The sequence below is a fragment of the Hyla sarda genome, chromosome 4, assembly GCF_029499605.1.
Source record: "Hyla sarda isolate aHylSar1 chromosome 4, aHylSar1.hap1, whole genome shotgun sequence".
In the NCBI taxonomy this organism is placed as follows: domain Eukaryota; kingdom Metazoa; phylum Chordata; class Amphibia; order Anura; family Hylidae; genus Hyla; species Hyla sarda.
Genome location: NC_079192.1, coordinates 332,105,103 through 332,393,460, shown reverse-complemented (window position 1 = coordinate 332,393,460; position 288,358 = coordinate 332,105,103). Strand labels below are relative to the sequence as shown.

At 43.5% G+C, this 288,358-nt stretch overlaps 3 protein-coding genes across 17 annotated transcripts; 2 read left to right on the top strand and 1 right to left on the bottom strand.

Annotated features, from left to right (window-relative positions):
• Positions 1–52,328: 52,328 nt before the first annotated feature.
• Positions 52,329–53,969, top strand: LOC130367478 (piggyBac transposable element-derived protein 4-like). Its single transcript, XM_056569901.1, has one exon. The coding sequence runs from the start codon at positions 52,329–52,331 to the stop codon at positions 53,967–53,969; it is 1,641 nt and encodes a 546-aa protein (XP_056425876.1).
• Positions 53,970–82,239: 28,270 nt separating this feature from the next.
• MAT2B (methionine adenosyltransferase 2 non-catalytic beta subunit) lies at positions 82,240–143,863 on the bottom strand. Of its 2 annotated transcripts, none has more exons than XM_056575085.1 (7): positions 143,716–143,863; positions 99,926–100,120; positions 94,952–95,066; positions 90,088–90,240; positions 89,808–90,001; positions 87,461–87,574; positions 82,240–83,695 (listed from the first exon to the last, which is right to left on the bottom strand). In XM_056575085.1, the coding sequence occupies exons 1-7, from the start codon at positions 143,743–143,745 to the stop codon at positions 83,525–83,527; spliced, it is 972 nt and encodes a 323-aa protein (XP_056431060.1). In that variant the 5' UTR covers positions 143,746–143,863; the 3' UTR covers positions 82,240–83,524. The 2 variants fall into 2 exon arrangements, with proteins under 2 accessions (XP_056431060.1, XP_056431059.1); XM_056575084.1 differs by lacking the exon at positions 143,716–143,863 and adding an exon at positions 119,872–120,046.
• Positions 119,617–219,405, top strand: LOC130369631 (double-headed protease inhibitor, submandibular gland-like). 14 transcript variants are annotated; one of them, XM_056575092.1, is made up of 11 exons: positions 119,675–119,779; positions 132,427–132,532; positions 166,598–166,824; positions 176,243–176,311; positions 192,664–192,782; positions 192,906–193,059; positions 194,660–194,694; positions 207,310–207,425; positions 211,472–211,511; positions 214,860–214,972; positions 218,777–219,405. In XM_056575092.1, the coding sequence occupies exons 6-11, from the start codon at positions 193,005–193,007 to the stop codon at positions 218,826–218,828; spliced, it is 411 nt and encodes a 136-aa protein (XP_056431067.1). In that variant the 5' UTR covers positions 119,675–119,779; positions 132,427–132,532; positions 166,598–166,824; positions 176,243–176,311; positions 192,664–192,782; positions 192,906–193,004; the 3' UTR covers positions 218,829–219,405. The 14 variants fall into 14 exon arrangements, with proteins under 14 accessions (XP_056431061.1, XP_056431067.1, XP_056431064.1 ...); XM_056575089.1 differs by having other exon boundaries at positions 192,664–192,878; positions 192,988–193,059; XM_056575090.1 differs by having other exon boundaries at positions 192,687–193,059.
• Positions 219,406–288,358: the final 68,953 nt, after the last annotated feature.

Below are 288,358 nucleotides of genomic sequence, written 5' to 3'. Positions count from 1 at the left end.
GGACTGTACCATACGTTTCCGCACGGAGCCCCTTCTTATGAGCATCGGATCTCATCATGAGAGGATTGAACTTTTGGTCCTCCCCAATTGCACCTCGGAAATTCTCCTTGGACTTCCCTGGCTTCAACTTCATTCCCCTACCCTGGATTGGTCCACTGGGGAGATCAAGAGTTGGGGGTCCTCTTGTTCCAAGAACTGTCTAAAACCGGTTCCCAGTAACCCTTGCCGTAACTCTGTGGTTCCTCCAGTAACCGGTCTCCCTAAGGCCTATATGGACTTCGCGGATGTTTTCTGCAAAAAACAAGCTGAGACTCTACCTCCTCACAGGCCTTATGATTGCCCTATCGACCTCCTCCCGGGCACTACTCCACCCCGGGGCAGAATTTATCCTCTCTCTGCCCCAGAGACTCTTGCCATGTCCGAATACGTCCAGGAGAATCTAAAAAAGGGCTTTATCCGTAAATCCTCCTCTCCTGCCGGAGCCGGATTTTTCTTTGTGTCCAAAAAAGATGGCTCCCTACGTCCTTGCATTGACTACCGCGGTCTTAATAAAATCACGGTTAAGAACCGCTACCCCTTACCCCTCATCTCTGAACTCTTTGATCGCCTCCAAGGTGCCCACATCTTCACTAAATTGGACTTAAGAGGCGCCTATAACCTCATCCGCATCAGAGAGGGGGACGAGTGGAAAACGGCATTTAACACCAGAGATGGACACTTTGAGTATCTGGTCATGCCCTTTGGACTGTGCAACGCCCCTGCCGTCTTCCAAGACTTTGTCAATGAAATTTTTCGTGATTTGTTATACTCCTGTGTTGTTGTATATCTGGACGATATCCAAATTTTTTCTGCCAATCTAGAAGAACACCGCCAGCATGTCCGTATGGTTCTTCAGAGACTTCGTGACAACCAACTCTATGCCAAAATTGAGAAATGTCTGTTTGAATGCCAATCTCTTCCTTTTCTAGGATATTTGGTCTCTGGCCAGGGACTACAGATGGATCCAGACAAACTCTCTGCCGTCTTAGATTGGCCACGCCCCTCCGGACTCCGTGCTATCCAACGCTTTTTGGGGTTCGCCAATTATTACAGGCAATTTATTCCACATTTTTCTACCATTGTGGCTCCTATCGTGGCTTTAACCAAAAAAAAATGCTGATCCCAAGTCCTGGCCTCCTCAAGCAGAAGACGCCTTTAAACGACTCAAGTCTGCCTTTTCTTCGGCTCCCGTCCTCTCCAGACCTGACCCTTCCAAACCCTTCCTATTGGAGGTTGATGCCTCCTCAGTGGGAGCTGGAGCTGTTCTTCTACAAAAAAATTCTTCCGGGCATGCTGTCACTTGTGGTTTTTTCTCTAGGACCTTCTCTCCAGCGGAGAGGAACTACTCCATCGGGGATCGAGAGCTTCTAGCCATCAAATTAGCACTTGAGGAATGGAGGCATCTGCTGGAGGGATCAAGTTCTCCTGTTATTATCTACACCGACCACAAGAACCTCTCCTACCTCCAGTCTGCCCAACGGCTGAATCCTCGCCAGGCCCGGTGGTCTCTGTTCTTTGCCCGATTTAATTTTGAGATTCACTTTCGTCCTGCCGATAAGAACATTAGGGCCGATGCTCTCTCTCGTTCCTCGGATGCCTCAGAAGTTGAACTCTCTCCGCAACACATCATTCCACCTGACTGCCTGATCTCCACTTCTCCTGCCTCCATCAGGCAGACTCCTCCAGGAAAGACCTTTGTTTCTCCTCGCCAACGCCTCGGAATCCTCAAATGGGGTCACTCCTCCCATCTCGCAGGTCATGCGGGTATCAAGAAATCTGTGCAACTCATCTCCCGCTTCTATTGGTGGCCGACTCTGGAGACGGATGTTGTGGACTTTGTGCGAGCCTGCACTATCTGTGCCCGGGATAAGACTCCTCGCCAGAAGCCCGCTGGTTTTCTTCATCCTCTGCCTGTCCCCGAACAGCCTTGGTCTCTGATTGGTATGGATTTTATTACTGATTTACCCCCTTCCCGTGGCAACACTGTTATTTGGGTGGTCGTTGATCGATTCTCCAAAATGGCACATTTCATCCCTCTTCCTGGTCTTCCTTCTGCGCCTCAGTTGGCTAAACAATTTTTTGTACACATTTTTCGTCTTCACGGGTTGCCTACGCAGATTGTCTCGGATAGAGGCGTCCAATTCGTGTCTAAATTCTGGAGGGCTCTCTGTAAACAACTCAAGATTAAATTAAATTTTTCTTCTGCATATCATCCCCAGTCCAATGGACAAGTAGAAAGGATTAACCAGATCTTGGGTGATTATTTGCGACATTTTGTTTCCTCCCGCCAGGATGACTGGGCAGATCTCCTCCCATGGGCCGAATTCTCGTATAACTTCAGGGTCTCTGAGTCTTCCTCCAAATCCCCATTTTTCGTGGTGTACGGCCGTCACCCTCTTCCCCCCCTCCCTACTCCCTTGCCCTCTGGTCTGCCCGCTGTGGATGAAATTTCTCGTGACCTTTCCATCATATGGAGAGAGACCCAAAATTCTCTCTTACAGGCTTCATCACGCATGAAGAAGTTCGCGGATAAGAAAAGAAGAGCTCCCCCCGTTTTTTCCCCTGGAGACAAGGTATGGCTCTCCGCTAAATATGTCCACTTCCGTGTCCCTAGCTACAAGTTGGGACCACGCTATCTTGGTCCTTTCAAAATTTTGTGTCAAATTAATCCTGTCTCTTATAAACTTCTTCTTCCTCCCTCTCTTCGTATCCCTAATGCCTTTCACGTCTCTCTTCTCAAACCACTCATCCTCAACCGTTTTTCTCCCAAATCTGTTCCTCCCACTCCTGTTTCTGGCTCCTCGGACATCTTCTCGGTCAAAGAAATTTTAGCTGCCAAAGAGGTCAGAGGGAAAAATTTTTTTTTAGTGGACTGGGAGGGTTGTGGTCCTGAAGAGAGATCCTGGGAACCTGAGGACAACATCCTAGACAAAAGTCTGCTCCTCAGGTTCTCAGGCTCCAAGAAGAGGGGGAGACCCAAGGGGGGGGGTACTGTTACGCCGAGCGCTCCGGGTCCCCGCTCCTCCCCGGAGCGCTCGCTTCACTCTCCCCGCGGCAGCGCTCCGGTCACGTCCTCTGACCCGGGGCGCTGCGATTCCGTTGCCAGCCGGGATGCGATTCGCGATGCGGGTAGCGCCCGCTCGCGATGCGCACCCCGGCTCCCCTACCTGACTCGCTCTCCGTCTGTTCTGTCCCGGCGCGCGCGGCCCCGCTCCCTAGGGCGCGCGCGCGCCGGGTCTCTGCGATTTAAAGGGCCACTGCGCCGCTGATTGGCGCAGTGGTCCCAATTAGTGTGTTCACCTGTGCACTTCCCTATATCACCTCACTTCCCCTGCACTCCCTTGCCGGATCTTGTTGCCTTAGTGCCAGTGAAAGCGTTCCTTGTGTGTTCCTTGCCTGTGTTTCCAGACCTTCTGCCGTTGCCCCTGACTACGATCCTTGCTGCCTGCCCCGACCTTCTGCTACGTCCGACCTTGCTTTTGCCTACTCCCTTGTACCGCGCCTATCTTCAGCAGCCAGAGAGGTGAGCCGTTGCTAGTGGATACGACCTGGTCACTACCGCCGCAGCAAGACCATCCCGCTTTGCGGCGGGCTCTGGTGAAAACCAGTAGTGGCTTAGAACCGGTCCACTAGCACGGTCCACGCCAATCCCTCTCTGGCACAGAGGATCCACTACCTGCCAGCCGGCATCGTGACAACAGCTAGAAAATAAATCTTAATGAAGTGCAGCGACTGGTATCCTAGAACTGGTAGCCATGCGCTACTTGCTGTCTTTCTTTCAGTCTGTCAGTCTGGCATCTCCCTGCACTCAAACTGTCACTCAAGCCGTTTTGGGCAGGAAACGGCTGTGGTGATCTTAATTGAAGCTGCTGTGTCCACTCCCCATGCTGCATACCATGTCGTACTCTATTTCTTGGCTCCATACTGCACCACTGCTCTTTTCCCCTGTCAGGTCCAGGGGCCCCTCCGTGAGGCATCTGAGACCGGAAAGTTTCTCTTTAAATATGGGTTTCCGAAATCTGACAACCTCTGTTATAGGCAAGATGTTTCCAATTTTATCTTTCAATACCCTTTATAATTATTTTTTTTTTTATGTTCTTTACAGAAAATGCAAAAACTTCAACCATTGTGCACAGCAACAAACATCAAAAATACTGTAGGTCAGGCAAATGTTTTTTCCAATGTGTTAATGTAGAATTGGTATGTAGATATAAACTATCCACCCACCAATAGGAATTCAATATAAAGACAAGCATAGTTATTAGGACAATGCTGGAATTTGAAATAAGCCTCCCCGTGTTCATTTCAAACTTGTTATAAGAACCGCTATAGTTCACTGTGGTAGCTCTGACCTACATTGATAACAACACACCGTTTCACAACTTTAATGTCCCCCAAAAGGCTTAAAAGTAACAGACCATATAAAGATATCCAGATATAAATGATAACCACGTATGAAGAAAATAAAATCATTTTGTGCCTGAATATCAATAGCAAATTGATTAAAAACACGCAGCTGAAAATCAGAAATCGCTTTATGGCTTTAGTTTACAAATCTATTCCAATTCAATGAGTTTTACATTCAACACATCAACAACTTCTGCTGTGCCAAGATAACAGCTGGATACAATCTGGCTCCTTTTACAGAGGGCACACACAGAATGGCACATCCAGAAGAAAGTCAATAAAAATCAGGCTTTTTAACTTGAAAAAGTGCCTTTAAAGCTAAAGTATAAAATATCTCGCTGGGAAACATGCAACTTGTGCTAAATCTTTTTTTTTTTCCCTTTTCCATTTGTTTGCAAATAATAGGGAAAAAAAAACGTCCTATGAAAAAGCCAGGAGAATAAATGCCTGATGAAGTGGCTTTAGTACAAACAATTTCTCGCAGCTGATGGGATTATGGAAGAAGAAATATTAATTGCAAAAAAACTGAGTCATTTACGGCTTGTTCAGAACAGCACGGAGGCTATGTTAACAGGCGGGATTGATGTTTGAGCAAAGCCTTTATTCTTATTTCTGCAAATGGATCTAAACATTTAAATATGTTTAAAATATTGTTCAGTTTTTATTTCTTCCAGTTTTTTATTTCTTCCAGTTGTAAACCTTATATGCGGTCACTCACCAAGATAAAGTTCAGACGGCACACAGAGGTAAATCTTAAACAGTCAAACATCTTCTTTATTGCTCCATTGCAACACGGGAGGATAGATTAACAACCAATGTGACGTACTCGTTTCGCATCACCAGACGCAAAACAAGTACGTCACTTTGATTGTTAGTCTGTCTTCCTGTGTCGTTACCTGCTATGGAGCAATAAAGAAGATGTTTTCTGGTTAAGAATTACCTCTGTGTGCCGTCTGAACTTCTTCTTAGTGAGTCTTTGTCTACTGCTATATAGACCAGCACTGAGGTGATATAACCTGTTAAAGCAGTGCAGTCAGATTATTTGAGGGTTTTTTTTGTTCAGCAAATAGAATATCAGTTCACTGGATGCTAAATCTTAGACCCATTTAAAGGGGTTATCCACCATAAGGTGATTTTAGCACTTACCTGCCAGACAGTAATGGACATGCTTAGGAAGAATCCGCGCTTGTTTTTGGGTTAAATGTTGTTAGATTACCAGAAAGCTGAGGCTATCTTTTTGTGAACTGGGTATTTCCTGCTAGAATTTTCTCTTTTACTACAAATTCCATAATTCCACTTTTCTCTCTCCCACACATCAGCCACCCCCACCCATTGAACCACAAACAATCTGAATTCCATGCAAAAGACCAATGCTTCCTAATCAGGATGCCTCCAGCTGTTGGAAATTCCCTGTGGTGGTCAACCCATTGAAGCAGAACAGGCTTTCTGTCATCACCTAACTAGTGAAGTAGTGTCTCGGCTGCACTGCATCCTGGGAATACCTGAGACAGGAGTCATTTCGTATGCTGTTAAAAATGAACATCCAGAGCAAAGATCACATAAAAATGTGAGGCCAGCCATCAGAGACAAGTACATACACTATATTATGAACTACACCAACTTTACAGCCCCTGTAGAATAGTCAAATAAAAAAAAAATCCTGGAATACCCTTAAAACATGAAATGCGTCCCTATGATAGAGCCAAGGGACACGTTGGAGGCCACAACAATGTGGTTGGCTGAGCAACTCTATCATGATGGCTCGTCCATACAAGTTTTACTGCCTGGATTTAATGGAACATCAACAACTGGGCAGTATTTTATATTACGACAGCAAGTTTACAGCCACAGGCCTTTTAGTAGCTATGGTGTTTTATTTTTTATTGCATCAAATTCATTATTCCAATGCAGTCAGAGCTGGGTAACCTTTTCACTTAAATGGCACATTAAAACACATGCAAAAGGTGGGAAAATCTTTACAAATGCTAGCGTTAATAAGCTTTGTTTTTAAAAGTTTGTCAATACAATAATGTATTACCACATACAGAGCTCAGATATAGGTTTTTATTTAGTAACAGTATGGCGGTATTATTCACTCACTATGTGATAGTCATGTGAGGTCATGTTGTGTCAGTACTGTTTGTCCCTTGTACAGTGATATTAGTGATATTATTGGTAATGTTGGCCTTGGTTTTTGTTCAGTAATAGTATGTTGATTATATGTATGGTGATAATTGTTCCTTCTGTAGTGGTATTATTCGACAACTGTATGAATGTATTGTTTAGAGTTTTTTTTTTTTTTTATCATACATAGACAATTGCCATAAAAGGGTATTTTGAAGACCTCACTGGTAGCTCAGTGGCTCCAATGTCTGGATAAATTTTTTTTTTCCCAAAAATCTACTGTTCCTGAGCTTTCTTTATTTGTTCAAACCCAAACCGTCAATCCTCTATTTACCTTTCGTTGCTACTGGAGATGTCCACCTGTTGTTCTCCTCTTGTTCTGCAGGACACCTTCTCCACAATCACTTCCTTGTTATGATACTGTCTGCATAGAAACATAGAATGTGTCGGCAGGTAAGAACCATTTGGCCCATATAGTCTGCCCAATAATCTGAATCCTATCAATAGTCCCTGGCCCTATCTTATATGAAGGATAGCCTTATGCTTATCCCATGCATGTTTAAACTCCTTCACTGTATTTGTAGTGACCACTTCTGCAGGAAGGTTATTCCAAGCATCTACTACTCTCTCAGTAAAGTAATTCTTCCTGATATTTCTTTTAAACCTTTGCCCCTCTAATTTAAAACTATGTCCTCTTATGGTAGTTTTTCTTCTTTTAAATATGCTCTCCTCCTTTACCGTGTTGATTCCCTTTATGTATTTAAAAGTCTCTATCATATCCCCTCTGTCTCTTCTTTCTTCCAAGCTATACATGTTAAGGTCCTTTAACCTTTCCTGGTAAGTTTTATCCTGCAATCCATGTACTAGTTTAGTAGCTCTTCTCTGAACTCTCTCTAGAGTATCTATATCCTTCTGAAGATACGGCCTCCAGTACTGCGCACAATACTCCAAGTGAGGCCTCACCAGTGTTCTGTACAGCGGCATGAGCACTTCTCTCTTTCTTCTGCTTATACCTCTCCCTATACATCCAAGCATTCTGCTAGCGTTTCCGGCTGCTCTATTACATTGTCTTCCTACCTTTAAGTCTTCTGAAACAATTACTCCTAAATCCCTCTCCTCAGATACTGAGGTCAGGACTGTGTCAAATATTCTATATTCTGCCCGACGGTTTTTACGCCCCAGGTGCATTATCTTGCACTTATCCACATTAAATTTCAGTTGCCAGAGTTCTGACCATTATTCTAGCTTTCCTAAATTCTTTTCCATTTGGTGTATCCCTCCAGGAACATCGACCCTGTTACATATCTTTGTGTCATCAACAAAAAGACATACCTTACCATCGAGACCTTTTGTGATATCACTAATGAAGATATTAAACAAAATTGGTCCCAGTAAAGATCCCTGAGGTACCCCACTGGTGACAAGACCTTGCTCTGAATATACTCCATTGACTACAACCCTCTGTTGTCTGTCACTCAGCCACTGCCTAATCCACACAACAATATGGGAGTCCAAGCTCAATGACTGTAGCTTATTGATAAGTCTTCTATGTGGGACAGTGTCAAAAGCCTTACTAAAATCTAGATATGCAATGTCTACTGCTATTATTTTAGTCACCCAGTCAAAAAAGCAATAAGATAATGCATAATTTTCTTGGGGATGGGGATGGAGAAGAATAATAGATCTTATGATGGCTGTCCCTGCTCCTGTGTACATGTGAGAGTGTATTATTATATTTACACAGCACATGAATTAGGGCCAGCTTCTTACAGCTCTGCAGGGACCTGGAAAGCAGGTTACTGATAGTACTCTCATGGTTGTCATAGTTCCTGCTTAATATGAACTATTTTATAATGTTTACATAAAGCAGGAGTTAGGACCAGGGCTGGACTACGGCCAAAAACAGGCCCAGGCATATTAGACTATGCAGCCCATTTTTTTTGGTGGGGGTCCCTGCAGTCGGAACCCCTCCAATATAAAATGGGCTGCTTAGTCTAAAATCATCTCGGTTCAAGTGGCTTTCCAGCTGAACTCCCATTATGCCTGGAGAGCTTCATCAACACTGGCAGTAATGATGACGGCTGCTGATTAAATACGCTATTAAGCCACTCTCATCCCAACGTTCCATCAGCTCACGCTGACTTTATCAAAGGAGTGAGGCTAATGTGTATTTTTAATCAGCAGCCGTCATCAATACTGCCAGTGTAAGACATTAAATATTGTCCATCCTTAATCCCTTAGGGACTGAGCCCTTTTTCACCTTAAGGACTCGGCCATTTTTTGCAATTCTGACCACTGTCAATTTAAACATTAATAACTCTGGAATGCTTTTAGTTATCATTCTGATTCCGAGATAGTTTTTTTCGTGACATATTCTACTTTAACATAGTGGTAAAACTTTGTGGTAACTTGCATTCTTTCTAGGTGAAAAATCCCCAAATTTGATGAAAAATTTGAAAATTTGGCATTTTTCTAACTTTGAAGCTCTCTGCTTGTAAGGAAAATGGATATTCCTAATAATTTTTTTTTAATCACATATACAATATGTCTTCTTTATGTTTGCATAATAAAATTGACGTGTTTTTACTTTTGGAAGACACCAGAGGGCTTCAAATTCAGCAGCAATTTTCCAATTTTTCACAAAATTTTGAAACTCGTTTTTTCTCAGGGACCAGTTCAGGTTTGAAGTGGATTTGAAGGGTCTTCATATTAGAAATACCCCATAAATTACCCCATTATAAAAACTGCACCCCCCAAAGTATTCAAAATGACATTCAGTCAGCGTTTTAACCCTTTAGGTGTTTCACAGGAATAGCAGCAAAGTGAAGGAGAAAATTCACAATCTTCATTTTTTACACTCGCATGTTCTTGTAGACCCAATTTTTTAATTTTTTTCGAGGGTAAAAAGGAGAACATTTTGACTTGTATTTGAAACCCAATTTTTCTTGAGTAAGCACATACCTCATATGTCTATGTAAAGTGTTCGGTGGGCGCAGTAGAGGGCTCAGAAGGGAAGGAACGACAAATGGTTTTTGGGGGGCATGTCACCTTTAGGAAGCCCCTATGTGCCAGAACAGCAAAAAAAACACATGGCATACCAAAATAATAATAATTTTTCCCTAAAATGCTTGGTTTCCCAAAAGTTTTACATTTTTAAAAAGGGTAATAGCAGAAAATACTCCCCAAAATTTGAAGCCCAATTTCTCCCGATTCAGAAAACACCCCATATGGGGGTGAAAAGTGCTCTGCTGGCGCACTACAGGTCTCAGAAGAGAAGGAGTCACATTTGGCTTTTTTGAAGGAAATTTTGCCCTGGGGGCATGCCGCATTAAGGAAGCCCCTATGGTGCCAGGACAGCAAGAAAAAAAAACACATGGCATACCATTTTGGAAACTAGACCCCTTGGGGAATGTAACAAGGGGTAAAGTGAACCTTAATACCTCACAGGGGTTTCACAACTTTTGCATATGTAAAAAAAAAAAAAAAATTACCTAAAATGCTTGGTTTCCCAAAAAATTTACAATTTTACAAAGGGTTAAAGCAGAAAATACCCCCCAAAATTTGAAGCCCAATTTCTCCCGATTCAGAAAACACCCCATATGGGGGTTAAAAGTGCTCTGCTGGCGCACAACAGGTCTCAGAAGAGAAGGAGTCACATTTGGCATTTTGAATGCAAATTTTGCTCTGGGGGCATGCCGCATTTAGGATGCCCCTATGGTGCCAGAACAGCAAAAAAACAAAAACACATGGCATATTTTGGAAACTAGACCCCTCGCTCGGGGAACGTAACAAGGGGTTAAGTGAACCTTAATACCCCACAGGTGTTTCACGACTTTTGCATATGTAAAAAAAAAAATTATTTTTTTACCTAAAATGCTTCTTTTTCCAAAAATTTTACATTTTTAAAAAGGGTAAAAGAAGAAAATACCCCCCAAAATTTGTAACACAATTTCTCCCGAGTACGGCGATATCCCATATGTGACCCTAAACTGCTGCCTTGAAATACGACAGGGCTCCAAAGTGAGAGCGCCATGCGCATTTGAGGCCTAAATTAGGGATTGCATAGGGGTGGACATAGGGGTATTCTACGCCAGTGATTCCCAAACAGGGGGCCTCCAGCTGTTGTAAAACTCCCAGCATGCCTGGACAGTCAGTGGCTGTCTGGTAATACTGGGAGTAGTTGTTTTGCAACAGCTGGAGGCTCCGTTTTGGAAACCGTGGCGTACCAGACGTTTTTCATTTTTATTGGGGAGGCGAGGGGGGTTGTGTAGGGGTATGTGTATAGGTAGTGTTTTTTTTACTTTTTATTTTATTTTGTGTTAGTGTAGTGTTGTGTTTTTAGGGTACAGTCGCACAGGCGGGGGTTCACAGTAGTTTCTCGCTGGCAGTTTGAGCTGCGGCAGAAAATTTGCCGCAGCTCAAACTTGGAGCCGGATTCTTACTGTAAACCTCCGCCCATGTGAGTGTACCCTGTACATTCACATTGGGGGGGGGGGCAACCAGCTGTTGCAAAACTACAACTCCCAGCATGTACGGTCTATCAGTGCATGCTGGGAGTTGTAGTTTTGCAACAGCTGGAGGCACACTGGTTGTGAAACACCGAGATTGGTAACAAACTCAGTGTTTTGCAACCAGTGTGCCTTCAGCTGTTGCAAAAGCTACAACCCCCAGCATGTACGGACAGCGGAAGGGCATGCTGGGTCTTGTAGTTATGCAACAGCTGGAGGCATACTACTTTGGCTGGGGATGCTGGGGCTTGTAGTTTTGCAACAGCTGGAGACACACTGGTTTGCTACTTAACTCGGTGTGCCTTCAGCTGTTGCAAAACTACAACTCTCAGCAGTCACTGACAGCCAACGGGCATGCTCGGAGTTGTAGTTATGCAACCAGCAGATGAACTACTGTTACGCCGAACGCTCCGGGTCCCTGCTCCTCCCCGGAGCGCTCGCGGCATTCTCCTCTCTGCAGCGCCCCGGTCAGACCCGCTGTCCGGGAGCGCTGCACTGACACTGACGTCGAGGATGCGATTCGCATAGCGGGACGCGCCCGCTCGCGAATCGCATCCGAAGCCACTTACCTGTCCCGGTCCCCGGCTGTCACGTTCTGGCGTGCGCGGCTCTGCTCTCTAGGGCGCGCGCGCGCCAGCTCTCTAAGATTTAAAGGGCCAGTGCACCAATGATTGGTGCCTGGCCCAATCAGTCTAATTAGCTTCCACCTGCTCCCTGCTCATATAACCTCACTTCCCCTTCCCAGCATTGCCGGATCTTGTTGCCTTGTGCCAGAGAAAGCGTTTTGTGTATGTTCCAAGCCTGTGTTCTAGACCTTCTGCTGTTGCCCCTGACTACGACCCTTGCTGCCTGCCCTGACCTTCTGCTACGTCCGACCTTGCTCTTGCCTTGTCCTTCTGTACCACGCCTGTCTCAGCAGTCAGAGAGGTTGAGCCTTTACCGGTGGATACGACCTGGTTGCTACCGCCGCTGCAAGACCATCCCGCTTTGCGGCGGGCTCTGGTGAATACCAGTAGCAACTTAGAACCGGTCCACCGATACGGTCCATCCCTCTCTGACACAGAGGATCCACCTCCAGCCTGCCGAATCATAACAGTAGATCCAGCTATGGATCCTGCTGAGGTGCCGCTGCCAAGTCTTGCTGACCTACCCACGGTGGTCGCCCAGCAATCCCAACAAATCGGCCAACAAGGACAGCAGCTGTCGCAGTTGACCGCCATGCTACAGCAACTTCTGCCCCCTATGTTCTCGTCTCATTTGAAAGGACAAGGAGACAAAAAGAGGGGGAGACCTAAGGGGGGGGGTGCTGTTACGCCGAGCGCTCCGGGTCCCTGCTCCTCCCCGGAGCGCTCGCGGCATTCTCCTCTCTGCAGCGCCCGGTCAGACCCGCTGACCGGGAGCACTGCACTGACACTGACGTCGGGGATGCGATTCGCATAGCGGGACGCGCCCGCTCGCGAATCGCATCCCAAGACACTTACCTGTCCCGGTCCCCGGCTGTCACGTTCTGGCGCGCGCGGCTCTGCTCTCTAGGGCACGCGCGCCAGCTCTCTAAGATTTAAAGTCCAATCAGTCTAATTAGCTTCCACCTGCTCCCTGCTCATATAACCTCACTTCCCCTTCCCAGCATTGCCGGATCTTGTTGCCTTGTGCCAGAGAAAGCGTTTTGTGTATGTCCCAAGCCTGCCCTGACCTTCTGCTACGTCCGACGTTGCTCTTGCCTTATCCTTCTGTACCACGCCTGTCTCAGCAGTCAGAGATGTTGAGCCGTTACCAGTGGATACGACCTGGTTGCTACCGCCGCTGCAAGACCATCCCGCTTTGCGGCGGGCTCTGGTGAATACCAGTAGCAACTTAGAACCGGTCCACCGGTACGGTCCACGCCAATCCCTCTCTGACACACAGGATCCACCTCCAGACTGCCAAATCATAACAACCACTACAACTCCCAGCATGCACTTTAGCTATTTGTGCAAGCTGGGAGTTGTAGTTACACAACAGCTGAAGGTACACTTTTCCATAGAAAAAATGTGCCTCCAGCTGTTGCAAAACTATAAGTCCCAGCATGCCCATAAGGGCATGCTGGTAGTTGTGGTGGTCTGCCTCCTGCTGTTGCATAACTACAGCTCCCAGCATGCCCTTTTTGCATGCTGGGAGCTGTTGCTAAGCAACAGCAGGAGGCTGTCACTCACCACCAACGATCCACGCTGCAGGTCAGTCCCTCGTCATCGCCGCCGCTCCTGGGGCCCCGATCCCAACATTGACGCCGGGGATCGGGGTCCCCAGCTCCCGGAGTGCACGTCCCGCACCCGCTCACGTCCTCCGGAAGAGGGGCGGAGCGGGTTGCGGGAGTGACACCCGCAGCAGGCGCCCTGATTGGTCGGCCGGGAAACCGGCCGACGAATCAGGGCAATCGTGAGGTGGCACCAGTGCCACCTCACCCCTGCTGGCTATGGCTGTTCCGGGTCACCGGGTCACTGGAGACCCAATTGACCTGGAATCTGCTGCAGATCGCTGGACTGAATTGTCCAGCGATCTGCGGCCATCGCCGACATGGGGGTCATCATGACCCCCCTGGGCGATATGCCGCGATGCCTGCTGAACGATTTCAGCAGGCATCGGGCACCAGCTCCCCTCCAGCTAGCGGCGGGGGGCCGGGATTTGACAGGACGTACTAAAACGTCCTGAGTCCTTAAGGACTCGGAAAAGGGGCCGTTTGAGTACGTCCTGAATCCTTAAGGGGTTAATAGCCATCAAGTTATAGTGCACATCTTGACTATCAGAAAGGCTAAATTGTTGGATGGATTGAGGTTATGATCTGAGCAGAGGCTATGTTTATAAAGCTATTCTGACTCCTGGTGGTAGCAGTAGATATTGTATTTTAAAAGGTTACAATAAAGATTAAGACTTTAAGGGGGGATTTCTAATTGCTGAATTACCCCTTGGGGGAGTGACTCCTAAAGGTTGTTGTTATTGTTATATTGCCCTGGAATTCCTTAGGGACTTTTTTGTTTATAATATAAATATCACTAAACATAGACCAATATCCCCCCCCCCCCCCCACAGACAGCCCATATAGTGGTGACCCCAGCTCTACACAGGCCCTGCAGACCGTATGAGTGATTACAGTGCAGTTACATCTATTGAGTCACAGTGGACTTCTTCTTTAAGTCGTTCTTTTTCCTTTTCTTCTCTTTCTTGCTCAGACCGTCATGAACTCTTCTTCCAACCATGACTCGTCTCAGCAGAATCTGCGAGACAACCAATATATTAGGCTCCACACTTTTTCTGCACATTTTCCACCTGCTCCCTACCTTCCGTGCCCCAAATATTTATTTCCTAGTGCCCTGCATAGTATAAGGTAGTGAGTATGTGTGTTGGGGGGAAACGGTAGAGGGATTGGGTGGTGGTGGGTAGGTAATTTCCCCTCACCTATTAGGTAGTGCCCCCAGCAGGTAGGGAATTCCCCATATAAGGTAGAAGCCCCCATTATGTAGTCAATGCCCCAGTAGGTAGGTAAAGCCCCCAGTAGATAGTGCCCCCAGGTAGTTAATGCACACAGTAGGTAGTGCCCCCAGGTAGGTAGTGCCCCCAGTAGGTAGTAATGCCCTAAGGTAGGCAATGCCCCCAGTAGATAGTGTCCCCTTGGTAAGTAATGCCCACAGTAGATAGTGCCCCCCAGGTAGTTAATGCACATAGTAGGTAGTGCCCTCAGGTAGCTAATGCATGCAGTAGAAAGTACCCCTAGGTAGATCATGCCTCCAGTAGGTAGTTCCCCCAGGTAGGTAATGCCCCCAGGTACGTATAGATACGTAATGCCCCCAGTAGATAGTAGCAGCCCCATTGCTGATTTTAGAGGGCCTGCAGCCTTTCCTAGTCTCTAAGTGTGTAAGAGCACGGGGGGGGGGGGGGGGATAGATAAATCTGTGTTTAGCCAACCAGGGTGCCTCTAGCTGTTGCAAAGCTACAACTCCCAGAATGCCCACACAGCCAAATGCCTTGTAGTTTTGCAACAGCTGGGGGCGCCCTGGGGTTGGGCAACATTGAGATATAAGATAGATAGATAGATATGAGATAGATAGATAGATAGATAGATAGACCAGTGTTTCCCAACCGGGGGGTCTCCAGGGTGTCTCCAGCTGTTGCAAAACTACAACTCCCAGCATGAAAGGACAGCCAAAGGCATGCTGGGAGTTGTAGTGCCTTGCCTTGTAGTTTTGCAACAGCTAGAGGCCCCCTGGTCGGGAAACATTGAGATATAAGATAGATATGAGATAAGTAGATATATAGATAAAATTGTTGAGCAGAGCAGCATAACCACACGTGTCAAAACAGCGGGTGCCAGCAGATAAATGTCCCAGATCAGGGGTCACGACGAGATATCCACACAGAGTTAAAAAGGTTGCAAGTGGGCAGCCGAAACGTTGCTGTAATGTCAGGTTAATAAACTTCACTCAAGTTTCACTCCTGGAGTGCTGCAGAGTTAATTCTTTGATGTAGATAGATAGATAGATAGATAGATAGATAGATAGATAGATAGATAGATAGATACAGTCATGGCGGTAAATATTGGCACCCCGGAAATTTTTCAAGAAAATGAAGTATTTCTTACAGAAAAGGATTGGAAGAGGTGAAGATCCCCGGGGCTCCGGTTCACGTAAAAAAAGGGTGTGTTCGAGCGCTCACTCCTGTAGAATAGCTTGGCTGGGATCGTGGCAGTAAGAAGTAGCCGGACACGGTTAAAGATATAATAACCGGATTTTATTTGTATAGATCACAGATAACGCGTTTCGAGGGGTGGGACCCCCTCTTCATCAGATCAATGATGTGGCAGATGTGGGAGGCCACTAATTTATGCAAAAAAAGCCCGCGAAATTTAACAGCAATTACCGGGTACAGATTAAAATACAAATATGCATCTGTGCAATACAATTTCCACAGTGTTGAAGATGTCTCAAATCCAAAGCAAAACATAAATTTAAATTAAAATTTAACACATATTACAATTAACATGAATGGTGCTTGGATGGCAGATCAAATAAGGTATTACTGCTATTAGCCTGGCCTTCCGTTCGGGGAGCTGAGCAAGTAGAAAAATCAAAGCGCCGCTCTCCATGTTGCGGCGTCATCTCAAAGATAGAGGCACAACTGGACCCTGGTCTTCCCCTGTATGGGAGACCCCTCATCCAGGTGCTCGGGAGGAAGTGTCCCAAATTACAAAAAAGTTCATAGTAGAAGCGCATATCCTGCGCTGGACCGATTTAACAAACACAGGCATCGGCATTGCAATAGAGCATATTCTATGCCGTAGTGTATATTGATGTCATTGATACATACATTTATGTATATATATATATATATATATATACATATACACATGCGCAGTTGTACACACATCCTCCCATGTATTCTTCTTTGGTTGATTGCTGGGCTGGTGGGGGTCATCTTTATTGGTAAGAGGGCAGGATGACACATTCAGTGAATGAGCTCTGTAGCCTCATTCAGCCCATGGGGTTGGAGCGATTCCAGTCTGTAAATCCAATACATCTCTTTCTTTCCCAGAGCTTCCAGGCGATTGGTAACATGTGCTGGGATGTAGTCAATGGGCAGGATGGATGAAATTCCTGTGGCCCCATTGTGTTTGGTCGTGACGTGTCGTGACAAACCTTGAAACATAAATCCCTTTTTTATATTGCATCTGTGCTGGTTGAGTCTTTGGTGTAATTTCTGAGTGGTTCGACCCACGTACTGTTTCCCACAGCAACAGTTGATAAGGTAGATGACGAACTGGGATTGGCATGTCAGATGGAATGGTAGCTCAAAGGTTTCCCCTGTATGATGGCTTCTAAAATCAGTGTTCCGGTCCGCTATGATGTTGCAGCAGAGACATCTCTTCTTGCCGCATTTGAACACACCTTTTTTGAGAGTGGTCTCAGCGGTGATGCGTTTAGCTGGCCTCTGTCTTTTCAAACGGCTTGGAGCCAGCATATTCCTGAGGGAAGGAGCTCTTCTAAATGTTAGTAGGGGTTGGGTAGGTAAAATTTCTTTTAGGTAGGGATCATTCTTGAGGAGACTCCAATGTTTTTGTAGGATTTTCCTTATGTTGTAATGGCCCGTGGAGTACGTTGTCACAAAACTGCTGTTCTTTTTACCCCAGTTGTGTTGTTGTTTCGTGTGTCTTTTGAATTTTTCTTTTTGGTTTGTCTCCTCTTGATCACACGAGGCCTCTTGGACTGAGGGTGATGACCCTGAAGCTATAGTGGCTGATGGCAGCGGTAAGGAGGGTAGACATGATTCCTGGGTGAGTGCAAGCGCTTTTAAAAAAGCATTCTCTACCAGAGTTTTAGGGTATCCTTTCACAGAAAATCTGTTCTTCAGAATTTTGGATTGATCAATGTAGGTACTGGTGTTGGTACAATTTTTCCGAACTCGGCGGAATTGGCCATAGGGTATATTCTGTTTCCATTTAGAGTAGTGTCCACTCAAAAAAGGTACATAACTATTCGAGTCGACAGTTTTGAAGAACGTGGAGGTGATGATTTGGCTATTTTCGTGAGCAATTAGTAGATCAAGAAATTCGATTTCTTTATCGGAAATGTTTGGTGTTAGGGTAATGCCCCAATCGTTGCTGTTTATTTCATGGATCAGTGTATGGATTTGTTCGGCTGTACCCCTCCAAAGAAAGAACAGGTCGTCTATATAACGTTTATATACGACTGTATGTTCCAAAAAAAGTTTGTTCTTATGGAGGAACTCTTCTTCGAATTGCCCCATGAAGAGGTTAGCATACGAGGGGGCGACTCTGGTCCCCATAGCCGTCCCTCTGGTTTGTTGAAATGTCACCCCGTTATAGGTGAAAAAGTTGTTTTTTAGGATTAATTCCAGGCATGTAATCAGGAAGTCCGCCTGATTTTCAGGTATTTTTGTGTCGCTTCTTAGGTAGCAAGCTGTGCTCTTTAGTCCCAGATCGTGTCTGATATTTGAATATAGAGCAGACACATCCATGGTTACAAACATCATGTTTTCCTCCCATGCCAGATCTTTTAGTATAGTAATTAGTTGGTCTGAATTTTTGAGGTAGCTCTGCAGATTCTGGACATAAGGTTGGAGTATTAAATCCAAATACTGTGATAAGTTGCTCGTGATGCTGTCTATCCCAGAAATAATGGGTCTTCCCGGTGGGTGCTCTTGGTCCTTGTGCACCTTTGGTAGATGGTAGTAAAAGGGCATTTTGGGGTTGGAGATCCATAGAAAGTTTTTTTCCTTTTTGGTGATAACACCCTGGTGTTATCACCAAAAAGGAAAAAAACTTTCTATGGATCTCCAACCCCAAAATGCCCTTTTACTACCATCTACCAAAGGTGCACAAGGACCAAGAGCACCCACCGGGAAGACCCATTATTTCTGGGATAGACAGCATCACGAGCAACTTATCACAGTATTTGGATTTAATACTCCAACCTTATGTCCAGAATCTGCAGAGCTACCTCAAAAATTCAGACCAACTAATTACTATACTAAAAGATCTGGCATGGGAGGAAAACATGATGTTTGTAACCATGGATGTGTCTGCTCTATATTCAAATATCAGACACGATCTGGGACTAAAGAGCACAGCTTGCTACCTAAGAAGCGACACAAAAATACCTGAAAATCAGGCGGACTTCCTGATTACATGCCTGGAATTAATCCTAAAAAACAACTTTTTCACCTATAACGGGGTGACATTTCAACAAACCAGAGGGACGGCTATGGGGACCAGAGTCGCCCCCTCGTATGCTAACCTCTTCATGGGGCAATTCGAAGAAGAGTTCCTCCATAAGAACAAACTTTTTTTGGAACATACAGTCGTATATAAACGTTATATAGACGACCTGTTCTTTCTTTGGAGGGGTACAGCCGAACAAATCCATACACTGATCCATGAAATAAACAGCAACGATTGGGGCATTACCCTAACACCAAACATTTCCGATAAAGAAATCGAATTTCTTGATCTACTAATTGCTCACGAAAATAGCCAAATCATCACCTCCACGTTCTTCAAAACTGTCGACTCGAATAGTTATGTACCTTTTTTGAGTGGACACTACTCTAAATGGAAACAGAATATACCCTATGGCCAATTCCGCCGAGTTCGGAAAAATTGTACCAACACCAGTACCTACATTGATCAATCCAAAATTCTGAAGAACAGATTTTCTGTGAAAGGATACCCTAAAACTCTGGTAGAGAATGCTTTTTTAAAAGCGCTTGCACTCACCCAGGAATCATGTCTACCCTCCTTACCGCTGCCATCAGCCACTATAGCTTCAGGGTCATCACCCTCAGTCCAAGAGGCCTCGTGTGATCAAGAGGAGACAAACCAAAAAGAAAAATTCAAAAGACACACGAAACAACAACACAACTGGGGTAAAAAGAACAGCAGTTTTGTGACAACGTACTCCACGGGCCATTACAACATAAGGAAAATCCTACAAAAACATTGGAGTCTCCTCAAGAATGATCCCTACCTAAAAGAAATTTTACCTACCCAACCCCTACTAACATTTAGAAGAGCTCCTTCCCTCAGGAATATGCTGGCTCCAAGCCGTTTGAAAAGACAGAGGCCAGCTAAACGCATCACCGCTGAGACCACTCTCAAAAAAGGTGTGTTCAAATGCGGCAAGAAGAGATGTCTCTGCTGCAACATCATAGCGGACCGGAACACTGATTTTAGAAGCCATCATACAGGGGAAACCTTTGAGCTACCATTCCATCTGACATGCCAATCCCAGTTCGTCATCTACCTTATCAACTGTTGCTGTGGGAAACAGTACGTGGGTCGAACCACTCAGAAATTACACCAAAGACTCAACCAGCACAGATGCAATATAAAAAAGGGATTTATGTTTCAAGGTTTGTCACGACACGTCACGACCAAACACAATGGGGCCACAGGAATTTCATCCATCCTGCCCATTGACTACATCCCAGCACATGTTACCAATCGCCTGGAAGCTCTGGGAAAGAAAGAGATGTATTGGATTTACAGACTGGAATCGCTCCAACCCCATGGGCTGAATGAGGCTACAGAGCTCATTCACTGAATGTGTCATCCTGCCCTCTTACCAATAAAGATGACCCCCACCAGCCCAGCAATCAACCAAAGAAGAATACATGGGAGGATGTGTGTACAACTGCGCATGTGTATATGTGTATATATATATATATATACATAAATGTATGTATCAATGACATCAATATACACTACGGCATAGAATATGCTCTATTGCAATGCCGATGCCTGTGTTTTTTAAATCGGTCCAGCGCAGGATATGCGCTTCTACTATGAACTTTTTTGTAATTTGGGACATTTCCTCCCGAGCACCTGGATGAGGGGTCTCCCATACAGGGGAAGACCAGGGTCCAGTTGTGCCTCTATCTTTGAGATGACGCCGCAACATGGAGAGCGGCGCTTTGATTTTTCTACTTGCTCAGCTCCCCGAACGGAAGGCCAGGCTAATAGCAGTAATACCTTATTTGATCTGCCATCCAAGCACCATTCATGTTAATTGTAATATGTGTTAAATTTTAATTTAAATTTATGTTTTGCTTTGGATTTGAGACATCTTCAACACTGTGGAAATTGTATTGCACAGATGCATATTTGTATTTTAATCTGTACCCGGTAATTGCTGTTAAATTTCGCGGGCTTTTTTTTGCATAAATTAGTGGCCTCCCACATCTGCCACATCATTGATCTGATGAAGAGGGGGTCCCACCCCTCGAAACGCGTTATCTGTGATCTATACAAATAAAATCCGGTTATTATATCTTTAACCGTGTCCGGCTACTTCTTACTGCCACGATCCCAGCCAAGCTATTCTACAGGAGTGAGCGCTCGAACACACCCTTTTTTTACGTGAACCGGAGCCCCGGGGATCTTCACCTCTTGCATTCTCCAGACGTCCAGGAATCCCAGGACGCCACGGTGTGAGCTGCACCCCCTGATTTCACTATTCCCTTTGCAACGGGATACAAGCGCGATATGGTGTTGTGCCCACTGCACAACACCAGAAGGTGAGCAAGTTTTTTTCACCTCTTTGTCTTTGTTATATCTGAAAACTTTTACGGCACATTGTTGCGCTTCCCTTTTGTGTTTCCAATTTTTTCTGCATATCGAGAAAAGGATTGGAGTAACACATGTTTTGCTTCCCTTTCTGTGTATTGGAACTAAACCAAAAAAGGGAGGGAAAAAAAGCTAATTGGACATAATGTAACACCAAACTCCAAAAATGGGCTGGACAAAATTATTGACACCCTTAACTTAATATTTGGTTGCACACCCTTTGGAAAAAATAACTGAAATCAGTGGCTTCCTATAACCATCAATAAGCTTCTTACACCTCTCAGCCGGAATGTTGGACCACTCTTCCTTTGCAAACTGCTCCAGGTCTCTCTTATTGGAAGGGCACCTTTTCCCAACAGCAATTTCAAGATCTCTCCACAGATGTTCAATGGGATTTAGATCTAGATTCATTGCTGGCCACTTCAGAACTCTCCAGCGCTTTGTTGCCATCCATTTCTGGGTGATTTTTGACATGTTTGGTTGAGCGCGCCCTAGGGGATGGGGACACGCGTGCCGGAGCAGTGAGGCAGAGGCTGAGGCAGGAGAAGCACTAGGTGAGTGACGGACTGGGGCTCGCATGCAGGCCTGTCCCATGATGCAAGTCCCAGTCCCGCCGGCAGCAGCAGGTAACATGACCGTGCGCTCATGTCCAGCGTGTGCAGCCGGAGCGCATAATGTAACAGTACCCCTTTTTGGTCTCCCCCTCCTTTTTTGACTCAGAAAACTCCTGAGAAGGTCACGGTCCAGGATATTCTCCTCAGGCTCCCAAGATCTCTCCTCAGGACCATTACCCTCCCAGTCGACCAAAAAAATTGTTTACCTCTCACAGTCCTTGTAGCAAGAATCTCTTTAACCTTGAATATGTCAGAAGAGCCAGAGACAGGTGTGGGGACAAAATTCTTCTGAGAAAACCAGTTTATGACAAGAGGCTTGAGGAGAGAGACATAGAAGGAATTGGGAATATGTAACGTGGCAGGAAGATGGGATTTGTAGGAGACAGGGTTTATTTTTTGCAGGATCTGGAAGGGACCAAGGTAGCGAGGACCGAGCTTGTAACAGGGGATCTTGAAGCAGATGTACTTGGATGAAAGCCACACCATGTCACTAGGAGAGAAGGATGGAGGACGTCTTCTACTTTTATCCGCTTGTGCCTTCATGCGTGTAGAAGACTGGGTCTGTTGCCAGATGGTAGAGAAGTCACGGACCAGCTCATCAACAGCAGGCACACCGGAGGAGACTGGGAGAGGAAGAGGAGGACGGGGATGGAGTCCATAGACAACCAAAAAGGGAGACGACCTTGTGGACTCGGAATCCTAATGATTATAAGAACCTTCCAATAAATGTCGCCATTCCTCCAAGGTTCACGATCTCCAATGGAGTAATTCCTATCAGCAGGAGAGAAGGTCTTGGAGAAGAACCCACAAGTAACAGACTTGCCCTTGGCATTTTTCTGAGTAAGAATGGCACCCGCTCCAATAGACGAGGCATCAACCTCCAAAGCAAAGGGCCTCTCCAGATCAGGTCTAGTAAGCACGGGAGCAGAGGCAAACGCAGACTTTAAATAGTGTTGAGCGGCATAGGCCATATTCGAATTTGTGATATTTCGCTAATATATGGACGAATATTCGTTCATATATATTCGCTAAATTTGCATATTCATATTATTCGTGTTTTATTTTCGCATATGCGAAAATTCGCATATGCGCAAATTAGCATATGCTAATTTTCGCATATTCGGAAATTCGCATGACAGTCTCATACAGTGGTATTAGAGCCTTCTTTACACCACACAAGCTGGAAGCAGAGAGGGATGATCACTGTGATGTGTACTGTAATAAAATAAAATAAAACAAAAAAAAATATTCGTAATTACGAATATATAGTACTATATTCGCGAATATTCGCGAATTCGCGAATATGCGATATTCACGAATAAGATTCGCATTGCGAGCAACACTAACTTTAAACAGGAGAAGGCCTCTTTAGCCTCTTGAGGCCACGACTTAGGATTAAATGTCTTCTTTGTGAGAGCCACAATTGGAGCAACCAAGGATGAAAAATGTGGGATAAATTGACGATAATAGTTTGCAAACCCCAGAAAGCGTTGAACAGCACATAGGCCCGAAGGACGAGGCCAATCCAATACTGCAGACAATTTATCTGGATCTATCTGCTGGCCCCTGTGAGAGACAATGTAGCCAAGAAACAGAAGGCTAGATTTCTCGAACAGGCATTTCTCCAGTTTGGCGTAGAGATGATTCTTCCGTAGTCGCTGAAGAACCAGACAAACATGAGTGTACGATGTTCCTACAAATTGGAAGAGAAGATCAGGATGTCATCTAGGGATACAACAACACAGGTGTAGAGAAGATCACGGAAGATATCATTGACAAATTCTTGAAAAATGGCTGGAGCATTGCAGAGACCAAATGGCATTACGAGATACCCAAAATGTCCATCACGAGTATTGAAGGCTGTTTTCCATTCATCTCCCTTGCGGATACGAATGAGGTTATACGCTCCATATAAGTCCAATTTGGAGAAGACCTTGGCACCACGTAGACGGTCAAAAAGTTCTGAGATAAGAGGTAGAGGGTAATGGTTCTTGACTGTGATTTTGTTAAGTCCCCGGTAGTTAATACATGGACGGAGTGAGCCAATAGCTGTTGCATCATGGCTGAAAGTTGAGAAAGTTGCAGTGCCTGTCGGGACAACTGCTGTGACTGACATACTACAACGGAGGGAAGATCCGTGACTTCATGCAGGAGTACCTGAGCGGGATCCATGGTCGGATCTTACTGTAACACTCACGTTTCAGAAGACAGGAATCCTGGTGGATGTGGACCTGTGTGGCAGATGACTCGGACTGTACCAGGGAGCGAAGTCTAAGGTACCGCTGGTTTTCACCAGACCCCGACGCAAAGCAGGATGGACTTGCTGTGGCAGGTGGCACCCAGGTTGTTACTCGTGGCACGGCTCGATCACACAGGCGGCTGAAGAGATGTGAGGCACAGGAGGGATAAGGCAGCTTGTAGTCTGGACAGCAGAAGGTCAGGGCAGGCGGCACGGTTGTGTAGTCAGAACATAGCAGGAGGTCAGTAGGCAGATGGCAGAGAAGCAAGGTCGAGTCACAAATCGAAAGATCAGATACACGGCAAGGCAGAAACAGGAATGCTTTCTCTCAGGCTCAAAGCAACAAATATCCGGCAGGGGAGTGAGAAGGGTGGAGGAATATATAAATGAACCACAGGTGAGTTACACTAATGAGCGCACTGGCCCTTTAAATCTTAAAGCTCCGGCGTGCGCCCGCCCGAGAGGACGGGGACACACATGCTGGAGCAGTGAGGCAGAGGCTGGGGCAGGAGAAGCATCAGGTGAGTGACGGACTGGGGCTCGCATGCAGGCGTGTCCCGCGATGCGAGTCTCAGCCCCGCGGCAGCAGCAGGTAACGGGACCATGCGCTCACAGCCAGCGTGTGCAGTCAGAGCGCATAATATAACACACTTTCATAAAATTTTCTCTCCCATCCATGCCCAGGGAGATTGGCTACTGTACCATGGGTTGCAAACTTCTTGATAACGTTACGCACTGTGGACAAAGGCAAGTCTAGATCTCTGGAGATGGACTTCTAACCTTGAGACTGTTGATATTTTTCCACAATTTTGGTTCTCAAGTCCTCAGACAGTTCTCTTCTCCTCTTTCTGTTATCCATGCTTAGTGTGGCACACACAGACACACAATGCAAAGACTAAGTGAACTTCTCTCCTTTTTATCTGTTTTCAGGTGTGATTTTTAAATTGCCCACACCTGTTACTTGCCCCATGGATAGTTTAAAGGATCATCACATGCTTGAAAAATCTTATTTTTCCACAACTTTGAAAGGGTGCCAATAATGTTGTCCAGCCCATTTTTGGAGTATGACGTGACATCATGTCCAATTAGCTTTTTTTTTCTCCCTTTTTTGGTTTAGTTTCAATACACACAAAGGGAATACACATGTGTATAGCAAAACATGTGGTACTGCAATCCTTTTCTCTGACAAATACTTCATTTTCTAGAAAATTTCAGGGGTGCCAACATTTACGGCCATGACTGTAGATGCTGTAACAATTGTATACAATATATACATTTTTTTATGGTATTTTCTTTGCTCTTAGGTTCTTTGTTATATATATATATATATATATATATATATATATATATATATATATATATATATATAATATATATATATATATATATATATATATATGTATATAAAACACAGAACCTAAGAGCAAAGAAAATACCATAAAAACACACCCAGAATGAAGTAAGATTAATCAAAACATTTTTATTGCAGTACAATTACAAAGTCATACATACAAACATACATTTAAAAACACTTAAAAGGCTCAAGAAAGAGCTACCCGACAAAACAGGGGGGAAGCCGATGTGGCCTCCTCCTGGACTAATGTACTAATTTTCCGTAAAAAAAATTGGTTTGGTCCGAATTTTTGCGTGGCAAATCGCTAATATAAATGGCTATTTATGGGCTACAGAGAGCCTCAATAGGGGTGTAAAACACTTTGTCTTGTCGTAACACACATAGGGAGTGTGCTGGGTTAGTGGAATAATACTGTTATTCAGTATGATATGCAGATTGTTTTGGAAATGTCCTTCATGCCATGAGAATGTAGTGACAAGAGATACCTTTCATTCTGGACTTCTTATCTGGCTTTTGCGTATCGAAATTATTTATTTAAATTCTATTAAATTTTATTTAAAATTTTACAAATCACTCTTTATCAATTATAAAAGTTAAACGTCTTTATCCGCTTATGGACTCAGCCCATTTTGGCCTTAAGGAATCAGCAATTTTTTTCTTTACGTTATGCTACTTTTTTCCATCTCGCCTTCTAAAAATCATAACTCTTTTATATTTTCATCCACAGACGAGCATGCGGCTTGTTTTTTGCGCGACCAGTTGTCCTTTTTAATGACATTACTCATTTTACAGTAAAATATATGGCACAACCAAAAAAAATACTATTTCTGAGGAGAAATCAAAACGAAAACCGCAATTTTGCAATTTTTGAGGAGACCATAGAGTGGCTGAATGACACAGTGTGGAGGTGGCGGCAGCATGAGGAGACCATATAGTGGCTGAATGACACAGCCTGGAGGTGGTGGCAGCATGAGGAGACCATATAGTGGCTAAATGACACAGCCTGGAGGTGAAAGAAAGACAGACAGTGCTCCGTAGTGTATTAACGAGGTTGCACGAGGGGGGCTCGGGCAAAGTTAATGCTTACCGCTTAAGATTACACTCCCCCAAGTGCAACAAGGGATCAGGGCATGAAATATATCCAGTGACTGCGGCCACTCCACGTCTAAATCAATTGCAATCTTAAAAATAAACCTCCAATAGTCGAAGGGATTCAAGGCGCTGAGCACAGACGTAAAAGGGAACTGATATTTATTCACCCATGATGCAACGCGTTTCACAGTAGAACTGCTTCATGAGGCATACTCAGGTGAGTATGAACACACATTTTATGGGACTCACAAATTAACCCTTTCCTGGGAAAATCTTAAAGGGACCATAATTCCATAGACATAAAATTACAATAAAAAATACATTTAAAAAATATTACATGTATACCAAAGATGTGTACATCAATTTTAATCAAAAATTATTATATAAATAAATATAAATAAAAAGAAAAGATTGTTATTCACATGGAGCAGACATGAGCCTCCTTTAAATAGAAGGAGACCCATACTCATCACCTGAACAATCAATCGAATAACACAGTTAATGTATAAAGAATTAAAAAAAAAATATGCACCCCTATAAATAATAATTAATGAATAGAAATAAAGAAAATAATATGATAATACACAAATATCAAATTTGCAAAACTTTATGGAAAAGACATTGTTAAACTAAAGGTATATAGAACATGAAAACATACAGTTATAAACGTAAAATTGACACTACCTAGCATTCTCGATCGTCTTATTGAGCCTTCCTGGAAATAAAGAGCCCAATGAAAAGATCCAGAATGACTCTCTATTAATTGATCTTTGGAATCTATTTCTAATATATGATGGGATGGTCTCAATAATAGTAAGTTTTAATAATTTTATATTGTTATTGTGTATTAGTGTGAGATGACTACATGGCTCAGCGCCTTGAATCCCGGAGGTTTATTTCTAAGATTGCAATTCATTTAGACGTGGAGTGGACGCAGTCACTGGATATATTTCATGCCCTGATCCATTGTTGCACTTGGGGGAGTGTAATTTTGTGCCGTAAGCATTAACTTTGCCCAAGCTCCCCTCGTGCAACCTCGTAAATACACTACGGAGCGCTGTCTGTCTTTCTTTCAGTTTGCTGTCTAGTTGGGCATGGGACCCTTTGTCATTGAAAAGTTTCAAAAGCAGTATGTTCCCTCCCACATAAGAAGAGGCTACTTATGTAGTGCTGAGCATATAAAGAAATAAACAATACAAAAGCAGCCATCAATTTTTCCATATGACTAATAAGGACTCTCCTTCGCCTACAAGGCTAGACTGCTGCTGTTGTGCTCGGGGAATACTGTAGAATGCTAGGCTTGAGTTCTCCATGCAAACAATGCAGTGACTCCTCCTACTTCTGCTCAGTGGTGTCAGTTTAACTTGAACTTACTTTTGGAGAGAAGTACAATGTTCACATGTCTGGAATTTCCATGCAGAATTCCGCATTGGAAGATTTCGCAACAGCAGAGTCCCATTGTATTCAACATGGCAGAATTTTCGTCTCAGAAAGAAAGAATGAACCTGCCCATTCTTTCTGCGGAATCCATCCACTGCTCAGGAAGGGGCAGAGTCTGCTGTGCAGTGCTGGGTCTCTTTATCCAATCACTGCAGGCTGCTCTGTAACCCTTTTCCCTCTGTTTACACAAGTCTGATAGGCAGGACCGGAGTGAGCACAGAGAAGTGCTAGTCCCACCCTCACTTTCTGGACTTTGTCCCATTCTGTGCTTCAGTTAGGACAAAGATGATACAGGATTATTTTCTGGGTGGTATAGGGGTCTTTTCTTTAAGCCAGGATTTCTATAAAAAGAAGATAAACATTTTTTGGAATTATATTAGAAAGGTTATTGTTTTGCCAAAATGTACAACTTATAAAAAGTTTTTGATTCTGAAAGTGCCCATTAAAACTGTTCACACATTTGGTATTATGAACTCTCTTATATGTACTTGTGCCTTTCGGATGATCATCTCAGACAATAAAAAATAATTCAGGTAAAGGAAGAATAAACTGCTCCTGCAGTTTGGGGGTTAATTCTCTGCTTTAATTGTACATGCACTATAAATCCGGAATATAAAAGGCTAGCCTAGTAACATCCACATTCAGCTTATCTGTAGTTACTTCCACAGTGTCAGTAGGGAAATTAATATTCTGGTCTGACAGGCATCTTGTATTCCCCCCACAATTACAAATGAAAATAAATCAGACTACCTTGGCCTCCTGCATGAATATAAATCCTCAAAGAACTAATATAACGTATCAATTTTTCAGCATATCTCTGGCTGTACCTGTGAATTAAATCCCTCTGTAAAAATGAGGGGGAAACTACCTCCTTAGAAATCTAACAAATATACCATCTGTTTCACGCATCACAATACAATGATATCCTTTCTCGGTGTTGTACTGGCATCTTGTGGCTTCTTAGGAATAATGCTTGTGCTAAGAAGCATGCCTGTGGTGAGACGGAATGGTTTCTTATGATCCCATGTATCTGTAGACCATTGTCTTTGAAGTGACCTGTGACCTTACCCATCAGTTTCTACAAAAGGGCATCCCAACAACCAGAGGCGTAGCTTGTAGCTTCTGGGCCCCAATGCAAAATCTGCAACAGGGCCCCTATATAACAATCATAATACTGATCTCTTACAGGGTGGATGGGGGAGATTTATCAAAACCTATGCAGAGGAAAAGTGGTGCAGTTGCCCATAGCAACCAGATTGCTTCTTTCATTTTGCACAGGCCTCTTTAATAATGAAAGAAGTAATCTGATTGCTTGCTATGTGCAACTGAACCACTCTTCCTCAGCACTGGTATTTGATAAATCTCCCCCAATGTGCTTTGAGGCCCCCTTAGGCACCAGAGCCCCGATGCAACTGCTACCCCTGCTACCTCTATAGCTACCCCCTGCCAACAACATGTTCACAGATTAAATCCACCTACACAGGATGCCTATTTCTGATACAACACTAACAGCCATTAATCCTGCTCCATAAGTTGTTCAGGCCGTTTTACCTAATGATACTGGTGGCAACTTACAGTCAAAGGGTTTTCCCATGAGAACTTTCATGCTGCCCGAAACAGTGGGGGCTTCTTCCTGCCCTGCCAATCTTGATTGATAGATCTCTCCTTATACTCCAACAGGGAGAGACCAGTCAAGGCTGGTGGGATATGGAGAAGTCAATGGGGGTTGTCCCGATGACTTGTGGTTCGAGAAGCATTAGGGTAGGGTCGCACACGGTGCTGGGCAGAGGGAAATGCGCTGCACATGCGCTATGATCAGAATCACAGGGCTCCCTGCTGTAGCATGTGTGTGCAAAAAGGTTTGGATGCAGGCTGTGCGTCACAGTTATGTTGGTGCGCTCGGGCTGCCTCCGAACCTCACTGTGTACATAGGGCTTTTCCCGCCACAGCTTCTAGTGCATACACAGCACACTTCTCTTCCCACTATGGGGAGATTAATCAATGCCCATAGCAACCAATCAGATCCCGTCTTTCATTTTTGAAAAGGCCTCTGAAAAATTAAAGAAGCGATCTGAATGGTTGCTATGGGGAACTCAGCAACTTTTCCTCTGGACAGATTTTGATAAATCTCCCCCTATGTGTCCATGAGACCTGGTCATCTGAAAAAGAAAAGAGAGCACACATGCATACATTACTCCTAATGACTGCTCAGGGTTTGAACACTCAGACTCCGACCAATTTAACAGACCCCGACCAATTAAACATTTTGATATATTTATTTATTTAAAGAACAGTGCCCATTTATGATATGTAACCTCTTCAGGACGCAGAGCGTATGCATACGCCCTGCTTCCTGAGTCCTTAAGGACGTAGGGCGTATGGGTACGCCCCTGGGAATTCCGGTCCCTGACGCTAGCCGGCATCCCTGTGTATCGCCGAGGCTAGCAGGCATCCCGGTGTATCGCAGAGGGGGGTCCTGAGACTCCCCCATGTTGGCGAATGCTGGAAATCGTGGGTCAATTCGGATTGGCGATTTTTGGCGATTTCGGGTCATACGGGTCTCCGGTGACCCGGAAAATAAGGGGTATCGGCGATTTTGGGTCATACTGGTCTCCGGTGACCCGGAAAATAAGGGGGATCGGGGGTGTCCAAGACACCCCCGGTCCCCCTTAAGGGATAGGAGGGAGGTGGCCGGGGTGCCACCCTCCTATCCCTACTATTGGTTGGTTAGAAGCGACCAACCAATAGCAGATCGGGGGCGGAGGGGTTAAAGTTCGGTTCCCCCGTTCTGCCCACCGAAGGTAATCCGGGCAAAAAGGGGAACTGTAGCGTGACCGGCGGCGGAGGTTCCTTACATGCGATCGGGGGCGGCGATGACATGCAGATCCCTGGTACAGACTACGGAAGCTGGTGAATAGTTGCCTACAACAAAGAACGTGGTCTCAAATGGCTGGAGGTACTCTACCCCAAATGCGGTTGTGCATTTATACTGGGGGAGCAGATCCTGCCCTTGTAGTCCGTTGCTAGGGGCGATCCCCAGCATAAAAATGCATACAATGGAGGATGCCTGCAGCGGACTACAAGTGCCACAATAGAATCCTACACCAGATAGACGGTGTGGATGTGTAACAATTAGAATAATACAATACAGGAATATGGGTGCACTATTGTGGTAGATGTATACAATGACATTGGCTAATCCCTCAACACTGATGTTAAAATTGAGACATTCGCTAGTATATCCTTGTATGAAGGACACACCAGAGCCCGCACACCAACGCCAAGGTTTCTCAAATGGTGCGGGACCTAACGCTAAACATACCTGTGCGTGATAAGCAAAACAGGGGCCAGTGGGCAATTATGGCAGCATTTGGTCAACTCACAGCGTCCTCCCAGGTACCCTCCAGCGTGGCTACAAGCACACACATACAATGGGAGGAGAGAGGCAAGCTGCAAGCCCCACCTAAGTTGGCTAATATAAGTGCATGGCCTCACAGGTGCTACCCTAATGCTGCCTGGAAGATATTCAAGGCGCATTAACATATGGAGTTTACACACCTCCAAGTATAAAATTTAAACAAACAACAAAGAACGTGGTCTCAAATGGCTGGAGGTGCTCAACCCTAAATGCGGTTGTGTATTTATACTGGGGGAGCAGATCCTGCCCTTGTAGTCCGTTGCTAGGAGCGATCCCCAGCATAAAAATGAATACAATGGAGGATGCCTGCAGCGGACTACAAGTGCCACAATAGAATCCTACACCAGATAGACGGTGTGGATGTGTAACAATTAGAATAATACAATACAGGAATTGTATACATCTACCACAGTAGTGCACCCATATTCCTGTATTGAGTAGTTGCCTAGCAACATTTGGAGGGCAACAGTTTGGAGACCACTATACAATGGTCTCTAAACTGTAGCCCTCCAGATGTTGCAAAACTACAACTCCCATCATGCCCGGACGGCCATTTGGGCATGCTGGAATTTGTAGTTTTGCAAGATTTAGAGGGTTACACTTTGGAGATCACTGTGCAGTGGTCTTTAAACTGTGGCCCTCTAGATCTTGCAAAAATACAACTCCCAGCATGCCAAAACAGCAATTTGATGTCTGGGCATGCTGGGATTTGTAGTTTTGCAACATCTGGAGGGCCACAGTTCGGAGATCACTGTGCGGTGGTTTCTAAACCGTGGCCCTCTAATCATGCAAAACTACAACTCCCAGCATGCAAGAACAGCAAACGGCTGTCTCGGCATGCTGGGAGTTGTAGTTGCTTACCTCCAGCTGTAGCATAACTACATCTCCCAGCGTGCCCGTTGGCGATCAGTACATGCTAGGAGTTGTAGTTTTGTAACAGTTGGAGGCACACTGGTTGGAAAATACTGAGTTAGATAACAGAACCTAACTGATGGTTTTCAAACAAGTGTGCCTCCAGCTGTTGCTAAAGTACAACTCCCAGCATGCATGGTTTGTGCATGCTGGGAGTTGCAGTTTTGCAACAGATGGAGGTCCCCCCCCCCCCCATGTAAATGCACAGGGTACATTTACACGGGCGGGTTTACAGTGAGTTTCCTGCTTCAACTTTGAGCTGTGGCAAATTTTCTGCTGCGGTGCAAACTCCTAGTGGGAAACTCACCGTAAACCCCCGCCAGTGCAAATGTACCCCAAAAACACTACACTACCACAAAATAAAGGGTAAAACACTGCATATACTCCCCCTTACACTGCCCCCCCCCCCCCCAATAAAAAGGAAACATTTATCGTACGGCAGTGTTTCCAAAACGGAGCGTCCAGCTGTTGCAAAACAACAACTCCCAGCATTTCCGGACAACCACTGACTTCCAGGCATGCTGGGAGTTTAGCAACAGCTGGAGGCACCCTGTTTGGGAATCATTGGCATAGAATACTCTATGTCCACCCCTATGCAATCCCTAATTTAGTCCTCAAATGTGCATGGCACTCTCTCAGTTTGGAGCCCTGTCGTATTTCAAGGAAATAGTTTAGGGCTACATATGGGTTATTTCCGTACTCGGGAGAAATTGCACTTCAAATTTTGGTGACTTTTACTCCTTTTACCCCTTATGAAAAGGAAAAGTTGGGATCTACACCAGCCTGTTAGTGTAAAAAAATTAAAAGTTTACACTAACTAACCATACTTTTTATTTTCACAAGAGGTAAAAGGAAAAAAAGACCCTCAAAATTTGTAACACAATTTCTCCTGAGTACGGAAATACCCGATATGTGGGAGTACAATGCTCTGCGAGTGCACAAAAAGGCTCAGGAGTGAGAGCGCACTATGTACATTTGAGGCCTAAATTGGTGATTTGCACTGGGGTGGCTGATTTTACAGCGGTTCTGACATAAACACACAAAAAAATTAATACCCACATATGACCCCATTTTGGAAACGAAACCCCTCACGGAACGTAACAAGGTGTATAGTGAGCCTTAACACCCCATAAGTGTTTGACAAATTTTCATCAAAGTTGGATGGAAAAATTTAAAAATATATATATTTTTACTAAATTTTGTAACCCCATATGTGGATGTAAAGGGCTCTGCTGGCGAACTACAGGGCTCAGAAGAGAGGGAGCGCCATTGGGCTTTTGAAGAGAAAATTTGTCAGGAATTGAAGGCCACGTGTGTTTACAAAGCTCCCATAGTGCCAGAACAATGGACCCCCCCCACATGTGACCCCATTTTGGAAACTGCCACGCCCCCTCCCATAGACTTGCATTGAGGGAGCGGGGTGTGACGTCACATGTGGGTGGAGTCTTCACGTCACGATCTTCCGTTCCCGTGGTCGGGAGCCAGAACCTCCAGCGCTGCCGGAAGCAGATACAGGTGTGTGCTGCATGCTATATTGCGTGGGTCCCCAGCGGAGGTACCCCCGCGATCAGACATCTTATCCCCTATCCTTTGGATAGGGGATAAGATATCTAGGGGTGGAGTACCCCTTTAATGTCAAAATAGGCTCGGACCCCAAGGGGTTAAACAGATCCCGACTGATTAAACATTTTAATATATTTATTTATTTATTTATGTAAAGAACAGTGCCCATTTATGATATTTCAAACAATTCCTTTGCAAGATAAAAAATTGCTCTAGATCAGTGTTTTCCAAAGTGTGCCTCCAGCTGTTGTAAAACTACAACTCTCAGCATGCCCAGACAGCCAAAGGCTGTCTGGGCATGCTGGGAATTGTAGTTTTGCAACAGCTGGAGACACACTGTTTAGAAAAAATGACTTTAGATGAATCGTAACTTTGGTGTCCTGTCTATGTACCTTTTGGCTACAATTACAATTTCATTGCAAAGTCAAGCAAAGGTCATATGTGAACAGATTGCAAGATGTATTTTTCAAGACAAGTAGCAAAAAGTAGCATGAGCGAAAGATTATTAAAATTATACCCATTATTGAAGTATATAGAGGCATCCTGACCTGCAGTAAACTAGGTCACCACTACTCTGGTAGGATGTCAACATTCTGCAACAAACTGTGGCCATTTTGCTTGGCATGCCTGAATATGAGAATGTGTTCAGAGATTTTTTTTGGTCTGATGCCTCTTGACTTCCATTTCTTAACAGCATTTCATATTACAAAAATTGCAAATGGGGACAAAAATATTTTGTATGACCTCCTGCTTTTTAAAAGTCAATTATTTTTATTTTCCGATCCTCTAGTTGCTGCTTAAGGGAGCATGTTGCTATAATATTTATGGATCTACCTGTGTACTTCCTTAAAGGGGTACTTTAGTTGAAAACAAAAATGTTTTAAATCAACTGGTGCCAGAAAGTTAACCCCTTAAGGACTGGAATGCTTTTAGTTATCATTCTGATTCTGAGATTGTTTTTTCGTGACATATTCTACTTTAACATAGTGGTACATTTTTGTGGAAACTTGCATCCTTTCTTGGTGAAAAATCCCAAAATTTGATGAAAAAATTTAAAATTTTGCATTTTTCTAACTTTGAAGCTCTCTGCTTGTAAGGTAAATGGATATTCCAAATATTTTTTTTTTTGGATTCACATATATAATATGTCTACTTTATGATTGCATCATAAAATTGATGAGTTTTTACTTTTGGAAGACACCAGAGGGCTTCAAAGTTCAGCAGCAATTTTCCACAAAATTTTCAAACTCGCAATTTTTCAGGGACCAGTTCAGGTTTGAAGTGGTCTTCATATTAGAAATACCCCATAAATGACCCCATTATAAAAACTGTACCCCCCAAAGTATTCAAAATGACATTCAGTAAATGTTTTAACCCTTTAGGTGTTTCACAGGAAAAGCAGCAAAGTGAAGGAGAAAATTCAAAATCTTCATTTTTTACACTCGCATGTTCTTGTAGACCCAATTGTTGAATTTTTACAAGGGGTAAAAGGAGAAAATGTATACTTATATTTGTAGCCCAATTTCTCTTGCGTAAGGACACACCTCATATGTCTATGTAAAGTGTTCGGCGGGCGCAGTAGAGGGCTCAGAAGCGAAGGAGCGACAAGGGGATTTTAGAGAGTACGTTTTTCTGAAATGGTTTTTGGGGGGCATGTCGCATTTAGGAAGCCCCTATGGTGCCAGAACAGCAAAAAAAAAACACATGGCATACCATTTTGGAAACTAGACCCCTTGAGGAACATAACAAGGAATAAAGTGAGCCTTAATACCCCACAGGTGTTTCACGACTTTTGCATATGTAAAAAAAAAATGTTGGTTTTCCCCAAAATTTCACATTTTTTAAAGGGTTAATAGCAGAAAAGACCCCCCAAAATTTGTAATTCCATCTCTTCTGAGTATGGAGGTACCCCATTAGTGGACCTGAAGTGCACTGCAGGCGAACTACAATGCTCAGAAGAGAAGGCTTCATATTTGGCTTTTTGAGAGCAAATTTTGCTCGGGGGGCATGTCGCATTTAGGAAGCCCCTATGGTGCCAGAACAGCAAAATAAGCCCCACATGGCATACCATTTTGGAAACTAGACCCCTCACAGAATGTAATGAGGGGTACAGTGAGCATTTACCCCCCCCCCCCCCCCACTGGTGTCTGACAGATCTTTGCAACAGTGGGCTGTGCAAAATTTTTCATTTTCACGGACCACTGTTCCAAAGATCCGTCAGACACCTGTGGGGTGTAAATTCTCACTGCACCCCTTATTACATTCCGTGAGGGGTGTAGTTTCCAAAATGGGGTCACATGTGGGTGTTTTTTTTTTTTTTTTGCGTTTGTCAGAACCGCTGTAACAATCAGCCACCCCTGTGCAAATCACCTCAAATGTACATGGCGCAATTTCCCTTCTGGGCCTTGTTGTGCACCCCCAGAGCACTTTGCGCCCACATATGGGGTATCTCCGTACTCGGGAGAAATTGCATTACAAATTTTGGGGGGCGTTTTTCCCTTTTACCTCTTGTGAAAATGAAAAGTATAGGGCAACACCAGCATGTTAGTGTAAAAATTATTTTTTTACACTAACATGCTGGTGTAGACCCCAACTGTTCCTTTTCATAAGGGGTAAAAGGAGAAAAAGCCCCCCAAAATTTGTTAGGCAATTTCTCCCGAGTACGGCGATACCCCATATGTGGCCCTAAACTGTTGCCTTGAAATACGACAGGGCTCCAAAGTGAGAGCGCCATGAGCATTTGAGGCCTGAATTAGGGACTTGCATAGGGGTGGACATAGGGGTATTCTATGCCAGTGATTCCCAAAGAGGGTGCCTCCAGCTGTTGCTAAACTCCCAGCATGCTTGGACAGTCAATTGCTGTCCAGAAATGCTGGGAGTTTTTGTTTTGCAACAGCTGGAGGCTCCATCTTAGAAACACTGCCATACGTTTTTAATTTTTATTGGGGAGGGGGGTGGTGGGGGGGCAGTGTACGTGTGTATATGAAGTGTTTTACTCTTTATTTTATGTTAGTGTAGTGTAGTGTTTTTAGGTTACATTCACACTGGCGGCGGATTACACTGAGTCTCCCGCTAGGAGTTTGAGCTGCGGCGAAAAATTTCCCGCAGCTCAAATTTGTAGCGGGGAACTCACTGTAATCTGCCGCCAGTGTGAATGTAGCCTGTACATTCACACGGGAGGGGGGTCAAAAATACAACTCCCAGCATGCACTGACAGACCATGCATGCTGGGAGTTGTAGTTTTGCAACAGCTGGAGGCGCACTGGCTGGAAAACCTTGAGTTAGGTTCTATGACCTAACTCAGTATTTTCCAACCAGTGTGCCTCCAGCTGTTGCAAAACTACAACTCCCAGCATGTACTGATTGCGGAAGGGCATGCTGGGAGATGTAGTTATGCAATGGCTGGAGGCACGCAAGTACAACTCCCAGCATGCCAAGACAGCCTTATGCTGTTCCTGAATGCTGGGAGTTGTAGTTTTGCAAGATTTAGAGGGGTTCAGGTTGTAAATCACTGTCCAGTGGTCTCAAAACTGTGGCCCTTCAGATGTTGCAAAACTACAACTCGCAGCATGCCCAGACAGCAAACTGCTGTCTGGGCATGCTGAGAGTTGTAGTTTTGCAACATCTGGAGGGCTACAGTTTGAGACCACTTAGTGATCTACAACCTGAACCCCTCTAAATATTGCAAAACTACAAATCCCAGCATGCCCACACAGCAAACAGCTGTCTGGGCATGCTGGGAGTTGTAGTTTTGCAACATCTGGAGGGCCACGGTTTAGAGACCACTGTAAACTGTGGCCCTCCGGATGTTGCTAGGCAACAACTCACCTGGCAGGACCCGGAAGTATTGCTGCCGCTGCACGTGGGGGAGGATCGCGAACGGGGATCCGGGATCCAGGTAGGGACCTTCGGCGCCGACCTTCCCTGGACGGTTCCTCCGTTTTGCCCGGACACCGACAGGTGGGCAAAGAGGGGGAACCGAACTTTAACCCCCTCTCCCCCGGTCTGCTATCGGTCGGTCGCTCGGCCGACCAATAGCAGGGATAGGAGGGGTGGCACCCCTGCCACCAAACTCCTATCCCTTTAGGGGGATCGAGGGTATCTCGGACACCCCCGATCCCTCTTATTTTCCGGGTCACCGGGTCACCAGTGACCCGTATGACCCAGAATCGCGCAGATCGCAGGTCTGAATTGACCTGCGATTTGCGCGCATCGAGGTCATGGGGGGGTCTCAGGACCCCCCTCGGCGATGTGCCGGGATGCCTGCTGTTAGATAACAACAGTCATCCCGGTCCGATCACCACTACCGGTGTCGCGGCGCTCCCGGAACCCCGCGACGTACATGTACGTCGCCGCGCGCCAAGTGACACTTCGCGGCGCCGTACATGTACGTCGCTCGTCGTGAAGGGGTTAAACAGATTTCTAAATTACTTCTATTTAAAAATATTAATCCTTCCAGTACCTATCAGCTTCTGTATTCTCCTGAGGAAGTTGTATAGTTTTTTCCGGTCTGATCACAGCGCTCTCTACTGCCACCTCTGTCCGTGTGAGGAACTGTTCAGATCAGGAGAGGTTTGCTATGGGGATTTGCTCCAGCTCTGGACAGTTCCTGACATGGACAGAGATGTCAGCAGAGAGCACTGTGGTCAGACTGGAAAGAACTACACATCTTCCTCTGTAGAATACAGCAGCTGATAAGTAATGGAAGGATTAGATAGATAAATTAAATAGATGTAATTTACAAATCTGTTTAACTTTCTGTTTTGACTGTGTGAAACATTTTTCCACCGGAGTACCCCTTTTAATGGTAAATATATTACAATTTCCTACTTTACATAAGTGGGCATGAATATTGACCTCAATTTTAATAGTAAACACTGTAAAAATGAAAAGAAAATATGCCATACAGCCAATATAAGTGAAAATAACTGTGAGAAAAGGAGTAACATAGTTAAATAGTTCTTAAAGGGGCACTCTGCCTCTAGACATCTTATCCCCTATCCAAAGGATAGGGAATACGATGTCTGATCGCGGGGGTACCACTGCTGGAGACCCCCGCGATCTCCCTGCTGCACCTGGCATTTGTTTAGAGCATCGGGTGCAGCTCTGGAGGCTCGTGGCATCACGGCCCCTCTCCCTCAATGCAAGTCTATGGAAGTCTACAGCCGTCATGCTCTCTCCCATAGACTTGCATTGAGGGGGCATGGTCATGATTAGCGTTACATTTTGTGCCTCCGCCCTGGCATCGCAAGTCATCCAACACGGAGCGAAGTTCGCTCCGTGCACCTGATGCCAGGGGTACCGCTGCCAAGATAGCGGGGGTCTCCAGTGGTGGGATAGGGGATAAGATGTCTAGGAGTGGAGTACCCCTTTAAGGTTGAAAAAAAGACCAGAGTCTATCAAGTTCAACCTAATAGCCAAGTTTCCTTGTATTAAATGAATATAGGAGAAAAGGCCAATGCCATGAATCAAAAGCATCGTTTAATGGGAATCTGTCAGCTCTATATGATGCACAGAACTGCATACATGGGCAGATAGCTAATATGGAGATAAAATAAATGATACCTATTTCTTAGCCATAGATAGAGCTAAGGAGGCCTGAATGCTGCACAGCCTCTAGCAATTTTGCACTTAGAACAAAAACATGATTTTATAACTTTGCAAACAGCCATCGGTTAAGGGACTGGTATCATTTCTTGTATCTCCATATCAGCTATCTGCCCACATCTGCAACTCTGAGCATGATATAAAGCTGGCCGGTTCCCTTTAAACATGTGAAATAGATAAAAGAAAACATTCTCACATGGTGTTCAACATCATTACAAAGAAAGAATTTCATGGAATATTAGAGTTTTCCTTATTAAAGTTCTAACCTCCTAAAATCCCTTTCATCACTTATCATAGAGAGCCTACTTTACGTTAAGTATTTAATTTTACGAATTGTCATACAGATTATGTGAATTATCTCACTGAATGTAAATGGCATTTACAGTACATGTAAAGGACCACCCAGGCACTACCCCGCAGACTGAAAAAGCATAAAGCCTATATTCACAAAAAGATTATGAAACATAGTGTTACAAAACATTGCGCTTCGTATCATGCTGAAGTAATTGTACCTAGTAGTATAATCCCAAATGATCACATCTTACCCTCTGTTTACAATAGAGTTTAGATGCTGAAAGATTTTGATATACACTGGTTATATAAACTTTAGAGCCTGCAGCCTTATGGCTTCAGCAAGATCACGGGAATAGTTTTATAAATGATCATGAAGGTCACTTAGGGCATCCCATCCGATGGTAAAATATAATAGCAGCGATCCATCAACCAATTATACGCCGGTGATATCCAGTAGCCGTATAGCAGCGAGGTTATCTGTGTAAAATAACCACTGTACGTTTTATTGTACAATACTGACATCTTGTGGTTATTTTTTAGTATTGCATCAGGGCTGCTTCACTGGGCAAGTAAACTCTTTGAGGTCCCCTAGGATTTTATACCTTAGATGAGCATGAATGTAACCATAACAAAAAATACTTTAACCCCTTAAGGACCAGGCCATTTTACACCTTAGGACCAGAGCGTTTTTTGCACATCTGACCACTGTCACTTTAAACATTAATAACTCTGGAATGCTTTTAGTTATCAATCTGATTCCGAGATTGTTTTTTCGTGACATATTCTACTTTAACATAGTGGTAAAATTTTGTGGTAACTTGCATCCTTTCTTGGTGAAAAATCCCAAAATTTGATGAAAAATTTGAAAATTTAGCATTTTTCTAACTTTGAAGCTCTCTGCTTGTAAGGAAAATGGATATTCAAAATATTTTTTTTATTTTATTCACATTTCCAATATGTCTACTTTATGTTTGCATCATAAAATTGACGTGTTTTTACTTTTGGAAGACACCAGAAGGCTTCAAAGTTCAGCAGCAATTTTCCAATTTTTCACAAAATTTTGAACCTCGCTTTTTTTCAGAGACCAGTTCAGGTTTGAAGTGGATTTGAAGGGTCTTCCCATTAGAAATACCCCACAAATGACCCCATTATAAAAACTACACCCCCCAAAGTATTCAAAATGACAATCAGTAAGTGTTTTAACCCTTTAGGTGTTTCACAGGAATAGCAGCAAAGTGAAGGAGAAAATTCACAATCTTTATTTTTTACACTCACATGTTCTTGTAAACCCAATTTTTGAATTTTTACAAGGGGTAAAAGGAGAAAATGTATACTTATATTTGTAGCCCAATTTCTCTCGAGTAAGCACATACCTCATATGTCTATGTAAATTGTACAGCGGGCGCAGTAGAGGGCTCAGAAGCGAAGGAGCGACAAGGGGATTTTGGAGAGAACGTTTTTCAGAAATGGTTTTTGGGGGGCATGTTGCATTTAGGAAGCCCCTATGGTGCCAGAACAGCAAAAATAACCCACATGGCATACCATTTTGGAAACTAGACCCCTTGGGGAATGTAACAAGGAATAAAGTGAGCCTTAATACCCCACAGGTGTTTCACGACTTTTGCATATGTAAAAAAAATATTTTTTTTTTCCACTAAAATGTGTGTTTCCCCCCAAATTTCACATTTTTGCAAGGGTTAATAGCAGAAAATACCCCCCAAAATTTGTAACCCCATCTCTTCTGAGTATGGAGGTACCCCATAAGTTGGCATGAAGTGCATTACGGGCGAACTACAATGCTCCGAAGAGAAGGAGTGATATTTGACTTTTTGAGAGCAAATTTTGCTCAGGGGGCATGTCGCATTTAGGAAGCCCCTATGGTGCCAGAACAGCAAAAAAAAAACACATGGCATACCATTTTGGAAACTAGACCCCTTGAGGAACGTAACAAGGAAAAAAGTGAGCCTTAATACCCCACACGGGTTTCACGACTTTTGCATATGTAAAAAAATATATATATTTTTTTCACTAAAATATGTGTTTCCCCCCAAATTTCAAATTTTTGCAAGGGTTAATAGCAGAAAATACCCCCCAAAATTTGTAACCCCATCTCTTCTGAGTATTGAGGTACCCCATAAGTGGACCTGAAGTGCACTACGTGCGAACTACAATGCTCAGAAGAGGCTTTTGGAAAGAGAATTCGTTTGGAATGGTAGTCAGGGGCCATGTGCATTTACAAAGCCCCCCATGGTGCCAGAACAGTGGACTCCCCCACATGAGACCCCATTTTGGAAACTACACCCCTCACAGAATTTAATAAGTGGTGCAGTGAGCATTTACACCCCACTGGCGTTTGACAGATCTTTGGGACAGTGGGCTGTGCAAATGGAAAATTACATTTTTCATTTTCACGGATCACTGTTCCAAAAATCTGTCAGACACCTGTGGGGCGTAAATGCTCACTGCACCCCTTATTACATTACATGAGGGGTGTAGTTTCCAAAATGGGGTCACATATGGGGGGGTCCATTGTTCTGGTACCATGGGGGCTTTGTAAACACAAGTGGCCTTCAATTCCGGACAAATTTTCTCTTCAAAATCCCAATGGCGCTCCTTCTCTTCTGAGCATTGTAGTGCACCCATAGAGCACTTTACATCCACATATGGGGTATGCTCTTACTCAGAAGAAATTGGGTTACAAATTTTGGGGGGCTTTTTTTTATTTTCCCTTGTGAAAATGAAAAATTTAGGGTGACACCAGCATTTTAGTGAAAAAAAAAAATTTTTTTTCACTTTCCCATCCAACTTTAATGAAAATTTGTACGGTGTTCAGGCTCACTATACCCCTTGTTACGTTCCGTGAGGGGTGTCGTTTCCAAAATGGGGTCACATGTGGGTATTTATTGTTTTGTGTTTATGTCAGAACCACTGTAAAATCAGCCACCCCTGTGCAAATCACCAATTTAGGCCTCAAATGTACATGGTGCGCTCTCACTCCTGAGCCTTGTTGTGCGTCCGCAGAGCATTTTACGCCCACATATGGGGTATTTCTGTACTCAGGAGAAATTGCGTTACAAATTTTGGTGGTCTTTTTTTCCTTTTACCTCCCGTGAAAATAAAAAGTAAAGGACAACACCAGCATGTTAGTGTAAAAAAAAATTTTTTTTTACACTAACAGGCTGGTGTAGACCCCAACTTTTCTTTTTCATAAGGGGTAAAAGGAAAAAAAGCCCCCAAAATTAGTAACACAATTTCTCCCGAGTACGGAAATACCCCATATGTGGCACTAAACTGTTTCCTTGAAATACGACAGGGCTCCAAAGTGAGAGAGCGCCATGCGCATTTGAGGACTAAATTAGGGATTGCACAGGGGTGGACATAGGGGTATTCTACGCCAGTGATTCCCAAACAGGGTGCCTCCAGCTGTTGCTAAACTCCCAGCATGCCTGGACAGTCAGTGGCTGTCCGGAAATGCTGGGAGTTGTTGTTTTGCAACAGCTGGAGGCTCTGTTTTGGAAACACTGCCGTACAATACGTTTTTTATATTTTATTAGGGGGACAGTGTAAGGGGGTGTATATGTTGTGTTTTACTCTTTATTATGTGTAGTGTAGTGTTTTTAGGGTACATTCACACTGGCGGGCGTTTACAGTGAATTTACGGCTAGGAGTTTGCGCTGCGGTGAAAAATTTGCCACAGCCCAAACTTGAAGCAGAAAACTTACTGTAAACCCGCCAGTGTGAATGTACCCTGTACGTTCACATGGGGGGGGGGGCAAACCTCCAGCTGTTTCAAAACTACAACTCCCAGCATGTACTGACAGACCGTGCATGCTGGGAGTTGTACTTTTGCAACAGCTGGAGGTACACTGGTTGGAAAACCTTCAGTTAGGTTCTGTTCCCTAACTCAGTATTTTCCAACCAGTGTGCCTCCAGCTGTTGCAAAACTTCAACTCCCAGCATGTACTGATCGCCGAAAGGCATGCTGGGAGATGTAGTTATGCAACAGCTGGAGGGATCGCAACTACAACTCCCAGCATGCAGAGACAGCTGTTTGCTGTTTAGGCTTGCTGGGAGTTGCAGTTTTGCAACATCTGTAGAGCTATAGTTTAGAGACCACTGCATAGTGGTCTCCAAACTGTGGACCTCCAGATGTTGCAAAACTACAACTCCCAGCATGCCCAGACAGCAAACTGCTGTCTGGGCATGCTGGGAGTTGTAGTTTTGCAAGATCTGGAGGTGCACAGTATAGAGATCACTTTGCAGTGGTCTCAAACTGTAGACCTCCAGCTGTTGCAAAACTGCAACTCCCAGCAAGCCTAAACAGCTCTCTGGGCATGCTGGGAGTTGTAGTTTTGCAACATCTGGAGGGTTACAGTTTAGAGACCACTATAGTGGTCTCAGACTGTAGCCCTCCAGATGTTGCTAAGTAACTCACCGGCTTCCGTCGGATCCAGGGAGCTGCGTCGCGGTCCTCTTCTTCCGCCGATCGTCGCCCGCTGCCGCCGCTGATCGTCGCCGCTGCCGTCGCCGATGGGTAAGTGGATCTTCGGCGCCGGTCCCTGTCGGTTTCCCCGTTCTGCCCCGCCTATTGTGGGAGGGCAGGACGGGGAAACCGAAAGTAAACCCCTCCGCCCCCGATCTGCTATTGGTGGTCGCGTCTAGACCACCAATAGCAGAGATGGGAGGGGTGGCAACCCTGCCACCTCACTCCTATCGCTACAGGGGGATCGTGGGTGTCTAGGACACCCGCGATCCCCCTTCTATTCCGGGTCACCGGGTCACCATAGACCCGTATGACCCGGAATCGGCGCAAATCGCAAGTGTGAATTCACTTGCGATTTGCGCCGATCGCCGACATGGGGGGGTCTAATGACCCCCCTGGGCATTTGCGCGGGGTGCCTGCTGATAGATATCAGCAGTCACCCCGGCGCGATCCCCGCCCGGCGCGCGGCGGGGACCGAAATTCCCACGGGCGTACAGGTACGCCCTTGGTCCTTAAGTACCAGGGAGCAAAGGCGTACCTGTACGCCCTTGGTCCTTAAGGGGTTAAAAAAAAAAAAGAGTATTGAATGTGTCTGTTCAAAGCAAAGACAGTTCTAATATACAATATACATGACATGTCCTATTAATATACTGTATTTTAGAATATACAGTTGACAGAAACAGTTTGGACACTTAGGTTGAAGTTATTACAAGTCTTATTTATCTGCTTGACAGATACCAGGTATACAAACTATAGTTTTCACAATTTGTTTAGTTTTAGAGTTTAGCGAACAATTGTAAAGTTTGGTTCACCCGGTTTGCCAAACTTTACAAAAAGGTTCAATTTGCAGCGAATAAGTTCTAACCAAACCCACAAGAGCTCTTAAAGGGGTACTCCACTAGAAAACATTTGTTTTTGTTGTTTGTTTTTTAATCAACTGGTGCCAGAAAGTTAAACAGATTTGTAAACTACTTCTATTTAAAAATCGTAATCCTTCCAGTACTTATCAGCCGCTGTATGATCCACAGAAAGTTCTTTCCTTTTTGAATTTCCTTTCTGTCTGACCACTGTGCTCTCTGCTGACATCTCTGTCCATTTTAGGAACTGTCCAAAGTAGGAGCAAATCCCCATAGCAAACCTATCCTGCTCCGGACAGTTCCTAAAATGGACAGAGGTGTCAGCAGATAGCACTGTAGTCAGGCAGAAAGGAAATTCAAATAAGAAAATAACTTCCTGTGGATCATACAGCAGCTGATAAGAACTGGAAGGATCACGTTTTTTTTTTTTATAGAAGTAATTTACAAATCTGTTTAACTTTCTGGCACCAATTGATTTAAAAAAATGTTTTCTAGTGGAGTACCCTGACATTATCTCAGTATTCCTACTTTCCCATCATATGCTGAGATGGCGCTAAAACGCCATGTGTTCCTCATCACTTCTCCTACAATAGCACCATTGCCAAGTTCATGCAAAGCAATCAGACTGAATAGGGGAAGAGAGGTTACATGACAGTTTTATTATACATTAAAGGGGTATTCCAGGAAAAACGTTTTTTTTTTTTTATAGACCAACTGGCTCCAGAAAGTTAAACAGATTTGTAAATTACTTCTATTAAAAAATCTTAATCCTTCCAATAATGATCAGCTGCTATAGTTGAGTCGTTCTTTTCTGTCTAAGTGCTCTCTGATGACATCTGTCTCGGGAGCTGTCCAGCATAGAAGCAAATTCCCATAGCAAACATATTCTGCTCTGTGCAGTTCCTATGGGAATTTGCTTCTACTCTGGACAGCTCCCGAGATACGTCATCAGAGAGCACTTAGACAGAAAAGAACAATTCAATTTCAGCAGCTCATAAGTACTGAAAGGATTAAGATTTTTTTTAATATAAGTCATTTACAAATCTAAAAAAAAAAAAAAAAAAAAAAAAAAAAAAAAAAAAAAACATCATGGTTCTGAGTATGGGAAAAAAGTTTAGCACAAAATCTAAATTCCAAAAGGAGGGACATCTCATTTTTGTGGCTAAGGTGTACATGTGGTGGATCAGCACAGCGGTATCAGCTGCTATGCTGAACTTCGGGTGACGGTAGTCCTGTAGTCTACAATGTTGTGGACTTAATATATGTTTTTGCACAGATTGCAAATACATCCCATACAAGTAAATTCTGTTCTACAACATGTAGGCACTGAGTCTTCTGCAGAGTGTAAGAAGTAAAAGTTTGCTAAAGTGTGCATGCCTTGCCTTTGCAAAATAGTAGAAGTAGACGAGAAGAGAAGTAACATATGATCACATGTTCAGTCCTGTCCTATAGTTGTTTAGCTTCTCCCTATCCCAGGATAGAAGGTAGAAACCTTTTTTTCTAGTCAGTTAGTTCAAGCTAGACCAGAGAAGAGTAAGCATGTATGGTCTGCAGCTTGTCACCTCATGAGGAGATTGCCAGGGCCAGCATTAGGAGTGGGCAACCTGGGCAGTTGCCCAGGGCCCCCTATCTAAAAAGGGGCCCACTGAACAGTTTTTGGTCCATACTCACAATACTGCATTTTGCTGCAATTTGTGCAAAATCGATGTAAAATGAATGTGTTTTTGCCACAATTTTTAGCAAAATAACAGTAAAGACCTAAATTTTCCCGGTCTGCACAGAGCCCATAGACAACACACACATTAAGGGCAGGGTCACATTGGGTGCATCCGCATTTCATGCTGCGGATGCACTGACGGCATTCACAGGGGGACTGCAGAGCATGCTCTGTGTTTGCTCGTAGCAGCATATTTCTACAGCGGGAAATATGCCTCTACGAGCAGACACACAGAGGTATTCGGCCGCAGCCCTCTGTTACTGTCATCTGCGCATCCGCAGTGTGAAATACGCTGCAGATACGCCCCACGTGACCCTTCTACTTACATTGTTACTGCCAGGACCTATGATATCATAAGGAGACCTAGCCTATAGGATGAGTAATCACAGGCCCTGGCAGATACAATGTAAGTGTGTGTGTGTGTGTGTGTGTGTGTGTGTGTCTACAAAGGACACAGAAAAGAAGAAAACGGTAACAGGGTAAAGAATGGAAGGAGTGGGGGGGTCAAGAGGGAGCAGTGTAAATTCACAACATAGAAATTATATATACAGCAGGTCAGTAGAAATATTCAATTACAGCTTATATATTGCTGTTTAACCATTGTGAAACCACTAACAGACATTGTGTGGGTGTGGAGGTGTGATATAAAATTTGAATCCCATCGAGACATAGCCAGGTTTCATTTTTGCTTTTTCGTTTATTCCTCCTCATCTCATTTATCTACAGACCCATATGAGGGCTTGTTTTTTTTGCAAGAGCAATTGTACTTTGTAATTACACCTTTCATTTTACCATAAAATGTACCACACAACCAAAAAATATTATTTTGTGGGGAAATTAAACATAAAACCACAATTTTGTAAATTGGGGGGGGGTGTATAATTTTTATGTTGTGCACTTTACGGTAAAACTGTCATGTTTTCTTTATTCTGTTGATCAATTTAAAGTAATACTGATGTTTACATAGCTTTGCTATTATTGTACTACTTTAAAAAAAAAAAAAAAAAACTCTGACTTTTTAACAAAATTAGTATGTCTAAAATTGCCCTATTCTGATTCTGAACTTTATAATTTTTCCATATTTCCATATACGGGACTGTATAAGGGTAATTTTTTGCATTGTGATCTGTATTTTTTATCGGTACCACTCTTGGTATATGTAACTTTTCAATAACTTTTTATTGTGATGTGACCAAATAGCAGCAATTCTGGAGTTTGTTTGTTTTTAGGTGTACGCCGTTCACCGTACGGGACCATTAACATTATATTTTAATCGGGCACCAAAAGCCGGAAGAAGACCAGGGCCATAGGACAAGACTGTGATATTGGCGGCACAAGGGGAGCAGTGAAAGGTAAGTTAAAGTTTATTATTTTAATTTTGGCAGCCCGGGCACTGAAGTTCTCACACTTGTAACTAGCAGCATGTTCCCCTTTGAGGGAAATCTTCAGCAATTTACGCTACCATTCAACGGGTCTGCTGGCAGTCTGCAAATCTGCCACAATTTCGGACTGTCCGTGGATCCATACAAGTGAATGGTGGCATAACTCGCTGCTAGTTACAAGTGTGTGAACACCCTCTTAAATACTGAAAGTATTTACTATAAATCTTAGATTTGGGCCCTATGATACGTTTGTGTTATGGCCTTAGATGCAATTCCCTTCATTGATATCTCAGGCCGTATTCACATGATGTGTGATCAGTAACCTAGTGCTGTGTATTCTGTAATACAAAACAAAGGAAACCTGGAGAACTGTCCCAAGTGAAAAGTTTAGGAGGAGGATGTCCAGTTACCTCTGATCGGTTTCTCATCTGTTTTTGGTATAAAGTATACAGCACTCGGGTTGGAAACAATACAGTAGTATGAATACAGGCATAAAGAGGTGTCAGGTGTAGGGCAATATAATGCTATAAGAGACACAACGGGGTCATTATTATACCGTTAAGGAGCAGACAGGTTGACATTATTAAAGTGGGGGACACTAAGAGGAGAACTATTACTGTGTGAGCAATATGAGTAATATGTAATAGTCATATGAGCGCTATTACTGCACACAATAAAACAGTGATCTTCTCAGTGCTGTCAATTACTGTATAAAGAACAAAAGGTGACAATATTTTGCTATGGGCTGCACGGTCAAAGATCGCCATGTTGTGCTCACAGAATCGTGCTGAATCTCAGCTAATGTGAGTAACTGTGGTCACACGTAGAGAAATCCAACACAAATCAGTTCTTGCTTTTAAGGTGGTTTATTAAACATATAAAACATCATCACATGTATGATTTCCTGTGGCTTCCTGGTTTCCATTTTATGATGCATTTTTAAGTGTTTAATAAACCACGTAAAGAATAAAAACTGATTTGCTCTGGATTTCTCTACTTGTGTCCTTACAAGATGCTGTTGCTCCACAGCTGTCCATGTACTGCGTTGTTGCAGAGGGGGCGCTGAACTGATTTGCCTGATTTTTTATTTTGCCCAGGGCCACACTTATGCTTTATTTTTTAAGTGGTACTACTACACCCAGCATGGAACCTACACCCTGTTCCATGATGGGAGTAGTAGTACCTGTACTAATTGACAGATCGCCCCGGGTCCGTTGCGATCCTGTATAATTTATAGATGCGGCCGGCCGCTCTTCTATGGTCCCATGCACTGCCATATCTATACACCTATTCATATTTCCCACAGAGAGATTGGAAGCCTGTGCTAGCATTTCTCCTGCGGTGTTGCTATCAGTGTGTGAAGAGTGGGAGAAGAGGGTTGCATTGACAATTCAACACAATGGGCCGCACATTGAACACATTTTATAAGTGGTCAGAAACTTGTAAATAACTCATGAAAGAATAAAGTTACGTTAAAACCAAGCACATCGTTGTTTTTCTTGTGAAATTCCTAATAAGTTTCACATGACCCTCTTCCTATTGAAAAAACTAAAGTTGAATTCAAAATGGCCAACTTCAAAATGGCCACCATGGTCACCACCCATCTTGAAAAGTTTTCCCCCTCACATATACTAATGTGCCACAAACATCACCAACCATTCCCATTTTATTAAGATGTATCCATATAAATGGCCCACCCTGTATATTTGTGAGCTCCATTGCAACAGAGAACTGGGCGATACTTGGCTCTGATCCTGGTACTGTTACGCTGAAGCTTTGTACTCCTAGCTAGCTTTAAACTGTACCTTGACCTGTGTCTGTATTATTGTATTTTATTATTTTGACAGTTTACTCCCCTCACTTGTCTAGGGAGGGACTGTCACCGTGGTTATGGACCCGTCGCCTAGGGCCGGTACGCAAGTAGGCAGGGATAGCAGAGTGGGCAAGAATAGTGTGCACTACTTTCCTGCCCAGACGTAACAGGAGTAGATATTTACAGATATCAAGTAGAACTACAGGTACAAGTAAAGTGTATCTAATAGCAACAATTCTGTGTATAACGCACAATTCATAAGTGATTCAATTTGTATAACAAAACACCGTACCAAATTCCTGCAATATTACAAAGTACTTCCATTGTATTGATCTGCCTTAGGAGTAAAGGTTACAGTTATTTGCTAAAACCCTGGAATCACATATGCACGTGGAAACTTAAGACTTCAACTGCATATATGGATTTATTAAAGGAAAACTGTAAGCCAGTTCACCCACACTAACTCCAATACACTGGGTTATAGTGTGGATGAACAGGAGTTACAAAGTAAGACAGTTCACTTAAATTTTTTGGTTTTGTTGATGCCGAGTTTTCATCCTCTAAAGTTCCATATTCACCTTCTCAGTTGCGCTCTGCGGAAGTTGGGTATCGAGGGACCGGTGCATGCGCAATTACGTTGCACAGAGCGGCTCTCCCGATGCAGAGCTCTCACGTCACCAGGACGTAAGAGCTGGGTAATAACTTCAGGCATGCTCTCTCCATATGGAGCGCTGCGCTCAGGGGGCATGTGACTCCACGTCACTAGAACGGGGAGTTAAAGAAAATAATTATGCAAATAAGGGGGTGGGCTTAGGCCCCTTCCCCCCGGAACCCGAAGCATGACTGCCGGCGGGGGACACGCCTGCAGAGCGCAACTGAGGAGGTGAATTACCAAACTTTAGAGGACGAAAACTGGGCAGCAATAAAACCAAAAAATGTAAGTGACCCGTGTATGGACTCCTGGTCATCCACACTATAACCCAGTGTATTAGGTTTAGTGTGGGGGAACTGGCTGACAGTTTTCCTTTAACCCCTTCCGGCAGAATGTCATATATAAACGCCGGGTTGTGCAGTGCGTTCGCGCATCCAGGCGTTTATAAATGACATGCAGTTAACCCGGCGCTGCACAGCAGCGCAAGGGTTAACAGGCAGAAATCCCGTGCCCAGCGGCGGGAGACAAGTTCTGCTTGACATCCCAGGACCATCTGTAATTGGTCCTGGGATTAGAGCCCTGTGATTGGTCCCTGTGGACCAATCACAGTGTATCAGTGTCTTTGTTACAATAACACCGGCTCCGAAGCTTTCAGTTCGTTCTGAACAGCGATCGGAGCCGGTGTTAGTGTTAGGACAGAAGACAGAAGACAGAAGAGTGTTAAAAAGCTTTTCTAAAAGCTAAAAATTTAAGTGGAAGTAAAAGAACCCCCCTGTAGTGCCCCTTACCCTGCTGCTGCTGCCGCCGTCTGAAGTCTGCAGCCTGTTCGATCTGACAGGCTGCAGTGAAGATCCTAGTGACTGTCACTGTATATAACAGTGACAGTCTTGTATAAATCTGTGCCCCAGTAGTGCCCAGCAGTGCCCCCCAGTGCCCATCTGTGCCCATCTGCTGCCTCCTAAGTCTGCAGCCTGTGCGATCTGACAGGCTGCAGTGAAGATCCTAGTGACTGTCACTGAATATAACAGTGACAGTCTAGTGCCCATCAGTGTCCAGTAGTGCCCATCAGTGCCCATCAGTCTCCAGTAGTGCCCAGCAGTGCCCCTTCCAATTGCTGTCCTCCCTGTCTGAAGTCTGCAGCCTGTGTGATCTGACAGGCTGCAGTGAAGATTGTAACTTGTAACTGTAACTGAATATAGTTACATTCTACAGTACAGTACAGTAATAAAGTTTCAGTGCCCATCAGTGCCCCTTATCCTGCTGCTGATTCATTCATTCGTTCATTCATTCATTCATTCATTCGTTCATTCATTCATTCGTTCATTCATTCATTCATTCATTCGTTCATTCATCAGCTGTGAAGAAATTGAAGTCTGTCACTGACCATAACAGTGACAGTGAACAATAATATAAAATACTGTCAGTGCCCCTGAAGTGACTGTCACCCTTTCATCCCATCACCACCTCGCACACCTCCATACTACCCTGTTACGTTTTTTCCTGGTGCGTCACTGATTAGTGACAGCAGTGACAGTTCGCCGCTGTTTTTTTTTAGTTCTAGTGGCGCTTTTTGTTTCAGTTTTTCCGTTGTTATAAAAAAAGTAAAAAAGTTAAAAAAATATATAAAAATATAAAAATACAAAAAAATATTGTTCTAGTGTTGTACATCAGAGACACTTCGCCACTTATAGTGTCATCCAATATGTCAAGGCGTCGCATGTACAGCACTGAGGAGGCATATGCCTTCTTGGCATCTTCCTCTGGTTCAGATAGTGGTGAAGAGTTGTTATATTTGCCCTCTTCTTCTTCCTCTTCCACTGATTCTGACGAGGAACCTCCCCGCCACCGCCCTAGGCCAGGTCCTAGTACCAGTCCTAGTACCAATATTGAGCCAGGTCCTAGTGCCATCTCTGAGTGGGCTCCAGCTTCAAACTTTATACCCAATTTGCCTGAGTTTGTGGCCACTGCAGGCATTCGTGTTGACACCGTGGGGTTGAAAGAAGCTGATTTTTTTCAGCTCTTCTTTTCAGAAGAGCTGATTAATTTGATAGTGGAGGAAACCAACCGGTATGCTGAGCAATTCATTGCGGCCAATCCACAGGCATATCATGCTAGGCCTTATCAATGGATGCCAACCAATGCACTAGAGCTCAAAATTTTTTTTGCCCTTTTGTTTAACATGGGCATAGTTAAAAAGCCCACAATTCGCTCCTATTGGAGTAATGATATGCTTTACCATACTCCACTGTACCGGTCGGTCATGCCAAGGAATCGGTTTGAAGCCCTCCTCAAATTTCTACATTATGCTAATAATGAAAATTGTCCACCTCCCAGTGATCCAAATTTTGATCGCATATATAGAATTCGGCCCCTTGTTAATTATTTAAATCAAAAATTTTCTGAAGTTTACACCCCAGAAAAAGAGATTGCAGTGGACGAATCTCTTGTGCACTTCAAAGGAAGGTTGCACTTTAGGCAATACCTGCCTAACAAACGGGCCAGGTATGGGGTAAAACTTTATAAGTTGTGCGAGAGCGCAACCGGCTATACGCACAAATTCAGAGTCTATGAGGGGAAAGACTCTAAAATAGAGCCCCCAGAGTGTCCCCCCGGACTAAAAACAACGGGAAAAATAGTATGGGATCTAGTTCACCCCCTGCTAGATCAAGGGTATAACATCTACCTTGATAATTTTTACACTAGCGTCCCATTACTACAATGCCTGTTTGCCAAGGGGACTGTGGCCTGTGGTACCATCAGGCGAAATCAAAGGGATCTGCCTAAAATTTTTGTACGGCAAAAGTTGAAGAAGGGGGAAAGCAAGGCTATGTGCAAGGACAACATGATGCTTGTGAAGTACCAGGACAAGCGTGATGTTCTTGTACTAACCACCTTACACCCAAAAACCCCTAAACCGGTGTGTATTCAGGACTATAATAAGTTCATGGGAGGGGTGGATCTGTCAGATCAGGCCTTGCAGCCGTACACTGCCCTACGCAAAACTAAGACCTGGTATAAAAAATTGGCACTGCACCTCTTCCAAATTACCATGTACAATTCATTTGTGGTGTACAAACGTGCAGGAAATACATGCACATACCTGCAATTCCAGGAAAATGTTATTAAGGACTTTCTGTTTGGGGATCCGGAAGGGGAGGAAAGCAGAGCCACAGGATCGGAGAACAGAATAGTTCCAGGGCAACATTTTCCTGCGGTAGTTCCCCGTAGAGAATCGGGGAGTAGGCAACAGAAGCGGTGTCGGGTGTGCTCCAAGCGTGGCATTAGAAAATGCACTATATACCACTGTGAGACATGTCCCCACAAACCCGGTCTGTGCATTTAAGACTGTTTTAAAATCTATCACACAACATATGATATCTAATTTTGTCCCCTTTAATTATTTTTAGAATGACTTTGGATAACTCTACCCAATGCACCCTTGGAATGACATGTGAGCAATTCATTTATTTCCCCCTTTTTCTCCACTAAACTATTAAAAAAAATCTAATTGGCAAACCCCTAATAAAACTAAAAATTCCCATTATACCCCTAGATGAATACCTTGGCAGGTATAGTTTTATATTTTCAACATTTTGCTAAACCCTTAACAAAAAAAAAAATTCCATTATACCCCTAGATGAATACCTTGGCAGGTATAGTTTTATTTTCACTATCTTGCTAAACCCCTAAACAAAACTTAAAAAAATTTCCATTATACCCCTAGATGAATACCTCAGCAGGTTCCCGGGGTTCTGGCTCCATAGGGGCTTCCTAAATCGGACATGCCCCCCAAAAATTCTCTCTCCAAATTTTGCTCCTTCCCTTCTGAGACCTGTAGTTCACCAGCAAAGCATTTTACGTGCTTTTATGGGTTATTTCCTTGCTCAAGGGAAATGGGGCTACAAATTTTGGGGTAATTTTTCAGCTATAACCCCTTGTAAAAATGAAAAATTTGGGGAAAAACAAGCATTTTAGTGATTTTTTTATTTTATTTTTTACATATGCAAAAGTCGTGAAACCCCTGTGGGGTATTAAGGTTCACTTTACCACTTGTTACGTTCCCCAAGGGGTCTAGTTTCCAAAATGGTATGTCATGTGTTTTTTTTTCCTGTCCTGGCACCATAGGGGCTTCCTAAATGCGGCATGCCCCCAGGGCAAAATTTGCTTCCAAAAAGCCAAATGTGACTCCTTCTCTTCTGAGACCTGCAGTGCACCAGCAGAGCACTTTTCACCCCCCATATGGGGTGTTTTCTGAATCGGGAGAAATTGGGCTTCAAATTTTGGGGGGTATTTTCTGCTTTAACCCTTTGTAAAAATGTAAAATTTTTGAGAAACCAAGCATTTTAGGTAAAAAATATATATATTTTTTTACATATGCAAAAGTCTTGAAACCCCTGTGGGGTATTAAGGTTCACTTTACCCCTTGTTACGTTCCCCAAGGGGTCTAGTTTCCAAAATGGTATGTCATGTGGTTTTTTTTTTTGCTGTCCTGGCACCATAGGGGCTTCCTAAATGCGGCATGCCCCCAGAGCAAAATTTGCTTCCAAAAAGCCAAATGTGACTCCTTCTCTTTTGAGACCTGTAGTGCGCCAGCAGAGCACTTTTCACCCCCATATGGGGTGTTTTCTGAATCGGGAGAAATTGGGCTTAAAATTTTGGGGGGCATTTTCTGCTTTAACCCTTTGCAAAAATGTAAAATTTTTGAGAAACCAAGCATTTTAGGTAAAAAATATATATATTTTTTTACATATGCAAAAGTCGTGAAACCCCTGTGGGGTATTAAGGTTCACTTTACCCCTTGTTACGTTCCCCAAGGAGTCTAGTTTCCAAAATGGTATGTCATGTGTTTTTTTTTTGCTGTCCTGGCACCATAGGGGCTTCCTAAATGCGGCATGCCCCCAGAGCAAAATTTGCTTCCAAAAAGCCAAATGTGACTCCTTCTCTTTTGAGACCTGTAGTGCGCCAGCAGAGCACTTTTCACCCCCATATGGGGTGTTTTCTGAATCGGGAGAAATTGGGCTTAAAATTTTGGGGGGCATTTTCTGCTTTAACCCTTTGCAAAAATGTAAAATTTTTGAGAAACCAAGCATTTTAGGTAAAAAATATATATTTTTTTTTACATATGCAAAAGTCGTGAAACCCCTGTGGGGTATTAAGGTTCACTTTACCCCTTGTTACGTTCCCCAAGGGTTCTAGTTTCCAAAATGGTATGCCATGTGTTTTTTTTTGCTGTCCTGGCACCATAGGGGCTTCCTAAATGAGGCATGCCCCCAGAGCAAAATTTGCTTCAAAAAAGCCAAATGTGACTCCTTCTCTTCTGGGACCTGTAGTGCGCCAGCAGAGCACTTTTCACCCCCATATGGGGTGTTTTCTGAATTGGGAGAAATTGGGCTTCAAATTTTGGGGGGTATTTTCTGATTTAACCCTTTGTAAAAATGTCAAATTTTTGGGAAACCAAGTATTTTAGATATTTTTTTTTTTTTTTTTTTACATTTGCAAAAAGTTGTGAAACCCCTGTGGGGTATTAAGGCTCACTTAATTCCTTGTTACGTTCCTCAAGGGGTCTAGTTTCCAAAATGGTATGGCATGTGGGCGGTTTTAGCTGTTCTGGCACCATAGGGGCTTCCTAAATGCAACATGCCCCCCAAAAACCATTTCAGAAAAACATACTCTCCAAAATCCCCTTGTCGCTCCTTCGCTTCTGAGCCCTCTACTGCGCCCGCCGAACAATTAACATAGACATATGAGGTATGTGCTTACTCGAGAGAAATTGGGCTACAAACACAAGTAAAAATTTTCTCCTTTTACCCCTTGCAAACATTAAAAAATTGGGTCTACAAGAACATGCGAGTGTAAAAAATGAAGATTTTGAATTTTCTCCTTCACTTTGCTGCTATTCCTGTGAAACACCTAAAGGGTTAAAACACTTACTGAATGTCATTTTGAATACTTTGGGGGGTGCAGTTTTTATAATGGGGTCATTTGTGGGGTATTTCTAATATGAAGACCATTCAAATCCACTTCAAACCTGAACTGGTCCCTGAAAAATATTGAGTTTGAAAATTTTGTGAAAATTTGGAAAATTGCTGCTGAACTTTGAAGCCCTCTGGTGTCTTCCAAAAGTAAAAACTCGTCAATTTTATGATGCAATCATAAAGTAGACATATTGTATATGTAAATAAAAAAAAATGTATTTTGAATATCCATTTTCCTTACAAGCAGAGAGCTTCAAAGTTAGAAAAATGCAAAATTTTTTATTTTTTCGTCAAATTTGGGGATTTTTCACCAAGAAAGGATGCAAGTTACCATAAAATTTTACCACTATGTTAAAGTAGAATATGTCACGAAAAAACAATCTCGGAATCAGAATGATCAGTAAAAGCATTCCAGAGTTATTAATGTTTAAAGTGACAGTGGTCAGATTTGCAAAAAACGCTCTGGTCCTTAAGGCCAAAATGGGCTTGGTCCTGAAGGGGTTAAAGGGAATCTGTCATCACCGTCACCTGCACTAACTGATTGCTACATGCTTATTGTGTGGGTAATGCTGATTAAAATGGCCGTCACCTACTATAAATATGCAAATAAGGCTCTTGGTGCACTCTGGGCGTTCGTACCCACTTTATAAATGTTATTTTTTCCTCTACTTTTGACTCATGTACTGTTGACTCACATTGTTCACTGTGCATGCGCCCCTTCCGGGCTACACCCTTAAACGGCATGCAGTGCTGCTTCACAGCCTCCTTTTCCATGTAAGAAGCGCAATTGACAATGTGAGCCAACAAGAAGGGAGATATCTCTACTTGCGAGAGAGATCTTACAGGACATGAAAAAAGGAATTTATAAAGAGGGATGGTAAACTAAAAGATGCAGGCTGGCTGTCCCAGTGCATTTGGGGCTGGGGAGCAGGGCGCCAGCCTCATTTGCCTATTTAAGTTTTCGGCCATAAAAGAGGACCTGAGGCACAGACAGAAAAATGGTAAAGACCATTTTAAATGGCATAGTGCAGGTGACCATAATGGCAGATTCCTTTTAAAGACAATCTTTTCGCTGCAGTTGGATTACACGGCTGGACATGCTGCAAATAGTGGGTGCTGGCAGAAAATGATGGCACCCACTGCAGCAGAATTTTCGAGATGAAATTTGCTGCTTGATTCCGCTCAGAAATTGAATGATGTGAACATGGCCTTAGGTTATAAAAGCAATATGTACCTTTACTGGAGCTGACGTTGTTTGCCAAACTTATAAAATTGCCTATTTATTTCTCAGCCAAGTGTCAAGAAGGCGGAGAGGAGCTGCTCAAGCGCTACAGCCTGGCACACTTCCTTGCTTGCCCTCACCTTCCAGCCCTTCTTTGATTGATGTGCAGAGCCCTATATTTTAGTCAAGGAGGGGCTGGAAGGTGAGGGTGAGTAAGGAGGTGTGAATGCTGTGGCTTGGCACCACCTCATTGACACGAGCTCTGAGCGTGATATAGAGATGAAAGATTCACTTTCAACTGCATTGGATATATAGTATTTTTTCTATATAGTTCACTATAGTATAACTTGTGGCTGCTGCTGTTAATACTGTAGTAGCCGAAACACAAAATAACCTTGAGCATTCCCTTACTCCGGTTTTACAGCCTAGTCACAGAACAAATCTTCCCCATTGCATTAGAAATAAAACACAAGAAAGCGCTCCATAGTGAAATACCACCAGCGAATAATCCCGGTAAGAGAAGGTTGTGCTTACTGCTGGTGGTTGTGTGAACTCACACACAACAATGGTTTAAGTGAGTGAGGATAAAAGTTCTGTCCGCAGCCCTCCGGCTAACAGATAACAGACAGTGGAAGACTTCTAGCGGGAGCTGCAGGATAAAAAATCAGCGCTGGCTGGAATGACCACAGGTAAGGAAAAGGGTTAATTCTGAGACAATGCAACGTGTTTCACCGCGCATGCGCGGTGAAACACGTTGCATTGTCTCAGAATAAACCGTTTTCTTTACCTGTGGTCATCCCAGCCAGCGCCAATTCTTTATCCTGCAGCTCCCGCTAGAAAGTCTTCCATTGTCTGCCATTGTATTAGAGTCCCAATGGTCAGGCAGAGCTGGCTAAACATTCAATTGCAAGTGTATAGGCTAATGTGACACAACCGCTTCTTTCTCCAGCACAGTTATTAAAATATATCACACAAGTGTATTTTCCCCTTTTATAAGATAATAAAACCATTTTCCAAACTCACCTTGTCGAGATAATGTTTAATAATGGCAATGTTTTGCCATTTACGATGAATGTGCGTGGTATAGGCACACCGATACAATGCAGTGAAGGGTGACTGGGGAATTGCTCAAATAAACATTATCGGAGATGTCAGCTTACAGTAAGTCACTGATCAGAGCTTCAGAATCATTCATATAAAGCAGAATGAACTGTATGAGCAGGAAAGCCTTGAGGGACAAGAAGGAAATATGAAGCTAGGTCAGGATCAGGAAGTAGTGCGCTACTAATAAGTTAAACAATAAAAAACAGACTAAGCAGTCTTGACATGAAGCCATTTATCTGCCTTTTTATTAAAATCAAATACTGGATATATATTTTTACAGGATAATTTATCATTATGGCTGTCTCTTATTTTTTTTATGCCTAAAACAATATCTCCTGGAGCAGATTACTTGTCTTCCAGTCAATAGTTTCAAATATATTAAATAGTTTACATTAAAGGACCCCTGCCGACGTTCAGGCAAGAAAACCGGGCTTGCGATAAAGTACCATGGAAATTGTTTTGTGCTTCATCACACACACTGGGGGAGGCTTAGCAAAACATTTTCCCATAGCGAGCAATGCAATTCCATCTTCAGAGGCCTTTTTGACAATGACAGAAGCAATTTTCCCATTCCCAACATTGTGGGGAGTCCCAGCAGTCGGAACCCCGCAATCATATTTATTTTTATTTTTCCTTCCACAGAGCCATATAAGGGTTTATTTTTTTGTGAGACCAATTGCACTTTGAGATTACACCTTTCATTTTACCATAAAATGTACATCAAAACAAAAAAATATATATATATTATTTTTGGGATTAAATAAAAAAAAATGAAGCTTAATTTAGCAAATTTTAATGGTTTTTGTTTTTACACAGTAAAACTGTCATGTTATCTTCTTTTTGTAGGTCATTTCAATAACGATGATTATTTTACTACATTTAAAAGGTAAACCTTTTTATTTTACAAAATAAATAAAGGATAGGGGATAAGATGTCTGATCGCCGGGGTCCCGCTGCTGGGGACCCCCGAAATATAGCGTGCAGCATCCACCTGTATCATCTTCCGGCAGCACTGGAGGTTCTGGCTACCGACCACGGGAATGGAAAATTGTGACGTCACGACTCCGCCCCCGTGTGATGTCACGCACCACCCCCTCAATGCAAGTCTATGGGAGGGGGTGTGGCAGCTGTCACGCCCCCTCCCATAGGCTTGCATTGAGGAGACGGAGCGTGATGTCACACGGGGCGGAGCTGTGACTTCCCAATACTCCGGCCCCGTGATCGACAGTAATCAGACCCGGAGCGAACACTCTCTGGGGACTGATTTTAGCGGGGTGCGGTGTGCAAGATCACGGGGGTCCTCAGCGGCGGGACCCCCGCAATCGGGCATCTTATCCCCTATTCTTTGGATAGGGGATAAGATGTCTAAGCGCCGGAATACCATTTTAAAGGGGTACTCTGGTGCTAAGACATCTTATCCCCTATACAAAGGATAGAGGATAAGATGCTTGATTCCGGGGGTCCCGCCGTGGGGACCCCAGTAATCTTTCATGCAGCACCCAGCTATCATCAGCCTCCGGTGCGAACATCGCTCCGGGTCTGATGACTCACGATCACAGGGGCGGAGCCGTGATGTCACTATACTCTGGCCCCGTGATCCTGAGTCATCAGACCCGAATCAATGTTCGCTCCGGAGGCTGATGATAGCGGGGTGCTGCATGAAAGATTACGGGTTCCCCAGTGGTGGGACCTTCATGATCAGGCATCTTATCCCCTATCTAAAGGATGTCTAAGTTGTCTTAGTGCCGGAGTACCCCTATAAATTGCTTAACGTGTACTTGTTATCAACAAAAACTTTTTATATAATGTAGACAATACCATTATATGTATGTTTGTAATATGCATTAGTTAAAAATTGTGTGTATTTTTGGGTGAAAAAATGCTGTCCACACTTTAAAGCATGCTTAAATTAAAAATTATTAAGACCCCTATAACTTTTATTTTTCCATCTACGTGGCTATTGGAGGGCTTAAAGGGGTATCCACTATAAGGCGATTTTAGTACTTAGTATAGGTAGATATATACACAATCATGTGTATATAGGATACGTATTCCTCAAGGCTGGGCTTGTGATCGGGGCTCCATACGTGTACTAGTGACAGGAAAGATTGCCTACATACCTATACAAGATCTTCCCCTAGCATAGCGGTCTGAGTTGTGCCATAACCGCGCAATGAGGGCACGCCTATAGAGGGCATGCACTATAGTGAAGGAATAAGATAAGGGAGGGTTGGGAGGGTTCCACAAATGACACGTGCTCCGCCCCTGTAGGAGAGGGGGAAGTTATATACACACGCCCCCACCTGTTCCCAATGAGCCCCACCTGGAAGTGCAGGGAGCGATAATTACTTCCGCCCCTCGCACAAATACAGCCCATCAGGCTTTATACTTATCGGGGTATACCACGCACCGGCCTATAACACGCACCCTCATTTTACCAAGGATATTTGGGTAAAAAAAGTTTTTTATCCAAATATCCTTGGTAAAATGAGGGTGCGTGTGTGTGCATGCGTATACCCCGATACACCCCCAGGAAAGGCAGGGGGAGAGAGGCCGTCGCTGCCCGCTTCTCTCCCCCTGCCTTTCCTGAGGTCTAGAGCCCTGCTGCCGCCGCTTCTCTCCCGCTGGCTATCGGCGCCGCTGCCCGTTCTCTCCCCTCTGACTATCGGTGCTGGCGCCGATAGCCAGGGGGAGAGAAGCGGCGCCGCCAATGGGGCAGCGGCGCCGACAGCCAGGGGGAGAGAAGGGGAAGCGGCACCCATTGCCGGCGCCGCTGCCCCGTTGCCTCCCCCATCCCCGGTTGTATAATTACCTGTTGCCGGGGTCGGGTCCGCGCTGTTCCTGTGAGGTCCCGATAGCTTGTAGACGGAGCTGGCACGGAAGCACCGGCCCTGGGGGAAAAGGCTCGTCTCGGGGGCCTGTACGTAGCACTCCGCTGTTCCCGATACTCTGACTGGCACGGCTGCCGTCCTGCCTATAGTTGGTGAATGTCAGGGATCTGGAGAGATGACGGGCCTTTTTCCCCAGGGCCGGTGCTTCCAAGCCAGCTTGGCTTCTACAAATTGATAATGATCCTAAACACACCTCAAAATCCACGGGTGATTACATCAAGAGGCGTAAACTGAAGGTTTTTGCCATGGCCTTCACAATCTTCACAATACTGGGCGTGTTAATCTTACTAAACTTATTATCCTGCCCAAATGCCTGTATATGTTAGAACACGCTTCTGGGCCTGTTCCTAAATATTTCTTTGACTCCCTTCATTCTCTCCTGTCCCCTTTTATTTGGGGCCCTAATAGACACAAAATTCGACTTTCTTTTTTTTTTTTTAACAAGTCTGTTTTTTTATTTTTTTACATAACAGTAATCAAAATACAATGATAACAATGAATGGGATCTACACAATGTATTCTCTTTGCTGGATAGAGCAATAAGCAATCGGAATGGTACATGTGCACTGTATATATAGCCTTTTACACAGAAAAGAGACATGCATAGATATGTAATCCTGGAAAGATCCCATTATTAAAACACAAATATCAACAAACAAAACAAGTCACGTGAATCGAGCCGGTCAAGAATTGTTACCCTTCAGTGAAATAGAGTGGTGAGCTAGCTAGAACAGCTAAAGGTTCATCAGTTAAAATATGATCTCTAGGAGGATGAAAGCTAGATAAGTATATCAGTGTGGAGGGGGGGTGGGGGGGGGGGGGTGTGGGAGGGATATACCAGGAAGTCCTGTGTGGCGTAGCACTCCTAGAGGTTGTACATTGCGGTGGTCTATTCGTGAGGTCCGGATACTTTGAATCTGTTTAATAAGAGGGCAATGGCGTAGAGAGGGACTGTGTCATGCAAAGGCGCTTATACGAGAGCCAGGGTCCCCATAACATTTCAAACTTGTCATGGGTGAGGGATGACCAGCTGGATAGTTCCTCCATTCTGCATATTTGATTCAACTTCTCTATCCATTGTGTTTTTGTGGGAGGTACGGTTTGTCGCCATAATTGGGGAATAAGAGCCTTAGCTGCTGCTATCATGTGGGTAGGCAGGGATTTGTTTGAGGGTTTTAAGGAAGGTGTAGGTAGGGCAAGGGCTATAACAGCCATTGAGAGCGTGATCGAACTCTTACACACCGTATTAATTGTATCCTCTACAGCCTTCCAATAAGGTTGGATCATTGGGCAACTCCACCAAATGTGTGTTAGATCGCCCAAGCCTCCCCCACATCTCCAACAGGAGTTAGAGTTCAGGAGACCAAGTCTGCACAGCACTTCGGGTGTTTTGTACCATCGAGAGAGTAATTTAAAATGGTTCTCTTGTAGTTTGACACACCGAGAGAATCCATGAGAATTGCGAAGGACAAACCTTCTCTGTTCATCTGTGAGTTGTATTTTTAATTCTGTTTCCCAAGAGTGCAAGTACAGAGGGTCACCAACGCTAGTATCTGTTAATAGGGACTTGTGAAAAACAGCAAGTTTCATCTTAGTATTTTTGTTGGTAGAATAGATGTCATCTAGCCATGTGGTGGATCGGGCAATCTTAAACTCTTTAAGAAAGGCAATGCACGTCTGTCTTGTAGAATAACTATGCATTGCAGCTGAAGGGTGTGAATGCACCAGAGACTGGAGTAACTCCAGAGTAGGGGGTGTATTGTTAGGTAAGAAGTCCTCCAGTGCCACCGTAGTTAGCAAAGGCCACACAGGGTTCCCTGAGTATGACGAAATGTCCATCACCTGTGGAATAAGTGCCGCTGGTGCTATGGGAGTGATTAGGTGTGCCGATTGTGTTTTGGTATGAAATTCTTGTTTCACTAGTAGAGTACCCCTTAACAGGGGGTTTGCTAAGGTGGCCACATCTTTTTTAAGCGATACCCATAAAAGGCTCAGTTTGTTTATTCCCAACTGCTCAGTTTCGATATCGGGGCCCTGTAACAATCCAGTGCCCGTAACCAATTCCACCCAGCGCTTTAAATGCATAGCTTTATACTGCGATTCAGGGTCCGGTAGTCCTAGTCCCCCCATATGTTTCTTACGGGCCAGAAGGGAATAAGCTAGTCTGGGTCTATTATTTCTCCACAAAAAATTGGAAAACAGGCGTTTCAATTTTTGAAAGAAATGTTTAGGTAAATGGATTGGAAGGAGGGTCAATGTGTATAAGTAAACAGGAAATACGTAAGTGTGGAGGATATTTTTACGTCCCATCCATGAGATAAAGGGCAAGTCATATGATTTAAGTGTATCAGTAAGTTTATGTAAGAGGGGTACGTAGTTACACTCATACAGTAGGGAGAGAGATTTAGGTAACTGTATTCCCAAATACTTCATAGAAGTTTGGGGCCATAAAAAGGGGGCTAATGTCTTCAAATACGTGGTCAATTTAGTGGGGACTGTAATATTTAGGATTTCGGATTTGGTGTAATTCACCTTAAAGTTAGATACCTCGCTATATGTCGCCAGGGCCCTGAGGACTCCAGGCAGGGATTGACTTGGTCTCGTAAGAAGGAGCAATATGTCATCAGCAAATGCTGAAGCAAGGTGGGTATGTTTACCAACCTTTAAGCCAAATATCCCAGGGTCCTGGCGGACACTTTGCAAAAAACGTCTCGACCGTCAAGACAAATAGTGTGGGTGAGAGGGGGCAGCCCTGTCGGGTTCCATTGCGTATCATAAAGGGTGGCGACAGTGTGCCGTTAATCTTTATTTTCGCATATGGCTCATCGTAAAGGGAAAGTATTGCAGATACTAATTTGGGTGGGAAGTTAAATTTATATAGGGTGCTCTCCATGAAATCCCATGCCACTCTATCGAAGGCTTTTTCAGCGTCTGTGCCCAGAAGCAGCAGCGGTTTGCCGCTTTCATGAGCATACTGGATAGCGTGGAGCACCCTTAACACATTGTGTTTCCCCTCCCTCCCCTTCACAAAACCCGTTTGATCTGGGTTGATTAATTTCGGTAGCAATTCACCCATTCTTATAGCCAGGAGTTTTGCCCAAATTTTGATGTCGAGGTTTAGAAGTGAAATTGGCCTATAACTAGCGCAAGATGTAGGGTCCTTGCCTTCTTTCGGTATAACTGTGACGTGTGCTTCTAGCGATTGCCTGGGAAAATGGCCACCGCTCAGCAAAGAATTATATGTTTTTGTTAAAAAAGGGGACAATATATCTAAGAATTTTCTATAGTAGGCAATGGTAAAACCATCTGGGCCGGGACTTTTACCCGCGGGGAAGGAAGAGATTATGTTTTTAACCTCCTGCTGCGTCACTGGTTCAGTTAGTCTCGCAGCTTCCTCAGGCGACACAGAAGGAAGCTTAAGTTTCTCAAGGAAGGATGATATCAGATCATCTCTGTCTGATGGAGATGCAGAGGTATTGGGCAGGTTGTATAGGGAGGAGTAATAATCTGTAAAAGCTTTAGCTATGTCTGGCGTAGACACGTGTAGAGCTCCATCTGACGTTTTAATGGTGTGAATGAACGATCGTTCCCTCTGTTTTTTCAGTAGCGCCGACATCATTTTGCCACCTTTATCTCCATGGGCGTATATTTTATGTTTGAGATACAGTAGGGATTTTGCACTTTTTGCGTTAAGTGAGTCTTTAAGTTGGTCTCTAAGGTTGTTTAATTGATCATAAACGGCTTGGGCAGACGATTTTTTATGCGCCTTTTCAAGATCAGCTATTTGGTTCAATAAATCATTCATTTTACGCAGTTTCTCTTTCTTCACTCTACTGCCTAAGGCTATAAGATGGCCTCTCATAACAGCTTTATGCGCTTCCCATACACATGTAGAGTCCACTTCTGGAGTGGCATTCAATAAAAAATATTCGTTTAAGTGGGAGGTCAAATGTAGCACATCGGCAGAAGAGTCAAGGAGTGTGTCGTTTAGGCGCCAAGTGAAGTCTCTTTTAGGTAAAGTGGGGAAAGTTATCTTAATATCTATGGGTGAGTGGTCAGATAGGGTAGTAATGCCAATTTTAGCTGCAAGCAAAAAAGGGAGCAGGCTTGAGTGAACAAAGATATAGTCCAGTCTCTGGTGCGACCTGTGTGGAGCTGAGAAAAAAGTATAATCAGTGTCGGACGGGTGGAGTACTCTCCACGTGTCCACCAGGCCCAACTCTTGAAGTTTGCGTCTAAGTTTACTAAGTGAAGCAAAAGAGTGGATTGAGCGATGCCTTGAGGAGTCCCGGAGAGGCTCCAAGGCGACATTTAGATCCCCTCCCATAACTATAGGCCCCTCCGCGAACGTCTTAAGACACTCCAACGCGGATAATAACCATTGTACCTGACCTTTATTGGGTGCGTAGAAATTGGCATAAGTATATGTTGCATTGCCCAGTTTACCCTTAAGAAATAGCGTTCTACCATCATCTGATTCCCTTTTGTCGGTAAGGACAAAGGGGACATCCTTATGGAAGGCAATTGAAACTCCGCAGGAAGCTGAGGTGGGGCCAGTGCCGTGAAACCACATGTTATAGAAATTGGTGGGCAATTTGGGAATTGATCCCCTTTTGAAATGTGTTTCCTGAAGAAAAATAATAGAGGCATCCTCCTTTTTGAGCAGGGTAAGAATGTGAGTACGTTTGTTTGGGGAGTGGAGTCCCTTTACGTTGTAGGATACTAATTTTAACGTGGCCATGGTAATTTGAAAATCAGGAACCAGCTATCGTTGGGCTTCCTAGTGACTTTGCATGTGTTGGGGGTATGGGTCAGGACAGAGGGAGGGGAGGGAGAACCAGCTGTATCTCGACTCACCGTGACAACCAACAGCGTCAACAAACAAATAACTGTATCAATTACTAAGGTTAGGATAAAACACATTATCGTTGAGAAAGAAAACAACATTCTAGGGCTGTAGAGTGTGTCTTGAAAGCAGATATTATAAGTAGTCGTCTACCAGCGAGAGAAAAAAAAAAAAAAATAAAAAAAAAAAAAAATAAAAAAAAAAAAAAAAAAAAAAAGGGGGGGGGGGAGAGAAAGGGGAGGAGGAGGGAAAGGGCGGGTTTGGGGAGAAGAGGGAGGAGAGAAGAGAGAGGGGGGGGATGGTAGGAGTTAGGGAGTCTAGCAAGGAACTAAGCCAGAGGAGTAGAGTAGAGTAGAGGGGCAGAGGATCCACCAGCAATTAAAGGGGATGAGGAAAGAAGTGGAAAGGGAAAGAGGAGGGTAGGGGGAATGGGTGTTAGGTGGAATAGGGAAAGAAGGGGGGAATAGGTGGGGGGAAATTGATGAGGATAAAAGGAGCAAGATATTTAAGGTATGGGGCAGTGAGTGGGTGTTAATAGTGATCCAGAGGTACTCGGCTCTACAGAATAAAGAAGTCGGAATCCAAAGGGGACAACTGTTAAGTGATAGAAACTCACATGCCCAGGTATCGACGTCCCAAAATGGTAATGCAGACCTTGTTAATGGGAGTCAAGCATGTCCCCACAGTCTTGAGGTTAAAGAGAGTACTTAAAAAAACCATCTAAACCATTTGATCTTTACACAGAAATGCAGTGAACATTACGGGTGTAGCCCCACGTCTCACCTAAAAACAAAAAACGAGCGATTCCAGCAGTATGAGATATGGGAGTATGGAGAGGAAATCAGTTGCAGTATCAGTGGGTGGTATGTGTGAGGTTCAGTGGATGAGATGTTTGAGTATATGTGGTACAACTAAAGTAACAATAACCTTTGACTAGTTTAAACTGAAACACGTAAGAGACATGAGATAACCTGAGATTAGTGCAAGCTCCAATCCACCACTGGGATGAGTGCCAAAGTATCACTCCATGTCGACACCTTCGACTCCCAGGCATCCCATCAGCGGTAAATCAGCTAGTCATATAACTATAGCAATGAGTCCATCACTAGAGACAAGCACGAGTAGTCAAACCTTAGAGAGGTAGTGCAGTCTGTCCTCTCCCAGAGTGGGTTTGTAGAGTCCCCATAAATGTCCATCAGACTTTCGGATGGATCCTGCAAGAAAACACAATAAGACAATACGAAAAGAAAGGTCTTATGCGGAGTCCATATCTATGCGTTTCGGGGTCATTTTGTTGGTCTTCTTCTTGTTCCTTTGCGGCTTGTGGGTTCCTGCTTCTTCCCAAGGCAAAGGGGGGGTTATTGTAGGCAAGTCTGTTAGGTCGGTCACCGCCGACCAGTCCGGAATGTCCATGTCGCCCTGACCTAGGGCTTCTAGTGCAGGTGTCAGGTCTTGTCGCACCCTGATGGTGTATCTCTTGCCTTCCACTACAAAGGAAATACCAAATGGAAACAACCATCTGTATATGATGTTTTTGGAGCGTAGGAACGTTGTCAGTGGGCGCAGCATCCCTCTCTTAGATAAGGTAATCCTAGCTAGATCTTGGAATACGGCTAGTGGTGAGCCCTCGAATGAGAGGTCAGATATAGATCTCGCCTTCCGTAAAATTTCATCTCTCACTGTAGAATTCATGAGGCGGCATATCACGTCTCTGGGAGGGTCTTGGGATTTAGGTTTAGCTTGTAGTGATCTGTGGGCCCGTTCAATTTGGATTTCAAGGGGATATGTGTCCCCCAGGATGCGTATAAAGAGGAGTTTCAGTGTGGAGTGGAGAGACTCGGGTAAGACACTTTCCGGAAGGCCTTTGATGCGTAGATTGTTCCGTCTACCGCGATTATCTTGATCTTCAAGCCAATCAATAACTTTGTTGAGATGGGTTTGACAAGAAGCTAAAGCTGTGGTCGCAGATGCCGTGTATGCGACTACTTGTGACTGGGTGGATTCCAGCTGTTCCACTCTGTGGCCTATTTGTTTGACATCAGACTTCAGCTCTTGTAAGTCTTTAGAGACCGGTTCCAAGGCACTTCTAAGCAGTCTGTCCATGAATGTGCGGGAAAGCGGTAATGCATTGTCTAGAACTAATTCCTCTGAGTCATGCGTACAGTCTGCTGTCACGTCCTTGCGAGATTTAGGAGTCTGCGGTTTATCCTGTTTGGATGTCATGTCTGAGGATTTTGTGGGGTCGGAATGCCCGGAACGTCTCACAAAGATATCTATTGCGCCTTTTTTACGATATGGAGAGTTGGTTCTGGATTTAGGCGGTCCAATCTTGACCATCGTGTAGTTGGAGGTTGCTGGTGGAGAATCATTTAGTATTTAAGAAAGGGTAGGGGGGGGGGGGGGGGAGTGCATGCCGGTAGTAGCATAATATACACTGAACAGTTCCCCAGAAGAAGGATGCTACTTCATAGCGTCAATTTTATTATCGCAAAGCGGACATATATTAGCAAGAACAGCTTCACCAGCTATCGGCTGCCGGCACGCCAGGGGGGGTATAAAGGGTGTATAGAGCAAGAAACACACCCTATATTGGAGTTGCACAGGATTGATAATAGTAAGTATTATGGAGGTGCAGTACTATGAGCGTCCAGCAGGTGGCAGCAGAGGGCTGAAGAGAATCCTGAGTTTCTCAGTATATGCAAGATGTATTGGTATTATGTAAGGTTCCCTTGTGAAGGCATCAGTGGCTGTTTCATTAATTATCAATGCTAAGACAGGACAGCGTTTATATTAACTATAACTTCTCCTTTGTGTGAGTTCTTTGCTGAGAAGGAAGCAGTTGAGGAGCACAGCCTGCACAGAAATATTTTAGTGGTGCAGTGAGACAGTAGTGTAAGCCTGTAACAGCTGTGTATGGCAGTTGGCTGGGAGACTGTCTATATCACTGTGGCTGTAGTTTTCAAAGGAAGAAAATGCAGGGGAAAAGCAAGTTCTATGTGTTGTTTTCAAGGTATTCCAGGCTTAGGTGTTCACTATGTAGACTTTTACTGCACTGAGCGGAGATCCCCCTGGAGGGGCCCCGTCTCCCTCAGCAGTATCACCAGGACGGTTTCAAGTGTCCCCTTCACAGCGTGCGCACGGCAGCTACACAGCCACAGATATGGTGAGGAGATAAGGCAAGGAGATAAGGCAGGGGAGCGAGAGCACACACAGGGAGGTAGGAGTAGGTTTAACCCTAGCTGCTTGTTTATTGCAGTGTGCCCTCGCTATTTAGGAGGATCCCTGCGCTGCAAAGCTCTCTCAGTTGCTCCTGGGCACCTCAGCCTCCTCTCCAGAGAGGTGCCGTGCGATCTGCAGGATGGTGGTGGCGGCAGGCTTTCCCTCAGAGACCCCGATGCAGCGGTCAGCAGCGTGCTCTCCCTGCTTCTACTGGTTAACCCTCCGGCAGAAGGGAACACAGCTCCGCACCCCACAGTCCAGGGAGCCGAGCAGTACTCACTGCGGGTGTTGCTGTGTGTCCTGGGCGCACCTCGCCCTCCTCGTTGTCTCCCGGTCAGTCTCGCAGAGAAGGTAAGATGGCGCCCGCGGTCTCCTGCAGTTTCGCTGTGGGAGCTGTAGTCAGTTGATCTCAGTCCCAGGCAGGCATGCAGGGCATCTAGAGACTCCTGGGGAGGTCAGGGACTTTTTTAAAGTGACTGTGGGACCGTCAGGGTGGTCCAAAAGGCACAAATCCACCAGAAAAGTGGGTCTTCTGTAGGAGCTCTGTGTCCCCGCGTCCTCCTCAGCTCGTGGCTAGCTCCGCCCCCCAAAATTCGACTTTCTACTTTACAGCGCCCTAAATTGGCGGCGGGTATGTCGCTGCCCGTCTTTTACCTTTACTATTTGGCGGGCCAATTACGTTACCTCAGGCAGTGGGTGGGAGAGGATGTTGAAACAGGTCCGGAGCGATCCTTGACCAGTTTTGTCCCATCCTTGACCTCGAGACTCCTACTAGTAAGTCCCACTCTTGGTGGGCGTGCATACCTGCCCCTCCATAAACTGGCGATCAAGGTTTGGCGTGCTGTTAAGGTGCTCTACGGTTATACTGGTGTGCCATCGGACCTCCCGATGTGGGACAACCCCTATCACCCACACATTACTGTCTCTCTGGACCCGTCCTTTTGGAGGGAACTGGGGATTATTGCTTTGGAACATGTGTACCGTGATAATATACTGTGCTCCTTTGATCAGATACAGTCCACCTATGCTTTGCCTAGGCATTGTTTTTTCAGGTACCTGCAGTTGGCCTTCACAATCTCCTGACCTCAACATAATTAAAAATCTATGAATAGACCTTAAAAGAGCAGTGCATGACAGACAGCCCAGAAATCTCAAAGAACTGGAAGACTTTTGTAAGGAAGAATGGGCAAAGATACCTCAAACAAGAATTGAAAGACTCTTGGCTGGCGCCAAAAAGCCTTTACAAGCTGTGATACTTGCCAAAGGGGGCAGTACAAGATATTAACTCTGCAGGGTGCCCAAACTTTTGCAGACGCCATTTTTGAAAGTGTAAATGATGGAAATAAAATCTAACTTTTGTTGACATATAAGAATGTCTAATCTGTTATTTGATGCCTTTTGGAGATTTTTCCATCTTTCCCTGGCTTCTTTATGCACATTAATACAAATTATTACCTGGGGTGCCCAAACTTTTGATTCCCACTATAAAACAAGTTGCACTATTCAATGGTAAAACACAATTATCTTTATCACATCCTTTCAAAATTAGAGCAACAAAACACATAAGTCAAAATGTTAAATGTTTTGATCCCCACTGTAGAACGCTTTGCAAGCCCTATGTTACCCTAGGCTAACAGTGAAAGTCAGCATGGGGCTTGCAAAGCTTGCTACACTATTTTTGCAGTGCCCTTTGCACCCAGCACAATAAAGCACTACTCTGGCAGGTAAAAACAATCCAGTGTATTTTTTTTCATGAGGAAAGCACTCTGCTCTGTGAGGACTGACAGGCTGCTGTGCTCCTGTCACTGCATTGATACCTATCAAACATCCCACTAAGGGGCAGGGAGAGGCGGAGGGAAGATAGTTCTATCCTCATTGCTATGAGAACTATGGGGTACATTTATCATTGTAGGTGCACTGTCTTTTGTTTCTATTATGTTGCACTCTTTTTTGCGCAGTGTTTTGTTGTTTTTTTTTGTGCACTTTTTTTGATAGACCATTTCAAATTGTTTTCTATGTTATGGTGGATATTTTTTTTTACAAAAAATGGGCACCGATATTGCACACAGCAGCATAATTTTGCGCAACCCTACACTATCAATGAGGACACGCATAAATGTGTCAAATGATTGAATACTTTGATGCACTGTGTGGGGTTTTCTAGATTTGCACAAAATTTACCATTTGCCATGGGCACGTATGATAAATTTTGCACAACAGCACAAAATATAAACCAGTAAAAACAGAGTAAATAAAAAGCCCACCGCACACCAACAATGTAAAATGTCCCCTATGTTCACACAGTGCATTTTGAGACAGTTTTTTTTTCCAAGTAAAAAAGTAAAAATTTTCATGTAAGATTTTATTTATAGTTGTATGCATTTTTTCCCCTTGGTTTTACAGATATTTTAAAGGGGTACTGTTCCAAACGCTGGAGCCGGCAGCTCGTGACATCATAGCCCCACCCCCTCAATGCAAGTCTATGGGAGGGGGCGTGACAGCCGTCAGGGTCTAAGACAATAGGGCACAAAGGCAATTTTGATATCTCTTAAAGGATATTTACTTATCCCCTTTCCACAGGATAGGGGATAATTAGCTGATCAAAACACAGCTGCCACTTGCGATAAAGTTACCTTTGTTACTTCATTTAGTTCTGAATATAATGTAATAAAAAATATTGTTATTAAATATATTCTTATTCTTAGATGGGATCCCCTTCTTAATACAATCCTTAAAAAAGGAAGCAATGTCGATGTTACCACATGCTATGGCCTTGATAGACAGGTTCGGATTTTATTCTGGACTTTTTATCAACTGGTCTAAGTCCGCTGTAATGCCCCTCTTGCGTAAAGTCTGGCCCCCCGTTATCTGCGGCCTTCCGGTGGTCACGGAGTTTAAGTACTTGGGGATCTTCATCCACAGGGACCCTGCTAGTGACCTCTCGTCTAACATCCTCTCCTTGATACCCTATGTTAAATCCAAATTTAGAGTTTGGGCTACGCTGTCGCTATCTGTTACTGGACGTGTTAATCTTACTAAACTTATTATCCTGCCCAAATGCCTGTATATGTTAGAACACGCTTCTGGGCCTGTTCCTAAATATTTCTTTGACTCTCTTCATTGTCTCCTGTCCCCTTTTATTTGGGGCCCTAATAGACACAAAATTCGAATTTCTACTTTACAGCGCCCTAAATTGGCGGCGGGTATGCGACTTTTACCTTTACTATTTGGCGGGCCAATTACGTTACCTCAGGCAGTGGGTGGGAGAGGATGTTGGAACGGGTCCAGAGTGATCCTTGACCCCGAGACTCCTACTAGTAAGTCCCACCCTTGGTGGGCGTGCATACCTGCCCCTCCATAAACTGGCGATCAAGGTTTGGCGTGCTGCTAAGGTGCTCTACGGTTATACTGGTGTGCCATCGGACCTCCCGATGTGGGACAACCCCTATCTCCCACACATTACTGTTTCTCTGGACCCGTCCTTTTGGAGGGAACTGGGGATTATTGCTTTGGAATATGTGTACCGTGATAATATACTGTGCTCCTTTGATCAGTTACAGTCCACCTATGCTTTGCTTAGGCATTGTTTTTTCAGGTACCTGCAGTTGCGCCATGCGCTTAATGCTCAATTCCCTGTGGGTAGTACCCCTATATCAGCCTTCCCTCTAATAGGTATGTTGCGCTGTCAGGGTCCTAGGGGGCTGGTGTCCAGCCTGTACACGCACCTTATTCAGGCCAGGATTTCCGGATCCCAGTTGCCGGCGGTCCGGCACTGGGAGTCTCACATCCCCAATATGTCTACAGATGTCTGGGAGGAGGTTTTTTCCTTGCACATGCTGGTGTCCCCAGCGGCTAATAGATCGATTCAATTGAATATTATTCACTACAGTTATGTCACCCCTCTCAGACTGTTTAGAATGGGTCGATCTGACTCTGATGCCTGTCATTGCTGTGCTGCTGCCGGAGTGGACTTTTGGCATCTTATTTGGGCTTGCCCTTACATTGAAAAAATTGGGGGGAGGTTATTCGATTTCTCAACACGTTTGCTCAGCCTCCCTTATCTGCTGACCCCTTAATTTGTCTCTTTGGTGTTTTGGATGAGGAAATGTGGACTCATTATGTCCGCATCTTCTTGAGGGAAACATTATTCATGGCTAGGAAGGCTATTGCACTTAAGTGGATGGACCCCAGCCCTCCTACTTTATCTCAGTGGAGCGCTCTGGTGAATGCTGTGCTACCCTTTTCCCATCTGGTATATAAGAATAGGAAATGTCCAGGTAAATTTCTTTCAGTGTGGGGCGAGTGGTGTTCCTCCCCGTCTACACAATGCTCATGCTCTGTCTCCTCGTGGGCCTCCATCTCTGGTTCCTGGGGACCGTGTGTGATTGGTTTGTGAACTTTTCGTCTTCTCCCTTTTTCTGTGTCCTGTTAGTTGGTCTTCTCTGTTTTCTCCTCATGCACGGGTCTGCTTTTTCTCATCTTTCTTCTCTCCCTTACCTCTCTTCTCAACTATGGTGGTTCATATTTTTGTCCAGGGTGTGCTCCATGGTGGTGCTCCAGTAAATTGTCTCGTGTATTCCGGGTTTTCCCGGTTCGAGGTTCCTACTTAGTGTTTCATATACTGTATTCTAGGATAATTACCTCTGTCGTTTACATTCTGTCGGATTGTACTGTTGTTCAGGTGCCTTTGGAATACCCTCTCGTGTAATACCTTGTCGTTACTTTATTGGGCCTGCGGGCTGATTGCACCTTACTTTTCAATAAAACGTATTTAAAAAAAAAAAAAAAGAAGAACAACTAATTTATCCAGTATTTTGTCTCCTGGTTTATTCACTACAACTAAACAGAATGAAAGTAATTGGCTTAGTCTGAAAGGTTTTTAAGTGCGGACAGCCACGATGCGTAGTCTGCAAATTTGAAGAAAAACTTTTTTTTCAGATGCACGGTCAGATAAATGCCACAAAATATCATTAAATTGTAATTCTGTATTTGTAGTGTATAAAATTTGTTGTGCAAGCTGTCATGTATCATATATAGGTAGCACAAAAAGAATGTTGAAAAAACGCATCCAGAGGTGCAACAAACCCATACAATGTGAACGTATAAGGTCTCTAAGCATTTTCGGGATATTCATGTGGGCGATTACTCTAGTATAAGAATTTTTTGCCATGGAGCAAGTCAACAAGCCCGCTAGGGAGGTAGGTGTGTGTGTGTGTGTGTGTGGGGGGGGGGGGGGGGGGGTTGAATTGGTTGAGAGTTCTTAGAAATCAAGAGATATTTTGGATTTACTGGTTTCATAGCTCTCAACCAAATGGCCTGAATAGCAGAACGGACTTATTCTACCATTACTGAGAATTCTTTTTTAGTCACCCTTTCTTCTTTTTCTCCATTTGTTTTGTTTCTCTATTTTTGAGCACTGTTCACTGTTGCGTTTTTCACATGCTATTGAACAGCTAGATAAAAGCACTTTTTGCACATGCATTTGTTATATATGATATGATAATGATGATAAGAAACATATTTCTTTTAGATAATTTGGATTTATTCTTACATTTAAATCAAGCGTGTATAGGGTTAAAGGGCATAATTAGAAACAGATTGTTTCGCCGTCCATATCTAGTGTTAGAATGGTGTCCGTCGGTATTTACGAGATTAGGTCTCGTAAAAGGGTACAACCCGAAACATGTTAACTTCCTTTAGATGTTTTTACTGCTGTTTATCCTGTTTTAATACCTGCCATAAATGAAGGTTTTATCGAGTGCTGGCATTTGATGTCTTTTCCTGGTTGAATGAGTGTGGCCGTCACCCCGCCCTAGTAAAATGAGATGCACTAAAGTTTATTTCATTTTACAAAAAGGTCTAAGTAAATGTACAAAATCAATAACAGTTTTGGCAAACAATCCCTTACGAGACATCTTAGAGCGTACCTGTCATTTCATTTAAATTATAAACCTGGATTCAGAGTGGTAACTAAGTGATTTTAGTGCTCTCACTGCTGTTATTGAGCACTTGGAAGCCCCCTCCACAGTGCACAGCTATTTCTCATTCTCTCAATTTCATACGGTGGGACCAGAGCTGGGCTGTTTGCCAGTAGTACACACACAGTTAGTTCCTCCCTTCACTGCCTATCCAATCAGAGGACAATACAGGACCTACTCCTCTTTGCTATGACATGACATATTGGCTTTCCTGTGCTGGTCTAATAATTTACACACTACACTACTATGGCATAGCATTTGGAGTTACCGATGCACTGGTTTTTGTAAAGTGCCTTGTGAGCATTAATGAAAGAAACTGCAGCAGCACAGCAAGAAAGGGGTGACACTAAACACTTAACTGCTGCTGAAGAAAAGCCTGCAGACTAAATGAAGGATGGAGGGATTAATTACAGAAAGTAGTATTGTGTACAAACAGCAGCAGCAAAGCATGAAATAGGTTACACTAAACACTGAAACAGCCCTTGCTTCTGAGAGAAAATCCTTGACTTATCTTGTATGGGCAGTGCAGATCCTCTGAAGAATGAATACTGCTTGCAGGTACACAGCCCAAGGTCTAAGCCATACACCCCTTCCTGTGTTTTGTCTAGCAGTGACTGTAACTAGAGATGGCTTTACCCTAACACCAGGCAATGAACAACACACTGTAGGAAAGTAAGACTTGCAAGAAGATGTGTCCAGACAGGCGTAGAATGATATAGTATCTTCATTGCAGTCTTGATAAAATTCCACAGGATCACTCCATGACAGCTCCGCCAAACATGTTTCCAATGTCACTGTGAAGCCAGAAACATGTGAACTTGTTTGATTTTATCAAGACTGCAATAAAGCTACTATATCACTCTACACCTGGCTGGACACATCTGCTTTGAAGTGTACTCATTGTGAACCAGAGGGCAGGCTCTGGCCGTGCAGAGGAGCAAAGCTGGAGCCTACGGTGAGCTGGACTTTTCGTTTTTTTTGGGAGTAGTTTAAGGAGCCAAGTTTGGTAAATGAAGTATTTTAGATAAATCCCACTAGGAATCACATTGCTTTCACATGGAGGGAAGCTGTCTGAAATGACAGTGATCATTTAACCATAACATCTTATCATTGGTATTTTTTGTTATATATATATTTATTTTATTATTGCACAGTTCATAGTACTAAGCACTGTCCAAGGTATCCAGCTCAAGAGAGCTCACTAATGTTGGTACAGACAAAAGTGAGGACATTTCCAAGATTAAAAGAATGGAAACTTTAATGTTCGCGTTTGCAACATGAAAGGATTTCGTAAATATTCAGTAAAATAAGATGACATATAACCATGATTTCTGAATTTCATGAATCACTGTGTCCGCCGTATGGAAAGCATGCTCTGCAAGCAACAGATTAGGTTCTTGTAGTTTTCATACAATGTTATGAAATGGCTCGTGCACTTGGTGGCCCCGAGGGCTGGCTTATTACAGAGCAGGATGTTAACTGGCTGTAGTGCTCCTCCATTCAGCCAAGCTGTAGCTTAATTCTGTTGGCTGAAAGCAGATCATAGTCTGCCAAAGGATCTAATATCCCTCTTGGCAGTTTCAGTAAACATGATAACAGTAGGGTGGCCATGGCAGCTGTAACGAAAAGACTAAAATGTAACTAAACAGCATTAGAATGTTAAATTATGGCTTAGATCATGTAGAGTATGTACTTACCAGTACAATAAAGAGGTTGTATGAGATAAGAAGAAAAAAAATAAAAAATTTAATTTTTTTTATCCTAAAACTGTGCCAGGCTCATCCAGACACTATATCTCATATTGAAAACTCGTATTGAAATCTTCTATAACCCTTAAAGACTTACTCCACTGGAAAACATTTTTTTTTTAATTAACTGGTGCCAGAAAGTGAAACAGATTTGTCAATTACTTTAATTAAAAATCTTAATCCTTCCAATACTTATCAGCTGCTATATGCTCTACAGGAAGTTCTTTTCTTTTTGAATTTCGTTTCTGTCTGACCACAGTGCTCTCTGCTGACACCTCTGCCTATTTTAGGAACTGTCCAGTGTAAGAGCAAATCCTCAGCAAACCTATCCTGCTCTGGACAGTTCGTAAAATGGACAGATGTATCAGCAGAGAGCACTGTGGCCAGACAGAAAAGAAATTCAAAAAGAAAAGAACTTCAAGTGGAGCATATAGCAGCTGATAAGTACTGGAAGGGTGAGGATTTTTAAATAGAAATAATTTGCAAATCTGTTTAATTTTCTGGCACCAGTTGATTTAAAAAAAAAAAAAAAAGTTTTCCAGTGGAGTACACAGGTAGACCCATGCCCTAACAGATTGGTGCTCTTCTAATGAGCATTTTACATCACTCAATGATTGTGCAGTCAGGGCTGCAGGAACAGTCGCTAGATCATTTGTTTGGCCCTCCACTTGCATCATTGTCGGCCGCACAACCTCATTCCATTGTGGGCAGCATATCTTGTTTCATTGTTGGCTGATCACTTACCCTTTTAAATGGGCCTGTGCAAAAAAAAAAAAAAAAAACTCAAAGGGGTTATTCCGGAAAAAACTTTTATATATATATATATATATATATATATATATCTATCAACTGGCTCCACTGCAGAAAGTTAAACAGATTTGTAAATTACTTCTATTAAAAAAAAAAATCTTAATCCTTTCAGTACTGAGCTGCTGAAGTTGAGTTGTTCTTTTCTAAGTGCTCTCTGATGACACCTGTCTCGGGAACTGTCCAGAGTAGAAGCAAATCCCCATAGCAAACCTCTTCTACTCCCAGTTCCCGAGACAAGCAGAGATGTCAGCAGAGAGCACTGTTGCCACACAGAAAAGAACAACTCAACTTCAGCAGCTGATAATTATTGGATTAAGATTTTCTAATACAAGTAATTTACAAATCTGTTTAAAGGGGTTCTCCGGTGCGTACACATCTTATCCCCTATCCAAAGGATAGGGGATAAGATGCCTGATCGCGGGAGTCCCGCCGCTGGGGACCCCCGGGATCTTGCACGCGGCACCCTGTTTTTAATCAGTCTGATTACAGGCGACCACCGGGCCGGCGGCGTGTGACGTCACGCATCCGCCCCCGTGTGACATCACGCTCCGCCCCTCAATGCAAGCCAATGGGAGGGGGCCACAAAAAGCCAAAAATTTTGAAAATTATGAACACATGAGATGATATTGTACATATCTGCTGTACCTTTTGCATTATATGTGGATACTACCCATAAATCAATATGGACTGACAACTAGAAAGCGCTAATTGACGTAGTACTGTTTAATATAATTTCTACTATAAGTTTACTCACTTGCACTTGGGGGGGCCCTACATATGTATTTTTTGCACCTTGCACTTTAGATTGTTTTGCACTTCATATCTGTTTGTTGTTTGATTGTTATATGACATTCGTATCATGTATACAACACATTGGCATGTACTTAGTTTATCATAATTTTTTATAACATTTTTATAAATATTTATTTTAACTTTTTTCTTTCTTCTATTCTCACTTATTACATTGATTCACACACTTTCATGTATATTATTTATATATATATATATATATATATATATATATATATATATATATATATTCATTCATTTTATGCATACATTTGTCACACACACATCACTTGTTATTTGAACACCATTTATTCATGGATATGTCTTTTTATTTTTCATATTCATCACTAAGTGTCTCTTATTTATGAACTGGACACATATAATTTCTTATTAATCACAGCATATGTACACATTTTCATCTTATTGGTTATATATATTTTTATTATGTACACATATATATTATATTTTTCTATGTCAGTCCCTATTAGGTATTTATTTATTTATTCATGTGATCTTATGCTACACTGTTTAATTTATATGGATATATCTATTTATATATTTTTATGTACATGAATTTCTTTCAGTATACTAATATAACATATCATATTTTATATGCCATCTTTTTATATATATATGTATGATTAATTGTGCATGTCCTCTCTTTTTATATCACACTATTAAATCCCCTCGCCATCGGCAACCGCAACAAAATGTCCTTTCTTACATATACCTTAGACAAAAAGATCCACCATTTGTAATTACATAGTTTTTTTTTAGTTTTTACATAGCCCTGTTATTTATTTCTGTGATGGCCATTCTGTTGTGGCTAGATTGTACTCACAGATATACTATAGCACTTTTGACTTACGGTGGCCATTTTTTTGTAGGTTTTGCCTCTAGGGTTTGCTGTCGGCCATTTTCCTGTAGTTTTTTTTTGACAGTTTGACCGCTAGGGTCTACGGATGGCGGTTATGTACAGTGAGCAGGTGCCAGTGGCGTCGGGACCTACTATCAGGTATTGTGTTCATGATTAATGGAATATGGGCTTATGATTGGCTACCTGCAGTATAAAATGTGTCTCTTTCCCGTGACCCACCAATCCTGGAGAAAGCCCCGCTGGGCGAAACGCGTTGGAGGTTTGGTGGGTTACTGGGGAGCGTGTGTGGGGGCTTCTTGTTATCTCTTGTTACCTACCTTTCTCTGTTGTTACCTGTGGCTTATTATTCTAGACGCCAGCTCTGCCATACTTGGTTATCTTTTTCTGTGAGTCACATAACTTTTTCTGCATTACACACCTGTTACTACTGTAACACACCCTAACTGCGTGTGGTGTAGTTCATAAGTGCTGGATCACCATCCAGCATTCTGTTCTCTCCCCTCTGCTCCCTGGTTCCCACCTTTCTTTTGTGTCCATGCCATGTTGCTTTTATACATGTATTTTTGTTGAATATCAATAAAGCTTGTTATATATTTTTATTTGGTCTGCTTTAGAGTGGTTATTTTCTTTGTTGGTTTCACTAAGTTTACTTGGTAGAAGGGGACGGGGCAGGATATTATTTACTATAACACAGAATGTTGTGTGATGAGAGAAGAGATAACTGTACCATTATGAAGATAACGTTCTCCTGATGAATGACTCACATAGGGCTGGGCGGTATACTAGTTCATACCGAATACCAATTTTTTTTCCTGCACGATATGAATTTTTGCCCATACCGCAATACCGGTTGGGCCCCTCCCCAGCTCAAATGACTGAATTATCCGCCGCAGCAAACTGTCCCCACATCGGGGAACTAATCATATGTGATCCGCGAGCGCTGTTCTAACTTTCTTCCGCCCCCCAATGAATTCTCAGCTGCGCTGTCCCCACATCATGTCACCCGCAAGCGCTCCTCTGCTCATCTTCCAATGAGTTGCGAACCGCCGGCGCTAGAAATCTGTACTGTACTACAAATAACATTGCCCGGGCTGAATAAAAATAAACAAAATAAACTTTAACTCACCTTACGACGTTCCCCATTATCGGCCTCACGGTCCCTCCGCTACGGTCGTGGGGATGGGAACATCACTGAGCCGTCAGCCTATCACCGGCCGCAGCGATGTCCCGCATCGGTCGCTGATAGGCTGAGCCCACTATCATGTAAGGAGCAGGCCGGCTTCATACATGACAGTGCACTCAGCCTATCACCGGCCGCAGCGATGTCCCGCCCTGGCCGATGATAGGCTGGCGGCTCTGTGACTTTCCCGTCCCAAGGAAACAGCAAGAGGACCGCAGCGCAGGACAGTGAAGACAGGTAACGTTATTTGTAGTACAGTACAGATTGCTAGCGTCAGCGGCCCGCAACTCATAGGAGGATGAGCAGAGGAGCGCTTGCGGTGACAAGCTGTGGGGACAGAGCAGCTGATAATTTATTCGGGAGGGGCAGTGTTGGAATAGAAGCGGCGCCCAGGACACATGGGGGGGGGGGGGAATACCGTTAAATACCGTGGAACTGCCATTACTTACAAAAATACCGTACTACACGTTTTTGCTCATACCGCCAAGCTCTAACTCACACTATGCAGTACAATCAGCATCTGCACTAATGGCTGTGGGGAAATGGAGTTCAAAAAGAAGGCAGAGAGAAGGAAATCGGGCCAGGTCTGTGTTATTTTTCATAGGCAGACCTTTAATTTCATTCAACTTAAGAAAATATTAAAGAAGAAGTCTCATGTAAAAAAAAAAAAAAAAATGTACTATAATGCCCGGGCTGTCTGCAAATTAAACAAACAGGACTCACCTGCCGCTGCTCCCCCCAGTGTCCCAGTATCTCTAGCTTAGCTCTTCCACCGCCATCTTCTTCCTTGTGTGGAATGGTCAATCCCTGACCACAGTGATGTCCTGGCAATAGGCTAAGTGGCAGTGTGTTGCATTCAGCCACGACATTATTCGCCTAGGCTCAATGCTTCACACTGCCATTTAGCCTATCACTGGCTGAGGCAGGACATTGATGCAGCCAAGGACATAATAACATAAAGACAAGAAACATAATTTCTAGAAATATACAGTATTTTATTTTGTACTCAAGCAAATAAGTCAACATAAAAAGTGCTGAATAAGGTTTCATTAAACTCTAGGAAGAAGAACACTGAACCAAACCTGGAGAAAAATGACTGGATTTGCTAACAAGAACAGACTGTAGAGAAAGGTATGGTACCTCACATGTATGTCACTAGACAGAGACCAGAACAAGTGCTATACGGAGCATGTTTTGTTGGGCCTATTTCTTCAAAACAATTTGAAAGTCAATTCTTCTGACTCAATAAGAGAAAGTATTGTTCAGACATATACTTGTTTACTAAATGTGGAGGTACTCTGCTTTCAGCAATATTCTGTGCATATGAAAAGCCATAAAATTTTTCAATATACTTTCTGTATGAATTTTTCATGGCTTTAAAAAGACACTTCATCGCATACTTCCGGTGGATAACAATCTGTCCTGGTCATGTGGTGGTGTTACAGTACCGTTGTCATGTGTCATATCACATGATCAGGACAGACATCCACTCGATGGACAAAATTTTACAATAAAAGGCCCCATACTGCATTGATGGCAACAGAGAGGAAAAATCAGACTGGATAATTGTATACCGTTTCATTATACAAAAAGCAATCTTTTTTGGCTAAAAGTGGAATACCCCTTTAACATACCTTCTGGCAGTACAGACACAACCTGGGTGTCTTCCAAAATATTCTGCTGTTTCCTTTGTGAAAAAAAAAATCAAAAAAATTGCCATGAATAAGCAGGAAACGGGGCATGAGTCTAGGTCAATGTTTCCCAACCAGATTGCCTCCAGCTGTAGAAAAACTACAACTCCCAGCATGCTCGGACAGCCGTTGGCTGTCCGGGCATGCTTGGAGTTGTAGTTTTGCAACAGCTGGAGGCACCCTGGTTGGGAAACACCGGTCTATGTTGTATAACACTGTGTACGAATTGTACAGTGCTTTAGCAGTAAATGACAAACTAATTCTATGGCTGTATCTGCCATGAGGGGTTGTAGTATCTAACAACAGCACATAAAGCAGGAGCATCTGACGGAGGCCAAGTATAATAAATCACAGAAATTATTCTAATTTACTTCTGCCTCAATGACCTGGAAGCTGACATATATGATGGAAGAATCAACCTTATGCTCAAGTGTGCCATCAACCTAGTAACCGGAACTGACCATTCGTTGTCAGAGCATAAGTATTAACAACAACAATACAAAACTATATTTCTTCAAGAAAAGAAAAAAAGGTAAAAATATCAATTTCACCTACAGGGAAGAAAAAATTAATGAAAAACTGTTTGTCGCCATTTTTTATCAACTAAAAATGGCCAGAGGGATTCCCTAATGCCGGCTCTGAAGGGCGTGCGCTGTCCAATGCCAAGGGCCTCCAGCCTGGAGCAGTCAAGCTGTGGGTTCCAAGGACGAGGAGTCGCTCCAACAGGTTCATCTGTGATCTATAAAAAAAAAAAAAAAACAGATACATTGTCCCATTAACATCTTGTGTATGCTTCCAAACAATAAGTTGCAGAAGTCTTTTTAGCAAAATTTTTGATTGATAAAAAGGGGCATGTAAACAAAGCTTAAAGTGTAAGTTGCGAGCAGGCTATGCTTTACAGTACAGTTGCCTTGGCAACTGTAGCACACTAAGTAAAGTTCTGTGCAAGAGCACTTTTCTGATGTACGGGACTCGTGCATGGAACTTCAGCAACAGTACCAACCATTTTGACCTGCGTCTCTTCACGCTAAAACTGAAGATCACGCAGGCCTACAACTTTGGTCTTACAGTTTAAGGGTACGTTCTCACGGGCGGATTTTCGCATCGTATTTAGCTATGGATCCGCTGGTGAAGTCCCCGCTGTATGCTGGCTTTATATGTGCCTATTGGTAGCGGCAATACGCCGCTACGAGCAGACACAGTGCAGCGATGTGAGCGGCTTACTCGCACATCGCGGCCGCTCTCCCCGCTCTGAGCTAGGCAGAGAGCTCCCGCGATGTGCGAGTATACTGCGACTCGCACATCGCAGTGTGACTGCTGGTAGCGGCGTATTGCCACTACGAGCAGGCACATATATAGCCAGCATAGAGAGGGCCTTCACCAGCGGATTTGCAGCGTAAAATATGCTGTAAATCTGCGCGTGTGAACGTACTCTAAAGGAGTGTTCCAATGTCAGATACTTATGGCATACACAACTGTTAGATGTGGGTCCCACCTCAATTACAACAGATTAACACAGCCAGTTAGTCTGCTTTCTGAATCCTGACCACCTAACCAGGTGTTATCCAGTAATAGAAAAACAGAGCTAATGTCTATCAAAAACCGCTCCCCGTCTGTCTCCAGGTTGGGTGTGATATTACAACTTGGCTCCATTCACTTCAATGGAACTGAGCTGCAGAACCACACCCAACCTGGAGCGGTTTTTGAAAGAAATGAGCTCTTTAATTATTTTCATGGTTAAAACCTTTAAGACAATTACGGCATATCATGTGGATGTGCCATAAATGTCTAAGATGGGAATACACCTTTATGGGTACGTTCACACATACAGGATCCTGCGCAGATTTGATGCACAGGATTTGTAACTGCAGATTAGAAGCTGTGCTCAGTCATTTAGTTTACATTGAAATCTGCAGCAGGAAATCCTGTGCATCAAATCTGCGTACGTGTGAACACACTCTTAAGGCTAATTCCTATAATGTGAACGGACCTAATGCAGCAATATTTTATCACAAATTAATACTTTCCCTTTAAAAATCACAATGCCCAGTCCTGGCAAGGCCATGTGCTTTATCAAGAACCATCAGTTCTTTTCTTTATATAATACTTGTATCAATACAATAGTTCACTCCCTTCTACAAGGGCAGTTTTGTGACCCTGAAAGCTGCCAAGGAATCTGGGAAGGAATCCATTTATTTCTAATTGTTCTCACAGTCACATAGTTACTTCAAACCCCTGCAACAAAATAAAGAATTGTGACAATGATGTCAAAAACACAGTTGGGCTTCCAACAGTTTTCTGTAGATTTTGTTGGTTAAAAAAAATTGCACGTAATAGACCCATTGTTTTTTTACGGTATAATTTGTATTTTCCTAAAAAGCAGATTGTTTTTGCCTATGTTTTTTTCTCCTTTGACTAAAAACCATGTGGCAAGATGCTAAATTGAAGTCAATAAGGAAATATAAAACACACTGCAAACAATGCTTTTTGCGGTTGTTCTCTGCCCTAGGGTTTCACCCACATATACTAGGAGTGTTGGGTTTTTATTAGTGTGGAATGTGGTTTCAGACTTGCATGATTCCACTCTGTTTATTATGGGGACACACAGGTTGGGAAAGTTCTGACCAGTGCCAGGTAGCTGCTGCCAAGGCTAACAAAGTCATGGGATGTATCAAGAGAGGCATAATGGCACGTGACAAGGACATAGGGGGACATTTATCAAAACTTGTCCAGAGGAAAAGTTGCTGAGTTGCCCATAGCAACCAATCAGATCACTTCTTTCATTTTTGAAAAATGAAAGAAGCGATCTGATTGGTTGCTACGGGCAACTCAGCAACTTTTCCTCTGGACAGGTTTTCATGAATATCCCCCATAGTTTTGCTTCTGTATAAATCATTAGTAAGAGCATACACATGGAGTATTGTGTCCAATTTTCTGCACATGTATATAAGAAGTAGGGATCGACCGATATCGTTTTTTTAGGGCCGATATCGATAATCGGTGCAGGTTAGGGCCGATAGCCGATAACTTATACCGATATTCCGGTATAAGTTATCGCCTATTTAACCCCCTGCGACACCGCTGCAGATCATTGATTTAAAGCGGGTGCTTTAAATCAATGATCTGCAGTGGCTTTTGCGGGGCCATAGGCCGCCGCCGCCAGCACCCGCTTCTCTCCCCTACCTGTCAGGGTGCTCCGGGCCATCCATCCATCGTTCCTGTAGTGTCCGGGGGCGTTCCGGGTGGAGGGTGATCCGGTCCGGGCTGTCCTTCTCTGGCGGGCCTCTTCTCCACTCCGGGCAGGCTCCGGCCTAGTACGCTGCATAGACGTCGCTGCGCAGTGACGCCCGTGCGCAGCGACGCACCTGACGTCACGGCGTAGCGGCGTTTATGCAGCGTACTAGGCCGGAGCCTGCCCGGAGTGGAGAAGAAGACCCCCGGAGAAGAAGGACAGCCCGGACCGGTTCACCCTCCACCCGGAACGCCCCCGGACACTACATGAAGGAAGGATGGCCTGGACCACCCCAATTACGGGTAAGTATAATTATTTTATTCACTCGGAGGGTGGGGGAGGGGCCCGACCGGTATAGCGGTATGGGAAAAAATCCATACCGGTATACCGCCTAGCATCACGGTGGGGGGTGCGACGCGGTGCGGTGGGTCGGAGGTGCGGCGGGTCGAGGGGGGTGGCGGTCGCGGTGCGGTGGTGCGGGGCATTATCGGCTTATCGGCAAAATAATTGCCGATACCAATAATGCCCAAAATCGTGATTATCGGCCGATAATATCGGCCATACCGATAATCGGTCGATCCCTAATAAGAAGGACATGGCTGAACTGGAGAGCATGCAGAGGAGGACGACAAAGGTATTAATGGTATGGGAGGATTACAGGGCCAAGACAGGTTATCAAGCTTGGGGTTATTTAGTCTGGAGAAAAGACGTCTTGGGGGGGGGGGGGAATCTGATCACAATGTACAAATATATGAATGGACAGTACAGAGATCTTTCTAGTGATCTTTTTATATCTAGGCCGGTCACCATGACAAGGGGGCGTCCTCTCCATCTAGAGGAAAGAAGGTTTCACCATCATCATAGATGGGATTTTATTTACTGCAAGAGCAGTGAGACTATGGAACTCTCTGCCGCATGATGTAGTGAGGTCTGACTCAATAAACAAGTTCAATGTTGGATGTTTTTTTGGAAAAATATAATACTAAAATGTGTTATAGATACTAAATTTATGTGGATAGAAGGTTAATCAAAAGATTTATTCTGATCGCCATATTGGGTCGGGAAGGAATTTTTCCTCTTTCTCTGGATCAACACAGTAGGGTTCTAAAGTTGGAACTGATGGACTCTTGTCTTTTTACAACCTTACAAACAATGTTACTATGAGGACAGAATTTTTGGTGAACAACCCAAAAAAAGCAGTTTGGGTTTCCAATAGTAAATCAGGGCCATCATTTTTTGTGGTAATTTACATACATAGCTTACAATACTTACTGGTCTCAGGTGGCTGCTGGGAAGGTTGAAAGCATCCGCCATGGCGCAAGCAATTTCATATTTTGTCATTTGTTCATTCCCAGACCAATGGAAAATGCCCTTCAGCGAAGGATCCTGGAATTGATTAAAAAAAAAAAAAAGAAGGGTCAACACTGCATAGAAGTTACATAGTACCATGATCCCCTGTCAGGCACCTTCCAAGGCATTAACATCCAAAGCTGATCTGCAAGTCACAGTTCCCTTCCTTGGTATCTGATATTTCTGCTAAGGATGTAAAGCTCCACAGTAGCTGCTGACTTGGAGCCCTCAACCAGTAGAATTAGGTGACAGACTCTGTATTTGTAACCCAAATCTAGGATGGAGTCTAAACAATAGAAGGGGTGCACATTTTCCATAATCTCTTTCCACTCCTGACTTTGGCTCACAAATACTGCCATGTGAAAAAGTAGCCCTAAAGGAGAACTCTGGTAAAAAGTTTTCTTTAAAAAATATGACCAGGCTGCCTGCTTAAACCAAAAAACACTGCACTTACCTCCCTAGCTCCCCCATAGCCACTGCTATTGCAGCACCCCGTCTCCAATTCCCAGTACTGCGTGTCAATGCATCACACTGCCTCCCCCCAGCACTAGGAAGCACAGGTACTGTGATACCGGAGGCTACGGGGTAGGGAGGAAGGTAAAGTATTTTATTTATTTTTTTGCTTAAGCAGTCAGTATTCTCCTCAGGGAGAGGAACACCGCTTCCGATGTAGAACGGGGATTCAAAAGGGCCATTAACACGTCGCAGGCTTTCTAGGTAACGAATATGCAAAGCATCTCATCACACCACCTTCTCAGGTAGCATGCCCGAAGTTCAGCTCTGGCTCCAGTAACAAAGTCTCAGAAGCTGATTGGGATTTATGCCAAGCCAGAACTCTCCCCTAAAGGGAAGAGGACCCATCTGCAGACAGCTGTTTCGGGGGGTGCTTGCCCCTTGTCAGTACAGGGCAGGGTGTTCTGGCTTGGCTGAGGATGAGAGGCCTGTGACTAGTTTAAGGGATCAAGTATTCTCCTCAGAAAGAGGGACACCGCTTCCAGTCTATGTGTGTGTGTTTTTGTTTTGTTTTTTTGCCGCAAAACCACAGGCTTTTAAAATTTTAAGGGGTACTCTGGTGGAAAAATATTTTTTTTAAATCAACTGGTGCCAGAAAGTTAAACAGATTTGTAAATTACTTCTATTTAAAATCTTAATCCTTCCAGTACTTATCAGCTGCTGTATGCTCCAGAGGAAGTTCTTTTCTTTTTTAAATTCTTTTCAGTCTGACCACAGTGCTCTCTGCTGACACCTCTGTCCATGCCAGGAACTGTCCAGAGCAGGAGCAAATCCCCATAGCAAACCTATCCAGCTCCGTGGTTTGTCTCTAAAATGGACTCTGCCACCGAGATCCTAAAGTGAGCGCCAATGCAGATGTAAACGTAGCCTAAGTTAGGTTTTTATTTAGAGGACACAGTCTGGCGACACTTCCATAATACGTTTTACATAAGGGAATGACTTCGGTCATGCAGCTACCATCAAATCAGAGGATAGGAAAGCATTTATGAAGGGGTACTCCACTGCCTCAGCATTCGGAACAAAATGTTCCGAACGCTGAGTGCGGGCGCTGGGGCTCGTGACGTCACGGCCATGCCCCCTCATGATGTCACACACCCTCAATGCAAGCACCCCTTTAACCTCTTCATGACCACATCATTTTTTATTTTTTTTGCTGCACATCTCCTGACTTGCCCTCAGCTCCTAGTCCAGCATTGGCTGACGTACAGGGCTCTGTGCCTGCCCAATTCCTCTTACCACTGCTGTCCCTGTTGCCCATTTCTGGTAACACATCAGGATGCCAAAAAATTCTGACTCAGACGTTCTCTGGCCACTGACCTGTCTTAGTCAAAAGAAGAGCAAGAAGCACTCCGCAGGGAGGACTTGCATCATCAAGGAATCAGCAGCAGGTCAGTACATGTAATTTTCTTTATCATCCCACCCAGAGCCCTTTTAATGGTCTATTCACACGTACAGTATTCTGTGCAGATTTGATGCGCAGGATTTTCTGCTGCAGATTTCAATGTAAACTGAATGACTGAGCACAGCTTCTAATCCTGCGCATCAAATCTGCGCACGATACTGTACCTGTGAATAGACCCTAAATATAGAATTTACTCTCCCTTTAGCTGCTATGCTGTAAAATGTTGTTAAATAGGCAGTTTTGCTTTTAATATATACAGTGTGGTACACAAAGTATAGGCAAACAAAACAGAACGCATCACTGCTGCCGGCTAGACTTAGAAATGTGTGGGTGGATGTTTTGCTAGAATCTTACCTGAATTTTTTTCTCTGACATCTGTAGACAAACGCTGGCCACATCCTTCACATACGTGGGGAACCTTTGCTGCCAGTGGTCCATGTTGGCGGATTTGTTACTGTACTGCACCTTGTCAAACATAATAGTGACTGCGCTCTCCTCTATCTTCTCCACATCTCCATACAGCACGGGGACTCTAAGCACTGCAGCACCTTTCCAACAAAAAGTAGAAAACCTATTTGACTATATCTTAACATATGTTATTGCATATTGACTGACCAAAATAGCCCGTTCTTACCATCATTGTTCTGTAGCACTACTCGTTCTCCTTCCAGCTTGGTTTTACCATACAGGTTCAATGGATTGGGCACAGAGTCTTCTCTGTAAGGAGGGTTAGTTCCATCAAAAATATAATCTGAGCTAATATAGATGAGGAACGCTCCGGCTGCAGCTTTGGAATAGAAGAAAGGAAGAAATGAATATATTGCAGAGCAGAGTATCAATATGGCTGTCTAGCTTAGCAAGGGCAATAGGTGAAAATGGAATATGAAGGAATGGGAGCAGCAAATGCTGAAGAAGAACAGAGTTTGGCTCAAAACTATATTACATCATTTTCCAAGGAACTTTCAGCAAATCTAGAAAAGTAAGTAAAATGTCTGAGTTGTCAAGGTCTGTGTACGGCTAGGTTCATACTACAGGATTTTTGAGCGAATTCCTGTTTTTGAAATTTTGTTTGGAAAATTCACAGTGCACATTACAGAATTTCAGTGGCAGATCTTTTGTCGCTAAAAATCTGCCACTGAACGAATGATCTATTCTTAATAAAAAAGGATCCAAAGTGGTCAGGACCTCAGTGACACAAAAGCACACAGTTAAGATGAGACAGGAGCGGCTGAGAGACAACTGTTAATGCCCTCGAGTGGCCCAGTCAGAGCCCAGACATGACCCAATAAAGCTTCTCTGGACAGGCCTGAAAATAGTTTTCACAAATGGTCCCCATCCAATCTGACAAAGCCATGAATAGTTGCAGAAAATTCCCAAAGTCTGTTTTCACTTTGAAGGGGTACTACGGTGGAAAACATTATTATTATTATTATTTTAATCAACTGGTGCCAGAAAGTTAAACAGATTTGTAAATGACTTCTATTAAAAAATCTTTACCCTTCCAGTACTTAATAGTAGCTGTATGCTACAGAGGAAATTCTTTTCTTTTTCAAATTTCTTTTTTGTCTTGACCACAGTGCTCTCTACTGACACCTTTGTCCATGTCAGAAACTGTCCAGAGCAGCATAGGTTTGAAATGGGTATTTTCTCCTGCTCTGGACAGTTCCTGATACTAGCATCAGGTGTCAGCAGAGAGCACTGTGGACAAGACAAAAAAGAAATTCAAAAATAAAAGAATTTCCTCTGTAGCATACAGCTACTATCAAGTACTGGAAGGGTAAATATTTTTTAATAGAATAATTTACAAATCTGTTTATCTTTTTGGCACCAGTTGATTTAAAAAACAAAAATAAATAATAATAATAATAATAATATTTTCCACCAGAGTACCCCTTTAAGGTATCGAGAATAGAATGATTGAGGAAAACTCTTCTTTTTTTTTACTTTAGGATAAGGCCGCAACATAACAAAATGTGAAAAAAGTGAAAGGGTCTTAAAACTTTCCAAATGCACTTCCTTACACATAAGATATATCCAACACAATTCTGCTTGAAAAAATCTGAGCAACCAAAAGAAGCACAACCTAGGCCAATGATGAGTTTGTAAAGAACAACTGGAAGTCGGGGGGCTCACATTATATGGAAATCTAGATATATATATCGAGGTACTTGTGTTGCGAGCGAACCCTTCGTGCCAAAAAATAATAAAGGACAATATAGAATACAGACCTCTAGATATATATAAAAGAGTAAATATTGACTAGTTGTGTAAGGTTAAAAAGATATTTATTGTAGTTGAAAATAATATAGATTGTCCAAGCAGGGCCCTTGCTATGTACTATGAGTAAATATTACCATAAATTAAATATATAAAAGAGTAGTAATAATAATATTAGAAATATATTATTGCAAAATACGTAAGAATAAAATGTCCTTAAAACAGCCACCTATTGCAGGGTAATGCAGAAACTGTAGCCAGTTATTGTAAAAAGTCAGTTGGCCTCCTATTTGCTGTAATAATGTCACTGTCCATGCGCGCGCCTAGACAGTGGTCCCGAGTTCAGGGGGTTCCAGCTGTTGCAAATGTATAGAGGTGCAAATCTTGCTTGAGGTGGTCTGTATGGATAGGGTATAGCAGCGAAAACGCGTTTAGCTGCTATACCCTATCCATCCAGACCACCTCAAGCAAGATTTGCACCTCTATACATTTGCAACAGCTGGAACCCCCTGAACTCGGGACCACTGTCCAGGCGCGCATCCAGCCACGAGGACCCCGCCTGTCAGCATCTTCTCCTGCCTGCATCTACACTAACCGCTTCTACACCGCATCTATACCATCCAACGGCCGGACATTATTCCGTGCAACCTCGGAGGATATCGGGAATACACTGCGCGGACATCACCATTGAGCCGGCTGCCCAGTCGTGCCAGTCTACAGCATGTAATTCGCTACACAGCAGGACTGCCATCCCGGGACCTTCCCTACCAGCAGTGCGGTGAACGGTGCAGAGCACCAAACTCTCAACAAGAGACAATACCTAAAACTGTATACAAATAACTATCTACCGTATATACTCGAGTATAGGCCGAGTTTTTCAGCACGATTTTTCGTGCTGAAAACACCCCCCTCGGCTTATACTCGAGTGAACTCCCCCCACCCGCAGTGGTCTTCAACCTGCGGACCTCCAGAGGTTTCAAAACTACAACTCACAGCAAGCCCGGGCAGCCATCGGCTGTCCGGGCTTGCTGGGAGTTGTAGTTTTGAAACCTCCGGAGGTCCGCAGGTTGAAGACCACTGCGGCCTTCAACATCATCCAGCCCCCTCTCACCCCCCTTTAGTTCTGTACAGTACTCACCTCCGCTCGGCGCTGGTCCGGTGCTGCAGGGCTGTCCGGTGAGGAGGTGGTCCGGTGAGGAGGTGGTCCGGGCTGCTATCTTCACCGGGGAGGCCTCTTCTAAGCGCTTCGGGCCCGGCCTCAGAATAGTCACGTTGCCGTGACAACGACGCAGAGGTGCGTTCATTGCGAACGTAATTCTGCGTCATTGCCAAGGCAACGGCTCTATTCCGGGCCGGAAGCGCGGAGAAGAGGCCTCCCCGGTGAAGATAGCAGCCCGGAACACTATCCCACCGGACCACCTCCTCACCGGACAGCCCTGCAGGACCGGACCAGCGCCGAGCGGAGGTGAGTACTCAGAACTAAAGGGGGTGAGAGGGGGGCTGGATGATGTTGAAGGCCGCAGTGGTCTTCAACCTGCGGACCTCCGGAGGTTTCAAAACTACAACTCCCAGCAAGCCCGGACAGCCGATGGCTGCCCGGGCTTGCTGGGAGTTGTAGTTTTGAAACCTCTGGAGGTCCGCAGGTTGAAGACCACTGAGGGCGAATGATGAGAAGAGGATGATGAAGGGGGGGTGTGGGGATGATGAAGGGGGGGGGGGGTGGGATGATAAGGGGATGATGAAGGGGGGATGTGTGGGATGATAAGGGGATGATGAAGGGGGGATGTGTGGGATGATAAGGGGATGATGAAGGGGGGGATGTGTGGGATGATAAGGGGATGATGAAGGGGGGATGTGTGGGATGATAAGGGGATGATGAAGGGGGGATGTGTGGGATGATGACAAGGGGATGATGATGAGGATGTTAATGACGGGTCTGGATGATGACAGGGGGGGATGAGGTATTTCCCACCCTAGGCTTATACTCGAGTCAATAACTTTTCCTGGGATTTTGGGTTAAAATTAGGGGTCTCGGCTTATACTCGGGTCGGCTTATACTCGAGTATATACGGTAGTTACCAAACAGTGACATTATTACAGCAAATAGGAGGCCAACTGACTGTTCAATAACTGGCTACAGTTTCTGCATTACCCTGCAATACGTATTTTGCAATAACATATTTCTAATATTATTATTATTACTCATATATTTAATTTATGGTAATATTTACTCAGTCCATTGCAAGGGCCCTTCTTGGACAACCTATATTATTTTCAACTACAATAAATATCTTTTTAACCTTACACAACTAGTCAGTATCTACTCTTTTATATTTATCTAGAGGTCTGTATTCTTTATTTATCAATAAGGAGTTTGAAGAGAGCTCACATATTGGTATTATAAATAATAAGATTATATTTTTAACAACTTTACCAGTTGCCAATTCCTGGTTGGGAGCATTTTGGGTTTACGCGATTAAGATCAGGATAAATCTATACATATTTACTACTGATAATTGGATAACATTTTAATGAGTACTCCGCCCCACATATCTTATCCCCTATCCAAAAGGCGCACCCGGCATTCGTTTAGAGCATCAGGTGCTGCGCCAGAGGCTTGTGATGTCACGCCCCCCTCCCATAGACTTGCATTGAGGGGGAGTTGGCCACAAGTGACGTCACAAGCTTCCGGCCCTGCATCGCCAGTCATCCGGCACAGAGCAAATTTCAGATGACTGGGGTGCCGCAGCCGAAATCGGGGGCGCCCCAGCAATGGGACCCCGCCATCAAACATATTATCCCCTATCCTTTGGATAGGGGATTAGATGTCTAGGGGCAGAGTACCCCTTTAAGGTTACATAAAAACTTTCAAATGACTGTAGATTTTTGGTTGGATAACTTCTCCTGCTAGTAAAATGGTGAGGATTTTAAAGAAATCATTCTTTAACTTGAGTGTTACATGTCCAACTCTAAATTACTTACTTAAGGGTTCAAAAACACAAAATTGCTTGGTTTCTTAATCTATTAAACACCCTAAGTTAAAAGGGGTTGTCCCTTCACCTTACTTCATTTTGGAAAAGCAGAGGGAAGGAGATGGGACAACCCCTTTACAGGAATTTTCCTGTTGTCAAATTCCAAGAGTATATCAAAATGTAATGTTTGCATGTCATGAAACAGCTTTTACTGAGAAGCTTCAAAACTGTAATTGTTGTAACACTGGTCAAATACATAAAAGGAAGAAATATATACGATTATATGATAGAATTAAGTTCACATATTACCTGCTACTTTAGCTAAATTTTCAGATGCATCCACATTTAGCGTGACAGCAGAATCTGGCTGATTCTCAACAATATCAGGTCTTCTCTCAGCCGCGCAATGGACAATCACATGTGGCTGAAAAAAAAAAAAGACTTCAACTGCATAAATGCTAGCTACAAAAGCTAAGAAGCTACAAAACTGGCACTCATGAAGAGTCATCTCTGAAGTGCCACAATGGTGACGTCAGGGCTCCCTTGCTGCTCGCATGCCCACTCTGCCTTGATTGATATCAAGATAACGGTGCGAAGTTTGTGCCAGCCATCCTGGGCAGGACATCAATAAAGTTAGTGTGAGAATGTTATCAGCAAGGACATTGTGACTAGTCATCACTGCGACACCACTTAGGGTGGGTTCACACTACATTTTGAAGATATGATCACTGGATCCGGCTGGGGGGCGGGCTTGAGGGAAAACTGGGCGCTCCCGTATCCCAGCCAAACCTGGCCCGTATCTCCTTCTTTTGAATGAGCCGGCTGGAGTCAGATAGTAACCAGACCTAAAAACAGCGGTGTACCACAGTTTTAGGTTTGGTCAGAATATAGGATACGGACCAAAAATGAGCTGACCGGAGTAACTGACTCCGGTCGGCTCATTCAAATTAATTAGATAAGAGCCGGGTCCATATCTTCAAACTGTAGTGTGAACCCACCCTTAGACGACTAGTTGTGAGCAGAAAGTGACTATTTATACCTTCTTGTTATCAGTAGTAATAAAATGAGCGCTATCAAGAGGGGTACATGCACAAAGGTATTTACAAGCATTACAGCAGCATGCCACTGGCTTAAAGAGAACCAGTCATCACTTATATGTTTCCTAACCTACTAGTCATTGAGGCAGTCACCCCACCTTGCAAGCCTTACAGAGAATCTGACAGCAGCGTCACCCAGACTAATCTGCTTGTACTTGCATCTGCCCGGTGCCTTACCCCCTTTATAAATATTCTATGGCACAGAGCTGATACAAGATATAACTGCACCAGCTATGGGCTGCATGATTTGGAGAAAATGTGCGATCTAATAAAAAAATTAAGAACCTCCCCAATTCATACAGCCATTCCCCTAATTTCATATTATGAATATATGGTAAGGAATATAGGCTAAATGAGGGGGTATAATACAGACTATATGAGGGGAATGGTTATATGAAATGAGGGGGATGGCTGTATGAGGGGAAAAGCTATACGAGGGGGAATGGCTATAAAAAGGGGGAATATAGGCTATATATGAGGGAATATGGGCTATAGAAGGGGGAATATAGGCCACATTGGGTGAATATGGGCTATATAGGCTATTTGAAGGGGAATATAGGTTATATGAGGAGAGTGGTTTTATAAAATGAGGGGAATGGCTGTATGAGGGGTAAAGACAATTGAAGGGGAACTGCTATATGAGGGGTGAATAGAGGCCATATGAGGGGAATATGGGCTATATAAGGGGCAATATAGGCTATATGACGGAGATCAGTGCTCCATAAATAGCATGCTCCTCATGGCCGTTCTCCATCATAGCCCAATCCCTCTCCATGTCATGGTAACTGTTTGGATATGAAATGGGGAGGAATAAACTTATTTAAGAGTGGTGGGCACTGGTGGGAGTAACAACATTTCTGACACATGCCACCAGTCAGCTGTGAGAAGCCAGGCCAAGCCTCCGCCAGAGTCCCCGCCTGTGGACTATTACCCTTGACGAGCAGGTTAGTGACGCTGATGACAGATTCCCTTTAACTGACAGATCTCTCAAGGGTTGAGTAGAGGAAGAGATCTATTAATCAAGGCTGGTCAGGTGGGGGGGGGGGGGGGGGGGGAAGCCACCAGGGCCCGGCCCAATGACTAGTGGTTCAGGCAACATAACAGCACTGACAGGTTCCTTATAACATCAAAAACTGTGCCAGCAGGTTTCCCCCAAGAAGTAATGGTATAGTGTTCTGATTATGGAGGGAGGGGGGGAGATGACTACAGCAGTAACACTGGATGACATATACACATGAGGAAACCATTTATTGGATTCCCTAAGCAGAACTGTTCTATTCTGGTCTACTGAATATTGTTAGTCAATATGTAAGGCGTTTACATATTTGTGTCTCTATTTTGTGCCGGAGCCAAAGTTATTATACATGCTTCCATTTTTAATATTTGAACAAACAGCAGATGTTATTTGGTACAGGACTTTTTTTTTTTTTAGCTGTAACAGCATGTAAGGTAAGTAAATAAAACAATGTTTGGAAATTTATTTTTCCAGGAAGAAGCTAATGGCAAGAACAAGTATCTTGTGTTATATAATAGGTCATACCTCATATCCCGATCACGCGCTATACACTAATCTCTATACATTGTAATATTGGTCATAAAAGCTTCTGCTAATTGTTTTATTGGTCAATTATATCCATGGCATGGGATGACAGGTGTCATGACAGGTGAAACTACTGAATATGCTGCTATTTTCTGCTGCTAAAATGCTATTTTAAGGTCCTGTGAAACCAGCTGATGTGCAATATGAAAAAAGAAAATTAAAGCTGGAAGAATTTTCCAAAGAAATTGTTGAGTTATGTTTTAAATGTATACTCACCTACTGTGATTTTTATAGTTGGCATGTAGTCAGCATTTGTTTGCCCTACACATGTGTATTACTCAGATGATCTAGTGGAGTGTCATGGAGCTCTGAAAGTTGGGCTATCTATGGTCTATTTTCCTTAATTGAAAATTTCAATTCCTGGAGTCCGTAGGCAGCACAGACTTCCCACCCGAAATAAATAAGCATGCTATAAAATTTCTCTGTTGTATGTGTGTGTTTTAGGGGCCTTTATACACTGGAGGAGGGGCTCTAATGTATATGTAAATTATTTTAATTGGTTAATTATGCTGTAATCTCTCTTCTGGTAAGTTCAGGAGGACGTTTGGTGGAGGGTTTTCGTTATTTAGGGGTGGAGGCATCTGTCTCACAGGATTATTTTATGGACATTAATCTGGTGCCCTTGTTGGCGCTTACTATGATCTACCTTCCTAAATTTAAAATGATCTACCTTCCTAAGTTTCTCTCCCGCTTTCATCTGTCTCCTATTGTTTCTCATAAATGGTATTTTAAACAAGTGAATGCTACTCCGAGATCCTTCTACTAGTGAATAGACCCCCGAGACTGAGTCAGGTTCTTCTCCAGGCACCAAGGTGGTCTTGCAGCTCCGAATACATATGGTTACTTTCTTGCTTCACAGCTGGTGTGCGCAACATGGCAGATCGACCTGGATCTCTCTAATGCAGCAACGGCGCTGGCAGGGGCGCTGATGGGGTCTTATGAGTCCTTGACTAATACGCTATACAGGTATTCCTCCTCCTCCTTGTTGGGTCTTATCAAAACAGTGGCGTTGGTCTGGTCGGTGGTCTCAGGTCGCTTTCCACTGCCGGTGGAGTCTCCTCGAGCACCCCTGTGGGGTAACCCAAACTTGGCACACCTTCAGAGGTTAGAGGCGGCCTGTGTGGGATTGCCCGTGTGTGATTCCCTTCTGGAAGAAGGTATTGCAGTTTTTGTCAGATTACCTTGAGTTGAACGCATAGGTGGCTTTTAGTCCATTTTCTTCTTTTCTGTGCTCGCAAAGTAGTCATCATGGCCTAGAAAGATACTGTTACTCCTCCACTTTCCCATTGGGTGGCCTTGGTCAAGTTTGCCCACCTGTATCGTGCCTTGTACATAAGTCGTGGTTGTCCGCAAAAGTTTGATAAGGTGTGGTCACCTTGGTGGCAGCTGGACGCTTCGGCTGATCCTCCGGTTACATCTGGGTCACAGACTTAGTGGTGTTATTATTGTCAGTTGTCATAGAGGAGTGGAGGGTGAGGGCCCCTAGGGTTGTGTGCATGGTGGTGTGCTTGTGTGCTGGGCTTGTTCTTGCTGGGAGCTACATGGGCTGGGACTGTTCCTTTGGGGTATTGTAAGAACGATATGGGACTCTTCTGATACAATTATGTGGACTTTGCCTATCTGTTCCCATTCACCTGTTCTTGAAAATTGTTATGCTTGCCTCCTGTGGGGCTCCTAGCTGTATTGTTTTATTTGTTTCGTTTGTTTATTAATATTCTTCAAAAAATTTATTATGAAAAAAAAAAAAAAAGGCGCCATTAAATGAACCTGTGTGTTTGAGTATCTATATGGCTGTCACTCCCTTCCCTGCCACTATAGGAAACTGATCTCCAATTTAAAATCCCATGGGTCTGGAACTTGGCCTAAAGCAACAATATCAATTCATCAATACCATATATCTGAATAGTTATTTTACTTGAATGCTCAGGTATGCTCAAACCTCAACTTACTTCCTAAGAAATCTCCTTTCACTAAAAAGGGTTGTCCGGCGAAAGAAACAACCTGTGTATGGTGTCAAAAATTATAATAAAGCAACTTACCAATATAATGTTATTAGTCATACTGCACAGATCTTTCATATGAGCTGAGCTGTCTGGCTTGTGACATCCCGTCACACACTCGAAATGCAGACAGCTCCCATCCCTGCGTTCCTCCTCCCCTTCTGTCTTTTTGGGGCAAGACCTGTGATGTGAAGTGGGGAACTCATATTACTTCTCATTAGATTTATGACTCCTGAAAAAAAGACAGTGAGTCTATTATGACAGAAACTATTGCGACTGAGAAAGGCTTCCTGCTGCCTTACCTCAAGTGTCATCAATCTAATGAGCAGTTACATGAGCTGCTCATTTTACATTACTGGGCTCGCCCCAAGAAGACAGAAGGGAAGGAGGGACGCAGGCATGGGAGCTCTGTGCATTCAGAGTGTGACAGGATGTCTCTGCTACAAGCCAGAAAGACTAACTTTTATGGAAGATCTGTGCACTATGGCTAATAGCATTACATGAGTAAGTTGCTTTATTATACTTTTTGACACAGGTTGTTTATTTTGCTGGACAACCCCTTAAAAACATTTGGTTAAATATTTACCTTAAAGTCTTGGACCAGTTCTTTCACTGCAGACGTGTCCAGCAGATTAAGTGACTCAAACCGAGGCCGTGCCCGGCTGTACCCGCAACCCAGTACATGCCAGTTGTTGTCCTTGAACTCTTTGTATACAGCTCGACCGAGGAGACCAGTAGCCCCTGTTATCAAGGCTCTTCTGCTGGGAACATCATCATCATCCTAGAACACAAAACACAGTCCCATTTAGACATGAACTTCAGCATGAAATCTATGTGGATTCCTGTAACATCTGTATAATTACTTTGATCTACAATTTATAAAAGAAAAATATGAGAAATTTACCACCAACAGGTTCCCTCCTCAATACACAAAAATAATTAAAGGCCATGGGCACTTCTGAGGAGGAGGAAGAGGATGAGCCATCTCAAGGCTACATTGTCTCCCTTTTTTTCCTCACAGTGGCCGATGCATCATCCTTTCATGTGAAGAAGTTTCACTTTTCGTTATTTTTTAACCCATTGCATCTGCCGACAGTCACAATGACTTCAGTAACGTGAATGGACAGTTCTGGGAATCATTCATTTCTTTCCCTGAGGTAATTTCATATGGATGTAAATACGTGGATGATTCTCTGAACATATCACTGCACATTTGTCAACATTCTCAATGATTTATCCATTTCCTGGCACAAATACACTGAGAATATTGCATTCAAGCTGTATGCCAAATTTAAACGTCCACTGCAACACTTTTTCTGATATGTCTAAATGTGTTGAAAAATATGTGCTGGGTGTCTGAACTTTGCATTTGTAAAACAATGCCATGTCTCACCCAGCATTTTGTAAATCCTCAAGAGTGTGTTCCCTGGCACCATCGACGCTACACAAGAGACAGGTGCACCAATATTATCACACCTCTTCTATATTCTCTGTAAAATGCAGCTGAATGAGACAAGCCCCATATACTAATGGAGCTGATGTCATGAAGCAAGATAGAGATCGCATGGACCAGGGAGAGAAGCGAACGGTCGTGTGCACTGACCTACTCAGACAGTCAGCGGCTGTAGAGGTGTCCTGCATCAATTACTGATTGTTATGTCCCCGGTACACCACACAGCAGGGACCAAGGCTCAAAGATTCCACCAGGGCCACAGGAGTGTGGAATGTAGTTGTGTGTGTGTGTCATTCAGAACGATGAGAGAAAAGTGTGCCGCATTGCTTATAACCTTGAGATTGTTGCCATTTTTCCACAATTTTGGTTCATAAGTCCTCAGATAGTTCTCTTCTCTTCTTTCTGTTGTCCATGCTTAGTGTGGCACACACAGAAACACAATGCAAAGACTAAGTGAACTTCTCTCCTTTTTATCTGCTTTCAGGTGTGATTTGTATATTGCCCACACCTGTTACTTGCCCCAGGTGAGTGTAAAGGAGCATCATATGCTTGAAACAATCTTATTTTTCCACAATTTTGAAAGGGTACCAATAATTTTGTCCAGCCCATTTTTGGAGTTTGGTGTGACATTATGTCCAATTTGCATTTTTTCCTCCCTTTTTTGGTTTAGTTCCAATAGATAAAAAGGGAATAAACATGTGTATAGTAAAACATGTTACTGCAATCTTTTCTGTGAGAAATACTTCATTTTCTAGAAAAATTTCAGAGGTGCCAACATTTACGGCCGTGACTGTAAATAAATATAAATAAAGCATGCTGCATGGGCAACCCCTGGAGCTGAGTTGTAAGAACATAAAAGACCTGAGGACACGTGTGGTGCTGTTTTTGGAAGAAAGCAACTATGTTCGGGTATATTCACACAATGGAATTTCTGTGCGGAATGGCGCATTGAAATTCCGCCTGAAGATTCCGCAGCAGCAAAGTCCTATTAATATCAATGGGATTCTACTGCACTGTGCACACAGCAAAATCCTGATTCCAGATTCATGTCAGACATGTCTATTCTTTCTGCGGAGTCTGCACAAAAATGCATTGCAATCTATGAGACGGCGCATTCCCAAGCAGTCCTAGCACCAGCATGTTCTGCCTGAGCTTCGCTGTTGGGGGAATGTCCGTGCAGACATTACTCAACCCCAATTACGTTTTTCTTTTTATCTGATTAATCAAACCAATAAATCGACCAACTAATCGCTTTTACAAATAATCGTTAGCTGCAGCCCTAGTAATATTACAATATTCTCATGATCAGTAGGTGTCTCAGCACTGAGACCCTGACCCATAAAGACTTTGGACATGTCTCTGTGACGTGAGAATTTGACTTTTTTTTTAAGTGACATGGGCATTTTTAAGCTTACACAAGCTATACTTATTTAACTGTATTTCAGAACGGAGCCAGAATATAGAAAATGCTAATACAGGATTGTATGGGCAGACAACACCCCCATATATGACTGCATGTACACAGGGCATAGGAAAATGGGCTGTGTTTACATGCATCATGTCCCGAGAGATGCCCACATACCAGTATCCTGATATATGTCAACAGGCAATGTTCTCCGCTAGATCTCCTGAGGTCAGCGCCTTGTATGGATCAGAACTCTATACATACTGGTATGCACTTCTATATATACTGGTGTGTGCTCCAGAAGTTTATGTTACAGGATCTTTCCCATCTATTGTGCAAGGCTACCTAGCCAACCTTTTTAAAGAAAATAAGTATGCTTAAAATCATTTTATTTTGACCCCTATGCCTTCCTTATTTTTCCATATACAAGGCTGTATGCGGGCTAATTTTTTGTGCCGTGATCTTTAATTATTGGTACCACTTTTGTGCATATATGACTTTTTGATCACTTTTTATTCCATTTTTTTCTGGGATGTGATGTGACTAAAAATCTGCAATTCTGGACTTTGTTTTGCATGTACACCGTTCACCATACTGGATCAATAAGGTCATATTTTAAAAGTTAAGACAATTTCACAAAGCTGTTTTTGTTTAATTTAATGGAAAAAGGGGAATGATTTACATTTATATTAGGGAAGAGGCATTTTTGCATTTAAAAAATAAATTAAAAAAACTATTTTTTTTTAAATTATCTTATTTACAAATGTAAAAGTCTCTGTTGGGGACTTTTATATACAATTATTAGATAGCTAATATTGAATAATGCTATGCTATTCTTCTGAAGAAGACTATCAGCAGATCACCCTGGGACCAGTACAAATTGGTAAGGTCTATAGGCCGACATAGAAACCAATCAGAACACCCCCCCCCCCCCCCTTTAAGTTACCGGGGTGCCGCTACCTGGACGGCCCCGAGCCTGACCACCTTACCTAGCCTGAATTATTCAGGGTCTTACATACATGGCTGCTGATAGCAGCTGTCACAGTCTATGAAGCAGCTTCTGTGCTCGCTTCAAAGATAGAATACAGCTCAGGACGTAGATGTATGTCCTGATGTGTCAAGTACCAGGGCACCAGGATGTACATTTACATGTCGTATTTGTCGTCTAGGGGTTAATATGTCTTAAAAGCGTACCTGTCATTAACAAAACCTTTTGATAAAATGTAGATAATACTAATAAATATAAATCTATATTTCACACACATTATATATTCCATCCTGAAAGGGCAGTCACCATAAAGAGGGAGCAACTCCATGAGGCAGTGAGGATCCAGGCCCAAGAAAGATAGACCGTCACCAAACTGCTGTCCTGCCTCATCTCCCAACACTCTTATAATCTGCTAAGTATAATCCTGGGCACCCTCTTGCCATCTCTACATTTACCCCAACTTCTCTCTCTTAGTCTAACCCTTTCCTTTCACCAATTTCTTTCCACTAATCTCTACCAAGACCCTGGATTAACCCCTTCTATCCCTGTTCAAGCATTGACCCTCTCATTGCTATCACAAACTCCTATAGCCCTAGGGACAGAAAGCGGTTCTGGATTGAGCGCTTGTGAGTGTATTGTGTGTAATTAGGTGGGCGGGAAAGATATTGTATTGGGTTAAATGGTAATGTAACTAGTGTAATGTAATGGGAGGGCGCGTTACCAATCACAGGACCCGGCTGGTAACCCGCCCTCCCATTGGTCTGGACCCCCTCACATACACGGAAGTACTATTTTACTATACACCACGAGCTTGATATAGCGTGGTCTCTGTTTACAAACACAGGCTATCAGCTTCAATGCTGCGATTCCTTCCCGCCCTGTAAGTAAATTATTTAGTAATGTCACCTGAGGCAATTATGAATTATTTGGTTTTTATCTGCACTTTCACTATGGGGGTATCATATTTTTCACATGGTATGCACTGTTATGATGTAATACTGCTGTAACACTTTATTAATGCCCGAGCATGTTCGATTTTGTCTACTTTTGATATATTTTACCTTGATTATATTATTGTTTGTACTATATGCACATGTGTATTTAAACTGCTGCTTTCCACTTGCACTTTGACTTGAGAAAGGTGGTGCGAGACCACAGAAACGTTGTCTTATTTTTAGCTGGAATAAACACTTTTCCTATTTTGTGATACTCTGGTGTGCTGCATCCGCTTCCTATTTTCTACAATTTTTGGACCCAGGACCGGGGTCCCTAAGACTGCTTGTACCCACATATTTATCTTTTTCTTGACTGTGCTGCTTCATCCTTTTTTCTTATATATATCTATCTATCTATCAACAGCCATACATCCAATATTTCCCAGTTTTTAGACCTCATTTTACAGGAATATGTGCAAACCCTACAAAGTAAAAAAATAAAAAATTCAGATGATTTTATCCGTCTTTTAAAGAATTTTAAGTGGAAACTGGATTTTGTTTATATTAACATGGACGTGTCCTCACTATACAGCAATATTCAACATCAAATTGGACTGGCATGCGTTAATGATTTTTTAAGCAACGATCCAACAGTCCCCATCCCTCAGAAACAGTTTTTATTGGAATGCATGGAGCTGATTCTCACAACAACTTTTTCAGCTACGACGGTGCCACTTACCACCAGACCAGTGGCACGAGGGTGGCACAGTCGTATGCAAATTTAATGATGGGGTTTGAGGAGCTATTCCTCACTTCACATGAACGGTACAAGCAATATGTCATCATGTATAGAAGGTACATTGAGTGGACCTCAAGACCTGATACACACATTCGTTGAAGCCATCAATAATAACCCATGGGGAATTTCCCTCACCTCACATCATTAAAAAGACAAAATAGAATATCTGGATCTGGAAGTCTCACACCATCAATCAGAAATAAATCACAGCCACACATTTTAAGAAGGTGGACTCAAACAGTTACCTGGCTTTTAATAGTGCACATTTAAAAAAAAGTTGAAGACTAACATTCCTTACAGCCAGTTCAAAAGATGAAGAAAAAATTGTACCAAAACGAGAACCTTTCATTCTCAGGCTAAACAGCTTAGCCAATGATTTGAAGCCAAAGGATATCCAAAACAAAGAATTAGAGAAGCATTCAAGAAAACAGACCTTCTAACCCAAGAAGACTATCTGGCAAAAGTAATAATAAAAAGACATATCCCATCCAACCAAGGAACCCCCACGTCGAAACTTAAAGGGGTACTCCGGCGCTTAGACATCTTATCCCCTATCCAAAGGATAGGGGATAAGATGCCTGATCGCGGGGGTCCCGCGGCTGGGGACCCCCGTGATCTTGCATGGCGCACCCTTGACGTCACAACGCTTGGGCACCGTGATCGACAGTAATCAGAGCTGGAGTGAACAAGCTCCGGGGACTGATTTTAACAGGGGGCGGCATGCAAGATCACGGGGGTCCCCAGCGGCGGGACCCCCTGCGATCAGGCATCTTATCCCCTATCCTTTGGTGTGTCTAAGCGCCGGAGAACCCCTTTAATTACAACTTATAACATGGCACATAGTTCCATTAAGTCTATCCTAAAAAAATATTGGCACATTCTGCAGGCAGACCAAGTCCTTGCATACACCCTACCACCAGGTCCGAACATTACTTTCAGGAGAGCCCCAACGCTGAAGTCTATTTTAGCACAGAGCAAACTTAAAGGAAGGAACAGGAAAGAAAGATAATGGAGTTTTTAAATGTAACAGCAAAAGATGCCTTTGCTGCAGCACTATAAAAGCGGGCATAAAAAGTCACAAAATTACCACCACAGAAGAAACCTTTATCATCAAACACCATATGGATTGCCATTCAATATATGTCATTTACGTCAAAAAGTGTGTATGCAGACAACAATACATCGGCCGCACCACTCAAGACTTACATTACAGACTAAATAACCACAGGGCAAACATAAAAAGAGGATACTGCCTACACAGCGTCTCTCGCCACTGTCAAGAGAAACATGAAGGGCACTAGGACCCGATTTGTATCTACCCAATAGACCAAATAAATGAGGAATGTACCAACAAATTTGAAGAACTTGTGAAACTCGAGACGTTCTGGATTTTCAGACTGTGCACGTTGACCCCTAGAGGACTGAATGAGGCCACCAAGTTACCCAATGATAGGGGGCTTATACTATGGAGCATTATTAGCGATTCCATTATTTTGGGAAATGTATCTTTTTTAGATAATTCTGGGACACTCACTTTGTTCTTCAGTTTTGTGTAATCTGTTCACCTATCCATTTTCTGCGCTTTTATGTAATGTTTTTTAATATGCTGTTTAATAAAGATTAGGGATGTCCCGATACAGATACTACTCGGGGCCGAATCTCGGCATTTGCGTGGTATCAGGGACACGTTTAATGTCCCCGATACCATGTTCGATACCTGCTGCTGTGTGACCCCGCTCCGCTGTCCGGCTCTCCCGATCACATCATGGCGTCCTATGGAGGAGCATGTGACACACACGTCACTCCTCCTCCTCCCCTGCGCCCAGCGTCACACTACGGAGGAAGCAGAGTGATGTGTATGTCACATGTTCCTCCAGAGGACGCCATGATGCGATCGGGACAGCTCCCTACAATGGGGAGCGCTGTCTACAAAGTGGGGGTCCTGCTGTCTACAAGGGGGACAAGAGGGGGCAGCGCTGTCTACAAGGGGGGGCTGCAGTCTACAGGGATGGGGCTGCGGTCCACAGGGGGGCTGCTACTAATGTCTGCAACTATCTATACTACCTACAAGGGGATACTACCTACTATTAAAGGCAATCTTACAGCAGTTACCTGAACTAACTTGAATTTATAGGTAGATAGTGCAGGTGACCTGGTTTCTACCGCTGCTCACCATGTGAGAACATCAGCGCATTCACAACGGAGACATCGGTTTCGCTGCAAATGTAAATTCCCTATTTTGTCCAATGGAGAAGAGAGAGATCTTGGCTCATACTACAGAAGCTGCCTTAATTGCACACAACAAGGAACTCACATATCAGCACAGTAAGCAGCACCAGAGACCGGGTCACCCTGGGGCCAGATTCCCTTTAAAATAAAAGTACTTGTACTTGGTATCAGCGAGTACTAGAATTAAAGTATCAGTACTCTGTCTTAAAAAAATGGTATCAGGACATCCCTAATAAAGATTGATAATTTTGTTTCATTTTATAACCGTGGCCTCTATTTTTGTGAGAGTATTGGTAAGCGGCCTATGTTGCTGTAATTAGTGCCCCTTATTTTTGGTAATAACCATACCTAATGTGAAGCATGGGAGTGGAAACATCATGCTTTTGGGTTGTTTTTCAGCAAAGGGACCAGGACGACTGATCTGTGTAAAGGAAAGAATGAATGGGGCCATGTATTGTGAGATTTTGGGTGAAAATTTCCTTCCATCAGCAAGGGCATTGAAGATGAAACGTGGCTGGGTCTTTCAGCATGACAATGATCTCAAACACACCACCCCGGGCAACAAAGGAGTGGCTTTGTAAGAAGCATTTCAAGGTCCTGGAATGGCTTAGCCAGTCTCCAGATTTCAACCCCATAGAAAACCTTTGGAGGGAGTTGAAAGTCCGTGTTGCGCAGCGACAGCCCCAAAACATCACTGCTCTAGAGAAGACCTGCATGGAGGAATGGGCCAAAATACCAGCAACACTGTTTGAAAACCTTGTGAAGACTTACAGAAAACATTTGACCCCTGTCATTGCCAACAAAGGGTATGTAACAGTATCAAGATGAACTTTTGTTATTGACCAAATACTTATTTTCCACCATAATTTCCAAATAAATTCTCTAAAAATCAGATAATGTGAATTTTTTTCTTCTCATTATGTCTCTCATAGTTGAGGTATACCTATGGTAAAAATTACAGGCCTCATCTTTTTAAGTGGGAGAACTTGCACAATTGGTGGCTGACTAAATACTTTTTTGCCTGTGTGTGTATATGTGTGTAATATATATATATATATATATATATATATATATATATATATATATATATATATATACATATATACACACACACACTGATTAAAAATTTTTCATATTTTTTGGTGAAAAAATGCTGTCCCTGCAGCTATTGCTTGTGTGTCTCCATGAGGAGTCTAGATATAGTAAATGAGGCAGGACAAGCAGGGCTTTGTGCAGGCTCCTGGCTTGTCAATCCTCCAGAAGTGGGAGTCCGAAGGGTGTCATAGAGCCTCGGTGCGCAGAGCCCTGCTTGTCCACCATCACTTCCTGTATTTGGACTCCTCAGAGACACAGACAATAGGTGTAGGAACAAAAATATACACATTTTTTAACCAATGTATATGACAAATATACGTATAGTGGTATTATCTACATTATATAAAAAGTTTTTGTTAACAGGTATACTTTAAAATTAGGTAAATACAAACTCAGATGAACAAAACACAACAGATTCCAACGTGGCATTATTTATTTAACAATTTTACCACGCGGTGTGCCTCGAGCTGAAAAAGGTTAGAAAAACACTGGGCTAGGTGACAGCTGAATATAGGTCTTATATATACACTTTCAGGTTGTCAATCATCGGGGGGGGGGGGGGGGGGGTTGCTTGACTGTAATCTCTCACTGTGACTGGAAAACCGGTAAAGTTACTTTTCAGCTCATTGCACCATCACAGAGAGTTGTTGAGAACCGCATAGCAGTACTATTCTACTGACCTGTCAGGTAACATAGTTCATAAGGTTGAAAAAAAGACCAGAGTCCATCACGTTCAACCTATATCCCTAATGAGTCCCTACTGAGTTGATCCAGAGGAAGGCAAAAAACCCTCATACTAGAGGTAAAAATTCCTTCCTGACTCCAAATATGGCATCAGAATAAATCCCTGGATCAATGTTCTGTCCCTATAAATCTAGTATCCATAACCAGCCTTTTTTTCGTGACATATTCTACTTTAACATAGTGGTACATTTTCATCAATACTTCATTTCTTGGTGAAAAATTAAAAAATTTCATGAAAAATTAGAAAATTTTTCTAACTTTGAAGATCTCTGCTTGTAAGAAAAATAGACATACCAAATAAATGATATATTGATTCACATATACAATATGTCTTCTTTATGTTTGCATCATAAAGTTGACATGTTTTTACTTTTTGAAGACATCAGAGGGCTTTAAAGTTCAGCAGCAATTTTCAGATTTTTTCACAAATATGTCTAAATCTGAATTTTTCAGGGACAAGTTCAGTTTTGAACAGGGCTGTGCAGTTGGTACATAAATGTTCCGACTCCGGAGTTATCTGTACTTCCGACTCCCCGACTCCTCTGTATTAATATGCGAATATATTTTATACATCCCTTGAAGGAAAGGAAGGCAACGTACATGTCATTACCACAGGACTAGTGGCTGGGAAGCCAACAGTCTACTGTATTGAACAGTTTGTGTGCTGATCTGTTGCTGAAGATAGGACAGTGGGTGGATCCAAGAAGGGGCATTTATTATAAAACATGATTTCCCTAGTAGAATCCCATAGTCATGTTTAAAGTTTAAAGGGGTACTCCACCCCTAGACATCTTATCCCCTATCCAAAGGATAGGGGATAAGATGTCAGATCGCCGGGGTCCCGCTGCTGCGGCACTGGGCTTTCATTACTACACAGAGCGAGTTTGCTCTGTGCGTAATGACGGGCGATACAGGGGACGGAGCAGCGTGATGTCATGGCTCCGCCCCTCGTGACATCATGGCCCGCCCACTTAATGCAAGTCTATGTCAGGGGGCGTGAAGACCACCACGCCCCCTCCCATAGACTTGTATTGAGGGGGCTGGCTGTGACATCACGAGGGGCGAAGCCGTGACGTAACGATGCTCCGGGCCCCTGTATCGTCCGTCATTGCGCACAGAGCGAACTCGCTCTGTGCAGTAACGATAGCGTGGTGCTGCAGCAGCAATCCTGTGGGTCCCCAGCAGCGGGACCCTGGCGATCTGACATCTTATCCCCTATCCTTTGGAGAGGGGATAAGATGTCTAGGGGCGGAGTACCCCTTTAAGCTAACAATCGAGTTTACAATTTTTTATAGCCTTATCTGAATGGCAGCAGTTTTTCCAATGGTTTACAGCTTCAGTCTTGAACTATTGACCCTCCATTCCCTTCACTTATACAAGTGTCTCTAGTCCTGCAAAAAACATATTTCCTTAACCCCTTATCAGTGAGAGGCTAGGATACCCATGGGTTCCCTGTAACAGCAGAACACAACACTATGGAAAGTAAGTATTGCTGCTCCTAATTGTGCGTTGTGTGCCATATAGTAAAGCACATGAAAACCTTCTTCACGGTCACTTAATGTGTTCGTTTTGTGGTTACGTGAGGCACTGCATGCATTGGTCTTTATTCTTAAAGTAGAGAAGTCATTAATTATAACTTTTTGCGAATTGGGACTTTTAAAAACTTGCTTTTTTTTGTTTTGTTTTTTTATTCCAATCTACATTTAGTAGGAGTCGGAGTCTGTGCATTGTTTGCCGACTCCGACTCCAGGTACCCAAAATTTAGTCCGACTCCACAGCCCTGGTTTTGAAGTGAATTTGAGGGGTTTTATGTTAGAAATGCCCCATTATAAAAACTGCACCCTTCAAAGTATTCAAAATGACATTGATAAAGTTTGTTAACCCTTTATGTGTTTCCCAGGAATAGCAGCAAAATGGAGGAGAAAATTCAAAGTCTTCATTGTTTACACTAACGTGTTCTTTTAGACCCATTTATTTTTTTCATTTTTACAAGGGGTAAAGGAGAAAAAGATCCCCAAAATTTGTAACCTAATTTCTCTCGAGTAAGATAATACCTCATATGTGGACGTAAAGTGTTCTGTGAGCACGCTACAGGGCTCAGAAGGGAAAGAGCGACAATGGGATTTGAGAGAGAATTTTGCTGAAATGGTTTTTGGGGGGCATGTTGCATTTAAGAAGCCGCCATGGTTTGGCCAGAACAGCCAAAATAAAAACATATGGCATGCTATTTAGAAGACTACATCCCTCAGGGAACGTAACAAGGGGTACCGTGAGCCTTTACACCCCACAGGAGTTTGACTGATTTGACGTGAAAAATGTTTTTGATTTTTTTGCACTAAAATGCTGGTGTTACCCCATATGTGTATGTAAATTGCTCTGCGGGCGCACTACAGGGCTCAGAAGAGAAGGAGCGCTATTAGGCTTTTGGAGAGATAATTTGGATGGAATGGAAGTCCGGGGTCATGTGCGTTTACAAAGCCCCCATGGTGCCAGATCAGTGGACCCCCCACATGTAACACCACTTTGTAAACTACACCCCTCATGGAATGTAACAAGGGGTGCAGTGAGCATTTACACCCCACTGGCATTTGACAGATCTTTAGAACAGTGGGCTGTGCAAATAAAATTCCATTTTCATTGTCCACTGTTCAAAAATCTGTCAAACACCAGTTGGGTGTAAATACTCACTGCACCCCTTGCTACATTCCATGAGGGGTGTAGTTTACAAAATGGGGTCACGAGTAAGGGGAATCCACTGTTCTGGCCCCATGGTTTTTTACGCACATGGCATTCAATTCCAGCCAAATACTCTGCAAAAGCCCAATGGCTCTCCTCTTCTGAGCCCTGTAGTACACCCACAGAGCACTTTACATCCACATATGGGGTATTTCCAAGTTTGGGGGCTTTTTCTCCTATTACCCCTTGTGAAAATGAAAAATTTGGGGTAACACCACTTTAGTGGAAAAAAAAAAATCATTTTTTTTATTTTCACGTCCAAATTTAACGAAAATTTGTGAAACACCTGTGGGGTGTTAAGGCTCAGTATACCCCTAGTTACGTTCCGTGAGGGGTGTAGTTTCCAAAATGGGGTCACATGTGGGTGTTTTTTTTTTTTTTTTTTTTTGCATTTATGTCAAAACCACTGTAACTAGCAGCCACCCAAATCACCTATTTAGGCTTCAAATGTACATGGTGCTCTCACTCCTGAGCCTTGTTATGCGCCTGCAGGTCACTTTACATCCACATATGGGGTATTTCCGTACTCAGGAGAATTTGCGTTACAAATTTTGGGGGTCTTTTTTTCCTTTTACCTCTTGTGAAAATGAAAAGTATAGGGCAACACCAGCATGTTAGTGTAAAAATATGTTTGTTTGTTTTTTAACACTAACATCCTGGTGTAGATCCCAATTTTACCATTTCATAAGTGGTAAAAGGAGAAAAAGCCCCAAAAAATTTGTAGCGCAATTTCTCCCGAGTACGGAAATATCCCATACGTGGCCCTAAACTGTTGCCTTGAAACACGAAAGGGCTCCAAAGTGAGAGATCCCCATGCGCATTTGAAGCCTACATTAGGGATTTGCACAGGGGTGGACCCAGATGGCGCTTGCCTCCTCCACCAAAAATACTGTACAGCAGTGTTCCCTAAACAAGGTGCCTCCATCTGCCAAAACTGCAGTCAATGGCTGTCCGGCAATACTGGGAGTTATTTTGCAACAGCTGGAGGCTCTGTTTTGGAAACTGTGTCGCATGAGACGTTTAAAATTTTTATTTGGGGGGGGGGGGGGGGGGGCAATGTAAGGGTGTGGGTATAAGTATTGTTTTTCTTTTCTTTTTTTTTACTCTTTATTTAGTGTTTTTATGGTACATTCAAACAGGTGGGGGCTTACATCACTGCCGCAGATCAAACTTGACCCTGGATACTCGCTGTAAACCCCCGCCCGCGTGAGTGCACCCTGTACATTCACTCTTTTTTTTTTTTTTTTTTTTGGGGGGGGGGGGGGGGGTCTTGAGGGTTGCAAACCTACAGCTGTTGCAGAACTACAACTCCTAGCATGCCCTGACATACCATGCATGCTGGGAGTTGTAGTTATGCAACAGCCAGAGGCACACTGGTTGGGAAACACTGAGTTTGGTAACAGACTACCACAGTGTTTCTGCACCAGTGTACACCCAGCTGTTGCAAAACTACAAATCCCTGCATGCATGGTCTGTCAGTGCATGCTGGGAGTTGTAGTTTTGCAACAGCTGGAAGCACACGGGTTGGGACACACTGCGGTAGTCTGTTACCTAACTCAGTGTGCCTCTAGCTGTTGCATCACTACAACTCCCAGCATGCACTGACAGACCTGCCAGTGCATGCTGGAGGTTGTAGTTTTGCAACAACTGGAGAACAGTTTGAAGACCACTGTGTAGTTATCTCCAAACTTTACCTCAAAGCATGCCCAGACTGCCAAGGCATGCTGGGAGTCTTGGTTCTGCAACATCTGGCCCTTCAGATGTTGCCGGACTACAATGCTCAGCAGGCCTGGACTGTCAGTGCATGCTGGGAGTTGTAGTTTTGCAACATCTGGAGGGCTACAGTTTGGACACCACTGTATAATAGTCTCCAAACTGTGCACTTCCAGATATTGCAAAACAACAACTCCCAGCATGCCGAGACTGTCCAGGCATGCTGGGAGTTGTAGTTCAGCAACATCTGGAGGGCCAGATGTTGCAGAAATACAATGTTCAGCATGCCTGGACTGTCTGGGCATTCTGAGAGTTGTAGTTTTGCAACATCTGGGAGGTCCACAGTTTGGAGACCACTATACAGTGGTGTCCAAACTGTAGCCCTCCAGATGTTGCAAAACTACAACTTCCAGCATGCACTGACAACCTTTGGCTGTCTGCGCATGCTGGGAGTTGTAGTTGTGAAACTACAAGGCAGCCATGAAGATCACTTACCAGATCTTCACTGTTCCCTGTCTCTGCCGCCTGCAGTGTGCTGCGGCTGGTCCTCTCCACCGTCGGCCCCCTTTTACAACGGCCGAAGCCACAATCTTTCCCCCGCTCTGCCTGGACTTCCAGTGGTGGGCAGAGCAGGGGATCACAACTTTGACCCCCCTCCTGCGAATCGCCGGTCAGTCCTTTCTTTTTGGAACACTGATGACATCACGAGCACAGTGCTCTCTGCTGACATCTCTGTCCAATTTAGCAACCATGCATAGCAGATGTATGTTAAGGGCAGCATGGTGGCTCAGTGGTTAGCACTGCTGCCTTGCAGTGCTGGGGACTTGGGGTCAAATCCCACTAAGGACAACAATAAATAAAGCGTTATTATTATAATAACATCAGCAGAGAGAACTGTGCTCGTGATGTCATCAGAGAGCATTCAAAAAAGAAAAGAATTTCCTCTGTAGTATTCAGCAGCTAATAAGTACAGGAATGATTCAGGTTTTTTAATAGAAGTAATTTACAAATATGTTTAACTTTCTGCCACCAGTTGATTTAAAAGAAAAAAAAGGTTTTCACCGGAGTACCCCTTTAAAGAACATTTTGGGGTTAGTTTTACTCTCTTTGGCAATGTGTCTTTCTGTCTCTATTTTTGCGTTTTATATCTGGTTTTTTTTTACATATTTTACATTTTTCTCTATAGCTTTTTAATACTTCCTCACTGCCGTCCTGTTTTAGTAGTTTAAATGCTTTATTTTTGTCACTTATTGCCCCCTTAACATTTTTGTTCATCCATATTGGTTTTCTTTCATTTCTGACCCTTTTATTCCCATAAGGTATATACATCTTACATTGAGAATTTAAGATAATCCTAAAAGTCTCCCATTTAGTGTCAGTATTCTTGTTTTTGAGGACATTATCCCATTTTATATTGTTAAGGGCTTCTCTGAGTTGGTCAAACTTTGCCTTCCTAAAGTTCAATGTTTTTGTGCCCCCCCCAAGAGATTCCCTTATTGAAGAACAAGCTATAATGTATTATATTATGATCACTATTTCCTAGGTATCCTTCTACTGCACATTAGTTACTCTGTCAGCTCTGTTGGTTAAAGGGGTACTCCGGTGGAAAACCTTTTTTTTTTGTAATTGAACTGGCGCCAGAAAATGTAACAGATTTGTAAATTACTTCTATTAAAAAATCTTAATCCTTTCAGTACTTTTTAGCAGCTGTTTGCTACAGAGGAAAATCTTTATTTTTTTAATTTCTTTTTTTGTGTTGTCCACAGTGCTCTCTGCTGACACCTGTATCAGGAACTGTCCAGAGTAGGAGAAAATCCCCATAGCAAACCTATGCTGCTCTGGACATTTCCTGACACGGACAGAGGTTTCAGCAGAGAGCACTGTGGAAAACACAAAAAAAATTATTCAAAAAGTAAAGAATTTCCTCTGTAGCATATAGCTGCTAAAAAGTACTAAAAGGATTAAGATTTTTTAATAGAAGTAATTTACAAATCAGTTTAACTTTCTGGCACCAGTTCATAAAAAAAAAAAAAGTTTTCCACCGGAGTACCCCTTTAACCCCTTCATGACCCAGCCCATTTTCACCTTCATGACCTGGGCATTTTTTGAAAATCTGACCACTGTCACTTTAAACATTAATAACTTTGGAATGCTTTTACTTATCATTCTGATTCCGAGATTGTTTTTTCGTGACATATTCTACTTTATGTTATCGGTAAAATTTCACTGATATTTGTATCCTTTCTTGGTAAAAAATCTAAAAATTTCATGAAAATTTAGAAAATTTTGCATTTTTCTAACTTTGAAAGTCTCTGCTTGAAAGGAAAATGGATATTCCAAATAAATTACATATTGATTCACATATACAATATGTCTACTTTGTGTTTGCATTAAAAAATTGACAAGTTTTTACTTTTGGAAGACAGCAGAGGGCTTCAAAGTTCCGCAGCAATTTTCCAATTTTTCTCAAGATTTTCAAAATCGTAATTTTTCAGGGCCCAGTTCAGGTTGGAAGTGGATTTTAAGGATCTTAATATTAGAAATACCCCATAAATGACCCCATTATAAAAACTGCACCCCCCAAAGTATTCAAAATGACATTCAGTAAGTGTTTTAACCCTTTAGGTGTTTCACAGGAATAGCAGCAAAGTGAAGGAGAAAATTCTAAATCTTCATTTTTTACACTCGCATTTTCTTGTAGACCCAATTTTTGAATTTTTACAAGGGGTAAAAGGAGAGAAATCACCCTAAAATTGGTAACCCAATTTCTCTTGAGTAAGGAAATACCTCATATGCGTATGTAAAGTGTTCGGCGGGCGCAGTAGAGGGCTCAGAAGGGAAGGAGCGACAATGGGATTTTGGAGAGTGAGTTTTTCTGAAAGGGTTTTTGGGGGGCATGTCCCATTTAGGAAGCCCCTATGGTGCCAGAACAGTGGACCCCCCACATGTGACCCCATTTTGGAAACTATACCCCTCATGGAATTTAATAAGGGGTGCAGTGAGCATTTACACCCCACTGGCGTTTGACAGATATTTGAAACAGTGGACTGTGCAAATCAAAAAATTTATTTTTCATTTTCACAGACCACTGTTCCAAAAATCTGTCATACACCAGTGGGGTGTAAATGCTCACTGCACCCCTTATTACATTCCGTGAGGGGTGTAGTTTCCAAAATGGGGTCACATGTGGATATTTATTGTTTTGCATTTGTCAGAACTGCTGTAACAATCAGCCACCCCTATGCAAATCGCCTCAAATGTACATGGTGCACTCTCCCTTCTGGGCCTTGTTGTGCGCCCCCAGAGCACTTTGCGCCCACATATGGGGTATCTCCGTACTCAGGAGAAATTGCGTTACAAATTTAGAGGGTCTTTTTTCCCTTTTACCTCTTGTGAAAATGAAAAGTATAGGGCAACACCAGCATGTCAGTGTAAAAATTTTTTTTTTTTTTACACTAACATGCTGGTGTAGACCCCAACTTCACCTTTTCATAAGGGGTTAGAGAAGAAAAAGCCCCCCAAAATTTGTAAGGCAATTTCTCCCGAGTACAGCGATACCCCATATGTGTCCCAAAACTGTTGTCCTGAAATACGACAGGGCTCCAAAGTGAGAGAGCGCCATGCGCATTTGAGGCCTGAATTAGGGATTTGCATAGGGGTGGACATAGGGGTATTCTACGCCAGTGATTCCCAAACAGGGTGCCTCCAGCTGTTGCAAAACTCCCAGCATGCCTGGACAGTCAATGGCTGTCCGGCAATACTGGGAGTTATTATTTTGCAACAGCTGGAGGCTCCGTTTTGGAAACAGTAGCGTACCAGATGTTTTTCATTTTTTGGGGGGAGGGGGGCTGTGTAGGGGTATGTGTATATGTAGTGTTTTTTACTTTTTATTTTAGGTTAGTGTTAGTGTAGTGTAATGTTTTTAGGGTACAGTCACATGGGCAGAGGTTCACAGCAAGTTTGCCGCTGGAAGTTTGAGCTGCAGCGCAAAATTTGCGCCATCTCAAACTTGCAGCACTCACTGTAAACCTCCGCCCATGTGAGTGTACCCTGTACATTCACATTGGGGGGAGGGGGCAAACATCCAGCTGTTGCAAACTCCGAGCATGCCCTTTGGCTGTCCGTGCATGCTGGGAGTTGTAGTTTTGCAACAGCTGGAGGAACACTGGTTTGGAAACACTAAGTTAAGTAATACATTTTCAAATGTTTTGCAACCAAACTTAGTGTTTCCAAACCAGTGTGCCTCCAGCTGTTGCAAAACTACAACTCCCAGCATGCATGGTCTGTCAGTGCATGCTGGGAGTTATAGTTTTGCAACAATTGCAACAGCTGGAGGCACTGAGGTAGGAAACGGACAATGTTTCCCAACTAGTGTGCCTCCAGTTGTTGCAAAACTACAACTCCCAGCATGCCCAGACTGCCAAGGCATGCTGGAAGTTGTAGTTCGGCAATATCTGAAGGATCAGATGTTGCCGAACTACAACTTCCAGCATGCTTGGGCAGTCTGGGCATGCTGGGAGTTGTAGTTTTGCAACATCTGGAGGTCCACAGTTTGGAGACCACTGTATAATGGTCTCCAATCTGTGCTCTTCCAGATGTTAGAGAACTACAACTCCCAGCATGCCTGGACAGACTGAGCATGCTGAGATTTGTAGTTTTGCAACATCTGGAAGAGCACAGATTGGAGACCATTATACAGTGGTCTCCAAACTGTGGACCTCCAGATGTTGCAAAACTACAACTCCCAGCATGCCCAGAAAGCCAAAGGCTGTCTGGGCATGCTGGGAGTTGCAGTTTTGAAACTCTCAGAGGCAGCAGTGAGATCGCTTTACGGCAATCTCACTGCTGCCAATGAAGATGCCGCACTGCTGTCGGAAACTCACCTCCGGGACGCAGCGCAGCCGGGACCGCATGGAGGACGCCGGGACCGCACGGAGGACGCCGGGACCGCTCGGGACACCGCTCCGACGGGTAAGTGACGCCGGGGGACGGGTCAGGGACACTTAGCAGAGCGGTCTGTGTCCCGATCCCCGTGATCGGGACTCACACACCGCGCTGCTAAGTATTCTGATAGCGAAATGCTGCTATCAGCTAGTCAGATTTGACCAGCTGATAGCAGCGATCGCTGGGGGGGGGGGGGGGTGGGGGATGAAACCCCCCGTGGTCGCATGGTAAGATGGCTGGCTATCAGTGATAGCCACCATCTTTCCGGGCGCTGCGGGATGCCGCGAGTAGCGGCAGTAATGTCCATGACGTACCTGTATGTCATGGGTCGGGAACACCTTGCCACCCATGACGTACAGGTATGTCATAGGTCGGGAAGGGGTTAATATTAAGTCTAGTAGGGCGCCCCCTCTGGTCTGGCTCTGCACAATTTGGGACAGATAGTCTTTAGCTATAGTCAGAAACCTGTTTCCTTTATGAGATTCACAGGACTCAGTCTCCCAGGTCCTGGGACCTTAGGCCAAAAATCCTCCAAAATGATAGGACAGGCTGAGAAAGTCATAAAGAAAACCATTGCTGCTAAAGGCGCTTTTACAAGTGACAGATCCATGGGGTGGAGGTCATTGTTCACACACTGCTTTATTATATAATGACACGGTTAACTGGGTGTTGAAGTGCATCTGATTTTATTTATTTATTTTTACATAATTTTTTATTATTATTTCCTGACATAACATTCACAGTGGATGTATTTCCTTTTTCTCCTGACGGTGGACCAGTGTTTCCCAAACAGTGTGCCTCCAGCTGTTGCAAAACTACAACTCCCAGCAAGCCAGGACAGCTGTTGGCTGTCCGGACATGCTGAGAGTTGTAGTTTTGCAACAGCTGGAGGCACACTTTTTGGGAACACCTGCTGTAGACAGGCAGCCCTAGTATTACTGGGGTGCTAGGTTCAGACCCCAGGACAAACTCTATAGCAGTGGTCTTCAACCTGCGGACCTCCAGATGTTGCAAAACTACAATTCCCAGCATGCCCGGTTAGTTTTGCAACATCTGGAGGTCCGCAGGTTGAAGACCACTGCTCTATAGGATCCACATGCGTACAGTATGGGCTACATATAGCAAATCTTGGGTAAAAGGAGGAGTGGTTCAGTTGCCCATAGCAACCTATAAGATTCCAGCTTTTACTTTTGAAAAAATAAGGTCTCAACAAGCTGAAATGTATTCGGTTGCTATGGGCAACTGCACAAGGTTTGATAAGTCAAGCTTTATAGCTGCAGACCTAGCGACATGACAGAACGCGCAGCATCAGCCCCGTCCATTTCCCGGAAAGTAGGGGGTGACCGAAGGATCTGGCTGCAGGTGACGACGCATACAGGCTGCAGCTTCCCTCCGTCCTGTACGTAGTATGATCTGCAGCGCTATATAACGGGGAAACATTCGCAGGCACGCGCAGCTTCGGCCATGGTGTGGGCGCAGCTCTGTCCTTACCTGCACTACCTCGACCCAGCCGGGTCGGAATCGGATGTGATACTCGGGCCATCTCCCCTCCATAGCGCTAGGGAGCCGCTCCTTACACTGCTGTGCAAATACTTAGGGCTGAGGGGGAGCTACCCGAGACCCTACTCACTGAGGATTCGATGACGTGTGTGCGTCATGTGACCGCTCTAGTCACGTGGTGAGACCTGAGCTTCCTGCTGGTTGGCTGTGCTACGGCAGCCGCAGTGTTTTTTGACGGTGGACTGTGCTGTATAGAAAGGAGTGTACTGTATAGAAAGGAGGCCGTGTACTGAATAGAGAGGAGGCACTGTACTGTATAGAAAGGAGGCCGTGCAGTGTACTGTATAGAAAGGAGGCCGTGTACTGAATAGAGAGGAGGCACTGTACTGTATAGAAAGGAGGCCGTGCAGTGTACTGTATAGAAAGGAGGCCGGGTACTGAATAGAGAGGAGGCCGTGTACTGTATAGAAAGGAGGCCGTGTACTGTATAGAGAGGAGGCACTGTACTGTATAGAGAAGGCCGTGTACTGTATAGAAAGGAGGCCGTGTACTGAATATAGAGGAGGCACTGTACTGTATAGAAAGGAGGCCGTGCAGTGTACTGTATAGAAAGGAGGCCGTGTACTGTATAGAAAGGAGGCCGTGCAGTGTACTGTATAGAGGAGGCCGTGTACTGTATAGAAAGGAGGCCGTGCAGTGTACTGTATTGAGGAGACTGTGTACTGTATAGAAAGGAGGCCGTGCAGTGTACTGTATAGAGGAGGCCGTGTTCTGTATAGAAAGGAGGCCGTGCAGTGTACTGTATAGAGGAGACCGTGTACTGTATAGAGAGGAGGCCGTGCAGTGTACTGTATATAGAGGAGGCCGTGTACTGTATAGAAAGGAGGCCGTGCCGTGTACTGTATAGAAAGGAGGCCGTGCAGTGTACTGTATAGAAAGGAGGCCGTGTACTGTATAGAAAGGAGGCCGTGCAGTGTACTGTATAGAAAGGAGGCCGTGCAGTGTACTGTATAGAAAGGAGGCCGTGCAGTGTACTGTATAGAAAGGAGGCCGTGCAGTGTACTGTATAGAAAGGAGGCCGTGCAGTGTACTGTATAGAAAGGAGGCCGTGCAGTGTACTGTATAGAGGAGGCTGTTTACTGTATAGAAAGGAGGCGTGTACTGTATAGAAAGGAGGCCGTGTAGCGTACTGTATAGAGGAGGCCGTGTACTGTATAGAAAGGAGGCAGTGCAGTGTACTGTATTGAGGAGACCGTGTACTGTATAGAAAGGAGGCCGTGCAGTGTACTGTATAGAAAGGAGGCCGTGTACTGTATAGAAAGGAGGCCGTGCAGTGTACTGTATTGAGGAGACCGTGCAGTGTACTGTATAGAGGAGGCCTTGTACTGTATAGAGGAGGCCGTGTGCTGTATAGAAAGGAGGTCGTGCAGTGTACTGTATAGAGGAGGCCGTGTACTGTATGGAAAGGAGGCAGTGCAGTGTACTGTATTGAGACCGTGTACTGTATAGAAAGGAGGCCGTGCAGTGTACTGTATAGAGGAGGCCGTGTACTGTATAGAAAGGAGGCAGTGCAGTGTATTGTATAGAAAGGAGGCAGTGTACTGTATAGAAAGGAGGCCGTGTACTGTATAGAAAGGAGGCCGTGCAGTGTACTGTATAGAAAGGAGGCCGTGTAGTGTATAGAGAGAAGGCCGTGTAGTGTACTGTATAGAAAGGAGGCCGTGTACTGTATAGAAAGGAGGCCGTGTACTGAATAGAGAGGAGGCCGTGTACTGTATAGAAAGGAGGCAGTGTAGTGTACTGTATAGAAAGGAGGCCGTGCAGTTTACTGTATAGAGGAGGCTGTGTACTATATAGAAAAGAGGCTGTGTACTGTATAGAGAGGAGGCTGTGTAGTGTACTATATAGAGGAGGCAGTGTATTGTATAGAAAGAAGGCAGTGTACTGTATAGAGAGGAGGCACTGTACTGTATAGAGAGGAGGCCGTGTAGTGTACTATATAGAGGCGACATGTAGTGTATAGAGGAGGTCGTGTAGTGTACTGTATAGAGATGAGGCTAGAAAGGAGGCTGTTTAGTGTACTGTATATAGAGGAGGCCATGTAGTGTACTGTATATAGAGGAGGCCGTGTAGTGTACTGTATATAGAGGAGGCCGTGTAGTGCACTGTATAGAGGAGGCCGTGTACTGTACAGAGAGGCCATGTACTGAATAGAGGAGGCCGTGTAGTGTATAGAGAGGAGGCACTGTACTGTATAGAAAGGAGGCTGTGTAGTGTACTGTATAGAGAGGAGGCCGTGTACTGAATAGAGGAGGTCGTGTAGTGTACTGTATAGAGGGGAGGCCGTGTAGTGTACTGTATACAGGAGGCCTTGTTCTGTATAGAGAGGAGGCACTGTAGTGTACTGTATAGAGAGGAGGCCGTGTACTCAATAGAGGAGGTCGTGTAGTGTACTGTATAGAGATGAGGCTAGAAAGGAGGCTGTGTAGTGTACTGTATAGAGAGGAGGCCGTGTACTGTATAGAAAGGAGGCACTGTACTGTATAGAAAGGAAGTCATGTAGTGTACTGTATATAGAGGAGGCCGTGTAGTGTACTGTATATAGAGGAGGCCGTGTAGTGTACTGTATATAGAGGAGGCCGTGTAGTGTACTGTCTAAAGAGGAGGCCGTGTACTGTACTTTATATAGAGGAGGCCGTGTAGTGTACTGTATAGAGAGAAGGCTGTGTAGTGTACTGTATATAGAGGAGTCTGTGTAGTGTACTGTATATAGAGAAGGCCGTGTAGTGTACTGTATATAGAGGAGGCTGTGTAATGTACTGTATATAGAGAATGCCATGTAGTGTACTGTATATAGAGGAGGCTGTGTAGTGTATTTTATGTAGAGGAGGCCGTGTAGTGTACTTTATATAGAGGAGGCCGTGCAGTGTACTGTATATAGAGGAGGCCGTATAGAGAGGAGGCTGTGTACTGTATAGAGGGGAGTTTGGGTACTGTACAGAGGCCGTGTACTGTATAGAGTGGAGGCAGTGTACTGTATAATGGGGAGTTTGTGTACTGTATAGAGGAGGCTGTGTACTGTATAGAGGCCATGTACAAGTGGAGGTCTGGTTCTGTACTGTATAGAGTGGAGGTTGGGTAATGTATAGAGAGAAGGCTGTGTACTGTACTATAATGAGAAGGCTGTGTACTGTATAGAGGAGGCCGTGTACTGTATAGAGAGGAAGCAGTGTACTGTATATAGAGGAGGCTGTAGTGCACTGTATAGAGGGGAGTTTGGGTACTGTATAGAGAGGAGGCCGTGTACTGTATAGAGAGGAGGCCGTGTACTGTATAGAGAGGAGGCAGTGTACTGTATAGAAAGGAGGCAGTGTACTGTATAGAGAGGAGGCAGTGTACTGTATAGAGGAGGCAGTGTACTGTATAGAAAGGACGCCGTGCAGTTTACTGTATAGAAAGGAGGCCGTGTAGTGTATAGAGAGAAGGCCGTGTAGTGTACTGTATAGAAAGGAGGCCGTGTACTGTATAGAAAGGAGGCCGTGTACTGTATAGAAAGGAGGCAGTGTAGTGTACTGTATAGAAAGGAGGCCGTGCAGTTTACTGTATAGAGGAGGCTGTGTACTATATAGAAAAGAGGCCGTGTACTGTATGGAGAGGAGGCTGTGCAGTGTACCATATAGAGGAGGCAGTGTATTGTATAGAAGGAAGGCAGTGTACTGTATAGAGAGGAGGCACTGTACTGTATAGAGAGGAGGCCGTGTAGTGTACTATATAGAGGCGACCGTGTAGTGTATAGAGGAGGTCGTGTAGTGTACTGTATAGAGATGAGGCTAGAAAGGAGGCTGTTTAGTGTACTGTATATAGAGGAGGCCGTGTAGTGTACTGTATATAGAGGAGGCCGTTTAGTGCACTGTATATAGAGGAGGCCGTTTAGTGCACTGTATAGAGGAGGCCGTGTACTGTACAGAGAGGCCATGTACTGAATAGAGGAGGCCGTGTAGTGTACTATATAGAGAGGAGGCACTGTACTGTATAGAAAGGAGGCTGTGTAGTGTACTGTATAGAGGGGAGGCCGTGTAGTGTACTGTATACAGGAGGCCTTGTTCTGTATAGAGAGGAGGCACTGTAGTGTACTGTATAGAGAGGAGGCCGTGTAGTGTACTGTATAAAGAGGAGGCCGTGTAGTGTACTTTATATAGAGGAGGCCGTGTAGTGTACTGTATAGAGAGAAGGCTGTGTAGTGTACTGTATATAGAGGAGTCTGTAGTGTACTGTATATAGAGAAGGCCGTGTAGTGTACTGTATATAGAGGAGGCTGTGTAGTGTACTGTATAGAGAGAAGGCTGTGTAGTGTACTGTATATAGAGAATGCCATGTAGTGTACTGTATATAGAGGAGGCTGTGTAGTGTACTTTATGTAGAGGAGGCCGTGTAGTGTACTTTATATAGAGGAGGCCGTGCAGTGTACTGTATATAGAGGAGGCCGTATAGAGAGGAGGCTGTGTACTGTATAGAGGGGAGTTTGGGTACTGTACAGAGGCCGTGTACTGTATAGAGTGGAGGTCGGGTTCTGTACTGTATAGAGAGGAGGCAGTGTACTGTATAATGGGGAGTTTGTGTGCTGTATAGAGGAGGCTGTGTACTGTATACAGGGGAGTTTGTGTGCTGTATAGTTGAGGCCGTGTACTGTATTGAAAGGAGGCAGTGTACTGTATAGAGGGGAGTTTTGGTACTGTATAGAGGCCGTGTACTGTATAGAGTGGAGGTCGGGTTCTGTACTGTATAGAGAGGAGGCAGTGTACTGTATAGAGAGGAGGCAGTGTACTGTATAGAGGGGAGTTTGTGTACTGTATAGAGGAGGCTGTGTACTGTATAGAGGCCATGTACAAGTGGAGGTCTGGTTCTGTACTGTATAGAGTGGAGGTCGGGTAATGTATAGAGAGAAGGCTGTGTACTGTACTATAATGAGAAGGTTGTGTACTGTATAGAGGAGGCCGTGTACTGTATAGAGAGGAAGCAGTGTACTGTATATAGAGGAGGCTGTAGTGTACTGTATAGAGGGGAGTTTGGGTACTGTATAGAGGCCGTGTACTGTATAGAGAGGAGGCAGTGTACTGTATAGAGAGGAGGCAGTGTACTGTATAGAGAGGAGGCAGTGTACTGTATAGAGAGGAGGCAGTGTACTGTATAGAGGGGAGTTTGTGTACTGTATAGAGGGGAGTTTGTGTACTGTATAGAGAGGAGGCAGTGTACTGTATAGAGAGGAGTTTGTGTACTGTATAGAGGAGGCCATGTACAAGTGGAGTCTGGTTCTGTACTGTATAGAGTGGAGGTCGGGTAATGTATAGAGAGAAGGCCGTGTACTGTACTATAATGAGAAGGCTGTGTACTGTATACTGTATTACAAACTATAACCCGGTGTATTGGGTTTAGTGTGGGTGATCAGGATTAGTGTTTTCCTTTAAAGTGTAGCTCCCACCATCATGTTTTATTTTTTTTTCTGTCCCTGCCTATTGCCCTTCTATCCCTAACACCCTCCATGCCTTTATTTTATTTTTTTACCATTTTAAAAATGGCATTTAGTCTGCCTGGTAGTGTGCTCACTACCATGCAGACTTCCCCAGCAGGCACCACGTCACTGATGCCTGCTGGGGGGCCAACTTCCGCCCTTAGTTATCCTAACAGGGTGCCTCCAGCTGTTTCACCACTACAACTCCCAGCATTCCCTGACATCTATTGGCTGTCAGGGCATGCTGGGAGTTGTAGTGGTAAAACAACTGAAGGCCCCCGATCTGCTATTGGTGGTCGCGTCTAGACCACCAATAGCAGGGATAGGAGGGGTGGCACGCCTGCCACCTCACTCTTATCTCTTCAGGGAGATTGTGGGTGTCTTAGACACCCGCGATCCCCCTTATATTCCGGATCACCACAGACCTGTAATGACCCGGAATCGCCCAAATCGCGAGTGTGAATTCACTTTCGATTTGCGCCGATCGCCGAGATGGGGGGGTCTGATGACCCCCCTGGGCATTTGCGCGGTCTGGTCCCCGCCCGGCAGGATGCGATATTCCCACTGACGTATGAGTACGTGCCTGGTCCTTAAGGCGCAGGGACGTACTCATACGTGCCTGGTCCTTAAGAGGTTAAGGACACAGACCATTTTAAGGACACAGGACCAGAGCGTTTTTTGCAAATCTGACCACTGTCACTTTAAGCATTTATAACGCTGGAAAGCTTTTACTTTTCATTCTGATTCCGAGAGTTTTTTCGTGACAAATTCTACTTTATGTCAGGAGTAAATTTTTGTCGATACTTGCATCATTTCTTGGTGAAAAAAATCTAAAAATTTGATGAAAAATTTGAAAAGGGGGCCTTTCTGTGAGAGATACCCCATTATAGAAACTGCACCCCTCAAAGTATTCAAAATCACATTCAGATAGTTTAACCATTTAGGTGTTTCACAAGAATAGCAGCAAAGTGGAGGAGAAAAATCTAAATCTGCATTTTTTTACACTAACATGTTCTTGTAGTCCAATTTTTTAAAAGTGGCATAGGGAGAAAAAAAAAAATCTGTAGCCCAATTTCTCCCGAGTACGGACATAAAGTTTACATAAAGTGCTCTGTGGGCTCACAACATGGCTCAAGAGGGAAAGAGCAACTATGGGATTTTTTAAAACGAATTTTGCTGTCTTGGTTTTTGGGGGCCATGTTGCATTTAGGAACACACTTGGCATGCTATTTTGGAAACTACAGCCCTCAAGGAATGTAACAAGGGGTATGTATAGTGAGCATTAACACCTCACAGGTGTTTCACGACTTTGCTTTGAAGTTGACATGAAAACGGAAAATTCGATTTTTAACACTAAAATGATAGTGTTACCCCAAATTTTCTTTTTTTTTACCAGGGGAAATAGGAGAAAATGGACCCCAAAATTTAAAGCCCAATTTCTCCTGATTAAGAAAATGCCCCATATGTGGACGTTAAGTGCTCTGCTGGCGCACTACAATGCTCAGAAGACAAGGAGCAAAAATTGGGCTTTTAAAAAGGGAATTTTGCTGAAATGGATTTTAGGGGACATGTTGCATTTAGGAAGCCCCCATGGTACTAGAACAGCAAAAAAAAAAAAAAAATACCACATGGCATACTATTTTGGAAACTACACCCCTCAAGGAACATGACAAGGGGTACAGTGAGCCTTAACACCTCACAGGTGTTTGACGACTTTGCATTGAATTTGGACGTGAAAATGGAAAATTAATTTTTAACACTAAAATTATGGTGTTACCCCAAATTTTTCTATTTCACAGGGGGTAATAGGAGGAAGTGGACCCCAAAATTTGAAGCCCAATTTATCCCAAATGAGAAAATGCCCCATATGTACATGTTAAGTGCTCTGCTGGCGCACTACAGGTCTCAGAACAGAAGGAGTGCCATTGGACTTTTGGAGAGAGAATTTTGCTGAAATTGTAGTCGGGGGCCATGTGTATTTACAAACCTCCCATGGTGCCAGAACAGCAGAAACCCCCCACAAGTGACCCCATGTTTAAAACTACACCCCTCAAGGAATTCATTTAGGGGAGAAGTGAGCATTTTGACCCTACAGGTGTTTAAGGATAGTTTGTAGAACTCGGCAGTGAAAATGAAATTTCAAATTTTGATTCTCATTTTGCATATCTAGCACCAATTTTTTTCACTTTCACATGAAACACAGGGATATTAGCACCCCACATTTCGTCAGGAATTTTCTCTAGAACATGCCAGTACCCAATATGTGGGCATAAGTTGGTATTTAGGCACACAGCAGGGCGCCAGAGGAAAGGAACGCCTTTTAAATGCAGAATCTGTTTTCTCACACTATGTGCATTTGCAGTGCCAACTGTAGAACTAGAACAGTAGAAACACCCCACAAGTGACCCCATTTTGAAAACTACAACCCTCCAAATAATTTATGTAGGAGGTAGTGAGCATTTTGACTGAAAAGAGGTTAGTTTTCCAAAAGATGATGCTCTTGGGCACAGTGAAAATTGTGATTGCAACATCTATGTGCCATTTCAACATCTAATATGTTGTGCCCAGGTTGCACCACCGGAGACATACACCCCAGTAATTATGTGTTCTCCTGGGTACGGCAATACCCAATGTGTGGCATGGTCTATGCGGCCTGGGCACATGGCATGGCTGAATGGGGATGGATTGTCCAGGGCCTACTGTACCACATATTTTGCTGGAATGGTTTTGGGGTAAAAAGAAAAATAATAGGTGGCACACTGGGCCACAGATTTTAATAAAATGGGGTGGGGGGTTAAATTAACTAAGAACAAACAGTGACATGTGATGAGTTACAAGAGAGTTAAGAGGGATCAAATTAATATTGCAGGGATGTGTGAAAAATTTTAAAACACGGGATGCACCTTCCAGGCTGAGTAGGACAGGTCACGCACTGGTACGTAGTGTCCCGGCGGATCCCTCTTTTATAACAGACTCTGCATTTTTTTGAAGTCGTCCCCTTCTTGCCAGTGTGGGGGATTTCACTGAGGAAATGCTGCCCTGTCACAATCCGTGAGGACTCGTTGGAAGTGCTGGGGCCTGCACCTTCTTGGTCCCTAAATATCTGGTTCCTTATGATCACCTCCTGGAACTCCAAGAACGTCCCCCTCTGGCCGGCATGCCTGAACAGGATGAAGGCATTATAGAAGGCCATCTGTACCATGTGTACAGTGAGTTTCTTATACCAGGCCCTTGTCTTCCTCATGGCGCTGTATGGCATCAGCACCTGGTCAGACAATCCACCCCACCCATGAACTTATTATAAGCCAGGATGCAGTCTGGCTTATGGATTTCTGTACTGGCCCCACGTACAGAAACTGGGGTGGTGGTGTGGCCATGTATTGTGGTCAGTACAAGGACGTCTCTCTTGTCCTTGTACCTGACACACGATATGCCATCGCTGCACAGTGCCCTGCTCTCAGACTTTCGCATGGGGTGTGCCAGCAGAGGTTTGGGGAGGCCTCTCTGGTTTTTACATACAGTGCTGCATGCAACTGTACCACGTGCAGCGAGGCACTTGAATATGGGGACCATCCTGTAGAAATTGTCCAGGTAGAGGTGGTATCCCTGGTCTAGTATGGGGTGCACCAAGTCCCATACTATCTTGCCAATGGTTCCCAGGACAGGGGGCACTCTGGGGGTTCAATTGATGAGTCTTTCCCCTCATATACACGGAACCTGTACGTGTATCCTGATGCACTTTTGCAGAGCTTGTACATCTTCACACCATACCTTGCCCTTTTGCTGGGCAGGTACTGGTGGAATTGTGGCCTGCCCTTGAAGTGCACCAGGGACTCTTCAATTGATATTTCCCTGTCTGGGGCATATGCCACCTGGAACCTGGCATTTAGATGGTCTTAGGGGCCTAACTTTGTATAGACAATCAAAGCTAGGGTGGTCTCTAGGTGGACATGCAGCATTATCTGTATAATGCAGAAACCTCAGTATCATTTCAAACCGCGTCCTGCTCATCGGGATGCGGTACATGGGGGTGTTCTACAGCAGGTCGGTGCTCCAATATGCACGGATACTGGTTTTCTTCAGCAGCCCCATGCTGAGCATTATACCCCAAAATTTTCCCATCTCTGATGGGGTCACAGGGGTCCACCTATTCGGATGCGCGTAACTAGAGGTGGGGTGTTCAGTAATGTATTTGTGGGCATAGATGTTTGTCTGCACGACCAAATACTCATCCGTGAAAAAGAACTTAAAGTCATTTTCCTCCAACCCAGCATATGGGAATTGCATCCCTGCATTCCCTGTAAACCTAGGGATTTGGGGTGTAAAATGCTCTGGGTCTACTCATGTGGGGTCAGAGGGCTCAGAAAGCCCAGAGGGGCCAGGTTCAGAAAGCCCAGAGGGGCCAGGTGATGCAGCGGCCGCTGCAGTGGCCTACCTGCATCGCCTCCTTGGGGATGACACGTCTGAGTCGGCTGAGGATGGGAGCAGGAATGTGGGGTCCTCATCATCGCTCACATACTCAGTCTCTGAGGCCAAAAAGTCATAGGCCTCCTCCAGCGAATACATCCGCTGTGATGTGCCAGACATGTTGTGCTTTATAGACACACACACACAACATAAAAAACTGGGGGTGACAACAACGGGAAAGGGGTGACTTTTTTTGTAACGGGATGACAAAGGGTTAACTTTTTTTACTTTTTAGAACAAGGGAATGACAACAACCGTAACAGTGAAAAGGGGCGACGATCTCTGGGGACAAGGGGTGATTATCACCGGTGACAACGGGCAATGATCACAGGTGACAAGGGGCGACGATCACAGGGGCGACAGTCTCAGTTGACATCCAACTCAGGTGACACAGGGGTGACGGACGGTGATAGCGGACAGCTGATTTATATTGAAAAATACCAATCAGCACGTCCCAGCTACCACAGGGGACACTGGCGACAGTCTCTCTTGACACGGGGCGACGATCACAGGTGACAGGGGGCGACGATCACAGGTGCGACAGACTCTGGGGACAAGGGGCGATGATCACGGACTCTGGTGATTGTGGACAGCTGGTTTATATTGAAAAATACAAATCAGCACGCCACAGCTATCACAGGGGGACAAGGGGCGAAGGTCTCGGGGTGATGAGGGGCGATGAGGGGGGGGGGGTTTGATCACTAGAGGGTGATCAAAGGATGGGTGGGGGGTGTAATATAAGGTGGGGGTGGGGGGGTGATTACTGTAAAACTTGTTCTTTTTTGAACTAGCACGTCCTCTTCTCACACTCTCCTGTGACAGACTGACAGTCAAAGCGCGATCACGGACACAGAAACAGCCGGGACACGTGATCTGCTCTCTGATTGGTCAGTGCGTCAGAGGACAGCCAATCAGAGCGATCGCCGGGCGGGACCGCTCTGATTGGTCCCTCTGCACGTCAGTGATGCACTGCTGCTGAAAGCATTGGAGATCGCCGCGGCTTCACTCCAATACGTCCAGTTGCGCGAACCTGTCGGGACGTATGCATACGTCCTGTAGCAGGAAGGGATTAACCCTTTAGATTGCGTCTGTCCTATTCCCCTGCCTTTTACCATCCTGCCGCCATGCTCCTCCATCCCTTTTTGCATTCTTCAATATGAACAAAGCCTGAGGAAATGTTTTGCTACTAGACGTGGTGAGTGCTTTCATCCATACTTCTATTTTGTTCTTGTATTATACAATATGTCTACTTATGTTGACATCATAAAGTTAACATGTTTTTACTTTTTGAACACATTAGAGGGCTTCAAAGTTCAGCAGAAATTTTTCACAAAAATTTTAAACATTTTATATTTCAGGGACCAGTTCAGTTTTGAAGTGAATTTGAGAGTCTTTATGTTAGAAATGACCTCATTATAAAAACTGCACCCCTCAAAGTATTCAAAATGACATTTGAAAAGTTTAACCCTTTAGGTGTTTCACAGGAATAGCAGCAAAGTGGAGGAGAAAAATAATTTTTTTTTTACACTCGCATGTTCTTGTAAACCATTTTTTTTTCTACAAGGGATAACAGGAGAAAAAGCACACCAAAATTTGTAACTCAATTTCTCCCCAGTATGGAAATACCCCATATGTGGTCATAAAGTGCTCTTTATCTGCAAGCTACTGGGTCCTTTTCACAATAAAGCATGGTTTGAAAAGAACCTTTTTCATGTCGTCCAGCTTCCAGATTTGTAATTACAGATCTCCGCTCACATCCGGAGAAGCAGGCTGCACTCGAGAAATAAAGTTTTTTTCCCCTTCTGAACAAAGAAGTTCTGGATCAGGTTCCAGTACAAGAGAGAGGACAGGGGTTTTATTCGACCCTGTTTTTGGTAAGCAAGCCAAATGGCTCTTTCTGTACCACAATAAACTTAAAGTTGCTGAATCGCTCCTTGAGATACGACAGGTTTCACATGGAGACTATTAATTCGGCAATTCTGAACCTGAGCCAGAACTGTTACATGGTAACCCTGGATTTAAGGGACACTTACTACCATGTCCTGATTTTTCAGTATCACCGGAAATACCTCAGGGGGGCTGTAGTGGTCCTGATGCATCTGCAATTTCAGGCTCTTCCTTTTGGTCTCTCCCAGGCTCCAAGGGTCTTCATGAAGCTGATGGCAGAAGTGATGGCTCATGTGAGGGAGCAGAATGTCATCATTGTTCCTTATTTGAACGACTTCCTGATTGTTTTCGACTCAAGGGAGCTCCTGTTAAAGCAGGTCCAGATAGTACAGGCCATTTTTGTAAAGTTGGGTCTGGAAGTAAATCTAGACAAATCCCACCTTATTCCATCTCAAACATGTACCTTTTTAGGGATAGGTCTGGACTTGAGGCGACAAATAGCTTTTTCTCCCCCAGCCCAAAGTAAACCTGGTTCAGAAGAGGGTGTCCTTTCTAATTCAGCAGGTTCAGGTTTCCATCAGACAGGCTATGTCAGCTTTTTTTTATTCCTTTTTTGGGGTAATTTTTAAAGGGGTTGTCTAGAATTAAGAAACCAAAACTGATTATTTTTTTCCCAAAAACAGCACCACACCTGTTCTCATCTCAGTTGCATTGATGTGGATGGAGCCAAGTTGTAATACCACACCTCTAAACTAAGACTAGAGGCTGAACTGGGGATCAGAGTGGGAGGTAAGAAACAGTTTGCTATATTATATCATTTGGGGGCCTTTTAAATTTTTTTATTTTTTCCTTTAACGGGGACGAACCAGCCAATCCTTCCTCCCTCCACTGTGGCACAATTAGCAGTGAGTGGGTGGGTGAGGAATAGTTCTCAGCTCAGTGCTGCAACAAGTACACTGTAAATGTTACATTAAGTACACTACAGGCGTATATACAACTAGCAAAGAGGTGAAATCAATGCATATTCACTGCTTCATGCTAAAGCTTATTGTTAAAAATCCAACCACTAGAGCCCCGTGGACCAATCAGGTAAAAGGCGGATCTAATTTTCAATACCACATGTTGTAGAAAGAATTTCAGGTTTTGTTATAGATAACATGATTCTATGAGCTTAGAATCAGGAGTAGAAGTTTATAGTTATATATAGTTAAAACTGGAGCAAAACCCACTCTTACTGCAACAACCTTTAGTGTCTAATAACCACAAATAATAAAATGAGAATGTATGACAAGTCTTGTCATGTAGTTCCTCATTTAATAGAATTGCCTCTAGAATATTTTATTACCATTTTATTATTATTTCATCTAATCCAAAAGGTAATGTACATATATTTCTGTTATACAGAGATGCATTAAAAAAAAAGCATACCTCCTGCTTGATGCTGAAGAACTGAGGGCATAGTCCACAGAACAGCAACATCTTGGGAGCAACAAGACCTTTCTAAGGAAACTTAGCCAGTCATTGTGGACAGCACACAGACAGCTGAATTATATAGAGGAGGCAGGTTAAATTCTATTATGCTTGCCTGCAGGTTGGTGCAAGCAATTTTAAGGGAATCATACAATTTTATTTCCATTAGCTGGAAGGATGGCCTGTCTGTAGATAAAGCAGCTTGTCTCTTATTGTATAAGATGGGCACCAATGAATATTAAGATAAAGGGAGAAGCTTTAAGGTTTCCCTGGAGGAATATTCAGGAAACAAATAGGTAATCTCATCAAATGTTTTGCTCTGATCCGAATGGTTGTGACAGTGCACAAGTTAGAAACAGGGATGCAAACAGATGAACTGAGGTTTCTGCCTTTTCTTTATTTGTTTTCTTTGCTTTATTTCTCTGGGCAGAAAATGAAAATCCCAGAAAACTAAGAAATATTAACAATTTAAAGGGGTACTCAGCCCCAAAGGATAAGGGATAAGATGTCTGATAACGGGGGTCCCGCTGACATGAATATAGGGGTGTGGCTTGACATAATGACCCCTTCCGCTGGAACCCAGCATTGTAAACATACTGTTTTGGATAGGAGATAAGATGTCTAGTGGTGGAGTACCCCTTTAATGTTATACAATTAAAGTGCACGCATACTTTTAAAAGAATTAAAAAAAAAAACTGCATCGTTATGTAGTGACAGTATAAATTTAATCCACAGTGCTCCCGAGACCCTTCTATAATTCATTCTCTCCGTTTCAGGGAGCATGATCAGTAAGACTTGCATCCAGACTTCCTTTTCCTTACTTTGTTGTCCAAATACAGGAGAGCACCTCCTTACAAGCCCTCATGACATAGCTAGTTCTGAAGAAAGTGCGCTTAACTGAACTGGTTGGCACTGTGCTGGGGGATGAATTACTGTACAATACTCTAGATGGCATGCACTTGGTTTGCAGAATGCTGTGTGAGCAGAAAGAAAACAGCAGCTTGATCACAGCAAGGAGTGGAATACAACACAAAAGCAGCCCTAGTCTAAGCAGTAGATTGATGGTTACTAAAGGGAAGGGTGTAACATTCATGATGCAGTACTGTGTATATAGTAAAAACACAAGTATTGATACAAGGGATTGCTGCCAAAACGTGGTCTCTGGAGGTGGTCTCTGGAGGCGGTAGACACACCCAATGAAACATCAATGACCATTTAACAGAAATAGGGACTCTAAAATTGCATATTGTTGTTTTACCAACCTCCATTGATAACAGATTATTAGGGCACTTGTCATTGACATGCCCATTTAGCTCAGTTAACATGCATATTGCATTATTTATATGGACCGGGTAAATGGTAAAATTGGCTTAAATTTTCATAATTAGAATCTAGAGGGTATGACTTGTAAGGCTGCTTTCACACTTTGAGCATTCATCTGTTATTAAACATCCGTTTTCTGTGTGAAAACGGATGTAAAATAATGGATGAAATAACGGGTGCTAACTGATGAATAAATATTCATCCGTTAAGACCCGTTATAACATCCCTCATGTATGGCCGTAACACCTCTGCCTACAGACTCTCACAGCCGGGACTACTACTACTACCCTCATGGAACAGACTTGTTTCCATGATGGGAGTAGTAATTCCTTGGCTACGTGAGTCTGCAGACAGCTGGGGAGGCTACATTAGTGTTTGTACTACTACCCTCATCATGGAACAGAGTTGGTTCCATGATGGGAGTTGTAGTACAGGGGCTGAGGGATTGATCGCACCGGCTTTCACTTCGGAGACCCGATGCGATCTGAAGTTATTAAGCAGGGGAGCGGGCGGGAAGCTCTGCATCCCTGCAATGTATCAGTGTGTTTTCACTTTCATTTTTGAATCTCCCGCGGGGAGCCCTGAATGGTCAGTGCCGAGGAGCCAATCAGGGCTCTCGGAGGGAGATTTAAAAATGAACATTGGGAGTAGCAGGGGGCCATATGTATATTAAAAGCGCTGTGGGCCCAAATTCCATCCATATGAGCTGCCACATGGGATTGCTACGAGGGTTTGCGGCCGTTCAGTCTATCCAGGTATGTCCTTTGGCTCTGATATTTACCTTGTTCTGCTTTCTTTTTCTTCTTTGCTATCTCCTTGCGCTGTCTCTTCTCTCCTTCCCTGGCCTCTCTTTCCATTATCTTGTACCCACCTTTCCCCCTCCCCCCCCATTACTACCTTACTTTTGCAATATCAGAAATTGTGCCAAACAAAAAAGTGTAAATAAAGTAACACATTTTATTAAACATATATATTGAATAAAATACATGAATAATGAAGATCAGCAATAGCCAGAAAAAATGTGTGAGGATCCAATAGGGTATACTCCTAGAAGGTTGCCACTATCAGTTAAACATATAAGACAGTAGAATCACTGCCACAGTATGCATACATAGGAAAAGCAAACACAATCCTAATGTGAGCTAGGAGAAGAGAGAAAACGTGAGCAAATGATCAGAAGGTGTACTATGGGAGCCTGGGGAAACACGAGGTAACAATGTCCTCACATAAAGCCTGAAACAAGAAACGATTATACTCAGGCACAAGTACTGTTCCAACGAAGTACAAACAATTTCCACTGAAGGGAAGAAAAAAGAGAAGTTTGACCAGGCTCCCACGAGACATCCAGAGTCACCACGTTATACTCACAAAAAGGATCACCCACAACCCCTACGCTTTTTCGCTACCCGCTGACAAAGCAGGGGGCATACATTCACTAATGCGCCGGCAGGGATATATATATATATATATATATATATATATATATATATATATATATACACACGCTGCATGGTGCATATTATAAATGCGCTACCCCCCCCCCCCCTCTGCAGCACTATATATCTTGCCCCCCAAAGCGCTTTTAATATACATATGGCCCCCTGCTACTCCCAATGTTCATTTTTAAATCTCCCTCTGAGAGCCCAGAATGGCTCCTCGGCACTGACTATTCAGGGACGGGGAGCGGGGGATTCAAAGATGAAAGTTAAAACACACTGATACATCGCAGGGTTGCGGAGCTTGCCGCCCGCTCCCCTTCTTAATAACTTCAGATCGCATCGGGTCTCAGAAGTGAAAGATGGTGCGATCAATCCCTCAGCCCCTGTACTACAACACCCATCATGGAACAGATTCTGTTCCATGATGGGGGTAGTAGTACTAGGGATCGACCGATTATCGGTATGGCCGATATTATCGGCCGATAATCATGATTTTGGGCATTATCGGTATTGGCAATTACCTTGCCGATAAGCCGATAATGCCCCCCGCACCGCCCCCCCCCCCCCCCCTGCACCGCGACCGACCACCCCCCCCTGACCCGCCGCACCGCGACCGACCCCCCCGACCCACCGCACCACGTTGCACCCCCCACCATAGTGCTGGCCGGTATACCGATATGAACTGGATACCGTTTTTTTTCTCCCACGGTATGGATTTTTGCCCATACCGCTCGGGCCCCTCCCCCACCCTCCGAGTCAATAATTTTTTTTTTAACTTACCCGTAATGGGGGTGGTCCGGGCCATCCATCATTCCTGTAGTGTCCGGCGGCATTCCGGGTGGAGGTTGAACCGGTCCGGGCTGTCCTTCTTCTCCGGGGGTGCTCTTCTCCACTCCGGCAGGCTCCGGCCTAGTACGCTGCATAGACGCCGCTACGCCGTGACGTCAGGTGTGTCGCTGCGCACGGGCGTCACTGCGCAGCGGCGTCTATGCTGCGTTACTAGGCCGGAGCCTGCCCGGAGTGGAGAAGAGCACCCCCGGAAAAGGACAGCCCGGACCGGTTCACCCTCCACCCGGAATGCCGCCGGACACTACAGGAAGGATGGATGGCCCGGACCACCCTGACAGGTAGGGGGAGAGAAGCGGGTGGTGGTGGCGGCGGCCTATGGCACCACAAAAGCCACTGTAGTGCGATTTAAAGCGCCCGCTTTAAATCAATGATCTGCAGCGGTGTCGCGGGGGAATAAATAGCCGATAACTTATACCGGAATATCGGTATAAGTTATTGGCTATCGGCCCTAACCTCCACCGATTATCGGTATTGGCCCTAAAAAAACGATATCGGTCGATCCCTAAGTAGTACAAACACTAATGTAGCCTCCCCAGCTGTCTGCAGACTCCCACAGCCAGGGAATCACTACTCCCATCATGGAAGCAAATCTGTTCCATGATGGGAGTAGTAGTCCCTCAGCACTGCAGGAGTCTGCTGATGTCAACTCTTCTGAGCATGCTCAGAAGTAATAACGGATATTGTAAACCAGGTGCAAACGGATGACATAAAGGCTCATTGTTTGCTATAGACTTCAATGGTAAAAATAACAGCCGTTAATTTACCCGTTTCTTGTGACGGAAGAAAAATTTGTGCATGTGCCGTTATTTCTCCCATCACAACTACCGGCCATTATTCATGACGGACTATAACGGGCCATAACGGATAATCAAAAAATCCCATAGAATTGAATGGAATTGTTTAACGGCCGTTTAACAAGGGTTTTTTGACGGACGTTTGTAACGGTTGAATTTTTATAGTGTGAAAGCAGCCTTAGGCTTCAGTGTAGGGATGTAACATTAACTTGGAGGTCAGAATCCAAATAATACAATGCACACTAAGTGGGAGATCGAAATGAATCCCCTGCCAGTGCACGGCCTTTCTAGGTTTATGATGTAGAGGCACACAACTCTACAGAAATCCCTGGGCATCAGAGGCCTTTATGCCCTCCATGAAATCTCTGCCAGCTCAGAGCTAGGTTGCTAGACAGCGCAAAACTCTAGCAAGTTTGGCAGGTGGGGTTGACCACATTCCCTTTGGGCAAAGCTGTGCCCTTATGTCAGAAGCACAACCTATTTGTCAAGTGGAGAAAAGCAAAAAGTCGTACAATGCAAAAATATGCACATAGCTTTTTTTTTTTTTTTGTGACAAATGCTCCACTAAATGTAACTAAAGCATGATGCCACCAAGGCAATACTTGTACTTACACTCATATGGATATCTCTTTGGAGCATTGTAGCTATTGTATAGAGACACAATGTAATACATGGTTTCCCATTTGTTTGAATGTGCACTATTAAAGAATACATTTCTGATGCAATTTAATAAATAGTTATATAGTTAACTGTTTTGTATTTAGAGGGGTTGGCCAGAAAATCTTGCCAGGCCAGGATAAAAATAAAAGTATTCACCTGCACAACTCCCCCAATGTTTCTATTATGACAGAAAAAGGCCTCGCTGCACAGTACTTCCTGGTCTCGTTCTCGAGTATCCCATAAGGGTGCATGCACACCACATTTTTGCTATACAGTTTCCGTATACGCTTTCAAGTCAAAAAACGTACGGAACCGTAAAGCATTGACTTAACATTGTAAACTGTATGTCAAACACATCATCCGTTTTATTCCATTTTGCATCTTATACGTTTTTTTTTTTTTTGTTTTTTTTTTACCTGTACCCAAAACTGTAGACTATTACGTTTTTTGGTCCAGGTGAAAAACCGTAGTAAACCGTATACATTTTTTTTTAACATGGGAGTCAATGGGAACTGTATGTGCCTACGGTTCCATACGGTTTTTGACTTTGCACAGTTTTTTTTTCTTGGAATTTCAATCAAACAAGTGTAACTTTATTCAAAATGGAGTGAAAAGTAAAAAACATATACTTTTTTTTCTTAACAAACGGATGCAACCGGACATCATTTTTCAAACCGTACACTGTTTTTAACCATATACAGGTTGAAATTTGTACACAAGTTTTGATACAGTTTAGTCTGGTTTTGAGGAATCCGTTTTTCATCAAAAACCTGATACGGGAACTGTATTGCAAAAACGTGGTGTGCATGCACCCTAAGACAATCTGTGGTTGTGGGAGTGACAAGCCTCAGCCAATGATTGATGAGTGGGCACTTTTTGTGCCAATACTAAGAAGTGCTGTATAGTGGCACCATGCTTCACTGGAATAATGGCAGCTTTGGGGGAGCAGGGAAGGGTTTTTACCTAAGGCATTCTGAGATGGAACATCAGGCGGTCCATCTGAGGACGTGAGTATCAGCACGGGACAGCGCTTTTAGTTTCACCTGCATTGTCCCGCCAGGTAAAAGATAGTAATTCTTACATTTTGAAAGATGCATGATTTTATGTTTAGGAAGTAAATGAACAATAAAAAAAGATATTTGTAAAAGGTGTACATGGTCCACCCCAGCCCATTTTCACCTTAAGGACCAGAGCGTTTTTTGCACATCTGACCACTGTCACTTTAAGCATTAATAACTCTGGGATGCTTTTACTTTTCATTCTGATTCCGAGACTAGGTTTTTTCATGACATATTCTACTTTAACATAGTGGTAAATTTTTTGTGTTACTTGCATTCTTTCTTGGGGAAAAATCCCAAAATTTGATGAAAAATTTGACAACATTGCATTTTTTTTTTACTTTGAAACTCTCTGCTTATAAGGAAATTAGACATATCAAATACACTATATATTGATTCACATATACAATATGTCTACTTTATATTTGCATCATAAAGTTGACATGTTTTTACTTTTGGAATTCATCAGAGGGCTTCAAAGCTCAGCAGCAATTTTCCAATTTTTCACAACATTTTCAAAATCAGAATTTTTCAGGGACCAGTTCAGTTTTGAAGTGGATTTGAGGGGTCTTCATATTAGAAATACCCCATTATAAAAACTGCACCCCCCCCCCAAAGTATTCAAAATGACATCCAGAAAGTGTGTTAACCCTTTAGGTGTTTCACAGGAATAGCAGCAAGGTGAAGGAGAAAATTCAAAATTTTCATTTTTTACACTTGCATGTTCTTGTAGACCCAGTTTTTGAAATTTTACAAGGGGTAAAAGGAGAAAAAGCCCCCCAAAATTTGTAACCCAATGTCTCTCGAGTAAGGAAATACCTCATATGTGTATGTAAAGTGTTCGGCGGGCACAGTAGAGGGCTCAGAAGGGAAGGAGCGACAGTGGGATTTTGGAGAGTGAGTTTTTCTGTAATTGGTTTTTGGGGGGCATGTCACATTTAGGAAGCCCCTATAGTGCCAGAACAGCAAAAAAAATAAAAAAAAAATACATGGCATACTATTTTGGAAACTACACCCCTCCAGGAATGTAACAAGGGGTCCAGTGAGCCTTAACACCCCACTGGTGTTTGACGACTTTTCGTTAAAGTTGGATGTGTAAATGAATTTTCCCACTAAAATGCTGCTTTCCCCCAAAATGTTACATTTTTACAAAGGGTTATAGGAGAAAATGCCCACCAAAATTTGTAACCTCATCTCTTCTGAGTATGGAAATACCCCTTTTGTGGATGTCATGTGCATTGTGGGCGCACTACACTGCTCAGAACAGAAGAAGTCACATTTGGCTTTTGGAAAGCAAATTTTGCTGAAATGGTTTTTGGGGGACATGTCACATTTAGGAAGCCCCTATGGTGGCAAAAAAAACAAAACAAAAAAAAAACATGGCATACTATTTTGGAAACTATACCCCTCAAGGAACGTAACAAGGGGTACAGTGAGCCTTAACACCCCACAGGTGCTTGACAAATCTCCGCTAAATGGACGTAAAAATGATAAAAAAATATTTCACTAAAATGCTGGTGTTACCCCAAATTTTTGATTTTCACAATGGGTAATTGGAGAAAAAAACTCCCAAAATTTGTAACCCCATTTCTTCTGAGTATGGAAATACCCCATTTGTGGATGTAAAGTGCTTTGCGGGCGAACTACAATGCTCAGAAGAGAGAGCACCATTGAGCTTTTGGTGAAGGAATTTGGTTGGAATAGAAGTGGGAGGCCATGTGCGTTTACAAAGCCCCCCCGTGGTACCAGAACAGTGGACCTCCCCCACATGTGACCCCATTTTGGAAACTACTCCCCTCACAGAATTTAATAAGGGGTGCAATGAACATTTACACCACACTGGCGTTTGACAGATCTTTGGAACAGTCAGCTGTGCAAATGAAAAAAAAATTTTTTCATTTTCACAGGCCCCTGTTCCAAAAATCTGTCAGACACCTTTGGGGATGTAAATGCTCACTGTACCCCTTATTACATTATGTGAGGGGTGTAGTTTCCAAAATGGGGTCACGTGGGGGTCCACTGGTCTGGCACTATGGGGGCTTTGTAAACACACATGGCCTTCAATTTCGGACACATTCTCTCTCCAAAAGCCCAATGGCTTCTCTTTTGAGCATTGTAGTTCACCTGCAGAGAATTTTACATCCATATATGGGGTATGTTCTTACTCAGAAGAAATGGGGCTACAGTCTTTTTTTTCCTATTCTCCCTTGTAAAAATGAAAAATGTAGGGTAACCCCAGCATTTTAGTGAAATTTTTTTCCATTTTCACATCCAACTTTAAGGAAAATTCATCAAACACCTGTGGGTTGTTAAGGCTCACTATAGCCTTTGTTACAGTCCGTGAGGGTGTAGTTTCCAAAATGGTGTCACCTCTGGGTATTTATTGTTTTGCGTTTATGTCAGAACCGCTGTCAGAACTGCTGCAAATCACCAATTTAGACCTCAAATGTACATGGCACACTCTCACTCCATGTTGTGCACCCGCAGAGCACTTTATGCCCACATATGGGGTAGTTCTGTATTCAGGAGAAATTGCGTTACAAATTTTGGGGGTCTTTTTTTCCTTTTACCGCTTGTGAGAATTATGGAGCAACACCAGCATGTTAGTGTAAAAAAAATTAATTCTTACACTAACATGCTGGTGTAGACCCCAACGTTACCATTTCATAAGCATTAAAAGCCCCCCAAAATTTGTAACAGAATTTCTCCCGAGTACGGAAATACCCCATATGTGGCCCTAAACTCTTTCCTTGAAATACAACAGGGCTCCAAAGCGAGAGAGCGCCATGCACATTTGAGGCCTAAATTGGGGATTTGAATCGCCCACAAAAATACCCTATGGCAGTGTTTCCCAAACTGTGTCTCCAGCTGTCAGTGGCTGTCCGGCAATACTGGGAATTGTTGTTTTTCAACAGCTGGAGGCTCCGTTTTTAAAACAGTGCCCTACAAGACTTTTTTTTTTATTATTATTGGAGGGGGGGGGGCTGTGTGGAGCTATGTGTATATGTAGTGTTTTACTTTTTATTTAGTGTAGTGTTTTTAGGGTACATTCACACAAGGAGGGTTTTACAGTGAGTTTCTCGCTGGGAGTTTAAGCGGCAGCGGAAAATTTGCCGCATCTCAAACTTGCAGCAGAAAACTCACTGTAAACCTGCCCGTGTGAATGTACCCTGTACATTCACATGGGTGGGGTGGGTTGCGAAACACTGAGTTTGTTACTTAACTCAGCGTTTCGCAACCAGTGTGCCTCAAGCTGTTGCAAACATAGAACTCCCAGCATGTACAGTCTCTCAGTGCATGCTGGGAGTTGTATTTTTGCAACAGCTGGAGGCACACTTTTTGCGAAACACTGAGTTGGGCTACAAACTCTGTTTCACAACCTATGTGTCTCCAGCTGTTGCAAAACTGCAACAATCAGCATGCATTGACAGTCGAAGGGCATGCTGAGAGTTGTAGTTTTTTATTTATTTCTTTACAGGTCACCAGAGACCCGATTGACCCGGAATCTGAATTGACTGGCGAGTTGTGGCAATCTCCGACATGGGGGGGGGACCCCACCAGGGGTTTGCACAGGGTGCCCGCTGATAGATATCAGCAGTCACCCCGGTCTGGTGGGGGACCAAAATTCCCGCCGGCGTACAGGTACGCCCTTGGTCCTTAAGTACCAGGGAACAAAGGCGTACTTGTACACCCTTGGTCCTTAAGGGGTTAATGTGTAGAAATTTCACTTTAAAGGGGTTTACTCGCAATAAAAGAAATGGCCATCTGACTATCTCCAGCTTTTTTTGAGGCAAGTGGGTAGGAAAAAGACTGCTACACACTTGCTGTGGCAGTAACTGGGACATAAAGCAATGTTCTTCTTGGTCTCATCAAGTTGCATGACCAAAGCAGAAGTGATCATTACACAACCCCTCTCCTTAGTAATGGTTCAAATTTGCTGAGAGACCCCTTTAATACAATTAAAAAGAGCAACATCCCAGATATAACAGTAAACATTTTATCCTGTAACATTACAGACCAACAATGAAAAATTTCACACACAATCCCTGACAGGTGACTAAATACGGCAGACATATTGAAACACATAAAATACCCTTCATATTAAATTTAGCAGGAAAAAACCTACAATGTAACAAAATCCAGTGTATATATAGTAATCTAATATAGTGTATGTATTTGCAGTTTGTGTATTCACATCATGAGGATCCAACAATCATGAGGACACATTTACATATTTATGTATAGGAAAAGCCTGCCCAGATACATGGGAGGTCTGTAACTGCAGGATGTGATCACTAAACACCCATTCACACTTTAATATACTGTGCTCTGTGTACTGTCTGTAGTCATCTTAATAAACTGTAATGCCCGCATCTTACCTCCTCTACTTCCATCAACATTTCAGGCATTTTTCAGCGTTGTACTAGTAAGAATGCTGAGAAAGCTGCAGATCGTTGCTTCAGTCTTTGTCTTTCAGTGCTGAGCACATGGGAGGGAGGGAGAGAGAGCGGAAGCACCAGCTGCCCTTTGCCCACAGGCTGTGTATAGCTCTTAGTCATGACTATTTCTATTACGCGTTGACTAATTGGTCTTCAGCCAATAACAAAGCCTAATTTAAAGTTATATATGAGAGACATGTAATTACTTTTTTGTGAGGGGGAGGGGCATACTATAAGTGGAATCTTTGCAATTAACTGTTTTTAACCCCTTAAGGACTGAGCCCTTTTTCACCTTAAGCTCTCAGCCCCTTATTGCTATTCTGACCACTGTCACTCTATGCATTAATAACTCTGGGATGATTTTACCGTTTATTCTGATTCCGAGATTGTTTTTTCATGATATACTAGTGGTAAATTTCATTCATTACTTGCATCCTATCTTGGTGTAAAATCCCCAAATTTCATGAAAATTTTGAAAATTTTTCATTTTTCTAACTTTGAAACTCTCTGCTTGTAAAGAAAATGGATATTCCAACATTTTTTTATATTTATTCACAAATACAATATGTCTACTTTATGTTGGCATCAGAAAGTTGACGTGTTTTTACTTTTTGATTACATTAAAGGACTTCAAAGTATAGCAGCAATTTTCAAAATTTTTACAAAAATTTAAAAATCTGAATTTTTCAGGGACCAGTTAAGTTTAAAATGGATTTGATGGGCCGTTCTGTGAGAAATACCCCATAAATGACCTCATTATAGAAACTACACCCATCAAAGTATTCAAAATGACATTCAGAAAGTTTGTTAACCCTTTAGGTGTTTCACAAGAATAGCAGCAAAGTGGCGGAGAAAAATCTAAATCTGCATTTTTTACACTAACATGTTCTTGTAGCCCCATTTTTTTCATTTTTTAAAAGTGGTAAATGGAGAAAAAGCCCCCCAAAATGTGTAGCCCAATTTCTCTCGAGTATGAAAATACCTCATATGTTTATATAAAGTGCTCTGCGGGCTCACAACATGACTCTGTCATGGTTTTTGGAGGCCATGTTGCCCCCATGGTGCCAGAACAGCAAAATAACCCCCACATGACATACTATTTTGGAAACACCCCTCAAGGAACGCAACAAGGTGGGTATAGTGAACCTTAACACCTCACAGGTGTTTGACGACTTTGCGTTGAAGTTGGACGTGAAAATTTGATTTTTAACACTAAAATGATGGTGTTACCCAAAATTTTTCTTTTTCACAAGGGGTAACAGGTGAAAATGGACTCCAAAATTTGAAGCCCAATTTCTCCCGATTAAGAAAACGCCCCATATGTGTACGTTAAGAGCTCTGCTGGCGCACTACAATGCTCAGAAGAGAAGGAGCGCCATTGGACTTTTGGAGAGAGAATTTTGATGATATTGAAGTCGGGGGCCATGTGCATTTACAAACCTCCCATAGTGCCAGAACAGCAGAAACCCCCCACATGTGAACCCATTTTTGAAACCACACCCCTCACATAATTTAATAAGGGGTGCAGTGAGTATTTACACCCCACTGGCGTTTGACAGATCTTTGTAACAGTGGGCTGTGCAAATGGAAAATTACAAAAATTACTGTTCAAAACACCTGTGGGATGTAAATGCTCACTGTACCCCTAATTACATTCTGTGAGGAGTGTAGTTTCCAAAATGGGGTCACATGTGGGGGTTGTCCACTGTTCTGGCACCCCGGGGGGTCTTTGTAAACGCACATGGCCTTCAATTCCAGACACATTCTCTCTCCAAAAGCCCAATGGCGCTCCTTCTCTTCTGAGCATAGTAGTGTGTCCGCAGAGCACTTTATGTCCACACATGGGGTATTTTCTTATTCAGAAGAAATGGTGTTACAAATTTTGGGGGGCTTTTTTCCAAATACCCCTTGTGAAAATTCTAAATTTGGGATAACACCAGCATTTTAGTAAAAAAATTAATAAAAAATATTCAATTTCACATCCAACGAAAATTCTTCAAACACCTGTGGTGTGTTAAGGCTCACTATTTGTTGTTACGTTCCGTGAGGGGTCTAGTTTCCAAAATTGGGTCACATGTGGGGTTTTTTTTTTTGCATTTATGTCAGAACCGCTGTAACGATCAGCCACCCCTGTGCAAATCACCTCAATGTACATGGTGCTCTCACTCCTGAGCCTTGTTGTGCGTCCTCAGAGCATTTTACGTCCACAAATGGGTATTTCCGTACTCAGAAGAAATTGTGTTACAAATTTTGGGAGTCTTTTTTTCCTTTTTCTTCTTGTGAAAATTAAAAGTATGGGGCAACACCAGCATGTTAGTGTAAAAAATAAAAAAAATTTACAATAAAATGCTGGTGTAAACCCCAACTTTACCTTTTCATAAGGGGTAAAAGGGGAAAAGCCCCCCAAAATGTGTTAGGCAATTTCTCCTGAGTACAGAAATACCCCATATGTGGCACTAAACTGTTGCCTTGAAATACTACAGGGCTCTGAAGTGAAAGAGCACCATGCACATTTAAGGCCTAAATTAGGGATTTGCATAGGGACGGACCTGAATGTAAGAATTACACTTGCCTCCAATACCAAAACTACCCTACGGCAGTGTTTCCCAAACAGGGTGCCTCCAGCTGTTGCAAAACTCCCAGCATGCCTGGACAGTCACTGGCTGTCCGGCAACACTGGGAGTTGTTGTTTTGCAAGAGGCTCCTTTTTAGAAACCGTGCCTCACCAGACGTTTCTAATTTTTATTGGGTGGAGGTGGGGGGTAAATATGTAGGGGTAGATGAGGAGTTTCCCTCTGGGAGTTTGAGCTGCAACGAAAAATTTGCTGCATCTCAAACTTGCAGTGAGAAACTCACTGTAAACCCCCGCCCGTGTGAATGTACCCTGCACATTCACATGGGGGGCGGGCAAACCTCCAGCTGTTACAAAACTACAACTCCCAGCATGCCCTTTAGCTGTCCGTGCATGCTGGAGGTTGCAGTTATGCAACAGCTGGAGGCAAACTGGTTGCAAATCACTGAGTTAGGTGACTAACTCTGTGTTACACAACCAGTGTGCCTTCATCTGTTGCAAAAACTGCAACCCCAAGCATGCACTGACAGCAGAAGGGCATGCTGAGACTTGTAGTGGTATGCCTCCAGCTGTTGCATAACTACAACTTCAAGCATGCCCTTTGGCTGTCCGTGCATGCTGAGGGTTGTAGTTATGCAACAGCTGGAAGCACACTGGTTGCAAAACACTGAGTTTTTTACATAACTCAGTGTTTCCCAACCTGTGTGCCTCCAGCTGTGGCAAAACTACAACTCCAAGCAAGCATGGTCTGTCAGTGCATGCTGGGAGTTATAGTTTTGCAACAGCTGGAGGCACATGGGTTGGGAAACACTAAGGAAACAGACAATGTTTCCCAACCAGTGTGCCTCCAGTTGTTGCAAAACTACAACTCTCAGCATGCTCAGGCAGCCGAAGGGCATGTTGGAAGTTGTATTTATGCAACAACTGGAGGAGAGCAGTTTGGAGACCACTGTGTAGTAGTGTCCAAACTGTAGCCCTCCAGATGTTGCAAAACTACAACTCCAAGCATGCTCAGACTGCCCAGGCATGCTGGGAGTTGTAGTTCTGCAACATCTGAAGGGCCAGATGTTACAGAACTACAACTCCCAGCATGCCTGGACAGTCTGAGCATGCTTGGAGTTGTAATTTTGCAACATCTGTAGGGCTACAGCTGGCACCACTGTATAGTGTTCTTCTGTAGCCCTCCAGATGTTGGAAAACTACAACTCCCAGCATGCTTAGACAGCCTTTGCTTGTCTGGGCATGCTGGGAGTTGTAGTTTGGCAACTCATAGAAGGCAGCAATGAAGGTCACTTACCCCTGATCTTCACTGCTGCCTCCACCGCTACTCCGCCGCTGCCTCCTCACTGCCCCAGATCCCCAGCCGCCGCCATCCTCAACTGCTTCGGTACCCGCCGCCATCTTTCCCCCCCGCTCTGCCCAACATCCAAGGACGGGTAGAGCGGGGATTTCAACTTTAACCCCCATTCCCTACCCCCCGCCCCCAACTGCCATTGGTCGGTTAGTCCTAACCAACCAATGGCAGTGGATAGGAGGAGGTGGCACCACTGTCAACTCACTCCATCCTTCAGGATGATCGGGGCTGTCTCTGACATCTGCGATCATCCCTATTTTCTGGGCTATCTGGTCATCAGAGACCCGATCAGCTCTGAATTGATAAGCGATCTGCTGCGATCGCCGATTTGGGGGGGACCTCAGGACCCCCCTGGGCGATATGCCGGGAGTATTCCAGTGGAAAGCAATTTTTTTTAATTTTTTTTATCAACTGGTGCCAGAAAGTTAAACAGATTTGTATTTTTTTTTCTTTTTGAATTTCTTTTCTGTCTGACCACAGTGCTCTCTGCTGACACCTCTGTCCATGTCAGGAACTGTCCAGAGCAGGAGAGGTTTGCTATAGCGATATGCTCCAGCTCTGGACAGTTCCTGACATGGGCAGAGGTGTCAGTAGAGAGCACTGTGGTCAGACTGGAAAGAAATTCAAAAATAAAAGAACTTCATCTTTCTGGCACCAGTTGATTTAAAAAAATAGTTTTCCACCGCAGTACCCCTTTTAAATTATAAAAAAAAATAAAAAAAATAAAAAAATTTCTCCTAACACACTTCAGGTAGTCACAGTCATACATTTACATTTCTTATATAAGGTGGCCACTATATTACAGGTATTTACTATATCATCACTGTTACATTTCGTTGTATCTAGTCTTGTCTAGTTTAGAATGTCACAATGTCACTGTTATAAGATTCTCATGGGGTCTCCATATCATTACCATTTCTTGTTTAATGAGGCCTATCAAGTCCTCAGGTAGTCACAATACCATTACTATCACATTTCTCATACTGAGGCCTGTTATGTTTTACGGTAGTTACAAAATCATCGGTGTTATGTTTCCATGTACTCAGGTGGGTAACATCCCCAGGTAGATTGTACAGCCTCACTTAATGTGCTATTATATACTGTTAAGCCTCACCATACTGTGCTATACACCAATGTAATATACAGCACATATACTAGAAGCTACCTATATACTTTACAGCCTTCATAGCATGTTATATACCATACTGTATCTGATTCATGCTACTGGGCCACATATTCTGTACAGCCCCACCATATTGCACATCGTAATGCAAAAAATCACATCTTGTTCACATATTGGCCCTTATTTACTAAGAGTGTTGTGTAGGTTTCTTTGTGGGTTTTAATTCCCTACAATTTATTTTCCAAGGTATTTACTAAGGTTTCCCTACATTTTCCACTTTCCCTACACTTTGCTTTTTTTTTTTTTTTACACATGCTCTGATCTGTAGGGTTTTCTTCGGCTCAAATCCACCACATTTTCTGTTGAAACCTTAGTAAATATGGTGGGTTTCTGTGAAAATCTCGGGAACACGCCCCTTTTAGGAGACCACGCCACCTTTCCCCAGTGACCACGCCCCCTTTTCGGGTTTTCTTAGCAAAATAGAGAGTTAGTCGGGGTTTTTTCAATTCTGGCACAAATTCTGGCGCAGACAGGATTTCTGGCGCAATTCGACAGAAACTGGCGCACAACCTGACAAAACATGTCAGGTTTGCAATAGTAAATGAGGGCCATTATCTTTTTTTTATTCTTCTGGGCCATGGAGCGCTAGGCGGTCATGTTCCCACCACAAGGAATCAAAAGGGAATGCTTCAGACTGAAGCATTCAGGCTGCTGCACGTATACCCCAACCACGTCACTGGCTGCCATGCTCAAGCCTTCAAAGTGAGAGCCATATGCTGAGCCAGGAGAACTATTGATAAGGAGGGTTTTATCTGCCAGGCTAGTTCACAAAGCGTCCGTCTAATTTCATGAGTTAATGTTCCTCCAGAAGGTATTATTTATTCCATTGGTATTAATTATCCCATTCTATTCTATACACTCAACACCACGTATAGTACACACTGGAGTAGGACTATACGATTTTGGCTTTAGGAGGTATTTATGTATGTATCAGCTCACTGAGCACTATACACATATTACTACTTTACAGACTCCGTGCAAGGAGTGTATCATTTATGTTTTTAGAGCGTTGTATATGTATTACCTCAGGTTCAATTCTTTAGGGCTTTTACAGGTAGCAGCATTAAGTTGGTGAATTATGTATAATATGTCATTTTGTTATCGGAAGTTATAACTTACAGTTCTCTCAGCGATACATCTGGCTCAGAGCTACCATGCGTATCGTTTCACATAGTTATTGGAGTGTTATACAAATATACCAGTTATCATTACAGTTATTGGAAGGAATGTACTTGGCACACCACTTAGAGGCAAATTGCTCTTGTCAATCTGTATAACCTTCATGTCATTTTATTTTCATTTCATGTGCATGACGTTGTATTGTTCCTGGTACATTGAACAGCCTAGTTAGAGGCAGATTGCCCTCACCAATCCACGAGCCTCAGGTCTTCATAACTACATTCATCTTACGAATACCATATATACTCGAGTATAAGCCGACCCAAATATAAGCCAAGGCCCCTAATTTCACCCCAAAAACCCAGGAAAAATTATTGACTTGACTATAAGCCTAGGGTGGGAAATACATCATCCCCCCCATGTAATCATCCAGACCCCGTCATCATCCCCCCCCCTTCATCATCACCGCCTGTCAATCCCTTCATTAGTGTTCTTCAACCTGCGGACCTCCAGATTTTGCAAAAACTACAACTCCCAGCATGCCCGGACATCGGCTGTCCGGGCATGCTGGGAGTTGTAGTTTCGAAACCTCTGGAGGTCCGCAGGTTGAAGACCACTGCGGCCTTCGTCATCATCCAGTGCACCCCCCCCCCCACCCCCACCCCTTTTTGTACTCACCTCCCCATAGCTGGTCAAGGCCATCTGTGCTGCAGGGACTGTCCGGTGGTAAGGGTTAGTCGTTGCGGGCTGTACATTTTCACCGGGGGGGGGACCTCTTCTCCGCACGTCGGGCCCGGACTAGTGACGTTGCCTTGACGACGACGCACAGAGACGTTGCGCATGAACGTCCCTTTGCGTCGTCGTCAAAGCAATGTTTCAAAAACTACAACTCCCAACATGCCCGGACATCAGCCGTCCGGGCATGCTGGGAGTTGTAGTTTTGCAACATCTGGAGGTCCGCAGGTTAAAGACCACTGAGAAGGGATTGAAAGGCGGAGAGTTCACTCGAGTATAAGCCAAGGGGGTGTTTTCAGCACGAAAAATTGTGCTGAAAAACTCGGCTTATAGTATATACGGTAGTTGTCACCCAGGTACCTCATCATAGTACATTGCTTTTGTAGGCTGGCTCTTGGGTTCACACCTTGAGTCTTTTAATAAGTGGTAGTTCTTAACCCCTTAAGGACCCAGCCAATTTTCAGTGTAGGACTCGGCCATTTTTTGCACATCTGACCACTGTCTCTTTAAGCATTAATAACTCTGGGATGCTTTTACCTTTCATTCTGATTCCAAGATTGCTTTTTCGAGACATATTCTACTTTATGTTAGTGGTAAAATTTTGTCGATACTTGCATCATTTCTTGGTGAAAAATTCCAAAATATGATGAAAAAATAGGAAATTTAGCATTTTTTTTTTACTTTGAAGCTCTCTGCTTATAAGGAAAATTTCTATTCCAAATAAATTATACATTGATTCACATATACAATATATCTACTTCATGTTTGCATCATGAAGTTGACATCTTTTTACTTTTGGAAGAGATCAGAGGGATTCAAAGTATAGCAGCAATTTTCCAATTTTTCACCAGTTCAGTCTTGAAGTGGATTTGAAGGGCCTTCATTTTAGAAATAGCCAATAAATGGCCCCATTATAAAAACTACACCCCTCAAAGTTTTCAAAGTGACATTCAAAAGGTTTGTTAACCCTTTAGGTGTTTCACAGGAATAGCAGCAAATTGAAGGAGAAAATTCTAAATCTTCATTTTTACACTGGCATGTTCTTGTAGACCCAATTTTTTTATTTTTTTTTACAAGGGGTAAAAGGAGAGAAATCTTCCTAAAATGTGTAACCCAATTTCTCTCGAGTAAGGGAATACCTCATATGTGTATCTGTATCGGCAGGTGCACTAGAGGGCTCAGAAGGGAAGGAGCGACAGTGGGATTTTGGAGAGTGAGTTTTTCTGAAATGGTTTTTGGGGGGCATGTCACATTTAAGAAGCCCCTATAGTGCCAGAACAGAAAAAAAAAACACATGGCCTACTGTTTTGGAAACTACATCCCTCAAGGAACGTAACAAGGGGTACAGTGAGCCTTAAAACCTCACAGGTGTTTGACGACTTTTTGTTAAAGTTGGATGTGTAAATGAGAAAAAAAAAATTTTCACAAAAATGCTGTTTTTTCCCCAAATTTTACATTTTTACAAAGGGTAATAGGAGAAAATGACCCCCAAAATTTGTAACCCCATTTCTTCTGAGTATGGAAATACCCCATGTGTGGACATCAAGTGCTCTGCTGGCGCACTACAATGCTCAGAAGAGGAGGAGCGCTATTGAGCTTTTGGAAAGAAAATTAGTTTGGAATGGAAGTCAGGGGCCATGTGCATTTACAAAGCCCCCCGTGGACCCCCGCCACATATGACCCCATTTTGGAAACTACACCCCTCACAGAATTTGATAAGGGATGCAGTGAGCATTTACACCTCACTGGCGTTTGATAGATCTTTGGAACAGTGGGCAGTGCAAATGAAAAATGACTGACAGTTACAAGACAACTGCACAGTGATCTCCAAACTGTGGCCCTCCAGATGTTTCAAAACTACAAATCCTAGCATGCCCAGACAGCAAACTGCTGTGTGGGCATGCTAGGAGTTGTAGTTTTGCAAGATCTAGAGGGCCACAGTTAAGAGACCACTGTATAGTGGTCTCAAACTGTAGCCCTCCAGATGTTGCTAGGCAACTCACCGGCTTCCGTAGGATCAAGGGAGCCAGCCACATGACATCGCCGCCCGCCGATCACCAATGCCAGTCGCCGCCCGCAGCCTCCGCCGATGGGTAAGTGGACTTCGGTGCCGATCCCTGTCAGTTTCCCCGTTCTGACCCGCCTTATGTGGGTGGGCAGAACCGGGAAACCGAAAGTTAACCCCCCCCCCCCCACTCCAATCTGCTATTGTTCCTCGCTTCTATATGACCAATAGCAGGGATAGGAAACTAAACCCCTCACATAATTTTTTTGTACACAAACGAAACTTTATAGCTGGGGTAGCTGGTGCAGATAATACAAACAATTACATGTCATGGCATCCATAAGGTAACACAACAATTAGTATTGCACTTCTAAAAAGTGCATGTGCTATACAAAGTGCTATAGTGAAGAGTTACCAGAATAGCGTTACCTTCACTATAGCACTTTGTATAGCACATGCACTTTTTAGAAGTGCAATACTAATTGTTGTGTTACCTTATGGATGCCATGACATGTAATTGTTTGTATTATCTGCACCAGTTACCCCCGCTATTGGGTACTACTGCCTTTTTAATCTTTTGTAATTATGTCTATGGTAAAAATTAATAAAATTTGGTAATCATTTTGGAATCAAATTTCTAGTAGAGTTTTGTTTGTGTACAATATTGTTTAACTAGAGGATTTTAGCATAATGGCAACATAAAGGACAGGTTAGCAGCCATGTACATATTTTGGCAAGAGAGAGACCTATGTGTCTAACCCCTCACGTAATGTAATAAGGGGTACAGTGAGCATTTACGCCCCACAGGTGTCTGACAGATTTTTGAAAAAGTGGTCTGTGAAAATGAAAAAAATTATTTTTCATTTGCACAGCCCACTGTTCCAAAGATCTTTCAAGTGCCAGTGGGGTATAAATGCTCACTGCACCCCTTATTAAATTTTGTGAGGGGTGTAGTTTCCAATAGGGTCACATGTGGGGGGGAGGGGGGTGTCCACTGTTGTGGCACTATGGGGGATTTGTAAACGCACATGGCACCCGATTTCAATTCCAAACAAATTCTCTCTCCAAAAGCTCAATGGCGCTCCTTCTCTTCTGAGCATTGTAGTTTGCCCTCAAAGCACATTACATCCACATATGGGGTGTTTCCATACTCGGGAGAAAATGCCCCCCAAAATTTGTAACCCCATTTCTTCTATTACCCCTTTAAAATTGGGGGGAAAAACAGCATTTTAGTGGAAATTTTTTTTTCATCTAGACATCTGATTTAACGAAAAGTCGTCAAACACCTGTGGGATGTTAAGGCTCACTGTACCCCTTGTTACTCTGTACCCCTTGCATTGTGTTTTTGTGTGTGTCACACTAAGTATGGACAACAGAAATAGGAGAAGAGAACTGTCTGAGGACTTGAGAACCAAAATTGTGGACAAATATCAACAATCTCAAGGTTACAAGTCCATCTCCAGAGATCTAGATTTGCCTTTGTCCACAGTGCACAACATTATCAAGAAGTTTGCAACCCATGGCACTGTAGCTAATCTCCCTGGGCATGGACAGAAGAGAAAAATTAATGAAAGATATCAACACAGGATAGTCCGGAGGATGGTGTATAAGAAGCCCCAAACAAGTTCCAAAGATATTCAAGCTGTTCTGCAGGCTCAGGGAGCATCAGTGACAGCACGAACTATCCCTCCACATTTAAATGAAATGAACGCTATGACAGGGGACCTAGGAGGACCCCACTGCTGAAACAGAGACATAAAAAAAGCAAGTCTACATTTTGCCAAAATGAACTTGAGTAAGCCAAAATCCTTCTGGGAAAACGTCTTGTGGACAAATGATAGATAGAGCTTTTTGGTAAAGCACATAATTCTACTGTTTACTGAAAACGGAATGAGGCCTACAGAGAAAAGAACACAGTACCTACAGTGAAATATGGAGGAGGTTCAATGATGTTTAGGGGTTGATTTGCTGCCTCTGGCACTGGATGTCTTGAATTTGTGCAAGGCATCATGAAATCTGAGGATTACCAACCGACACTGTACAACCTAGTGTCAGAAAGCTGGGTTTGCATCCGAGATCTTGGGTCTTCCAGAAGGACAATGACCCCAAACAGATTTCAAAAAGCACCCAGAAATGGATAGCAACAAAGCGCTGGAAAGTTCGGAAGTGGCCAGCAATAAGTCCAGATCTAAATCCCATTGAACACCTGTGGAGACATCTTAAAATTGCTGTTGGGAAAAGGCGCCCTTCCAATCAGAGAGACCTGGAGCAGTTTACCATGGAAGAGTGGCTGAGAGGTGTAAGAAGCTTATTGATGGTTATAGGAATCGACTGACTTCAGTTATTTTTTCCAAAGCGTGTGTAACCAAATATTAAGTTAATGGTGACAATAATTTTCTCCAGCCCATTTTTGGAGTTTGGTGCATTATGTCCAATTTGCTTTTTTTCCCCCCTTTTTTCGTTTGGTTCCAATACACACAAAAGGAATAAACATGTGTTACTGCAATCCTTTTCTGTGAGAAATACTTAATTTTATTGAAAAATTTCAGGGGTTCCAACATTTACGGCCATGACTGTACAAATGTGACAGGCCCCCCAAAAACCATTTCAGCAAAACTCACTCTCCAAAATCCCATTGTCGCTCCTTCCCTTCTGAGCCCTCTAGTGCAAACACAGAGTACTTTACATCTATATATGAGGTATTTCCTTACTCGAGAGAAATTGGGTTTCAAATTTTGTGGTGCTTTTTCTCCTTCTACCCCTTGTAAAAGTTCAAATAATGGCTCTACAAGAACATGCGAGTGTAAAAAAAAAAATGAAGATTTTGAATTTTCACTTTGCTGCTATTGCTGTGAAACACTAAAAGTGTTAACAAACTTTATGAATGTCATTTTGAATACTTTGAAGGGTACAGTTTCTATGATGGGTCAATTATGGGGTATTTCTCACAAAAAAGCCCCTCAAATCCACTTCAAACTAAACTGGTCATTGAAAAATTCAGATTTAGAATTTTTCGTGAAAATTGCAGCTATACTTTGAAGCCCTCTAATGTCTTCAAAAAGTAAAAACATGTCAATTTTCTGAGTTGAAGTAGATATATTGTATTTGTGAATCAATATATAATTTATATATATAATATATATAATTTATTTGGAATATCCATTTTCCTTACAAACGGAAAGTTTCAAAGTTAGAAAATTGCTAAATTTTCTACATTTTCAAGAAATTTGGGGATTTTTCACCAAGAAAGGATGCAAGTAATGACAAAGATTTACCAGTATGTTAAAGTAGAATATGTCACAAAAAAATAATCTCTGAATTAGAATAAAAGGTAAAAGCATCCCAGTTATTAATGCATACAAGTGACAGTCTGGTCAGAATTGCAAAAAAAATTGTGAAAATAGGCTGAGTCCCTTGGGGGTTAACTCCCTCTTCCTCACTAACATCATCCACAATGCTCGAGTTGTTTTCACCCGCCCAACCTTTATTTCATGTTATTTTATTCCTTTTTACTAGGTTTCCCAATTCTTTAGGCATACCTACATGGCGGCCAAGGCACACCTCAGGCAACTGCTTCACCCTTATACATACTCTTATGTCCATGACCACAAATGGGAAAATGGCGGTGATTTGAATTTTTATTAGGAAAGATACTTTTTAGTACTTATAAGTCCCTCTAGGAGACTTTTGTAAGCAATTATTTGATTTTCTTATACTGATCAATGCTATGCTTTGTTCTGCAGGTCTTAATTACACTGATCCCCAATTTATTATACTTTTTTATAGTTTTCTTTTAAAACAAAAACACTAGAAAACAAATTTAAAAAAAAAAATAATAATGTTTTTGTATCACTCCATTCTACATAATTTATATTTTTTGCTCTCTTGATGGAGTTTCATTAGGATTATTTTTTATTGTGGAATAAGTTGTTTTTAGTGGTATCATTTTGAGAAATATAACATTAACGGACTGGGTGTGGAGGGTGGGCCATGAACACAAAAGACACTATTTTCCACTATGATTTTTTGTTTTGCTCTGATCACCATGGATAATAAATAGAATGTTAATTTTACTCTACAGAACATTACATTTGCAACAAGGCTAATGAACGTTTAGTTGAAGCGTTACTGTCATAAAAATAAAAAAAATAAAAAACTTTTGACATGTTGCTCATATATGTCAAAAGTTGTTGATCGTACCAGGTCTCACTCCTTCGATACGAGTCTGGAAAGCTAGCGGCATTGTGCTCCACTTTCCGGCTGGATGGCAGATCCCTCCTTTTCTCTGCAAAGACTGAATGAACAAAAGTGCTTTTGAATGACAGGAACTGCTTTTGAAATGCTGCGTTTTTTTCATACTTGTCAGATATTGGTGTATTGAAATTCATTTCATGGAACTTGCTTAAAGGGGTTCTCCACTGGCCAGTGTGGAACTAAATGTTCCGAAAGCTGTTTTTGCACTCTTTGGGTTGACCACGCCCCCTCGTGATGTCATGGCCACACACCATCAATGCAAGTCTATGGGAGGGGGCGTGATGCCTGTCACGCCCCCTCCCTTAGACTTGCATTGAGGAGGTGTGGCCGTGACTTCACAAGGGGGGCGTGGCCGACCCACGCAGAGCAAAAACAGCGTTCAGAACATTTAGTTCCACACTGGCCAGTGGAGTACCCCTTTAATAGTTTAATCTGCTGTTTCTGTATCTTCTTGAATAGTGCCTCAACCACACACTGTTCAGCAGAAAATATCACAATGTCGTCAAGATCTGTATGTGAGCGCACACAAGAAGCGTTCGGCCAATCACAGAATCCACAGCAGATATGCTGAGGTGAAATATTAGTACAGCAATGAGCATTTTTATCTTTAGTATGGGAAACTGGCATGATGCAGTTACAAACCACAATGCAACTGTAAGGCAACCTGATCGTGTGGTTTCCCTTAAGGGGTTGTCCCACGATTGCATTTAAAAAAATATTGCTCCATTATGACATCGGAGAAACTGGCTCACAGGGACTGATAAGCTGGGACACACTGGATGTGGTATTGCCGGTACAGTGCTTTCTCTATGATAATAATTGTGTGCTAACACAGTAGTTTTCTTTCTAAGTACAGAGAAAGAAGATTATTGGCAGCAGTGTGATTTTTGCAGGAAGGTGGAGACTGTACTGTACACAGTAGCTAACACACTTTGAAACAAAGATCTTTCTGCTACCAATGATCTTCTTTCTCTACACCTAGAAAAGACAACTACTGTGTTAGACATATAGTGGTAGAATTATACATATGATGGTGTTTGTTTCTATATGACTTTTCTGTATGAGCACATTACGGTGAAAGGATGGTGCTGCTGTTAATGCCAACTAGTAAAGCCTGTCGAAACATTGTGGCCCAGATTTATCCATTGAAAAACTATTATTATTATTATTATTTTTTTTTTTTTTATCAACTGATGCCAGAAAGCTAAACAGATTTGTAAATTACTTCTATTTAAAAATCTTAACCCTTCTAGTACTTATGAGCTGCTGTATGCTCCTCAGGAAGTTCTTTTATTTTTAAATTTCTTTTCTGTCTGACCACAGTAGTCTCTGCTGACACCGCTGTCTGTCTCAGGAACTGTATAGAGCAGGTGCAAATCCCCATAGCAAACCTATCCTGCTCTTGACAGTTCCTGAGACAGACAGAGGTGTCAGCAGAGAACACTGTGGTCAGACAGAAAGGAAATTTAAAAAGAAAAGAACTTCCCGTGGAACATAAAGTAGCTGATCAATACTGTAAGGATTAAGATTTTTAAATAGAAGTAATTTGCAAATCTGTTTAACATTCTGGCACCAGTTCATAAAAAAAAAAAAAAAATGTTTTTCACCGGAGGACCCCTTTAACTGATAAATAAAATCTGAGTTGCTATTGAGTGCTCTGGGCAAAGCAGACATACTTTTGTCTTATTGTCCTATTGCTGTGGAAGAGGTAGATCCAGCATAAAACCCAGTCAGAATGGCTCTACATGTCTCATGGTAGGTATCACTAAATGGGCGGCACAGAAGAAGTAAAGTTACATTGGTGCTTGGAAAGATTGTGAACCTTTTGCATTTTTTTCTAAATTTTTGCATACATTTTTACCTAAAACTTTGTAAAGTTTTTCACACACTAAAAGTAAATAAAAATTTGGTCAACAATGTTAGAGTCAAAGAAGAGAGAAATCCAACACATGATGGAATTAAGGGACTCCTTCACTACGCTGGCATTTTCAATAAATAGGATGACAGTTGGGTGTGAATGGGCGACCTGTTTTTATTTACAGAAAAGGAATCTGTTCACAATTTATGATTGGGGATCATGGTAGGAATAATGGAGACTTCTGAGAACCCCACAAGAAGATTTGTTGATGCTCAGCAGTAGAGATGAGCGAACTTACAGTAAATTTGATTCATCACGAACTTCTCGGCTTGGCAGTTGCTGACTTTTCCTGCATAAATTAGTTCAGCTTTCAGGTACTCCGGTGGGCTGGAAAAGGTGGATACAGTCCTAGGAGACTCTTTCCTATGAATGTATCCACCTTTTCCAGCCCACCGGAGCACCTGAAGGCTGAAATAATTTACGCAGGATAAGGCATCAACTGCCGAGCCGAGAAGTCCGTGACGAATCAAATTTACTGTAAGTTCGCTCATCTCTACTCAGCAGGTTTGAAAAGGTTACAAAACCATCTCTAGAGTTTGGATGAAATACAAGAGCATTATTACCCTCCCCAGGAATAGTGGATGAAAAGATCACACCGAGAGCAAGGTGGGTAATAGTTTGTGAGGTCACAAAGAATCCAATGTAACTTGTAAGGAGCTAAAGATCCTTCTCATATTAGCTAATGTTAATGTTCATGAGTCCACCATCAGGAGGACAGAGAACAACAAGGTGTGCATGACAGCATTGTAGGGAGGAAGCCATTGTTTTCCAAAAAGGACATTGCTGCCTGTCCACAGTTTGCTAAAGATAACCTGGATGATGGCTATTAGAACAATGGTTCCTGGATGAATGAGACCTAAATAGTGTTTTTTGGTTTAACCCCTTCAGGACATTGGGGGAGATTTATCAAAACCTGTGGAGAGTCAAAGTTGCTGAGTTGCCCATAGCAACCAATCAGGTTCCTTCTCACATTCTTAACAAGGCCTATGAAAGATGAAAGAAGCAATCTGATTGGTTGCTTTGGGCAACTGGGCAACTTTGCCTCTCCACAGATTTTGATAAATCTCCCCCATTGTGTGTAAATGTATGCTTTAGTACTGCTCCTATTGTATGAAGCCCTGTAGTTGCGCAATCAAAACAAATCAAGGCTTTCCTAAAACAAGAAAACAATGTTTCCGCTAGCTTTGGGAGCTGGTTGGGACTGTTGCAACAAAATTGTGGGGTCCTGATCAGCTGAAAGGATGGGCAAAGGTGTCCCTGCCTGCCCCCAGCTCATCCGATCAGTGCTTCAATAGTGCAGGCAGCCTGCACTAATGGAGGGCTGATAAGATTGATCAACGCTGTTCTATAGGACAGCATTGTCCAGTTTCTGCAATCAAAAGATTGCATGTAATAGTCCCCTATGGAGACTGAAAAACAGAGTAGAATGTGAAAAAATAGTTACTAAATGGGAAAAATGCCCCTTCTCTAATAAAAGTTTGAATCACCTCCCTTTTACCATTTTTTAAAAATAAAATAATGAAACTGCACAGTCAATGGCGTAAAAATAAAAAAAATATCAAAAGTCCAGAATTGCTGATTCTTGGACATGAATCAAAATCAAATAAATCAAAAGTGACCAAAAAGTCCCATCAAAACAAAAATAGTATCAACGTAAATTTACAGATCATGGTTTTTATTAATTTTTTTAAGTAGTAAAATACAACAAAACCTATTTCAACTGAGTATCATTTTGAAGGGGTATTCCATGAAAAAAAAATAATAATAATTCATATCAACTGGCTCCCAAAAGTTAAACTCCTAAATTACTTCTATGAACAATCTAAATCCTACCAGTACTTATCAGCTGCTGAAGTTGAGCTGTTCTTTTCTGTCTGACAACAACAGTGCTCTCTGCTGACACCAAATGCAAATACCCATAGCAAACCTCTCCTGCTCTAGACAGTTCCTGAGCGGTGTCAGCAGTGAGCACTGTTGTCAGACAGAAAAGAACAACTTAAATTCAGCAGCTGATAAGTACTGGTAGGGTTAAGATTTTTTTTATAGAAGCAATTTACAAATCTGTTTAACTTTCGGGTGCCAGTTGATATGAATTATTATTTTTTTTTTCATGAAATACCCCTTAAATGATATGGACCTACAGAATAAAGTTAATGTTTCATCTTTATCAAAAGTGCACTGTGTAGAAACGGAAGCCTCTAAAATTTGCAAAATTGCCTTGGTTTTTATTTGCTCTACAAATGATATTATTATTATTATTATAATTCAGTTTTGTGGTGAAATGAGTGATGTTATTACAAAGCACAATTCATGGCTTAAAAAGCAAGCCCTCATATGGGTCTGCAGGTGGAAAATGTAAAGTGTTATGATTATTAGAAAGCAAGGAGGAAAAAACTGAAGTGCAAAAAAGAAAAGAAAAACTGATGTCCTTAAGGGGTTAAATGAGAAGTGTTCTGTTTGGAGAAAGGAAAACATTGCATTCCAGCATAAAAATCCCATACTATTTTTGAAACACAGTGGTAGTAGTATCATGGTTTGAGCCTGTTGTGTTGCATCTGAGCCAGGACGGCTTGGAATTATTGATGAAACAATGAATTCTAAAGATAAATGTCAAAAGATCTGTCTCTGCGCTAATTCTCAAAAGCATGTGGTCTTTCTTTGAGTCCAGAAGAATAAAGTTACAGTTCCTGACATGGATAAAGGTGTCAGCAGAGAGCACTGTGGTCAGACTGAAAATAACTATACAACTTCCTCTGGAGAATACAGCAGCTGATAAGTACTGGAAGGATTAAGATTTTGTAATAGAAGTAATTTATAAATCTGTTTTTAACTTTCTGCCACCATTTGATTAAAAAAAATCCACTAAAGTACTCCTTTAATTTGTTAAGGACGTAGGGCGTACCTGTACGCCCGGTCCCGGTGTTTAAAACGGGGTCACACCGTGAGCCCACATCACACCTGATAGTCGGGACCCTGGGCTAACAGTGCGTGGCACCGATCGTTGTGCCGCCCACTATTAACCCTTCAGACGCGGCGATCAAAGTTGACCGCCGCGTGTGAAAGTAAACGCTTCCCTGCAGCTCAGTTGGGCGATTTCCCGATCAGCTAGGACGCGAGCGGAGACCCCTGCTCCGTCGCATTCCAATCGGCGTTTGATTGCTCCAAGCCTGAACTACAGGCTTGAACAATCGAGCCCCTATCTCGCTGATCCATGCAAAGCTGTGGCTTTGCAGGGATCAGGGTAAAAGATCAGTGTGTGCAGTGCTATAGGTCCCTATGGGACCAATAACACTGCAAAAAAAAAGTGCAAAGAAAAAAAAGTTAACAAAGGTCATTTAACCCCTTCCCTAATAAAAGTTTGAATCACCCCCCTTTTCCCATAAAAAAAAAAACCTGTGTAAATAAAAATGAACATATGTGGTATCGCCGCATGCGGAAATGTCCGAACTATAAAAATATATTGTTAATTAAACCGCACGGTCAATTTCTTCCGCGCAAAAAATTCCAAAGTCCAACATAGCGTATTTTTGGTCACTTTTTATATCATGAAAAAATTAATAAAAAGCGATCAAAAAGTCCGATCAATACAAAAATGGTACCGATAGAAACTTCAAAACACTGCACAAAAAATGAGCCCTCATACCTTCCCGTACGCGGAAAAATTAAAAAGTTATAGGGGTTAGAATATGCAAATTTTTTACGTATAAATTTTCCTGCATGTAATTATGATTTTTTTTTCCGAAGTACGACAAAATCCAACCTATAAAAATAGGGTATCATTTTAACCGTATGGACCTACAGAATAAAGATTATTAGAAATGGAAGCCCCCAAAAGTTACAAAAGGACATTTTTTCTTCAATTTTGTCGCACAATGAATTTTTTTTTCCGTTTCGCTGTGGATTTTTTGGTAAAATGACTAATGTCACTGCAAAGTAGAATTGGTGGTGCAAAAAATAAGCCATAATATGGAATTTTATTTGCAAATTTGAAAGCGTTATGATTTTTAGAAGGTGATGAGGAAAAAATGAAAAAGCAAAAACGTAAAAACCCTGCGTCCTTAAGGGGTTAAAGCTGTTTTGTAGGAAGGAATGGTCTTTAAAAGCATAATTTATTTACAATTGGTTTTTGATATGTAATTAAATTAAAATGTCTTTCAATGGGGAAGTCAACATGGCCCAAGAACAAGCAGGAAATATCATAAAGTAAGCTTATTTACCAAGCTGGTAGCAAGGATCCAACCAGTTCCATGCCCCAGGCATTTACTAAGTAAAGACTAGAGAGACTTATGTAACCTTTCCTCAATGCATCTGGAATAACAAGTTGTATAACCTGGTTGTATGGGGTTATAGAAACATGGTTGCTCTCTTCTAAATACAGTGCATCTCTCGTTCAGATTGTGCCTGGTATTTTAGATCAGCTACATTATAGTGAATGGGACTTCGCTACAATCCATTAACAGCTGTGGTGTTGTTTTTGGAGGTGAGCAGCCATGTTTTTGTAATCCTGTACAGCCCTTTAAGCAGTGTTAAAAAAGGTAAATCATAGCTTATGAGGCCCAACCAAGTCTACTAGATGATGTGGATCTCTTGGGGGCGGTTATGTGTGTCTGGTAATATATTTCATTTGCTCATATGACTAATCCAAATACATTAGTTAGCAGATTCCAATTAAACAGCACAAAAATAGATCTTACACAGAATGTGGCTCATTTCACACTGTGTTAGGCAGTGTCCATTATTCATAAGAGCTGGCATAGGGCCGGTGCTTACGTTAAAAGGATCTATAGACTTAAATTACTAGATGATATCCTTTGACAAGTCCACACTATCAAGTAGTCATGAACCTGAGTCCTTGGCAAGACTCGTTCTTTTTATAATAAGGATGACAGAACCAGACTTAGCCTATAACATCGAGGCAGCACCAAGTTCACTCAGGCAATCCAGTCAGAGGACCTGGAGACCCAAAGGAACAGTGGGTTTTCTAAGTAAACATGTCTGTAGCAAAAAACAGATACACAATAGTGCAGCATAGAGGGATTTTCACAGACGCTCATCAGGATCACAATGTAGATAATAAGTAAATAATTTTTATTTTTCATCCAACACATTTCCTAGCTTCATTCATCAGGCATGAAATCCACAAACAAAATGAACATTCAAATACATACAGCAGAAGTGACACCATTAGAAAATAAAATAATAAAAAAATCTACATTCACTAATTTATGATCATATAAATTATTCCATAAAATAGATAAAATAAAAGATAAGATAAAAAAATACAATAAAAATTCTCAAGACCAACTTTATCACTATAAGAAGGTTTTTTCACTAACTTTTTTTAACCCTTCTGACACCAAAGTATTCAATCTAGACATCCTGTATGATTCCCTATTCATCAGCCTCGGGAAGCGATTCAAGCTATAGTCAGGAATTACAGTCAGAAAACAAGAAAAAGTGCTAAAGTGATGCACACCCAAGAAATATTCAATGTATGTAAAGACAAAAACGTAATAAGACTCACAAGTAAAAACACTTGAATGAGCCATATTACAAAACAAGAGTGGACTGAACAACGGTCACCTCCAGGACTCACATGTGTACATGATGAAATAATGATACACTCCCAATCGTCTGTCCTTCATTAAAAATATGTATGACATATCATTTACATAAGCATTTTAGGTACCAAAATAAGGTGCCAAGTAATGTGTAGAAAACATGTATAATTCTGTTATGTAATGATAAAATTACATAATTAACAGTTGTGTGGAAAACCAATGTAAAGTACAAAAAATAAAGGCTGTAAAGTGTAAAACCAAAGGTGAGTTGGTAATGCTAAGTGTGAATTGCGCTTACCACATGAAGTTGTACTCCAACCAAGTACAACAATGGAACAGGGCGTATCATCAAAGGGTCTCTGCAGCTTTGTCCCGCTGAAATAAAATCACGATAAAAACAAGCAATCTCCAGGTAGCAGAGCGGGATCAATGGAAGCGCTGAGACCAGATAAGTTTAAAGGATTTATTTCCCATAATGCAACGCGTTTCACGGTCACCAGCTTCCTCAGGCATGCCTGAGGAAGCGGGGGACCGTGAAACGCGTTGCACTATGGGAAATAAATCCTTTTAACTTCTTATCTGGTCTCAGCGCTTCCTTTGATCCCGCTCTGCTACCTGGAGATTGCTTGTTTTTATCGTGATATAAAAATATTGACACGTGTCCATCTGACTCCCCGTGCATTCTGTCACTTCATGGGAGTTCCTCACGGGTGAATAGGTGTAAGATAGCCTTTATTTTATATATACAGTATATATATAAGGTAAGTAGTCATAGTGGATGCAAGGTAGAGCTAAGAGTTCCCTGGATGCTTCGCTCGTACATACATTTTGATATTAATAAAACAGCACCCTCCTGCCATGTAGAGGGTGCCCTATCATAAATAGCAAAACAAGAAAAGAGAAATAGAAACACAGCCGAACATCCATAATTTGTATTTTGATCTACTTTCTTTTCAGCATAAATTCAAAAACTAACAGGTTGTTAGTATACATTTTGATCAGAAAGTACAAGCCCACTTGCCACATCAAGACCACCTATTCAGAGTGGGTCCCTAACCTAATAACTTATCAAATACCCCCTAGAGGATCTACTGGCACTTAATTATCAAACAACAACCTTGGGGATATATGTCCCCTCGGGGAAACCCTGAATAGAGACCTTCTATGGTCTAAAACTTAACTTTTAATCAATTTCAAAATAATAATTTATATGCTCAAATTTACCTTGTAAATCCTTGTATCTATTCTTGCTACTAATTAGCCTTTATCCTAGAAGGTACTATATGACTTATTAGTCTGACATGAATAATCCTTATCTTTGGTGTACATTTCCAGACTAATAAATACTACTGACGGTCTATCTATTAGTATTCCGTACATACAGTGTATTTTATATAGTCATATTGTATCTATTAGGAATTATTAGTTTTGTCCATTTCATGTATATAATATAGTTCTATTATTAACATCATTTAACTGGTGGAATTTTTCTCTAATGGTTCTTTTCCATAGTTATGAGCCTTAGTTATTGTGCACATGAAATATGTTCCCGTTAGTTGTGAAGTAATGTGAACTTATAAATTATTACACTATCATATGGATCCTGACCTTTATATATATAATGAACGAAAGGCAACCGCACTACCATAAGATGCAAAAAAGGTTAGGTCTTTATTCACACAAGCGTGAAGGTGGCGACGTTTCGGCTAGCTCACCTAGCCATTATCAGCTTATCGGCTTGATAATGGCTAGGTGAGCTAGCCGAAACGTCGCCACCTTCACGCTTGTGTGAATAAAGACCTAACCTTTTTTGCATCTTATGGGAGTGCGGTTGCCTTTCGTTCATTACTTGGGGAGATTCGTGACCGGGATCTGTAGCAACTGAACGCACCCTAACATCATTGCACCTTCCCTGTGAGTGCTGCTCTCTTAGACTTTTTTTAAATATTTATTTATATATATATATATATATATATATATATATATATATATATATATTTTTTTTTTTATAGTGATCTTTATACATATACATTTTAAATTTTTGTATATTTTATATAGAGGAATTAATTACTATTTAGCTACCATTTTTTATGTTGTTGTGTTTTTATGTATTTTGTCTAGCATAAGGAGTTGAGCAACTCTTCACTCCAACCCGCAGGCTAGATGTGCCACCATCCGGGAGGAAGTGACGGCGGCATGCGCTAGAGCCGCGCGCTCCGGGGCTCCGGCCCCGCCCCCTGAGCCCTCGGGACGGACGTGGAGCGGATGCCTTGGAAGTGGAAGAAACTGAGGATGGGCAGTCTGTGCCCCCTATGGGAACCCAAATGTTGGAGGAGATCTTGGGAGGGGTAAAAAAAATCTAATTGTGCAATTGAGGAGATAAATAAACAACTGGGTGTGGTATCTACCGAGGTATCTCTGATAAGACACGATATGACTAAAATGAGAGATAGGATTTCCAGACTGGAGGAAGAAGCCCCTAAAACAGAAAATAGGATTAAGGTTTTGGAGGAGGAGGTTAATGATTTGAAAAAGGAGAAGATATCCATTAAAGATAAGCTCACTGACCTTGAAGATAGATCTAGACGTTGTAATATAAGGATGGTGGGGTTTCCTGGAGGGGGACTCTGCTATACAGTTTCTCAGTGGATGGCTGAAGGACGTGATAGGGGAAGGGCATCTTACCCCAATGTTTGGGATTGAACGAGCTCATCGGGTACCAAGGCGGATACCCCCTCCGGGGGGTCCCCCTAGGACAATCCTAATTAAGTTATATACCTCCCAGGATAGGGACACTATCCTTAGGAGGGCAAGAGAGGTCAGGGGGGAGGGATGGCATGGAAAGAGGGGTTCTCTCTTTTTTTTTTTTTTCGTTTCTTAGGTTAATATGTCTATGCTTAAATTGTTAGTCTGGAACGTGCGAGGCATGTCGGATAGAATTAAAAAGTGTGCAATCTTTGATTATATTCGGAGGTGCCTTCCTGCGATCATATGTTTAGTCGAGACCCATAGGTCAAGAGATGAGCAGATACTACCAAGGAAGTGGGCCAAAGAAGAATACCATTCCAGACTCTCTTCTTACTCCGTGGGAGTATCAGTATATGTCCATAGGAAGGTACCATTCGAAACTAAAAATGCAAAGGTAGACAAGTATGGTCGATACGTATTTCTCTATGGAATATGGGAAAATAGGGCCGTTATCTTGGCTTTTGTTTATATTCCTCCACCTTTTAGAGTGGATGTTCTGAGGGACCTCGTGAGTTATAGCGAAAGTAAGACACATGCGGCATTATGGATAGTTGGAGACTTGAATAATGTAATGGACCCTAGTATGGACAGATACAAATTAGGTAGGAATGTAGGGGGGAATGAAACAGCATGGGCGAGATACTGTGGAGAGATGAATTGGGTTGATGGGTGGCGGAAATTAAACTCAGGAGTAAGACAGTACTCATGCTTTAGTACCTCATATAACACTGCTTCCCGAATTGACTTATGCCTTTGTGATAAGAATGCGATGACCTGGACCAGTAGGGTGCAGTATAAAGCTAAAACCCTATCGGACCATTGCCCAGTGGTGGTGGAAGTTGGAGGTAAGGCAATGGGTGGGAAAAGGTTGGGCTTTCGGCTCAACCCCCACTGGATAGAATTAGTGGGAGACCAGGACTGGTTTAGACAGGAAATAGAGGCATTCTGGGAGATTAATCATAAGTCCGCAAACCCTCAGGTAGTATGGGATACCATGAAGGCATATTTGAGGGGCCTATATATAGGGCGAATTAATAAAAAGAAAAAGGAATTTTCACAGGAAGAATCAACATTGAATAGTAAAGTGGCAACATTAGAAGCAGGGATAAAAGAGGACAGTGGGGGTGAACGGCTGTTAGAATTGAAGGCAGCTCAAGAGGAATATAAAGAATATCTACTTAAAAAGGCACAAAATAAACTATTCTTTAGTGGGCAATTTAACTTTTTTGAGAAAGGGAAACCAAATAAGACATTGTCAAGATTACTTAAAAATCAAGGTGAGGAATGTGGTATTATGGCTCTGAGGAGGGAGGATGGCAGCATAACCACAGAAAGAGAAGAAATAGCCCAAATGGTTAGCTCTTTTTTTCTCCAATCTCTATATAAGTAGCAATATTAATAGGGCTGACGTAGTGGAATTTTTGAGGGGAATTAATATTCCAAGTCTGACAGAGGATGTCAGGGATTCCTTGGATGACCCAATCTCCCTCCAGGAGCTGGAGGAAGCATTGGCATCAATTCAAGGGAATACATCCCCCGGGTCCGATGGCATTCCATTCCAGATATATAGGATATACTCAACCCTGCTACTTCCAAAACTGCTGATTCATTAATGAATCCTGGAGGGGGTTCTCCCTAAATCAATGTGTGAGGCTAATATTAGACTCATTAGGAAAAAAGATAAAGACCCCTTGGATTTGGGTTCATATCGTCCTATCTCCTTGCTTAATACGGATATAAAGATAATAGCGAAAGTATTGGCAAGGAGATTAGATAAAGTGGTGGAGGTAGTGGTGGGCAATGACCAGGGAGGATTTAGGTCAGGAAGAACGGTCCACGACAATATCCACCAGTTGTATGAGGCAATCCAGAGTGGATCCCGGGGCCCCCGCTCCATTCTGTCACTGGACGCTACTAAAGCTTTTGACAGGGTGGAGTGGGGATACCTCTGGGAAGTTTTGAAGAGGGTGGGGGTGGGCCCGAGATTCTTGAGTTATATCCAGTTATTGTATACTGTTACGCCGAGCGCTCCGGGTCCCCGCTCCTCCCCGGAGCGCTCGCAGCGTTCTCTCATTCGCAGCGCCCCGGTCAGACCTGCTGACCGGGTGCGCTGCGATATTACTCCCAGCCGGGATGCGATTCGCGATGCGGGACGCGCCCGCTCGCGATGCGCATCTCGGCTCCCGTACCTGACCTGTTCCCCGTCTGTGTTGTCCCGGCGCGCGCGGCCCCGCTCCTTAGGGCGCGCGCGCGCCGGGTCTCTGCCATTTAAAGGGCCGCTGCGCCACTGATTGGTGTAGCAGGCCTAATCAGTATTCTCACCTGTGCACTCCCTACTTATACCTCACTTCCCCTGCACTCCCTCGCCGGATCTTGTTGCCATTGTGCCAGTGAAAGCGTTTCCTTGTGTGTTCCTAGCCTGTGTTCCAGACCTCCTGCCGTTGCCCCTGACTACGATCCTTGCTGCCTGCCCTGACCTTCTGCTACGTCTGACCTTGCTCTTGTCTACTCCCTTGTACCGCGCCTATCTTCAGCAGTCAGAGAGGTTGAGCCGTTGCTGGTGGATACGACCTGGTTGCTACCGCCGCTGCAAGACCATCCCGCTTTGCGGCGGGCTCTGGTGAATACCAGTAGCAACTTAGAACCGGTCCACCAACACGGTCCACGCCAATCCCTCTCTGGCACAGAGGATCCACCTCCAGCCAGCCGAATCGTGACAGTAGATCCGGCCATGGATCCCGCTGAAGTCCCACTGCCAGTTGTCGCCGACCTCACCACGGTGGTCGCCCAGCAGTCGCAACAGATAGCGCAACAAGGTCACCAGCTGTCTCAACTGACCGTGATGCTACAGCAGCTATTACCACAGCTCCAGCAACAATCGCCTCCGCCAGCTCCTGCACCTCCTCCGCAGCGAGTGGCCGCTTCCGGCTTACGATTATCCTTGCCGGATAAATTTGATGGGGACTCTAAGTTTTGCCGTGGCTTTCTTTCGCAATGTTCCCTGCACTTGGAGATGATGTCGGACCAGTTTCCAACTGAAAGGTCTAAGGTGGCTTTCGTAGTCAGCCTTCTGTCTGGGAAAGCTCTGTCATGGGCCACACCGCTCTGGGACCGCAATGACCCTGTCACTGCCTCTGTACACTCCTTCACGGAGATCCGAAGTGTCTTTGAGGAACCTGTCCGAGCCTCTTCTGCTGAGACTGCCCTGCTGAACCTGGTCCAGGGTAATTCTTCTGTTGGCGAGTACGCCATCCAATTCCGTACTCTTGCCTCCGAATAATCCTGGAATAATGAGGCCCTCTGCGCGACCTTTAAAAAAGGCCTATCCAGCAACATTAAAGATGTGCTGGCCGCACGAGAAATTCCTGCTAACCTGAACTTATTCATCTTGCCACCCGCATTGACATGCGTTTTTCCGAAAGGCGTCAGGAGCTCCGCCAGGATATGGACTTTGTTCGCACGAGGCGGTTTCTCTCCCCGGCTCCTCTCTCCTCTGGTCCTCTGCAATCCGTTCCTGTGCCTCCCGCCGTGGAGGCTATGCAAGTTGACCGGTCTCGCTTGACACCTCAAGAGAGGACACGACGCCGCATGGAGAACCTATGCCTGTACTGTGCCGGTACCGAACACTTCTTGAAAGATTGTCCTATCCGTCCTCCCCGCCTGGAAAGACGTATGCTGACTCCGCACAAAGATGAGACAGTTCTTGATGTCTACTCTGCTTCTCCACGCCTTACTGTGCCTGTGCGGATATCTTCCTCTACCTTCTCCTTCTCTGCTACGGCCTTCTTGGATTCCGGATCTGCAGGAAATTTTATTTTGGCCTCTCTCATCAACAGGTTCAACATCCCGGTGACCAGTCTCGCCAGACCCCTCTACATCAATTCTGTTAACAATGAAAGATTGGACTGTACCGTGCGTTACCGCACGGAACCTCTCCTAATGTGCATCGGACCTCATCACGAAAAAATCGAATTTTTGGTCCTCTCCAACTGCACTTCTGAAATTCTTCTTGGATTACCGTGGCTTCAACGCCATTCCCCAACCCTTGATTGGTCCACAGGAGAAATCAAGAACTGGGGTACTTCTTGTCACAAGGACTGTCTTAAATCGGTTCCCAGTACTCCTTGCCGTGACCCTGTGGTTCCCCCTGTATCCGGTCTTCCTAAGGCTTATATGGACTATTCTGACGTTTTTTGCAAAAAGCAAGCTGAGACTTTGCCTCCTCACAGGCCTTATGACTGTCCTATTGACCTCCTCCCGGGTACTACCCCACCCCGGGGCAGAATCTATCCTCTGTCTGCTCCAGAGACTCTTGCCATGTCGGAGTACATCCAGGAGAATTTAAAAAAGGGGTTTATCCGCAAGTCCTCCTCTCCTGCCGGAGCTGGATTTTTTTTTGTGTCCAAAAAAGATGGCTCCCTACGTCCTTGTATTGATTACCGCGGACTTAATAAAATCACGGTAAAAAAACGCTACCCTCGCCAGGCTAGGTGGTCGTTGTTCTTTGCCCGTTTTAACTTTGAAATCCATTTTCGCCCTGCTGACAAGAACATTAGGGCCGATGCCCTCTCTCGTTCTTCTGATGCCTCTGAAGTAGAGGTCTCTCCGCAACACATCATTCCTCCGGACTGTCTGATCTCCACTTCTCCAGCTTCCATCAGGCAAACTCCTCCAGGGAAGACCTTCGTTTCTCCACGCCAGCGTCTCGGGATTCTCAAATGGGGACACTCCTCCCACCTCGCAGGCCATGTGGGCATCAAAAAATCCTTGCAACTCATCTCTCGATTTTATTGGTGGCCGACTCTGGAGACTGATGTTATTGATTTTGTGCGGGCCTGTACTGTCTGTGCCCGGGATAAGACTCCTCGCCAGAAGCCTGCTGGTCTCCTTCATCCTCTGCCTGTTCCTGAACAGCCTTGGTCACAGATTGGTATGGACTTTATTACGGACTTGCCCTCATCCCGTGGCAACACAGTTGTTTGGGTGGTCGTTGATCGATTTTCCAAGATGGCACATTTTATTCCTCTTCCTGGTCTTCCTTCAGCGCCTCAGTTGGCAAAGCAATTTTTTGTACACATTTTTCGCCTTCACGGTTTGCCCACGCATATCGTCTCAGATAGAGGCGTCCAATTCGTGTCTAAATTCTGGAGGGCCCTCTGTAAACAGCTCAAGATCAAATTAAACTTCTCTTCTTCTTATCATCCCCAATCCAATGGGCAAGTAGAAAGAGTTAATCAGGTCCTGGGTGACTATTTACGGCATTTTGTTTCCTCCCGCCAGGATGACTGGGCAGATCTTCTACCATGGGCCGAATTCTCATACAACTTCAGAGTCTCCGAATCTTCTGCTAAATCCCCATTTTTCGTGGTGTACGGCCGTCACCCTCTTCCTCCCCTCCCTACTCCCTTGCCCTCTGGTTTGCCCGCTGTGGATGAAGTGACTCGTGATCTTTCCACCATATGGAAAGAGACCCAAAATTCTCTTTTACAGGTTTCATCCCGGATGAAAAGATTTGCTGATAAAAAAAAGAACTCCCCCCATTTTTGCTCCCGGAGACAAGGTATGGCTCTCCGCTAAATATGTCCGCTTTCGTGTCCCCAGTTATAAACTGGGACCACGCTATCTTGGTCCTTTCAAAATCAAGTGCCAGATAAACCCTGTCTCTTACAAACTCCTTCTTCCTCCTTCTCTCCGTATTCCCAATGCCTTCCATGTCTCTCTCCTTAAACCACTCATCCTTAACCGCTTCTCTCCCAAAGTTGTTTCTCCCACTCCAGTTTCCGGATCTTCTGACGTCTTTTCTGTGAAGGAGATTCTAGCATCCAAGACGGTCAGAGGTAAAAGATTCTTCTTGGTCGACTGGGAGAATTGCAGCCCTGAGGAGAGATCCTGGGAACCTGAGGACAACATCCTGGACAAAAGTCTTATCCTCAGGTTCTCAAGCTCCAAAAAGAGGGGGAGACCCAAGGGGGGGGGGGTACTGTTACGCCGAGCGCTCTGGGTCCCCGCTCCTCCCCGGAGCGCTCGCAGCGTTCTCTCATTCGCAGCGCCCCGGTCAGACCTGCTGACCGGGTGCGCTGCGATATTACTCCCAGCCGGGATGCGATTCGCGATGCGGGACGCGCCCGCTCGCGATGCGCATCTCGGCTCTCGTACCTGACCCGTTCCCCGTCTGTGTTGTCCCGGCGCGCGCGGCCCCGCTCCTTAGGGCGCGCGCGCGCCGGGTCTCTGCCATTTAAAGGGCCGCTGCGCCACTGATTGGCGCAGCAGGCCTAATCAGTATTCTCACCTGTGCACTCCCTACTTATACCTCACTTCCCCTGCACTCCCTCGCCGGATCTTGTTGCCATTGTGCCAGTGAAAGCGTTTCCTTGTGTGTTCCTAGCCTGTGTTCCAGACCTCCTGCCGTTGCCCCTGACTACGATCCTTGCTGCCTGCCCTGACCTTCTGCTACGTCCGACCTTGCTCTTGTCTACTCCCTTGTACCGCGCCTATCTTCAGCAGTCAGAGAGGTTGAGCCGTTGCTGGTGGATACGACCTGGTTGCTACCGCCGCTGCAAGACCATCCCGCTTTGCGGCGGGCTCTGGTGAATACCAGTAGCAACTTAGAACCGGTCCACCAACACGGTCCACGCCAATCCCTCTCTGGCACAGAGGATCCACCTCCAGCCAGCCGAATCGTGACATATACTAACCCTGAGGCGAGTGTAGTGGTGGGTGGAATTCCCTCCTACCCATTCAAACTAAGTAGAGGAACAAGGCAGGGCTGCCCCCTCTCACCCTCTTTATTTTTAATTTATATTGAACCCCTAGCGGCTTGGATAAGAGATAACAATGTCTATGAGGGATTTGGAGTAATTGGAGAGATGAGTAAGATCTTATTATTTGCAGATGATATCCTCATTTTTGTAACTAACCCACAAGAAAAAATACATCGTATCATTAAGCTGTTCAAGGCATTTGCCCCTCTATCTGGGTTGGAGATAAACTGGAGTAAATCTACTATGCTCCCCCTGGATGAAGATATGGGGGAGATGGTGGGAAGACTATCCGTGCTAAAAAAAAAAGAATGTTTCCCCTATCTGGGAGTAAAAATAGCAGCCACAAATGATAGGTTTGTGATTAACAATATACGGCCCCTATTAAATAGTCTAGCGAAGAGAGTAGAAGAATGGATTAAAATGCCTTTCTCTATGTCAGAAAGGATGGCGATAGTAAAAATGGTGGTCCTCCCACAGATCCTTTTCTTTCTTAGTGCCTCGCCAATGTGGATCGGGAAGTGCTGGTTCCGGAAGATAGAAGTGATACTGGGTAGATTGTTATGGGGAGAAAAAGGGTTCGTCTGAAGTACAGATATTTTATGGCCCCTGGAGATAGGGGGGATTGGACCTGCCCAACTTTCTTGTTTATTACTTGGTCGCGCAGTTGGTATGAGTCGTGAATTGGAGGAATTCTAGATATCTGGAGAAGATTGTAGTAGATAAGGAGAAAGAGAACATATATGAGGTGTTGGAATTAGATGATTATGAGGAGAGCGGTTCAAATAACACGATGCTATTGCATAAATATAGAAAAGTATGGGAAAGATTAAAGGAAGAATTACATATAGAAAATAGTTTTGGGTTCACACCCTTATGGGGTAACAACAAATTTAAAGAATTGGTGGATTGTGAGTGAACTTTTTGGGATAGTAAGGGTATAAAACGATTGGAACAAATATTTGATAGAGGACAACTTTTTTCATTTGAGCACATAAAAAGGGGGTATGACATTAGTGATAATGATTGGCTGTACTATTGGCAAGTTAGTCATGCAGTCCATAACACGATAGATAAGGAGGTATATGTAGCACAGAAACACAATTTGATAGAAGCACTAACCCAAATAGAGCACTTTAAAAAAAAAAGGAATATCAATTTTGTATAAGAAATTAAATAAGATTATTGGAGTAAGGGGGACCGATAGAATTAAAGAAAAATGGTCCGGGATAGTGGGTACTGTGTCTGAGGATGAGTGGGACATTATGGCCCAAAATATAAGTAAGGTTTCTCGTAATATGGAACATAAAATCACACAATTTAAGATACTACACAGGACCCACTATTCCGCGCTTCATTTATATAGGATAGGGGTGAAAATTACGTCACAGTGTGTTAAATGTGGTTTGGAAGAAGCGGATTATCTACATAGCTTCTGGTCGTGTGAGAAGATATCTGTTTTCTGGGAATCTGTAATAAAAGAGGTAGAAATCCCTGTGAAGGTACCTCATACGATAGAATTTATACTGCTGGGAGCTATTGGTAAGATGGGCAAATTTGAGTGCCTGCTACATCGGATTTTGTTCTTCGCCAGACTGACCATATTAAGGAATTGGATATCCCCTAAAGAATTGCAGATAGAGGAGTGGAAGGAAGGTTTAAAAATCATGAAAAATAAGGAGTTTAGATGGATGAGGAGTAAGAAGGGTCAAAGAGAATGTAGAAAAATTTGGAATGTATGGTAGACTTAAACATTAACAATTACTTACAATTTAAATTTATTTATTTTTTTCTTCCTTTTTCCTTTTCTCGATGCCAGTGGGTGGGGTGGGGGTGGGATGGGGGAGGGTGTTAATAATGACTAGGTATACTTCTCAGATGTAAACAAGCATGGCTATTTGGCCTTTTTGTCTTTTCTTGATTGGTGACGTTGTTATATCTGAATTGTACAATGTATTTTTGTAAACTTTTGTTATTAAAATAAAAACATATATTTAAAAAAAAAAAAAAAAAAGATGTGCCACCATCCACCATCACATGTGGCCGGACACATCAACAGCCAGATCTCCATATTCTTCATTTTTGATATAAACTTACATTTTGTGCAATGTCCACATGAGTAGGATCCTTTTGATATTTTACTCAACCAGTTAGTGGTAGTGTCCAATTTGTCTGAAAAATGACTATGGACCAAAAGGTCCCGTAGGTTCTTACCCCTTCGATACGTCAGTGCTGGTCTGATACTTAGTCTTTCTTTTAGGTCCTCGTCTGACAAGAGTATGTGCCAGTGTGTCTTCATGATTTGATATACCTTCTCTGAACACGCATCGTAAGTTCCAATGCATCTTATCGGTTCTTTTCTCTCATTTAAGTTCTCTCTTCTCTTGTCTCTCAACAGTTCTGATCTTTCAGTTCTTTTGGCTCTATTGTATGCTTTCCTCATATGTTTAGAGGGATATCCTCTTTGTTTAAATTTCCTGAATAAATTCTGACTTTCTATCTCAAAATTCTCCTCCTCAGAGCAATTTCTCCTCGCTCTGAGGTACTGGCCTACAGGTATATTACTTCTCAGTGATGTTGGATGCCAACTTTGCCATTGTAGCAGGCTATTAGTGGCCGTAGGTTTCCTGTAGATATTGGTCTGTATTTTGTTATTGTCATCAATGTAAATTGTAATATTCAGGAAGTTCAGTTGTTTTCCTCCTATCTCAGAGGTAAATTTCATGCCTATCTGATTTTCATTTAATTTATTCACAAATTCTGAAAATAAAGAAAGTGGCCCGTCACAGAAAATTTAAATGTCATCAATATACCTCCCCCAAAAAGAAATGTACTCTGGGAATAAACCAAAATCATCACCAAAAACTAGCATGCTTTCCCACCACCCCAAAAAAAGGTTAGCAAAAGTCGGTGCACAAATCGTCCCCATAGCTGTGCCCTTTGTTTGTTTATAGAAGACACCATCAAACAAAAAGTAATTGTGTGTTAAAACAAATGATAATAATTAAGTGACAAATAAATTGTGTTTTTGAAAAAGTGTACTTTTTGTGTCCAAATAAATTTTTACAGCTGTGATTCCTAAATGATGTTGAATGTTGCTGTAGAGACTTTCAACATCAAGACTCATTAGTAAATTTGTGTCAGTGACTTCAAGATCATTTATCTTAGTAACTGTATATTTCGTGTCCTTTAAGTATGAGGTTAGGGAAGGTACAAAAGGTGCTAATACTTGATCAATATAACTACCTGCCCCTTGTGTGAGATTATTATTTCCCGAAACGATCGGGCGTCCTTTTAAAGGATTTGTCCCTTTGTGTGTCTTCGGAAGGGCATAAAAAGTAGAGATGGTGGGCTTCGGGTTATAAATGTACTTCATCTCGTGTTCTGAAATTAATCACTCTGAGACAGCTGAACTGAGAAGTGTCTTCAATTCCTGTAGATAAGTACTAGTGGGGTCATTTGGTATGATTTGATAGGTTTCTGTATCTTCCAAGATTGCACATACCATTCTGCAATAGTCAGGAGTATCCAGGATGACGACATTGCCGCCTTTATCAGACTGTTTGATCGTTATTTCATTCTTCTTTTTAAGTACTTCAAGTGCTTCTCTCTCATCCTTATTAAGGTTGTTACCTATTTTAGAACTCTGTGGATGTATCTGTTGTATCTCTCTTGTTACTAAGTTAACAAATGTTTAAATTTCAGCATATTGAGAGAATGTAGGATACATCTTAGACCTTGGTTTAAGGTCTGTCATTGGGGCTACTCTGCCAGTAGTACCATCGTCATTTTCGGTCAGAAGTGAGTTTAATGTGTCTACAACTTGTCTATCTTGTCTCTCTTGTATTCTGTCCGCTCTATACTGGTTATTATGCCATTATGCCATTTACTGGCATAATAACCAGCTGAGTGGGGGGAGGATAAGAAAGCAGTGGAATGGATAGGTTAGAGAGGGGTCAGGACATAATGGTGGGTGAAGAGGAGTCCTGTGGGGGAGGTTAAGAGCAGTGGATAAGGAGATCCATGGGTTACAAACCAGCCTTAAAAATAAATGTGCTATACAAGGGTAAGGATTACTGTAAAGAGTGCACACCACAAGGTCAATATTCATATATATAACAAATTTTATGAGATATCACATAAAAAAATGCAAAAAAGACAGTCTGGATAATCATTAAATTTTGAATATTAATGTTATGTATAGTATCCTAATATTTGTTGATTTGAGTATATTGACCTAGTCAGAAGGCCCTTGAGGGTTATACAGGCTGCTTAGATTAAGGGGATACTGGACCATCCTTTATCCGCATGAGATACCAGGTATGAAACATCAATGGTGACTTCACCTTATCGTTGATATATATATATATTTAATTATTGATAATTTATGGAAACTGTGTTTACTACATGCATGTTGGGATGCGATATTGGACGAAGACCTTCACATGTTTGATATCGATTATGATCATGATTGGGACTTGACAGTAATTACATTGACAATTTATTTTAATTAATTATATGATTTATTTACATACTCACTTTGCATATATACCAATACATATGTGTGTGAGTGTGTCTTTACATATACACACACATGTATATATTCCTCTGTCATACTTTACTACATGATTGTAGTCAAGCATATATAAATAATATTACAATAATATTTATCAATCATGCACTCAGTCGTTGGATCAAAATATCCATATTATATATAACAATACACATAGACATAGTTAGTTTATATTACATTAATTTAATAATAATTATTATTATTTTGATTATATGTAGCACTAGTATGAATTATTTTGATACTGTTGCACTTATTTCACACTACTGATCACACATGTGTGTGCGTGTGTGTGTATACACGCACATAAATACATGTCTATATATATCTATTCACGTTCTCTTTATTTATTCACTTATCTATTTATAATAAATAATATATAATTTCTATCCCTTATTTTTTCATTATTTGTGTATTTATTCTTTATCATTTATATTTCATTATTTATTTTTATTTTTTTTATTAATTATTATTTTTTATTATATATTTTTTATGTTTTATTATTTATTTATTTATCATTTCATAATTTTTATATATATCCCCTTTTTTAACTTTTTATTTTTCATTTATTTATTATATATGTTTTGCATTATCATTATTCATACTTGTGTATATATGTTTTATATTTATTTTTTATCCTTATTATTATTATTTGATTTATTACACATATACATTTTTTCATCATTTTTTTATCATTTTATGTATACACATATGTATATATATTTTGCATTTCTTATTTATTACTTTCTTAATATTTTTCATATATTATTTACATATATATATTGTTGTTTATTCCCAATTATCTATTCTATATATAATGTCTACATCATGTGACGGGCCCGTTCATTGACCATTATCATGCATGTATATTACAGTTTTCATTATAGAGTCTAAATTGTGTTAATTACATTGTGATGTACTTACCTGGTGTCCTGACATACGGGGTGCGCATGCGCTAAGGTATAATAAAGTTTCTAACAACATGTGATCACATGACGCCTTACGTGACCGGCCGGTCACGTGGGACGCACTTACTGCCGGGTGGGGCATTATCGCGCATGACAGCCAATATTAAGGAGAAGAGATCATGTGACCACTAGGTGGTCACATGATTTGTACTTCTCGTGACGCACGTATAGCAGAAGTGGATGGCGGAGGCGGAAGTCCACTCCACTACACACAGCGTGACTGACCCTTGACGTACTCACCTGACAGGTATTACTTAGTTTATTATGCTGATATATAAGACCCTAAGGGCAGGTGGACTACAACACCCCTGAGGAAGTCACAAACGGTGACGGAACGTGTGGGGCTTAGGGGTCCCGTCCCGCCATTTACTATTTCGGCTCCTTTGTTCTGTGGTCGCTATGCACTGGTGATATGAATCTATTTTTTTCTTTGCACATTGTGTATTCCATTTCATTTGATGTTAAGTTTATTTGATTTGGTGAAAAGATTAATGTTGCATGTGTATCATTTTTTCAGTTAGCACCACTACTTGAGCCATTATATGTTATCACAGAGGGACGGGACTTTGGTGAGAAGGGGGTTCATGGCCCCTCTCCCATGTTGTAGAGGTTGCTCGATTTAGAGCTTTTTAAGTGATTTTAGCCCTTTTTGTCTTTTTTGCATTTTTTATGTGATATCTAATAAAATTTGTTATATATATGAATATTGACCTTGTGGTGTGCACTCTTTACAGTAATCCTTACCCTTGTATAGCAAGTTTTTTGCTTACTGAGCAGTAGCACCCATTGTATGATTTGGTGAGCGCCCCTCTTTTTGTACCATTTTAAAAATAAATGTAGCCCGAAAAATTGTAATCCCAATAATTCAAAAAATTCCATTAGCCCCAATAACTCAATAACTACAATAAGCCCCATTAACTCAAAAAATACCATTAGCCCCAATAACTTAAATAATAACGTTAGACCCAATAACACAAAAAATCCCATTAGCCCCAATAACTTAAATAGTACAATTAGCCCTTAAAACTCAAATAATAACATTAACCCAAATAACTCAGAAAATTCCATTAGTGAGACTATATGTGTAAAACTTAATGGAAATGGAAAGTGTATGTTCACAAATGCCAGAAGCCTAGCAAATAAATGGGGGAGCTTGAGACCTTGATACTGGAGGAACATATTGATATAGTTGGGATCACTGAGACATGGCTGGACTCCTCGCAAGACTGGGCTGTTAATCTGCAGGGGTTTACATTGTTTTGCAAGTATAGAATGAACAGAAAAGGTGGTGGAGTCTGTCTGTATGTTAGAAGTGGTATGAAAGTCAGTGTGAACGATGCCATAGTGTGTGATGATTCTGAGGATGTGGAATCACTGTGGGTAGAATTACAAAAGGAGGGAAATACTGAAAGAATAGTATTTGGTGTAATCTACAGACCCCTTAACATCACTGAGGAGATAGAAGGTCGGCTGCATAAACAAATAGAGAGGGCCGCCCGGGCAGGTACAGTGGTAATAATGGGAGATTTTAACTATCCAGATATAGATTGGGGTCGGGGGCTGGCTAAAACTACAAAGGGGAGAAAATTCCTAAATTTATTGCAGGATAATTTTATGGGCCAGTTTGTGGAGGACCCAACAAGAAGTGATGCCTTGTTGGATCTGATAATTTCCAACAACGCATGAGCTGGTTGGTAATGTAACTGTGCGGGAAAGCCTTGGTAATAGAGACCACAATATAGTTACTTTTGATTTAAAATGTAGAAAACAAAGACAGACGGGGAAGGCAAAAACATAACTTTAAAAAGGCAGATTTCCCTGGGCTGAGAGCTACACTACAGGACATAGCCTGGGGGGAGGTGTTGTCAAAAACTGATACAGAAGGTAAATGGGACATCTTTAAATCAACTCTAAATAACTATACAGCTAAATATATACCAAACGGGAACAAATATAAACGCTTAAAACTAAATTCTACATGGCTGACAAATTATGTTAAAAGAGAAATAAACAACAAAAAAAATTACCTTCAAAAAATTCAAATCTGATGGGTCAGCTATAACATTTAAACAGTACAAGGAGCTTAATAAAATCTGTAAAAATGTAATAAAAACAGCAACAATTCAAAATGAGAGACAGGTGGCCAAAGAAAGCAAAACTAATCCTAAATATTTTTTTAGATATATAAATACAAAAAAACCAAGGACAGAGCATGTAGGACCCCTTAATAATGATAATGGGGAGGTTGTCACAGACGATCAAGAGAAGGCGGAGCTACTGAATGGGTTCTTTAGTTCTGTATATACTAAGGAAGAAGGAGGAGCTGACATTGGACAGGTCAGTGCTGGTAACACATCATGTAATGTACTGAACTGGCTTAATGTAGAAATGGTACAAGGTAAGTTAAGTAAAGTAAATGTAAGCAAATCTCCAGGACCTGATGGACTACACCCAAGAGTTCTTAGAGAGGTAAGTTCAGTAATATCTGTACCCTTGTTCATGATATTTAGAGATTCTCTGGTGTCTGGTATTGTGCCAAGGGACTGGCACAAGGCGAATGTGGTACCAATCTTCAAGAAGTGCTCTAGGTCTTCGCCAGGCAATTATAGTCCGGTAAGTTTAACGTGCATTGTGGGTAAATTGTTTAAAGGACTTATAAATGATTACATACAGGAATACATAGGGGATAATTGCATTATAAGTGATAGCCAGCATGGGTTTACTAAGGATAGAAGTTGTCAAACCAATCTAATTTGCTTTTATGAAGAGGTGAGTAGAAGCCTTGACAGAGGAATGGCTGTGGATATAGTGTTTCTGGATTTTGCTAAAGCATTTGATACTGTTCCTCATAGACGTCTGACAGGTAAGTTAAGGTCTTTGGGTTTGGAAACTTTAGTTTGTAACTGGATTGAACACTGACTCATGGATCGTACCCAGAGAGTGGTGGTCAATGATTCGTATTCTGATTGGTCCCTGGTTATTAGTGGTGTACCCCAAGGTTCTGTACTAGGCCGCTGTTGTTTAATTTATTTATCAATGATATAGAGGATGGTATTAACAGCTCTGTTTCTATCTTTGCAGATGACACAAAGCTTTGTAACACGGTACAGTCTATAGAGGATGTGTATAGGTTACAAGATGACTTGGATAGACTAAGTGTCTGGGCATCCACTTGGCAAATGAGATTCAATGTGGATAAATGTAAAGTTATGCATCCGGGTACTAATAACATGCATGCGTCGTATGTCTTAGGGGGGATTAAACTGGCAGAGTCACTGGTAGAGAAGGAACTGGGTGTACTTGTATATCACAGACTTCAGAATAGCATGCAATGTCAGGCTGCTGCTTCCAAAGCCAGCAGGATATTGTCATGTATCAAAAGAGGCATGGACTCAAGGGACCGGGACATAATACTCCCCCTTTATTAAGCATTGGTACGGCCTCACCTGGAATATGCTGTTCAGTTTTGTTCGCCTGTCCATAAAAGGGACACTGCGGAGCTGTAAAGGGTGCAGAGACGTGCGACTAAACTAATATGGGGCATGGAACATTTTAGCTATGAGGAGCGATTAACCCCTTAAGGACTCAGGGTTTTTCCGTTTTTGCACTTTCGTTTTTTCCTCCTTCCCTTTAAAAAATCATAACCCTTTCAATTTTCCACCTAAAAATCCATATTATGGCTTATTTTTTGCGTCGACAATTCTACTTTGCAGTGACATTAGTCATTTTACCCAAAAATGCACGGCGAAACGGAAAAAAAAATCATTGTGCGACAAAATCGAAAAAAACCCGCCATTTTGTAACTTTTGGGGGCTTCCGTTTCTACGCAGTGCATATTTCGGTAAAAATTACACCTTATCATTATTCTGTAGGTCCATACGGTTAAAATGATACCCTACTTATATAGGTTTGATTTTGTCGCACTTCTGGAAAAAATCATAACTACATGCAGGAAAATTTATACGTTTAAAAATGTCATCTTCTGACCCCTATAACTTTTTTATTTTTCCACCTACAGGGTGGTATGAGGACTCATTTTTTGCGCCGTGATCTGAAGTTTTTATTGGTATGATTTTTGTTTTGATCTGACTTTTTGATCACTTTTTATTCATTTTTTAATGTTATAAAAAGTTACCAAAATACGCTTTTTTGGACTTTGGAATTTTTTTGCGCGTACGCCATTGACCGTACGGCTTAATTAATGATATATTTTTATAGTTCGGACATTTACGCACGCGGCGATACCACATATGTTTATTTATTTATTTTTTTACACTGTTTTATTTCTTTTATGGGAAAAGGGGGGTGATTCAAACTTTTATTAGGGAAGGGGTTAAATGACCTTTATTAACACTTTTTTTTAACTTTTTTTTTTGCAGTGTTATAGGTCCCATAGGGACCTATAACACTGCACACACTGATCTCTCATCCTGATCACAGGCGTGTATTAACACGCCTGTGATCAGCATTATCGACGCTTGACTGCTCCTGCCTGGATCTCAGGCACGGAGCAGTCATTCGTCGATCGGACACCGAGGAGGCAGGTAAGAGCCCTCCCGGTGTCCGATCAGCTGTTCGGGACGCCACGATTTCACCGCGGCGGTCCCGAACAGCCCGACTGAGCAGCCAGGATACTTTCAGTTTCACTTTAGAAGCGGCGGTCAGCTTTGACCGCCGCTTCTAAAGGGTTAATACCGCACATCGCCGCGATCGGCGATGTGTGGTATTAGCCGCGGGTCCCGGACGTTGATTAGCGCCGGGACCCACGCGATATGATGCGGTATCACGGCGCGATCCCGCTTCATATCGCGGGAGACGGCGCAGGACGTAAATATACGTCCTGTGTCGTTAAGGGGTTAAAGGAGTTACAATTGTTTAGTCTTGAGAAGAGACGTTTAAGGTGGGATATGATAAACGTATATAAGTATATTAATGGCCCATACAAAAAATATGGAGAAAAACTAATAGATAAACCGTCAGTAGTATTTATTAGTCTGGAAATGTACACCAAAGATAGGGATTATTCATGTCAGACTAATAAGTCATATAATACCTTCTAGGATAAAGGTTAATTATTAGCAAGAATAGTTACATGGATTACCAAAAGAGTCCATTAATATAGTATATGTGATCAAAATATGAAAGTAACAATTTACAGCAGGTTATAAAGATAGAACTATAAAGACGAACGCTACCTAATAGTGGGGAAATTTACAATGCGGGGCAGTTATATAACTGTACCTGCGAATTGTCGGACAAAAGAATAAGAAGTCCGTAAGCGATAACATTAGCGAATGAGGAATGAGTATAATGACTAAACACACTCACCTCAAGACTGCAGCAGGTATCTATGCTGATTAATTAAAGTTACTAAGTATAGTAAGCAATGTCAGCACTCACTTGGTTCTGAATAAAACTAAGTCCATAGACATGTGCAGTACATTAATGAACAAGTCATGGAGACTAAGAAAAACTAAGTCCAAAGACATGCGCAGTAAAGCGCCGTCATACTAGCAAAAACTAAGTTCAAAGACATGCGCAGGATATTGATTCTGCACAAGCGCAGTTAGTCAGAATTAGAAGCTGATACCACTAAGTCCGATACCATGCGCAAAGCAGTAACCTCCATTGGCTTATACTGAAGTCATATCCACCAATAAGAGTATAATACGTGTGTTGTCTTGCATGATGCAAGAAGAAGTAAGAAGTGTGATTGGTTAATGAGAACTTCGAACAATTAGCGTTATTAGCAGCGAGGGCTTAAATAACGAGAGGAGCCATTACTCAGTGTACCTCATACTCTTGAAAAAGCTAGACCTAACTAGCGAAACGTTGAGACAGAGGAGGAAAGTTTTTAGCTCAGTCCCTGCACTTATAATGTGGATTGATCACGGATCGCTGTGACACTATGCCTGTAGACGGTGTCAGAGCAGAGTGCTGCAAATAGAGCCCCGTGATCGGATACATCCATGCATAGAATGCCATAAAAATTACTACAAATAGGGACTGTAATTTTAAAGCAAACACTGCCACCTAGTGGTAAATTTGAGCACATAAATTATTATTTTGAAATTGATTAAAAGTTAAGTTTTAGACCATAGAGGGTCTCTATTCAGGGTTTCCCTGAGGGGACATATATCCCCAAGGTTGTTGTTTGATGGGTCCCTAACCTAACACTGGCGTAGCGCCGGGTGGCGACTACTGCCACCGCGACACCAATGGCCACAGGGGGAACGACCCAGTGGCCGGGCAGTCCCACTACTGCCCGACCAAGACCCCGCTCTGGGACACTTCACCCCACAGACAAAGCACCACAGTAACAATGGCCGCCGCAGAGAACCACACCAGTGTGAACACCTACCAGGTGCTCCCTGCCAGAGGGCTTCTCAGCAGAAACCCACATGCAGTCTTCAGAGGAAACCCACATGCAGTCTTCTGCTAATTAAAAATGCCTGTGCCAAATTGGTGAAGAGGGAGAGACTTCAATTGTAAAAAAAAAAAAACAGAAACATAGCTGCACATCCACAATTAGTATTTTGATCTAATTGCTTCTCAGCATAAATTCAATAACTAACAGGTTGTTAGTAAGGATTTTGATCAAAAAGTACAGGCCCACTTGCCATGTCAAGGCCACTTAGTCAGAGTGGGCAAGGAGGAAAAAAAATAAAATAAATCGCTACATTCCTGTTATATTTTGTTACTGCAACAACGCAGAAACTAGTAAGATAAGAGTGTGTTCTTATTTAACTTTTTTATTTTACCTTTCTGGCTAGTTATTTAAGGACTCAGCCCATTTGGGCCTTAAGGACAATTTTATTTTTACGTTTTCGTTTTTTCCCCCTCGCCTTCAAAAAATCATAACTCTTTTATATTTTCATCCACAGACTAATATGAGGGCTTGTTTTTTGCGCGACCAGTTGTCCGTTGTAATGCCATCACTCTCTTTACCATAAAATTTATGGTGCGACCAAAAAAATACTATATGCCTAGGGAAATTAAAAAGAAAACCGCAATTTTGCTGATTTTGGAAGGTCTTTTCCCGCCGTACAATTTACGGTAAAAATTACGTGTTCTTTATTCTATGGTTCAATGCAATTAAAATGATATCCATGATAACATACTTTTCTATTACTTTTGCGCTTAAAGAAAAAAATCGCTAAATTTTTTACCATTTAAAATCCCTCTATTTTGAAGATCTATAACTTTTTCATTTTTCCGTATAAATGGCGGTATGAGGGCTCATTTTTTGCACCGTGATATGTACTTTTTATTGATACCATATTTGCATATATAAAACTTTTAATACATTTTTTGTCAATTTTTTAAAATAAAATTTTGGACTTTTTTTTTTTTCCGTTCACGCCGTTCACCGTACGGTATCATTAACATTATATTTTAATAGCTTGGATAGTTACACACGCGGGGATACCAAATATGTTTATTAAAAAAAATTTTAACACTTTTTGGGGGTGAAATGGGGAAAAAGGGCAATTTACATTTTTGTTGGTGGAGGGGATTTTTCACATTTATTTTACACTTTAATAGTCCCCATAGGGGAGTATTTATAGCAATCATTCGATTGCTAATACTGTGCAGTGCTATGCATAGGGCATAGCACAGATCAGTGTTATCGGTCATCTTCTGCTCTGGTCTGCTTGATCTCAGACTAGAGCAGAAGACCCGTGGAAGGCAGCGGAGGGAGGTTAGGGGACCTCCGTCTGCCGTTCTGGACGATCGGATCTCCGCGGCAGCGCTACAGGCGATCCAATCATCCATTTTAGTGACTGCAATGCTGCAGATGCAGTGATCTGTATTGATCATGCTTATGTATAGGACGTAGATTTATATCCTGGTGCGTTAAGTATCACCTCACCAGGACATTTACATCCTTCGTCGTTAAAGGGGTACTCCACTGGAAAACTTTTTTTTTTTATCAACTGATGCCAGAAAGTTAAGATTTGTAAATTACTTCTATTAAAAAATCTTAAGTCTTCCAGTACATATCAGCTGCTGTTATGATCCACAGGAAGTTCTTCTCTTTCTGCATGTCTTTTCTGTTTGAACACAGTGCTATCTGCTTACACCTCGGTCCATTTTAGGAACTGTCCAGGAGAGGTTTTCTATGTGGATTTGCTCCTACTCTGGACAGGTCTTAAAATGGACAGAGGTGTCATCAGAGGGGACTGTGGTCAGATAAAAAGGAAATTAAAGGGGTATTCCAGGCAAAAACTTTTTTTTTTATATATATCAACTGGCTCCGGAAAGTTAAACAGATTTGTAAATTAGAATTCAGGTAGAACAAACAGACATGGTCGCACATCTACAATCTTGTATAATGATCTAACTGCATCTCAGCATAATATCAAAAACTAACAGGTTGTTAGCATAAAATGGCATAGCACTGGGCGGCGAATACCACCGCCGCGACACCTGTGCCCACGGGGGGGGGGGGGGGGGGGGGAACGACCCACTGGCAGAGCAGCCCCAATGCCACTCAAACCAGTCTATGGGTCGCACCTCCCCACAGACACGGTGCCACGGCAGCAACGGACGCCGCACAGCACCACACCAGTGTGAACAAGGTGTAACAGCACACTTACCATGCTCTCCCAGTCAGACTGGGAGGCTGTTAGGAAAGAAATGGCCCTTGTGTAGCTAACTACTACTTATATAGGGTTGGGCTGAGGCGGTGGGGAAGAGTGCAGACACATGTTCAAACAAAAAAAAGGAGGGGATAGAAAACACAATGTGAATTCAGGTAGAAGAAACAGACATGGTCGCACATCTACAATCTTGTATAATGATCTAATTGCTTCTCAGCATAATATCAAAAACTAACAGGTTGTTAGTATACATTTTTGATCAAAAAGTACAAGCCCCCTCGCCACGTCAAGGCCACCTATTTAGAGTGGGTCCCTAACGCCCCTAGCATAAAATGGCGTAGCACTGGACGGCGACCACCACCGCCGCGACACCAGTGCCCACGGGGGGGAAACGACCCCCTGGCAGAGCGGCCCCAATGCCACTCAAACCAGCCTATGGGTCGCACCTCCCCACAGACGGCGCCACGGCAGCAATGGATGCCGCACAGCACCACACCAGTGTGAACAAGGTGTAACAGCACACTTACCATGCTCTCCCAGTCAGACTGGGAGGCTGCTAGGAAAGAAATGGCCCTTGTGTAGCTAACTACTACTGGTGTGGTGCTGTGCGGCGTCCGTTGCTGCCGTGGCACAATGATGATCACGTCCCGGGAGCTGTGCATGATGGGAAAATATCCCCATAGGAGCTGCACAGCTCCTGGGACATGAGTCATCAGAAAGCAGTTAGACAGAAAACAACAACTCAACTTCAGAAGCAAATAACTATTGGAAGATTAAGATTTTTTAATAGGAGTAATTCACAAATCTGTTTAACTTTCTGTAGCCAGTTGATATATAAAAAAAAAGGTTTTGGCCTGGAATACCCCTTTAAAAAAAAGAACTTCCTGTGGATTATACAGCAGCTGATAAGTACCGTATATACTCGAGTATAAGCCGACCCGAGTATAAGCCGAGACCCCTAATTTCAACCCAAAATCCCAGGAAAAGTTATTGACTCGAGTATAAGCCTAGGGTGGGAAATACCTCATCCCCCCCTGTCATCATCCAGACCCGTCATTAACATCCTCATCATCATCCCCTTGTCAACATCCCACACATCCCCCCTTCATCATCCCCTTATCATCCCACACATCCCCCCTTCATCATCCCCTTGTCATCATCCCACACATCCCCCCTTCATCATCCCCTTGTCATCATCCCACACATCCCCCCTTCATCATCCCCTTGTCATCATCCCACACATCCCCCCTTCATCATCCCCTTGTCATCATCCCACACATCCCCCCTTCATCATCCCCTTGTCATCATCCCACACATCCCCCCTTCATCATCCCCTTATCATCCCACACCCCCCCCCCTTCATCATCCCCACCCCCCTTCATCATCCCCACACCCCCCCTTCATCATCCTCTTCTCATCATTCGCCCTCAGTGGTCTTCAACCTGCGAACCTCCAGAGGTTTCAAAACTCCAACTCCCAGCAAGCCCGGGCAGCCATCGGCTGTCCGGGCTTGCTGGGAGTTGTAGTTTTGAAACCTCCGGAGGTCCGCAGGTTGAAGACCACTGCGGCCTTCAACATCATCCAGCCCCCTCTCACCCCCTTTAGTTCTGAGTACTCACCTCCGCTCGGCGCTGGTCCGGCCCTGCAGGGCTGTCCGGAGAGGAGGTGGTCCGGTGAGGAGGTGGTCCGGGCTGCTATCTTCACCCGGAGGACTCTTCTCCGCGCTTCCGGCCCGGAATAGAGGCGTTGCCTTGACAATGACGCAGAAGTACGTTGGCAATGAACGCACCTCTGCGTCGTTGTCACGGCAACGTGACTATTCTGAGGCCGGGCCCGAAGCGCTTAGAAGAGGCCTCCCCGGTGAAGATAGCAGCCCGGAACCACTATCCCACCGGACTACCTCCTCTCCGGACAGCCCTGCAGGACCGGACCAGCGCCGAGCGGAGGTGAGTACTCAGAACTAAAGGGGGTGAGAGGGGGCTGGATGATGTTGAAGGCCGCAGTGGTCTTCAACCTGCGGACCTCCGGAGGTTTCAAAACTACAACTCCCAGCAAGCCCGGACAGCCGATGGCTGCCCGGGCTTGCTGGGAGATGTAGTTTTGAAACCTCTGGAGGTCCGCAGGTTGAAGACCACTGCGGGTGGGGGAGTTCACTCGAGTATAAGCCGAGGGGGGTGTTTTCAGCACGAAAAATCGTGCTGAAAAACTCGGCTTATACTCGAGTATATACGGTACTGTAAGGATTAATATTAAGTAATTTACAAATCTGTTTATCATTCTGGCAACAGTTGATTTAAATTATTTTTTTCCAGTGGAGTACCCCTTTAATAGCACCTGTGCGTAAATTACAGGCTGAGCTCACCACTGTTGATATAGTCTGGAATTACTTCAATATTGCACAAGGTTATACAGTCCTTATTAAAGGAGTGTTCTAACAGCAAATGTTTAAACACACTGCCCCTGCTGTGGGCAAAACCTGTCCAGTTTTTATTGTTTCTGTGTTTATTCATAGGGGAGGCCACTTTTTGTACAGTGTGCCCCACATATTGTATCCCACATTTACATATCAGTAAATAAATCTCATAGGTTGACGAACAATAAAACACCTTGTATGTAGAAGAGTGGAGATGGAACATGGAGGTGGAACGGAAAGATTGAATCCCACGGGAGGGGATCCAGTCACCAGTCACATCAGAGGCACTTGGATTAGCCTCAACGAAAGGCATCCATATTTACACATACTGTTTTGGCAGTCATGTGGTTTTCCATACCCCCCTTAGCTCCTTCCTTTGTAACCATAGAAATGATCTATGGTGTATGTGGCATTTATCATTCAGCTCAAAATATTTGTCTACTGGGAGCAAGGTATTTCCTCCAGGATTCGGCTCTTTAAAATGTAACCAGGGGCTTAAAGGGAACAATCTTATTTAAAAACATGGTCCATTTCTTGGAAGAAGCCAGATGACACATATGTTTAGCTCAGAAAGCAACATTAATATTCTGGCCGACCATATAATCTGAAGCTTAACAGTGCCAGGAAAATGGCCTCTGAATCCAGAAATGTTCTACAGATCATGTATACGTGGTAGTGGACCTCATGGCGACCGACTAAAATACCAAGATACTTTGATTTTGCTCTCTGTATAGGGAACATGAACAACTTGCAGTCAAAGCAAAATTCATACCATGAAAGTTTCCAATTACTGCCATCATTCAGAAAATTATTTTGAAGTCTGTTAGGAACGAGCATATCTAATATACATTATTCCATATTGGCCCGAGAGAACTTGGTTATTTCCCCCTCAGGCATGACCTGGTGCCTTAGGACAGTAACATTTGCACTAATCTCTGAGGCCTGAAGCTCACAGCCTGGAGGTTGGCACACATGATCCAGGAATTATCTGAAGCTGTCTTAGCTGTTAGGATCTTGATCCAATCTAGAGGATCTGCTACTAACATGATCTACTTCAGAGTTAGATCTATTTTCCTTAAAGGGGTACTCTGGCTCTAAGACATCTTATCCCTGACCACTGGGGACCCCCGCAATCTTGCATTCGGCACCTACTTCTTTGAGCTGCACACCATGCTGCCAGCTCACAAACTGCGGGTGATGACCACGGGGCCGGAGTATCGTGACATCACGACTCCGCCCCGTGTGACATCACACTCCGCCCCCGCTATGGAAGTCTATGGGAGCCCTTTTAATTGGTGAAAACCTTTTAAACTTTCCGCTTACCTTTAATTTAAATTTCTGGTCACCTTTAATAGGTGTTTGCAGTCTTAGAGTTCCTCAAGCAGGGCTTTGAGAAAGGTCTTAGACCCTTACTTTTAAGGTCAAAATCACTGCATCTGTATCTTTTTTTTTCAAGACAAGGTTCTTCTTGGGTCCCTTCCATCCTTTCAAGTGGTACTCCGCTGCTAGACATCTTATCCCCTATCCGCAATCCCCCCTGCAGCAGCTCGGTACCTCAGCAGCCCAGAGCTAAGTTTTTTCCGAGGCTGATAACGGCCGGTGCAGGGGATGGGACATCGTGACATCGTGCCCCCGCCCCCTCAATACAAGTCTATGGGAGGGGGCGTGACACCCCTTCCATAGACTTGCATTGAGGGGGCGGACGTGACGTCACGAGGGGTGGGGTCGTGATGTCATGATGCCCCATCCCCGGCACTGGCAGTCATCAGCCTCCGAAAAAACTTAGCTCCGGGCTGCTGAGGTACCAGATAGAGAATAAGATGTCTAACAGCGGAGTACCCCTTTAGGCCAATTGTTCCTTCTACTGCTAACATCAAGCAGATTTTTGAATGTCTATTGATTTCCTTTTTCAGGCCCAAAAGAGGCTGCAGTGAGGGGGGGGGGGGCAAATTTACAATCTAAATTATAAACATACACACAGTTTTATTTGCTAAAGAACATATTTTACAGTTTTTTGTTTTTTTTTTATTTTTGATCTCTGTTATGGGGCCCTATGACTTCTGTCTTTGCCATTGGCTATTTTGTTGCTGACAATCATTGTTTAATTCACTTTTATTCCTTTTTTAGACTGCTGGTTTACTTCTTTATAGGACACATCCTGCTGTTTCATAAAGGGAAGAAGATTATGTGGAACAGCAAATAGAACTGAGACTGAACTTCCCCCCTGATGTTTCCTTATTTATTAAGTAAAAGCAAATATTTGTAAATATAAGATTATAATTGAGGAAAGAAGCTAGGTCTTGGCTGGTAATGACATGACTTAAATGTTATATCCGTTTACCGTAAGTATTGACGATGTCTGCTTTTAGACCTCCCTTAAGTAAACCTCTGAAGAATATAAATATATACAACAATGTGAAGGAGAATTACTTGCCGAATCTATTGCTCCAGGTTCACACTCCTCAACTATGACGCCCATAGGAGTCATTGTCCTTGCTGTTGTGGCATTCATCAGTTTCACAGGTTAAAATCCTAAAGATTTATTTCTTTTAGTTTTCTCTATTGTTCATTGTGTTGTTAATGTCATCATTATTACTTGTTTTATTTGTAATGTGCTTTATTTATGAAATCATTATTTTTCTGTGCATTTTCTCTTTGATGCATGTTTGCTACATGTTGCAATGTTTATATATAGAAATGTTTACTAACCTGTATAATAAATGATGAAAGTAAATTCCCAGTATATTAACCCCTTAAGGACCCGGGCTTTTTCCGTTTTTTCATTTTCAATTTTTCCTCCTTAACTTTAAAAAATCATAACTCTTAAAAATTTTCACCTAAAATTATATATAATGGCTTAATTTTTGCGTCACTAATTCTACTTTGTAATGACATTAGTCATTTTACCCAAAAATCTACGGTGAAACGGGGAAAAAAATCAATGTGCGACAAAATTGATGAAAAAACACTATTTTGTAAGTTTTGGGGGCTTCTATTTTTACGCTGTACATTTTTTGTCAAAAATGATACCTTATCTTTATTCTGTAGGTCCATACGGTTAAAATGATACCCTACTTGTATAGGTTTGAATTTGTATCACTTCCGAAAAAAATCATGAATACATGCAGGAAAATTTATACGTTTAAAATGGTCATCTTTTGACCCCTATAACTTTTTTATTTTTCTGTGTTCAGGGCGCTTTGAGGACTCATTTTTTGCGCCGTCATCTGAAGTTTTTAGCGGTACCATTTTTGTTCTGATCAGACTTTTTGATCACTTTTTATTCACTTTTTTGTGGTATAAAAAGTGATCAAAAATGCGCTATTTTGGATTTTGGAATTTTTTTGCGCGTACGCCATTGAACGAGCGGTTTAAAAAGCGGTATATTTTTATAAATCGGACATTTCCGCACGCGACGATACCACATATGTTTATTTTTATTATTATTTACATAATGTTTTTTTTATTTTTGGAAATGCCGGGTGATTTAAACTTTTATTAGGGGAAGGGATAATTGAAAGGGTTAATGATTTTTTTACACTTTTCTTATGCAACATTATAGCTCCCATAAGGGGCTATAACATTGCATTTACTGATCTTTTACACTGATTGATCCATCTCCATAGGAATGGATCAATCAGTGTTTTAGGCGATTGAATGCTCAAGCCTGGATCTCAGGCTTGAAGCATTCATTCGGCGATCGGACAGCACAGGAGAAGGTAAGAAGACCTCCTCCTGTGCTACAGCTGCTCGGGATGCCGCGATTATACCGCGGCGATCCCGAACAGCTCCCTGAGCTAGCCGGGCACTTTTACTTTCGTTTTTAGCCGCGCGGCTCAGCTTTGAGCGCGCGGCTAAAGGGTTAATAGCGCGCGGCACAGCGATCAGTGCCGCGCGCTATTAGAGGCGGGTCCCGGCTTCACTATGACGCCGGGCCCGCCGCGATATGATGCGGGGTCACCGTGTGACCCCGCGTTATATCGCAGGACCGGGACCCATGACGTATGCATACGTCATGGGTCCTTAAGAGGTTAAAGAAATATCTGTATTATATAAAATGGAATGTATCTCATACTATGTACTATTTATATATTATTTTTATTATTATTATTTTATTTTTTAGGTGTCATCTGTAACCCTAATGATGGTGGAACTGAGGTATGTACATGTGTATATTTAGAATACAATGAAGCTAAGTATCATACAATTGCTTCCATTCTGTTATTCCTACCTTATCCGATAGGCTAGTGCAGAGATGCAAGAGCTTCATTAAAAAAAATGCATTTTAGGGGGAACCAAGATCCCCAAAAGTATAACCACCACAGTTCAGTTTTTGATAATTTTATCATGTGACAAAGCCTATATACACTCACAGATTGCCAGATGTATGATTAGAATTCATTATATGTTAAAGAGGTACTCCAATGGAAAAAAAAAATTCAAATCAACTGGTGCCAGAAAGTTTTGCAGATATTTAAATTACTTCTATTTAAAAATAGAAGTAATTTACAGTTAAAACCCTGTTTGTGTCATGGACTGTACAGACCAGGAGATGTTTGCTATGGGGATTTACTTTTACTCTGGACAGTTCCTGACATGGACAAAGGTGGCATCAGAGTGCACCGTAGTTAGACTGGAAAGAACCACACAACTTTCTCTAGTATACAGCAGCTGATAATTACTGGAAGGATTAAGATTTTTAAATAGTAGTAATTTACAAATGTGGTTAACTTTCTGGCACCAGTTGAATTAAAAACATTAGTTGTTTACTTGTTTTTCACCAGAGTACCCCTTTAATAGTTTCAATTAAAGTAGTTTATACAATTCATTAAGTGCCAAAATACAGTACATGTGTAGTATAAACTGCATGTGGATATTATATTACTGTATTGCATTTATAATAAATATTCTTATATGCTTGTGCTTATAATAGTGCATACATGAAAACTATAAATATGTTCACTGAGAAATTTAAAGCAACTGATCTTATAAGGTGGGCACATGTGAATGTCATAATTATCATACCTCCGATCACCTACTGGGAATACAGCCACACCTTCACAGAAGATCCACCAATTGGATTATTGTAAATCGACTCCTCTGTGATCTTATATTTCTTTATACGTACACATATATTTTGTATATGATTGGTCAATATTTTTACTAATCTATATATAAGTTCAATAATATATTTTTTCTTTTTAATTCTTAGGTATTGGTATTAGATAGGGACATGGGTAACAAGTAACTCTATGGTGGTGTTATGAGTTTTAAGTAGTTTAATTAATATGATAATATTATATATATTATGTTTAACAAATGTGTTTTTTTTTTATTATTATTATTCTTTATTATTTTTATTATAATTTTTACTTTTTGACCCATGACATGGCGCATTAGAGTCAGCCTAATTTTTGTATCACTAAATTATATTTATTATTAATTTTATTGTTACTATATTATATCCATCATCTTTGCCCATAGTGATTGTTTCTGTTAAGTTATCATACTGTAATTCAATGCGATCATGTGACCTGTTCCTATGTCACGTGATCGGCTTAGTCAGGTGACTATGAGAGCGCGGTAACATGTAAATTGCTCGCGAGCATATGACTCTGTCATATGGGCAGCTGAATCAGGTGACTTTAAGACCAGATGATCTATTTGCACACGTGACTTCGTGGCTGCTACGTGACTCGCGCTCTTACGCGCGAGAGCGTGTGAAAGAGAGGAGGTAGCAGTGCCAGCACGTCACTTGACCTTCTCGTCAAGTGACGTGAACGTAGACGCCCGCCAAGCCACAAACATGGAGACCTACACCTGACTAGGTAATTGCCTGTTTTTCATTGTATATAAGACATGCTTATCTCAAGCACCTCTACACCCCTGAGGAAGTCACATGCTGTGTCGGAACGTGTGAGGTCTCTCATGGACATGGGTTCACTTGCTCCATCACTTTTCCTGCCCTCCCCAGCCTGGGTTTTTGTTCCCCCCATCTACCACTGCCTTTTGTATACCAGCTGATCTGCGTATCTTGCTATTGTTATTATTTTGATATTTTCATACAGTGAAGCCAGCTGTGTTTGTACAGGCACCAGTCATTTGACAAGGGAGGTTCAGTATATTATATGTACACCCCTGTCGAGGGGGGACACATACAGCGCCGGGAGCTTTTGACGTCATAGCCCCACCCCCTCATGACTTCATGCCCCACCGCCTCAATGCAAGTCTATGGGAGGGGGCGTGACAGCTGTCATGCCCCCTCCCATAGTCTTGCATTGAGGGGACGGGGCATGACACCATGAGGGGGCGGGGCTATGACATCACGAGCTCCCAGCGCCGGGTCCAGCGCTCGGAACAGTTTGTTCCAAACGCTGAGCAGCGGAGTACCCCCTTAAGCAGATACATACATATTAGCAGAGCCCCCCATCTTGTGTCTTTTATCCACCTATTGGGTAGACTCTGGAGGTGCTGAGAAATTTGTCACATGGTGCACGGAACACATCACGTGTTTGCACATGCACACAAACATGCATTGTTTTAAAAGGCACCTATTTAAGAGAGGGTATCTTTTCCATCCAAACAATGATGAGATTGTGCCTGCACAACTCTGCACAACACCGTGATGGGCCCCCTTTAGTTGAGTAAATATATTTGATATATAAAATGAAAAGTAAATATATTTAATATATAAAATGGTGATAATACTTAAGGAATTGAAAAACAGACCTATTTTCTTTTATAGACCACTTCGTCTGTCTCCACTTTGGGTGTGGTATTACAACTTGGCTCCATTCACTTCAATGAAACTGAGCTGTATAACCATGCCCAACCTGAAGACAGACAGGGAATGGTCTTTGAAAGAAATTATCTCTGTTTTTGTATTCCTGGAAAACCCCTTTAAAGCATATCTGGCATATCCCACACAAAAAAAAATTATATATATATATATATATATATATATATATATTGCGACGACTGGTTCTGCCCGTAGGGTTAATGCTTCCTAGCCCTGTTGTTTATTTTGGTTGCTGGGACAACGCCTCTGGTTGTTGGGACGACGTTCTCCTGGTTGAGTCTCGCTCCTGTTCTGGTATCCTGGTTCCTCCATTTTGTAGAGTTTGACTTTGTATGATTCTTGTTTTGATATCCTGACCTGTATCCCTCCATGTTGTAAAGTTTGGTTTTTTTCTTATCCGTTTTTATAGAGTTTATGATTGCGGATCTTATGTGTTTTTAGTACATGCACTGATCATAGTGTACAAGATCACTGATGTAGTGTTTTCTCTGTACATTACCATTGGTCTATAGCAGTGGTCTTCAACCTGCGGACCTCCAGATGTTGCAAAACTACAACTCCCAGCATGCCCGGACAGCCATCAGCTGTCCGGGCATGCTGGGAGTTGTAGTTATGAAACATCTGGAGGTCCGCAGGTTGAAGACCACTGGTCTATAGTGTCTTCTGTACTTTATCACTTATCTGTGTCCTCTGAACTAGAATCTGTTTATGTTAGTGTTTTGTGTCCAGTCTGGACAGTGTTCTATTTTTCTGATCTGTTTAGTGTTTAACATTCATTTCATCTGTTCATCCCCTGCATATTCTGGTTTACTATGACTCTTAGCCCGGCTTTTTGACTTCCCTCTGTAACTCAATTATTGTACTTTGCTCCCTTTTGGTTTGGACTCATCGACTATGATGTGTGTGCGTGTTTTTAGGTTATTTTTCTGTTAGATTGTGTGCCTCCAGCTTTTTCCCGACCTACTATCTGTTTATTGTAGTTTATTGTTTTGACAACTGACTGCCATCACTTATATAGGAAGGGAACGGCACCGTGGTTACGGACCCCCTGCTTAGGGCGGGTACGTAAGTAGGCAGGGACAGAGGCTGTGGGTGAGTTCAGGGCTGCCCTCTTTCCCTGCCCATACGTGACAATTATATGTTACTTAGTACCTAACACTGATTATGTATTTTATGTGTCTAGCACCTATATTTCTCTCACAAATACCCTTTATCTGTTGCTCACATGGTTTTCATGTGTCCTCCCTCTGCATGACTCATCTTCCTCCCTGTGTCTGCTGTGTTGTACTGATTCTCTTCATCCAATCACTGAAGGCTGCTCTGTAACCCTTTCCTCTCTGTTTTCATGCTGTGCATTTTACACAGAGAGGAGGATTATTAGAGTTTGCCTGCAGTATATCTAAGACACTATGGTGATATTATAACTGTAAATTTGTAAAAATTAAAATACATCTCCCTAAATTAGTGCAAAGGTTAAGTGATAAAAGTACAGTTGTTTTGTATACATACATTTTCTATCTGTTCTATCTAACTATATGTGTCATACAGCTTTCTCAGAATCCTGAATGGCAGAACAGATCTTCTAATACAGCATTTGACAAACACAGCAGAGAGCTTGCTATATCACACATAATAGGCTGCAGGCAGTATCACACACACACACACACACATCATGCATAGATACTCAGCTGCTAACTATGCCTCCTTGCTCCATTAGCTGCTGCTTTAAGCTGTTGACAGACCTGAGCAGATCACATGGTTAGGAAGAAGTAAATATAGATAAGAGTGGTGTGTGTGTGTGTCCCAATCAGGGACAATCACACACTGAAGAGCAGTCTGTATGAGCAAGTCTGCACATCACATATATCCTATACTAGATACCGGTTTGCTTTATGAGTGGTATGTAACGTGCTGAGTTGGTGTGGAGGAAGATAGATGACCCCTAGTGGTAACTGCTTATACCATTTATTTATTTATTTTAAGGTCAAATAGTTTTTTTTTTAATAACATTATAATAAAAGTCATGTTATCATTCAGTCAGCACAATATAAAACGTTTTTTTTTTAATTATGACAGTGCCTCTTAAAACTGCAATTACCGTATATACTCGAGTATAAGCCGACCCGAGTATAAGCCGAGACCCCTAATTTCAACCCAAAATCCCAGGAAAAGTTATTGACTCGAGTATAAGCCTAGGGTGGGAAATACCTCATCCCCCCCTGTCATCATCCAGACCCGTCATTAACATCCTCATCATCCCCTTGTCATCATCCCACACATCCCCCCTTCATCATCCCCTTGTCATCATCCCACACATCCCCTTATCATCCCACACATCCCCCCTTCATCATCCCCTTGTCATCATCCCACACATCCCCTTATCATCCCACACATCCCCCCTTCATCATCCCCTTGTCATCATCCCACACATCCCCTTATCATCCCACACATCCCCCCTTCATCATCCCCTTGTCATCATCCCACACATCCCCTTATCCCACACATCCCCCCTTCATCATCCCCTTGTCATCATCCCACACATCCCCTTATCCCACACATCCCCCCTTCATCATCCCCTTGTAATCATCCCACACCCCCCCCCTTCATCATCCCCACCCCCCTTCATCATCCCCACACCCCCCCCCCCTTCATCATCCTCTTCTCATCATTCGCCCTCAGTGGTCTTCAACCTGCGGACCTCCAGAGGTTTCAAAACTACAACTCCCAGCAAGCCCGGGCAGCCATCGGCTGTCCGGGCTTGCTGGGAGTTGTAGTTTTGAAACCTCCGGAGGTCCGCAGGTTGAAGACCACTGCGGCCTTCAACATGCGGACCTCCAGAGGTTTCAAAACTACAACTCCCAGCAAGCCCGGGCAGCCATCGGCTGTCCGGGCTTGCTGGGAGTTGTAGTTTTGAAACCTCCGGAGGTCCGCAGGTTGAAGACCACTGCGGCCTTCAACATGCGGACCTCCAGAGGTTTCAAAACTACAACTCCCAGCAAGCCCGGGCAGCCATCGGCTGTCCGGGCTTGCTGGGAGTTGTAGTTTTGAAACCTCCGGAGGTCCGCAGGTTGAAGACCACTGCGGCCTTCAACATCATCCAGCCCCCTCTCACCCCCTTTAGTTCTGAGTACTCACCTCCGCTCGGCGCTGGTCCGGTCCTGCAGGGCTGTCCGGTAAGGAGGTGGTCCGGTGAGGAGGTGGTCCGGGCTGCTATCTTCACCGGGGGCGCCTCTTCTCCGCGCTTCCGGCCCGGAATAGAGCCGTTGCCTTGACAATGACGCATCTGCGTCGTTGTCAAGGCAACATGACTATTCTGAGGCCGGGCCCGAAGCGCTTAGAAGAGGCCTCCCCGGTGAAGATAGCAGCCCGGACCACCTCCTCACCGGACCACCTCCTTACCGGACAGCCCTGCAGGACCGGACCAGCGCCGAGCGGAGGTGAGTACTCAGAACTAAAGGGGGTGAGAGGGGGCTGGATGATGTTGAAGGCCGCAGTGGTCTTCAACCTGCGGACCTCCGGAGGTTTCAAAACTACAACTCCCAGCAAGCCCGGACAGCCGATGGCTGCCCTGGCTTGCTGGGAGTTGTAGTTTTGAAACCTCTGGAAGTCCGCAGGTTGAAGACCACTGCGGGTGGGGGAGTTCACTCGAGTATAAGCCGAGGGGGGTGTTTTCAGCACGAAAAATCGTGCTGAAAAACTCGGCTTATACTCGAGTATATACGGTATATGGGAAAAAGGAAACTCACATACTAAGACTAGAGATGGAAATAAAATGTACACTTTTTAAATAAGTGAATTAACCCCTTCCCTAATAAAAGTTTTAATCCCCCCCCTTTTTTCCTATTTTTTTAATAAAATAATGTAATAAAAAATAAACATAATCATATGTGGTATCGCTGCGTTACCGTATATACTCGAGTATAAGCTGAGTTTCTCAGCACAATTTTTCGTGCTGAAAACGCCCCCCTTGGCTTATACTCGAGTGAGCTCTCCGCCTGTCAATAACTTTCAGTGGTCTTCAACCTGTGGACCTCCAGATGTTGCAAAACTACAACTCCCAGAATGCCCGGACAGCCATCGCCTGTCCGGGCATGCTGGGAACTGTAGTTTTGAAACATCTGGAGGTCCTCGCAGGTTGAAGACCACTGCCGGGCCTTCGTCATCATCCAGACTCCCCCCTTTAGTTTTCTACTCACCTCCCCTCGGTGGGAAGGAAGGGTTAGCTGGTCCGGGCCATCTATGCTGCAGGGACCGTCCGGTGGGGAGGGTTAGTCATTCCGGGCTGTACATCTTCACGACAACGCACAGGGATGTCCGTGCGCAGCAGATGTCCATGACGTCCCTGCGCATGAACGTCCCTAGTCCGGGCGTGGCACGGAGCGGAGGGCCTCCCGGTGAAGATAGACAGCCCAGAACGACTAACCCTCCCCACCGGACAGTCCCTGCAGCATAGATGGCTCGGACCAGCTCACTCTTCCTTCCCACCGAGGGGAGGTGAGTAGAAAACTGAAGGGGGGGTCTGTATGATGATGAAGGCAGGCGGTGATGATGAAGGGGGGGATGATGACGGGGTTGTTAATGACGGAGGTCTGTATGATGACAGGGGGGATGATGTATTTCCCACCATAGGCTTATAGTGGAGTCAATAACTTTTCCTGGATTTTTGGGGTGAAATTAGGGGCCTCGGCTTATACTCGAGTATATACGGTAGTTAAACCGCATGTTTGATGGCATACACATAAAAAAAAAAACACCAAAGTCCAAAATTGTGCATTTTTGATCACTTCATATACCATACAAAAGCTAATAAAAAGTGATCAAAAAGTCCCATCAAAATAAAAATGGTATTAATAAAACTACAGATAACGGTGCAAAAAAACATATCTGAAGTTGGCACCCCATGTTCGCAAAAGTTGAATATGTGCTGCCCCACTACTCCCGCCCCACTACTCTCTCAGTAAAGTAATGCTTCCTGATATTATTGTATAAACCTTTGCCCATCTTAACCCTTCCAATAGTTATTAGCTTCTGAAGTTGAGTTGTTGTTTTCTCACTAACTGCTCAATGATGATGTCACGTCCCGGGAGCTGTGCAGTTCTTATGGGGATATTCTCCCATCATGCACAGTTCCCGGGACGTGACACCATCATTGATCAATATTTATTGATTCACTTTCAATAATAATGCTTGATATATGAGTTACAAACATTAATCCCTAACTAGTAGTTTTTGGCTAGTCACTTAAAGGGGTACTCCGGTGTAAAACTTTTTTTTTAAATGAACTGGTGCCAGAAAGTTAAACAGATTTGTAAATTACTTCTATTAAAAATTTTTAATCCTTTCAGTACTTTTTAGCAGCTGTTTGCTACAGAGGAAAATCTTTATTTTTTTAATTTCTTTTTTGTGTTGTCCTCAAATCAATAGGACTCTGCTGCAGCAGAATTTCTGAGCCGAATATTCTTTGCGTAATTCCGCTCGGAAATTTCACCATGTGAACGTAGCTGAATGCTGAAAATCATTTTCTACAATTCAGTGCCTTAGATATATCATATTACAACTATTTTAATTTTTGTTTATAAAAATAAAGTAGAGCTCTTCTTGAAGGATGTAGGCTATTTTCACACATGGCAGATCTGTAGTAGAATTTTTATGAATATCTGACATATGCAAATGTACCATACGGCTGCTTTCACATGAGTATTTTTACCGGTTTTCCATTCATTTTTTTTTTTGTTCCCCTCTAATATCTCTGCAATACAGCAACCAATACAATATGACATCATCTTATTCTGTAAGATTTTTACAAAGTTAGACAGAAAGTAAACTATATAAATTCATATGTGTATATATATATATATATATATCAATGAAGAAAATCTGCAGCACTACTTATCCAATACAGTAGCGGGTGCCAGCGCCCCAGACCCGATCAAAGTCCATGTAATATAAATGTAGAAAAAGCGCAGCACTCCTCAAATACGTAAAAAAAAGTGGTGATTTATTGGCTCACATAGCAGCAACGTTTCTGTCCTACCATAGGACCATTTTCAAGCTTAGTGACACAACTCAAGTAGGGGGTATATATACCCAAACATATGTGTGTAATCAACATTATGATCAATATAAACAATTAGCAAAATAAAGTGCATAAGTGCAAAAAATGCATTGCATTACAAGCAGTGTAAACAGTATCAAAAGTGTACATACATATTATATAAAGTGCATTACATAAAATGTGCGGTAGATTAAAAACATGCTTGAAAATCTCATAATACATATAATTGTCTATTAATAACTGCAGCTGATAACAATATTAAATAATGTATACTAGTATAGTAGTAAGTGGAGATACCTGTGAGATGCTCCTGAGCATAACAGTATGGCGCCCGCAGCATGGGACGCCATTCTCGGCGTCTACTATTGCGAGCGACCGAGTTCCGGTCAGGTGAACATGTCACATGACTAACAGCAATCACATTTTATGTTAGATTTATTAAAATTAATCTTGACCAACAATTATTTTATTTTTGATGACAAATATTATTTACAGTTAGTTGGGACCGCTATGGGGACGAATGTTGCGCCAATGTATGCAAATCTATATGTTGGTTCATTGGAGGAAGACGTCGTCTATGTGTGCCACCACTTCAGACATTGTCTGGGGTGGTGGCGTTACATTGACGACGTCTTCCTCCTGTGGAGTGGTTCCGAGGAAGAGCTACATACTTTTCATGAGTTCTTAAACAATATGGAGGACAACATCAAATTCACTATGACTTATTCCAAACAGGAAGTGAGCTTTCTTGATGTGATGGTTTGCAAAATGGGACAACATCTAAATACTACACTATATTCCAAACCTACAGATAAAAATACTCTGCTCCATTTCCGGAGTTGTCATCCGCGTAAAATGGTTAACTCCTTGGAGGATCGTGGATGACAGTTCCAAGTTAATGGAAACACTAAATGTTATGTCTAGAAATTTCCAACAAAGGGGTTATCCTAATGATATCATTAATGCACATAAAGAGGAGGTATTAGCGCTAGATAGAGAATCTATTTTGAAACCCAAGACTAGAGCTAAACATACTAGGATTCCTTTTATTTCTACCTATTCTGCACATAGTAACCATATTTCTAATATTTTGAATAAACACTGGCCTATTATGCGAGATAGCTTTAAAAACATCAGTGAGTTCAGAGCGAACCCTCTGATGTCGTACAGACGATCATATAACCTAAGAGACAAACTAGTAAAAACAGAGGTTCCTTCACAGAAAGTTAGTCATCAAACTTTCCTAGGATCCCAAAGAAAAGGATCCTTTCCTTGCCTCACGTGTATCAACTGTCCCTCAATGTTGAAGGGCAATGAGTTTACCCACCCCACAACACAGAAAAAATACCGGTTGAGACAGTTCCTGACGTGCGACTCCGGCTGGGTGGTCTATGTGTTGGTGTGCCCATGTGGACTGCTTTATGTGGGTCAAACCACGTGCAGTCTCAAGGTGCGCATCAAAAACCATAGATACAGCATCCGTAAACACAGGATGGATCTTCCTGTTTCAAAGCATTACACTGAAGTAGGACACACTGACAAGGATTTAAAATTTATGACACTAGAATCTGTTCCCAAGCCCAACAGGGGTGGTGATAGGTTGGCAAGGTTAAAACAGAGGGAATTCTGGTGGATTCATCAGTTGAACACACTCCGTCCTACCGGTCTTAATGTCGACTTCAATATAATATAATAAGAATGGTGAGCATATTTCCTTTACTCTATTCATACCTCTTGACAATCTTCAACTATTACATCTGTTGATAAAATTATACAACTTCAGCTGGGACTTCTTTGACACAATTTAGATCTGCATTATTATGAATATGTATATGATTATTGTTATGTATTGCTATTATTGATTTTCACTAATTTTCCTTTTCTTTTCTTCTTTTCTTACTATTTTTTTTCAGTTTACAGAACCTCAAAGTGGAAGACACCTGTGTGACTGCTCATATAATTTTTATTTAATATTTTCATGTTTTTATAAGTATATTGATGTATATATAGATGGTGACATGGTCAACAGTGAGAAAAAAGACCCAGAGTGGGTACTCAATAAATCCAGATGTACTAACTACATGTTCTTTTGGTTTCAACTATCCTTTTCCTATTTTGTTTATCTTTGTATTTAGTTTTTTCATTATTTTTTTATTATTTTTATACTTTAAATAATTATTATTTATTATCATTTTATTTGTATATTTTAATTTATCATTTATTTTCATTATTTTGACATCTGGAGGTTGGCCTAAAATATTATTATATATGCATGAGTCTATGTTGCTATTTAAATATTAGCACACTCCCAAAATTGGCTGTAGTGGGAACTCTAGCGAACCGGGGATTCCTAACAGAACCTCGCGTTCGTTGGATGAACCTTTGGCATCCTCGGGTGGTGACCCGGTTTCTGGACACATCCGGGGTTGCCCTACAAACCAGGGAGGGTCTCTAGTAGATGGCCTTTATCCTCCTTCCCTAGCCCAAGGGAGAGAACATTAATAATAAAGAATTACACTGGTTTGGTGTACCAATATCTTTTGATTTATTTATCATTTTATTTCATTTGTATTTATTATTTTTTATTTTATTTTTTATTTTTATTTTTATTTTTTTTATTTTTTATTTCTTATATACATTTTCGTTTATCATTATGTTTTTATTTGTATTTATTTTATTTCTATTTGCATTTCATTTCATTTCTCCTATTCTGTGCAATATCTTATTACTCTATACATTGGGATTGATTGTGTGCCATCCCTCGGGCGCTGTTCACACACTAGACCATTCTCCATCTGATTCATACGCTTCTCACGGGCGCAAGTTCAGGCGTCTGTGGGCTCCATGACTACAGCATCACGTGATTGCTGTTAGTCATGTGACATGTTCACCTGACCGGAACTCGGTCGCTCGCAATAGTAGACGCCGAGAACGGCGTCCCATGCTGCGGGCGCCATACTGTTATGCTCAGGAGCATCTCACAGGTATCTCCACTTACTACTATACTAGTATACATTATTTAATATTGTTATCAGCTGCAGTTATTAATAGACAATTATATGTATTATGAGATTTTCAAGCATGTTTTTAATCTACCGCACATTTTATGTAATGCACTTTATATAATATGTATGTACACTTTTGATACTGTTTACACTGCTTGTAATGCAATGCATTTTTTGCACTTATGCACTTTATTTTGCTAATTGTTTATATTGATCATGATGTTGATTACACACATATGTTTGGGTATATATACCCCCTACTTGAGTTGTGTCACTAAGCTTGAAAATGGTCCTATGGTAGGACAGAAACGTTGCTGCTATGTGAGCCAATAAATCACCACTTTTTTTCACGTTATTGAGGAGTGCTGCGCTTTTTCTACATTTATATATATATATATATATATATATATATATATATATATAGGGATATAGAGGTACAGTCTGACCCTGTAGGCTTCTATGGATGCTACATTACACCAGCTTTAATTTATTTAATTTTTTTTACATTACAACTGTAATATGACCCAGTGCAGGAGCCATTCGACAGAAAACACCAATAGGGTTATCCAACTTTTTTAAATTGATGGCCGATTTCGAAGTCTTCAGTTATAAGAGGACAGATATCCCATTTAAGTCTTTTTTTCACATGGTAGAGCATACTTTTCAACCATTTTTAGAGAAAATATTTATTGATTCATTTATCTCTTTAAATAATACTACTTGTGATATGAGTAAGAGACATTGAGTTTCTACCTACCTGCTGGTTATTGGCTAGTTACAAAAATGATGTATATGTATGTCCTGCACCCACTCCCGTTATATAAAAAAAAAAAAAAATATTAAAAAAATTAAACAATGTGGCCATCTGCGTAAACAGTGTTTAACATCTCATTTCTCACTCATTCAATGAACAGCCTAAGGATGAATGCAAAGACTATAAAGAAGCTTGCACAAGAGAGTATAAACCAGTCTGTGGATCTGATCAAAACACCTATAACAACAAATGTCTTTTTTGCAATGCTAAGAAAACGTAAGTGTTTTAGGGGCTGAATCAAACTTACTGCAGGATTATATGTATCAAACAAACAATATAAAGGTGCGTTCACACATGCATATTTTCTATTGCAGATTTGCATTAGCAGATTTTGCTGCCCGTTCACTTCAATGGGTAGTAAAATCTGCTACAGCAAATATGCACAGAAAATACCTACATGTGAACCTACCATAAGCCTTAAAGGGGTACTCCGGTGGAAATTTTTTTTTTTTAAATCAACTGGTGCCAAAAAGTTAAACAGATTTGTAAATTACTTCTATTAAAAAATCTAAATCCTTCCAGTACTTATCACCTACTGTATAATACAGAGGAAGTTCTTTTCTTTTTGAATTTCTTTTCTCTGCTGACACCTCTGTCTGCTATGGGGAATTGATCCTGCTCTGGACAGTTCCTGACATAGACAGAGGTGTAAGCAGAGAGCACCGTGGACAGACAGAAAAGAAATTCAAATAGAAATGAACTACCTCTGTATTATAACAACAGCTGATAAATACTGGAAGGATTAAGATTTTTTAATCGAAGTAATTTACAACTCTGTTTAACATTCTGTCATCAGTTGATTTTAAAAAAATATGTTTTTCACCGGAGTAACCCTTTAAGGTATCTGCCCAGGGACTATTTTCTACATTCAAATGTGTCTATACAGGGAAAAAAATATTAAGAAGCCATTACTCACCTGCCCCAATTGCCAGTTGCCATTATTCTGCAGTGCAGCTCAGATCTTCCTGGTATTGGTCTTGACTAGAGATGAGCAAACTTACAGTAAATTTGATTCGTCACAAACTTCTCGGCTCGGCAGTTGATGACTTATCCTGCATAAATTAGTTCAGCTTTCAGGTGCTCCGGTGGGCTGGAAAAGGTGGATACAGTCCTAGGAAAGAGTCTCCTAGGACTGTACCACCTTTTCAAGCCCACGGGAGCTCCTGAAGGCTGAACTAATTTATACAGGATAAGTCATCAACTGCCGAGCCGAAAAGTTCGTGACGAATCGAATTTACTGTAAGTTCGCTCATCTCTAGTGTTGACTAAGTGACCATTCAGGCAGTCACTGGCTGCAGCACGCTTTCATCTCCAGGAGAATGGATAAGCTGGAAAAAAACTTGTAACAATATACAATACTGCAACAGACCACAAAATAGATAAAAAATACAAAGCCTTCATTTATACATGCCAAAAAAACACATGAAAATGTATTTAAAAACAGAGATGATGGCATCTGACAAAAAGGACATTACAAAAACCTATAGAAATCATAATAGAATACTATAAATTACAGCCCCCAAAAGTGTAGTAATATTTTACATAGGGGGGGGGGGGGGATGCATACAAGGAAGAAAGACTTGGTTCTGAAACGGACATAGGGGTAGACGTCTCCTGGTGGCTCATGGTTTTTATCATGTGGGTATCCGGTGTAGAGCTTGATGTTTAAATGATATTGCATGTTATACTTTGCACATGCACTTTATTCATGTTTTGAAGTACATCATTTGGCACTCTTTGTATGCCCCCTATCTAAAATATTACTACACTTTTGGGGTTGTAATTTATATTATTCTGTTATGATTTGTATAGCTTATGAATGGATTGGCTTATGAATGGATAAGCTGAGTATTTTATTTTATTTACTTTTTTCTTGCAACTGTAAATGTGTTCAACCTGGGCTTTAAAAAAAATTATGTGAACCCTTTGGAATTATATGGATTTCTGCACAAATTTCTCATAAAATGTGATCTGATCTTCATCTAAGTCACAACAATATACAATCACAGTCACAATCAAACCTTTGAGTTTAATAACTGGTTGAACCTCCTTTGGCAGCAATAACTTCAACCAAACATTTCCTGTAGTTGCAGATCAGACGTGCACAAAGGTCAGGAGTAATTCTTGACCATTCCTCTTTACAGAACAGTTTCAGTACAGCAATATTCTTGGGATGTCTGGTGTGAATCGCTTTCTTGAAATCATGCCACAGCATCTCAATCGGGTTGAGGTCAGGACTGTGACAGGGCCAATCCAGAAGGCGTATTTTCTTCTGTTTAAGCCATTCTGTTGATTTACTTCTATGCTTTGGGTCGTTGTCCTGTTGCAACATCCATCTTCTGTTGAGCTTCAGCTGGTGGACAGATGGTCTTAAGTTGCCTGCCCTGATGCAGCAAAGCAGCCCCAAACCATGATGCCCCAACCTCCATACTTTACAGTTAGGTTGAGGTTTTGATGTTGGTGTGCTGTGCCTCTTTTTCTCCACACATAGTGTTATGTGTTTCTTCCAAACAACTCAACTTTGGTTTTATCTGTCCACAGAATATTTTGCCAGTACTGCTGTGGAACATCCAGGTGCTCTTGTGCAAACTGTAAACGTGCAGCAATGTTTTTTTTTTTGGACAGCAGTGACTTCCTCTGTGGTATCCTCCCATGAAATCCATTCTTGTTTAGTGTTTTACGTATAGTATATTCACTAACAGGGATGTTAGCATATGCCAGAGATTTTTTTAAGTCTTTAGCAGACACTCTAGGATTCTTCTTCACCTCATTGAGCAGTCTGCGCTGTGCTCTTGCAGTCATCTTTACAGGATGGCCACTCCTAGGGAGAGTAGCAGCAGTGCTGAACTTTCTCCATTTATAGACAATTTGTCTTACCGTGGACTGATGAACAGCAAAGCTTTTGGAGATACTTTTATAACCCTTTCCAGCTTTATGCAAGTCAACAATTCTTAATTGTAGGTCTTCTGAGAGCTCTTTTGTGCGAGGCATCACTCACATCAGGCTTTTTGTGAAAAGCAAACCCAGAACTGGTGGGTGTTTTTTATGGGGCAGGGAAGTTGTAACCAACACCTCCAATCTCATCTAATTGATTTGACTCCAGTTGGAGTACACCTCACTCCAATTAGCTCTTGGATATGTCATTAGTCTAGGGGTTCACATACTTTTTCCACCTGCACTGTGAATGTTTACATGGTGTGTTCAATAAAAACATGGTAACATTTAATTATTTGTGTGTTATTAGTTTAAGCAGACTGTGATTGTCTATTGTTGTGACTTAGATGAAGATCAGATCACATTTTATGACCAATTTGTGCAGAAATCCATATAATTTCAAAGGGTTCACATACTTTTTCTTGCAACTGTAAATATAAAAAAATTGCCCTGAACATCCCCTATTAAGATACAGTTTTTGAACTAATATAATAATGTAGGAGGAATTGCATACATAAACATATGCTAATGGGCAGGAGGTAGACCCACTAAGATACCAATTGGTTTGGGATAGGCAAGACCATCACACAAACAGTTAAAGGATTGTCCAATCTTTACCTCTACCAAGGAGGTGTGCCCCCATATCTCTACTCTGAAATGTTTACCATTAATAACATATGACAGACTAGTGTTGCATAATACAGAACAAATATGAGAGACACAATAACATTTGGGAGGGCCAGCGTCATGGCAGCGGAAAGTTTAGTACTACAAGTAACCAGGGTCAGGCCAGGCAGTGTACATTAGAAGCCAAGAGTAAAATTAAGTAAAACCAGAGAACAAAAAAAAAAGCTATGTCCGAAATTCAAAGATGTTGATGAATTCCAGAGACTGAAAACCTGTCCAGATCATGTACAGTGTAAGGCTTGGTTCACACTAGCCTAATACAGCCATATTACCACTACAAGTCCCGGCCTGACCACGCGTTTAATGACCTCAACTGACAGCCGTCAGTTCGGATCATCACACCTGTGATCAAGCCAGGAATTGTGATGGTAATATGGCTGTAAAAATATGGTCGTATTAGGCTAGTGTGAACCTGGGCTAAGGCTTTTTACAACAGACATCTCTTCATTTAATTCATTTAATAGCCATGAATGTTTGTAAGTCGCACCTAGTCATTACAGGGTTAGCAGTGTCCAGATAAATAGGGTGTACAATGTCCAGATAGTGAACTAATAACTAATAAATATAGCAGCCAGAGAAATCATGGCAGGCTTTATAAACCAAATGTAATACTGACACAATTTTCTTGTATTTATTTGCAGTAAGGCTGACCTAGAACTTGTAGCTGAAGGACCATGCCCGGTATTTATTCATTTATATTTTATCTGCTATTTCTTAAATAATTAAATGTCACAGTTAGACCCCTTCCATGTGACTGTACTTCAGCTTTGTACTTTGTACTTCACACAGTAGAATTTACGTGATTCCACAAAATTTACTGCACATTTCATTGAATAGGGATTCCACTGTTCCATTTACCGTATTTTTCGCCGTATAAGACGCACTTTTTCTTCCCCAAAACTGGGGGGAAAAAGTCGGTGCGTCTTATACGGCGAATACACCCCTATCGCGGCGGTCCCTGCGGCCATCAACGGCTGTCCGGGCATGCTGGGAGTTGTAGTTTTGCAACATCTGGAGGTCCGCAGGTTGAAGACCACTATTGGGTTCAAAATCTTAAATTTTTTAGATTTTGCACCTAAAAATAGGGTGCGTCTTATGCGCCGGTACGTCCTATAGGGCGAAAAATACGGTACATGGCAGAATTTACGCTGCAGGAATTCTGGATTCTGGAAAAACATTGAACATGTCTTTAAATTTTGCAGAAATCAATGGAGCTTTGAATTGTGCAGAATTGTTTTGATTACACAGAAATTGTGTCAAAATTCCACTTGTGAACATGGCCTAATTTTCTACAATCCAGTGGCTTGGAAATATCATACAGAACTATTTAAATTTTTGTTTAGAAAAATAAAGTAGAACTCTTCTCGAAGGTAGTTACCTATTTCCTCGCATCATTTGGATTAGAATTTTTGTGACTACACCATAAGGCTGCTTTCACATGAGGGTATTTTTCACCGATTTTCCATCCATTTTTTTCTACAGTACAGCAAGTAATACAATATGACACCTTCTTATTCTGTGAGATTTATACAGAGAAAGTATAAATCCATGTGTCTATATATGTAGGCATATAGAGGTACAGTATGACCCTGTAGACTTCTATGGATGCAACATTACACCAGCATACAACTGTAATATGGCCCAGTGCAGGAGCCTCTCCACTCAGAATCTGTAACAGTAAGCACCGATAGGGTTATCCCACCTATTAAAATTGATGTCCGATCCGGGCGGCCATCAGTTATAAGAGGACAGATTTAAAGGGGTGCTCTGCTGAAAACATCTTATCCCCTATCCGAATGACGGAACCCCGCGATCTCCGCTGCATCACCCCTGTCATTCGGTGCACGGAGCGAACTCCGCTCCATGCTTGATGACTAGCGATGCCAGCCGCCACGCTCCCTATTTACTAGCCATAACGCCTCCTCCCATAGACATGAATGGAGGGGGCATGTTGTCACGAACACGGAAGCTGCACGGAGATCGCGGGGTTCCCCAGGGGCGGGACCCCTGCGATCTAACATCTTATCCCCTATCATTTGGAAAGGGGATAAGATGTTAAGAGCCGGGTACCCCTTTAAGAACTGTTGTCAAATTAGTCTTTTTTTCACATGGCAGAGAGAAAAATTTTTTTTTATTGATTCATTGTAACTCTTTCAATAATAATTCTTGTAATTTGAGTAACAAACATTAATCCTTAACTAGTGGTTTTTGGCTAGTTACTAAAATTATGTAAAAAGAATCTTTTTTTGTGAACAATCCAGAGTTTTATTTCTGAAGACAAAATTTGTACATGTGCTTCTATAGTGGAGTCAATTTCTGTGCCATGCTGTTCTGTCCCATACATTGGAATCTGTGAGAGGCTTAAAGGGGTATTCCACAATTTTGTTTTGATTTGACTATGCTACAGGAGCTATAAAGTTAGTGTAGTTCATAATATAGTGTCTCACAATTCTTATGATTTTCACCTCAATATTTATTTTTAACAGCATACAAAATGACTGTTGTCTCAGATTTTTCCCAGGTTGCAATGCAGCTGAGACCTGACATCACTAGTCAGCTGATGACAGGAAGCCTGTCTGCTTCAATGGGTGGAGGGATCGCTTGGTGGGAGAGAGCTCAATATGCAACTAATGCAACAGCTGTAGGCACCCTGATTAAAAATCACAGGTCTTTTAAATGGATGCAGCTCATTTATGTTTCAATGGGTGGGGTGGCTGATGTGTGGGAGGGTGGATAATGGAATTATGGGATTTGTAGGCAAAGAAGAAAACTGAAAGAGGAAATTCCAGTTCACAAAAAAATTGCAACAGTGTTATGGTAATCCCACAATATAGCCATTTAGCCACAAGACAAGCGCAGATCCTTCCTAAGAATGTCCATTACTGTCTAGCAGGTACATACTAAAATCAACTTATGTTGGATAACCCCTTTAATCTCTTAAATTTAAAATCGATATGTATTCCATGTATCGATTCTATTAATTGATGTCTATGGAACCATACAAGTTATTCCTGCAGAATCCCATGTGTAGTCATTGTTATGTTATTGTGTACTTCTTGCATTACCCCTTCATTTGTATTTCACCCAACTCCCTACCCCCATCCCTTTCCCCCTTGTTTATACCATGCTTTTTAATTCCTATGTTACCCCCTTCTCCTTTTTCCTAAGGAATCTATTCTTGTACTGCTCTGATTGTACAATGTATATTCTTGGTTGACCTTCAACTTGTACTTTATGTCGTAGCAGCATGTTTTAATATGTACTTATCTCTGTGCTCTGACCAGTTATGTATACACATATATGTTATTTTTAATGAAAATATATTTGATTAAAAATGCTTTTATTGTTAGAGGGTTTATCCTGTGAAATTTTTATTGAACTACTGTCCCCAGGTTGCCTAATAAAACAATAAAAACTTTACCTATACAGGGGCCCTGGTTTCCGCTGACAGTCTGCTTCCCAAAATTGTCCAGAGCTGTAGATGGGACATCACATGCCTCAGTCAGTGATTGGCTGTCAGTTCCCTCTGGCTGCAGACACTATGGTCTGCAGCTCTGCGGAAAGTAGTGTTAGGGTAGGGTAACACACAGTGTAGCTCACGCAGGGTAGCTCTGTGTTTCCGCTCTTGACTGCCAGCGGGAAATCCGCTGCTACAAGCAGATACACAGAGCTACCTGACCGCAGCTCAGAGCTCACTCTGCAGTTGCTCTGTGACTGCCAGCAGCGGGCATATCCGCAGCGTGAAATACCGTGTGAGCCTACCCTTATCAGCCCCAGACAGTGTCCTCCTGATACTGGAGCCTACAAGGTAGCAGAGAAAGATGATTTAAAGTTTGTATTGTTTTATTAGCATGCTGGGGAAAGTAGTGCAATAACAATTTCACCAGAAAGCCCCTTTAATGAATTAGAGAGTTTATTAAAAAATTATCCTGGAAAACACCTTAATTTTTTTTTATCAAGATATATATACATCAAACTTTGTGACCCTTTGTGTCAGCAGTTTTTTCTATCATTTTGTTACTCCTTCAGGATGAATGCAAAAACTTCGAAGGAGATGCCTGCACTTTGCAACTTGATCCAGTCTGTGGATCTGACGGTCAAAACTATGGCAACAAATGTTCTTATTGTTTTGCTAAGAGAAGGTAAGTGCTTCAGAGGTTAAAGGGGTACTCCAAGGAAAATAGGATAGGGGTTTACTAGGGTTACTCTCCTGTCCTCGACTTGCACACTTGAACACACTCAGCAATCCCCCCCACAATCCCCTGTGATTGGTTGAATGTGCTGTCACTAAAGCTCATCTCCAAGCACGGGGGCCAGAACATACAGAGAAAAGGTGATTAACTGGGCCCTGTAAATGAGGTTGTGGACCCCATGGTGGACCCCCTGCATTCAGACACTTATCCTTATCCTGTTTTATTTTCCCAGAGTAGTCCTTTAAAACAGAAGGGACACAAACTTGCCACACGTTTATGTTTTAATCCCTGGCGTTATGCATTTGCCTATGCTACAAGGGCCCCATGCAAGGCTACCCCATATGTCACACTTCTGCCATGCCATGCCCCTATTCCACCCAAATCCCTCCACCACCCCTACTCACAAAATAAATATATATATATGAAACACTATATTGTAGGTAAAATAATTTTCCATGACCAATAATACCAGTATACAAGGAGGAAATATTTCCTCAACAACTGAATAATACCACCATACTGTACTGAATAAAACTGCCACACACAGACCTGTATACAGACCATACAGGGTCTGTATACTATATAAGTGATTATATACAGTGCCGATGTAGCGGTAGATACCAGCTGTACAGAGATCTGTATACCATATAAGTGATTATATACAGGACCATATGGCGGTAGATATCAACTGTACACAGGATCTGTATACCATATAAGTGATTACAGTTACATCTAGGGACTCACAGTAATGTAGTTTCTGATCAGCGGTGTCCTCTTTACTTTTCTTCTCCGTTCATATCAGACCTGCATGTCGATCTCTTAACATCTGCAGGACAAACATGTTAGACTCTATATTTTTCCAGTGCCCTTCCCTCCTCTACACAATCTTCCCATCTATAGGCCCACAAACTGTAATAATGCCCTCCTTGGTGTCCTGCATAGTAAAAGAGCAAGGAGGTAGATAGGTAGATCAGGAAGCCAGATATGTAGGTAGGTTACTAGCCAAATAGGTAGGTAGCCAGGCATGTAGGTAAGTGGCTAGCTAGGTAGTTAAGCAGCCATGTATGAAGGCCAGGTATGTACATAAATAGGTAGTTAGGCAGCCAGTAAATCCCCCAGATAGCTAGTCCCTGTATGAAAACCCACAATGTAGGTAGCCCCCTATTAGGCCCCTTTCAAATTACAGGTATCATCCTGCTTTTTTTACTGCCATTATTTTGCAATAACCGGAAGACAAAAAATGGATGCAATAACTGGTTTTAACAGATGATAAATGATGATCATCATCCATTATTTTTTATGTTTTTTTCTTTAAAAACCTGATGTTCTTCATCCATTATCATCCGTTATCATCCGTTATTACCAGTTACATGCGTTTTTTAAATCAGGTTTTTAACCCTTTTTTTTGTAAAGCTGTACTGAGCATGCTCAGTACAAAAAACGGATGTTAAAATAACTGATGATAATGGATGGTTTTTTTGAACATCCAGTTCCCATAGACTTCAATGTTAAATTTTAACGTCCGTTTTTCACCATATTTTTTTTTTGCCAGACTAAAAATGAGTGTCTTTTGTGCTGGCAAAAATAACTAACATTAGTAAAAACAGACATGCCTGATCCAAAAGGATGTTCCAAAAATACCATTGACATGAATGGGATTTTTTGATGGCCGTTCTCAGGACTTTTTGCCGGGAGTAATAATGGAGGTTTTTTACAGGATGATACCTGTAGTGTGAAAGGGGCCTTAGTTTGGTAGTTTTTCCTGGTATTAGCTAGCAGAAACATATAAGTTAGTCCCCCACAGTAGGTTCAGGCAGCAGCTTTCCCCAACAGTAGGTACAGACAGCAGCGTTCCCCACAGTAGGTAAAGGCAGCAGCGTTCCCCTACAGTAGGTACAGGCAGCAGCGTTCCCCCGCATTAAGTACAGGCAAAAGTGTACCCCCACAGTAGGTACAGGCAGCAGCGTTCCCCCTACAGTAGGCACAGTCAACAGCGTTCCCCCACATTAGGTACGGGCAGCAGAGGTCCCCCACAGTAGGTACAGGCAGCAGCGTTCCTCCACAGTAGGTAAAGGCAGCAGAGCTCCCCCACATTAGAAACTGGCAGCAATGTCCCTCACAGTAGGTACAGGCAGCATTGCCCCCCCCCCCCCACAGTAGGTACAGGCAGCATTGTCCCCCACAGTAGGTACAGGCAGCATTGTCCCCCACAGTAGGTACATGCATCATTGTCCCCCACAGTAGGTACAGGCAGCATTGTTCCCCCAACAACCTCACCCCTCCCCAGGATGGGAAAAAAATTGCTCACCTGTATGTGTCCCACGCAGCAATCTCTTCTGTAGCAGGGGCCCGCGTCCTCCATCCTTCACAGTGCAAGTGCCGATGAGTGACACCATCAGCGCCTGCACTTTGTGGCTGCACAGATGCGGCTCACACAGAGGGCTCGCCTTGGCATTCAGGACAAGTATCTTGGATCCTCAGTAATGGTGGGTCCTTTACCTGGCCGGGCCGTCGGACCACGTCTGAACGGACGTGGCCAGTCAGCCCACCCCTGCACAGAGGGCCTGTATTCTGTCTATTAATTGCAGCCATGGGCTCAAAATGCAGAGTAGAAGCTATATTGTGCGGGTATGTACTGCAGCACACTAGCTAGGATTATGATATCCCTCACAGCCCAGCAGGTTAGCCTCTAATCATTCACAGCTTTATATAGGGGGATAACTGTTATGGAGAACACAAGATATGTAGTGAACCCAGTGAGTTATTAATTGGTTTGGAATTGGGAAGACCAGGCCGCAAACAAAACTCTTAATCCCTCATATTACTTCATGACAAATGTCCCAAGCATAAAGCAGCCTGCAGCCTACAAACAGGAGTGACTGCTCCCCTGTAGGCAATGTTACGCCTCACTGATCATGGCTGTGTGCATGTCCTAGATGTTCTTCTCCTGTCTTAGTTGATTCTGGATACCCATGCTGCCTCGCTCAACATGCTATGAGCATAGTGTGGTCAGGTGGGCCCACGGGGTCTTGGTCACAACTGTCATCTCTCTGACCCCTATTGCTCCACCATTGCAGCCAGGGATCTTCTAAAGGCTTCAGTTGCTGCTACAATAGAAGTCCTATTACAGCCTTTCTATGGACCTGAGCAGTTGGGTAGTTCAAGTAAAAAAAAACAAAAAAAAAAAAAAACAACAACAACAAATAAAAAAAACTTACACAAAAATGAATTTAAACTACTAAAAATGTTAACATACTTGATATTGTAACGTGTGGAAATGTCTGATATATTGAAATATACCATTATTGATCCTGCATGGTGCCATCAATAGTAAAATATTCCAGAGATCCAATCCCTGATAATGTATAAAAAAAGAAATCAAAAAGTCCCATCAACCGTTTTAAAAAATACAGCCCATTGTACAAAAAGTCAGACCCCCTCCCATACAGCTCTATAGACAGGAAAATATAAGAGTTATAGAGTTAAGAATAAGGCAATTATATAAAAAAAAGATTTTAGTTGGACTCGGCCATTGCTCTATTCACTTTTTACTTCTGAACCTAGCCAAGACAGATAACACCATAACAAGGCATATCTTGGGCAGTAGTTTAACTAATTTAAGCAAAAAAATCCAATGTTTACCAGTCTTTAGTCAGTGTATTGTAAATTATTTTGCAGACAATGTTAATGTCAAAATAACTACATAAAAAAATATCATGCTGAAACTTTCTTTTTACTTTTTTTTTTTAACAGCAATCCTGAGCTGTCGATTGCACCAAAAGAAGCATGTCCAACAAAAAATTAATAAATGCAGCATATTTGCATGTCTTGTCAAATAATGACCAAAACTTCAATAAATGGAAAGGCATACTAACATTGTGTTTGAGTCTGGTTAAATTGAACCATGTAGGGTACTATTACATACAGTATAAGGATATTTTAATGTGTTTAATATACACAAACTGCATGTAATAACGCTTGTGTTCTGTATAATTGGTTAGAAAGTCAAACATTTGAAAAAACATACTTTTTCATCCATTTTTTTTTTAAATGTTTTATTAACCCCTTAAGGACATAACCTAATTTGGTCGCTTTCCTTTTTTTTTTTTCTTCTCACCTTTTAGTAGCCATACTTTAATTTTTCCACCCACAGACCCATATGAGAGTTAGTTTTTTTTTTGCTTAACAAATTGTACTTTGTAATAACACCTTTAATTTTACCATAAAATGTGCAGCAAAACAAAATATGATTATTTGTGTGGGGTTTGAAAAGAAAACCACAATTTCAATAATCTTAGGGGGGCGGGTGGTTTTTACGAAGTTCACTTTCTGGTAAAAAGGAGATGTTCTCTATATTCTGTAAATCAATGTGATTAAAACAATATCCAATGTAAATAGTTTTTTTTTATTATTACTGTTTTACTTTAAAGTAGTCAAACTTTTTTTTTAACAAAATCAGCATGCTTAATATTGCCCTATTCTGACCCCAATAACTTTTTTATTTTTCCATATACGGAGCTGTATGAATGCACATCTTTTGCGCTGTGATCTGTGGTTTTTAAAGGAAATCGGTCAGCAGTATCACCTGCACTAAACCTGTCACACAGGCTTGTAGTGTGGGTGATCCTGATCAAAACAATACTTACGGCGTCCAGATTAGCGTAGCCGTCCCGCCGCAATTCGCCTTTTTCTTTTTATGCAAATCAGGGCCTTGGGGCATGCTGACATCATCTTCACCAGGTGAGTACTCCACCTGGCTCATCAATATTCTTAATACCCTCCCTGCTCTTGCGTCTAGTGTTAGTGTTACGGCACTTGCGCCGCTTCCCTCCCTGCTTTTACACCCCATGTTAGTGTACGGCACATGCGCCACATCCAGGAGTACCCAGGAAGTGGTGCATGCGCCGTACACTAACACGGGGTGCAAGAGCAGGGAGGGGGTTATAAATATATTGATGAGCCTGGCGAAGATGACGTCAGTGTGCCCCTAGCTAGGTTCAGAGCTCCACCCATGTCCCAAGGCCCTGATTTGCATAAAAAGAAAAAGGCAAATTGTGTGCAGAAGGGCTGGGGGAATCTGGACACCGTGAGTATAGTTTTGATCAGCATCACCCGCTGACAGATTTCCTTTAACGATTTTTGGTTTGATGCGACTTTTTATTCATTTTTATCTGATATTGATATTGTCATGGTTTGCATCACGTAAGGCAGTGAAGAAGTGAGCCCTAAGCTTTCCCCAGAACCCCATTCCCTGCCTACTTGCATAGCCACCTTAAATAGTGGCTCTACAACTTAGAGACAGTCCATATTCTAACTTAAGTGCAGGGAAATCATGGTCAAAAAATTAAACAGGAACTGTACGAGGTGGGGTACACAAGGCACAATACAAAAGGTTACAAGCTAACAAATACACAAGCAGGGACCATGATTCTGAATAACGGCAGGAATTTAAAATAGTAAACAGATATCAGGTAAAATAGTAAACAGAAACATAGCAGCAGGTATATGGTGTACAGACTACAGCCTAAGAACCAAAGAAAGATTGAATGGCAAATTTAAGAATATGAGCGAGACTAGATACTAACAAATATATAACGGCAAGAATAACCAGGAATTCAGGGGATGGGCAGGTAAACTGAAGTCCGAAACTATATAGATCAAGGATAGCTAAATACTGGAAAGCAAAAATCCGAAACAAAAATACACAAAACTCGAGCACAAAGACAAACAGATCTTACCACGGATCAAACTGTCTCCTAGGTTAGAAAACATAGTGAAGTTCAAGAATGGAACCAACCATAGGAGGAACAGGATTAGCTACAAAACCAAACTTCAAACATGGAGGTATACACAATACAAAACAGGTCTGAACATGGGTTCACAGAAACGGATGTGAATATAAGGCAAAATACAAGGAAAAAGTTACTAAAACAGATACAAAACTAGACAGGATAAAATCGACCAGTACATACAAATAACTGGACAATGCAAAAAAGCTACACTAACAGGTGAACTACAGAGGCCGTGGCTAAAACAATTATACATGTGTACACAGACTGAGAAAAAGTGACGATTGGTCCAAGACTAGACCAGGGAGCAGAATACACAGACTGGTTAGGTGTGCTCATTACAGATATATGATGTGACAAAAAATCATCATTATTGGTGTTTGGTATTTTTTACATTTACACTGTTCACTGTGCGAGATCATTAAAGGGGTACTCCGCCCCTTGACATCTTATCCCCTATCCAAAGGATAGGGCTTAAGATGTCTGATCGCGGGGATCCCGCTGCTGGGAACCCCCATGATCTCTCCTGCAGCACCCTCTGTCATCTGGGGCATGGAGCTTCGCTTCATGCCTGATGACTGGCTATTCAGGGTCCGGAGGATCGTGACGTGACAATACCAAATATGTTTATATTTTCTTATAAATTTTTTGTAGGGGAGGGGCTTTTATATCATTGTAAAAAAAATGTTTTTATTTTTATTTTACTTTTTTCATGTCGCCATGCTATTTCACTCAAACAGCCTGCATCATTTAAGTGTTGATCTGGCAGCTGGAGGCAGATGAAGGAACCCTCCACTGGCATTTATAGCTCATCGAACCCCTGCAATCAACTTGCGAGAGTATAATAAACACCCTGAGCTAACCCGAATCCCTCATTTATTTTTTTAGACTCCATGATTGGCATTGATCACAGTCTTAAGGGTTAATTAGGAGCAGTGCCAGGATTGCCCCTTACTGTCAAAGCTTATCATGGTTTTTGAAACAGAAATTGGTACAGCTTCTGCTCCAAAAACCATGCAGATTATGTCTATGTGACTATGTCCTTGAAGGGGTTTTACCATATCATTAAGTATTCTATATCCACAGGATAGGGAATAACAAGCAGATAGGTGGAAGTGTGAATGCTGGAACATCTGCCGAACCTGAGAATGTAGACACAACTGTCCCTGGAATGAATGGACCCTTACCTGCGTAACCACTGCTTCAACCAATATCTAAATTCAGCGCTTATAAATGATTGGTGTTCCCTATACTGTGCATAGGGGACAACATAATGAGATAGAAATTCTAATTTAAACTGCTGCTATAGCATGTGATGTAGTGATCCCCCCCTCCCCCCAGTGAAGCCACTGTTCACATCCCAGAATCATGTACTGCCTTGTCAGAAGATATACAGCTGCAGCCAATGATTCAAGCTTTAATCTCCCAATAGCGGACACTTACGGGGAAAAAAAACATGTCCGCTATTGAGAGATGTCCCCTATTGGGAAAAAAAGGCACAAAAATCCTTCTAAATGACCGAATACTGTACCGTACTCACTCCAGAGTGTAATTACATATAAGACATAATAAAAAGCAATATAACAGTAGAATCTCCCAGTGACATTGAATCACCCCTTATCACCCCCTGTACCTAGAGATGAGCGAATCGAAGCTGACGAACCTGAATTCGTTACGAATTTCGTGAAATTTTCAATTCGCAACGAATGCGAATATTGCCGTGATTCGATTGCGCAAATCGTTTCATTAAACTTCATTTTACAGCGTTCCAGGCTATTGGAGACTTAAAATGGCGGATCCACGTGTGAGTACATGGGGCAGGGGATTATGGGAGGGCAGGAAACAGCGGCGGGAATGAAGGTAGGCGGGATGACCCTGAATCACATGTGAGATGCAGCCTATCAGCATTCGCAGTCCCGTTCTCTCTATCTCTGAGTGCATAGACGAAATGAAGAGAGGCAAGATGGCTGCCGATTATATAGGGCTTTGACATCACAGGGGTCCTTATACCACAGCGTTACACTGCAACTACTAGTCACATCAGCATTAGGGAAAGACAGGAGTGCAGAGTGCTGTGCTGTTACACTGAGAAGGATCATTGATAGCTAAACCTCCTATTCACGTTATTGACCATTGCAGCAGAGAGGGGCAGATAGCTGTCAGCTGCCTCATACAGATCAACAAGCTGCCTGAACTTTATCAACCATCTTATCTCCTCATTTTTCAGCGCAATTCAGTATTTTTTTTTTGCTCCACAAATCATCTGCTGCTCAGAATTGTGTGACAGAGTGCAATTTAGGGTTTAATCCCTGGATTTTTTTTATTGTGGTGCTGCACTGTTGGGTCCTGCTGCTGTTCACAAATACATTTTTATTCAGCGGACTGTAGTGCATTTGTCTGCCCTCATACGTGCATAACACATGCCTACATCAAAGCAGTCTACTATTCTGTATCTGTAACAAGTCTAGATACAGGGAAAGTCCTGACTCCTGGCAAATGTAATCACCTGCTGGTGTTTTTAAAAAATACTTATTTTTTCTGCGTATTGTTGCGCATATTATTGCCCTCATCAGTGCATACCGCATAGGTACATCCAAGTATTGTACCATTTTGTACCTGTTAATCTGTCAAGGGGCTCCATAATGTCAAAGTCCAAACAATAGTATTCACTGGCTGGTGTTTTTAAAAAATACAGAGTTTTTTCTGGGTATAGTTGCGCATATTACTGCCCTCATCAGTGCATACTGCATTGGTACATCCAAGTAGTGTACCATCTTGTACCTGTTAATCTGTCAAGGGGCTCCATAATGTCAAAGTCCAAACAATAGTATTCACTGGCTGGTGTTTTTCAAAAATACAGAGTTTTTTCTGCGTATAGTTGCACATATTACTGCCCTCATCATTGCATACCACATAGGTACATTCAAGTATTGTACCATCTTGTACCTGTTAATCTGTCAAGGGCCTACATACTGTGAAAGGACAGCCGTAAGTAATCTCCTGCTGCTGTTCTAGACAAATACTGTTTAAAGAGTAGTGAAGCATATTGCAATACCCTCATATATGCACTAAGTATGTCAGGCAGAGAAGTGCCAGGACATGCACAGAGGAGTTGCAGAGGCCTAAATACTTCAGGCAGAGTTGGCAGCAGACTTGGGGCGAGTGGCAGCAGGAGTCGCAGCGAGAGGCCTGAGCTACCATTATTAGCCAGCGGTCGTGTCTCCACCAGCAACCCATCTGCCATCGTCGATTGGTTAACACGCTCATCCACATCATCACAAGTGACATCTGACACCCCCAGTCAACAGTTGGTGGATTCCTCAGACACAACCCTCAGTTTGCATGGCCCGGGAGCAGTCCCTATCCTCCCATTGCCTTTGTCCTATGCTGTTCCCTCTCCTAGAGAAGTATCTTATGCTGTGGGTTCAGCTCCACTATTTACTGAGGACGATCTAATAGAGGACAGTCAGCAGCTACTGGCCAGCCAAGAAGGGGAGGAGACATGCGCTGCTTGTTCCGCTAGGCGGCCAAGTAGGGATGCGGAGAGTGATGTGGAAGGCGATGTTGCAAGGGTTCATGGTCCTGAAGCAGACACTGTTGGGGAACCTGAGGAGGACATCAGTGAAGTGCACACACCTGTTGATGATGACGCAATTGGAAGCCGGGTGCAGAAGGGGCTTCATCATCATCAGGAGAAGAGAGTTGCAGGTTGCCCTTGAGGCAGCAAGGCGGTAGCACGGTTGGCAGTCAGCGTGGTGGCAGGAGTGGAAATTCAGGAGCCAAACGTGCCTGGGGGAGACCACCTGCTTCGCGGAAGCCTACCTTTCCGGGAGGTAGTGGAACAGGGGTTCCTGGAGACGGCGCCAGTAGCAGTCAATTAGTGCGGACTGCAGGTGGGAAATTCAGCTACTCGGCCGTGTGGAGGAGGTTCACGTAGCCACATGCAAGATCTGTCGGCAGAAGGTGAAGCGTGGCCAGGGTGCCAATGTCGGCACCACGGCCCTGCGTCAATACATGCTTCGCCACCATAAAGCGGCCTGGCAGAACCGTGGCTCCGATGTAGTGGTCCAGCCTGCTGCATCACCCAGTGGCCATCCGTTCCCTCCTTCATCCAGCCAAGGCTCCACCACCTCAGCCGAAGGGAGCTGTGTGTCAAAGCCTCCTGTCGCTCCTGTTTCTCCCGCTTTTAGTCAACCATTCCGCCAACAATCCATCGGCGAAGCCATGTCCAAGAGACAACAGTATGCGCCCACTCATCCAACGGTAGAGAAGTTGAATGTGCACCTGTCCAAGTTGCTGGTGTTGTGAGGTGTTAAGGTTCACTGTACCCATAATTACATGCCATAAGGGGTGTAGTTTCCAAAATAGTATGCCGTGAGATGCTTTTTTTTATTTTATTTTTTTGCTGTCATGGCACCATGGGCTTTCTAAATGTGACATGCCCCCCAAAAACCATTTCAGCAAAATCCCATTGTCTCTCCTTCACTTCTGAGCCCTCTAGTGCACCCACAGAGCATTTTACGTTCACACATGAGGTATTTCCTTACTCGAGAGAAATTAGGTTACACATTTTGGTGGGATTTTTCTCCTTTTACCCCTTGTAAAAATTAAAAAAACTGGGTCTACAAGAACATGCTAATGTAAAAAATGTAGATTTGGAATTTTCTCCTTCACTTTGCTGCTATTCCTGTGAAACACCTAAAGGGTTAACAAACTTTCTGAATGTCATTTTGAATACTTTGAGGGGTGCAGTTTTTATATTAGGGTCATTTATGGGGAATTTCTAATATGAAGTCCCCTCAAATCTGCTTCATAACTGAACTGGTAACTGAAAAATTTCGATTTAGAACATTTTGTGAAAAATTGGAAAATATCTGCTGAACTTTGAAGCCCTCTGATGTGCATCTCTGCTTCCCTGTATGAACCCCGTTCATCTCTGCTTCCCTGTATGAACCACATTAATTTCTGCTTCCCAATATGAACCCCGTGCATTTCTACATCCCTGTATGAACCACATGAATTTCTGCTTCCCAGTATGAACCCTGTGCATTTCTACATCCCTGTATGGACCCCGTGACTCTCTGCTTCCCTGTATGAACCCCGTGCCTTTCTATGTCCCTGAATGAACCACATGAATTGCTGCTTCCCTGTAAGAACGCTTACATATAAATACACAGGGTTAATACAGTGATGTTCATGCCTGTACAAACCCCATTCATTTCTATGTCCTCTTTATAGGGCTAATGAACACCCCATGAAAAAGCAGAAGCCAGCCCGTGCAGTCCATCCTCCCCCTTGCAGCCCGAGGAAACCTGCGTTATACACAGCACACTAATTTATATATATATATATATATATATATATATATATATATACAGAGTTATACACAGCACACTAATATAACTCAGCCTTGGTTGGGATACACTGGCATACACACACAAAAGGGACTACAACTCCCAGCATGTGTCATTCAGAAGTCTTCAGTCTGTGTTATAACACCAGCATGCTGCCTCTGTAGTCTCCTGGGAGTTGTAGTTCACCAACACCTCTATTGTATATCAGTAGTCTCCTGGGAGTTGTAGTTCACCAACACCTCTATTGTATCTCAGTAGTCTCCTGGGAGTTGTAGTTCACCAACACCTATATTGTATCACAGTATTCTCCTGGGAGTTGTAGTTCATACAACAGTGTTTCCCAACCAGGGTGCCTACTGATGTTGCAAAACTACCACTCCCAGCATGCCCTGGTTGGGAAACACTGACATACACACACATAGCAGGGACTACAACTCCCAGCATGTGTCATTCAGTAGCCCAACCCCTCACACATAGAAATCATCCCCAGTATGATATTTATTCCCCTGCAGTCTATTCATCCCCATCCCGTGTATTATGTCCTCTCATCCCCAGTGTCTCCTCACACACAGCAGTCATTATGGAGGTGAGGAGCTCTGCATGTCCCCTCTCCCCTTCCCTGCTCTGTGTTTCCCCCGTGAAAACATCAAACCTCCCCGTGATATCTTAGGTCCTGTGTGTACAGAGCGGGGGAGGGGGAGCTTTCCCCCGTGATAACATTAAACCTCCCCGTGATATCTTAGGTCCTGTGTGTACAGAGCGGGGGAGGGGGAGCTTTCCCCGTGATAACATTAAACCTCCCCGTGATATCTTAGGTCCTGTGTGTACAGAGCGGGGGAGGGGGGAGCTTTCCCCCGTGATAACATCAAACCTCCCCGTGATATCTTAGGTCCTGTGTGTACAGACAGGGGGGAGGAGCTTTCCCCCGTGATAACATCAAACCTCCCCGTGATATCTTAGGTCCTGTGTGTACAGACAGGGGGGGGAGGAGCTTTCCCCCGTGATAACATCAAACCTCCCCGTGATAACTTAGGTCCTATGTGTACAGAGCGGGGAGGGGGGAGCTTTCCCCCGTGATAACATCAAACCTCCCCGTGATATCTTAGGTCCTGTGTGTACAGACAGGGGGGGGAGGAGCTTTCCCCCGTGATAACATCAAACCTCCCCGTGATATCTTAGGTCCTGTGTGTACAGACAGGGGGGGGGAGGAGCTTTCCCCCATGATAACATCAAACCTCCCCGTGATAACTTAGGTCCTATGTGTACAGAGCGGGGAGGGGGGAGCTTTCCCCCGTGATAACATCAAACCTCCCCGTGATATCTTAGGTCCTGTGTGTACAGACAGGGGGGGGAGGAGCTTTCCCCCGTGATAACATCAAACCTCCCCGTGATAACTTAGGTCCTATGTGTACAGAGCGGGGAGGGGGGAGCTTTCCCCCGTGATAACATCAAACCTCCCCGTGATATCTTAGGTCCTGTGTGTACAGACAGGGGGGGGGAGGAGCTTTCCCCCGTGATAACATCAAACCTCCCCGTGATATCTTAGGTCCTGTGTGTACAGACAGGGGGGGGGAGGAGCTTTCCCCCATGATAACATCAAACCTCCCCGTGATAACTTAGGTCCTGTGTGTACAGACAGGGGGGGGAGGAGCTTTCCCCCGTGATAACATCAAACCTCCCCGTGATATCTTAGGTCCTGTGTGTACACAGCAGGGGGGGGGAGGAGCTTTCCCCCGTGATAACATCAAACCTCCCCGTGATAACTTAGGTCATGTGTGTACAGAGCGGGGGGAGAGGAGCTGTGTGCGTCCTCATTCTCCCCCTGCACTGTCTTGTATTATACAGAGCTGCGCTCTGGCGCTCCCCATCCTCCGGGAGGGGGGGTGAGGGGGCGTGGCTTAATTATCTGCAGACGTGCGGTGAAATGATCAAATCCATGGCTCTGCCCTCGCTCCTCCCCGCTCTGCCCTCGCTCCTCCCCGCTGTAGCTTCGGCACACTTGCTCCTCCCCCTTCTAGCTTCGGCAAACTTCAGAAAGGGGTGGTCCAATTTTTTCACGGGTCTTATTTTTTCACCTCACACCAGCGGCGGCCTGATTGGTGATGCCTGGCATTAACCTTAGGTCTTGGCTGCTGACCCACCCGGACCCACTGGGTTTAACGCACGCTCAGCCCATGAGCGTGTTTTAAACGCTGGTAACGGGACTAGGGCGTACATGTACGTCCTGCGTCCTTATGGACTCGGGCGCAAGGGTGTACCTGCACACCCTGTGTCCGCAAGAGGTTAACCTGTTAATGACCAAGGATGTATATACACACGCTTGTGTTGTTAACAGTGTATGGCACCGTTAACAGAGTATGGCACGCCATACCGGCCAGTCCCCAGCTGGGGGCTGCCATTTATTGCCAACATGTAATATGTCTACTATATGTCTGCATCATAAAGTTGACATGTTTTGAATTCTGTGAGTGGAGTTTTATTAAATCATTAACCTGTCTAGGACCAAGGGCGTACCTGTACACCCTCAGCGTTTCTATTCACCACTGGTAACTGGGAGGTGAACGGGAGGCCTGCTGAAATCGTTCAGAAGGCATTCCGTGCCAATGCCTGGGGGACTCTTGAGCCCCCCTTTGTCAATTCAGACCGGAGATTGGCAGCGATTCCAGGTCATATATGTCTCCGGTGACCCGGTAAATAGGGGTGTTCAAGGCTGTCCAAGACAGCTTCAATCACCTTGAAGTGATAGGAGTGAGGTGGCAGCGGTGCCACCCCACCCATCTCTGCTATTGGTTGGTCAGAAGCGACCAACCAATAGCAGATCATGGAGGTGGCACGAGGGTTAAAGTTCTGTTCCCCTGCTCTGCCCACCCATGGTAGTCTGGGCAGAGTGGCGGAACTGTGATGAGAGCAGCGGTGGAGGTCCTCCTCAAGCAGTGGCAGGCGGCGATCATGCTGTTGAGGGGAGCCAGGAGGTGAGTAGTTACCTAGCAACATCTGAACGGCCACAGTTTGGAGATCACTGTACAATGGTCTCTAAATTGTGGCCATTAAGATCTTGCATAACTACAACTCCCAGCATGCACGAACAGCTTTCTGGACATGCTAAGAGTTGTATATGCATGCCTCCAGCTGTTGCATCTCTACAACACCCAGCATTCCCTTCAGCTATCAGTTCATGCTTGGAGTTGTAGTTTTGCGACAGCTGGAGGCACACTGGTGAGAAAACACCCGGTTAGGTAACAGAACCTGAGTGCTTACCCACCAGTGTGCCTCCAGCTGAACTGATAGCCGAAGGGAATGCTGGGTGCTGTAGAGATGCAACAGCTGGAGGCATGCATATACAACTCTTAGCATGTCCAGAAAGCTGTTTGTGCATGCTGGGAGTTGTAGTCATGCAAGATCTTAATGGCCACAATTTAGAGACCATTGTACAGTGATCTCCAAACTGTGGCCCTTCAGATGTTGCTAGGTAACTATTCACCTCCTGGCTCCCCTCAACAGCATGATCGCCGCCTGCCACTGCTTGAAGAGGACCTCCACCGCTGCTCTCATCCCAGTTCTGCCACTCTGCCCAGACTACCATGGGTGGGCAGAGCAGGGGAACAGAACTTTAACCCTCACGCCACCTCCACGATCTGCTATTGGTCCGTCGCTTCTGACCACCTCACTCCTATCACTTCAGGGTGATTGAAGCTGTCTTGGACAGCCTTGAACACCCCTATTTACCGGGTCACCGGAGACACATATGACCTGGAATCGCTGCCAATCTCCGGTCTGAATTGACAAAGGGGGGCTCAAGAGTCCCCCAGGCATTGGCACGGAATGCCTTCTGAACGATTTCAGCAGGCCTCCCGTTCACCTCCCAGTTACCAGTGGTGAACAGAAACGCTGAGGGTGTACAGGTACGCCCTTGTTCCTAGACAGGTTAATGATTTAATAAAACTCCACTCACAGAATTCTGCAAGTGAAGTTTTAATGTGGCATCCGCCACCAAAATCTGTTTTCTCCTTCTCCATTTTCCCTGGATGAAGATGTACAGACTACTGTGTTATTTCTCCTGTACGTCCCTCCTGACATGAATTTCTCTCGAAGCTGCTGTGCAATGAACGCTGACATGAAAACCTCTGTACAAACCCTGTGCATCTCTGCTTCCCTATATGAACCCTGTACATCTCTGCTTCCCTGTATGAACCCCCTGCATCTCTGCTTCCCTGTATGAACCCTGTGCATCTCTGCTTCCCTGTATGAACCCCGTGCATCTCTGCTTCCCTGTATGGACCCCGTGCATCTCTGCTTCCCTGAATGAACCCCGTGCATCTCTGCTTCCCTGTATGGACCCCGTGCATCTCTGCTTCCCTGTATAGACCCCGTACATCTCTGCTTCCCTGTATGAACTCCATGCATCTCTGCTTCCCTGTATGGACCCCGTGCATCTCTGCTTCCCTGTATAGACCCCCGTGCATCTCTGCTTCCCTGTATGAACCCCGTGCATCTCTGCTTCCCTGTGTGAATCCCCTGCATCTCTGCTTCCCTGTATGAACCCCGTGCATTTCTACATCCCTGTATGAACCCCGTACATCTCTGCTTCCCTGTATGGACCCCGTGCATCTCTGCTTCCCTGTATGAACCCCGTACATCTCTGCTTCCCTGTATGAACCCTGTGCATCTCTGCTTCCCTGTATGAACCCTGTGCATCTCTGCTTCCCTGTATAAACCCTGTGCATCTCTGCTTCCCTGAATGAACCACGTGCATCTCTGCTTCCCTGTATGAACCCCATGCATCTCTGCTTCCCTGTATGAACCCCGTGCATCTCTGCTTCCCTGAATGAACCCCGTGCATCTCTGCTTCCCTGAATGAACCCCGTGCCTCTCTGCTTCCCTGTATGAACCCAGTGCATTTCTACATCGCTGTAAGAACGCTTACATATTAATACACAGGGTTCATACAGTGATGTTCATGCCTGTACAAACCCCATTCATTTCTATGTCCTCTTTATGGGGCTAATGAACACCCCATGAAAAAGCAGAAACCAGCCCGTGCAGTTCGTCCCCCCCTTGCAGCCTGAGGAAACCTGCGTTATACACAGCACACTAATATATATATATACACAGCATTATACACAGCACACTAATATATATATATATATATATATATATATATATATATATATATATATACAGCGTTATACACAGCACACTAGTAAAACTCAGCCCTGGTTGGGATGAACTGGCATATACACACAAAAGGCACTTCAACTCCCAGCATGTGTCATTCAGGAGTCTTCAATCTGTGGTATAACACCAGCATGCTGCCTCTTTAGTCTCCTGGGAGTTGTAGTTCACCAACACCTATATTGTATCTTAGTAGTCTCCTGGGAGTTTTTTTTTTTTTTTAATCAGATAATTTTTATTAAAGATTTTACAAACATTTTAAATCAACATACAGACAATAAACCCCACCCTCCCACACACCCCACAAAGAAACAATCCGTCTCTACCCTTATACAACTCATAAAGCACGTTCAGTAAGCCAAAGTTTCATTAACCTTCAGACCCAACAGTCTGTCTCTCTCACACCACTCTCTCAGAACTGCAACAAACGGCCACTACATGCCAACATTCCAGTAAATCCACAAAGAGAGGGCACAGAGAAGAACGCAAGAAGTAGAAAGAAAAGAGCCACACCCACAGAACTCCGTCAGACAAACCAGCACCACATTCCAAAGACAGGTTTAAAATGTACAGTCATCTAGAAATCAGTCGAGGGGGGGTCAAAATGGTTCACCCAGGGTCCCCAGATACCATCAAATTTCCTAATAACTTTCCGCTTAACATATATCCCTTTCTCCAAGCGCACTATCTGCGATATTCTTGTAATAAGATCAGCTACTCCCGGAGGAGACGGTCTGATCCAGAACTGCGCTATAAGTTTCCTGGCCTGATATAGCACACGTAAAATTCCCACTTCTCTCAAGGAGGGTTCCTGATCACAGCCTATAAGGCCAAGGAGACACACCTTAGGAGCTGCACTCAATGTCACCCCATAAATGGTTTCGATAAGTCGTATCACATCATTCCAATATGCATGCAAGACAGGGCAAGTCCACATCATATGCAACAGGTGAGCCTCCAACTCACCACACCTGGGGCAGGAAGAGTCAGGCCGAACACCAATGTTATGTAGAAATAGTGGGGTTTTATACACTCTATGCAAAAAGAATAATTGTGATAGCCTATTAGATTCCGATAAAGACAGAGATGGGGTAAGAGAGAGCACTATAGCCCATTCCTCATCACTCAACCCGCCAAGGTCCCTCTCCCATTTTGCACGAACCATCAAGGGGAAACTCTCATGGTAGAAACTTAACAACTCACCGTATAGCCAAGATATGATACCAGCAGATTCCCGTTTTGTAACCACGGATTCTAGGACCCTGTTAGGCTGGGTCCACACTACGTTTTGTCCCATACGGGAGCGCATACGGCAGGGGGGAGCTAAAAGCTCGCGCTCCCGTATGTTACCGTATGCGCTCCCGTATGTCATTCATTTCAATGAGCCGACCGAAGTGAAACGTTCGGTCCGGTCGGCTCATTTTTGCGCCGTATGCGATTTTACAACCGGACCTAAAACCGTGGTTGACCACAGTTTTAGGTCCGGTTGTAAAAGCGCATACGGCGCAAAAATGAGCCGACCGGACCGAACGTTTCACTCCGGTCGGCTCATTGAAATGAATGACATACGGGAGCGCATACGGTAACATACGGGAGCGCGAGCTTTTAGCTCCCCCCTGCCGTATGCGCTCCCGTATGGGACAAAACGTAGTGTGGACCCAGCCTTAGACTGTACCTCCATCAGCCGTAGCCTATTCTGAGTGTCATACACATGACGGAGCTGCAGGTATCTGTAAAATGAGGAGTGCGGTAAAACAAACTCCTCCTGCAAATCCTGAAAAGATCTTACAACCCCCTGTACAGCTAGCTGCCCCAGTTCACACAATCCCCTCCTCTCCCAATAACCAGCATCCGTGAAGGAGGAAAAAACTGGCAAGCCTGGGTTACCCCACAGCGGTGTATGCGATATATAACTTGTGATACCTAGTAACTTGCACGCATGGCCCCAGAGCTTACAGAGGAGCAGGGTAGTGGGAGAGGAGTCCGGAGGTCTGGTCAGGGCTCCAATTTCAAGAATGTGTAGCGGCACCCTCCCCCCATGTTTAGCCATAAATAAACGACCCGTAGGCCCCAATAAAGATTTATCCGCCCACCCTCTCAACTGATGAAGTTGCGAGGCAAGATAGTACAGCCAGGGATTAGGCAGCGCCAACCCACCCGAAGATTTAGCCCTTTGCAATGTTTCAAGTTTAATCCGTGCAGTCCCCCCCCCCCCCCCCCCCGCCCATACTAATTGTCTAAAAAGTCGCTGTATTCTGTGAAAGTAAATCTTTGCTATCCACACTGGGGAGTTCTGCAGCACATATAGCAACTGCGGCATGAGGACCATTTTTGTTAGATTAGCCCGGCCAACCACCGAAATCGGCAATTTACACCAGACAGCTACCTTTTGTGAACTCTTGTCCAGCAAGGGTGTCAGGTTCCGGGATATAAAATCATGCAAAAATGGTGTGATGTTGATCCCTAAGTATTTAAATTCCTTAACCACCTGTATATGTGATATGGCTATCTGAGGAATATCAGGCAGGGTATCTAAGGGCATCAGGACCGACTTGTCCCAGTTAATTAGAAGGCCAGAGTAGGCACCAAACTCTGAGATAATAGACATAGCAGGGAACGAGCAGTATCACCCAGGAATAACAACATGTCATCTGCGTAAAGCGCCACCCTCTCGTCCATGCAGCCGTATCGAAACCCAATTAGATCAGGGGAGGCCCGCAGGATACATGCCAGTGGCTCTATAGACAATGCAAAGAGCAGAGGCGACAGGGGACACCCCTGTCGCGTGCCCCTCTGTAGGTCAAATGAAGGGGACAACCGACCATTGACCCGGAGGCGGGCAGTCGGACGTTGGTAGAGTAGTTTAACATAAGTAAGGAATCTAGGTCCAAACCCCATAGCCTCCATAACTCTCCACAGATAGTTCCATTCGACGCTATCAAATGCTTTGGCAGCGTCCAATGAAAAAATCGATCTTGCTCCCGCGCCCTCCTGAGATATCTGCAAGTTAAGGTACACTCTCCTAATGTTGTCAACCGTGGACTTACCCGGCATAAAGCCTGTCTGATCACCATGGACTAGAGAAAGCACCACCCCAGCAAATCTGTTAGCGAATACCCGGGCCAGCAGCTTCACATCAGCACACAACAATGAGATCGGTCTATAAGAACCCGCAGATAGGGGGCCCTTTCCAGGTTTAGGTAATAGTACTACAGTGGCCTCCAACATGGACCGGGGCAACGAGCCATCTAAAGCCACCGACTCGACCACTCGCAACAACTGGGGGAGGAGTATCCTCCTGGGAGTTGTAGTTCGCCAACACCTATATTGTATCTCAGTAGTCTCCTGGGAGTTGTAGTTCACCAACACCTCTATTGTATCTCAGTAGTCTCCTGGGAGTTGTAGTTCACCAACACCTCTATTGTATCACAGTAGTCTTCTGGGGGTTGTAGTTCACCAACACCTCTATTGTATCTCAGTAGTCTCCTGGGAGTTGTAGTTCACCAACACCTATATTGTATCACAGTAGTCTCCTGGGAGTTGTAGTTCATACACCAGTGTTTCCCAACCAGGGTGCCTACTGATGTTGCAAAACTACTACTCCCAGCATTCCCTGGTTGGGAAACACTGGCATATACACACATAACAGGGACTACAACTCCCAGCATGTGTCATTCAGTAGCCCAACCCCTCACACATAGAAATCATCCCCAGTATGATATGTATTCCCCTGCAGTCTATTCATCCCCATCCCGTGTATTATGTCCTCTCATCCCCAGTGTCTCCTCACACACAGCAGTCATTATGGAGGTGAGGAGCTCTGCATGTCCCCTCTCCCCTCCCCCACTCTGTGTTTCCCCCGTGAAAACATCAAACCTCCCCGTGATATCTTAGGTCCTGTGTGTACAGACAGGGGGGAGGAGCTTTCCCCATAATAACATCAAACCTCCCCGTGATATCTTAGTTCCTGTGTGTACAGACAGGGGGGGGGGAGGAGCTTTCCCCTGTGATAACATCAAACCTCCCCGTGATATCTTAGGTCCTGTGTGTACAGACAGGGGGGAGGAGCTTTCCCCCGTGATAACATCAAACCTCCCCGTGATATCTTAGGTCCTGTGTGTACAGACAGGGGGGAGGAGCTTTCCCCCATGATAACATCAACCCTCCCCGTGATATCTTAGGTCCTGTGTGTACAGACAGGGGGGAGGAGCTTTCCCCCGTGATAACATCAAACCTCCCCGTGATATCTTAGGTCCTGTGTATACAGACAGGGGGGAGGAGCTTTCCCCCGTGATAACATCAAACCTCCCCGTGATATCTTAGGTCCTGTGTGTACAGACAGGGGGGAGGAGCTTTCCCCCATGATAACATCAAATCTCCCCGTGATATCTTAGGTCCTGTGTGTACAGACAGGGGGGGGGGGAGGAGCTTTCCCCCGTGATAACATCAAACCTCCCCGTGATATCTTAGGTCCTGTGAGTACAGAGCGGGGGAGGGGGGAGGAGCTGTGTGCGTCCTCATTCCCCCCTGTATTATACAGAGCTGCGCTCTGGCGCTCTCCATCCTCCGGGAGGGGGGTGAGGGGGCATGGCTTAAATATCTGCAGATGTGCGGTGAAATGATTAAACCCATGTTTCTGCCCTCCACGTGCGGTGAAAAAATCAAACCCATGGCTCTGCCCTCGCTCCTCCCCGCTGTAGCTTCGGCACACTTCGGAAAGTGGCGGTCCAATTTTTTCATGGGTCTTAATTTTTCACCTCACACCGGCATCAACCCTTTAGATACCGAAAATATTCCGGCAGCTCAGCGGAGCTGATCGGGACCATCACAATGAAATTGTGCTGTCCTGATCAGCTTAGAGGATGGCGGGAGGGCCCTTACCTGCCTCCTCGCCATACAATCGGTACTCTGCTCATCCAGGAAGCTTCCCCAGGATGGAGCAGCAAAGCACCGATAGCACAGATCAATGCTATGCTATGGCATAGCATTGAACAGTGCATGCAATCAAAAGATTGCATGGTATCGCCCCCATGGGGGCTTTAAAAAAAGTGTAAAAAAATAATTATATATATATATATATATATATATATATATATATATATGTTAATAAATGTGAATAAGCCCCTCCCTAATAAAGTTTGAATCACCCCCCCATGTCCCATTTTTTAAATTAAATAATGTAATAAAAATAATCATATGTGGTACCACCACGTGCATAAATGTCCAAACTATTAACCCCTTAACTGAGCCCTTTTTTGCAATTCTGACCACCGTCACTTTAAGCGTTAATAACTCTAAAACGCTTTTACCGAATATTCTGATTCTGAGATTGTTTTTTCGTGACATATTCTACATTATTTTGGTGGTAAATTTTCGGCGTTACTTGCATCCTTTCTTGGTGAAAAATCCCCAAAATTTTGAAAATGTAGCATTTTTCTAACTTTGAAGCTCTCTAGTTGTAAGGAAAATGGATATTCCAAATACATTTTATTTTTATTCACAAATACAATATGTCCACTTTCTTTTGGCATCATAAAATGGACATATTTTTACTTTTTTTTAAATTAGAGGGCTTCAAAGTAGAGCAGCAATTTTCAAAAATTTCATGAAAATTGCTAAATCTGAAGGGACAGATGTTACAGAACTACAACTCCCAGCATGCCTGGGTGGTCTAGGCATGCTGAGAGTTGTAGTTTGGCAACATCTGGAGGGCTACCGTTTGGGATCAACTGTAACAGTGGTCACCAAACTGTGACCCTCCAGATGTTGCAAAACTACAACTCCCAGCATGCCCAGACAGCCTTTGGCTGTCTGGGCATGCTGGGAGTTGCAGTCTGGCCTTCCTAGTGGTTGCCACAGTAAAGATCACATTACTTTCACTTTCATTTCTCCCCCCCACCGTCGATTCCCTACCTGAGCCGTGTTCTCCGCTGGATGTCTGTGATGATCGCCGGGCCCCACGCATCTGGTCCTCAGGTAAAGGCCTCCATCTTCTCCCCCCCCCCCGTTCTGCCCAACATCCAGGGGTGGGCAGAATGGGGGGGTTTCCATGGCAACCCCCTGTCCTGCACTGCCATTGGTCAGAACTCAGTTCTGTCTAATGGCAGGGGATAGGAGGAGATCGCAGCACTGCGACCTCACTCCTATCCCTTAGGCTGATCGGGACTGTCACTGATCACTCCGATCATCCCTATTTTCCGGCTGATCGGGTCACCAGATACCCGATCAGCCCGGAATTGGAGAAAATCGCAAGTCTGAATTGACATGCGATTTTCTCTGATCGCCGACATGGGGGGTTCTCAGGACCCCCCTGGGCGATGTGCTGAGGTGCCTGCTGAATGATTTCAGCAGGCATCCCGATCTGGTCCCCACCTGGCTAGCGGCGGGGACCGGAATTCCCACGGGCGTATACGCCCTGCATCCTTAACAGGTTAAGGACCAAGCCAATGTTCACCTTAACTCCTTGGGGATGGAGCCCATTATGACCCTAAGGACGGGAGCATTTTTTGCAAATCTAACCACTGTCACTTTAAGCATTAATAACTCTGGGATGCTTTTATTTATAAATTTGATTCTGAGACTGTTTTTTTCGTGATATTTTCTACTTTATGGTAGTGGTAAATTTTCATCGATACTTGCATCATTTCTTGGTGAAAAATGTGAAAATTTGATGAAAAATTTGAAAATTTAGCATTTTTCTAACTTTGAAGCTCTCTGCTTGTAAGGAAAATAGACATTCCAAATAAATTATATATTGATTCACATATACAATATGTCTACTTTATATTTGCATCATAAAGTTGACATGTTTTTGCTTTTGGAAGACATCAGAGGGCTTCAAAGTTCAGCAGCAATTTTCCAATTTTTCACAAAATTTTCAAAATCTGAATTTTTCAGGGACCAGTTCAGTTTTGAAGTGGATTTGAAGGGCCTTCAAATTAGAAATACCCCACAAATGACCCAATTATAAAAACTGCAACCCTCAAAGTTTCCAAAATGACATTCAGTAAGTTTGTTAACCCTTTAGGTGTTTCATGGGAATAGCAGCAAAGTGAAGGAGAAAATTCTAAATCTTCATTTCTTAGACGCGCATGTTCTTGTAGACCCAGTTTTTGAATTTTTACAATGGGTAAAAGGAGAAAAATCCTCTCAAAATTTGTAACCCAATTTCCCTCGAGTAAGGAAATACCTCATATGTGTATGTCAATTGTTCAGCAGGCGCAGTAGAGGGCCCAGAGTGAGAGTGAGTTTTTCTAAAATGGTTTTTGGGGGGCATGTCACATTTAGGAAGCCCATATGGTGCCAGAACAGCAGAAAACCCTTCACATGGCATACCATTTTGGAAACTACACCCCTCAAGGCACGTAACAAGGGGTTCAGTGAGCCTGAACACCCCACAGGTGTTTGATGACTTTTCATTAAAGTCAGATGAGTAAATTAAAAAAAAAAATTTAAAAAAAATTAAGTGCTGTTTTTCCCCCAAATTTACCATTTTACAAAGGGTAATGGGAGAAAATGCCCCCCAAAATTTGTAACCCCATCTCTTCTGAGTATGAAAATACCCCATGTAAGGACGTAAAATGCTTTGCGGGCGAACTACAATGCTCAAAAGAGAAGGAGTCACATTTGGCTTTTGGAAAGCAAATTTAGCTGAAATGGTTTTTGGGGGGCATGTCGCATTTAGGAAGCCCCTATGGTATACCCAAAGAAAAAATTCCCACACAGTAGGTCCTACGCCACAAGACATAGAATAATTCACAAAGAAAAAGTCGGGTGGCGGGTGGCTGTAGCATTGTACCCCTTGCTCCACTTGGTAAAGTATTTTGTTATTCTGTTTAGTTCAGGGTTTGTCTTACCTCTAATACGTTATTGACCCCTTGAGGCTCCCTTATTTGCTCTTTGATTTTTCGTACTTACTTGTGATCCGAGCATATTTGCTGGATCCGACTCTAATATCCAATCCACAACCTTTGAGCCGTAGCCTCCCTCATTACTTCACGGGAGTCAATACTTATTGTGCACTATTTATTTAACTCCTTCCCTGGCAGACAAGCATAGCCCCCGTTCTTCTCTCTCAGCACTTTGGATTCATGTTTACTACTATATATGTATTCTTTTAAATTATCTTAAATGTCTTGTCATTTTTTCATTTTTTCATGTTAATAAAGTATACTTTGTGGTATTTATGTCCTGCTTGACGCCTTTTTCTTTGTGAATTAAGCCCGTATGGTGCCAGAACAGCAAAAAAAAAAAACCACATGGCATACTATTTTGGAAACTAAACTCCTCAAGGAACGTAACAAGGGGTACAGGGAGCCATAACACCTCACAGGTGTTTGATAACTTTTTGTTAAAGTTGGATGTGTGAATGAAAAAAAAACACAACATTTTTTTGCACTAAAATGCTGTTTTTTCTCCAAATTTTACATTTTTATAAGGGGTAATAGGAGAAAATTACCCCCCAAAATTTTCAACCACATTTCTTCTGACTATGGAAATAACTCATGTGTGGACATAAAGTGCTCTGTGGACATAAAGTGCTCTCTTTTTGGAAAGAGAATTTGTTTAGAATGGAAGTCAGGGGCCATGTGCATTTACAAAGCACCCTTTGGTGCCAGCACAGTGGACCCCCCCCCCACATGTTACCCCATTTTGGAAACTTCACCCCTCACAAAATTTTATAAGGGGTGCAGTTAGTATTTTCACCCCACTGGCGTTTGACAGATCCTTGAAACAGTGGGCTGTGCAAATGAATAATTACATTTTCAATTTCACGGACCACTGTTTCAAAAATCTGTCAGACACCTGTGGAGGGTAAATGCTCACTGTACCCCTCATTACATTACATGTAGTAGTTTCCAAAATGGGGTCACATGTGCGGGGGTCCATCGTTCTGGCACTGTGGGGGCTTTGTAAACACATGTGGCCTTAAATTCCGGACAAATTTTCTCTCGAAAAGCCCAATGGTGCTCCCTCTCTTCTGAGCATTGTAGTGCGCCAGCAGAGCACTTTACATCCACATATGTGGTATGTTCTTACTCAGAAGAAATGGGGATACAAATTTTGTGGGGCGTTTTTTCCTATTTGCCTTGTGAAAATGAAAAATTTAGGGTAACCCCAGCATTTTTTCTTGCAAAAATTGTACATTTCATATAAAATCACATTTCCATTTTTCTTTATCCATTATCAATATGTCTTAGGGTAAACCTTTTATTTTTTTACCCCCCCCCATACATCTCTCCAATCTGGTTCCAACGCCCTGTCCGACCCTCGCCATCTAAGTATACCTTTTTGTTTATCTAAGACCATCTCTCCTCCCCTTCCCCACCCACCTACCGCATCCCTCCAAATAATCTAATAATCTTCCTATCTCTAAAACCAAACAAAAATGAAAAAAAAAAAAAAGTAACATTTTGGCTCCTCCCCTCCTCCAAATCCAACCTTCAATCCAACCCCAGCCACATTACTCGTTTCCTCGCATTCTCCCTCTTGGTCTCCACCATACATATCTTCATTCAAATCCCTTTTTTCCCTCTTCTCTTCTCCCTTCCCCTTTTCATTTTCCCATACAACTTTAACGAAAATTCATCAAACACCTGTGGGGTGTTAAGGCTCACTATTCCCCTTGTTACATTCTGTGAGGGGTGTAGTTTACAAAATTTGCGTTTATGTTTGAACTGCTGTAAAATCAGTCACCCCTGTGCAAATCACCAATTTAGGACTCAAATGTACATAGTGTGCTCTCACTCCAGAGCCTTGTGTGCCCGCAGAGCATTTTATGCCCACATATGGGGTATTTCCGTACTCAGGAGAAATTGCATTACAATTTTTTTTCCTTTTACAGCTTGTGAAAATAAAAAGTATGGGGCAACACCAGACTGTTAGTGTAAAAAAATAAAAAATGTTACACTAACAGGCTGGTGTAGCCCCCAACTATTCCTTTTCATAAGGGGTAAAAGGAGAAAAAGCCCCCCAAAATTTGTAGGGCAATTTCTCCCGAGTACGTAAATACCCAATATGTGGCCCTAAACTGTTTCCTTGAAATACGACAGGGCTCTGAACTGAGAGAGCACCATGCGCATTTGAGGACTAAATTAGGGATTGCATAGGGGTGGACATAGGGGTATTCTACGCCAGTGATTCCCAAACAGGGTGCCTCCAGCTGTTACTAAACTCCCAGCATGCCTGGACAGTCAGTGGCTGTCTGGAAATGCTGGGAGTTGTTGTTTTGCAACAGCTGGAGGCTCCGTTTTGGAAACACTGCCGTACAATACGTTTTAAATTTTTATTGGGGGGGGGGGGCAGTGTAAGGGGGTGTATATGTAGTGTTTTACCATTTATTATGTGTTAGTGTAGTGTTTTTAGGGTACATTCACATGGGCGGAGGTTTACAGTGAGTTTCCCGCTAGGGGTTTGGGCTGCGGCAAAAAATTTGCCGCAGATCATACTTGAAGCAGGAAACTTACTGTAAACCTGCCCATGTGAATGTACCCTGACAGACCGTGCGTGCTGGGAGTTGTACTTTTGGAACAGCTGGAGGCAAACTGGTTGGAAAACTTTCAGTTAGGTTCTGTTACCTAACTCAGTATTTTCCAACCAGAGTGCCTCCAGCTGTTGCAAAACTACAACTCCCAGCATGTACTGATCGCCGAAGGGCATGCTGGGAGATGTAGTTATGCAACAGCTGGAGGTACGCAACTACAACTCCCAGCATGCCGAGACAGCTGTTTGCTGTTTGGGCATGCTGGGATTTGCAGTTTTGCAAGATCTGGAGGGCTACAGTTTAGAGACCACTGCACGGTGATCTCCAAACTGTGGCCCTCCAGATGTTGCAAAACTACAAATCCCAGCATGCCCAGACAGCAATCTGCTGAGTGGGCATGCTGAGAGTTGTAGTTTTGCAAGATCTAGAGGGCCACTGTTTAGACATCACTGCACAGTGATCTCCAAACCTTAGCCCTCCAGCTGTTGCAAAACTGCAAATCCCAGCATTCCCAAACAGCTGTCTGGGCTTGCTGGGAGTTGTATTTTGGAACATCTGGAGGGCTACAGTTTAGAGACCATTGTATAGTGGTCCCTTACTGTAGCCCTCCAGATGTTGCTAGGCAACTCACCGGCTTCCGTAGGATCCAGGGAGCTGCATCGCCGTCCTCTTCTGCCGTCGATCACCGTCGCCAATCGCTGCTTGCTGCCGCCGCCAATGGGTAAGTGGATCTTCGGCGCCGATCCTCATCGGTTTTCCCGTTCTGCCCCACCTATTGTGGGTGGGCAGAATGGGGAAACCGAAAGTTAACCCCCCCGCCCCCGATCTGCTATTGGTCGTCGCTTCTTGATGACCAATAGCAGGGATAGGAGGGGTGGCACCCCTGCCATCTCACTCCTATCCGTTCAGGGGGATCGTGGGTGTTTTGGGCCGGTTGTCGGGTCACTGGAGGCCCGTATGACCCGGAATCACAGCAAATCGTCAGTGTGAATTCAATCTGATAACCCCCCTGGGCATTTGCACTGGGTGCCTGCTGATAGATATCAGCAGTCACCCCGGTCCGGTCCCCGCCTGATGTGCGGCAGGGACAGAAATTCCCATGGATGGACACCTACGTCCTTGGTCCTTAACCACCAGGTAGCTAGGACGTACGTGTACGTCCTTGTTCCTTACCCCCTTAAGGACGCAGCCCTTTTTCACCTTAAGGACTGAGCCCTTTTTCGCAATTCTGACCACCGTCATTTTACGAATTAATAACGCAAAAACGCTTTTACCGAATATTCTGATTCTGAGATTGTTTTTTCGTGACATATTCTACTTTATTTTAGTGGTAAATTTTCGGCTTTAACTGCATCCTTTTTTGGTGAAAAATCCCAAAATTTCATGAAAATTTTGAAAATTTAGCATTTTTCTAACTTTGAAGCTCTCTAATTGTAAGGAAAATGGATATTCCAAATACATTTTATTTTTCTTCACAAACACAATATGTCCACTTTATGTTGGCATCATTAAATGGACATATTTTTGCTTTTTGAAAAAATTAGAGGGCTTCAAAGTAGAGCAGCAATTTTCAAACATTTCATGAAAATTGCTAAATCTGAAGGGACAGATGTTACAGAACTACAACTCCCAGCATGCCTGGGCAGTCAAGGCATCCTGAGAGTTGTAGTTTGGCAACATCTGGAGGGCTACTGTTTGGGCACCACTGTAACAGTGGTCTCCAAACTGTGACCCTCCAGATGTTTCAAAACTACAACTCCCAGCATGCCCAGACAGCCTTTGGCTGTCTGGGCATGCTGGGAGTTGCAGTTTGGCCCCCCTAGTGGTTGCCACGGTAAAAATCGATTTACTTTCACTTTCAATCCCCCCCACTGTCGATTCCCTACCTGATCAGGATCCTGCAGGCTCCAGCGAAGATCCCAGGTCCCCAGGCATCTTCTCCTGCAGGTACGGCCTCCATCTTCTTCCCAGAGCCCCTTGACATCCAGAGGCGGGCAGAACAGGGGGTTGCCATGGCAACCCCCTGTCCTGCGCTGCCATTGGTCAGAACTCCGTTCTGAGTAATGGCAGGGGATAGGAGTAGATCGCAGCATTGCGACCTCACTCCTATCCTTTAGGCTGATCGGGGCTGTTGCTGACAACTCCGATCAGCCCTATTTTCCGGGTGATCAGGTCACCAGAGACCCGATCAGCCCGGAATTGGAGAAAATCGCATGTCTGAATTGACATGCGATTTTCTCCGATCGCCGACATGGGGGGGTCTCAGGACCCCCCTGGGCGATGTGCCAGGGTGCCTGCTGAATGATTTCAGCAGGCATCCGGCTCCGGTCCCCAACCGGCTAGCGGTGGGGACCGGATTTTCCACGGGCGTATGGATACGCCCTCGGTCCTTAAGGACTCGGTATGCAGGGCGTATCCATACGCCCTGTGTCCTGAAGAGGTTAAGGAGTTAAATATCAGAGCTCCGGAGCGCGTGCGCCCTAAGGGATGGAGACGTGCGCGCCGGAGCTGAGAGACAAAAAGGAGCTGCAGGAGCGGAGCGTGGTAAGAGACGGGCCGGGATTCGCATGTGGGCACGTCCCGCGATGCAAAATCCGGCCCTGCCGGCGTTTGGGGACACAGGGACACTGCGCTCACGGCCGGTACTTGCGGCTGGGGCACAGTGTGTAACAACCCCTTTTAACTGAAGCCCCACGCTGTGTTGGAGTATGACATAGAGCACTAGAGTAAATTTTTAAGATGCAGCAAAAGTGATATTTTGTGGTCATTGGCTACCTCTTAGGTGTACAATACTGTACTGGTGCGTTACCGTATTTAGTTAACACATTACGACTTTGTAATTAGTTTCTATACCGGTGACTTTTTTAAGTCTGTTACCGGCTTCGTTCTGATCCTGACCTGGATTAAGTGAACATATATTTTACTGCCTGAAACTTGCAGTTTGTTTGATCGCCTGCTGTCTATTTACTCCAATGAGCGCATTGATTTGCTTCTTCTTGAAATGAATGGAGAAAGGGACTGCTCTAAACAAAACTAGCTGCAGATACCCTGGATAATCCGTTGGGTGGAGGCACTACCCCAGCTCCCAGGTAGCAATGGCTCAGGATCAGGTAAAGGACCACATGGATATTCCAAATGCTAACCCGCAGTAGTCCTTTTGACCATTAAATGAAATCTACTTGCAGAATTCAAAAGCATGCTGCCAAAAGTATACATTCCAGAAATAGTCTATACATAAGATTTATCAAAACCTGTGCAGAGGAAAAGTGGAGCAGTTGCCCCTAGCAACACATCAGATCATTCTTTTATTTTTCAGAGGCCTTTTTAAAAATGAAAGAAATTATCTGATTGGTTGCTATGGGCAACTTTTCTTCTGTACAGATTTTGATAAAGCTTCCCCATAGTCACTAATAGATCACACTAATAGATCATACCCTGAAAACCTGCAGTAAATGGGTGTAAATTGTTTTAAAAAAAAAAACAGAAACCAGGAACATTTAGGCAGTTATGCTCTATTCTGGATTAAGATGGATCGATCAAAGCTTCTAAAGGGAAAAGAAATAACACATTTGTAACCTTGTTTTGAGAGAAGGCGGTTTATCTAGGAGTTTGGTTGTGCCATAAACCAGTGAAAACTTGCTGCAGAGCACCATTGTAATTTTCATATTTGCCACTAGATGTCAGTGCAACTTGCATTTTTGTCATAAGCATGATGAGTTTCTGGTTTATTTTGTCAGCAACACTTACAAGGCAAAAAGTGAAAGTAAGGTACCGTAAGATACACAGATGAGAAAGCATACTTAATCCACAGTGGGCACAGTGGTACCTATGGGTTTTCTTTTAATCCTTTATACTTAACCCCTTGTGGACTCAGCCCAGTTTGGCCTTAAAGGGGGTACTCCGCCCCTAGACATCCAAAGGATAGGGGATAAAATGCCTGCTCACGGGTGTCCCATCGTTGGGGACCCCCGTGATCTCCCTGTTGGGCCCGGCGTTCGTTTAGAGCATTGGGTGCAGCGCCAGAGGCTCGTGACGTCACGGCCCTGCCCCATCAACATAAGTGTATTGGAGGGGGTGACCATCACTTCCCCTGCCATAGACTTGCATCGAGGGGGCATGCCCGTGACGTCACAAACGGGGCATGACCGTGACATCACGAGCCTCTGCCCCGCATCGCCAGTCATCTGGCAAAGTTCGCTTTGTACACCGGATGTCCGGGGTGCTGCAGCCGAGATCGCGGGGGTCTCCAGTGGCTGGACCCCCTGTGATCAGACATCTTATCCCCTATCCTTTGGATAGGGGATAAGATGTCTAGGAGTGAAGTACCCCTTTAAATACACTGCCATTTTGACTTATTAGTTCAACCACTTGATATTATTTTCCTTGTATTATTATCTTTGCACTTATACCAAATATTACTTATTGTTTTTTGTGTGTGTCTATTTTTATTAAGGGGAGGGGGTTTTATAGAATTTTATAGACATTTTTTTTTACTTTACTTTTTAAGTCCTCATAGGGGGCTTTTAGATGCAATCATTAGATTGTATTTACTGTATAATGGTATGCCTATGGCACAGCCCAGGCTCAGGGCAATACTGAACAGTATCTTATGTTTTCATGTGGATATGATGAACTCCTGTTCAGTATTGTTCTGAGCCTGGGCTGTTTTTAAAGTCACACTGACTCCTAGTGTTCATTTTTTGCAAGTGCACATCAAGAGCTACAAAGAAACTGGCTCACATGCGGACCGCCCCAGGAAAGGAAGACCAAGAGTCACCTCTGCTGCAGAGGATAAGTTCATCCGAGTTACCAGCCTCAGAAATCCCAGGTTAACAGCAGCTCAAATTAGAGACCAGGTCAATGCCACACAGAGTTCTAGCAGCAGACACATCTCGAGAACAACTGTTAATAGGAGACTGTGTGAATCAGGCCTTCATGGTAGAATATCTGCTAGGAAACCACTGCTAAGGACAGGCAACAAGCAGAAGAGACTTGTTTGGGCTAAAGAACACAAGGAATGGACATTAGACCAGTGGAAATCTGTGCTTTGGTCTGATGAGTCCAAATTTGAGCTCTTTGGTTCCAACCACCGTGTCTTTGTGCGACGCAGAAAAAGTGAACAGATGGACTCTACATGCCTGGTTCCCAGCGTGAAGCATGGAGGAGGAGGTGTGAGGGTGTGGGGGTGCTATGCTGGTGACACTGTTGGGGATTTATTCAAAATTGTAGGCATACTGAACCACATCATCTTGCAGCGGCATGCTATTCCATCCGGTTTAGTTGGACCATCATTTATTTTTCAACAGGACAATGACCCCTAACACACCTCCAGGCTGTGTAAGGGCTATTTGACCAAGAAGAAGAGTGATGGGGTGCTGCGCCAGATGACCTGGCCTCCACAGTCACCAGACCTGAACCCAATGAAGGCAAAAGTACCAACAAGTGCTAAGCATCTCTGGGAACTCCTTCAAGACTGTTGGAAAACCATTTCAGGTGACTACCTCTTGAAGCTCATCAAGAGAATGCCAAGAGTGTGCAAAGCAGTAATGAAAGCAAAAGGTGGCTACTTTGAAGAACCTAGAATATGACATATTTTCAGTTGTTTCACACTTTTTTGTTATGTCTATGATTCCACATTTGTCAATTCATAGTTTTGATGCCTTCTGGGTGAATTTACAATTTTCATAGTCATGAAAATAAAGAAAACTCTTTGAATTAAAAGGTATGTCCAAACTTTTGGTCTGTACTGTGTGTAAAGGTTGTTGTATGTTCTTATTACCATGAATTCCTCAGGATTTGGTTGTTATATCTGCATACAGCAGAAGGTGGTGGACTGGTGTTTTATTTGTAGCCAGCATTCAGCAGGAGGTGGCTGACTTGTAATATCCAGCTTACAGCACGAGGTGATGGACTGGTGTTCCTAGTAGTAGATAGCATACAGCAGGAGGTTACTGACTTATAGTATCCAATGTACAGCAGGAGGTGGCGGACCAATGTTTTACTAGTATCCAGCAAACAGCAGGAGGTGGTAGACTGTTGTTTCTAGTGATATCCAGCATACAGCAGGGGTGGGGGTGGTACGGTGTAATAGATGGAATGTTGCTTCCTTCTCCGAAGGTTAACCCATTGGGGATCGAGGGCGTATGGATACGCCCTCACGTCTCGTCACTTACGGGTGGAGGGCGTACCTGTACACCCTCCGCATTTCCGATCACTGCCGCTTGCCGGGTGGTGATCGGACCGGGATGACTGCTGAAATCCTTCAGCAGGCATCTCATGCCAATGCCCAGGGGGGCCTGAGACCCCCCATGTCGGCGATCACCACAAATCGCCGGTGAATTCACACCGGCGATTTGTGGCTATTCCGGGTCATACAGGTCTATGGTGCCACCCCTCCTATCCCTGCTATTGGTCATCTAGAAGCGATGGCCAATAGCAGATTTGGGGCAGGGGGGGTTACTTTTGGTTTCCCCATTCTGCCCACCCACAATAGGCAGGGCAGAATGGGGAAACCGAAGGGGACCAGCGCCGAAGATCCACTTACCCATCAGCGGAGGCGACGATCGGCGGCAGAAGAAGACGGTGATGCGGCTCCCTCTATCCTAGAGTTGCCTAGCAACATTTGGAGGGCTACAGTTTGAGACCACTATATAGTGGTCTATAAACTGCAGCCCTCCAGATGTTGCAAAACTACAACTCCCAGCATGCCCAGACAGCTGTTTGCTTTGTGGGCATGCTGGGATTATTAGTTTTTCAACAGCTGGAGGGCTACAGTTTGGAGATCACTGTGCAGTGGTCTCTAAACTGTAGCCCTCCAGGTGTTGCAAAACTGCAAATCCCAGCATGCCCAAACAGCAAACAGCTGTCTTGGCATCCTGGGAGTTGTAGTTGCGTACCTCCAGCTGTTGCATAACTACATCTCCCAGCATGCCCTTTGGCAATCAGTACATGCTAGGAGTTGTAGTTTTGCAACAGCTGGAGGCATACTGGTTGGAAAATACTGAGTTAGGCAACAGAACCTAACTGAAGGTTTTCCAACCAGTGTACAACTCCCAGCAATCACAGTCTGTCAGTGCATGATGGGAGTTGAAGTTTTGAAACAGCTGGAGGTTTGCCCCCCCATGTGAAGGTACAGGGTACATTCACATGGGCGGGTTTACAGAGGGTTTCCTGCTTCAAGTTTGAGCTGCGGCAAATTTTCCACCACAGTGCAAACTCCTAGGGGGAAACTCACCGTAAACCTCCGCCAGTGCAAATGTAACCTAAAAACACTACACTAACACATAATGAAGGGTAAAACACTACATATACACCCCCTTACACTGTCCTCCCCAATAAAAATGAAAACGTATTGTACGGCAGTGTTTCTAAAATGGAGCCTGCAAAACAACATGCCACTGACTGTCCAGGCATGCTGGGAGTTTAGCAACAGCTGGAGGCACCCTGTTTGGAAATCACTGGCGTAGAATACCCCTATTTAATCCCTAATTTAGTTCTCAAATCCGCATGGTGCTCTCTCACTTTGGAGCCCTGTTGTATTTCAAGGAAACAATTTAGGGCAACATATGGGGTATTTCCATGCTTGAGAGAAATTCCACTACAAATTTTGGGGGGCTTTTTCTCCTTTTACCCCTTAAGAAAAGGAAAAGTATGGGTCTACACCAACTTGTTAGTGTAAAAAAAAAAAAATTACACTAACATGCTGGTGTTGACGCATACTTTTTATTTTCACAAGAGGTAAAAGGAAAAAAAGACCCCCAACATTTGTAACACAATTTCTCCTGAGTACGAAAATACCCCATATGTGGGCGTAAAATGCTCTGCGGGCACACATCAAGGCTCAGGAGTGAGAGCGCAGTGTGTACAGTTGAGGCCTAAATTGGTGATTTGCACAGGGGTGGCTGATTTTACAGCGGTTCTGACATAAACGCAAAAAAATAAAAAGTTGGATGGGAAAATGAAGAAAACATTTTTTTTTCACTAAAATGCTGGTGTTACCCTAAATTTTTCATTTTCACAAGGGAAAATAGGAAAAAAGTCCCCCAAAATTTGTAACCCCATTTCTTCTGAGTAAGAACACAGCCCATATGTGGACGTAAAGTGCTCTGCAGATGCACTACAATGCTCAGAAGAGAAGGAGCGCCATTTGGGATTTTGGAGAGAAAATTTGTCCGGAATTGAAGACCATGTGTGTTTACAAAGCTCCCATAGTGCCAGAAAAATGAACCCCCCCCCCCCACATGTGACCCCATTTTTGAAACTAAATCACTCACAGAATGTCATAAGGTGTGCAGTGAGCATTTATGCCCCACAGGTGTCTGACTGATTTTTGGAACAGTGGTTCATGAAAATGAAAAATGTAATTTTTCATTTGCACAGCCCATGCACATGTAAATTTTAAATTCTGTGAGGTTTGTAGTTTCCAAAATAGGGTCACATGTGGGGGGGTTCACTGTTCTGGCAGCACGGGGGGCTTTGTAAACGCACATGGCCCCTGACTTCCATTCCAAACCAAGTCTCCAAAAGCCCAATTTTGGTCCTTCTCTTATGAGCATTGTAGTGGGCCAGCAGAGCACTTGACGTACACACATGGAGTATTTCCATACTCAGAAGAAATGGAGTTACACATTTTGGGGGGCATTTTCTCCTATTACCCTTTGTAAAAATGTAAAATTTTAAAATTGTATTTTATTTGCACATCCGAGTTTAACAAAAAGTCGTCAAACACCTGTGGGGTGTTAGGGCTCACTTTATCCCTTGTTAAGTTCCTTGAGGGGTGTAGTTTCCAATATAGTAGGCCATGTGTTTTTTTTTTTGTTTTTTTTTGCTGTTCTGGCACCATAGGGGCTTCCTAAATGCAACATGCCCACCAAAAACCATTTCAGCAAAATTTGCTTTCCAAAAGCCAAATGTGACTCCTTCTTTCTGAGCATTGTAGTGCGCCCACAGAGCATTTTACGTCCTAAGATGGGGTATTTCCATTCTCAGAAGAAACGGGGTTACAAATTTTGGGGGGAATTTTCTCCTATTACCCCTTGTAAAAATGTAAAATTTGGAAAAAATACAGCATTTTATTGAAAAACTTTTTTTTTTTATTTACACATCCAACTTTAACAAAAAGTGGCCAAACACCTGTGGGTGTTGTCAGGATCCGGACTAGCGGCTGGTGAGGACACTGGAGGTGGATCCTCTGTGCCAGAGAGGCGATGGCACGGGTCGTACTGGGGGATCGGTTCTAAGCAGTTACTGGTCTTCACCAGAGCCCGCCGCAAAGCCGCATAGCCCCCATAGAAGTATCGTATGTTGTGGGTTCAGCTCTACTATTTAGTGAGGACGATCTACTAGAGGACAGTCAGAAGCTACTGCCCAGCCAAGAAGTGGAGGAGACATCCGCCGCTTCCTCCGCTAGGTGGGCAAGTAGTGATGAGGAGAGTGTCGTGGGAGGTGGTGTTGTGAGCGTTCAGGCTCCTGAAGCAGACACTGTTAAGAAACCTGAGGAGGACATCAGTGATGTGCAGACACAACTTGATGATGATGAAGCCGATCACACTTGGGAGCCGGGTGCAGAAGGGGCTTCATCATCATCAGGAGAAGAGGGTTGCAGGTTTCCCATTAGGCAGCAGCTGAGCCAGCAAGGTGGTAGCATGGTGGGCAGTCAGCATGGTGGCAGAAGTGGGAAGTCTGGAGCCAAACATGCCCAGGGTGGACCACCTGCTTTGTGGCAGCCTACCTTCCCAGGAGGTAGTGGAAAGGGGTTCCTGGAGTCGGCAGCAGTAGCAGTCAATCAGTGCGGACTGTTGGGGGGAAAGTCAGCATCCGGAGGATGTCAATCTGGCCACATGCAAGATGTGTCGGCAGAAGGTGAAGCGTGGGCAGGATCCCAATGTTGTGTCATGCAGTAATAGCTCAATTATGAATTATGGTCATAAATATATTAATTTTGAAAAATTAAAAAAATTGAAAATGATCAAAAATATCAAAATTTTTGCATATGAGTGTTGAAAAAGGTCTACTCAGTCAGAAAACCGCAGAGAGACTGATCCCAGAAGTGCCAAAACCGGCATAATGGTATCACCTCCCTAAGGTTCACAAGTCGCTGAGCCGACCCCAGGAAGACCCATAGTGGCGGGGATCGGCTCAGCGACCGAGTTCCTATACCAGTACTTAGACTGGATATTGAACCCCTTATTGGAGTCGATTCCATCCTATATAAAAGACACCAGTCATTTGCTACAAATTGTAGATGGTGTCTACTGTGAGAGGGGAACTACTTTATGCTCTATTGACGTGGTAAGCCTGTATACCCGTATTCCCCATGAGACGGGTATACAGGCTATACGAGAATACATTAAAGATACGGGTATATCACCAGAAATGATGGAATTCGTATGTGAAGGTTTGAGATTTGTCCTTACCAATAATACTTTTATGTCAGGTGACAGGTGGTATAGGCAGGAAACGGGGACCCCGATGGGTACCCCCGTCTCCTGCACATACGCCTATCTATACATGGCAGTATTTGAAAATATTACATCTACAATAGTTCAAACCCATATGTCAAATATATAAAAACACAATAAACACCTTTAATATGGAATTTACATATCAGTATGGAGACCAAGAACTAGAGTTTCTAGATGTTAAATTAATCATAGAAGAGGGACGTATTATATCTGAAGGTTATCGCAAACAAGTTGCAAAAAATACTTTATTACACTACCAAAGTTCACATAAAGCAGCTGTAAAAAATGCCATACCATATGGACAATTTATAAGACTAAAACGTAACAATACAAAAGAAGACACATATATAAAACAAGCAAACGATCTAGAAAAACGTCTTATAGAACGTGCTTATCCAAAGAAAATAATAACACAAGCAGATGTCACGATTCGGCTGGCTGGAGGTGGATCCTCTGTGCCAGAGAGGGATTGGCGTGGACCGTGCTGGTGGACCGGTTCTAAGTTGCTACTGGTATTCACCAGAGCCCGCCGCAAAGCGGGATGGTCTTGCAGCGGCGGTAGCAACCAGGTCGTATCCACCAGCAACGGCTCAACCTCTCTGACTGCTGAAGATAGGCGCGGTACAAGGGAGTAGACAAGAGCAAGGTCGGACGTAGCAGAAGGTCAGGGCAGGCAGCAAGGATCGTAGTCAGGGGCAACGGCAGGAGGTCTGGAACACAGGCTAGGAACACACAAGGAAACGCTTTCACTGGCACAATGGCAACAAGATCCGGCGAGGGAGTGCAGGGGAAGTGAGGTATAAATAGGGAGTGCACAGGTGAACACTAATTAAGCCAACTGCGCCAATCAGTGGCGCAGTGGCCCTTTAAATTGCAGAGACCCGGTGCGCACGCGCCCTAAGGAGCGGGACCGCGCGCGCCGGGACAAGACCGACGGAGAGCGAGTCAGGTACGGGAGCCGGGATGCGCATCGCGAGCGGGCGCCTCCCGCATCGCGAATCACATCCCGGCTGAGAGAGGTATTGCAGCGCACCCGGTCAGCAGGTCTGACCGGGGCGCTGCAAATGCGAGGATGTTGCGAGCGCTCCGGGGAGGAGCGGGGACCCGGAGTGCTCGGCGTAACAGTACCCCCCCCCCTTGGGTCTCCCCCTCTTCTTGGAGCCTGAGAACCTGAGGATAAGACTTTTGTCTAGGATGTTGTCCTCAGGTTCCCAGGATCTCTCTTCTGGACCACAGCCTTCCCAATCCACCAAGAAATTTTTTTTCCCTCTGACCGTCTTGGAGGCCAGAATCTCCTTCACGGAGAAGACGTCAGAAGAACCGGAAACAGGAGTGGGAGAAACAAGTTTGGGAGAGAAGCGGTCAATGATGAGTGGTTTAAGGAGAGAGACATGGAAGGCATTGGGAATACGAAGAGAAGGAGGAAGAAGGAGTTTGTAAGAGACAGGGTTAATCTGGCACAAGACTTTGAAAGGACCAAGATAGCGTGGTCCCAGTTTGTAACTGGGCCACGAAAGCGGACATATTTAGCGGAGAGCCATACCTTGTCTCCGGGAGCAAAAATGGGGGGAGTTCTTCTTTTCTTATCGGCAAACCTTTTCATGCGGGATGAAGCCTGTAAAAGAGAATTTTGGGTCTCTTTCCATATGGTGGAAAGATCACGAGTCACTTCATCCACAGCGGGCAAACCAGAGGGCAAGGGAGTAGGGAGGGGGGGAAGAGGGTGACGGCCGTACACCACGAAAAATGGGGACTTAGCAGAAGATTCGGAGACTCTGAAGTTGTATGAGAATTCGGCCCATGGTAGAAGATCTGCCCAGTCATCCTGGCGGGAGGAAACAAAATGCCTTAAATAGTCACCCAGGACCTGGTTAATTCTTTCTACTTGCCCATTGGATTGGGGATGATAAGAAGAAGAGAAGTTTAATTTAATCTTGAGCTGTTTACAAAGGGCCCTCCAGAATTTAGACACGAATTGGACGCCTCTATCCGAGACGATCTGCGTGGGCAAACCGTGAAGACGAAAAATGTGTACAAAAAATTGTTTTGCCAACTGAGGCGCTGAAGGAAGACCAGGAAGAGGAATAAAATGTGCCATCTTGGAAAATCGATCAACGACCACCCAAACAACTGTGTTGCCACGGGATGGGGGTAAGTCTGTAATAAAATCCATACCAATCAGTGACCAAGGCTGTTCGGGGACAGGCAGAGGATGAAGGAGACCAGCAGGCTTCTGGCGAGGAGTCTTATCCCGGGCACAGACAGTACAGGCCCGCACAAAATCAACAACATCCGTCTCCAGAGTCGGCCACCAATAGAAACGAGAGATGAGTTGCAAGGATTTTTTGATGCCCGCATGGCCTGCGAGGTGGGAGGAGTGTCCCCATTTGAGAATCCCGAGACGCTGGCGTGGAGAAACGAAGGTCTTCCCTGGAGGAGTTTGCCTGATGGAGGCTGGAGAAGTGGAGATCAGACCGTCAGGAGGAATGATGTGTTGCGGAGAGAGCTCTACTTCCGAGGCATTCGAGGAACGAGAGAGGGCATCGGCCCTAATGTTCTTGTCGGCAGGGCGAAAATGAATTTCAAAGTTAAAACGGGCAAAGAACAACGACCACCTGGCCTGGCGAGGGTTCAGCCGTTGGGCAGACTGGAGATAGGAGAGATTCTTGTGATCAGTGTATATGATAACTGGAAATTTTGATCCCTCCAGCAGATGCCTCCATTCCTCAAGCGCCAATTTAATGGCCAGTAGTTCTCGATCCCCGATGGAGTAGTTTCTCTCCGCCGGGGAGAAGGTCCTAGAAAAAAACCCACAAGTAACAGCATGCCCGGAAGAATTTTTTTGTAGAAGGACAGCTCCAGCTCCCACTGAGGAGGCATCTACCTCCAATAGGAAGGGTTTAGATGGGTCAGGTCTGGAGAGCACGGGAGCAGAAGAAAAGGCAGACTTGAGATGTTTAAATGCGTCTTCCGCTTAGGGAGACCAGGACTTGAGATTGGCATTTTTCTTGGTTAAAGCCACGATAGGAGCCACAATAGTGGAAAAGTGTGGAATAAATTGTCTGTAATAATTGGCGAACCCCAAAAAACGTTGGATAGCACGGAGTCCGGAGGGGTGTGGCCAATCTAAGATGGCAGAGAGTTTATCTGGGTCCATTTGTAGTCCCTGGCCAGAGACCAAGTATCCTAGGAAAGGAAGAGATTGACATTCAAACAGACATTTCTCCATTTTGGCATAAAGTTGATTGTCTCGAAGTCTCTGAAGAACCATGCGGACATGCTGGCGGTGTTCTTCTAAGTTGGCAGAAAAAATCAGAATATCGTCCAGATAAACCACAACACAGGAATATAAGAGATCACGAAAAATTTCATTAACAAAGTCTTGGAAGACAGCAGGGGCGTTGCACAGGCCAAAGGGCATGACCAGATACTCAAAGTGTCCATCTCTGGTGTTAAATGCAGTTTTCCATTCGTCCCCCTCCCTGATGCGGATGAGATTATAAGCACCTCTTAAGTCCAGTTTGGTAAAGATGTGGGCACCTTGTAGGCGATCAAAGAGTTCCGAGATAAGAGGTAGGGGGTAGCGGTTCTTTACCGTGATTTTATTAAGTCCGTGGTAATCAATGCAAGGACGTAGGGAGCCATCTTTTTTGGACACAAAAAAAAATCCAGCTCCGGCAGGAGAGGAGGATTTGCGGATAAACCCCTTTTTTAAATTTTCCTGGATGTACTCTGACATGGCAAGAGTCTCTGGAGCAGACAGAGGATAAATTCTGCCCAGGGGTGGAGTAGTACCCGGGAGGAGGTCAATAGGACAGTCATAAGGCCTGTGAGGAGGTAAAGTCTCAGCTTGCTTTTTGCAAAACACGTCAGCATAGTCCATATAAGCCTTAGGAAGACCGGTTACAGGGGGAACCACAGGGTCACGGCAGTCCTTGAAACAAGAAGTACCCCAGTTCTTGATCTCTCCTGTAGACCAATCAAGGGTTGGGGAATGGCGTTGAAACCACGGTAATCCAAGAAGAATTTCGGAAGTGCAGTTGGAGAGGACCAAAAATTCAATTTTTTCGTGATGAGGTCCGATGCACATTAGGGGAGGTTCCGTGCGGTAACGCACGGTACAGTCCAATCTTTCATTGTTAACAGAATTGATGTAGAGGGGTCTGGCGAGACTAGTCACCGGGATGTTGAACCTGTTGATATGAGAGGCCAAAATAAAATTTCCTGCAGATCCGGAATCAAAGAAGGCCATAGTAGAGAAGGAGAAGGTAGAGGAAGATATCCGCACAGGCACAGTAAGGCGTGGAGAAGCAGAGTTGACATCAAGAACTGTCTCACCTTTGTGCGGAGTCAGCGTACGTCTTTCCAGGCGGGGAGGACGGATAGGACAATCCTTCAAGAAGTGTTCGGTACCGGCACAGTACAGGCACAGATTCTCCATGCGGTGTCGTGTCCTCTCTTGAGGTGTCAAGCGAGACCGGTCAACTTGCATAGCCTCCACGGCGGGAGGCACAGGAACGGATTGCAGAGGACCAGAGGAGAGAGGAGCCGGGGAGAAAAAACGCCTCGTGCGAACAAAGTCCATATCCTGGCGGAGCTCCTGACGCCTTTTGGAAAACGCATGTCAAGATGGCCAGATGAATAAGTTCATGTAGGTTAGCAGGAATTTCTCGTGCGGCCAGCACATCTTTAATGTTGCTGGATAGGCCTTTTTTAAAGGTCGCCCAGAGGGCCTCATTATTCCAGGATAATTCGGAGGCAAGAGTACGGAATTGGATGGCGTACTCGCCAACAGAAGAATTACCCTGGACCAGGTTCAGCAGGGCAGTCTCAGCAGAAGAGGCTTGGGCAGGTTCCTCAAAGACACTTCGAATCTCCGTGAAGAAGGAGTGTACAGAGGCAGTGACGGGGTCATTGCGGTCCCAGAGCGGTGTGGCCCATGACAGAGCTTTCCCAGACAGAAGGCTGACTACGAAAGCCACCTTAGACCTTTCAGTAGGAAACTGGTCCGACATCATCTCCAAGTGCAGGGAACATTGCGAAAGAAAGCCACGGCAAAACTTAGAGTCCCCATCAAATTTATCCGGCAAGGATAATCGTAGGCCGGAAGCGGCCACTCGCTGCGGAGGAGGTGCAGGAGCTGGCGGAGGAGATGATTGCTGAAGCTGTGGTAGTAGCTGCTGTAGCATCACGGTCAGTTGAGACAGCTGGTGGCCTTGTTGCGCTATCTGTTGCGACTGCTGGGCGACCACCGTGGTGAGGTCGGCGACAACTGGCAGTGGGACTTCAGCGGGATCCATGGCCGGATCTACTGTCACGATTCGGCTGGCTGGAGGTGGATCCTCTGTGCCAGAGAGGGATTGGCGTGGACCGTGCTGGTGGACCGGTTCTAAGTTGCTACTGGTATTCACCAGAGCCCGCCGCAAAGCGGGATGGTCTTGCAGCGGCGGTAGCAACCAGGTCGTATCCACCAGCAACGGCTCAACCTCTCTGACTGCTGAAGATAGGCGCGGTAGAAGGGAGTAGACAAGAGCAAGGTCGGACGTAGCAGAAGGTCAGGGCAGGCAGCAAGGATCGTAGTCAGGGGCAACGGCAGGAGGTCTGGAACACAGGCTAGGAACACACAAGGAAACGCTTTCACTGGCACAATGGCAACAAGATCCGGCGAGGGAGTGCAGGGGAAGTGAGGTATAAATAGGGAGTGCACAGGTGAACACACTAATTAAGCCAACTGCGCCAATCAGTGGCGCAGTGGCCCTTTAAATTGCAGAGACCCGGCGCGCGCGCGCCCTAAGGAGCGGGGCCGCGCGCGCCGGGACAAGACCGACGAAGAGCAAGTCAGGTACGGGAGCCGGGATGCGCATCGCGAGCGGGCGCCTCCCACATCGCGAATCGCATCCCGGCTGAGAGAGGTATTGCAGCGCACCCGGTCAGCAGGTCTGACCGGGGCGCTGCAAATGCGAGGATGCTGCGAGCGCTCCGGGGAGGAGGGGGGACCTGGAGCGCTCGGCGTAACAGCAGAAAGCAGAAAAAAAGAACAGAATAGATTTGTTAAAAAATAAAAAAAACTTATCCTAAAGAAAAAGAAAAAAGGTTCACGTTTGTATTGGATAATGATCCCGTGAACAAAATAGCTGAAAGAGCCATAAGAAATAATTGGTTCATTTTAGAATCAGATGAAGACCTAAGAAAAATTGCTCTGAGAAAACCAAGAATAATCTATAAAAAAACTAAAACAATAGGTAGTATTCTGAGAAAAAACGAACAACGAAAAGAGAAGGAGAAAAAATCTAAAAAAACTTGGTTAGGAGACACCGTACCTAAAGGTAATAAAAAATGTAAAAATTGCAATTTCTGCAAATACAGCATGGAAACTAAATATATACGGCTAGGAGCAGTGTCACATACAGTCAAAGATCTTATAACCTGCAAGACGGATCAGGTGGTCTATGCCCTGTTCTGTCCATGCGGTTTTTATTACGTGGGGCAGACAAGCCGACAGCACAGGGTGAGAATAAGAGAACACCTGTACGCTATACGTACAGGTAAGCCAGGAGCTGCCAGACTTATGTCCCACGTAAGGGAAACGCATAATAATAATCCTGATATCTTAAAATTTGCAGGACTGGAAAGAATAACTGTCCAAAAAGGAGAAAGGCTAGACAGGAAATTATTAAAAATAGAAACAGAATGGATAATTAAGACTAATGCGACAGGTGTACTTGGCCTCAATGATAGAACAGAACTATCAGCTTGTTTTTAATCACAAACACTCTCCCCCCCCCCCCCCTCTCTCTCCCGGAGATGTACGTCATAGTCACGTGTCAAGGTGAGAAAAAAAGGTGATTGGATAACAGGAAGGCTTACCTGGTATATAAAGGTGTACCGTTAGTCTAGAAGTTAGGGCCGGAGGAAGTGCATCCACAGCACGAAACAGAGCTTTTGTCGCCTTTGTAATCCCCCCCACGTCTGTTCCCTACCCCTGAACATATGTGAAGCACAATAAAGCAAGAATTTTGAGAAGAATGGTGAGTGCCGGCTTTATTTCTATTATCTTCTATGCTGAACATTATAAGCTTGTTGATTGACTACATAACAGTAGAACAATACATGTGAGTAGTAAGTAACTTGTTAAAGTATCATGTAGAAAAATGAGGCACTCACCACTGTAGATGCTTGCTTTCTTATTTCTTGTGCATGCGGTAAAAGCAGTCAGGTCAGGTAAGGACGCCAACTCGAAGTAGTGACAATATTGTTTCACACCATCCGGTGTATCATCAGACTACGCCCTTCACCTGGCCGGGAGGAGGTGTATATCCTCTTCCTCTCCTGACGTAGGTGAATGGGGCGGAACGTTTTATTCATGTTCCGTGTAGAAAAATGTATATAAAAATCAATACAAACACATTAAAAACATTAATAATCTACATAATTGCGGTGCAAAGTTTATATAAACATACTCAGATCTCGCCTATCGTTTAAACCCAAATCACCTAAAGCATTAGTTGCTGAGATCCATTTAGCCTCCCTTTGTAGTAGCCATTTCTTTCTATCTATACCTTCCTTTGGGTAGATTTTTCCTATGACACAAAATTTAAGGTTCTTTGGATCTCCTTTATGTGCTCCTTTACCGGTTCTTAGGGAGTATACATGTTCTTCGAATCGAGTGTATAATGCTCTGGTCATGCACCCGATATAGAATCGGCCGCACGAGCAGATAATAGCATACACTAGCCAATTCGTTCTACAACAATTACAACCAGAAAGATGCACTGCAGATCATGAGCGTCAAGAACCTTGAATTTAAAGTATCCTCACTCGCAGAACGCGAAATGAGAATGTTTTGGACTCAGAACTCACTTAAACCATATGAGGACAGTGGCAGAGTACCACTAGGTTTTTTCGTAATTACAAGCACCCGTCACAGCATACGGATGATCATGCATTCCTGTATAAATGGACTGAATTGCACAAACAATATTCATTGAATATGATGAAGCTGGTAATAGAACATAATGAGGAAGAATACCAACGTATAACTGAAGAATTACATAAAGCCAAGACTGAACTGCGCACACGCCTTAATGATGAACAATACCAGAATTTTGTCAAAAAGCTCGAGAAGAAACTTGTCTCTTTGCAATCAGTTATTAAAGATCAGAAAAGAGACAAGTTTCTTAGGGACAAAGTGGATTATGATTCAGACCGAGTTTTCTCCTTCCAGAACTTCAACCGTAGACCTCGCCAAAGGAAAAATAACAATAAAAATAAAAAGAAGTATTCAGACTACTGAACATCCGACACAGAATCAAGCGGTTCAGATGAGAACACACATGAAAAAACCACACCTTCCACCAGTAGAGGCGGCCCTTTAGAAGAAAGAAAATCAGGAGAGGGCGTAGGCGGAAAACAAAACGCTCAAATAAAAAGGAAGAAAGTGTCATGGAGGTCCTGAATAATCCCATGGCAACAGAAACACCTAACCCTACCATCATTAATCTTACAGAATTAGAACTGGACAATGCCACCATCTCTTTATTAACAAAGGGATTGAACTACTGTATAACAGAGACATTTAACAAAACAGACTTTGAAATTGATCTCTTTAAGGGAATTTGTAAATTAAATAACAAAAAAAACTCTTTACTCACAAAAATATGGAGGTAACCACAATGAAAAAGGAAGGAGAAACTCTGATCACAGTAGGCCCCTTGGGATTCAGTGCATTGAGAAATGCCTCAACTGAAGAAATGAACTGTCTATCCACTTTAATGGACCTTTTGAACGAAGAGGAAGAACGGGATATAGAGGAAGAATACCTCACGGTGATGGACTTTAGAGGGGGACTTAAATCTACCTTTTGTCCACCTACCCAGCCTGGATCTAATATAGACCTCTTCGAGAAAAAAGTCCTAGAAGAAATGCAGGCACTAATTTACCCCTCAGACGCCCCAAACTTATCCGCAGATGAACTGAAAGCTCAAAAAAAATGACAGCATAATAATAATAATGTCATTATTAAGAGATCGGATAAGGGGGGTAATGTGGTTTTAATGCCCAAGGAATATTATATTAAAGAATCCATGAGACAATTAAATAACACAAATATCTATAAACAGCTATCGAGTAATCCCACACAAAAACTAATATCTAAACTTAGGTCCCTACTAAGAATCGAAGTTGAAAGGGGAGTCATTTCAGAAAAAACTGCCAAAAAATTACTACCTCTGCACCCTAAGACCCCCCAGTGGTACTTCCTTCCAAAAGTCCACAAGTAGGTGACAGAGCCCCCCGGACGCCCTATTGTGTCCGGGATCGGCTCTGTCACCGAACCTTTGTCTAAATTCATAGACTGGATGTTGAGACCCCTATTAAAAGAGATACCTAGTCTTGAAAAAACACTGGTGAATTCCTTAAAGCAGGAGAAGACTCCTATTGGCCAGAAGATTTTGTTTTTGCATCCATCGATGTGGAGTCCCTCTACACGAGCATACCGCAAGACCAGGCGGTCACGGGTGTGAAGGGGCTCCTAGTCAAGGCAGGCAAGAGTAATGAGGTGGTTGAGTTTATAGGTGAAGCCTTGAGTTTCATTCTAGAGTGTAACATTTTTGTATTCAATTACATCTGGTATGCGCAGGTGAGCGGCGTAGCAATGGGCAGCCGGTCGCCTGCACATTAGCGAAGATCTATGTAGCACTGTTCGAAAGAGAATACATACATACAGTCAACAATCCATATATTGGACACATTGCCAAATATCTGCGCTTTGTAGACAATGTCTATATTACATGGACAAGTACTAAATCTGCATTCATAGAGTTCGTAGAATATCTCAATGTGTCTAACAATATGAATTCAAGGTTCACATCAGTGGTAAGCGCACAACAAATCAAATTCCTTGACGTCAGACTCATTAGAGATGGAACTGACAATGTAATCGGCTATAGAAAAAATACAGCAGGTAACTCCATATTACATTTTAATAGCTACCACCCTATACATTTAAAAAAAAACTCTATCCCTTATAGCCAATTCCTCAGGCTTCGGCGTATCAACAAGAATGAAGAAATGTTTGACTTGCAAGCAGGCGAGCTATATGATAGGCTCATTAACAGAGGCTACCCTCCTAACCTCCTGAATAAAGCCCTAGTAAGAGCAAAATCAAAAAACCGATCCCTCCTGTTGGCAAATAAAAAACATAGAGGCAAAACACAAACTAAGGAAGAAAGGGATATTAGTGAAAATAAGAACCGCATTGCATTCACTTTTCGCTATAGTCCAATGGCGAAAAAATTTGTGAAATAATTAATAAACACTGGTATCTCATCCAAAATGACGCAGACTTAACAAAAACATAACTTACAAAAACCATTATTATCGTTTAAAAAATGGAAAAGAATAGGAGATACACTTCCAAGAAGCAAATTTTCAGAAAAATATAAATCAGATAATTGGTTAAAAAACGCATCGCCGAGAGGAAATTTTAAATGCGGCTCTTGTAATTGGTGTACCTATTCACTAGCTACAAAAACTATAAACCTAGGCTGTACGCAAATAACAATAAAAGATTGTATTTGTTGTAGAACGAATTGGCTAGTGTATGCTATTATCAGCTCGTGCGGCCGATTCTATATCGGGTGCACGACCAGAGCATTACACACTCGATTCAGAGAACATGTATACTCCTTAAGAACCAGTAAAGGAGCCCCAAGGTCAATAGAACACCTTAAAGAAACACATAAAGGAGATCCAAAGCAATTTAAATTTTGTGGCATAGAAAAAATATACCCAAAGGAAGGTATAGATAGAAAGAAATGGCTACTACAAAGGGAGGCTAAATGGATCTCAGCAACTAATGCTTTAGGTGATTTGGGTTTAAACGATAGGCGAGATCTGAGTATGTTTATAAAAACTTTGCACCACAATTATGTAGATTATTAATGTTTTTAATGTATTTGTATTGATTTTTATATACATTTTTCTACACGGAACATGAATGAAACGTTCCACCCCATTCTCCTATGTCAGGAGAGGAAGAGGATATACACCTCCTCCCAGCCAGGTGAAGGGCATAGTCTGATGATACACCGGATGGTGTGAAACAATATTGTCACTACTTCTAGTTGGCGTCCTTACCCGACCTGACTGCTTTTACCACATGCACAAGAAATAAAGAAGCAAGCATCTACAGTGGCGAGTGCCTCATTTTTCTACATGATACTTTATATTGCACGGACTATCATCCTCTTGAGTGCACCCCGCAGAAGCTCCCATTTGTCTCTCCCATGCATTGATCGTGACTGCACACTGGAAGTTAACCACAGCTCAAGCTAGGTAGTGCCGACACCTGTACCTGCATCTTTGAAGTAAGTAACTTGTTGCAATATAACAAACTACTAGGTTAGAATATACAAGAAAAAAGTTTATACATCATTCTGTCCAGATGAAACCTCATGATATCAAGATGGGCAATATCCAATCATAGACATCAATATGGAATGCTAAATACACTCCGCCCCCTTCCAACCATTTACATATCACATGACTCCAAGAATGGGCAAATCCATCTAAGGATGTAAACATGGAAGAATACTTCCACCCTATTCTAGACTATTTTCTAAACATTACTTTGGTAAGATTATTAAGACAATTAAATAGCAATGATATATCATCTTGCTAGACTATATTTTAGGAGGAAAAACTTGAAGCAAGTTTCCTGTGTGGGAAATTTACTTATACCACTTAGTTTGATGAGTAGGAGTTCTATAAATAAGTATTAGCAGCAATCTAATGCTTTGATAGATTATGAGTCTTTATTCTTTTGTGGTTAGAATGAAGTCTCACAATATCCTAAAACCATAATCTCAATATGGAGATAATTGATTATTTAGTTTAATTAAGGTATTCATCAATCTAAATGATATAATTCCATCCACATTATCCAAATTAGTCTTGATTAAAAGGAATACCATTTTTGTGTCTCTTATCAAGTCTATGTAAGAACCTCATTTCTGGTCCTAGGAAAACTGAAGTCTCCACCTCATCGTCATGGATAGCCATTGGTCTGGTACGGTGTGATCAGTCTGGCTTGCTGGGATCTCACATGGCTTTTCCACCTTGTTGGACCTCTTTCCTTTGTGTGGGAGAGAGTTATTTGTCTTTTCGTCTTTCTTTTTCCCTTGTCTCTATTCCTTTGTGTCTTTGTCTGTGTAACATCTGGTTTAACAGACTTTTTAATTAGACACACCCTCCTAAATTGGAATTCCCCAATGAAGCGTAGGTTGGGCGTGTACATATGGTAATGACTATGACATGCCTATAATATCCAGAATGCATTTCTGGTTGGTTTAATGTCAATTACCCATACCCTAGGTGGTGCATAGGAAATCAGTACCATTACTATTAAAGGGTACCTCTCATCAAATAAACTTTTGATATATTTTAGATTAATGAATGTTGAATAACTTTCCAATAGCATGTTAATGAAAAATATGCTTCTTTCTATTGTATTTTTCCCGATCAGTCCTGTCAGCAAGCATTTCTGACTCATGCTGGAGTCCTAAACACTCAGAGCTGCCAGCCTGCTTTGTTCACAGCCAAACAGGCTGTGAACAAAGCAGGCTGGCAGCTCTGAGTGTTCTCCTTTGTGAACAAAGCAGACTGGCAGCTCGTAGTGTTTAGGACTCCAGCATGAGTCTGAAATGCTTGCTGCCAGGACTGGTAGGGAGACCCCTAGTGGTCATTTCTTTAAAGGGGAAAATTAAATAGAAAGAAGCATATTTTTTAATAACATGCAATTGTAAAGTTATTCTGCATACATTAATCTATAATATATCAAAAGTTTTTTTGATGAGAGGTACCCTTTAAAGGTTAACTGTCCAAAGTTGGTTTCAAACCCACATTCCACACATGACATATGGTACCCTGAATTAGAAGTATGAATTAAGTTTGACACTTCAAAACAATCAACTCTGGTGGATCTCCAGACATCTTGGGGCCTAGTCAAATATATTCCCAGCTATAAATTTATTGGAAAGAGATCTAGATCTAGGCTACAATTGATGTCTCCAAAACAGATGTGTGAATGTTTACCTGTCCAGACTGGGACAGCTTTTCACAAAGACTAATTATCAAAGTCTTCACTTGAGACGCTAAAACCTTCCCACCATATCCTAGGAATCCTAGTAATAATCATATATAAGATCATAGATATACTGATGTCCTTTGCAATACTTAACAGTATTTGACAATATTATATGTCCTACTGATTACCTTATGTATGTAAAGAACTAATGTTCATTCGGATAAGACATAATTATTTCACAGTTTCTTATCTCAACCTCCCTTCTCTCCATTCACCCCCTTTACCTTGGGTGAATTGTAGTAGTGTCATCTACAGAGTGTAACTAACTAGCCCCATCTGTCTTATCTAAACAACCATAAATATCTAAGTACACAAGAAGTATTCTTCTCCCAGACTGGCACTTGTAGAGAAGAACTTTAGAATACACTGTGGTCTATTAAGAACATACAACATGGCTGGCACATCATGCTATTATTCTGTTAAACATAGTGATTCTTTTTTGGGACCTACAATTAGTATGACAGTTGGCACCACGGCCCTGCCTCAACATATGCAGCGTCACCATAAAGTGGCCTGGGAGAACCGTGGCTCTGATGTGGTCTTCCAGCTTTCTGCATCACCCAGTGATATGCCACTCCCTGTTTTAGCCAGCCAAGGCTCCACCACCTCAGCCGAAGGGAGCTGTGTGTCATACCCATCGTCTGTCGGTCCAGATTCTCCTGCTCCTCCTACTTTGAGTCAGTCATTCTGCCAGCAATCCATCAGCGAAGCCATGTCCTAGAGACAACAGTATGTGCCCACTCATCCAAGGGCGCTGAAGTGGTGGGCTCTGCACCTTTCAGAGAACTGATGGCTTGTGCTGAGCTGAGGTGGAGAGTCCTAAGCTGTAATTTCTTTGCGAAAAAGGCCCTGTACAATTTTGTGAAACAGAAGGTGGACCAGTCCTTGAGCCTGTCAGTGTGTACCAAAGTGCACGACAGCGCCGACACGTAGAGCTGTAACTACGGTCAGGGAAAATACTTGTCCTTTAGGGCCCACTGGGTGAATGTGGTTCCTGCACAGCCACAACAGCAACTTGGACAGGTCACCCTGCTTCCACCTCCACGCTCTCAGGTTGTTGGTCCCGTGACAGTGTGTGACTCCGCCTCCTCATTCTCCAGCCTCCACTGCACGGACAAGTCTCAGTGCCCCTCCAGCATACCATGTGTGCAGGGCCCCGCAGTGTCACACTGTTCTTCACATGGTTTGCCTTGGCGAACGGAGTCAGACAGGGGAGGAGCTGCTTAAAGTAATTCCTCAAGAAATTGAATCATGGCTTACTCCACGGAAACTGGAAATGGGAACCATGGTGACCGACAATGGGAAGAATATCTTGTCTGCGCTGCGTCAAGGAAGCCTGAGCCATGCAATCTGCATGGCACATGTGTTCAATCTGGTTGTAAAGCGGTTCCTGAAGTGTTCTCCCCATCTGCAAGACATCCTAACAATTGGAAGGAAACTTTGCATTCACTTCAGCCACTCATACACAGGAAAACACACCCTCCTTGAGCTGCAGTGTCAGAACAGCATCCCTCATCATAGTCTGATTTGTGACGTTTCCACATGTTGGATTTCCACCCTTCATATGTGGGACCAACTATACGAACAGAGAAAAGCCATCACTAATTTCTTGATGATCCAAGCGGATAGGGGTACTCCCCTATGTAACTGCAATGTCAACCAGTGGCAGCTCATACATGACACCTCCAGTTTGCTCAGGCCTTTTGAAAAAGCCACATTATTAGTAGGTCACCAGGATTACGGGATGAATTCCACTGCTTCATTTACTACAACACATGTTGGAAACGATGGCTAGTCAGGGCATTCGAGATGTGTCACCTACATCTCACGGCCACATGAGCCCTGTGGGGGCTGAACTGGAAGAGGAGAGGGAGGGGGATAGTGGAGCACAGACAAGGTTTTGAGAAATGGGTGGTTTTTATAGTCATCTGACAGTAGAGGAGGAGCAGGAGCAGCCAGAGGAGCTACAGGGTGATGAGGAAGACGAGACAGAGGACCCAGACACACCGTGGCAATATGCAGTGGAGAAGGAGGCAGAGAGTCCCTCCGAGTCACTTATACAAATGGCAGGATACATGCTCACTTGCTTGTGTAGTGACCACTGAATTGTCACCGTTTGGCAGCAGGATGATTTCTGGCTCTCCACCTTGTTGTACCCTCGCTACCGGCACAAAATGAGGGCTTACACCCACTGAGAGGGAGGACAAACTGACCTACCACCTATGCCTATACCTATCTGCACCATCATCCATCCTCTCACTCACCTTCCACTGCCATGGCTGCTGGGGAAGGGTGGGGTGGCAGGAGTCTGAGTCTACAGTCGCTGATGAGTAGCTTTCTTCACCAGCATAGTGAAGCAACTCATCAGCAGCAGGTAGCCCTGGAGCAGGACCATAACCAGCAGGTGGTGGCATACCTTGACATGACCCTGCCAACACACTTTGAAGATCCGCTGGACTTCTGGGTAGCCAAACTTGATTTGTGGCTGCAACTAGCAGAGTTTGCCCAGGAAAAGCTGTCCTGTCTGGCCAATAGTGTGCAATCAGAGCGGGAGTTTAATGCGGCGGGGGCCATAGTAACCCCAAGGAGAACTCGTCTGTCCACCAAAAATGTGGAGAGACTTACCTTTGTGGAGATGAATCAGGCATGGATCAGCCAGTATTTCCACCCACCAATGCCTGATGCATCAGAGTAAATTGACCATGGTGCCACACCAACACTTGACAAATATGGATAGTGAAAAACATATTTAAGGTGCTGCTCCCCAGTTACAGAAATTCTTCCACATCAGACCACAAGTAAGTATTGAGGATATGCATTAGCTAAAACTTAACTTTTTTTAGGATGAAAAATAAAATGACCCCAAATTTATTTTAAATCTAAGAAAAGGAAAGGTGTGCAAAAAAACACCATTTTCCACCTACACCACCAAGTACTGATGTGATGCAAAGACTTCTAAAAGGTGGAAGGGGACAACGTATGGTCCATTGTAACCGGTGGGGGTAAAAACTTTCCCTGTAAGACCCTATTCTGGTATTATTAATTCAGTTCGTGGCAAGTGTTACTCGCCCTAAAAAGGGCAGCCCCACACAGGAACCTCTCCCTATTTCCACCTAAAAACACTACCATTTCCCATTGTACCAGGCGAGTAACAATTGCCAAGAAGGGAATTAATAGGGCGGGAGTAGGGCTTTCCAGGGGAAGTTTTCACCCCCCCACCTGCTACAATGGACACCTTTTGGAGGCAAGTGTTACTCGTCCTAAAAAGGGCGGCCCCACAGAGGAACCTCTCCCTATTTCCAACTAAATACCATGGGAAATGCTAGTGTTTTTAGGTGGAAGTAGGGAGAGGTTCCTGTGTGGGGCCGCCCTTTTTAGGGCGAGTAACACTTACCAAGAAGGGAATTAATAGTGCAAGAGTAGGGCCTTACAGGGAAAGTTTTTACCCCCACAGGTTACAATGGACCATACGTTGTTCCCTTCCACCTTTTAGAGGTCTTTGCATCACATCAAAGCTTGGTGGTGTAGGTGGCACATGGTGTTTTTTGCACACCTTTCTTTTCGATAGATTAAAAAAAAAATGTGGGTCCATATATTTTATCCAAATAATAATATTAAAAGTTAAGTTTTACGTAATGTATATCCTCAAAACTTACTTGTCCACCCTAACACTTTGACAAAAGAGACCGTTTTCTTCTGCTCGCCTGGCTACTATTCTGATCCTGCCTGATGCCACATATCTGATGCCAAGTTCTTCTTCTTTCACCCACCTTTGTCACTGGGTCACTTTGGGTACTCCTAATTCTGCTGATGCCACCTCCAGGCTGTGTCATTCTGCCACCATATGTTCTCCTCATGCTGATGCCACCTCCAGGCTGGGTCATTCTGCCACCATATGTTCTCCTCATGCTGATGCCACCTCCAGGCTGTCTCATTATGCCACCATATGTTCTCCTCATGCTGATGACACCACCATGCTGTGTCATTCAGCCACTATATGGTCTTCTCATGCTTCCGCCACCTCCAGGCTGTGTCATTCAGCCACTACTGTATATGGTCTGCATATGCTGCCGCCACCTCCACGCTGTTTCACTCAGCCACTATAATTTATATTCCATCAATTAAAAGGATTTAGCACACAAGCGTATAAAGAATACAACAAACTAAACGGCATCAATGTTCTAACTTATAACCTACGACAGGTCAGATTAATTATAGGCACATTGCAGGGGTTCAATGATGTACTAGCATCCACTCATTGCTGAAAGACGCATGTCTGACTTCAGACTGAGGTAGTATATGTAGCAATACTGATAATATGCGGAGGATAAGAGCCATTTAACAGTCCTTTATATTGATAACAGCAAGGAATATGTTCTCCACAATTGTCATTGCACAGTCCCAAACATATATTGCACACAGTATGTTTTCTGCACTCTGATTGCACAGTCCCACAAACGATTATTGCACTTCAAGTTGTATTATTGCATATAATGTACAGCAAGTAGCACAATAATCAGAAGCCATCAGAAGCCATGCACGCTAAGACATACTGAGCGAGATTCATATATTACCGGACTGCCAGCAATTCCTGATGATTGGACAGTGAAATGCGTTGAATCGCTATTTCAAGCTACCATCCACAGAAAACTCCAGCCTGAAGACACGCCGCAGAATACAGGTTCTTCATTGCCACATTTTTTTTATTACTTGCCAAGCCACTTACCATAGTGACAGCAACGGAGTTTTATTGCAGCAATGCAGGTAACAAAAGCAGGTGGAGGGAGGGAGGCGGGAGACGTACACCAGGACAGGCTGTTTCACACCGGAAACAGTGCTTCTTCAAGCGGGTATACCAGCTTGAAGAAGCGCCGATTCCGGCGTGAAACAGCCTGTCCTCGTGTGCGTCTCCCGCCTCCCTCCCTCCACCTGCTTTTGTTACCTGCAGTGCTGCAATAAAGCTCCGTTGCTGTTGGTGAGTGCAGTCATTTTTTCTTGATTTCATATCTACCGCTCAACATATGGACTTTGCACCTCCTGTACTGGCACCCATACGGGGTTACACATGCACTCCACCATAGCTCCATATTACTGAATCCGCAGCCTCAGTCCTGCTAGTGCCGGGTCACTCCATACCTTTGCTGCATACCACTTACCATAGTGACATTTAACAATATATCAGCACATCCCTTTTCACTAGCACCTTTATGTTCCGGGATTGTGCAATATAATAGTGCGATAATTGTCTGCATTACTGATTCGGGACTGAGCAATCGAAGGTGGAGCAGCATTAGTTCTTTTCACCATTATTGTTGTGCTAGTTGCTGTACATTATATGCAATAATACAACTTGAAGTGCAATAATCATTTGTGGGACTGTGCAATCGGAGTGCAGAAAACATACTGTGTGCAATATATGTTTGGGACTGTGAAATGACAATTGTGGAGAACATATTCCTTGCTGTTATCAATGTAAAGGACTGTTAAATGACTCTCTCCCTCCGCATATTATCAGTATTGCTACATATACTACATCAGTCTGAAGTCAGACATGTGTCTTTCAGCAATGAGTGGATGCTAGTACATTATTGAACCACTGCAACGTGCCTATAATTAATTTGACCTGTTGTAGTTTATAGGTTAGAACATTGATGGCGGACGTTTAGTTATATTCTTTATATGTTTGTGTGCTAAATCCTTTTAATTGATGGAATAAAAATTATATTTTAACCTTCCCACATCTTCAGTAGGATATACGTTCCTTGTGGAAAGGCTATATACATATCACAATTAATCACAATCAATGCCACCTCACTCAGCCACTAGTCTCCTCATGCTGCCAACACCTCCACGCTGTGTCATTTAGCCACTATATGGTCTCCTCATGCTGCCACCACCTACACGCTGTGCCTTTCAGCCACTATATGGTCTCCTCAAAAATTAGCAAATTTGCAGTTTTCTTTTGAATTTCCCCACACAAATAGTGTTGTAGTGCCTTAGAATGTGTTTTGCCGTAGAATGTGTTAGGGTGACTAAGCACTTTCCAGTGCTTGAGCATCACAGCCCCATCACATCTCAATTGGCTGACACTCGCACAACCGTCCCCTACCATTAGTTACTGCAGGGCCTAGGGGGGGGGGGGGGTCGCGTGTCATGTGACAAATATATTCACACTCAAACACAGTTGACTGCAGTGCGACTTCGGCTACCACAGCAAGAGGATGTCTCCTGCTGTGATAGCCGAAGCTTCATGAGGGATCGCGCTTGCAGGGGACAAGATGACAGCGGGAGGATGGAGCATGTCTCCTCCCGCCCTCAGCCCTATGCCCACGGCTCACACTTTACTGTGACAGCGGGAGGATAGAGTATGTCTCCTCCCGCTGTATGCTCTGTGGCTGTGGGGGAATCAGCGCTTGCGGCTGACATATAACTTTATTCCTGCCATGGGGACCATGCGCCCGTAGGGGCAATCAGTGCTTGTTGCCAACATTTAACCCATTCCCCGCCATGGGACCTTGCGCCCACGGAAGGAATTAGCGCAGCAGCTGACATATAACTTATTCCCCACATGGGGACTGTGCCCCCGCAGGGAGAATATCAGCTCTGTGTCTTACATGTAACTCATTCCCTGCCATGGGGACTGTGCGAGGACAAATCACACATTCTATCCTGCTATCCATGGCTAGACACATGGTGCTGTGGGGGAAAAACATGTAGGCTGGGAGTAGGAGGTAGGCACATAGACTGCAATTAGTAAAGCCACAGGCGCAGGGCTGACAGTGGGAGCAGACATGCTCTATGCTCCCACTGTCACAGTAAAGTGTGAGCCGCGGGTGCAGGGCTGAGAGTGGGAGGAGACATATTCTATCCTCCCGCTGTCATCTTGTCCCCCACAAGCGCACTCCCCCATGAAGCTTTGGCTATCACAGCAGGAGACATCCTCTTGCTGTGGTAGCCGAAATCGCACTGCAGTCAACGATGTTTGAGGATGAATATATATGTCACGTGACACGTGCACAACCCCCCCAGCTCCCACAGTAACCAATTATAGGGGGGGGGGGGGGGGGTGTGCAAGTGTTAGCCAATTGAGATGTGATGGGGCTTTGGTGCTAAAGCACTGAAAAGTGCTGGGTCACCCTAACACATTCTACGGCAAAACACCTTCTATGGCACCACATTGCCACCTCCAGACTGTGTTATTCAACCACTATATGGTCTCCTCAGGCTGCCACCACCTCCACGCTGTGCTGTTCAGCTACTATATGGTCTCCTCATGCTGTCAACACCTCCACACTGTGTCATTCAGCCACTATATGGTCTCCTCATGCTGCTGCCACCTCCACACTGTGCCATTCAGCCACTATATGGTCTCCTCAAAAATCTGCTAATTTGCTGTTTTTTTTTTTCTTTCCAATTTCGCCACACAAATAATATTTTTTTGGTTGCCCTAATACTTGTCTGTGGATTTAAATATAATAGAGTTACGATTTTTAGAAGGCGATGAGGAAAGAAAGAAAACGTAAAAATAAAATTTGCTGAGTCCTTAGGCCAAAATGGGCTGAGTCCTTCAGGGGTTATAGACGTTTTTGTTTTATAATCGATGAAAGTGACTTGTAAAATTTTAAATAAAATTTTATAGAATTTAAATAAATAATTCCTTTACATAAAAGCCTGGTAAGAAGTCCAGAATGGAAGGTAACTCTTGTCCCTACATTCTCACGGCATAAAGGACATTTCCAAAACAATCTGCATGTCATACTGAATAACAATATTATTTCACTAACCCAGCACACTCCCTATGCGTTTTACAGCAAGGCAAAGTGTTCTACACCCCTATTGAGGCTCTCTGTAGCCCAGAAATATCCGGTTTTAATAGTGATTCACCGCAAATAAATTCGGACCGAACCACATTTTTTCGTGAAGTTCGGCAAATTGGCCGAATTGAATAAAAAAAAAAAAAATTGCTCATCTCTAGTAAAGATCTGAGCCGTATTGAGAATTGGAGACCCATAACTCCTCTCAATACAGATAGGAAGCTTCTGGCTAAGATACTGTTTAATCGGCTGGTGAAGCACCCCGGCCCAGCACTGCTCTGTTCCAGGCTGAAGCACCTTAAGTGCTGTCTTTAGTGTCAGAGAGGCAGTGAAGCGGAGTAGTGCAGGTCTCTGGAAGGGGTACTTGCTGTCCCTGGATAAGGCCAATGCATTTATCTATGGTAAACTCTGTGGTGTTCTTAGCGAACAAGTTCTTGAAAGCCAACATGGCAATCCCCTGGAAAGAGAGGGCTCCTCCGTGGGTACTCTCCTGCAGGGAATGGCTTTGGCCTTTCTTCCAGGAATGGGAGAGAGGAGGGCGAGTGAAGCACCTCATGGATATCTACTGGCTTACGCTACCCTGGCTCTGAAGGTGATACTTCGGTGGGGTCTGGGAGTGTGGGAGATCAGGACCCAGTCAAGGCAGTTCCTTGACAAACAGGTTCTGTTGACCCACTTGCAAAAGCCTCTGGCACTCAGGGACTGCCCAGGTCGGGATCTGAGGGTTGGTTTAAGTCTTTTGAACTCGATACGGATCTGCTTTCAGGGGAAGCTATGTGTAATGGACAACCTGAAGTGTAGGAACTCCAAGTACCGGGGATGTCCCCGAGAGGAGTGCAGGTCCATGCTGGAGAGAATGGATCATTTCCTGCTTCATTGTCCCTTTAACCCCTTCAGAACCCATGACGTAACGTTACGTCATGACACCCTGGGTCTTAAGGACCCATGACATACATGTACGCCGGGCGGGGATCGGACTGGGATGCCTGCTGAAATCATTCAGCAGGCATCCCGTTCAAATGCCCAGGGGGGTCATCTGACCCCCCCATGTCGGCGATCGCGGCAAATCGCAGGTGAATTCACACCTGCGATTTGCGCAATTCCGAGTCATACGGGCCTATGGTGACCCGGAAAATAAGGGGGATCGGGGTTGTCCAAGACACCCCTGGTCCCCCTGAAGGGATAGGAGTGAGGTGGCAGGGGTGCCACCCCTCCTATCCCTGCTATTGGTCGAATAGACGCAACGACAATTAGCAGATCGTGGGCGGGGTGGCTAACTTTCGGTTTCCCCATTCTGCGCACCCACTGTAGGCGGGTAGAACGGTGAAACAAACGGGGACCGGCGCCGAAGTCCACTTACCCATCCGTGGCAGAGATCAGCGGCAGTAGAGGATGGCGATGCAGCTCCCTGAACTGGTGAGTTGCCTAGCAACATCTGGAGGGCTACAGTTTGAGACCACTATACAGTGGTCTCTAAACTATAGCCCTCCATATGTTGCAAAACTACAACTCCTAGCATGCCCACACAGCTGTTTGCTGTCTGGGCATGCTGGGATTTGTAATTTTGCAACATCTGGAGTGCCACAGGTACGAACGAGATCACTGTGCAGTGGTCTCTAAACTTTAACTCTACAGATGATGCAAAACTGCAAATCCCAGCATGGCCAAACAGCAAGAAGCTGTCTTGCCATGCTGGAAGTTGTAGTTGCGTACCTCCAGCTGTTGCATAGCTACATCTCCCAGCATGCCCTTCGGCAATCAGTACATGCTGGGAGTTGTAGTTTTGCAACTGCTGGAGGCACACTGGTTGGAAAATACTGAGGTTTTCCAGTCTTCTTACCCTCACCATTGAAAAAGGGGACGTGGCTCCCCGAAACGCATCTGGTCATAGACTGTTTCGCTGCACAGAGATTGGGACTTAAAGGGGTACTCCGCCCCTGGCATCTTATCCCCTATCCAAAGGATAGGGGATAAGATGTTAGATCGCCGCAGTCCCGCTGCTCCGCCCCTCATGACAACACGGCCCGTCCCCTTAATGCAAGTCTATGGCAGGGGGTGTGACGACCGCCACGCCCCCTTCCCATAGACTTGTATTGACGGGGGTGGGCTGTGACGTCACGAGGGGCGGAGCTGTGACATAACGATGCTCCGGCCCCTGTGTTGCCCGTCATTACGTCCAGAGCGATCTCGCTCTGCGCAGTAATGATAGCGGGGTGCTGCAGCAGCGATCCCCGGGGTCCCCAGCAGCGGGACCCTGGCGATCTGACATCTTATCCCCTATCCTTTGGATAGGGGATAAGATGTCTAGGGGCGGAGTACCCCTTTAACAGGGACGTTCCGCTACCACAGCAGAGCCTGACACTCGGCTACCCCAGCAGAGTCCGAGACTTGCATTAGTAACTAGCCACAGCTAGCCCCGGCATTCAGCCTTGGACCTCTGTCCTTCTTGCTTATCCTCCCCATGCCGCCGGGGTATAGAAGGCAGAGCCCATAGGACTGCCAACGCAGATACGCGCAGAACACCGAGCATTTGAAGAGCCGGTAAGAGGCACATAGAGGGGCATTTACTAATCTTTTACTATGTAGTCTGGTTTTTACCCTGTTTTTTTCTACTTCATTTTTGACTATCTGCGACAAATTTAATAAATTGTGGCACGGCGTTAATAAATTTGGCACACATAGGCAAAAGTGGGAAATTTACTTCATGTAGTAGAAAAAATAGTCTGTTCCTTTTTCCTGCTGTCTGAATAGGTTTGGCTGCTAGGTTTCCTTCTGGATCTTTTGTTTTTGAGTTTTTTTTAGCTTTTTCACCACATCTAAATAATTCAATAACTAAATTGTAGTCATGGCTCAGAATAGTGGTAAACAGCATTTAGTGTGTGTGTGTGTGTGTGTGTGTGTGTTTATTATATTTTTTTAACACTGTTTTTTCTCCCTAAATGTACTTACTCTTTTTTTTTTTTGTTACTTCTTCTACAGATCCGTGTATCCTGTGGACTCCTTCGGATTCGGTAGACTACTTCGACGACCAGCGTTTTTCTTTGCTTGATGTTAATAAAATGGTTAATGAGGGCTTGTGGGGGAGTGTTTTTTTGTAATAAATTTTTTTTTAAACCTGTTGTGTTTTTTTTTTTTTTACTTTACTGGACAGGCTTAGTAGTGGAAGCTGTCTTACAGACGGAGTCCATTAATAAGCCGGGCTTAGCGTTAGCCACAAAAACAGCTAGCGCTAACCCCCAATTATTACCCCGGTACCCAACGCCACAGGGGTGACGGGAAGAGCCGGTACCAACAGGCCTGGAGCGTCAAAAATGGCGCTCCTGGGCCTAGGCGGTAACAGGCTGGTGTCATTTAGGCTGGGGAGGGCCAGTAACAATGGTCCTCGCCCACCCTGGTAACGTCAGGCTGTTACTGTTTGGTTGGTATTTTGCTGAGAATAAAAATATTCATAATTATTCATTTAGGGGTCCCCCCTATTTTTATTCTCAGCCAAATACCAACCAAACAGTAACAGCCTGACGTTACCAGGGTGGGCGAGGACCATTGTTACTGGCCCTCCCCAGCCTAAATAACGCCAGCCTGTTACCACCTAGGCCCAGGAGCGCCATTTTTGACGCTCCGGGCCTGTTGGTACCGGCTCTTCCCGGCACCCCTGTGGCGTTGGGTACCGGGCTAATAATTGGGGGTTAGCGCTAGCGGTTTTTGTGGCTAACGCTAAGCCCAGCTTAGTAATGGACTCCGTCTATAAGACAGCTTCCACTACTAAGTAAGGAAAAAACACAACAGGTTTTAAAAAAAATTTATTACAAAAAACACTCCCCCACAAGCCCTCGTTAACCATTTTATTAAAATCAAACAAAGAAAAACCCTGGTCATTGAAGTAGTCCACCGAATCCGAAGGAGTCCACAGGATACACGGATCTGAAATGAGAAGAAAAAAAAATGGGTTAGTACATTTATTATCACCTGCTCACACATCTCCCGCCCCGCACGACTACAACTGCCAGCATTCCCCTACAGTAAGGACATGCTGGGAGTTGTAGTTGTGTGGTGCAGGAGATGTGTGGGCAAGTGACAAGCTTGTCCCCTGCCCCCAGCTGCAGGACTACAACTCCCAGCATGCCCTTACAGTAAGGTGGAGCGGAGGCCGGACACAGTGTTTCCTAACCTGGGAGCTGTAGTTTTGCAACATCTGGAGGCACCCTGGTTGGGAAACACTGTTTTAGGGCTTGGGCAACTTAACGGCTTCCGTAGGATCCAGCGCCACACGACATTGCCGCAAGACACTGCCGCGCGACGATCTCCGTCACCGATCGTCACTGGAGCCTCGGAAGGGTAAGTGAATGTCTTCGCCGGTCCCCTTCAGCTGTTTAGTTTTGCAACAGCTGGAGGACTACAGTTTACAGACCACAAACCAGTGATCTGCAAACTGTGGCCCTCCAGCTGTTGCAAAACTACAACACCCAGCATGCCCTGACAACCAAAGCCTTTGGCTCTCATGGCAGGAGCCCGGGCTGACATTACAGTGCAGCCTTCCGGGCTCCTCATACTGCCTCCCCGCTACCCTCACTTATGGGGACACTGATATCCCCCCCCCCTTGTCTCCCGCCCGCTCAGCTCCCGCTGCTACAAGACTACAACTCCCAGCGTGTCCTCACTGTAAGGGCATACTGGGACCTGTAGTCTTGCAACAGTTAGTAGACAGATGGGAGTTGTGTGGCGCTGGCAGGTGAGAGGGGGGGGGGATATAAATCACTGCAGCGAAGTGAGGGTAGCGGGGAGAAAGTATGTCGGAGCCCGGGCGGCAGTAGCTTTTCCTGCTCCATGTTGGGGCTGGAGTAAATTTAGTCAATTTTTACGGCCGTTGCGACTGTTTATTGCGCAGCTGCGACTGTCGCAGTTAATAAATACCTGACCACTGCAAGTTAAAAATGCAAACTAGCGTAAATCAAGCGGGAATTTTTTTTTAACTTTCTAGCTCTTGCTAGAGAAAGTCACACGAAAAATAGGGTAGGTGCAATTGCGACAATTTAGCGCCAAAAATAGTCAGAAAAAAATTACTAAACCCCTTAGTAAATGCTCCTCATAGTGCCTATCCTTTATCACCTTCTTTAACTTGTCCCCGTGCCGTCGGGGTATAAAAGGAGTAACTTTGTGATACTGTGTGAAACTTGGTGAAGCTTCAGCGCTACCACGCGCATCTGCCTATTCTACAGACAGCCCTGCACAGACAGGGAGAGGGGGCTCAGCACTGGGAGTCTCCAACGCTGGCGAGTGCTGCAACTACGGCCAACACTGTGGATTTAATCTTTCACCGTTATTTGCGCTAAATACCCTCACTGAGACTACAATTCACACCAATCATCACCTATAACAAATAGGACATTTGCAATTTCCAGACTGTCCCACTGTGCTTACTATAGCACAGACTCTGTGTCCCAGCCACCTCATTTGTGCAACTTTAGCTAGCAATTGTGTTTTTATGTATTTTACATTTTATATATCATTTGTATTATATTGTATGTTGTCCAAAGCAAGGGCCCTGCCGAGGACATCACCATTAAGTCATCAAGTGTATCATTGTTATTTTAAATAAATGTCCAATATTTGAGACAAACCTTTTTTTCTCGCCTATTATTTCAATTTTTCTGATTTCTATAACCTTTTTCCCCTAGCCTAGTAGGGCTGCTCCATTTATTGTTAATTATTAGTATCTATAGGCACATCGGGTGTGTGCAACGCAGTATCCTTGGCCTGGGTCCTCGTTTAAGTATTTTATGTAGAGCTCCCATCTCTGTATCTTACAAAAAAAAATACCCACATGTGACCCCATTTTGGAAACTACACCCCTCACGGAACGTAACAAGGGGTGTAGTGAACCTTAACACCCCACAGGTGTTTGACGAATTTTCATTAAAGTTGGATGGGAAAATGAAAAAAAAAAATGTTTCTCACTAAAATGCTGGTGTTACCCTAAATTTTTCATTTTCACAAGGGAAAATAGGAAAAAAGATGTAAAGTGCTCTGCTGGCGCAGTACAAATGTTTCGCCGGATCCGGGACGGTTGGGAGGTATGGGTCACTGCTCCTCAGGGACTTCAAGAAAATAGTGCCGGCTCCCCCTTTCATTTTACCTAATCTGTACTATGCACATGTGCAGTAAGCAGTCCATGCTTTTCTGTGAGATGTTCTACGTCTTGACTTTCTTATGCCCTGTGCCTGCCATAAAGCATCTGTGTAGGTGTTTTGAAGTGACATGCCACAAAGAGGCTACAGTAAACACTTTATTAATAAATAACATTAAAACTTAATTGTTCTAAAACTAAATATATTAATGAAATGCTTTATCTTAATAGAACAATTTTATTTATAAAAAAATATATATATATGGTGACACATTCCCTTTAAGAGTTCAAAGCAAAAGGCACCGGCACAAACACTACTATTAGTATGCAATGTGATTCCAAGTAGTACTCCTCTTCATGCACATGCCCTGATTTCGGTGGAGCACATTCCCTTTAAGACAACCCTTTAAGTCAACATGGCCCAAGAACAAGCAGGAAATATCATAAAGTAAGCTTATTTACCAAGCTGGTAGCAAGGATCCACCAGTTCCATGCCCCAGGCATTTACTAAGTAAAGACTAGAGAAACTTATGTAACCTTTCCTCAATGCATCTGGAATAACAAGTTGTATAACAGGGTTGTATGGGGTTATAGAAACATGGTTGCTCTCTTCTAAATACAGTGCATCTCTCGTTCACAGATTGTACCTGGTATTTTAGATCAGCTACATTATAGTGAATAGGACTGAGGTGCAATACTACACACAATCCATTAACAGCTTACGTGCTGTTTTTTTAAGGTGAGTAGCCATGTTTTTGTCAAGGTAAATCCTGGTTGATAAGGCACAACCAAGTCTACTAGCTGATGGGGATACATAATAACTGGTTTAGGGCCCTGTGCTTAGATTAAAAGGATCTATAGACTCCCATTACCAGATGGAGGCCAAAAGTTTTTAACTTGACAAGTCCACAGTATCAAGTAGTCATGAACCTCAGACCTTGACAAGACTTTTTATAATAAGGAAGACAGCACTAGCCTTTAAAGGGGTACTCCAGTGGAATTTTTTTTTTTAAATCAACTGGTGCCAGAATGTTAAACAAATTTGTACATTGCTTCTATTTAAAAATCTTGATCCTTCCAGTACTTATCAGCTGCTCTATGCTCCACAGGAAGTTGTATTTCTTTCTAGAATTCTTTTCGGTCTGACCACAGTGTTCTCTGCTGACACCTCTGTCCATATCAGGAACTGTCCAGAGCAGGATAGGTTTGCTATGGGGATTTTCTTGCATTTCCTGATACAGACAGAGGTGTCAGCAGAGAGCTCGGTGGTCAGACAGAAAATCATTTCAGAAAGAAATTCAACTTTATGTGGGGCATACAACAGCTGATAAGTACTGGAAGGATTAAGATTTTTAAATAGAAGTCATTTACAAATCTGTTTGACTTTCTGGCACCATTTGATTTAAAAAAATTGTTTTCCACTGGAGTACCCCTTTAACGTTGAGACAGCACCAGCCTCATTAGTTTAATCCAGTCAGAGGACCTGGAGACAGCCCAGAGGAACAGTGACAAGTCCACCTCTGTTGAACATATTTGTAGCAAAAAAATGGATACACAATATTGTGGCATAGAGGGATGTCCACGGGCGCTCACCAAGATCACAATTTAGATAATAAGTAAATCATTTTTATTGTGTCATGCAATATGTTTCCAAGCCGGTCCAGCTCATTCATCAGGCATGAAATCCACAAACAAAATGACCAATTAAATACACACACCAATGCAGGCACACCAGAAGTGACACCATTAGAAAATAAGATACAAAAAATATACATTCATAATTTATGATCATTTAAATTATTCCATAAAAACAGATGTAATAAAATACAATAAAAACTTTTAAGACCAAATAAATCACCATAAGTATATATATATATATATATTTTTTTTTTTTCAAAAACACTGTAAAAAACGCCAATTTTCCTGCACGGCGTTTAAAAAAAAAGCCAAGTCCAGTTAGCTGGAAGTCAATAGTAGAGTGCAAAATGCCAGATTCCCTTGGCGTTTTTCAAACAAAACCTAGTTTTGCGTTATTTGCCTTGAAATCGTGGTGTTTTCCTCCCATAGAAGTCTATGGGAGAGCAAAAACACCAAGAAAAACGCCATGTTGGTTTTAAATTTTGCATTTTTGCAGGAGGTTTTTATTAGTTTTTGGACTTGGAGATATCTTTTTTATTAAAATTTCGTAGGGTACCATAACAAATAATAATAATTAAAAAGATACAGTAGTGATGGAATAAATTGTATCTAATGAAATGTATCTTTTTTATTATGAATGTTTATTAATTTTTAAACAGGGATCAATTTATGTGGGCGGGTAAAGCACTAAAAATGTAGCCGACAATAATAAAAATGAAGTGTGTGTGTTTTTCACTTTTTAAAAAATTTTTTTTTAGGTAGTACTACTACTCCCAGCATGGAACACACTGTTCCATGATGGGAGTAGTAGTACATGTACTAATAGACAGATTGCCCGTTGTGATCCTCTTGTATAATGTATAGATGCAGTGTCCGCTCTTCTATGGTCTCCTGCACTGCCGTATATATTCATCTATTCATATTTCCCGCAGAGAGCTGTGATTGGCCAGATGGTTCCAGCCAATCACAACTCTCTGTGGGACATAGGAACATGTGTATATATACGTCAGTGCAGGGAACCATAGAAGAGCGCTGGCCGCATCCATACATTATACAGGAGGATCACATTGGATGTCAGTAGTGACATCCACTGTGATCTTTCCTTAACTACAAGTACTACTACTCCTAACATGGAGCACACTCTGCTCAATGCTGGGAGCTGTAGTACCTGCATTAATAGACAGATCACATCATGTGTCAAAAATTACACTCACTGCTATCTGTCTATTAATGCAGGTACTACAGCTTCCAGCATGGAGCAGATTGTGCTCCATGTTAGGAGTAGTAGTACCTGCAGTTAAGAATAGATCACAGTGGGTATCACTACTGATACCCGCTGTGATTGTCCTTTCTATAGCAGAGATGGGGCGGCTGCATACATCGCTAACATCCCTGCTCTGTACTCCGGCCACTCACATATTTTCCTCAGAGCTGTAATGGGCTGCAACCATCCGGCCAATCACAGCTCTGGGCGGAAAATATGAACGGCCAGTGATGTGAATAGAACATCACTAAGAGTACAGAGCAGAGGTGCGAGTGCTGTATAGAGCCACATCTCTGCTATATTATGGACGATCGCATCGGGTGTCATATCGCCGCGGGTGTCAGTCTGTCTATAGTACAGGTACTACTCACATCATGGAACAGTGTGTTTTATGCTGGGAGTAGTAGTACTACATAAAAAATAAAAAAATAAATAGAAAAAAAAGTTAAAGGGGTACTCCGGTGGTCAACATGTTTTTCCGTTTTTGACTTACCCTATTTGTTTTGTTTCATTTATATTTTTGTTGTTTAGCCTACTCTATTTCCGTTCTTTGTTGTCTTTTTATCCCCCACTTTGTTTTCCTATCTTTGCTTCTATTTCCTGTTTCTTGCTGTGCTGAAAACTACAAATCCCAGCATGCTACATGCCTTGCTGGTTTGGGGGCGGCTCCTTTTTTGTTTTTGTTTGTTTGTTCCGCCCTTTACCCACCCTACTATTTTCCCGGGTCAGCCCCCTTATAAACAGCACACTAATATAATCAGCCTTGGTTGGGATACACTGGCATACACACACAAAAGAGAGTACAACTTCCAGCATGTGTCATTCAGGAGTCTTCAGTATAACACCAGCATGCTGACTCTATAGTCTCCGGGGGGTTGTAGTTCACCACACCTCTATAGGGCATACACCAGTGTTTCCCAACCAGGGTGCCTCCAGGTGTTGCAAAACTACAACTCGCAGCATGCCCTGACAGCCTTTGGGCATGCTAGGAGTTGTAGTTTTGCAACAGCTGGAGGCACACTGGTTGGGAAACACTGGTGTAACATGATGTGTATGCTGAATAGGCTAGAACAGTGTTTCCTAACCAGTGTGCCTCCAGCTGTTGCAAATCTACAACTCCCAGCATGCCCAAAGTCTGTCAGGGCATGCTGGGAGTTGTAGTTTTGCAACAGCTGGAGGCACACTGGTTTGTAAACACTAGCATACACATACACAACAGGGACTAAAACTTCCAGCATGTGTCAGTCAGGAGTCTCCCCCTCCCCCTTCACATATAGAGATTATTCCCAGTATGAGATTTATTCCCCTGCAGTCCATACATCCCCAGCCCGTGCACCTTCTCATCCTCCCCTTCAGATTACAGTGGTCCCTCAACATACGATGGTAATTCGTTCCAAACGACCCATCGTTTGTCGAATCCATCGTATGTTGAGGGATCCGTGCAATGTAAAGTATAGGAAGCTGTACTCACCTGTCCCCGTCGCTCCGGACCAGGTCCTCACCGCTCCCGATGCTGTCCCAGGGGCTCCCGATGCTGTCACGCTGCTCCGGTGTCTTCTTCGCGATCCTCCAGTGTCTTGCGCATCTTCTGCAGGGTCCGGGCCTCGCTTTCTGGTGACGTTATTACGTTTTTGCGCCGTCACGGCGTGCGTAGTGACGTAATAACGACGCCGGAAAGCAAGGCCTGGACCCTGGAGAAGATGCGCAAGACACCGGAGGATCACGAAGTGGACCCGGAGCAGCGGGGATAGGTAAGCAAACCTGCCAGGGATGCTTAAACTGCTATCCGACAGCAGCTTAAGCATTTTGCCCTGTCGGATAGCAGTTAATGCGATGGCCCCGACATATAAAAGCATCGTATGTCGATGCTGACATCGACATGCGATGGCCTCTGAGAGGCCATCGTATGTCAATTTTATCATATGTCGGGGCCATCGTAGGTCGGGGGGTTTCTGTACACTTATCTTCTCTGTGTTCCTTCTCCTGTGCAGACTTCCTTAGAATACAGAGCAGGGGGGAGGGGAGGAGCTGTGTACTCAGCTGGATGAGATGAGGGGGCAAGGCTTATTTTTCTCATGTAGACAGAGGAAAAAAAAAAAGCTGTGACATCTTGTCCACAACAGACTCAGAACTGTAGACAACAGTAAAAGTAAACCCTCTGAACTACAGAACTTCCTGTCCAACAAACAGGTAAGCAATACACACACATGCTGCCAAAACATATAACAGTTGCAAAAAAACTAAACTTACAAAGAAGATGCCATATAGTCAAAAAAATTAACCACCGGAGTACCCCTTTAACCACACCCACACTTTATAAAAAAAATAAAATTTAAAATTTTGTGGCGAAAATAAACATTTAGTTAAATACATTTTTACATCCCTACTGCGTCCTTTTTTTATTTAATTTTTTTTGGTGCCCAGCAAATACATTTTTACATCCCTACTTTTTATTTTTTATTTTTTTTTGGTACCCAACTATTTTGTAAAAAAAAACTCCAAAGGGGCCAAAAAAGCAAATTCCACACAAAGGTAAAAACGCCAGAAAAAAACCAAAAAATTGCAGGGCAAAAATCTCAGTGGAATTCTAGCCTAAGAAGGTTTTTTTTTTCAATAACTTTGTTTAAAGGGGTTATCCACCATAAGGTGATTTTAGTACGTACCTGGCAGACAGTAATGGACATGCTTAGGAAGGATCTGCGCTTGTTTTGGGGCTAAATGGCTATGTTGTGAGATTACCATAACACTGTGGCTAGCTTTTTGTGAACTGGTATTTCCTTTTTGACTTTTCTTTTTTTTACTACAAATCCCACAATTCCATTTTCCTCCCTCCCACACATCAGCCACACCACCCATTGAAAAATAAATAAGCTGCATCCATTCAAAAGACCTTTGGTTTTCAATCAGGGTTCCTACAGCTGTTGCATTAGTTGCAGATTGATCTCTCCCACCAAGTTATCCCTCCACCCATTGAAGCAGACAGGCTCCCTGTCATCAGCTGACTAATGAGTCAGGTCTCGGCCACATTGCAACCTGGGAAAAATCTGAGACAACAGTCATTTTGTATGCTGGTAAAAATAAATATTGGGGTGAAAAACACATAAGAATTGTGAGAAAAATGTCACACACGGGTACAGACACTATATTATGAACTACACTAACTTAACAGCCCCTGTAGCATAGTCAAAGCGATTCAAGATATAGTCAGGAATTACAGTCAGAAAACAAAGAAAAAGCACTAAACCTGTGAACACTCAAGTAATAATCAAAGTAGAAAAAGTTTATTAACCCTTTAATGACGTAGCCCATTTTGACCTTTTTTTGCAAATCTGACCTCTGTCCCTTTATGCATTATTAACTCTGAGTTGCTTTTACTTATCATTCTGATTCCAAGATTGTTTTTTTCTGTGATATATTTTATGTTAGTGGTAAATTTTTGTCTATACTTGCATTAATTTGACCGTTATGAAAACTGCACCCATCAAAGTATAACAAAATGACATTCAGATAGTTTGTTAACCCTTTAGGTGTTTCACAGGAATAGCGGCAAAGTAGAGGAGAAAAATCAAAATCTCCATTTTTTACACTAACATGTTCTTGTAACCCCATTTTTTTTTCATTTTTACAAGGAGTAAAAGGATAAAAAGCCCCCTAAAATTTGTAACCTTATTACTCTTGAGTAAGGAAATACCTCATATGTGGATTTAAAGTAATTTGTGGGTACATTACAGGGCTGAGAAGGGAAGGAGGGATATTGGGCTTTTGGAGAGCACATTTTGCTAAAATGGTTTTTGGGGGTTATGTTGCATGGTGCCAGAACAGCAAAAAAAAAAACTCATGGCACACTATTTGGAAACTGCACCCTTCAAGGAACGTAACAAGGAGTACAGCGAGCCTTAACACCCCAAAGGTGCTTGACCAGTGCTTAAAGTGGGATGTGAAAATAAAAAAATAGATTTTTTTACTAAAATGCTGATGTTACCGCAGATTTTTTCATTTTCACAAGGGGTAATAGGAGAAATGCCCCCAAAAGTGAATTTGAGGGTCTTTATGTTAGAAATCCCCCATAATTGACCCTGTTATGAAAACTGCACCCCTCAAAGTATTTAAAATGACATTCAGAAAGTGTGTTAACCCTTTAGGTGTTTCACAGGAATAGCAGCAAAGTGGAGGAGAAAAATCCAAATCTCCATTTTTTACACTAACATGTTATTGCAGCCCCATTTTTTTCATTTTCACAAGGTGTAATAGGAGAAAAAGCCCCCCAAAATGTGTAACACCATTTCTTCTGGGTATCATGTATAAATACCCCATATGTGGACGTAAAGTGCCCTGCGTCCGGACTACAATGCTTAGAAGAAAGGGAGCAAAATTTGACTTTTGGAGTGTGAATTTAGCTGAAATGGTTTTAGGAGGGCATAACGCATTTAGAAAGTCCCCATGGTGCCAGAACAGCAAATAAAATCTCCACATGGCATACTATTTGGGAAACTACACACATCAAGGAACGTAACAGGGGGAACAGTGAGCCTTAACACCCCACAGGTGCTTGACAAACTTTTGTTCAAGTGGGATGTGAAAATGAAAAATGTGTTTGTTTGTTTTTTCCCCAAATTTTTTATTTTCACAAGGGATAGTAAGAGAAAAAGTCCCCCAAAATTTGTAACGCCATTTCTTCAGAGTATATAAATGCCCCTTGTATTGACATAAAGTGCCTTGCAAGCACACTACAATGCTCAGAAGAGAAGGAGCAAAATTTGGCTTTTGGAGAGCGAATTTGCTGAAATGGCACACTATTTGGGAAACTACAACCCTCAGGAAATGTAACAAGGGGTGAAGGGAGCATTTACACCCCACAGGTGTCTGACAGATTTTTGGAACAGTGGTCCAAGAAAATGAAAAATTTAATTTTTCATATGCACAGCTCACTGTTCCAAAGATCTGTCAAACGCCAGTGGGGTGTAAATGCTCACTGCACCCCTTGTTACATTCCCTGAGGGTTGTAGTTTCCCAAATAGTGTGCCATTTCAGCAAATTCGCTCTCCAAAAGCCAAATTTTGCTCCTTCTCTTCTGAGCATTGTAGTGTGCTCGCAAGGCACTTTTTTCCTTTTCATAACAGGTAAAAGGAGAAAAAGTCTCCTCAGTACGGAAATACCCCATATGTGGCCCTAAACTGTTGCCTTGAAATACAACAGGGCTCAGGAGTGAGAGAGAGCCATGCGCATTTGAGGCCTAAATTAGGGATTTGCATAGGGGCAGACCCGGATGCAAGCATGATGCTTGCCTCCTCCTCCAAAAATACCCTACCATTACAATACAATACCATTGTGTATTGGCCTCTAATCTGTGGCCCTCCACATGTTGTAATACTACAACTCCCAGCATGCCCAGCCTGTCCAAGCATGCAGGGAGCTGTAGTTTGGCAACATCTGATGGGCTAGATGTTGAAGAACTACAGCGCCCAGCATGCCTGACTGTCTGGGCATGCTGGGAGATGTAGTATTGCAATATTTGGAGGAGCACAGTTTGAAGACCACTGCACAGTAGTCTCCAAACTGTCACCCTCCAGATGTTGCAAAACTATAACTCCCAGCATGCCTGGACTGTCTGGGCAAGCTGAGAGTTGTAGTTTTGCAACACCTGGATGACCACAGTTTGGAGACCACTGCACAGTGGTCTCCAAACTGTGGCCCTCCAGGTGTTGCAAAACTACAACTCTCAGCATGCCCAGCCAGTCCAAGCATGCTGGACAATGGCTGTCTGGACATGCTGGGAGTTGTAGTTTTGCAACTTCTAGAGGGCCAACGATCTCCACCACCTCCTGCGCTGCCTCCACCGCCTCCTGCGCCACTGGTCACAACCACCACTGGTAAGAAACCCTGCAGAGACCCCCAGCCCCCTCTGGTTGTTCCCCTTCCGACATACTTTCTCCCCGCTACCCTCACTGCGCTACCGGGACACTACAGTGATTTACATCCCACCCCTCTCACCTGCCAGCGCCACACAACTCCCATCTACAAGTCCCAGCATGCCCTTACAGTGAGGACACGCTGGGAGTTGTAGTCTTGTAGCAGCGGGAGCTGAGCGGC

Coding starts and splice junctions, on each gene's coding strand:
- LOC130369631 (XM_056575086.1), top strand. CDS start 119,671: ATGACAGAACGCGCAGCATCAGCCCCGTCCATTTCCCGGAAAGTAGGG. Junction 211,512..214,859: donor TAGCTGAAGGACCATGCCCG/GTATTTATTCAT, acceptor TTACTCCTTCAG/GATGAATGCAAAAACTTCGA. Junction 214,973..218,776: donor TATTGTTTTGCTAAGAGAAG/GTAAGTGCTTCA, acceptor TTTTTTTAACAG/CAATCCTGAGCTGTCGATTG.
- LOC130367478 (XM_056569901.1), top strand. CDS start 52,329: ATGTCAAGGCGTCGCATGTACAGCACTGAGGAGGCATATGCCTTCTTG.
- MAT2B (XM_056575084.1), bottom strand. CDS start 119,934: ATGGAGGGGAGATGGCCCGAGTATCACATCCGATTCCGACCCGGCTGG. Junction 95,067..99,925: donor AACTGGTCCAAGACTTTAAG/GTAAATATTTAA, acceptor TTTTTTTTTCAG/CCACATGTGATTGTCCATTG. Junction 90,002..90,087: donor AGTGCTACAGAACAATGATG/GTAAGAACGGGC, acceptor TTTGTTGGAAAG/GTGCTGCAGTGCTTAGAGTC.